At 52.4% G+C, this 231,951-nt stretch overlaps 10 protein-coding genes and 2 long non-coding RNA genes across 20 annotated transcripts; 7 read left to right on the forward strand and 5 right to left on the reverse strand.

Moving 5' to 3' along the window:
* Positions 1-1,603: 1,603 nt before the first annotated feature.
* Positions 1,604-11,248, reverse strand: ASB16 (ankyrin repeat and SOCS box containing 16). Its single transcript, XM_059379801.1, has 5 exons — positions 10,888-11,248; positions 8,800-9,067; positions 4,592-5,084; positions 4,092-4,205; positions 1,604-3,628 (listed from the first exon to the last, which is right to left on the reverse strand). Exons 1-5 carry the CDS (start codon positions 11,186-11,188, stop codon positions 3,443-3,445), a joined length of 1,362 nt encoding a protein of 453 aa, XP_059235784.1. The 5' UTR covers positions 11,189-11,248; the 3' UTR covers positions 1,604-3,442.
* Positions 11,249-15,194: 3,946 nt separating this feature from the next.
* On the reverse strand, positions 15,195-30,745 carry HROB (homologous recombination factor with OB-fold). Its single transcript, XM_059378525.1, has 10 exons — positions 30,490-30,745; positions 29,277-29,327; positions 24,897-26,033; positions 23,667-23,750; positions 22,445-22,585; positions 21,543-21,651; positions 21,270-21,355; positions 20,853-20,978; positions 18,534-18,651; positions 15,195-15,780 (listed from the first exon to the last, which is right to left on the reverse strand). Exons 1-10 carry the CDS (start codon positions 30,490-30,492, stop codon positions 15,689-15,691), a joined length of 1,947 nt encoding a protein of 648 aa, XP_059234508.1. The 5' UTR covers positions 30,493-30,745; the 3' UTR covers positions 15,195-15,688.
* Positions 30,746-42,720: 11,975 nt separating this feature from the next.
* Positions 42,721-48,578, reverse strand: LOC132003520 (uncharacterized). Its single transcript, XR_009400221.1, has 3 exons — positions 48,342-48,578; positions 46,319-46,436; positions 42,721-43,344 (listed from the first exon to the last, which is right to left on the reverse strand). It is a non-coding gene; the product is annotated as an uncharacterized LOC132003520 (long non-coding RNA).
* A 122-nt stretch (positions 48,579-48,700) lies between these two features.
* HDAC5 (histone deacetylase 5) lies at positions 48,701-85,406 on the forward strand. Of its 4 annotated transcripts, XM_059379891.1 has the most exons (28): positions 48,701-48,856; positions 54,305-54,514; positions 60,420-60,579; positions 61,801-61,872; positions 73,130-73,386; positions 73,502-73,646; positions 73,730-73,844; positions 74,128-74,258; positions 74,360-74,506; positions 74,606-74,718; positions 75,033-75,164; positions 75,378-75,600; positions 77,585-77,796; positions 78,071-78,367; positions 79,120-79,285; positions 79,886-80,019; positions 80,383-80,503; positions 80,927-80,976; positions 81,140-81,247; positions 81,640-81,695; positions 81,846-81,933; positions 83,097-83,216; positions 83,475-83,572; positions 83,749-83,867; positions 84,398-84,531; positions 84,815-84,899; positions 85,024-85,189; positions 85,282-85,406. In XM_059379891.1, the coding sequence occupies exons 4-28, from the start codon at positions 61,806-61,808 to the stop codon at positions 85,319-85,321; spliced, it is 3,324 nt and encodes a 1,107-aa protein (XP_059235874.1). In that variant the 5' UTR covers positions 48,701-48,856; positions 54,305-54,514; positions 60,420-60,579; positions 61,801-61,805; the 3' UTR covers positions 85,322-85,406. The 4 variants fall into 4 exon arrangements, with proteins under 4 accessions (XP_059235874.1, XP_059235871.1, XP_059235873.1 ...); XM_059379888.1 differs by lacking the exon at positions 60,420-60,579 and having other exon boundaries at positions 61,798-61,872; XM_059379890.1 differs by lacking the exon at positions 60,420-60,579 and having other exon boundaries at positions 61,798-61,872; positions 73,505-73,646.
* A 1,945-nt stretch (positions 85,407-87,351) lies between these two features.
* G6PC3 (glucose-6-phosphatase catalytic subunit 3) lies at positions 87,352-91,903 on the reverse strand. 4 transcript variants are annotated; one of them, XM_059379338.1, is made up of 6 exons: positions 91,836-91,903; positions 89,412-89,518; positions 88,897-88,987; positions 88,595-88,713; positions 88,255-88,396; positions 87,352-88,025 (listed from the first exon to the last, which is right to left on the reverse strand). In XM_059379338.1, the coding sequence occupies exons 3-6, from the start codon at positions 88,965-88,967 to the stop codon at positions 87,662-87,664; spliced, it is 696 nt and encodes a 231-aa protein (XP_059235321.1). In that variant the 5' UTR covers positions 88,968-88,987; positions 89,412-89,518; positions 91,836-91,903; the 3' UTR covers positions 87,352-87,661. The 4 variants fall into 4 exon arrangements, with proteins under 4 accessions (XP_059235321.1, XP_059235319.1, XP_059235320.1 ...); XM_059379336.1 differs by lacking the exon at positions 91,836-91,903 and adding an exon at positions 91,409-91,776; XM_059379337.1 differs by lacking the exon at positions 91,836-91,903 and adding an exon at positions 90,769-90,925.
* A 2,619-nt stretch (positions 91,904-94,522) lies between these two features.
* On the forward strand, positions 94,523-115,778 carry LSM12 (LSM12 homolog). Its single transcript, XM_059379276.1, has 5 exons — positions 94,523-94,725; positions 96,557-96,690; positions 111,685-111,794; positions 113,184-113,310; positions 114,104-115,778. Exons 1-5 carry the CDS (start codon positions 94,602-94,604, stop codon positions 114,194-114,196), a joined length of 588 nt encoding a protein of 195 aa, XP_059235259.1. The 5' UTR covers positions 94,523-94,601; the 3' UTR covers positions 114,197-115,778.
* A 12,305-nt stretch (positions 115,779-128,083) lies between these two features.
* Positions 128,084-131,547, forward strand: TMEM101 (transmembrane protein 101). Its single transcript, XM_059378604.1, has 4 exons — positions 128,084-128,265; positions 128,568-128,748; positions 129,606-129,752; positions 130,530-131,547. Exons 1-4 carry the CDS (start codon positions 128,129-128,131, stop codon positions 130,836-130,838), a joined length of 774 nt encoding a protein of 257 aa, XP_059234587.1. The 5' UTR covers positions 128,084-128,128; the 3' UTR covers positions 130,839-131,547.
* NAGS (N-acetylglutamate synthase) lies at positions 131,525-136,753 on the reverse strand. Of its 2 annotated transcripts, XM_059378602.1 has the most exons (7): positions 136,171-136,750; positions 135,314-135,588; positions 134,985-135,198; positions 134,552-134,732; positions 134,027-134,198; positions 133,746-133,928; positions 131,525-133,128 (listed from the first exon to the last, which is right to left on the reverse strand). In XM_059378602.1, exons 1-7 carry the CDS (start codon positions 136,738-136,740, stop codon positions 132,975-132,977), a joined length of 1,749 nt encoding a protein of 582 aa, XP_059234585.1. In that variant the 5' UTR covers positions 136,741-136,750; the 3' UTR covers positions 131,525-132,974. The 2 variants fall into 2 exon arrangements, with proteins under 2 accessions (XP_059234585.1, XP_059234586.1); XM_059378603.1 differs by lacking the exon at positions 133,746-133,928 and having other exon boundaries at positions 136,171-136,753.
* Positions 136,754-139,239: 2,486 nt separating this feature from the next.
* Positions 139,240-145,368, forward strand: LOC132003876 (uncharacterized). The gene is made up of 3 exons (XR_009400351.1): positions 139,240-139,293; positions 139,422-139,627; positions 144,561-145,368. It is a non-coding gene; the product is annotated as an uncharacterized LOC132003876 (long non-coding RNA).
* Positions 145,369-154,290: 8,922 nt separating this feature from the next.
* On the forward strand, positions 154,291-174,675 carry PYY (peptide YY). 2 transcript variants are annotated; one of them, XM_059379078.1, is made up of 6 exons: positions 154,291-154,364; positions 169,111-169,214; positions 173,527-173,654; positions 174,012-174,199; positions 174,293-174,373; positions 174,539-174,675. In XM_059379078.1, the coding sequence occupies exons 2-6, from the start codon at positions 169,124-169,126 to the stop codon at positions 174,561-174,563; spliced, it is 513 nt and encodes a 170-aa protein (XP_059235061.1). In that variant the 5' UTR covers positions 154,291-154,364; positions 169,111-169,123; the 3' UTR covers positions 174,564-174,675. The 2 variants fall into 2 exon arrangements, with proteins under 2 accessions (XP_059235061.1, XP_059235062.1); XM_059379079.1 differs by lacking the exon at positions 174,539-174,675 and having other exon boundaries at positions 174,293-174,377.
* A 7,615-nt stretch (positions 174,676-182,290) lies between these two features.
* PPY (pancreatic polypeptide) lies at positions 182,291-183,135 on the forward strand. The gene is made up of 3 exons (XM_059379651.1): positions 182,291-182,611; positions 182,834-182,905; positions 183,059-183,135. Exons 1-3 carry the CDS (start codon positions 182,349-182,351, stop codon positions 183,081-183,083), a joined length of 360 nt encoding a protein of 119 aa, XP_059235634.1. The 5' UTR covers positions 182,291-182,348; the 3' UTR covers positions 183,084-183,135.
* A 13,447-nt stretch (positions 183,136-196,582) lies between these two features.
* On the forward strand, positions 196,583-222,935 carry MPP2 (MAGUK p55 scaffold protein 2). The gene is made up of 13 exons (XM_059378450.1): positions 196,583-196,687; positions 199,171-199,234; positions 204,200-204,318; positions 214,432-214,584; positions 214,716-214,865; positions 215,223-215,450; positions 216,197-216,328; positions 216,443-216,548; positions 216,632-216,700; positions 216,927-217,088; positions 217,964-218,166; positions 218,566-218,694; positions 219,999-222,935. Exons 2-13 carry the CDS (start codon positions 199,204-199,206, stop codon positions 220,173-220,175), a joined length of 1,659 nt encoding a protein of 552 aa, XP_059234433.1. The 5' UTR covers positions 196,583-196,687; positions 199,171-199,203; the 3' UTR covers positions 220,176-222,935.
* The last annotated feature ends 9,016 nt before the right edge of the window (positions 222,936-231,951 follow it).

Here is a 231,951-nt window from a genome sequence, read left to right on the forward strand (position 1 = left end):
GCGGTGCCTGGGTGGCTCAGTGGGTTAAGCCTCTGCCTTCAGCTCAGGTCATGATCTCAGGGTGCTGGAATCAAGCCCCACATCGGCTCCAGGGAGCCTGCTTCTCTCTTTCCCACTGTCTGCTGCCCCCTTGCTTGTGTGCTCGCTCTCTCTCTCTCTCTGTCAAATAAATAAATAAATAAAATCTTTTTAAAAATAGTGGGATTGAAATTTTTAAAAAATTTTAAACCCGGACCATAAAATGCCCCACTGGCACAGTCTTCTTCCCTCCCCAGAGGAGCATTCTTGGGCACCTGCTTCTGGACCTTTTTCTCTTCCATCTACAATCATGAGGTTTGGCCTTGTTGGCTGTACATGTCGTTTTCCGACTTGTTTCTTCTCTTGAACAGCAGGCTAGGCGATCTTTTCAAGGCCACGCCTATGACAGTCACTTGGCATCCCTCCCTGGTTCCTTCCTGTGGCGGGGACTACCCTTTGTAAGGGCTGCATTGTATTCCAGAGGAAGGATTTGTGCACCACCTCCCACATGTCGCTTTGTTGCTGGCAGTGCTGGGGTGAATGTTCCGTGCGTACCAGCCTTCTGAGTAATGGGGAGCGGTGTTTAAGGGTAAGGGTGCTGCTAGATTGCCCACCAAAGAAAGCAATTTCCTTTCCCACCAACAGGATGAGCAAGAATTTCCATCTTTAGGTCTTCATGCGCTCTCCCTGTTATTGACCTTCACCATTTCCCTCTATCTAGCGGGGTAGCAGTATCTTCTAATTGCTTTAATTTGCATTTCCCTCATGGCTGGTAAGGTTGACTCGTTGATTGGGCAAAGAGTGGAGTGTCCAGTCTCTGCAAAGCCCTGCACAGCCATCAAGTCACCAGAGGCAAATAAAACAGATGCCGTTCCCATCCTCCCAGGTGAAGGAAATGAAGTCCTTTTTTTTTTTTTTTTTTAAAGATTTTACTTATTTATTTGACACACAGAGAGAGAGATCACAAGTAGGCAGAGAGAGAGAGGAAGGGAAGCAGGCTCCCTGCTGAGCAGAGAGCCTGATGAGGGGCTTGATCTCAGGGCACGACCTGAGCCGAAGGCAGAGGCTTTAACCCACTGAGCCACCCAGGCGCCCCAGGAAATGAAATCTTTTAGTTGCGGATTTCTTCCCCCAATATTTTGTCTTTCACTTATGTTTATGATTCGGTGCTTTTATAATCAAATTTATTTATTTATTTATTTTTTAAAGATTTTATTTATTTATTTGACAGACAGAGATCACAAGTAGGCAGAGAGGCAGGCAGAGAGAGAGAGAGAGAAAGAGGGAAGCAGGCTTCCTGCGGAGCAGAGAGCCCGATACGGGGCTCGATCCCAGGACCCTGAGATCATGACCTGAGCCGAAGGCAGCAGCCCAAACCACTGAGCCACCCAGGCGCCCCTATAATCAAATTTAAATTGTTTCTGCATCCAGATCCTTTAATCTTTTCTTTTATGCTTTCACCCAGGAAAATCTCCTACCCCAAATAATACTCATAATCTCATGTATCTCTCAGGTTTTGTTTTTTTTTTAAGATTTTTATTTATTTACTTGATAGAGATCACAAGTAGTCAGAGAGGCAGGCAGAGAGAGAGAGAGAGAGGAAGCAGGCAGAGAGCCTGATGCAGGGCTTGATCCCAGGACCCTGAGATCATGACCTGAGCCGAACCGAAGGCAGCGGCTTTAACCCACTGAGCCACCCAGGCGCCCCTCTCAGTTGTTTTTTTAAGTGGGTCTTTTGTCATAGTTGTAAATACAACAGAAAAGGCTGAGCTCGCTGGGGTCTACCTCCTGGAAGAGGGCAGACAGCTCAGCATCTTCCTCCCCCCACCGTCCCCACAACCTGAGAGCCAGGCTGCCAGCTTAGGCCCAGGACCACAAAGCATTTCTTTCTCTTCCGTCGGGCCTTTTGGCTCTGCGAAATGAAAGCCAACATTTCTTCTAGAAAGGAGAGTTTGTGGCTCTACATAAGATGGTACAAAATTGCCTTTGCGTTGGAGAAAGGGAAGGAATCTCTGCAGATACAACTCTCCACAGAGGCGAGGAGGCTGGCGACAGCTGCAGGAGGCCGACCCTGGTGGACTCCTGTCCCGTCTCTACTGTGGGACTCCAAATGGTAATGGAGTGGACAGCCCAAGGTCCCTCAGCCAAAGGACCCTCCTGTGGTGGGTACTACAGGCTTGGGGTCTGGCAACGGCCTTCTGTTGTTCCTATACCCTTTATCCTATCACAAGAGCAACAGTTGCTCCGTGGTGAGGCGATAAACGTGGAGTGAGAGGTAGCTCAGGCACATGTGACCTAACACATCCACGCTTGAGTTCTGGGCACACATTGTTTATTTGCATTCACAAACACTGGCTTGGCTTAAAAGATTCCTCTTAAAGATGAAGGATGGTACTTTTGACTCTGGGACCAGAGGAGGGAATGAGAGAGTGAAGGGGCAGCTAGTGGCTTGTCTGTCACAGGCCCTTCGAGACCACACGTGTAGGGATCATTGTTTAAGACATCGTGCATCCCTGGTTGGGGCAGGGTGGGGCGGGAGACTCGACCATAAAAGGGTCCCAGGGATCATGCATTTCTTCCTTCCTCAACAACCATTTGCTCACATGCCTTTTCAAGGAATACAGTCCCAGTCCCAGTCAAGCTGAGGCAGGCACAGGCCCTTAATTAAGTAAGTGCAGTCCAAGGAAGGCTCTGAGGAGACCGTGCTAGTGGGTTGAGTCAAATTAGCTTTGACCCAGTCAAAAAATGTAGGAAGGGTGTGTACCAGGCAGAGGGAACAGCACATGCAGAATGCCCAGAGGCCAATCAGAGCAGGTCATATCCAGGAACCCGTAAGTCTGCCTGGTTTGGTGAGGCTAGATTACAGGAACCTCAGAGGCGGAAGGGCGATCAGAAGGCCAGAAAACTTGGCGGAGGCAGGGGAGGAAGATGGGTCTCCCTTACTGAATTTAGATTTTAGCCTGACCGTGGCAAGGAGCCACCAGGAATCAGAGTTGTGATTCCCAAAAGAAACTCCGGCATCCTTGAGTGGCGTGGATTTCAAGACCAAGCAGAGAGGGCCTCCCTTCAAGCAACAAAGGCAGTTTGGGCACAAGCAGAGTAGCGCACACTTTAGGAGGCCAAACAGGTACACGGGTCAGGGGGCGATAAGGATCACCCCCAACTGGCTTGGGCTGGAAGGGCCATCCGCTTAAGCAAAAGAGATGGCGGACGAAGGCTGAGTATGCAGATCATCCCGTTGGAAGCTGAAGCTCAGGTCAGGAGGGAGGTCAGCAAGTAGCTCTAGAAGCCAGTGAATGGGGGAGCTGGCCGGGGAGAGCACGGGGCGTGTAGACAAGGGAGCCAGGGGTTGGTCCTCCGGGATTGTAGGGAGATGACGGATGGAGGGGGCAGTATGAGCTCCGGGAGCACCCTCACCGAGGGCTCACTGGATACGCCCCTCAATACGCAGCAGCAGATAGTCCCTGAGGACAGGGGGCAGGGGGAGGTGGGCGGCGGCCTGTCGGCAGCGGCTGCCCAGCTGAGCACGCACAGCCAGCCGGGCCAGGTGCTGCAGCCGCCTCGGCTGGTTCGCCATGCTCAGGGCTGAGATGTAGAAGGCTTCGTGCTCCTAAGCCAGGAGTGGAACAAGATCAGATGGCCCAGCACCCTTGACCCTGCCCTTCCATCTGGGGATGACCTAGCACCAGGGGCCCCGGGGAATTTGCAATACCCACCCTGGGGTTTGGTGCATCTTGAAAGACTTGGGTTCAGAACCCAGAAGCCCTGCAGGGGTCATGGAAGACGGGACCACTCTGTAGGGTGGAGGCTCGGCCATGTCTGCACTCACCACTCCACAGATGCTGGCACAGTGCCCTCTGAGTCAGAGCTACCTGATTAATGCCCACGATGGTACAGTGAGAGAGGCTGGGGAGATGTGTGGGATTAGAGCTTGTTCTGAGCTGCTTGGCGGGGGGTGGGGGGACACAGGAGACCCTGGGAAGCCCATCCTGGAGGGATGAGGCCTAGGGCTCGTCCTTCCTCTCCATCTCCCCAGTACTCAGGAAGGAGCTGTGCCCCTGGGGTGGACATACCTGCCACAGCTCTGGGAGGACTGCGTCCATCCAGGTATCACAGGAGGGGACACAAGGGTAGGCATTGAGCAGGACTTCCAGGGCCCGAGGGAAGTTAGCACAGTGTTTCAGCATCTAGGAATCAAAAGAGGGTCTTAGGATCACCATGGCTCTCCCAGCCTAGGGCAGAACCAAGGTCAGCCTAAACCAAAGCCTCCCTCACGTGCAAATTTGGGAGGCTAAGGTCTGAATCTCTCCTCAGGCTTTCCTCTGCCCCAGTTTACCCCACCTTCAGGGGGCTGCAACCTCTTTGCCCCCACCAGTTTCTTGGGGAGCTGTTCTCCTTCCACACGCACCCCTATAGTTCTCAGTGGTCCTTCTCAAGGTGAGGACAGACCTTTGCCTACAGGACCTGGCTCTCAGCCTCTTGTCACCCCCCCTTCCCTGGTGGTAGGGGAATTGCAGTCACAGGCATCCCGCCCAACTGCGGCCTCCTCCTTTCACAGGTTCTCCCCGCGCACCTCCGGGCGCACAGGCTGGGCCCCGTAGTCCAACAGCGCAGCGAAGAGGACCTCGGGCTCCCAGTTGGGGGCGTCCTGCACGGCCTGCAGGGCACAGTCCATGGGCGTGTGGCCCGCTGCATTGGGCACTCCAGCGCAGGCGCCGTGGCGCAGCAGCAGCTCGGCCAGGGCCCCGCAACCATTGGCACAGGCGTTGTGCAGCGGCGTGTGGCGCTTGCGGCCGGCAGCGCGGGGATCAGCCCCGGCCGCTAGGAGTCGGCGCGCGGCCGCATGGTGCTGTCGGCCGCTGCCCGGGCCCTCGGCCCCCGCGCACGCGGCGTTCAGGGCGGTCTCGCCCTGGCTGGTGCGCAGGTGCACGTTGGCTCCGTGCTCCAGGTAGAGAGCCACGTGCTCCTCCAGGCCACGAGCCGCTGCCATGTGCAGGGGGGTCACCTCGCTGTCCTGTGCCGCCACGTTCACAGTCGCTCCCGCCTCCAGCAGCAGCTTGGCACACCTGGGGACAAGGCACAAGACCCAGAGACAAATCCTGAGGGACCAAGACCTGGTCTGCTGTCATCCCTTTCCCCCCTTCCTTCCCACCCTGCATGCCCGCAAGGCGAGCCTTGGTGTCCACCATCAGACTCACGGAAGCCCCATGACCGACAGCAGAGCTGCGAGGTCCACGATGTCACCAGGAGCATCTTCAGTCTTCTGATGGAAAACTCAGCCGAGAAAGACAGCGGTACAGCCAAGGACACACAGCAGGGTAGAGGCTGTGCCAGAATGCTAGTCTCTGCCTCAGATGGTCCCTTCCAGAATCTGTTTATTTCCTCAGTAAATTCCAATCATGGGCTAATCTTTAGTTCCAAAACCTGACTCCTTGAGTAGATTGGGACCCCAAGACCTGGTTCTGAATCACATGCCAGTGGTCTCCTAACATTTTGATAGCACAAAAAGTTTTGAAAACCCATGACCATGTCCACTATGAATGTTACATATAGAAAATTAAAGGGTGGGCGCCTGGGTGGCTCAGTGGGTTAAGCCACTGCCTTCGGCTCAGGTCATGATCTCAGGGTCCTGGGATCGAGTCCCGCATCCGGCTCTCTCCTCAGCAGGGAGCCTGCTTCCTCCTCTCTCTTTGCCTGCCTCTCTGCCTACTTGTGATCTCTCTCTGTCAAATAAATAATAAATAAAATCTTAAAAAGAAAGAAAGAAAGAAAGAAAATTAAAGGGATGGGGAGCCTGGGTGGCTCAGTGGGTTAAGCCTGAGCCTTCAGCTCAGGTCTTCATCCCGGGGTTCTGGGATCGAGCCCCACATCAGGCTCTGTGCTCAGCGGGGAGCCTGCTTCCCCCCGGCCCCCACCGCCTGCCTCTCTGCTTTCTTGTGATCTTTCTCTCTCTCTCTCTGTCAAATAAATAAATAATCTTTAAAAATTAAATTAAATTAAAGTGTATGGGCTGGAAAGAAAAAGGAATAGAAGTCCTAATATTTTCTTCTGCCGCCAAACTTGAAGAGTACCCTTCCAGACCAGTGACACCCGCTCAAGCAAAGGAAGGCATTTGGGGATCGACCTGCTCCACTTTCCCTTAGAGAAAACAAACGGAACCAAACAACAACAATCAGGTTTTAGGGAGCACATGTTTCACGGTCTCCCAGTTCCTGGAAAAACTATAGGCCGGAGCATGGGGCACCTGGGTGGCTCAGTGGGCTAAGTGTCTGACCCTTGATTTCTGCTCAGGTCATGGTCTCAGTGTTGTGAGTTAGAGCACCACTGGGGCTCAACACTGGGTGTGGAGACTGCTTAAGATTCTCTCTCTTCCGAGGCACCTGGGTGGCTCAGTGGGTTAAAGTCTCTGCTTTCCGCTCAGGTCATGATCTCAGGTTCTTGGGATCTAGCCCCACATCCGGCTCTCTGCTCAGCAGGGAGCCTGTTTCCCCCCCTCTCTCTGCCTGCCTCTCTGCCTACTTGTGATCTCTCTCTCTGTCAAATAAATAAATAAAATTAAAAAAAAAAAAGATTCTCTCTCTTCCTCTCACCTTCTTCCCCACCCCATCCTTCCTTCATCTCACGGGAGCGCATGCTCTGTCTCTAGAAAAGGCCAGAATACTGTTGAGGCAAATACGTATCATTAATCACCAGGGGGTAAACCAAACATGAAACAAACTCAATGATGCCATTAAACTGGGCACGTGAGTGGCTCAGTCGGTTGAGTGTCTGCCTTTGGCTCAGGTCATGATCCCAGGGTCCTAGGGTCAAGCCCCACATCAGGCTCTCTTTTCATCAGGAAGCCGGCTTCTCCCTCTCCCACTCCCCCTGCTTATGTTCCCTATCTCGCTGTGTGTGTGTGTCTCTCTCTGTCAAATAATAAATAAAATCTTTAAAAAAAATGATGCCGGGGCACCTGGGTGGCTCAGTGGGTTGGGCTGCTGCCTTCAGCTCGGGTCATGATCTCAGGGTCCTGGAATCGAGCCCCGCATCGGGCTCTCTGCTCCGCAGGGAGCCTGCTTCCATCTCTCTCTCTCTCTCTCTCTGCCTGCCTCTCTGCCTACTTGTGATCTCTGTCAAATAAATAAATAAATAAAATCTTTAAAAAAAAATGATGCCATTAAACTAACAGTAATTTATAATTAAAAAGCCAGAATGGCAGCCACTGGAAACCCAGGAGCAGACACAGCAACCCCAAAGAAACCCTGATGAGGCAGGGTCCCTCCCCTTCAAATGGCCAGAATTCCTGCTTCCATCAGTGCACAGGTCCAGTAGGAGCTTGGCTCAGGGGGCAAAAACGCAGTAGCCGCCAGCCATCTATGAAACTGCTGAACTTATTTCCTCTGTCAATTCTAGTCATGGGCTAGGTTTTGTTTCTAAATACTACATGTAAATAACATTGACAAGCTCATTCAGTAGGGTTTCAGTAAGTTTCACTTAAAGTGATAAAGTCTGTTGGAAAGCACACTGTGCACTCATAAGAATTTAAGAAAGGGGGCACCTGGGTGGCTCAGTTGGTTGAGGGACTGCCTTTGGCTCAGGTCATGATCCTGGAGTCCGGGGCTCAGTCTTGCATTGCATCAGGCTCCTTGCTCAGCAGGGAGTCTGCTTCCCCCTTTGACCCTCCCCCCTCTCATGCTCTCTCTCTCTCTCAAATAAATAAATCTTTTTATTTTTAAAATTTCAAATAAATAAATCTTTTTAAAAAGTTTTTCAAGGGGCACCTGGGTGGTTCAGTGGGTTAAAGCCTCTGCCTTCAGCTTGGGTCTTGATCCCAGGACCCTGGGATAGAGCCCCGCATTGGACTCTCTTCTCAGTGGGAGCCTGCTTCCTCCTCTCTCTCTGCCTATTTGTAATTTCTCTGTCAAATAAATAAATAAAACCTTTTTTTTTTTTTAAGCATTTTCATTAAAAAAAAAAAAAAAAAAAGCTTTTCAAGAAAGGGCTGGAAAATTGAAATCACTTCTGGGTCCACCATTGATTTGGATCTGGCTAGGGAGAAGTCCAGAGCATGTGGGCTGTGGGGTTGTCCACCACGGTTGTCCAGCCCTGGCTATGGACCTGATTTTTGGAAGTACAAATACCATCACACAGGAGGTCAAAAAGCCCGTTTTCTTTTGTTTGTTTGTTTTTGTTTTTTAAAGTATAGTTGACACTCAATGTTACATTAGTTTCAAGTGTATAACTTAGTGACTTGACAAGTTTATGCATTATGCTCTGTTCGCAAGTGTAACTACCATCTGTCCTGTAAGAGCGCTATTACAATATCACTGACTTACACTGAGCCTTTTATTCCCAAGCCTTACTCATTCCATAATCGGAAACCTGATCTCCCACTCCCCTTCACCCATTTTGCCCAACCTTCCATGCCTCCTCTCCAAAAAACCTGTTGATCTTAAAAATGTGGGAGGAGGGAATTTGGGGGAGACCTCGCACTAAGGTTGGGAAACATCTTTCTTGATGCTCACCTTAAAACAGGTAGGAATTCGGCTACAGAGGACTCAAAGGGGATAGAGGACTATAGTTGGAACAGGGTTTTCCAAAAAGGCAACAAGGCTTTTGCCTCCTGGGCTTAGCATATGTGACCTTGAACAAGTCCCTAAACCTTTCTGAGCCTCAGTTTTCTCACCAGTGGAATGAGATCTGTCTCCCAGACTGTTGTGAGGATGTGGGTATGAGAGGTGCACGCACACGCGCGCGTGCGCGCACACACACACACACACCCCTCCCCCAGGTACCTACTGCAAGGACTCAGGCGCTGTACAGAGGTGCAAGGGGGTCGTGCCCTCCTCGGACAACACGTTGGCCTTGGCACCGAAGGTCAGCAGCAGCTGCACACAGTCAGACTGGGCCCGGGCGCAGGCCTCATGCAAGGCTGCCCGCCCCCCAACCCGGGCATCCAGCTCGGCTCCCTGCCGGATCAGGTGGCGGGCACAGTCAGTGTAGCCTCGGCTGGCAGCGATGGTGAGGGGCGCTGTCTGCTTTGTCTTGGGGGTCAGCACCCAGAACCCTGGGAAGAGCAGGCAGTGTTGGGGAGAGGTGCATGAGACTCACAGGGCAGGCCCTGACCATGGCTGTTCCTTTGTACCCTTGGCCCAGCATGTATCATGCCCCAGGCTGTAGCTATGGAGAGGGGCTCATTCAAACCCTCAACTGGGAGTGTGTATTGGAACTGCCTTTCAGAACGGTTTTGTCAATCTGTATAGTATGTGTGTCATAGGAAAAAAAAAAAAAGGCAATTGCTCTTTAAAATCACAAGGGGGACGGAAGGAGAGTTAATCCTGTTAAGGAAACCTTGTGGATCTTTGAGGTCCTGATGGATTCCTTGGTTCCTGGTTGTTCATTAGGGTGTTCCGGCTGTGGGGTTGGGGGTGGGTCTGAGCTATACATAGAAGGGCCTGGAGCTGAGCTTGGGAGTGACCAAAGAGCCTAGTTAGGAGTTCTAGGATATTCCTGGGGCAGATGGGGAAGAAAAGGGTAGAAGTGGGGGAAGAGTAGAGGGGGGAATAAGAGATGGGGGCGGGGAAAGAAGAGGGGGAGGAGAGGCTCATCTTGGGACCCCAAATCTAGCCAGTCTATTTGGGCGCTAGTTATATAAATCATGGGACCCTCATACAATATGAATTATGCGACTATTTAAAATATTATGTGGGGACAGGGAGCCTGGATGGCTCAGTTGGTTAGGTATCCTACTCTGGATTTTGGCTCAGGTCATGATCTTGGGGTCCTGAGATGAGTCCCACAGTGGGCTCCACACTCAGTGAGGAGTCTTCTGGAGATTTTCTCTCTCCTCCCCGCTCTCCCCCTCTCCACCACATGTGCAATCTCTCTCTTTCAAATTAAAAAAAAAAACAACTATATATTATGTGGGGAGGCCTGGCTGGCTCTGTTGGTGGAGCATGTGCCCCTTGATCTCAGGTTTGTGAGTTCAAGTCCCACGGTGGGTGCAGAGATTACTTAAAGATAAAATCTTACAGAGGCGCCTGGGTGGCTTAGTGGGTTAAAGCCTCTGCCTTCAGCTCAGGTCATGATTCCAGAGTCCTGGGATCAGGGCAGCGGGCTCTCTGCTCGGCAGGGAGCCTGCTTCTCTCTCTCTGCCTGCCTCTCTGCCTACTTGTGATCTCTCTCTGTCAAATAAATAAATAAAATCTTTTAAAAATAAAAAATAAAATAAAATCTTACTTATTTTTAAAATTTTTTAAAAATTTTTTGAAAATTTTAAGTAGGAGCGCCGCCTGGGTGGCTCAGTGGGTTGGACCTCTGCCTTCAGCTCGAGTCATTATCTTGGGGTGCTGGGATCAAGTCCCGCATCAGGCTCTCTGCTCAGTGGGGAGCCTGCTTCCCCCTCTCTCTGTGTCTGCCTCTCTGCCTGCTTGTGATCTTTGTCAAATAAATAAAATCTTTTTTAAAAATTTTCTTTAAGTTGGCTCCACACCCACTGCGGGGCTTGAACTCTCGATCCTGAGATTAAGAGTCTCCTGCTCTCCCAAATGAGCCAGCCAGGTGCCCCTTAAAAATAAAATATTTAAATTATATATATATGTAATTATATATGTTTTATATATATGCAAATTATAATATACATATATATACATACATATTCAGAGAAAAGATTGCATTAGAATATAACTGTGTTCCTATGTAATTCACATGGTAATGTAATTTTAATCCTGAAAAGACATACAAACCACTAACGATGCCTCATCTCTGCTAAGTGAAAAGCAAGTTCTAGTCTGTGTTCCGGAAGGAGGATGGGGCCAAGCCTTTCCCCGTCCCCGTCCCCTCCCTCTTCTCCCTCCGTGCTCTTCGGCCCCGCTGGGTGCTCCCTACCCTGTTCAGCTGACCAGGCCAGCTGGTTGCTCACAGTCTCCACAATCATGTTGGCAGCATCTTCCTCTTGGAACAGGGCTTGGACCTGTTGCAGGTCACCGGAGAACAGAGCGCTGTGCACGGCTGGGTCTCGGCAGCAGCGGCGCGGCCTGGTGAGTCGGGCCCGGGCACTGGGGGGGCACCTGTGGCTCCGGCACTGCTGGGCGGTAGCCCGCCGCCGGTCCTCCCACTCTAGCCACTCCCGCTGCAGGCGGAGAGCCCGCAGCGTGGACGAGGTGAAGGGGAAGGTCTCCTCGGCCATTGGGGAGGGGCCCGGGGGGGTCTGGGCGGCGGCAGCTGGGCACAGCCGTGTTCCCCTCAGCCCGACTACCACCCTCGTTCAGAGGAGCCACCCTGCCCCTCACTCGTGACCCGGCCAGAGGAGCAGCTGAGGCTATAAATAGGTCCTTTCCCGGGCTGGTAAACACTGCTTGCCGGGAGTCATGATCCTAGTGCAGAGAAGGTACTGGGCCAACCCCCAGCCCAGGGGCAGGGCCAAACCCTGCCCCTGTTGACACCCTCTGGAGGGGGCAGCGGGAGCCCCAGGGTCAGCATCATCCCAATCCTCTGGAGTGAGGAGGTCTTGGGTTGGCAAGGTCCCAGGGGAGTGAAACAGTCTCTCTGGGAGATGGTCAGGACAGGGAGGGGGAGCCCGAGCCCCTAGCTTCTCAGATGTTGGCTGGAGGGCAGACCCCAGCCCGGGAAGTAAGGGCGGTGGAGGAGTCCAAACAGCCTTCCAGGGCCTGCAGTGGTCCCAGTAACTGTGCGCTTGCGCACGGGGTTTACGGTAATGACATCACTTTCACATCCATCTTTACTCCAGGGGCCATACTTCCTGGCTCATGGAGGTAAAAAGCTTGGTTTTGACAATGAGTTATACAATCCGGCTAAGGACCACAGTGGATCACCTCTGAAATGGGTGCTTTTATGTCAATTTAAACCATGAGGAACTGAAGGCTTAACAAGGTAAAATTTCTCGCTCAGGGTCACAGTTGGTGAGCGGTGGAGGACTAGGACCCAGCTGGCCAGATGGCGTAGATGGAGCACTTCGGCTCCTGCTGCTGTGGCCACCTGAGGATGGACATTGGTGGGAGCCTCTCCCCCACCCTCCTAGCACGACAGCACGATCTCTAGAAACCACCCGCCACAAATCTTGTGTCCCTCCAGCCCCCAGCTCCTAAAACGGCTCACCTGCCTGCCTGAGGAAGGCCAAGGGGTTGACCCAGGCAACTCTGGGGACTCTGACCAAAGAAACCTTCAAGCCACAAATCCATTCACCCTCAGGAAAAAGCAGCTTTGCTTCTAGAAGCCTCTAGGGGGAGGAATGAGGCCGTGAAATAGCGCTCGACGATGCTCTACCAAGAGCCCGGGAAGGGAAGGAGAGGGGAGGGCAGAAAGGGTGCTAGCCCCAGCCTCCCCCCTGGAACTCTGCTAACCTACCCCCACCTCATTCAGTGTGCTGGCGGGGAGCCCCTCAGCCCCGCGGGGTTGCCCTGGTCCGGGGCGCCCTGGCCTGTCTTCCCCAGCGCAGTGGACACCCCCCCCCCTGCCCACCGCACTTCCTCCCCTCCCTGGCTCAGCAGCCACCCCTGCTCAGAGACCTCAGACTTCTTCCTCTCCCTGTCCCGCACGCAAACAAGCTCCAGCTCCCATTCTCAGCTGTCAGTCACCGTCTCAGTGCCCCTCACTGGGACCTGCCCAGCCTTCTGGTGTTCCTCTTTGGCCAAGCCTCTCTGCTCTGCCGCCCAAGGGGAAGGATCTGTCTAAAATGGTTCATTTCCTAGTTTGAAAACTTTTGCGGGCTTGCAACCCCAGCCCTCTCCAGGCAAGCCCAGTGTCTGGGCTCAGAGCCTCCTGGTGGCCCTTCAGCCTTCCTGGCCATTCCCTGACCCCTGCTCCGGGAGGACCACACACGGACTTCGTCAAGGCTCTGTCCCGACCTGCTGTGGGCAAAAGTCTGCCATGCTGGTTGGGGGCTCCAGAGCAGGACCCGAATTTATTCAGCAGGGTCTCTGCAACCCACCTGGGCCTGGCACACAGTAGGTCTCAATGTGGGATTCGGGAGCGCTTGGCTCATTACAGGCCGGTCCCTAACGTGCAGGGAATTGACTGAGAGCCCTTGTTCTCGGCCAGAGCAAACACTCATCTCCCTGCCCTAGTGGGTGGCAGCAGCCTGGGCCGCTTTCGGCACTGCCCTTACCCTGCTCTTCACCCACTCCGGGCCCAGCTTCTTGGTGGTGTTCCAGGGTGGGGGGTTCCCAGATCCCAGAGGGAGGAATAAGATCATGCCCCTCGAGGTCTTGGAGATCCTCAGAGAAAGGCACCTCTATAAAGGCCACTGTGATTAACCCTGTTGGAACCCATTCAGTGTTTTAATTGCCCCGCCAACGGCCTGGCTGAGCACCCACAGCTGGGTTCCCAGGGCTGGGAGCTGACAGGGCCGGGTGGGGCCAAGAGGGGCCAAGGTAGGGTAGGCGTCCCCTTCCTTCTGAGGCATACAGTAGCCATGACGTGCGGGGTGCAAGGCTGTTGACCTCCTCGGCCTCTCTGCAGCCTTCTTGTCATACAAGCCTAAGGCTACTCTCACAGCAGCCCAGCCCCAGAGATGTCCTGTGTTCTGTCTCTTGTCCTTCGCTTCCTGAGGGCAGAAAAAGGCGGCTTTGACTCCAACCCACACACGAACCCATAGGGAGCCCAGTTCAGTGCTAGGGGATTGTATCGCCACCCAGCCTTCTGGGAGCTGAGTCTGTAGGGTGATGAAGCATCCAGAAGCCATGACCCTGGTCAGGACCATGAGCCCTAAAGATCAGGGCTCAAGGGAATTGACTGGGGCATGGTTGTGCGTGCCCGGGGTATGGGGTGGTTTAGGTGTGGGAAGACCATATAGTATAGGTGGCCTCTGGCCCAGGTCTGAGCAGCATCAGCAGAGCTGGGGGATTAGCAGTGGGCAGGAGAGTTAGAAGTGCACATCTGTTCAGGTAGGAGGGCTGCTGGTGAATTAGCCCCTTCTTGCTCCTGGGCTTGGAACACAAAAGCCTTCTAGAACAGGGCCCCACTGCAACCAGCAGCCAGCTGAATGTGGAATTCTTCCAGCACTTGCTCACTTCAGCTTTGAGACTGGGATCAAGGGGATCAGCCTTTCTTTGGGAGAGTAGTACGAAGTAGTAGGGAGCCTCAGACTCATAGCCCCTTAGGGAAGGCAGGGGCTAAGGCAGGGGAGGCTGGCGGTCAGAATAGGGTCTTTAACCCACACTCCCTCCACCACGGGCTGGGGGATGAGTCCTTTCTTCCCTTTATCCCAGAAAGGAAAAACAAGGTTGGCGACTTGGTGTAATTAGGCCTTTTACAGTGCACAGGTGCCCCTTGTCCAGCTCCCATCTGAAAGGTGGCAGGGCAAAGCTACGGTGATGAGTTGCTGGGCCACACAGGAAAGCAGCATTGGATTATAACCAGCGCATAAAACAATACCCACGGGTCCAGACTGATAGGAATGTAGGACTAAGAAATGCGGGAGAATTCCAAATAATCTATAGAGGTTATTAGCTAATAATAGAATCTATCTATAATCTGTCCTTAGAGAGGGTGGGACATAACTCCTTGTTCCTTAAGTGTGGGCTGCACCCAGTGACTTCCTTCCAAAGAGGACAGTATGAAGAGGGAGAAGCAAGTTTACAGTGGAGAAACCTGACAAACGATACTTCAGCCAGGTCATCAAGGTCAACATCCATCCTTGATGTGTGATGAGACTATGCCTTCCTCTGTGGCCTCCCTTGCAAAACACAAAATCCCGCAGCTGTCAGAGCCAGGAGAAACCAGGAAAGCCTGAGGAGCTGCCAGAAGCAGGAGGAACCTAAAGAGGCCCGGAGACTAAAGGGAATGTGGGATCCTGGAGCAGAAAAAGGACGACAGGGGAGCCGCATACGTCTGAAAAAGGCATGGAGGTCGGTTCGTAGTAGTGTCCCAACAGCGGCTGGTCAGTTGTAAGCTGTGTGCATCCTAGTATGAGAGGCTAATGACAGAGGGCACTGCGTGGGGGGTATATAGGAACTCCCTGGATTATCTTTGCAATAATTCTGTCAATCTAAAACTGTCTCAAGGAAAGTTCATGAAAAGAGAGTGAAAGAGGGAAGGAAAACGAGGAGCTTGGCTCTGTCCCGGCCAGGCGCCGCCGTAGGCCAGCCGGGACAAGGAGCAGTGCGGGTGGAAAGGAGCGGGGGAGGCGAGTGGAGCAGACAGCTGCTTTAATTCCGAACAAGACGTCACAGCCCTGTCCCACCCCCGCACCTGGGAACCCTGAGCACAGGTGAGCTGGGCAGCTGCAGGCCTGGAGAGACAAAGCAGAGGGAGGTCTGAGTGTGTTCCTCCTCTAGCCAGAGGAATGGGTCACCACGACTGTGGTGTGACTCCTCAGCGGTCCAGGGAATAGGGAATAAAGGGATCAGGGTCCTCGAAAGTCAAGGTGAAGCAGGAGGGGGACACACCTCCCCTGTTGGCAGGAGGAGAAGGGATGGTGGCATCCAAGGGCTTGGAGGACAGTAGAGCAGAAGGGCCATCCTTGGGGCTGGGTTCTAGAATGCCAAAGGAAGACCCAAAGTGACAGCAGTGCAGAATCTGAGGGACGAGGGTGTTCCTGGGAAGGCGTCCAGGGGGGTAACCACAGTCCTGGGCTTTGTTGGCTGTCCCATCATGCTGGGCTTCCTCTCTCTCTGGGACCCAATCAGACACAAGCAGAGGCTCTCCTGGGTGCCGAGAGGCCGCCTGCTCAAGGCGGGGGCGCTGCCTTGGGGCAGTCCCAACTGCTGGTCCCACAGAAGAAGTCCTCAGGGAGCTCACTGAGGAGTCCATCCAGGTCATCTGCAGGGGGACATGGAGAGGGTAGACGGACTTAGTGACGACGTTAGGGTTCCAAGGGACTCGGGTCCCAAGCTCCTGACTCTCAGGGGGTTCTGGACCTGGCTGCACAGTTGGGGAGTTCCCTCCCCCTGGGCAGTGGTGACTGGGCCTGAGGCTGACTGGACTCCCGGCTTCCTTCTGCTTCCCACACATGCACACATCACAAGAGACAAGGACAAAATGCCTGGGCCTTTCTGTCAAGAAAGACGCTCCCCTTGGCCTTGGGCATGACCCTTTATCCATCCAGAGGCACAGTGCTTGACCAGAGAGGCTGCAGGGATCAGCCAATGCAACCCGCTCATTGGATGAAGGCAAAAGGCCAGAAAAAGTCATCAGACACATTCAGAATCACGGCATTCGGGAATCCCTTTCTTACCTGAAGAGCATGAGACATGGGCCCCTTCCCCTGTGGACCTTCCTGGGCGTGTGGAATGAAAGCACCTCTCCCTGACTGCAGTTCACAGCTGTAAGCTTGTGTCTGAGAACTTGGAAGCCACCTATCTCAGTCATCCCTGCTGGGACTATCCCAGTTAACAACAGCAGCTACCGCTCGCTGACCCAATGCTCCTGGCCATACCTGCTGTACTCATCCCTTTCCGAACTCACAAAGCCCTTTGGAGGGCGTGGTTCCTCTTTACCATCCCTGCTTTGACAGAATGGAGTTTAAAGCGGTCAGGTAACTGGTGGTGAGCGTCCTCAAGCTCCATCTGAGGCCAGAAGCACACGGCTCCCAACCAGGGAGCTCCAGTGTAATGGATGGGCTCAGGCAGCCCATGGGGTCAGAATTGGACACCACACCTGCAGAGGCTAGCTTCTGGCCTGGCACAGAGCTCCTGACAACCATGATGCTGCTCAAAGAAGTCCACTTGCTGGCATTCAAAAAAATTTTTTTGGTAGGACTTTTTCTTTTTTTTTAAGATTTTATTTACTTATTTTTTTAAAAGATTTTATTTATTTATTTGACTGGTATCACAAGTAGACAGAGAGGCAGGCAGAGAGAGAGGGGGAAGCAGGCTCCCTGCTGAGAAGAGAGCCCGATGTGGGGCTCAATCCCAGGACCCTGGGATCATAACCTGAGCCGAAAGCAGAGGCTTTAACCCACTGAGCCACCCAGGTACCCCAAGATTTTATTTACTTATTTGACAGACAGAGATCATAAGCAGGCAGCGAGGCAGGCCGGGGGGTGGGGGGCAGAGGCTTTAACCCACTGAGCCACCCAGGCGCCCCTAGCATTCAAAATTTAATTAAGGTGCCTGGCACTGTACTTAGGGAAGTGAGACTGGAATTTGATTGTACCAACAAAAGGTGATGGGGCGCCTGGGGGGGCTTGGTCGGTTGGGCGGCCGATTCTTGATTGTCGCTCCGGTCATGATCTTGGGGTCCTGGGGTCGAGCCACACATTTGGCCCTGCCCTCAGCCAGGACTCTGCTTGTGAGTCTCTCTCTTCCATTCCCTTTGCTCCTCCCCCGCCTCAAATGAATAAATACATCTTAAAAAATAAGAAAAACAAAAGGTGTCCCTCACTCATTACACTATGACTGTTCAGGGAAACTCGATGTTAAATGAAGGGCAATGAGCAGACTATGTGGGCCTATGAAACTGGGAATCAGAGTAAGAACTAGTGTTGGTGGGGTGCCTGGGTGGCTCAGTGGGTTAAGCCTCTGCCTTTGGCTCGGGTCATGATTCCAGAGACCTGGGATAGAGCCCCACATCAGGCTCTCTGTTCCGTGGAGAGCCTGCTTCCTCCTCTTTCTCTTCCTGCCTCTCTGCCTACTTGTGAGCTCTGTCTGTCAAATAAATAAATAAAATCTTAAAAAAAAAAAAAAAGAACTAGTGTTGGTGTCTCCCAACTCTGTCCAGCCACGGCTAGTAGCTGCCTGCTTGGCAAGTCTGTCCCTACAATGGAGATGTGACACCAGCCACAATATTCTACAGATGACTCTCCTCACTTATTTCATGAGCTCCAGTAACCTCCTGATGATGGTTTGGCTTGTCAACCAGCTTACTTATAAGGAACGAGTGCAACATCTCAGGGAAGATTCTAGCATGAGGGGTAGATACCCTTTCGTAGGCTATAGGCTATAAGTAAATTGGCTTATGTGGTTTATCCATTAGTCCAATGTGAATCTGATTAATGTGAGACACTTACCCACAATCCCATGAATTTTGGGGCTGGACAGGGTTGAATTTATGGAATCCAAAAGCTAAGGCTCACACTTGGACTGTGTACGCTCCACGTGGGTGATGCTCCCTCCCGAGGAACAAGCTGGTCATACCCTTACAGGTCTGTGTTTGGGCTTCTCAGGTCTGTTTCTTGGTGCCACCCTAACCCCATGGATGTCTGACTCCTCAGCCCTGCCTGCAGGATCTCTGAGCTTAGTCAGAATGGGGAAATCAGCTCCCAGAAGACTCAAGGTGTGGCACAGGGGTGGTGTCCATCCATCCCCTCCTTGTGGGTAACCACATGGCCTGGAAAAGGGGAGACCCGTGGATCCCACTGTATTTGTTTATGTAGCCCTAATCACACTACTATAGTTAGTTTGTGGCCTACAGCCTTGCCAAAAAAGATACCACATCTGATTTCTGGAAGATTCTGTAAGACCCAAGGATTCACAGAAGGAGGGAAGAGATGTAGCCAGATTCTCCTGGCTGCGCTATCCAAGAGGAAATAGAAGAAGAACCGCTTTTGCTCCTGGGTAGGCTGACTGCCTTACCTGCTTCTGGGAGCTCTTCCTCGAGGGATGCCCCTGTCTCTGTGTTCGGTGCTGTTCTCAAGCCTTTTCCAGACTTTGCAGTCTCATGATGGGGGCTGCCAGGGAAGCTTCCCGGGTTCTGGGGACAGAGGGCCTGGTTACTAATGTCCGTGCCCCTGACATCCCTCTGGACAGTCCCATGCCACCCGGACAACCTCAAAAGAATAGGTAGGGGCTTAGGAAAGACACGACAGAGGAGTGTGGAAGGGGCCAGTCACCGAGGGGAGGGAGCTGAAATACCAAACACCCCAAAGAGCAGGTAATTAAAAACACAAACTTTTTTGGGCGATTTTCTTTCCTAATTCTGTTGGTATCTGGTGTTTTAGGAAATCTGTATATACCAGGAACAGAGTGAAGAGGCCATTCAGAAATATGTTGAGGATTTGGCCTGGGGTTAAAAATGAGATTTTAGGGGGCGCCTGGGTGGCTCAGTCATTAAAGCATCTGCCTTTGGCTTGGGTCATGATCTCAGGGTCCTGGGATCAAACCCCACATCGGGCTTCTTGCTCAGCAGGAAGCCTGCTTTCCCTTTCCCACTCCCAAGCTTGTGTTCCTGCCCTCACTGTCTCTCTGTCAAATAAATAAATAAAATGTTAAAAAAAAAAAAAAAAAAGATGAGCTTTTATGGGTTCGGAGATTCAGCCCCATGTCACGCTCATGCACTGGGTGTGGAACCTGCTTAAGATTCTCTCTTTCTCTCTTTCCCTCACTAAAACAACAACAACAACAAACACCAAAAAAACCTTTTAAGAATCTGCACACTAGGGGCACCTGGGTGGCTCAGTGGGCTAAAGCCTCTGCCTTTGGCTCAGGTCATGATCCCAGGGTCTGGGGATAGAACCCCACATCTTGCTCTCTGCTCAGTGGGGAGCCTGCTTCCCTCTTCTCTCTCTCTGCCTGCCTCTCTGCCTGGTTGTGATCTTTCTTTGCCAAATAAATAAAATCTTAACAAAATAATAAATAAAAACAAAAAACAAACAAACAACCTTTCCTTTAAAAAAAAAAGAATCTGCACACTAGCTAATATACAGTCAGGTAATGGAAATTAGTAATTAAGCTGTTTTTTAAAAGAATATAAGCTTTTTATTATTTTTTAATTTAATTAATTAATTAATTTTTATTTGACAGAGAGAGCGAGAGATCACAAGTACGCAGAGAAGCAGGCAGAGAGAGAGGGGAAAGCAGGCTCCCCGCTGAGCAGAGAGCCTGATGCAGGGATGTGGGTCTGGATCCCAGGACCCTGAGATCATGACCTGAGCTGAAGGCAGAGGCTTAACCCACTGAGCCACCCAGGCGCCCCAGTAATTAAGCCATTGACCATCATTTGCCGTAGGGAATGGGAAAGAAGAAGAGTAAGTTTTATGTTTTGCTTTATTCTGTACCATTGCAATTTTTGTCAATGTGTATGGATAACTTGACATTTAAAAGGAAAAGAAGGATGAGGTTTTGGGAGTGGGTGATTTTTGAGAAAATGTGGAAGGTTAAGGGGAAAGATGAGGGAAATGGGAAGTACCCCACCGAGTGAAAGGTGTAACTTGAGAAGAAGTCATCAAGTCTAGAGCATTCGCTTTTTAGATGAAGCAACAGCAGGGGTGGGGACAGTACCTGCCAAGGTCAAGTTACAAATTACCAGCAGAGCGGAGACAGGAGGTCTCCCCACCCCCAGGCCAGGCCCAACAACCCAGGACCCCAGGAAGGGGGGAGGTGGCCACAGAGGGGACACCATGCGCCAGTCAAGGGCCAGCTCTGCACTCTTAACCTGGAGTGGAGCTGCCTGGAACCCTAGTCTCCCTTAGTTCCCAAAGGGGGGTGTCCCCTCCTGAGTTCTGTGCGGGTGCCCCCCACACCCAGTAGAGGTGGAGGCCAGGAGGGCAGATGCAGAGCAAGGGCTGGCTCACATGACAGGCCATAAGCAGCTCCCTACTCTCTGCCCCGCCGCCTGTAGCAGATCTGACCCTGAGTCACTTACTGAGGGCCACACCACCCCTCACCCAGGAAACCACAGCCTCGTTAGTTCTCAGGTGACTCCATCCTCCCTGGTGCTCAAGCCTGCCATCAGATCACCAAGTAGCCAGCTGCTCTAGGTCCTGTTACTGTGCCGTCTGGCAGGCGGGGGCCCTGGGAACAGGAGGATGCTGTACTGTTTTCAGAGGCATCTCTTCACCTCGGGGTAACTGGCCCCTTCACGCCTCTGCTCCCCAGGGTGAAGGAACGGAAGGTACCAGAAGATCCAGCCAGAGAGAGGCCCTGTCAGCCCCCATTCCATCCTGCTCCTCTTACCTTGGGGAAGGGCTGAGACAGCTTGAGGAAGCTCCCATCCCCGGAATCTGGGCTGTAAACACGGACCAGGTTGTTGGGCGTCACGTTGAGGTAGTGATTCCGGAGTGACGGAGAGAACACTCCAACCTTGAGCCGGGGATGGGGGAAGGTCAGTGTCCTCATGGAGCCCTAGACATGGTCAGATGCTACCCGGTCCCCGCCTGCGTCTCTCTCGCTGGCCTCGGCACCGGGGTCACACAGATGGTTTCACCCCAGCCCTGGGACCAGAGCAGAACCAAGTACTGCACCCTCCGGCCCTCACAGCACCACCCCTCATCCCCACCCACCTCCGAAGGATGGGAGCCAGGCCAAGCCCTCAGGGACCTTCTCCAGGGCGGGAAGGCTGGAGAGCAGGTCCCCGTTTGGGGTGCCCCTCACCTGCTTTAGCAGCAGCACCGAGCCAGGTTTCAGCTCACTCTGGCGGGTCTCGAGCAGCAGCCTGTGCACCGTGCCCTGCATCTCTCCTGCAAATACCACGTGGCCCATCAGGCTGGCTCAAGGGCAGCACAGGGACTGCTTTGGGCCCTGGCTGGGAAGTGGACCGCTCACTGCCTCAATTTTCCCGTCTGCAGATAGAGAGGACGACTCTTCCTCATCCCCTGAACTCAGCGAAGGCCACTCATCAGACCCGCTCAGGGCCTGACTGCTCACCTGTGGGGTCCTTGAAAACCACGCTGGCGTCCATCACGCTCCGCCTCAGGGACTTGATCATCACAGCCATGTGGGGGACCTTGTTCCTAGGAAGCTGTTTCAGGGCTGCCTGGTTACGAGGAGAGGCATTTGCTGAGCAAGCAGCATCCCACCAGTGATGTTCCCAAGTGGGCCAGGGCAACTGGAGTGGGTGGGGAGGGAGCGGGGAGTGGGTTCCGAGGACAGACATGGTGATGATCTTCCTTTTGTGGAGGGCAAAAGGGTGGTCTGAAGGCCTCATCCTGTCTCTCTAGCAGAACTGAGGCTGGCAGGGCCTTCATCTATCACTACCCCCTGCTTCCTTTCTCCAGCATGTCTCTTTATACAGAGCTCTACCTCCGTTGCCGTGGGCATGTGTCCTCACATGAGGCAGCTTGAAGAGTAGCAGTGTGCTCACCCCATCTCATCCAGGACCTGGACACGCAGAGACATACCCATACCCCACTTTCACCTTCCACCTATGCCCAGTAGTAGTGAAATGCTGGGTGAGGAGAAGATACAACCAAAGGGACTCCATGTAGCTGCTTGGAGATAGGCCTGGGGTGAGAGGGAGCAAAAGGACAGCCCCCTTTCCTAAGGTGGAGGAGGACAGCAGGTTGGTAGAAAGGGTAGAAATGGTCTTTCTTGGGGTGCCTGGGTGGCTCATTTGTTAAGCGTCTGCCTTGGGCTCAGGTCATGATCCCAGGGTCCTGGAATTAGGCCCTGCACTGGGCTCCCTGCTCAGCGGGAAGCCTGTTTTTTCCCTCTCTGCTCCCCCTGCTCTTGCTGTCACTCTCGCTGTCAAATAAATAAATAAAATCTTTAAAAAAAAGAAAGGAAAAGAAATGGTCTTTCTTGCACAGCTCAGCACCCAGTATCCTTACCTTCCGCAGCACCATGACAATGCTATAGGCACAGAGGAAGCAGGTGGGGTCTCTCTCGTCTAAGCCCAGAGAAGACTTCATGGCCAGCCACGGCCCTCGCCCAAAGTCCTCCTCTGCTGATGCCTGGGAACTGGTAACAATCTGGTACCACAGAGCAAAGGGGGCCTATGTGAGTGGATCCACTCCCTTCTGACCTTGACTGAGACAGGATGGGGGGCTGGGAGGGAAGGTCGAATTCCCTGCAGCATGGTAACCAGTCTCTTCTTCTCCCACGTCACAAAATGGTATGAGAGATTTTGCTGCATAGCATATCTTTCACTAAGCAGCAATACCAAAGGTTTATTTTATTTTATATCAGGTCCTAACTTTGGTTGCACTGAAGCAAAAGGCTATGTCACTTGTGTAACAGACTCGAGAAGTATTGGGGCCGGTGAGCCCCCGCCCCCACATTGACAGGTTTCCAGAGTGCCTTAGCCATTTTGAAACCAGTCACATTTTTATTTGGGCTGCCTCTGGCTTAACTATTAATCTTCTTACATTAAAAAATGCTTTGGGGCGCCTGGGTGGCTCAGTCGATTGAGCGTCTGACTCTTGGTTTCTGCTCGGGTTGTGGGACTGAGCCCAGTGCTGGGCTCTGCACTCAGTGAAGAGTCTGCTAGTCCCTCTCCCTCTGCCCTCCCCCAAATAAATAAATAAAAAGTCTTTAAAAAAGAAAATGTTTTGTAACCAGATGGATCTGTGGATGGGCAGCAAAGAGAATTAAAAGCAAAAGTGGGTCTGAGGGTAGAGCAGGTCAACCAGAACCCCGGTGAGGAGGGAAGATGGGTCTCACCCCCGCAAAAGGAACCCACTGGAGGCCAGACGAAGGCAGATCCTTCCCAGCTCAATTCCCAGAAACCTGCGAGGAGGGTTCCCGAGACACAATTTCCTAATACTTGTGACACTGCCCTCCTCTGAGGGAAGATGGGAGTTAGCTGGGCCTTTCTTTCTTAGGTGAGAGAGAAGACTGGACGCGTGACATGGGTCAGCATCAGGACAGGCTTCATCTTCGGCTAGTAAAACCACCACATCCCCAAACGGCCTTCCCCATGTGCCTCTGGTGTGGGAGCCCCGGAACAGGCCTAGTACCCCAGACTCTGCTTCTCAACTCCTGAAACCCACAGGGGTGTCCCTCACCCTTAAACAACGCCCAGAAAGTCAGCATATGCGTGGAACTAGTTACCTCTGTCCGGAATTTAGCCAGAGCACCATGAGTTGGAGTCTGGGGTGTGGAAACCATGATCTCCTCCAGATGCTTCCCGCTGAGCTACAAGGGGAGAGAGAAGGGGAAGGCGGGAGCATGAGCGGCAGCTGTTACTTACAAGTACAGCTTCTTGTCTGGGTTACATAATGAGTTCAGGAAACTATCAGGGACAATTAACACATATCACAGCTCTCCTAACGAAGTCTCAGGAGCCTTGCTGGCAGCTCAAAAAAGATGCTTTGGGGATTGTTTGGGGAATGTGAGGAAGCTGGAGCTGGCCCAGGAGCAAAACCCAGGGCTTCCTGAAGGAGCCAATGACCCGGATAGGGAGGCCTGGGATAGGCACAGAGGCAGCTTTCCCCAAGTCCCTTCTCAGGGACCTAACCCTTCCCCGCAGGGATCCAGCCCAGGAGGAATGTGGATGGCCTCCTTGGATTTCCCTTAAAGTGCCAGCGAAGGGCAAGGAATGGGCAGAAATGATTTGAACCAGCCTTAAAATGAGAGGAAAGAGTGCACCAATCACAACCAGACCAGACGCTCAGGGTCCCTTTATCTAGGATCTGATCCAAGATGGTTTGACGGAAACTGTCCCTCCACCACCACTGACTCCAAATGGTCGGCATAGCACAGCTTCCCCCTGCTGACTCCACACGTCCGCCACAGTGGCCCGTTCCGTGTACCTCTGACAGCATCCTGCCCTCCTGCCTCTGGGCCTTTGCACATTCTCTTCCCTGTCTTCCCACTGCTGAGATGTCTCCCAGAGCACAGCTTTCCTACACGCACCTGTCCATCCACCTCCTACCTGACCCTCCAAAGCCCACTCAATCACCCCAAGGAGCCCAGAGTCTCCGCAGCACCCAGGGACACTCTGCATTTTACGTATCACCGCTCGTTTACATCTGCTGCTTCTGCTGTGCTGTGGACAACTTGGGATGGGAGCCATGCCCATCTTAACCTCTGTGTTCTCAGCTCCAAATTAGCAAATATAAGTGAGTGGCTCTTACTGCCCCAGTGCTAGCAAACAGTAGGTGCTCAACAAAGGAAAGGCGTGAGGTTCTCAGAGCCCGGAGCGCCTCTCTCACCTGCGGTATTCAGTTCTTCCTTCCCACTTCTTTTAACTTCTTCTGAAGCTCTGGAAACCCTCTCTCCACACTTCATTCCCTCCTCCCCCACTCCCCACCCCCCATGTCTGGGACAACTGTCCCTCACCTGGTGAGGCAGGACCCCAGCCGGGCCAGGGAAGCGCCGTGTTTTGGGGCTGGTGGGCTGCTGGGGTGTCCGGTGGGCAGCAGTGACCAGCCGCACCAGGTGGTTGGTGACGATGGGTGTCTGCAGAGCTGCCTGGGGAACCGGGAAGGAATGGGAGCTCTTTGGGGTGCTGAGAGGACACCTGACAGAAGACACTGGTGCTCTGGGTCGTAAGGGGCTCTGAGGAAACGATCCAGAGATAGTCTTTGAGGGAGCAGAGCACATGGAGTTGGGAGTCCGTGGCCTGGGACAATGAGATTTGCCAGGTATGGAGGCGTCTGGACACTGGAATGAGTGACCAGGAAAACGGTTTTGAGGGCAGCTCTGAACAGGCCCGCCAGCTGCTTGGAGAGGCTGTGGTGCCTGAAGAAGGGGGCCCCTCCGACAGGCTTCCAAGCGGGGCTGCTGAACAGGAATGGGAAAGTCACTGGTGGCAGCCGATCTCGCATGGGGCTCTGGAGTCCTGCAGTGGACAACAGGCTCTGGAGGCTCACCATGGGCTGACAGGACACTAGTCATATTGGGGGCAGGCACAGGCCCCTTCAGGCAAGACCCACTCAGCTCAGTGACCCGGGCCTTTTTAGCCACTGCTGAGTCCTCCTGATGCCATGTGGCCAAGATTCCTGGGGCCTCACTGCTGCCTCCAAGGTCCAGGTCCATGCTTGCGAGGACCTTATCAAATTCATCTTGTTCAGGCCCCTCGAAGCCTCCAGTTACCGGCTGCTGGCTCTCAAACCTGAGCAGGGAGTGGGAGGCAGAGGTCTGGTGTCTAGGTGGCACTTTGAGCACTTCTGCCAGTGCCACGCGTCTCTGATGGCCAGTCCAGCTGCTGGAAGTTGGGATAGGCCTTAGGGAGGCTGTTCCTACAGAAGGTGGACCCCTGATGGCCGCGGGCATGCTGGAGGTAGAAAGGCGGAGTCCCAGGGCTGATGGGCCCAAAGCCTCTGAAGGAGCAATGGGGCCGGATGGCAGCTGCCCGGGAGACTGTGCCTGCCCGGAGTCCCGTGGGCTGGAAGAGGAGGGTCTCAGGCACCCAGCCTTCACAGACCGAGAGCCAGCAAGCCGATTCTCTGCATCCTCCACGGCAGACAAGAAGTCCTACAAAGAAGCAAAGATGGTGGGTCTTGGCATCCGGACATCAAGAAACACTCTGCTTTTACTGTTCCAGGTATGCAGTAGGTACATGGAAGCAGATACATGGAAGTAGGAAACCAAGGCATGAAAGGCCGTGGTGGGGTCTTTTACCACCTTTGACCTTGCCCATGAGCCCACTTCCAGACTTTTTAAAAAGATTTTACTATTATTTTTTAAAGTAATGTCTACATGCATTATGGGACTCAAACTTGTGATCCCAAGATCGAGAGTCGCATGCTCCATGGAATGAGCCAGCCAGGCGCCCCACCACCCCCAGACTTCTACCAGAACCATCCAGGGGCGCCTGGCTGGCTCAGTGGATGGAGCATGTGACTCCTGATCTTGGGGTCGTGAGTTCAAGTCCCACGTTGCATGTAGAGATTACTTAAAAATAAAACCTTTAGCACTGTATGTTAACTAACTGGAAGTTATTTTATTTATTTTTTAAAGATTCCATTCATTTATTTGAGAGATAGAGAGCATGAGCTGGAGCAAGGGTGGGTAGAGAGAGATGTAGACTCCCTGCTGAGCCAGGAGACCAATGTGACTCCAGGATCACAACCCGAGCTGAGGGCAGATGCCTAACCAACTGAGCCACCCAGGTTCCCCACTAACTAGAACTTAAATAACTATATGAAGAGGGGCGCCTGGGTGGCTCAGTCAGTTAAGCGTCTGACTCTTGATTTTGGCTCATGTCATGATCTCAGGGTTGTGAGATCGAGCCCTGCATTAGGCTCCACGCTCAGCATGGAGTCTGCTTGAGATTCCTTCTCTCTCCCTCTACCCCTCCCCTCTCTAAAAATAAATAAACTAATTAATTAATTAAAATTTTGAAGAAAAAAGTCTTAAAAAAAATTCTAAGGCTAAGTTTACAGGTAGCTTCTCTTGGGGGGTGGGGGAGCAGTGGTATTCAGGGGAGTAGGCAGAAGCAAACATACCAGGCACCAAGGAATCGAATCACCCAAGATTACACACCCATCTCAAGGAAATAAGTTTTCTGGTGTCCAGCCTGTGCAACAGGGGTCTCTCCAGCTGGTCATGCTGCCTGTCCTCAGCCCACTCCTCTCCCCCTGCCCCAAGACACACACACACACACACACACACACACACACACACAACCTTCAGTAAGCCGAAGAGGCCTTGGATCCAGCAAAATAGGCAGACGTTAAATATAGCTTTTCAGGCAGGTTAAATTAAGTATGGATTCCAGTTGGGAAGCAAGGTGAGATTGACACCTTCGAGAGCAACAGACCTGTTCTGAGGGTGTTTTTGAGTCAGAACTGCTGATTTAACTGACAGGAAGGTCCCCTCCACCCCCATCCTTTGGTGCTGCATTGGATTGTCTGGGCCAGAGAAGGGTTTTTCCCTGCTTTGTGTATTGTCAGGAGAATGGCATACCCCAGCGGGACTGCCATGGGGTTTAGCAATAACAATATTAGAATTACAGCAGCAGTGAAATCCTGACAATCCTTTTCTCCTAAAGAGCTTAGACATGATGTCATCTGCCTGAGGAAGGAGGAAAGGGGCTGTTCTTAGAACAGAAACTTGAACTGTCAGAGTCCTTCACTCTTTTTTTTTTTTTTTTAAAGTAATCTCTATGCCTAACATGGGGCTCGAACTCAAGACCCCGGGATCAAGAGCCAACATGCTCCACTGAGCCAGCCAGGTACCACAGAGACCTTCACTCTTAATCCCATTGCCAGCCCCACAGTCCTCTCATCACCTGGTAAGACCCGAAAGGGACACTTAGCAGTCACTTTTTCAGCCTGTAATTACACATCTCCAAAGCTGAAAGACAAAGACAGGGACACATCTCCTCAACAAAGCTGGCAATTTTGAATTTTTTGTAAAAGCAAAATTCAAGTCCCCAAGTGATGACAAAAACATCTTACAATTTGAAATGGCACTGGGTGCCGGGGACCCCATACACATTTTACCGGAATTCTCTCAATGAATTTTCACGATGGTCCTAATAAGTGTTATTATTATTCCCATTTTATGGATGCAGAAATGGAGACTCAGAAGTTAAATAACTTCACAGAACTAGGACTAGAAGCCATATGTGTCCCTGTCACTATGTCTTAGGGCCTCAATGAATGAGACAAGCCAGAGACCGGTTTTTAAGAGGTCTAAGGAAGGTCTGTCTTCGCTTTCAAACCTTAGGTTCCAAAAGCCTCAAAGGAAGAGGAGTGCGGGGCTTGGGCTGCCAGAAGGGTCCCCGGTGCAGCATTCATCACCCGGCTAGGTACAAATGGGGCATCTTGACAAATCCTAAATTCGATTTTTAAAGCACAGTGCTGGGAGACAAAAAGTAAGTTTGAAAGGTTTGTTATTGATAAAAGAAAGCAATTCTACTCTATAAATATAGTTTAGTATCTATGTATGTCAGCCTAGAATCAGGAGGCCAAGACCTCACCCTGGTTGTTGGTGGTGTGTTCTTAAACAGGTTATTTTACCTCTTTTGCATTTTGCCTGCTTAAATCTTGCCTCTTTCTGAAAAGGGTTTCAGGTAGCGATTTGGGGCCTCCCAGACCAAACTATATCCTTTGGATCTGAGCGGGAAGAGAGCTGCAGGGAGTGCTAGCTAGTTCAGTGATCTCTGACTATACCCCGAGATTAGAAACAGCCCTGCTTGGGCCTATCCCCAGAAATTCCGATTTAATTGGTGTGTGGAAAGGCCTCAGCAGGGGTGATTCTGACGTGCCAGCTTCTGATACAGTCTAATCCCTCATCTTCTGAGCAAGAGGGAAGAGTATTTGAGGCAGAAGAACATCCCTCCTATTATAGAAGAGAAAACAGAAGGCCAGAGAATGAAGTAATTTGCCCTGGCTCATGTAGCGACTTGGTGACCCCAAGCCTCCTGCTATCCACTAACTGTGTTGTCTGTGGCTCTCCATAAACTTTCTTCCCACCTCAAGTATGCCATCATAAAGGTGAACTGAATCATCCACATGACACAGCTTCCAGGCAAGGGCCCTAGTAATTTAAAGGTATGTCAATTAGGCAGCTCACATCTCTGTTTTTCTGTCTCTAAAACAGTTAAGTAGGTTGTTTACATGTCTCATCTTCTCTCAGCCTCTCACAGACAAAAAAGCTATACATGTCAAGTAAAAGGAGGCTGGGGCAGACTGCTTCAAAATGTTCTGGGTCTGGGTGTTGACAACTCAAGACGTCCTCTGCTATCTCTGATCACCAACACTTCCTTACCTCATCTTCAAACTCCTCTTCCACAGTAAACAGCTTCTGCAAACTGCATGCCTGAAAGGAAAACAAAGCAATTGAGGTTGGAGGAGAGATACTGCTTACAAGTACATTCTGTCCTCACTACGCTTCTTTCCAATTCTAACAAGACCATCGGGTGTACTGTTTTTTGTTTTTGTTTTTTTCCCCCTAGTGTTGAGGGAGGAATAAGGGATGAGGAAGGAAGAGATGGGATTTACTTAAAGATTTAGAGGATTCAAAAATAAACAAACAAACAAACAAAAAAGATTTAGAGGATTCAGGGTCGCCTGGGTGGCTCAGTGGGTTAAGCCTCTGCTTTTGGGCTTTGGGCTCAGGTCATGATCTTGGGGTCCTGGGATCAAGCCCCACAGCGGGCTCTCTGCTCAGCAGGGAGCCTGCTTCCCCTTCTCTCTGCCTGCCTCTCTGCCTGTCAAATAAATAAAATGTTAAAAAAAAAAAAAAAGATTTAGAGGATTTGGAATCCTTTCTTGCAAAATAATCCACTCGGGTCCATCTGTATTCACCTTGGAAGAGGGAGGAAGAGGCAAGGGGAAGGCTTAAAAGGGTGCATGGGTCATTCTTTAGCCTCAGCACTGGGCACATGGGCTGAAGGATTTTGCAACATCCCAAAAAGTTGGCCTGGGGAACCTATGTGAAACGTCAGAGAGGCTACCATAAATCCAAGCATGCCCAGTACAGTGGCCTTGTTTCTGAAGCAAGTGGTTTCCTTCTATCTAATCCCACGCACCAAAGCCAGCGTCCCAAGAGGGTTGGATGCCCCGGTCCAGAGCTCCTTCTTTCTAGGCAGCAGGGCTGCTGTGGGCAGTTCTTAGACGTGTCAAGCCCAGCGCGGCGGGCTGTGCCTACCCCCGCCCCCCGTTGCCAGAGCAGCAAGAGCTATAGTGACACACACCCCCGCAACCCAGTGCCCAAGGATCAGGAGGTACGGGGTTGGGGGGGAAGGGGGTCGGTTCTGGGGCCGTGACGTTCGGGCACACCGAGAACCACGAGCAGTTCTCCAAGAAGAGAGGTAAGAGCAGCAGGAGGGAAGCAGGCCCAGAGGGAGGTGCGTGGAGAGAACCTTCCCAGGGTCTCCAGGCAAGCCCTGACTAGAGCCCAGGTGTTCCGAGGCCACCAAGCTCTGACCCAAACCTAACCCGGTAGTGCGGCAGTTCCACCGCCTGGGGCGCGGCATTACCATGGCGACGGCGGGCGGCCTCTGACCCCGGGCGGGGAGAGTGTTTGTTTTGTCGGGCAGGCCCCCCACTCGAGGGGTCGCCGGGGCCTCGGACTTGTCCCGGGCGGGACAGTCGGAGTCCGGACTTGCGGGGTCTCTGGAGCGAGGTCGGAAAGTCACGACTCTGAGACTCGGGCGGGGGCCGAGAGGGGGTCGCCGGAAAGCCGGGGGCTGAAGCCCGTGGCTGCTTTCGAAGTGGCCGCCACTCCGGCGTCTCCGCCTCTTAAAGGGGCGGGCCTATTTCTATCCCGCCGACGCAAAGACTCTTCTTCCTCTGTCTTCCGCCTCGGCCTTAAAGGGAAATGAGTGGGCTCTCGGTCGCCCCCCAGCGGCCCCTCGGGCCAGGTTGGTTGGTTCAACAGGAGTTCTGGGACCGCAGGTTGGGTCCCCAGTTCCGTCCATCCTCCTCTACAGAGTTAAGCACACTAGGGACGGGGTCCTGGAGCATAACTCTCATTCACATTAGAATCCGCCCCACTGGCTGTTTGTTCATCTATCCACCCATACTTGCAACACATATATTAAGCAAAGATGTTCTTGGTCTTGTTCTTTTTAACCCTTAATATTTCAACTTAGATCTCAGATCTTCCCTGTCACTTCTCAAGTAACATCCCTCCCCCATCCAACACTCTGTTCCCTTCTCAGCGCTTTCCATAATTTATAACTGTCATGATATACATCTTTATTGCGTGTCCTCCTCCCTAAAATACGAGCTCCTGGGGTTCAGCACAAAAAGCAAACAAACAAACAAAAATGAGCTTCATGAAGGCAGGGACTTTGTCTGGCTTGTTCAACTTTGTGTCCCCAGCACTTAGCACAAGGCTCAACAGAATTATTGGAGGAGGGGCGCCTGGGTGGCTCAGTGGGTTAAGCCGCTGCCTTCAGCTCTGGTCATGATCTCGGGGTTCTAGGATCGAGTCCCGCATCGGGCTCTCTGCTCTCTGCTGGGCGGGGAGCCTGCTTCCCTCTCTCTCTCTCTCTCTCTGCCTGCCTCTCTGTCTACTTGTGATCTATCTCTGTCAAATAGATAAATAAAAATAAAAATATTAAAAAAAAAGAATTATTGGAGGAATTCTACAATGACTGCCGTGTATCTGGCATAGTACATAACACTGAGGATAGAGAAACTTAAGACTCCTTGTGCCCTCAGCTTTACAACTTAGGGAGACAGGTCAAAAGGTAGTCTAGGCTAGTTGTGCAGAGAGATGGGCAGGGATGCTGTGGGCTGGCAAAGCTAGCCTTCATGAGCCAGCCCTCAGTCCTTCCTCTGTTCTTCTTCTTGCTTGTCACTATAAAGCTAGTTGGAGAGAGCTTAGGGCTGCATAATTTTGAGGACTCAAAAGACAGGAGGAAGGTAGCTGCCTCAAGTTCTTAATGATCTGATCTGAGCCAACCTTGGATCGTCCCCAGGGTGGCCTGGCCTGGCCTCTCCTCTGGGCAAGCATCATAGCTTCTTGGGGACCAGTTTACCTGTCCCACATCAGAATGGAAGCCAGAATTGTGATGGGAGATGGAAGCTGGACCCCTGCAACTCTCACCCAAGTTAGAAATTCCCTCACAGCCTCTGTGCTTCTTCTGAGCTGGGTACAAAATCCCAAGTATCCCACTTACAGACCTCCTCTTCCTAAGTGCAGCTCATTCTGCTCAGCTATGGATAGCCCTGGAGACCCATTTGGGGTCCTGGGGCATCTGGGCTCTGCCAGCTCCAGCTGAAGGGAGATCACAGAGCCCAAAAGACCAAGAGGGCTAAGAGCAACTCCTACCCACCCTGAAGTCTGCAGCTTCCAATTTTAACCACTACCTGATTTTGTCTTCACAAAGGTCCCAGGAAGAATGGGGGGGGGGGCATGGTATTATTTTACAGATTAGGAAACTGAGGCCCAGGAGGTAAGAGAGCCCATCAGGGCCACACAGTCCCTCAGTGGTAGATCTTCTAATGGGAAATCCTGTTTTCTCCTCCATCACTTTTCTAAGTTCAATGAATTTGACATCTATGGCCCCCACCTCCTGTTAGAGCTTGGATGGGGGGTGGGGGAGGTGGTCAGAGATAATGGAAAATGTGGACCTGAGACATTTTAGAGAGGAGCTGGCAGGACACAGTGAAGAGGTGGTCTGTGATTTTAGAGCTGGGAAGGACCCCCATGCTGAAGGGTCCCCTTTCCCCCAAATCAAACGTCTTCTCCCCAGCGCTGTCATCTTATGGTCAAGGCAAGAACTGGGTCTCCATGGTGATGGTGCCTATGTCCTCTTCTCTCTCCTCTTTTTTTTTTTTTTTAAAGATTTTATTCATTTATTTGGGAGTGAGAGAGAAAGAGAGAGAGAGAGCACAGGCAAGCAGAGGGGAGGAGCAGAGGGAGAAGCAGACTCCCTGATGAGCAAGGAGACTGCCAGGGGTTTTGATCCCAGGACCCTGAGAACATGACCTGAGCCTGATCATGACCTGAGCCCACACTTAACTAACTGAACCACCCAGGCTCCCCTTCCTCCTCTTAGAAGAGAGGTTAATGTTAAACTCTAAGAACCAGGCTTGAGGATAATGGAAACTCAAGCCAAAAAGGAAGAGGTGGGTTCTGGAAAAGGGCAAAATGGGTGCCAGGTCTCAGGCTGGCACTAGACGACACCAGATCCCCAGCTATGAAGTGGGATACAAGGAGAATAAGTGTAGTGAGGGGGCCTTTTTTAAAAAAAAGATTTTCTTTATTTTTTTGAGACAGAGAGAGAGCATGCACAAGTGGGAGGGAGGGGCAGAGGGAGAGGGAGAAGCAGACTCCCCACTGAGCAGGGAGCCCAAAACGGGCCTCAGTCCCAGGAGCCCAAGATCACGACCTGAGCCAAAGTCAGATGCTTAATGCAACTCAGCCACCCAGGTGCCCCATGGCGGGGATATGGGGTCTCAAAAGCACTCTGATTTAACTCATAATAATAGCAGCCAGTACTTCCTGAGCACTTTCTGTTCCAGACAAGGTTCTGGAACTTTCCACATATTGGCTCACTTAATCATTGTAACAAGCCTCAATATAGGTGTTAGGATCACTTCTGCTTCACAGAAGAGGAAAGGGTCAAGGTCCTTTCCCAGTTCATATAGGTAATAGGTGGGGGCGCTGAGATGATGAAGCCAGCTGTCTGATTCTAGCCTCCACAGGCTTATGTTGTTTGGCCTGCTAGAATTCCAAGGAACTGGGTTCTTAATCTGGGGCTTCAGGGACTGTAAGTCCCCTATAATTATGTGCAAAAGATAGTTTGCCTATGCATAAATGCCTTGTTCTGAGAGAGAATCCAGGCTTTCGTTACATTTTCTCAGGACCAGGATAGACCCCAACTTCCCCATCCCTGTCTATCCCTCACCTTGTCCAGAGACCTTCCATTATACACCAGGCCTTACCAGCTCCTGCCTGAGCTATGGTGGTAGCTTCCTGAATGTTCTCCCTAGTCCAAGCTGTCCTTCCTTCTGTCCATTCTTTCTAACACGCAAATGGGATACTATTTCCCACCGCAAAAATTTTTTAATTCCCCCAGTTACTGGGGAATGACATATAAAATCCCCAGGGCCTGCATTGCCCTGGCATTTTCCCCCCTGCCCTAGCTAATCTCTCAATCTCTCAAACCAATCTCTCAATCAATACCAATCCATCTCCTTCGCACTCCTTCACCCTCCCCTCCAAGGATGCCTCTTCAAAGAAGCCTTCCTTACGACCCCAGGAGGCCCAGCTTTAACCTCTCTTTGGTTCCCTACATTTGGGGCCTACTTTCACTATAGCTTGGGTCTCTTGTGTGCCCTGTATTGTCTATAGGTTTCCCTCACACCTTCCACTGGACTTTGAACTCCTTCAGGGCAACAGCTGTGGCATTTCCTTTGTGACCAGTATTTAGCATAGGACTTGACACACGGAAGACACTCAGCCAAGGGTTTGTTGAATGACTTAATGCCATTTCACAGGAGGGAATGTTAATGAACCTGGGCAACTCCATGCTTATTTCCCCAAATCCCTGCAGTTGCTGGACAACAAGACTCACTTTCTTAGATACAAAGGAGGGCACACCTTGAGTGTGTGTGTATGCATGCATATGCACACCTATGCACATGTGTTTGGAGATAGCGTGCTGCATTGGCTATGAAGTCAGACGAATCTTGGTTTATATTTGTGGGGACACTGGGGGGAGGGGGGAGTAGGCTCCACAGACCAAGTGCTGTCACTTGATGACATTCCGTTGCCTCTCTGAAGCTTAGCTGTCTCATCTATAAAAATGGGATAATACATCGCCCTTTGCAAGGCTGCTGTGAGATTAAATGAATTAATGCATCGACATGGTAACTCCATGCCTGGCACGTTGGCAGGGGCTCAGCAATGTGGGTTCCCTCGACTCCAACTTGAGTTTGTGAACACAAGCTGAGATTCGTTATGAGAGCCACATGGTTTGAGTTTGTATCTATTTCAACATATTTGCAAGTGCATTTTGCCCTAATTTGTGTTTTTATTGTATGAGCCCTTGTATGTGAATCAGTGATGATGATGTGTGTTTATGTGTTTGTATTTACATTTGCCTTGGTACGGACAGTGGCATACACCGCAAATGTGTATACACATTGAGAATCTTGCTGGGCTGTGCTGGTGGGTGTGTGCTGGGTGAGTGAGTGCAGTTAAATGTCTGTTGTGTGCTGCAAAGAAGGTGGGGGTGCTGAGTGTCTGGGACTGGGGGAGGGCTGATCTGCTTGTTCAGCTTTGTGTATGCTGAAGGTTGTGTAGACTAGCACTATTCATAGACCATTCTGTGTTGATGGACGTCTTCTCTTTTCTTTTTTTTTTTAAATTAGATTTAATTTATTTCTATGAGAGAGAGAGAGAGAGCAGAAGCAGGGGGAGTGGCCGAGGGAGAGGGAGAAGAAGATTCCCAGTTGAGAGGGGAGCCCAAAGTGGGGCTCCATCCCAGAACTCTGGGATCATGACACCAGCCCAAGACAGATGCTTAAAAAACAGGCTTAGAAAACAGAAGCTTAATGGACTGAGCCACCCACCCACCCACCGGATAGAAGTATTTTCTATCCACTCTGCCCCCCAGAGTAGTCACTAGCCACATGTGCCTACTGAGCCCTTGAAATGTGGCTGATCAGACTAAGGAACTGAAGTTTTAATTGTATTTAATTTTAATTAATTTAAATGTAAATAGCCATGGGTAGACTAGATAGAAACCTCAAACTTGTTCTCCACAGACCAAGTGGTGTGCATCCCCCTCCTTCTCACCCCGGAAACCCTTTTATGGGGTCCTGACCCCAGCACGTGAGTGGACCCGCCGGGGCCCCGCCCGCGCGCGTGTGTGCGCGTTGCGCGCGTGTGCGCGCCTGTGTGCTACAGTATGAGTCGAACTGAGGGGGCTGCTGCAGCCTACCCCCCCTCCCCCCAGTCCCCAGGAGAGCAGTGAATCAGCCTGACAATGAGGTGAGTCATTCATGAACTGCTCGGCCGACCCAGCAGGCGGGAAGCAAACGTCAGCCAGCCTCCCAGCCCTACCCCCTACAACCCCCCAGTGGGATCGCTCAACCCCACGCACTGCAGATGTTGAAGAAACTGACGCGGGCGAATCAAGGCACCAAAGCTCATCTCCTCAGCCCCTCCTTCTGGTTTGCAATCCATTCATCCCCCAGCCCCTTTCTCCCCTCGGGTGGCTGGTGTTTGAGTCATCTCAAGATCTACGCCCCCAATCCAACCCCCACCTGCTCTGACCTCTCCCAGTTGGTCTTCCTCCAAAGCTGGGGTGGTGATGGGGGAGGGGATCGGCAGGGAGGCTGGACCCTTGGTGAGGTGCCAGGGTCTGCCTTTGGCAGCCAGGCTGACCCACTCAAGGCTGGGGGGTGGGGCGGGCTCAGGGCAGGCTGTGGCTGGCTGGACCTCAGGGAGGTGACATCCAGCCTTCTTGGAGGAACACCAAGAAGAACAGGGGGTGGCAGGGAAGGAGTTCCTGAAAGGTGCTGCCAGGAGCAGCTGTGGCTGCTGGTGAAGAGAGGACCTGGAGGGGATAGGAGTATTCCTCTGTTTTCCAGAGAAGTCCCCCATAGTGGTCTCCCCAGTACCACTCTTCCCGTCAGTCAGCCGCCTTCTCTTGGACTGAAACTTTTCTGAGGCTTCTGACTTGGACAGCTGGTCCCATGGCAGTACCCCTTACTGAGTCAGAAAATATCATCGAGGGCGCCTGGGTGGCTCAGTGGGTTAAGCCGCTGCCTTCGGCTCAGGTCATGATCTCAGAGTCCTGGGATCGAGTCCCGCATCGGGCTCTCTGCTCAGCAGGGAGCCTGCTTCCCTCTCTCTCTCTCTCTGCCTGCCTCTCCATCTACTTGTGATTTCGCTCTGTCAAATAAATGAATAAAATCTTTAAAAAAAAAAAAAAAGAATTTCTCATGAACTCGATATGAGTTGATGGGGAACAGTTTAAAAAAAAAAAAGAAAAGAAAATATCATCGAAAGCCTTAAAAATGTGTGGACACTTTGACAAAACAATTCCACTTCTGAGAATTTATCTTAAGTAGTAATTGATGTATACAAAGATTTAGCTATAAGAACATGCACCACAGCGTTATTTAAAATGGTGAAAAGATGGGACACAAACTAGATGTTCATCAAAAGGGGGTTGGGGGCGCCTAGGGGGCTCAGTGGGCTAAAGCCTCTGCCTTCGGCTCCGGTCGTGATCTCAGGGTCCTGGGATGGAGCCCCGCATCGGGCTCTCTGCTCAGTGGGGAGCCTGCTTCCTCCTCTCTCTCTCTCTCTCTCTGCCTGCCTCTCCACTTACTTGTGATCTCTGTCTGTCAAATAAATAAATAAAATCTTAAAACAAAAACAAAAAAACCCAAAAGGGGAGCAAATAAAGAGAGTGGTAAAATCACAACAGAACACTATGTAACCACTGAAAATGATATTGTGGAAGAAGATTTGATTGCATGGGAGTATTTTCATGATGTATTACCTAAAAAATTAGATTGTAAGATATTGTATACAGTGTGATATCTTTTTTCTTTTTTTTTAAAAAGATTTTATTTATTTATTTATTTGTCAGATAGAGAGAGAGGTAGAGAGAGAGCACAAGCACACAGAGTGACAGGCAGAGGCAGAGAGAGAAGCAGGCTCCCTGCTGAGCAAGGAACCTGATGTGGGACTCGATCCTAGGACGCTGGGATCAGGACCTGAGCTGAAGGCAGTGGGTTAATCAACTGAGCCACCCAAGTGTTCCTGATACCATTTTTCTTAAGAAAATATGAACATGGAGGGGCGCCTGGGTGGCTCAGTGGGCTAAAACCTCTGCCTTTGGCTTGGGTCATGATCCCGGGTCCTGGGATGGAGCCCCGCATCGGGCTCTCTGCTCAGTGGGGAGCCTGCTTCCTCCTCTCTCTCTCTCTCTGCCTGCCTCTCCACCTACTTGTGATCTCTGTCTGTCAAATAAATAAATAAAATATTTAAAAAAAAGAAAATAGGAACATGGAAAAAAAGATTAGAAACATTTATTAACAATTGTCCTCATGAGACCAGAGACTTAGAAGTAATTTTACTTTCTTCTCTTTCTCTGATTTATTTCCCCCAGAATTTCTTCCATAAGAGTCTGTGACTTTTTATAGCAGAAGTAACAATTAATTTATTAAATGTTTAAAAAAACAATTTGTGGGAGGCAGTAATGGGAATTAACTGTAAGTGGATATCTATTGAGGTGATGAAAATGTTTTAAAACTGGATTTTTGTGGGGCGCCTGGGGGGTCAGTGGTCTAAAGCCTCTGCCTTTGGCTCAGGTCGTGATCCCAGGGTCCGGGGATAGAACCCCGTATCTGGCTCTCTGCTCAGCGGGGAGCCTGCTTGCCCCTCTCTCTCTGCCTGCCTCTCTGCCTTACTTGTGATCTCTGTCTGTCAAATAAATAAAATCTTAAAAAAAGAAACAAACACACAAAAAACCCCTGGATATTGTAATGGTTGTGCAATTTGGTAAATCTAAAAAAAATTGACTTGTATACTTAAAATGGGTACATTTTATATTATGTAAAAAGATACTTAAAATTGTTCAAAAACTCTTAATAAAAATCATTTGCAGGGCTGTCTGCCATGAAGGTTAGTCTTCCAACGGGTCGGGGAATGGATGGCAGATAAAATACAGGACACCCACTTAAATTTGAGTTTCAGATAAGGAATAATCTTTTTTTTTTTTTTTTTAGATTTTATTTATTTATTTGACAGACAGAGATTACAAGTAGGCAGAGAAGCAGGCACAGAGAGAGGAAGGGAAGCAGGCCCCCTGCTGAGCAGAGAGCCCGATGTGGGACTCGATCCCAGGACCCTGAGATCATGACCTGAGCCGAAGGCAGCGGCTTAACCCACTGAGCCACCCAGGTGCCCAGGAATAATCTTTTAATATAAGTATAAAAATAAACAAGTTTTAAAAAGTCATGAACTCTTGGGGCACCTGGGATCGAGTCCCGTATCGGGCTCTCTGCTCAGCAGGGAGCCTGCTTTCCCCTCTTTCTCTCTCTGCCTGCCTCTCTGCCTACTTGTGATCTCTCTCTCTGTCAAATAAATAAATAAAATCTTTAAAAAAAAAAGTCATGAACTCTTAATATAAGTATACAAAATTAATCCTCGTGTATCTGAAATTCAGATTTAACTGTGCATCCTTTACGTATTTTTTTTTAAGATTTTATTTATTTATTAGAGAGAGAGAGAAAGCAGGAGAAGAGAGAGGTCAGCGGGAAAAGCAGACTCCCTGCCGAGCAGGGAGCCCGCTGCGGAACTCCGGATTCCGGGACTTCAGGATCATGACCTGAGCCGAAGGCAGTCGCTTAACCAACTGAGTCACCCAAGTGCCCCTCCTGTATGTATTTTTATTTGCTAATTCTCGCTGCACCCAGCCTGGAGTCCTTGGTTCTGCAAGATTCCTGGAGCAGGGAAACAGACTTGGGGGTGGCTGTATGAGCTTGTATCCCCACCCATCCCTAGGGCAATTCTACAAAGCCTGGGAGAGTGGGATGGGGAGCTCAGGTGGAAACAGCAAGGTGAGAGCAGGTGGGGGCAGGAGTCATTTCAGGTGTGGAAGGTGAGTACCTTGCACAAGGAGTGGGTGTGGCCAGTAAGTAGCCTGTCAACCACCACAGAACCCCGGAGGGGTAACACAGAGGCTGGGGAGGGGAGAGGGTGGGGTTTACCCTGTGGCTGACTGCCCCCACCCCTTGGGCTTTCACACAAGTGCTCTTGTCATGCCCTAGCTAGCTACCCACGGAAGAGGATGTTTTAAAGGTGAGGAAATCGATTTGAAGAGTTTAAGTAGAATTTCTTCTTCTTCTTTTTTTATTTAAGTTTTTTTTTTTTTTAGATTTTTTTAGATTTTTTTTAGATTTTATATACTTATTTGAGAGATAGAGCACGTGTGAGAGCTGGGAGGGTCAGAGGGAGAAGCAGACTCCCTGCTGAGCAAGGAGCCCAGTGCTGGTTCCATCCATGAATTCCAGGATCATGACCTGAGCCAAAGGCAGTCCACTTAACCAACTGAGCCACCCAAGTGCCTCTTATGCAAAATGTCAAGTTCACAGCTAGGAAATGGCAGAGCTTCAGTCCTGATTGGGTTTTTACCATCTCATGGAGGGCAGAATCCAGTGGTTAAACCAAGCAGGCTCTGTCCCCTGCTCACCTGGGCTATAGCCGCAGCCAGAAGCAACTTGAGCCACCCAGGCACCCCTACTCTTTGTTTTTTCTTTTTCTTTTTCTTTCTTTTTTTTGTTTTTAAAGGTTTTATTTATTTATTTGACAGAGAGAGATCACAAGTAGGCAGAGAGGCAGGCAGAGAGACAGAGGAGGAAGCAGGCTCCCTGCTGAGCAGAGAGCCTGATGCGGGACTCGATCCCAGGACCCTGAGATCATGACCTGAGCCGAAGGCAGCGGCTTAACCCACTGAGCCACCCAGGCGCCCCCCTAGTCTTTGTTTTTAAACAAATTCATAGCTTATTGTAGGAGCCATGATGTCGGCTTCCCCTAGGCCCTGCCCTTGCTGAGTATAGAGACAGGGGCCTGCTCCTGATGTCTGGGTCAGGAAGACATCCTCGCTTACTGGGTTTGTGGCTTTGGGCAGGTTTGTTAAGTCTCCTGAACTTCGTCTTGAAAGTGAGATAATAATAATGTCCACCTTGTGGGCTGGAGGATGAAATGAAACGGTACAGGTCAAGTTTGTCATCTGAGCTGTCTACTGGGCAGGACAGATATGCCAAAGACCCTGCTGCTCAAGAATGATGGAATGTGCCTTCCCGACACATGAATCAAGGCCTTCCTGTGGAGGGGCGCCTGGGTGGTTCAGTGGGTTAAGCCTCTGCCTTCGTCTTGGGTCATGATCCCAGGGTCCCGGGATCAAGCCCCACATCGGGCTCTCTGCTCAGCAGAGAGCCTGCCTCCCCCCCCCCCCCCCCCCCCCCCCCCCGCCCGCCTCCCTGCCTACTTGTTTGCTCTCTCTTTCAAATAAAAAAAAAAAAAAATTAAAAAAAAAAAAAAAAGGGGACTTCCCATGGAGGTCCTGGGTCCTCAAGGAGTTTCCTGGAGAAAGAGGACATAGCTGTTTCTGCCTATTGGGGGAAGAACCCCTCAAAGCCAGGGAGACCTCCCCTGGTGCTGTACCCAGAGAGCCTGGGTCATGGCCTGGCCCAGCCACTTACTTACCTTCCCTGGGCTCACTCTCCTTATCCAGAAGGGGGAAGGCATCACATCTACCTTATAGAGTTGTGAGAATGATAATATAGGCGACAAGGCCTTTTGAAAGGAAGTTGCTCAATAAATGTGTACAAGAAAGGGGACATGGGCACCTGGGTGGCTCAGTGGGTTAAGCATCTGCTATCGGCTTGGGTCATGATCTCAGGGTCCTAGGATCAAGCCCTGCATTGGGCTCTCTGGTTGGCAGGGAGTCTGCTTCTCTCTCTCTCTGCCTGCCTGCTTGTGATCTCTCTCTATCAAATAAGTAAATAAAATATCAAAAAAACCCACAAAACAAGAAAGGGGACAAAGCATATGTCACCTGAAGACTGCTTGCTTGCTGGAGGGAGGGCAGTTAGGCCGGTTTTTCAGTGGCCATGGTCCATGCCCCTCCATGTAGCGTGTAGGTCCGCTGTGTCTTGTTCTCTATTGTTTCACGACTTCAGGGCCAAGGGGGCTTCCAGAAATCGAGTACCCAACCCTCCAGTCATAGAGGGGAAGCTGAGGCTCAGAGAGGGCAGATGATTTGCCTGAACTTCTCTAGGTCTGTGTGTCCCAGGCTCCCTCCGTCCCCACTGTCCCATCTTGCTATCGGGGGTTCTGTGGTTTCCAAAGGATCATAAATTCTGAGAGGGCAGGCATACTTGCATCTTCTGTTCCTCCCCAACATGCTTGCTCTGCCCAGAGAAGACACTCTGGAGGAATCTGCAGACACGTGGGATGGGACTGGCTATGGCTGTTCCTTGTGCTCTTGTGTCCACATGGCCTTGACCCTTAAGCAGTCAGGGAGGAACCCTGTGCCATCCTGGAAATTGTGGGCCTCACTTCCAGGTCCTAGCATCCTTGCATGATGTGGGGGAGCGGATAAGCTTCCTTATCAGTCATTCGTCTGGACCTCCTGCTCTCCTTGTTGCTGAAGGGGTCTGAGGGTCCTATGTGAACCACTCCAGGCTCCTGTGGGGTTCTGGGCTAAGAAGTATTGGAGTCCATCCTAGACCTTTTGGTCACCTGCTGTCCTTTAGCAAGTACCTTGCTGCTATGGGAGGCTGGATGAGGAACCTGGGACCTACACACCACAGGACTGGCAGCTTTTCTCCGCTCTTTCTCTTTATTTTTATTTTTTTTTAAAGATTTTATTTATTTATTTGTCAGAGAGAGAGAGAGAGAGAGAGAGCAAGAGCGAGCACAGGCAGAGTGGCAGGCAGAGTCAGAGGGAGAAGCAGGCTCCCTGCGGAGCAAGGAGCCCGATGTGGGACTCGATCCCAGGACGCTGGGATCATGACCTGAGCCGAAGGCAGCTGCTCAACCAACTGAGCCACCCAGGCGTCCCCACTCTTTCTCTTTAAATGTGTGTGTGTGTGTGTGTGTGTGTGTGTGTGTGTGTGTGTGTTTAATGCACTGTGACAAATGATGGTAGCTGCACCCAGGACAGTCTATTTTTATTTTATTTTATTTTATTTTTTAAGATTTTATTTATTCATTTGAGACAGAAAGAACACAGGCAGGGGAAGAGGCAGAGGGAGAGGGAGAGGGAGAAGTCGCTCCTGCTGAGCAGGGAGCCAGATGCAGGGTCTGGGGCTTGATCCTAGAACCTGCAGATCAGGTCCGGGAGGTCATGACCTGAGCCACCCAGGTGCCCCCCAAACAGTCCACTTTTATACAAATTCATAGCTTAGTCTATGAGCCATGATTCTGGCTTTCTCCAGGCTTGGTTATTGCTGAGTGTAGAGACAGGGACCTACTTCCGATCTCTAGTCCAGGAAGGCAGGAGCTGGGAAGCTTAGGAAGTGACAGAGGTGTGGAGGGCCAGGTAACACTTTCAAGTGAATGACTGAAGCTCTTGCCTCCAGCTAGGCCTTCTTGGCTTTGGTTTTGGTTTTTCGAGCTGTAACTCTAGAATTGTTGGCTCGCAGGGCTAGTGAAAAAACCTCAGAAGCTATCCATCCGGGGGCACCTGGATGGCTCATTCGGTTGGGTGTCTGATTCTTGGTTTCAGCTCAGGTCACAATCTGGGGATCCTGGGACTGAGCCTGGTGTCGGGTTCTGCACTCAGCGAGGAGTCCGCTTGGGATTCTCTTTCTCCCTCTCTCTCTCTCCTCCTCTGGCTCATGTGGTCTCTCTAAAATAATAAATAAATAAAAATCTAAAAATGATAATAATAAAGCTTAAAAAAAAAAAGAAGAAGTTATCCATCCAAACATATGATTTTACAGATGAGGAAACCAGCAGAGGAATGGCAGCTTTCCAGGTACCTATCTGTCCCTTGTTCCCAACCATCTCAGTCAAGAGGTCTCTTGTTGGATGCTGGCCTGGAACCAGTTCCTTTCAGCCCTAAGTTCAGAGAAGAAGACCCTGGAGAGACGGGAGGAAGGGAGGGAAGGAGGAACTCCTCTTCTGTCTTTCCTTCTCAACTTTACCTTGTTGGGCCATCCAGAAAAGTCTCTAGCTGGAAGGGAGGAAATCCAGTCCAACCCTCTCCTCCTACAGATAAAGAAACAGAGACCCAGAGAGAAGAAGGGCCTTTGTTCAGGTCACACAGGGAGACCTGAGCCTAACTCAGGCATCCTGGAGTGGGGAGGACATTGCATTATACTCTGCATGATTCAGTCCTCAGTGACTGCCTTTGCTTTGTGCCTCGGGACATATGAAGTGTCTGTCCTGAAATAAATTCTCTTCTGGCTTCTTGAACATATTGTAAACAGCCCAAGGGCAGGACGGGACCTTAAAGCATCGCAAGGAATGAAGGTCCAGCCCAAACTTTGAACTCCGGAGCTATGCTGGATGTGGTCACATCTGCCATCACATCTAATTTGGAATTCACAGAATGTCAGAACTGAAAGAGACCTCAGAGAACAGAAGTCTAAGTCCTGTTTCCCAGATAAGGACACTAAGGTCCAGAGGGAAAATGACTCATACAAAAACACACCGGGATAGAGCTGATCGGAGGACCCAGATTGTCTCACTTCCTGTCCTGTTTTCTTATTTTATTATTATTATTATTATTATTATTATTATTATTATTATTATTTTTGCAGTCCCCACAGTACCTTACACTGTGCTGGTCTCATAACTTTTCAACATGCTCAGTAATTTCTTGCTGATGAACTAAAAACAAAATGCCTATAGTAACTGAGCCTTAGTAACTGATAGATTTAAAGAATGCATATTTCCTTTGATAATAAATGCCTATTGCTTGGGCTTATTAGCTCAGTTTTCCCTTGTTCCATATTATTTTCTGCCTAAGGCTATATTTAGGCACAACTGGACTATTTCCACCCGAGGCACTCTTTGGAGGCCCGCAGGACCACATAAGTGTTGCCCCACCCAAGGCTGGAACAGTGGGCTAGACCACTCTGGCCAGAGCCTTTGCAATCCTGGGCATGGATCTGAGGATCTCCACTGCATACAAAATTCTAGGTCAGAGTGTGGAAGTGGGGGCACATTTGAACCGGGTGCCCTGTTTGAGCCGCAGGCAATGCTAACTTTATCTTTTTCATTTTTAATTTTTTAAAAGACTTTTTTTTAAAAAAGACTTATTTATTTGACAGACAGAGATCACAAGTAGGCAGAGAGGCAGGCAGGTGCGTGGGAAGCAGGCTCCCCACTGAGCAGAGATCCCAGGACCCTGAGATTATGACCAGAGCCAAAGGCAGAGGCTTAACCCACTGAGACACCGAGGCGCCCCAAAAGCCTTTATTTTTAAGTAATCCCTACACCCAACGTGGGGCTTGAACTCACAACCCCAAGATCACGAGTCACATGCTTTACCCACTGAGCCAACCAGGCTCCCCCAGGCAAGGCTAACTTTAGAGGGCCTAGGCCTGGGTGAGCAAGAGTGGGTGTGCTGGAGATGGGTGTTATCAGTTCAACAGCATCCGCTGAGCACGGTGAAAGCTCATTCTCTCTCTTGCTCCAGGTACTGACTGGGGCATTTCTCATGATTTCGGATAGGGCTTGCTACTCCCAAAGGCCCTAGCAGTGTTGTTCAGCATCCCCAGTTTTCTCCCCTGATGCATTCTTCTTAAAGTCTATTAGTGCTAACAACCTGTCAGGCTATAGGTTAAAGGCTCAGCTTTCCTCCAAAAGTGATTTCCTTTCTTTCTACCGAGAGGCCAAATTCACTATTGGATCCCTGGGGCGGAAGTTCCCTAATTGGCTACTGGATTCTATCTGCAGTCTCACTCGACATTGGGAAACTGAGGTAGCATTTAATGAGACAGCCCCATGACCCTCGTTTCCATGGTGAATGGTCCAAGCAAAGACTCATAAGTCATAGCAAAAGGCAGTTTTATTCTCTGTGAGGAGCTCTAAGTTCCTCAAAGGCAGATTCATTTCTAGATCTCTAATACCTACCACTGGTACTCAAAAACACAGGAAGTGTAGCTGAGAAGGGAAAATCTGAAGGCTCATCAGGGTCCTGTATGGTGAATTCTTATAAATTCTGGGGCATTTGGCTCTTTGAGAACGGAGATGATCATCTCAGGGACCTCCAGAAGAGAGGGCTAGAGCACTGGAAGCCAACTCCTTCAAGTCCTATCCTTTGTGTTTGGGAGACCGAGATACCTGAAGGTTGTTGTTTTTATTTTTTTTTTTAAGACTTTATTTGTTGGGGTGCCTGAGTGGCTCAGTGGGTTAAGCCTTTGCCTTTGGCTCAGATCATGATCCCAGGGTTCTGGGATCCAGCCCAGCATCTGGCTCTCTGCTCAGCAGGGAGCCTGCTTCTCCCCTCTGTCTCTGCCTGCCTCTCTGCCTAGTTGTGATCTCTGTCTGTCAAATAATTAAATAAAATCTTAAAAAAAAAAAAGACTATTTATTTGACAGAGAGAGCGAGAGCGAGCACACAAGCAAGGGTTGGGCTGGGATTTGGCAGAGGGAGAAGCAGGTTCCTAGGATCCGGGGATCATGACCAGAGTGGAAGGCAGAGGCCTAACTGACTGAGCCACTCAGGCACTCCAAGACCTGAGTCTGAATCCCAGTTCCTGCTTGCATGAACTCTGTGACTTTGGGCAAGTTATTTAGCTTCTCTGAGCCTCAGTCCCCTCCTTTATAGAATAGGAAGTGCTTAGCCAGGGTGCTCCATGATGGTTACTGACCTCTATCATCCCATGGGGGATGTTCCCCATGTTCTGAGATCTTGAGAGGAGAAATTCCAGCTCTTCAGGATCCCGAGGCCTTGACTTAGTACCTGCTGCGCAGGTGATGTGCTAAGTGCTGGAAAGGCAAAAAGAAATATGATCATACCTCTTTTCTCAAGTGGCCCATGCTCTGGGGAGGCGAAATGAAAGCCTTGAGAAAGCCAAATCCCAGCCCAACCCAACTGCCCTAGAGACAACATAAGGTTGATCAAGAGTGACAGCAATGGGGGTGAAGGCAAGAGGATCTCTGTCTTGGGGTGACTGTGGAGGTGGTCCTTCTGCTCAGAGTCCATTGTCTAATCACAAAGTGCTGGCTCTGACCTAATCTTTTAATACTCATTCATTTCACCCAACAAATACTCATTAAGTCTATTCGTTGTTGTTCCAGGCACTCTGCTGGGAGGAGATGTGCGGTTTCTGCATCAAGAAGCTTGCAGTTTAGAGGAAGAAACGGACACTGACCCTATAATGCCACAAATAGGTGCATATTTCCAAGTCATTATTAGGGTCAGTTAAAACATATATAACAAGGGGAATCAATTTAGCTAAAGAACCAAGGAAGGGCACTTTCAGGAAGTGATATTTAATTGAGTTCTATGGATGACTAAGAGCTAGCTAGACAAAGAGAAGGAGGGAGGGGGGCATTCCAGAAAAGCAAAACAAAACAAAAAAACCAAACCAAACCAAACCAAAGCCCAGCCTGTGCAAAGGCCCTGAGGTGCAAAGGGCACACAGTTCAAGGCCATAAGGGAAAGGCAGCTAGAGGAAGAGAGTGAGGTGGTCAGGGACCAGATCATGTACATAGAAGTTCTAGGTGGTTTATTTGCTTTTTCCCCCATGTATGAAGGAAGGACCAGCTGCAGCAAATCCCCTGGGGTACTTATTAAAATTGAGTATTTGTGGACCCCATCCCCACTGAAAAAGGTCTTTGTAAGTATCCTAAAGTTGGGAAGCCACTTTTCCGGGTCAGATATAGATTTCAGTGACAAACTGGAAAGGTTTTAAGCCCTTCTATTAGATTTGTGTTCCAAAAGGGTCACTCTGGCTTTGGAAGGGCCCTGGGTTGGAGGCAGGAATGGACACAGAAATGTCTCAGGCCAGGGATGATTTGGCTTAGACCAAGCCGGGGGAGGGGTGGTCGTGGGGGGGGGGGTCGTGGAGTGGCCTGAGTCATGAGATATTTTGTAGGAACAACCTTTAAAATTCATTACAGAAATATTTATTTCATTTACTTTTTCTGATTAAGTAATACATGATCGTTGCAAAATTTCAGATATATACAAAGATGAAGAAAGCAAAAAGTAAATATTTTGGTATATATTCTTTTAAGCTTTTAAATATACAATATGTATTCAGACATTTGGATCTAATTTGTTGTTTTTTACAATAATGGAACAATTCTCTAATACCCGATTTTCAAGAAAACAATGTATCATGAACATCTTTCAGGTCCATACAGACGTATATATATATACGATCTGGATGATATTCTGCTGAGTGTGCGTACACTAGTTTATTTGCCAATCCCCTGCCGGTGACTATTCGTGTTGTTTCCAACTTTTCCAACACCATTATAAACAACCTCTTTCCGTCTCCACTTATTTTTGAACACAATGCTTATTTCCTTAGGATCAATTTTTGTTAGTGAAATGACTGGGTCATTGACAAACTGTCTAGGTTTAATCACATATGTTCATACTGGGTCCTAAGGGGAGTTGTAGAGGAGGATGGCATCAGTCAGGAACCGGAAGTCTTCCTTTTGAAGGCCCTGAGCTGTTACAGCCATTCTCTGGCCTTTCCAGTCTTTTCTTTCCCTGGCATGGACGCAGTGTGTGCGGTGGCATCTGGTGGCTTCAAGACCGGCCCCAGCCATCCGACCCCAGCCCAGCCCCCTAAGTGGGGCCTTCCGCGGCCCTCCCAGTCCCTAGGAATCCATCCCTAGTTGCCCTCCCCCATCGCGGGAGGACGTGTTAGGGAGAACCTTAGGCAGGCAACGATTGCACCATCCACGGTTTGAAAGGAAGTAGAGGAAGCGCAGGGAGGAAAGTCGAGCGTCCCAAAGGCCAGGACCCAGCAGCCGGACCAGGTCCCCAGCAACGCTCCTTCCACCACTCCTCGCGGGGCTCGGACCTCTGGCCTTCCACCCCCTCCCCAGCCCTGCCCTTCGAAGAGTGCCGGCCCTTTAAGAAGCTGTCACGGTGGCGCTGCTGGCCCCGCCCGGCGGGGAGGGCCGAGAGGGAGGGGAGGAGTTGGTGGTGGCTGAAGCTGGGGCGGGCGGGGAAGGAGCGGGGGGGGGGGCGGTCTGGGTCTATTTTTAGCTCCGGGTCGGGTCACGTGACGGGAGTGACGTCTCCGAATGTTGTTGTTGGTGGCGGCGGCAAGCGGAGCCGGAGGAGCCGCCGCAAAGATGGAGGAGCCGTCGAGGAGGCGCTGCCGCTGCTGCCGCCGCCGCTGCTGCCGCCGCCGCCCGCGAAGCCGGAGCTCGAGCCGCAGGGGGTGAGCGCGCCGCACCAGCCCAGATCCCATCTCCCCCGGGTCCCCGCGACGCGAGGCGGCGCCCCCTCCTCCTGCCGTCGCTGCCCGCGGGCTCCCCGCGCGCGCGCGCGCGCCCGCGCCCCTCTTGCTTCCTCCCGGCGCCCGGTGCCAGTCGGCGCCCCCCGAGAGCATCGCCAGCCCGGGAGCCGGGACTCGGGGTATTGCCCGCGCCCCTCCACGCCCCTCCCGTGCAGGGGCGCGTTCCCTGCAGGTGAGGGAGGGGCCCGCCTTCCCGCGACCCGCACCCTCAAACGGCCCGGAGCCCGGCGGGGGCTGCCTGATTTGCCCCTTCCCGGGCCGCGCGTGTTGCGTTGCAGAGCGATCTGAGCCCTGCACCCGGATTCTGTGCAGACCCCTCTTCGCTGGACACTCCTTTCTTGGTACTCTGAGGTGAGGGGCGCTGCCCACCCCACAGCGCTTCCACCCAGACCTAAGAACGCATCCTTGATTTTGTGTCCTTGACTTCTGTGCGTGAGGAGGGGGCCTGCGGGCCCACCTTACTTCTCTTTCCCATTATTCTCACCCCTTCCCCGGTGAGGCGTTATTGCGTTTGCTCCCGCCCTCTTCTCCGTCTGACACCCTGGAGCCAGGGAGAGGTGAAAGCTCCCCTCCTTCCTGTCTGGGGTGGATGCCCCCAATTTTTAATCTTGGGTCCGTGTCTCATAAAGGCAGGGACACTGCTTGTGCCTTTCAACTTGAGGGAGGCTGCTTCCCTACCCCGCCCTTCTCTGTGGTGGGGGGTAGGGGGTGGGGGGGGGGGGGAGAGGGGGTGATGAACGCTGGCTTGGCGATAAGTAATTAATTTGGGAGTCTGGTTGTTGTGGGGCAGGGAGAAGTGGGGAAGGTGGGGGTGCCCCATTTGGGGTAAGAGGTGACCACCTGATGCCCCCACTGTTGGCCTTCTGAAACGACCTGTGTCCCCAAGAGGAAGGGTAGCAGCTGCAGTTACTTTTGAGGGGGTGCTCAAGAGACCCACCACTCCTGAAGGTGACCACTGTGCTTCTGGGACCTGGAATTCGTTTTGGTGATTGGGGTCGATGATGGTGATGATGGGGTCACCTGGGAGGGGAGGAAGGTGCCAGATGGGAGGAACAAAAGAAGGCAGAGGTTGGGAGATCCAGGAGTCTTGGCCAGAGGTGCTCCTGACTGTACTGCCCTGCAGGACTGGAGCGCGGGGTGGGGGGGTGGGGGCTGGGTCCTGCCCTGGTCCGGTTTGGGTTCAGAGGACAGAGGTAGAGAGGGTCCTTGATCCGAGTTCCAGGCACCAGGGTCCCTGAGATGAGGGGGGTAAGTTGAGAGGCTGGGCTGGGCTGGGCTGGTGAGTGAGCCATGTTGGGGGCTGCTCCCTTCTTCCAGTCTTCTTTCCTTCCTCTCCCTCCTAAACACAAAGCTTGGACAATCGTAGTTTGCCCCTGCCCCTTTTTAATCCTCTCTTTGCTGTGTCTCCCCTTGGAGTTAAATCTGACCTATTTTGACAGGGCAGGTAGGGGTCTTTCTGAGTTAGAGGGGTGGGCCCCCAGTATCCCCACTCTGTCTGGTATGGGTGCCTGGGATCAGAGAGACACGTACCAGGTGCAAGTTACTTGGGGGCAAGGCTGGAGGACATGTTTTCCCTGTGCCAGCCTTCCCTTCCTCCCCAGTATATCCTCGGGGAGTAGCTGGGCCGAGTAATGGGGGTGGGGGGGTATCACATGCCCCACCCACTCCAAGTAGCTGCAGAAACAAAGGTTTGCTTTTCTTTCCCTAGGGGTGGCATCCTAGCCCAGTGTTTGGAAGTGGGGCCTGGGGATGGGGGTGGGGGGTATAGTTTGTGTTTCTCCATAAGGGGGAGGGGGAATCAGCTTTCGGAGCTTGGGGGGAGTGCAGTCGGTGCCTAAGTACCAGCTGCTCTTTAATAATTAATTCTTCCTACTCACATCCCTTTGAGGAGGGATGTCTGGAACACAGCATCAGGCTCAGCCAGCCTGCTAGAGGACGCACTCCTGGGTGGGGGGGGGGGGGGGCTGGGGGGGGGGGGGGTTCTTGGCATTTTGGGAGCACTGTCTGCTTGCTCATGAATGAAAACCTGATGCAGCCCATGAGGGGGCCTATTGTAGTCGACTTTGGCTAATTAAACTTTCTCTGCCTTTCTTCTCCCCTACCCCACCTCACCCCAGCCCCCACCCCAGCCCTTTTTTGAATGGGGACCCTGTCTGGTAGTGCTGGGGAGGGGGTATGGGTCTGCCTGAGGTTTTAGGGCAAACAGACCCGGTCTCTGCCCTCTGCCTCCACCTCCTCCCTCCCTCCCCTCTCATTCCCCCCTCCCCTTTTTTTTCTAGAAATAGCAGCCTCCTCCATCTGGCTTGTGCAGATGCCTGGAGCTGCGTCTGAGCAGACAAACAGAAATGGGCCGATTGCAAAAATGAATTTGTCAGCCTGGTGCCTTTTTTCCTTTCCTGTTCTCTCCCCATTCCCTTAGTTTGAAGCCTGGACATCCAAGTCAGCACCCCCTCCTGGCTCTGATAATCCTGGGCTACTGGTGGCCCTGCCCGAGGGAGGTACCAGGTGGTGGAAACTCTGGCTGGGAAAATGATCTGTTCTGGTCCCAGGCAGGAGGGGTTGAGATGAGAGGTCTTTTGTGCCTTGGGATGGGATGTGTGGGTTTGCACCTCTCTGATGAGGTCTTTGTCACAGATCTCCGATTCTGGGCAATCTCAGTTCCCAGGGTTTGGTTCAGATGGCTCCCCAGGCCATCTGTGACCTGGGGAGGGGACCCCAGGCTGCAGTGCTCAGGGCTGGGGAGAAAGCTGCCTGGTGGTGCTGGAGTCCAGGTTCCAGAGAGGCCCTCAGAGGGACACCTGATTCCCCAGGAATGCTGAGGGAGTTTTTCAGGGACAGATACCTGTGGGGCAGCTCTGTGAACTTGTGGCCTTTGGGTCCTTACGCTGCTGCATGTCTCCCTTACTTGTCTGCCCTTCTCCTCCCACTTTCTGCCAGAGTTTTTATTACTCATGAATGGGGTGGGCGTGGGGGATTGCCCTACCCCCACCCCATGTCTAGCCGGGAGCTTGTAGGAGGAGATGTACCCTGTTTCCTTCATTCCGTGCCATTGTGGCTGGAGGTCTGACCACAAGAGCCGATGGGATGGGGACTGGGCTCTGGGGGGTCTGCCTGCTTAGGAGTCATGGAAGCCAGGCTGCTCACTGGTTTGGCATCTACCTGTGCTGTCATCCAGCAGTGACATGGCCCTGAGTGCCCACAGAGACCCTCCTATGACTGTAGGCAACAGCGAAATTTTGGCAGCAGAGTAGGCACCAGAAAACCAGATTTAACCATCCCCCTGTCCTTTTTCCCCCTTCATGCCCCACCCAGACAAGAATCTGTACCTGTCCTGATCAGGCAGTGAACTCTGCTTTGTCTCCCAGAGAGGCCCCTGTTCATTCAGGAGGCCTGATAGAGGTGTTGGCAGACACCCTGTGCTGTGGGGCGAACGGGGGGCCCAGGGGTCCTGCTGTGTCCTACAGAGCCTGGAGGAGCGTGGCCTAATTGAATCCCGAGCCAAATGGAGTTCTAGGAGCCCCTCCCTTCCTCTTCTCTGTGGAGGGTGGTGAAGATGATGGAGGGGGCGTCAGAGTTGATCTTAACTTCCATTTTTGTACCATTGAGACTCTGCCCCTTCTCAGCGCCCTGCTGTGGAGGCGCCTTTCACTAAGGAGATGGGCTGGGCCACTCAGGCTGCTGGGAATCGTGGGAATTTCTGAACCTGTGTTCCCCAGCCCACGGGAAAGGGTGTGAGCAGGACTGGGCGCCAGCCTTGGGGTGGGCACGGGCTGAGCCGCCTGCCCACGCAGGCCCTGCCAGGGCACCAACAGCCCCACCTGCCACATTCCTGAGCTTGGCCTGAGCCCTGCGCAGCCTCTTTTATCCTTGCCCCATACCTGTGCCTGCCAGGAGCAATTCAGCCCCTTCTCTCTGCCTCCTCCTAACTCCCTATCTGAGTGCACCTTTCTCTGCTACTGAGGCCCAGCCTTGTGGGTGAAAGCAGGGGGCAGCAGGCCTAGGAAGGCTTGAGGTCTTCTGCGCATGCGTACGTGTGTGTGTGTGTGTGTGTGTGTGTGTGTGTGTTCGTGTTCCTGTGTCCCAGCCATGCCTGACTCCCTAGCTACTGGCTCCAAATGGACCGCACTCCTGGGAATCTTTGATGAGAATGTAAGGCTTAACAATAGTGAATCCTGCCAGGAGGTGGGGTTTTGGGGGTGGGGAGTGGAGAGCTGATTGCCCCTCCCCAGCTGGGGAAGCAGAGTCTGGGCTTATACATCTCACTCCTTTCAGCCTCACTGGATCACTCCTGCTACCTCACTTTATCACTGGGTTTTGGAGGGCCTGCCTTCATCTGGAAGAGAATGAATGAGGTCATGTCTGGGGTGGTTCACGGGCCATTCAGGGATGGGCCCAGGTGGGTTCAGGCGTAGCGTCTGAGGCTGGAAGGCTAACCATGGGGCCAGGGGGAGGCGAGGAGCTGGAGGAGTGGGACAGGTTGGCAAACTCACGGTCCTGTAATACTGGGATATCCCCCACTACTGTACTGGTCTGGGCAGATACACTGTTGACACCTTTGTACAAACTGGGAAAAGGTGTCCTTTATTTTGGGTGGTCTCAGCCTGGATGACCCATGGCTTGGCAGGCAAAGCCAAGGCTGGTGTTCAGAACTCCTTGCACAGGGCACTGTCTGTCCAACACACACAAAGCCCTGGGCTTGGGTCCTGGACCCCAGTCCGGGGAGTGCTGGATGTGGAGTACGTGTCTCTGCCTTTCTAAATTCCTGGAAACAGCATGGGTTATGGGTAGAAGAGAGGTGGTTACCTTCTTCCCTGGACTCGATGTTGAATGGCGGAAACCAAGACAGAAGCCTATCACAGTTCCCGAGCTGGGTGGCACGGGACTTAGGGAAGAAGGAGAAAGTGGCACTCCGCCTGAGGGTCCCCACCCAGGCAGCTGGGGCTGGGAGAGCAGTGTCTCCCTGACCTTCTTCCCGGGACTCCAGCCCCGCATCTTCCCACTGCCACAGACAAGAGTTCAAATCTGCCTGTGCTTTTCTCCTTTTGTGGACACCCAGTCCCATGTCAAGCACCCAAGCGGGTCTGTAAGGTCTTCCCACCTGGCCATGGACACTGTCACCTGAAAAGGATTTTGGGTGTGGCTCCTGTAGCCATTTCCCTTTCCTTGAGTGCTGGCAGCCTCACAGTTAAGAGAAGCAGCCAGGGTCTGGCCAGTGCTGCTGCTTTCCGCTGCCCCCCATGCCCCACCCCAAGCCTGGGACAGGTGTCCCTCCTCTCTTCCCCAAGTGTAACCCAACAAGCCCCGAGGTCTCCTTCAACTCTCTCAGATTCCCGAGCTGGGGGCCTCTAACCCTGCTCCATCTCTCCCTAGGGATGCCGTTCTGAGTGCCTGACTGCCTCACCCCGAAGGATGGCCTCTGATGGGCAGTAGAGGCCAGCAGCCCCGGGCTCCTGTCCCGTCCGTCTGTCTGTTATCGTCTGTCTCTCTTGACATCACCGCAGCTCCACCCCTTCCCATCCCAGCCCCCAACGCCAGCTTCCTGTGGGCCCAGAGCCGGCATGAACTCTCCCACCGAGTCGGGTAAGAGCTGGAAGGCCAGAGAAGGGCACCCTGGGGTGGTTTTGGCTTCAGGGGGCTGGGTGAGTTTCTAGCCCAGGCCAGCTGACCATTGGGGTCTGAGCTGTAAGGGAACGAGGGGGTCAGGACTGGAGAAGCATTTCCAGAAAAGGAACGAGGCAAACCTGAAGTGACTGACCTGAGGGATAGACCTGGAAACATGGGCTGACAGTCCAGCCTGGCCCTGGGAGGACCCAGGGTCCAACTCAGTCCCCATGCCTGCTGTCTCATCGCGGGGACCTGCTGTTCCGGTTCTGCGCGGTCCCGTTTGCCACTACAGGCAGGCCTGAGAGGGGATATGTGTCCCTGGATATCTCTGGGCCAGCCGAGGATGATGTTGGAAGGTTTCCACAATAGCTGAATGGAGCTTCGTTTTTTTTTTAAAAGATTTTATTTATTTATTTGACAAATCACAAGTAGATGGAGAGGCAGAGAGAGAGAGGGAAGCAGGCTCCCTGCTGAGCAGAGAGCCCAATGCGGGACTTGATCCCAGGACCCTGAGATCATGACCTGAGCCGAAGGCAGTGGCTTAACCCACTGAGCCACCCAGGCGCCCCTGGAGCTTCGTTTTTGTGGTGCTTCTTATCCCGGTGGAGTTTCTCTCTGTTCCATGCTTTTTTCTTAGGGGAGGGTCTTTGGCCTCGGCCTTTGCTGGGGTGGGTGGTACTGGGATGGGGGATGCAATGTCATGTTGATGGAGGAATCTTGGCTTTCTCCTTTGAATCTGGGTGGACCACTCCTTCTCTTCTTGGGCACTGGACTGGGGTCCCCAGACTTGGATCTGGGGACTTTGACTTTGTGATGTCCTTTTCCCCTCTGTTCCTAGGAGGCTGCCTTGTGCTGCCAGAAATAGTCCATGGGTGGGACTCCAGGCGGCTTTATGTATGGGTGGGTCTGGGTGTATGCCCGTGAGGATGTGTCCAAGTAGCCTGAGCTGGACCCTCAGGAGTTTCCCAGGAGGGTCATGGGTCAGTGTGGTCAGGGTAATAACTGCCTTCTCTCCCTGGCTGTCTCCTTTTGCACAGTCTTAGAGGGCCAGAATCTATCTTGTTCCGCTTCAACCCCCCACGGCCCAGCCTGAACCTCCACGTCTCTTTCCGGAGGGATAGAGGGATATTTCCCTTTCTTTTAGGGATAAGAGAACTAGGACCTGGGGATGGAAACTGATTTGCAGGATGGAAGTGGCATCGGTGGGGGTGGGGGGTGCGAATCCAGGCTGCCTCCCATCTCATTGCTTCTCAGCAGTTTGCTGGACCTGATGCTCTCTCTTGGGGGGACCCAATGTGGCCGAGGTCCTGACAAGGCTCCTGGAAGTTCCAGTAGACTCAGGGAAGCTGGGAGTTGGTGGGATTGTTTGGCTTCTTGCCCTTTGTTTTGGTCAAGGTTATGCCCCCTCCTCTTTGTCCTGCGGGGCATGGTAATGACATCCTCAGGGCATGGCTGCAGGCAGCATAGGGTGTCAGCGGTTGAGGGCTGGGCCCTCAAGACTCCCCCGGTCAGCTTTGCCCAGGGAACCCCTTCCTGCAGTGTGTGCAGTTCCCCCTGCCTCTGTCCTTGCCTTCATTCAACTTGGAGGGGCTGTGGCTAGGAGTTAGACACGGAGAGGTGCTGAGGGACACCGGGGCTGGGGGGGAACAGGCGGTCAAGCTCTGACCTCCTTCTTCCTCCTCTGAGGCTGGTCTGGCCAAGGGAAGGGAGAGGCCTGGTGGGTTCTCCCCAGTCCCTCGCCCCCCTCCTGGACACCGGCCGCCATGCCAATGGCTTGTTTCCTCTGAGCTACTGTGCTGACCTATCTAGGGCCACCTACAGTCACACTGAGCCTGGGTCAGACCGTGGGCCAAGGGAACAGAAACTGCCCAGAGGTATCTGATGATGGCTTGGGAAGGACATTTCCCAGCTTTGGGATTTTATTCCCTGAACAGGGAAAGGCTACGACAATCCACCTTGGCTAGATGAGGCCACTGGGTTGCCTTGCCAGATGCTGGTGCTCCAAGGTCCTCTTGCAGCCACTTTGGCCAGGGCTGGTGAGAGTATGGTGGTAGATGGAAGGTGGGAGTCCGCATGTGGCTCAGGAACCCCCGCCTCCCCCCACCCCCGCCCCTGTAGTGGGGCTTATAGATAGAGCTGGTCTCACCTTCTGGCTGGCTTTCCAGCTCCCCCCAGCAGGGGGAGATGCTGTCTTCTCGTGTTTGGGAAGGAGGGAGAGGAGGAGGGGGCCAGATACCCGGAACTGCATTTTAGGCCTGCAGAGAGGCCTGGGGGCAAACTCCAGAGGCTCTTCCCGTCCAGTTTCCCTGGGGCTCTGGGGCTGCCTCTCCTTGTGGAGGGAGAGCTGCTCTGGGCCAGGGAGGCGGCCAGCTTCCACATAGCTCTCCTTTTTGAGGGGCCCTGCACCTGCTATTACCAGAGCTCGGAGTGGCATCGGGGCTGGGGCTGCCAGTGCCCGGCGCCTGGCACCAGCCTGCGGTCCACGTGCCTTTGGACACCACAGAGGGAAGATGAAACCATAGCTGGGCAGATGGGTTTTGACTTCGCTATGGATACGCTGACGGGAGCGCTAGGAAGAGCACGGGGCCCTGGGGCCGGGGGGCGGGGGGGGGGGGGGGGGGAGAGGTGGGAGTGATGAGAATGGGTCGTCCCTGGGACCTGGCTGCCCTGGCCCGGAGCACCTCGCACGCACCCTCTCCTGCATCCCTGAGACTCGCTCGCCTATCCTCAGGCCACAGAACAGCGTCCTTTCCTGCCTCCCTCCAGTTCTCTCAGTGTGGGAGCTTTCCGGCTGGCAAGTGCCTGAGTATCCCCAACACGCCCAACCCGGAGCTCAGCCTGCGGGGAAACAGAAGAAAAATAGAAGATGGTCCATCCCTGCCCCCCTAGCAGACGAGTCAGTGAGAGAGCAGGTCCCGGGTGAGGGGCGGCAGGCGGGGAGAGAAGTGTACTTCTGGGGCTCCCCCCTCCTCCCCAGGGAGTGGGAGCTGACTGACTTACCTCTGGGCTGGGCTGCACGCCAGCATTTGACCTGATTTGCCTCTTTTGCAGTCTTGGGAGTACAGGAGGAGGCCATTGATGGGGCTGCCTCTGCTTCCCTGAGGAGGCTGCTCCCCGGTGTTTGGCTTCTCCTCAGGCCGAAGGGGGCTCAAGGAGGGAGGCTTGCTTTCTTTTTCTGGAACTGGTCATTTCTGCTCTCCTCCGTGGGATTGAAGGACAGACAGAACCTGCCCCCTGTCGGGGCTCAGACTGGAGGAGCTGGCGTGGGCCCTGGGCCCTGGGAGCTGGGCCTGCTCTGATCTCTGCCCAGGGCTCTGTGCCATTGCCTAGGAAGGAGGGCAAGAACCAGGGCTGCTGTGGGAGCCAGTTCGGCCGGCGACAGGGCCCCAGGAGGCGGCAGCCAGGTTCCTTAGCCCCAGCGTGGGAGGGGAGACAAGCTTCATGACAACACCGGCCTGCCCAGCACCTCCCAGCACGCTCCACACTTTCTCTCCTTCCCTTTCCCAGGAAGGAGGGAGAGAAAGTGGCTGCCCCCTCTGGGTGACCAGAGAAACTGGGGCATGGCTGTGGGGTGGAGCCAGGAACCACGGCGTCCTGCCTCCCAGCCTCGGGCTCAGGCTCTGCCTCGGAGCCCCCGGGGACGGCAGGCAGCCAGCCCCGAAGAGGAGAAAGTGGGTCAGTGCGGGCTTGGCCCGGGGGGTCTGGGAAGTGGACTCTTGGCGTCCGGTCTCCGCTTAGGTGCCCCCTGGTGCACCTGTGCTCCCTGCAGATTGGGATCTGCTCCGCCCTCCTCTTCCCGCTTCATCAGTCGAAAGTCCCATCGAAGGCTCAGATGGGATAGTCAGAGGCAGGGTCAGCCCTAAGGGGATGTGAAAGAGGCCAAAGTAGGTGTTCACGTTTTTCCGGGACTGGGTTTCAGACGATAGGGTTCAGCCAGCACCTGGCACGGAACCTGGCACCTGGCAGCTCCCGGGCAGTGCCAACGGGCTCCAGCATGATGGGCCTCCAAGGGCAGGAGAAAACTGGAGGGCAGGCAGGCCTGATGGCTCCGGGGCCCTGGGACAGCCGGCACGCTCTGCTCTACCCAGGGCGCTCCTGAGCCAGCCCTTGGATTTGTAATGGGCACGAAGAAGACTTGCTTTCTTCTTTTAGGTCAGGGCCTTCCCCCAACCTTTTGTACCCAGGAAATGGTAGCCTAGAAGAGCTCAAGAAGCCAGCTTTGGGCTCTTCCCCTCCTAACCTTTAGAGGGTTGGGAGGCCCGAAGTCAGCCTCTAGGAAGGGAATGAGGTCACTGTGGCCTGGAGAGGGTGGTGCTTGCTCCCAGTGGAGCCCACGCACCCTGTGCTTGGTGGGTGCTCTGGAAGATTTGTGGGATGACCCTTGGGAGAGCTGGATGGCTTGGGACGGAGAAGATGAATGAACCGCAGAGAGAGAGGCTATAAAGCAGGAAGGATTGAGGTTAGACATTAAGAGGACCTTGTATCACTTGAATCTCAGAGGAAAAGAAGACACTTGTCCCCACCCCAGGTCTTGTCTCTAATTCCCCTGGAGGATTCTGGGAAGTGCATGGAGGATTATCTGGCTGTCTGGCACTTTGCTTCCCACCTCGTGCTGTTACCGGAAGTCCTGACAGTGCTGGCACCTGCCCTGAGCCCCAGGCTCTGACCACCTCTGGGTGCCCAAACCCCTGGGTGCTCCTGTCTTCCCTTACCAAGGAGTTCTTTTTCCTTGGGTTTTTTGCTGCTCTGGGTTCGGGGGGCCCTGCTTTTGAGTCACTGTAACTGATGACTTCTCCTCCTCTAGAACAGGGCTCCCCTACCATACTCTCATGTGCCTGGGGCAGAGAGAGCGGGGACAGGGCTAGCCAGCCCTTCTGGTTGCTCCCAGCGTGGGTGGGTGGAGTCCTGAGCTGGGAGGGGCTGCTGCCTCCGGCTTTCTGGGGCTGTCTTGAGTCTGCTGCCCATCACCCCGCTGAGGGGGCCTTGGTCTTCCCTTCTCTTCCTCTTCAGAGAGTCTGGTCAGCCAGGATGAGGTTGGAGCGGGAGGTCGTGAATGAGGTCCCCAGGCCTACCCCTGGGGTTTCTCTCAACTCCAAACCCCCATGGGGAGCACTGCTCCATCACCATTTTTCTAGAGTCAACCATGGCAGAGAAGCTGAGGCTCTGGATCTTTGTTCAGGTCCTGTTTCCCATCCCCCACCTCAAAGTACATCTTATCATAGAATATCAGCTAGTCCAGGGCCTGGGAAAGTCCACTTCCGCCACCTCCCCTGTCCCCGTGCTCCCCTCACCTGCCCCTTTGCCGTCCTCTCTGCCTGGCCGGAGAGCCGGCTGGGAAGATGGCCCGCGGGCGCCATGGCTACTGTGTCCTTGGTTGGCCAGCTCCTCCAGGGCTCCCGACAGGAGGGTGAGGTCATCCAGTCCAGGGAGAGGACAGGTGTCCCTGGCTCCATGCCAGGAGTCGGGGGCAAGGAGGGGCCAGGAGGGGGCTCTAAAATAGCAACTGTGACATCAGGAAGGGGGGAGGGGGATCCAGACCCAGGAATAACCAGGCTATTAAAAGGCTCCAGTGAGGTCAGGGGGCCAAGTGGGATCTCTGTACCAGTGGGAGGCACAACCTGAGGAGGAAGGACGAGCCAGCAGTGGGCAGGGTAGGCGGGCATCACCGGTCCTTGTGGGGCCCTAGCCCGAGGTCCCGTCAGGGCCCCAGGAGCATGGGCTGCTGTGCTAGGCCTGGAGCTGGGAGGGAAGGGCTGGCTTTTATCAGCTTCCTAAGTTCTTAGAGGGGCCCCAGCCTCATGCCTGTGTCTCCTGGGGTGCTGGGGGTCATCGTACCTGTTCATGGAAACCCTGGGGCAGCTTCATGTGTTCCTTTGTGTAGGAGGCAGTGGGCTGTGGTGGTTAGCACTCAGACTGGAGCCTCAGACATCCCGGCCTTACCATTTAAGCAGCCGTATGACCTAGAGTGAGTGACTGCATCTCTCTGCCTCAGTTTCCCCACCTGCACCTATCTCCTGAGGTCATCGTGCAGAGTAAACGAGGTGATGTATGTGCTGTTGCTAGCGTCGCCCCTGGCATGTTGCCAGGGAGGAGCTGTGTGTGCTCCCACAATGGGCAGGTGCTCCCTGGTCCCCTTCCGTGGTGAGGGCCAAGGCCTATCCGGGAAGACCGCCTCTGCTCCCTGGATGGCAGCTGAGCAGCCCCTGGAGGTGACACCTTTCCAGGGGTTAGGGGTAGGAGGGAGCTGCCATTCAGCTGCTGCCCAGGGGTCTCCCTTCTGACTGAGGGGGTGGGGAGGCACCCTCCAGCTCTTGAGGGAGGACAGAAATCAAATCAATTCCCATCTGGCTGGTATGGTAGGAGGGCTCCAGGGAAGATGTGAGGGTAGGGCAAGTGGCCCTGTCTGCCACCCTCTCCCAGACCCTTCTGGTTTCTTTACCTGCTCTGATGGCGAGAGGGAATGTGGAGATTGAATCTGGTGTTTGGGTCTCCGGCCCCTCGGATAGCACCCGAGCCGGTCCCAGACACATGGGTACTCTGGCCTGTGCCCTTCCCCGGCCCAGCCTCCGGCCACCCCGCTCTGTGGCCTTGGCCCTGAGTGCGGGCCCTCCCCTGGCCCCCATCCCCCTGCCTGGCGCTTCCTCCTGGGGTGGAACGCGCCTCCCCCCCCCTGGGGCCTCCGCCAGCCCGGGCTCCTGGGCTCCTGGCAGCCGGCCGGCGGCTCCCTGAGCATGCTCCACCTATTTATAGACAGGGCCCTCCCCCAACTGCTATTTCAGTCTCCTGCCAGCTGCCGGCGGCTCATTCGGGAAGGAGGAGCAGGGAGCCAGGCCCAGAGCTGTCACCCAGGGCTGGGAGGGAACACAGAGAGCCCGCCTGCCTGCTGAGCTCCCCTTCCTGTCCCCTGAGTGCTCAGCCATATAGCCCAGCTCCTGGGAGCTGGGCAAGGCCCGCGGTCTGATGCCCCTCTAGCGGAGAGCCGGGCCGTAGCTCTGGGGCCTCCTGGCTCCTCCTGCTGCCTGGAGCGCCCAGGCCTGATGAGGCGCCTCACCATTGCCCGGGTCCCAGTGGCAGTGGCCTGGGGGAGCCCCTGAGCAGCGAGGGCCCCGCCCGACCACCTTTCCCTTTGGCCGACTCACGCCTCCAGCAGCCCCCTCCCGCCTCCGGCGGCCCCTTCCCTGGCATGCTGCTGGTGCCCAAGGCTCAGGGGCTCGTGGAGATGCTGCAGACCATCTATGAGACGGAATCCTGTTTCTCAGCAGATGGGATGTCAGGCCGGGAACCAGCCTTGGAAATCCTGCCTCGGACCCCTCTACACGGCATCCCTGTGGCAGGTGAGTGCCTCGGTGTCCCCGCCTGCCCTCTGCCATCACACATCCTTGTCCCTGGGCCAAGCTTCTGGCTCTAAGCATCGCCCAGCTGGGGTCCTGCCTGGATCTCTGTGGAGGGCTTTGCTGAGAAGATGGGCGGTCGGGGGAGCTGGGCTTCCTGAGGTGGGCTCTGTGGCTCTCCCCGGCCCGACCCTGCCTTCCCCGCCGTACCCTCCAGCCACACTGTGCTGCATTCGAGAGTCTCTCTGGTTTCCGGCAGGGTCAGCTTAAGCTGCTGGGGGCCATGGATCGCTGGAGGATCCTGGCCTAGTTGGCACTGTGGTCGGAGGGGAGGAAGTGGGTCAGTGACCTGCCTCCCAGGGGCCTGCTTCCCAGGTCCGGGCAAAGGAATAAGCTAGCTGAGGATCCACAAGACTAAAGGCGACCCCAGCTCCTCTGGCTGGGTTCTTGGGGAGCATGTGGCTTCTGCAAGTCTCCCAGTCAGGAGTTCCCAGGGAATCAGATGTGATGCAGGGTTAGGTAGGGTTAGATAGAGGCTATGTGGTAGGGTTAGGTAGAGGCTGTGTGGTAGGGTTATGTAGAGGCTAGCAGCTGGCATGTCGGGGGTCCTGGCTCTCTTAGCTTCCTCATCTCTCTGTCCCTCAGGCCTTGGTTTCATCCCATCTCGTGATGGCAAAGGAGTGTTACCACAGTTCATTTGGGCTTGAGGACCCCCTGGTCCTGCCACCTTCTCAGCAGGGACATTTTTGGTTCTTGGCTGGGGGTGGGGTCCCCCAGAGCTGGGCCACTCCCTCCCTCCCTCCCAGGAACCTGTTGGCATCATCAGGCTGTTCTGGCACAGCCTTCCCACTGGGCCGGCACCGCGAGATGCTTCTTTTAGGGAGGGGCCTGCTGGACCCTTGCCCGCTTGGCCCCTCCTGGCAGTGGCTTGGCACTTAGGTGTGGGTGTCTGTGTGCCTGTGTACTGGGAGTCTTGGCCTCTGGATACGTGGGTGGGTGTCCCAAGCTTTGAATTGGGAGGTGGGAGCTGTGTGTCTCTGCAGGTGCCTGTGATTGGCTCTAAGCTGTCCAGGGATAATGTTGCAGCTTGACTAAGATGCGTCAGAGGACAGATGTTTTGGGAAATTTTGGAAAATCCTTGGAATAAGGCCTGCCCTCTGCCTGGGCAGTGATGACCACAGAGTCTCCTAGGGTAGGGGCCTAACCTTAGGAGCCAGCCCTGCAGTGTGCCCACACAGGCCCCTGGGATGGGGGCCTAACCTTGGGGGCCGGCCATGCGGTGGACCGACACCATCCCCTGGGAGGAAATGTAAACCCAGAGCTCTAGCCCTGGTCTGGTGGAGTCGGCAGCTCTCAGTTGTAAGCTCTAAGTGCCTGCGGACCCCTGCCTGGAAGCCTCAGAGAGCTGGTCCCCTGGAGGGCAGAGGACTTGACGGGCAGCTCTCCCCTATCATGCACATTTCGGTCCGCATCCTGCCCTTTTACCCTGCTGTCTCTTGTTTCCCAGCAGCGGCTGGCAGTTGGTCTGAAGTTGCCTCCTCAGCATGTTCTCTTATCTTCTTTCAAGTTAGACCCCAAAACCCTCACAGGCTGGAGCCCTGCTGCTCTTGTCCCTTCCCTAAGGCTGCCTGTCCCTGCATAGACCTCCTCTGGGCCAGCCCTCTCTCCAGATCCCTGTGTCCCCCTACCACACACACACACACACACACACACACGCTCACGCATGCATTGCCTAGCTTTCTGATCGGCGGTGTGGTCCATGCTGGCAGGAGGGAGGTGTGAGTCACCTCAGCGGCTCCGGGAGAGGGCTAAGAATGTTCCCCCTGCGCAGCTCTGATGCTGTGTTTGTGACGCGGCTGGGGACAGATATAGGCCTGGAGCTCGGCTGCCTTGTGTTTTTTTTTTTTTTTTGGACTCTGGAATGTAAATAGATGTTTCAAATAGAAACGCTTTAACCTTTGGGTTAAAAAAAAATCCACCCCGGATAAACACGGCCATGAGGGCCCAGGCAGCCCGGTGTTCCCCCCACTCCCCCCGCCCCCGCCCGCCTCCTCTCCCTATCTCTTGATCAGTATCCAAACAGGAGGCCGAAGCCTATGGCTAAAAAAACAGGTGTCCAGGAACGCTTCTTGGGCAGTATGTGTCGCCCGGTCTCCCTGGCCGGAGAGGCTGGGGAACAGGGCTTTCCAGGGTGGCTGGCTGCTTCACCAGCAGGTCTTTGGAACTCTGTTTTTGGGCCATCCTTTGCTCCCGGAGCTGTCTGTTGCTGTCTGTGCATGGCCGTTGTGTAGCACAGAGCCTGGCGCATGGATAAATGAAGGTTGCTTTGAAGGGGCCGGTGTCCAGGGCTGAGGTCAGGACTCCTGGGTTCTACTCTGGGGCTTGGCCATCTGGGTGAGCAGACAGATATGCTGAGTTGCCCCAGTGGGTGAGCCAGAGCCTTGGCAGTGGGGAGCCCACGGGGGCTGCAGGGCGCTCTGTGCTGTGTCTGCTCAAAGAGGGGAACCAGGCATCGCTTTCTTCTAGCCCTATAGGGATCTTACTTGACGGGTGGGATCTCTGCCGGACTTTTCTGCAACAGCCCACCACACAGAGGGCACCCCCATCATTCAGGCCTCGTTGCGGCTTGGGGAGCCTCGGGGCTCGAGCTCCTGTGTGGGATTCCCCAGGACACAGTGCTGGGGGAGCCCGTGTTTCCTGTGGGCCCTGAATGCCCCTGTGGCCCGGACTGGGCAGCGCTGATACGGGCATCGTGCAAGATTTTAGGAGCAGACGTGGAAGAGGAGTTTCCTTTCCCCAGTGAGGGAGGGTGTGAGTCCTGCTTGTGCCAGGAAAGGAGGCTGTGAATGCTGGGAAGTGCCATGGCGTTTGGGTTCGGTATTGGGTTTTCCCTTGGATACTCTTGCTCATGTTCTTGGGGCCATTCCAAGCTTGGCGGGGTGTGTGGGCATGTAGGTGGAGGGGTGTGGGGAAAGTAGGAAGGGCGAGGCTCAGGTGGGAAGGGAACTAATTAAGTCCTAAGCCACGAGCATATCAGGCTTTCCTTACCTTGTCTCTTTTAAGAAGGTTTTATTAGCCATGTTGTACAACTGAGAAGGATCAGAGAGGTTAAGGAACTTGCCCAAGGTCAGAGGGTAAGTGACAGCTGGGATTCGGATTCAGGTCCACACAATTGTTCCTTTGTGTACGCTTTTGAGAGGTGGCCCTTCTTCTGGGGAGGGTGTACATCTTCATGCCGGAGCAGGTGGCTTTGCCCTTGAGGCGTGGGCTCAATTTCAGTCCTGACTGGCCCCTTGGGTTGGGTGTCCTTGTGTAGTATACAGTCTACACGACCTGTCTTAGTGCCTCCTGAATGTAAGCATCTCAGGAATAGAGACCAGTGTGGCTCTGTGTGTGTGTGTGTGTGGGGGGGTGCTCCTGAGCTCTCAGAGAGGAGACTTTGTTTTCTGTGAACATTGGGGACTCCTTGGTCAACGCTGTCCCTCCTGCAGGTATTTCAAGGGAGAAGGGACCTTGGACGTGAAGTTGAACACTCCATCCTGATCAGACCAGCTCCCCTGCCCCCATCCACTCTTCTTGTGTTTGAGACCCTCAGCTGTCCCTTCCTTGCTGTACAGCTGCCAGACAGGAAATCAGATTAACTGTGTCCACACACACAGCTGTAACAGCTGTCAGGTTAGCAGCAGAAGTGCGTGCAGCCCGCCCGCCCGGGGACACCATGAGAAAGAAAGTTCTCAAACTTTCAGTTGCATCAGAATTACTGATTTTACATATACTGAATTTATATATTAAAGTGCAGACCTCCAAGCCTGGCCCCCCCATCCCCTGAAGGGTTTGGATTCTGTAGGGCAGCCCAGGAGCCAGCATTTTGGACATATGTCCAGTGACTCTGATGCGAATGGACTTAGACCGTGCTGGGGGTAAGGGCTGTGTGGACAGAAGTCGGGTGGACACGGTCATGGGGCCTCGCAGCCTGCCAGTGCATGTCACCAGCAGCCCTGGAAGGCCTGGACAGGCTCTGGGACTCCTTGGAGCAGAGGGAAGAAGGCTATCACCCCATTCAGAGGCACACCCAGCCCCCAGCAGCCTGGCGGCCTGCAGAGGGAGAATGTCTTGAGACTCTGGGCAGCCCGTGTCTCAACCCCAGCTGGGGGGGTGGATTATGGCAAGTGGCCAGGTGACCAGGTGGACAGGGTGCCCTGCTGGAGGCTGAGTTGCACTTGGGGAATGGAAGCAGATCCCCTGGCCTGGGGCCCCTGCTGTCCACCCCAAGTGTGGAGTGGACAGTCCCACCAACAGCTGCAGCCTTTGAATGGGTAGCGTGCCTTTTAGCTGCCTCTAACTGGGCACCCCAATGTTCCCTGGAAATGTCTGGGCTGGGAGAAGTGAGTCCATTTCTCCTCCAGATAGCAGCCGAGGTCAGTGAGTGACTCTCTCTTCCTCAGCGAGACACTTCGCGCCTTCCAGCAGGCGTCCACACACCTGCTGGCTTGAGGTCCTTCAGACACATCGTCTGCCTCAAGGTTTCTGGGGGTTCAAACCACCCAGCCCCCTTCTCCCCTGCGCTCCTGGGCCCTGGTGTGCTGGGGGCCTAATGGATGCTCTCTCTAGATCCCTGCATCCTTAATGCAGAGTTTGGCTCCTCTCTTCATCTCTCATTAAATGCCGGAGCAGCCATCATGGTTTCTCCTGGTGGTTTTTCTGTTTGTTTGTTTGTTTTTGTTGTTGTTGTTTTTTATTGGGAAGCTATTAGAGAGAAGACCCTGTGGAAGCCCTAAATCTTACTCTGCCTCCTTTCCAGATGATGTGGACAAACCTCTTTCTTTCTTTCTTTTTTTTTTTTTTAAGATTTTATTTACTTATTTGACTGAGAGAGTTCACAAGTAGGCAGAGAGGCAGGCAGAGAGAGAATCGGAAGCAGGCTCCCTGCTGAGCAGAGAGCCCGATGTGGGGCTCCATCCCAGGACCCTGGGATCATGACCTGAACCAAGGGCAGAGGCTTTAACCCACTGAGCCACCCAGGCGCCCCAGGGACAAACCCTTTCATTGTGGCCCCCTGGCCTCTGTTGGTTTGGGAAGCTGAGTTGCTCATCAGCAGGCCCTTCCCGCTCAGACGTTCTAAGAGCCTCTGAAGTCGATTGCACTTTGCTTCTGCCTTTCAGGAAGAGGGGCCCAGGGAGATGTGGGATGGTACTGGAGAGCGAGCTGGCACAGGGAGGCAGGAGACCAGAGAAGACTTTCTGACTGCTTGGGGTTGGGGCCCTGAGAGCAGGGAGCCACACTTGTGCGCATCTGTGCTAAGTAATGCTTATGAGGAACCCGAGGGAGGCCGAGGCCTGTGGGCTGTGCTACAGAGGACGGGGCAGCCCTTCTGGGATGTAGCGAGGCAGGACAGACAGCCTGGATATGCTGTGGTCAGCAGGAGGCTGTTCCCAGAGATCCCTGCTAGAGCGCAGGGATCTAGCTGCTGGCCACCCCAGGGTGTGTTGTGTGGGGCGCGCAGGCCGGGCTTTGATCAGGACCACAGAGCGACCTTGGAGTGATCTGAAACCACAGAGCTAAGGCCTCCCTCTGGCTTGGAGTAGTTCTAAGTATTTTTTTTTTTTTTAAGATTTTATTTATTTTGGGGGGGCATATAAGTGGGAGGAGGGGCAGAGGGAGCGGGAAAGGGTCAAGCAAACTCACCGCTGAGCAGGGAGCCCGATGTGGGGGCTTGATCCCAGGAGCCGGAGTTCATGACCCTAGCTGAAGGCAGATGCCCAACCAACTGAGCCCCCCAGGTGCCCTGAGTTCTACATATTTTCTTTCCTAAACTTGAGAAACATTCTGAGAAGTGGTCCAGACTGCCAGAGGGGTCTGGGACACACACAGATAGCAGGAACCATTAGTAATTGCCCTGACCAGCTACCCCTGAGATCTTCCTGGGCCTGGGGCTAGGCTCCCCTGGGAGTCCTTTCCTGAGCCTAAGAGCTCTGGGAGGAAGGTGCTGGTCTTACTCCTGTTTCACAGATGCCTGCCTGGAGCACAGAGAGGGGCTCAGGGCCTTGCGCTAGGAAGTGGCGCAGCCTGACCTGTACCCGGGCGTTTTCTTACTCCAGGGCTGTGGCTCTTAACTATCACGTGGTGTGTGTGAGCTTGCGTTACGTGAGGAACTGCGAAAATTGCTAGGTGAGAGTCCTCCCCAGCTTGCGCATGGGGAAATACTGTCTGAATTGTGGTAGAACCTGTTGAGCCTAAATTGGGCTCCCTAGTCACGTAAGAGCCCAGAAATAGATCATGGGAAACCGTCCTTGGTGGGGAGGGGTCATCAGCGTCACGGGGAGGAGTGAGAGATGCTGTTCCCTGCCTCCTTCCAAGATCCCTCAAGGCCAAGGAAGGGACGAGTTCCTTTTCCCATTCTCCAGAGGGACAGAACGAGGGCGTTGGACATTGAAGGAAGCTGGGGACCGCCCAGCCTGTGGAGGGAGCTCCTCGAGGCTCAGGTGCCAGGGGAAGGCTCTGCCTTCCGGGTGGGCTGGCAGCGTGCTGCTCTCCTGAGGGCCTGGTTCCATAGGCGGGCTGGTGCAGAGGGCCTGAGTTGCCCTGTGGTGGAGTCAGGCTCTTAGATAAGTGTTCAGAGGGTATGAGTCCCCACTGCATAGCCGGGATCTTCTGCACAGTGGCCCAAGAGGTTTGGTTTCTTCATCTGTGCACAGAGGGGCCCGAGGCAGGTGATTGCAAAGGCCTTTTTCATCCTCTCCCCTTTTCAGCAGGGTAGTTCCTTTGACCCAGGTCTTACCTGCAGAGGCCTCGTTTTTTTTTTTTCTTTGTCCTGTGTAGACTTTCCAAATAGCTCAGTGCACCCCTGGCTCTTACTCCGCGTACCCTGGGTCCCTTCCTTCTGCCCTAGCCCTTTGTGGTGGGCTCCAGGGAGCAGGGTCTTTAAAGAGCTAAGCGGTAAGCTGTTTTGGCCTGTGGGGCAGGTCTACACACTGGGCTTGCCCTTTCATCTCTGGCTTCTCCAGGGGTGGGTCAGAAGGCACCGGTTTCCCTGTTGCCAGGGTTTGGGTCACAGGGATTCTGGAACTGGTGATTTCTCCACTTGAGGGCTCAGAGCTGGGGCATGGCTTATAGGTATTTTCCGAGCAGGGGGAAGGCTTGGCTTTGCCCTCCAGCAGCCAGATTTGTTATTTATTTATTTATTCCTAAAGCTGTTGCTAAAACCTGCTGCTTACATCCCAGAGCTCCTGCCTGCTTGGGGGCTGCGTCCCTTTGTCTGGACACTCTTTTTAGTCTAAGGCTGTGCTGGTGTGCGTCCCAGAGGTTGTCCCGCCAGCACCTGCCTTGTCTCTACCTAGGAGCCAGCCTATCTATCCCTGGGCATGCTGCCTAAAGACTCTGCTGTGGGAGCCCGCCTTTGGCTGGTGGGGCTCGTGGAGAAGTGGGGGTGGGGCAAGCATCCTCACTAAGGTTTTGGCACCGCCCAGGTGGGCCCACGAGACTGGGCAGGGCAGCCCCTCTCGGGCAGAGCCTGGTTTGCGTGAGGCCACTCCAGAAATACACCGCCCTGCCCACTCATCTACCTTGGCTGGGGCTTCTCCGTGGAGGCAGCGTGAGTCAGTCTTGCAGAAGGCCGAAGGATAAGATGATAACGTTCTCCTAAGGCCGCTGCTCCCAAGAGGAAGGGTCAGAGTCCCGCAGGAGCAGAGTCTGGAGGAGGGAAGACCTGGACCCTTGTTGCATTTTCCCTCTCTAGGAGGTGACTGTGTTGGCCATCTGACTTCCTCTGTATTCTCTACAGCTCTCTGTCTGAGGGAGGCATGGGGGCCCCGGGGCCTTACCCTCTTACTGACCCCTCTCCTGGCCTTTCAGGGATCTCTTTGCTAGCTGGAATTCCTGGCCTTTCCTCTTAGGGAGCAGTGCCCCTCAGCCTGCTTCCTTCTGTCGTCGGAAGTCCTCCCACTGTCTTGGTCCACCAGGAGGCGGTCGAGAGCCTCCTCCTGTCTTCACACACCCATTTCACCTTCCAGGTGCTTGGTTCTAATGGTAACCATGGCCATATGCTCGGCTCACGCCCCGCTGGCAGAGGGCACAGATCCTCTGGGGCGTGCAAGGCCAGCCAGGCTGCAGGTTTTGTATCCAGCAGCCTTCATTCAAGAGGCTCTGTGCTTCCCCGGCACCTTTTCCTGGACTCCAGCCGCTCAGCCGTCATCCGTTAGAGCTGGGCTGAGCGGGTAGGCCTTGGGCTGCTGTGTTCTGTCCAGGCCACCACAGCACCTGTGGACTCATATTCCCTCATCGGCTGTGCTTCCTACTTGCATGGGAACGAGGCTGGTGTGGTAGAGCCCACGGCCTGTCCTGCTATCTGCAGAGCCATGGGGCTGTGGCTCCCACTACAGCTGGGGCCTACTCTCCCTGCCACCCTGGGGGGAGGGTCCCCGAGCCTGAGCCCATGCCCTCTCTGCGGGGCTCCTGCAAGGGAAGCCAGCCCTGTTGGCGGCAGTTGCATCCCGAGCCGGGTTATCTGCTGGGAGCCAGGAGCGCTTGGACCCCTGCCCTTCCCTAGGCAGGCAGCAGGCTGGCAAGCGTCCAGCTCCTACAGCCCCAGGCCTGCTGGGAGCAGCAGGTTGAAGCCTGTCCTTCTCTTGGCTGAGCGGTCCGAGTGCCACGGGCCAAGCCATGCCGAGGAATAGATAACTCTCCAGCCAGCTTGGGGCTTTACTGAGCATTTCCAGGGCTGGGGAGACCAGAGGCTGTCTGCTGGGTCCTTGCTTTCACCCTGCTTTGCACACTGGATGGGGTCGGCCACCTCCAGGAAAGCCCCGTTGCAGGGCCTTTCCAAGGGCCCTTCCTCCTGGTGCTGGGGGAGGACGGGGGCTGGGAGCGAAAGGGAGTGAGTGAGTGTGTGTCTTTGTATGTAGCCCTGCCCTCCTGGCCACATCTGGCCACTCCTGCAGATGTGGCTCAGGCCTCGTGGCCACAGAGTCGTCAGTGTGGCTGGCGGGCAAACCACAGAGGAACGTGCCTAGCAGTGCTGGGCGGAGAACAGGCGGGCGGGGACCAAGCTATTCTGCTCAGGCTTTACCTTCCCCTAGCCTGTCCCAGAGGCCGTGTTCAGGCATGAGGGTTGTAGCAGGGCCCGAACTTTCAGCAGGCCTGGTCCCTGCCTGGGTGATAACTCATTCAGTGTCACTGGAGAGATCCAAACCCACAGACTGTGCAGGGTATGGAAGCCTCTCTTAGCTCAGCCCTCTGTCCCCTTCCAACTCCCTGTCCACTCCCAGTGAAGATAAGGGATGGGAGCCTGGGCAGAGAGGTCTGCTCACGAGGGCAGGAGGCACACTGGTAGCCGCCAGCATGTTGGGGTCCTTCCTTCTCCAGGCCCAGGCTGGAGTGGGCTGCCTTGCCACAGGAAGGTCTTCCCAGCTCCCTGTGGCCTCCCTGGGCTGGAGTGAGAAAAGTGAGGGCTTTCTTTGGAGAAAGAAATGGAAGAGAAACAAGGTGGGTTGGCCCTGCCTTTCTCAACTTCCTCCTTTCCAGGCAGTGGGTAGCCTGTCTTCCCCTTCCTGCCAGAGGCTTTGTGGAGTTCAGGCTAGGCTTAGGGCTCCCTGCTGGTGTGGTGTTTGCCCAGTTGCCCTGGCAACCGCAGGGCAGGGGTGGGGAGTGACATTGAGTGACCAGAGGACAGTGCACGAGGATGAAGTCGAGACCCATGCTTCCATGAGCCCCTTGGAACATTTGCCCAGGGATCCATTGTCCACATGGGGGCCTGGACCTAAGGTCTTGGGACCTAGCTGGCCCCTCTACCCCTTTCCCTTCCCTGCTGGTTCTCCCTGAGACTGGAGTTCTGAGATCTCTGCCTGAGCTCCAGCCTCCGTCCCCCCACCCCACCCCACCCCATGCTGTTACCCTTCTTCCTGTCTGATTCCCTTTCCTTTCCTGTCTCCTCCTCCTACCTCCTCCCTGCACCGCCCGCCCATTCTCTCATCCCCCCTCCCCCCAGGCACAGCTGCTGTTTGGCTCACTCTATATATAGCGGCATTTTCAGGGTAATTACAATAAAACTGTTGAAAGGAGATAATCCAGCAAAGGAAGCAGAGTCTGACTCCCAGCCCCCTCCTGTCCCCGGTTTCGGTTTCGTGCAGCCCTGCACCCCCTTTCCCTGAGGCCTCCTGCTCCAACCCCCCACCCCCAGTCTCATAGCCTCTCCTTTGGGCCCCATCTGCCCCATCTGGGTGTGGGACAGAGAGAAGGGGGGAGGCAAGAGTAGGGGTGTCCAGAGGGTCCCCACAGGTCTCTCCTGGATTTACTAAGAGCCCTGGCTCCCAGCCCCCTGAGTTCTAGAACCATCCTCGGCTTCAGTTTCTCTTCCAATATAGGCTTCTTGGCAGGGAATGTGTGATGTTGAAAGGTGGGGAGGAGGCCTGGGAAGGACAGTGGGTGCAAGCGTAGGGTTTGGATTCACATTCAGTTCGTCGGTCACCTGGCCGTGTGTCTTTGGTCATGTACTTCAACTTTCCTAAAGCTCAGTTTCCTCTTCCGTAAAGGGAGTTCCTATAAAATGCCCACTGGCGTTAACCGTCAATGACAGTATCACAGGTTGAGGACTCAGTCTCCCAGAGACTGTGCTTCATGCTTAAGCATATTTTTTTTTCTTTTCTTTTTGTTTCAAAGATTGAATGGTTTATTTTAGAGAGAGAGTGAGCTTAAAGTGGGAGAGGGAGAGAGGGAGAAGCAGAATCCCCCCCCCTCCAAGTGCAGAGCCCATTGTGGGGCTCAATTTCAGGATCCTGAGATCCTGATTTGAGCCAAAACCAAGAGGTGGACGCTTAACCGATGGAGCCACCCTGGTGTCCCGGCTTGTCATGTTTTCTTTTCTTTTTTTTATAAGATATTATTTATTTATTTGACAGAGATCACAAGTAGGCAGAGAGGCAGGCAGAGAGAGAGGGGGAAGCAGGCTCCCTGCTGAGCAGAGAGCCCGATGTAGGGCTCGATCCCAGGACCTTGAGATCATGACCTGAGCTGACGGCAGAGGCTTAACCCACTGAGCCATCCAGGTGCCCCTTGTGCATGTTTTCTTATTGAAGTTCATGTCTTTGACTTTAGCTAAGACAGAACGTGGTTCTGCGGAGCAGAGGGGTTTTCCTGTCCCCCTCCCAGAACTTACCCTCCTGGATCTGGCAGTCCTGGCTGGTGGCTTTCTGGGGCCCCAACATGGCTGCCCAGGTGTCACGGTATTGCCATTGGGCTCCCTGACGCCCATCTCTTGTCCCCACAGTGGAGGTGAAGCCGGTGCTGCCCGGAGCCATGCCCAGCTCCATGGGGGGTGGGGGAGGCAGCCCCAGCCCCGCGGAGCTGCGGGGGGCTCTGGCAGGCCCTGTTGACCCCGCACTGAGGGAGCAGCAGCTGCAGCAGGAGCTTCTGGCGCTCAAGCAGCAGCAGCAGCTGCAGAAGCAGCTCCTGTTCGCCGAGTTCCAGAAACAGCATGACCACCTGACACGGCAGCATGAGGTCCAGCTGCAGAAGCACCTCAAGGTGAGCGAGGGGGGCGCGGGGCGGCTGCCCAGACCTCCGACCCCTGCCCGGACCTGGCTCATCCTGGGTCCGTCCCGTCGTCCCTCTCCCCTTCCCCCCCACCGCACCCCTGCAGCAGCAGCAGGAGATGCTGGCGGCCAAGAGGCAACAGGAGCTGGAGCAGCAGCGGCAGCGGGAGCAGCAGCGGCAGGAAGAGCTGGAGAAGCAGCGGCTGGAGCAGCAGCTGCTCATCCTGCGGAACAAGGAGAAGAGCAAAGAGAGTAAGGCCTGGGCCTCCCGCACCGTCCCCCAGCCCAGGGGTCTGGGCGCCGAGCACCCGGGTCAGCCGTGCCCTGTCCTGCAGGTGCCATCGCCAGCACTGAGGTGAAGCTGAGGCTCCAGGAATTCCTCCTGTCGAAGTCAAAGGAGCCCACGCCAGGCGGCCTCAACCATTCCCTCCCACAGCATCCCAAATGCTGGTAATGGCCCTTGGCAGGCGTGGGACACAGAGCTGCTCTGCTTAGGAGCTTGCCTGGCTGCAGGATGGCAGGGGGTCTCCTGGCCGGAACCCACAGTCGGGCCCTGCAGTCTTTCTTAGGGGATGAAACTCCCACCCCTGGCTTTTTTCCTTTCTTCCCTCCCCAGGATCCATTTCTTATCCCTTGATGTGCTGGGCATTTCCTAACGGTGCTTGCTGGGTGGGAGGCCCCATTGGCTGGGTAGTAACCTAGGTCTGTTTCTATCCCACCCCACATCCCCCAGGGGAGCCCACCATGCTTCTTTGGACCAGAGTTCCCCTCCCCAGAGTGGCCCCCCTGGGACGCCTCCCTCCTACAAACTGCCTTTGCTTGGGCCCTATGACAGCCGCGATGACTTCCCCCTCCGCAAAACAGGTGTGTGGTGGCCAGCCTGGCTTTCTAGAATATGGCTCCTTGGAGGTGGGTGTGTACCTATTCGTGTGGGTGCATCTGAGCCCTGGCTCCCTTCTCCCCAGCCTCTGAACCCAACTTGAAAGTGCGTTCGAGGCTAAAGCAGAAGGTGGCTGAGCGGAGAAGTAGTCCCCTCTTGCGACGCAAGGACGGAACAGTCATTAGCACCTTTAAGAAGAGAGCTGTTGAGATCACTGGCACTGGGCCTGGGGGTAAGGACTTCTGTCTCATTCCTGTTCTGAGGTCCTGGGAGTGGGGGGGCGGGGAAGGTGACTCTGAGCATGTCCCAGTGACAGCCAGTTCTCCCGTAGTGTCGTCCGTGTGTAACAGTGCGCCAGGCTCCGGCCCCAGCTCTCCCAACAGCTCCCACAGCACCATTGCTGAGAATGGCTTTACTGGCTCAGTCCCCAACATCCCCACCGAGGTACAGGCCTGCTGAGGGCTGGGCGGGTGGGCCAACCTGCTCCATTTCCCTTGGAAGAAGAAAGGCAGCTCCTTCCTGTCTGTCTCGCTGAGAGTATCCAGCAGGGACCTCCCTGCCCATGTGGACAGGCTAGAGGGACCTGTTGCTTTTAGGTGGGCTTGTCCCATGGGCCTCTGGAGGACTGTGATCTCTCAGTACCCCCAGGTGGGACTTGGTGTGGGGAGCAGGGAGAGCGAGGCACCATTCAGAGCCCTTGGCCCCAGAAAGCCCTCCTTTGCTGGCTCTCATGCCTGTCTCTCCCAACTGCTCCCTAGATGCTCCCCCAGCACCGGGCCCTCCCTCTGGACAGCTCCCCCAACCAGTTCAGCCTCTACACGTCTCCCTCTCTGCCCAACATCTCCCTAGGGCTGCAGGCCACAGTCACTGTCACCAACTCACACCTCACCGTAAGTATGGGGCGTGTGCCTCCTCCTCCCTCTGTTGTTGAGGTCTGCTGTCCTGGATGCTTCCAGCTGGGGCTTTGGTCCACACAAGGCCCCGAGTGAGAGCAGATGGCCTTCTGGTGGGCAGAGGGTGGGTGAGGGATGCTGATCCTGGTTGGCAGGACTCTGGGGCCATATAAGCCCCTCCCTCATCTCCACCTCCCTTCCCCACCACAGGCCTCCCCGAAGCTGTCAACACAGCAGGAGGCCGAGAGGCAGGCCCTCCAGTCCCTGCGGCAGGGTGGCGCACTGACGGGCAAGTTCATGAGCACATCCTCCATCCCTGGCTGCCTGCTGGGCGTGGCGCTGGAGGGCGACAGCAGCCCCCACGGTCACGCCTCCCTACTGCAGCACGTGCTGCTGCTGGAGCAGGCTCGGCAGCAGAGCACCCTCATCGCTGGTGAGTGGGCGGGGGGTGGGGGGCACCTGGGTGTCAGGCTGCTGCAAAGGCCCCGCAGGGCCGCCCTAAGGGAGTAGCTAGGGTCGCTCTCCAGCTCTGTCCCAGCTGCCCTCCAGGGCATCGGTGACTTCTCCTGTGTCCTCCAGACATGACTGAGTACATACAGCCCACCAGGCACTGTTCTCGAGGTCATCCACAGCCGCCACGTGCTCACGTCCTCGAGCTGCGCTATCCAGTAGACCTACAGCATGAGCCACGCTTGAAACTTCAAGTTTTCTTTTTTTTTTTTTTTAAGACTTTATTTATTTGACAGAGATCACAAGTAGGCAGAGAGGCAGGCAGAGAGAGAGGAAGGAAGCAGGCTCCCCGCCAAGCGGAGAGCCCAATGTGGGGCTTGATCCCAGGACCCTGAGATCATGACCTGAGCTGAAGGCAGAGGCTTAACCCACTGAGCCACCCAGGCACCCCAACTTCAAGTTTTCTAGAGCCTTGTAGTAATATGTAAAATGGGGAACCTGGCTGGCTCTGCTGGGAAAGCACATGACTCTTGATCTCAGTCACGGTTGTGAGTTCGAGCCCCATGTTGGGTGTAGCAGTTACTTAAAATTAAAATCTTAAGAAAAAAAAAGTGAAAAGAAACTGTTAAAATTAACTTTAATAACATACTTAACTCAGTAAATCTGGAATATTGTCATTTTTTAAAGGATTTTATTTATTTGTGAGAGGACAAGCATGAGATGGGTGGAGGGTCACAGGGAGAAGCAGACTCCCCACCAAGCAGGGAACCCGATGTGGGACTCGATCCTGGGACCCCAGGATCCTGACCTGAGCCAAAGGCAGAAGCTTAACTGACTGAGCCACCAGGTGCCCCTTATTTATGTATGTATTTTTAGATTGTATTTTTTTTATTTTTATTTTTAAAAATTATTTATTTATTTTTTTAAAAGGATTTTATTTATTTATTTGACAGAGATCACAAGTAGGCAGAGAAGCAGGCAGAGAGAGAGGAAGGGAAGCAGGCTTCCTGCTGAACAGAGAGCCCGATGCAGGGCTTGATCCCAGGACCATGACCCGAGCCTAAGGCAGAGACTTTAAACCCACTGAGCCACCGAGGCGCCCCTGTTTATTTATTTTTAAAGATTTTATTTATTTGTCAGAGAGAGCACGTGCACAAGCAGGGGGAATGGCTCAGCTCCTGCTGAGCGAGGAGCCTGTTGGGGGATCGATCCCAGGACCCTGGGATCATGACCTGAGCCCAAGGCATATGCTTAACTGACTGAGCTCCCCAGGGTTCCTTATTTATTTATTTTAGAGAGGGAGAGAGAATGTATGTGGGAGAGGGAGAGGGACACACACACTCTGTGCTGAGCAGGGAGCCCAACGTGGGGCTTGATCTCATGACCCCGAGATCCTGACCTGAACCAAAATCAGATGTTCAACCGAATGAGCCTCTCAGACGTCCCCATCTCAATTTAGAGGGGTTGCATTTCAAGTGCTCAGTAGTTACAAGTGGCTGGCATCCCAGAACTGGACAGCATAGTTTTGGACATTCAGACCTTCAGTAGCTAGTGGCATTAGAAGAGGTTCTGCCTAAAAGACATACAATCCTGGCCCCAGGCTTCCCCACCCAATGGTATCCATGTCTACTATCAGGGCAGTCTTGTTGCAGTTGGAGGAAACAAGTTATTATTTACCTACACTGAGGGCGTAAGACTATATGTGCAATCATAAGGGAATCCAAGGGAGAGAGTGGTGAATCCAGGAAGGCTTGCTGGAGGCAGTGACTCTGAGCTTACAGGACCGTTCCATTGTGGGGAGGAAGAAGAATGGGGCTCAGGTTGGGGAGCCAGGTGCCCCCAGGCCCCTCCAGGGTTTTTCCTGATTATGTAGGTGGTGGCGTTCTAGGAGGGGGAGAGAGCTGGGGTAGGACGGGGGTGCCTGGCACCTTGGCAGTGATGGTTCCTCCCCTCCTCCCGCTGCACAGTGCCACTCCACGGGCAGTCCCCGCTGGTGACAGGTGAACGTGTGGCCACCAGCATGCGGACAGTGGGCAAGCTTCCGCGGCACCGGCCCTTGAGCCGCACGCAGTCGTCCCCGCTGCCCCAGAGCCCCCAGGCCCTGCAGCAGCTCGTCATGCAGCAGCAGCACCAGCAGTTCCTGGAGAAGCAGAAGCAACAGCAGCTGCAGCTGGGCAAGGTGAGCTGGGGGCGGCCAAGGGCCAGGGCGGTGCTGGGGGCCGGGCAGAGCAGGGCACTGGTCTGGCAGCTAAGGAGCGAGGGGAGCGGGGGGCTAATGCCCTGGGCCATCCCCCAGGCTCCATCTGCTCCAACATATCACCTGGCCTCCTGGAGAGGCTCCGTACGGCTGGCCAGCTGCCAGGGGAGGCCAGGGAAGGGCAGACCATCCTGGGCCACGGCTGCATGGCTACGCCCCCTCCCAGCGGATGTCCCCCCTCGCTCTGCTCCTCCAGATCCTCACCAAGACTGGGGAGCTGTCACGGCAGCCCACCACCCACCCCGAGGAGACGGAGGAGGAGCTGACCGAGCAGCAGGAGGCCTTGCTTGGGGAGGGAGCCCTGACCATCCCCCGGGAAGGCTCCACGGAGAGCGAGAGCACGCAGGAAGACCTGGAGGAGGAGGAGGAGGAAGAGGAGGAAGAGGAGGAGGAAGAGGGGGAGGAGGACTGCATCCAGGTCAAGGATGAGGAGGGCGAGAGTGGCCCTGAGGAGGGGCCCGACTTGGATGAGTCCAGTGCTGGTTACAAAAAGGTGACCCCTCCACCCCAGCCCTTGATCACTGCCCCTCTGTCCCCCACATCCCCATCTCCCCGCTCTGTGTGGCCCAGGATGCGGGGGAGGGGGTGGGGGGACGGTGGCTTTGTGTAGAGGGCAAACACGGAGGAGGAGGGGGCAGGGGGTGGTAGAAGGGGGCGCTGCTTGTGCTGGTCTCAGGAGAGCCTCCTCCGCCCAGTCCACCAGCCAGTCCTGGCTGCCACTGTGACTGCCCCCCTGCTGAGCTGTGTGTGTGTGTGTGTGTGTGTGTGTGTGTGTGTGCGTGCGCGCGCGTGCACGTGTGTGTACTTGCGAGTGCCCATGTGTTTCCGCCTGCTTTGGGCCAGTTGTGCATCGGTCTCTATGTGCACACGTGTGTGTGTGTGTGTGTGTGTGTGTGTGTGTACACACACACCCCCGCTGTTACTCCCGTCTGCCCCGCACCTAGCAGCACTCCATTCATTGCGGACAGCGCTGAGCCCTCCAGGCCTGAGTCATCCTGCCCCCTCCCACGCCCCCGTCCCTCCTGCCTCTTACCTCAGTGCTACTCTGGCTGACTCATCACGTCCCCCCCGCCCCCCTACCATCTCCTGGGAGGTGGCGGTGGTGAAGGCTGCAGTGCCTCCTGTCTCTGGTGGGAGGAGATGGGGAGCGGGTTTGGAAGAGAAGGGCTGGAACAGGGGTCCCCCCCAGAGGCCCCAGGACACTTGTCCTCACTTTCATCTTCTGTCCGCTCTCCTCCTGTGCAGGTGTTCTCCGATGCCCAGCAGCTGCAACCACTTCAGGTGTTCCAGGCGCCCCTCAGCCTGGCCACTGTGCCCCACCAGGCCCTGGGCCGCACCCAGTCCTCACCTGCTGCTCCTGGCAGCCTAAAAAGCCCCCCAGACCAGCCCACCAAGCACCTCTTCACCACAGGTAAGCCCCGCCACGCCAGTGGTCCTCCCCGCATGTACCAGGAGCCTCTGTAGGCTACCCAGCCTTGTACGACCGGCTGAGGGACCACGGGATTTTTGTGCCATCATCCCATAAGCCCTGGGTCCCTGGGTGCCGAGAACCTACTGTCTCAGTTGGGCTCTGGCCTTCTCTGGGCCCTGTCCTCTCTGTGAGGTCAAAAGTGAGGCCTCAGTCCGTCCCCGAATGGACTGGGCTCAGGAGGCACAGATGCCCGGTGATGGTCTGACCCCACCAGTGGGGTGTCGGGAGTTGGGGGCATGGCACACACAGGCTGTGACAGAAGGGGGAAAAGGAGGCCGTGCCCCAGAGGGGGCACAGTGCTGAGAGCATGGTGGGCAGAAATCAAAACCGGTGGGGGTTTTGGCTGCGGCTTGAGGAGCGGGGAGGCTTTTGAGGGGCAGTAACAGGTGAAGGGGACCACAGGCAGAGATAAGAGGGGCAGGGTGGCTGGGGGGCAGGGTGTGAGGAGGTCCCCGGGACAGGGCGGGCTGGCGGGAGCCCAGGGAGCCCTGCCGAGGGTGGCCGCGGCTGGCTGGGCTGACAGGTGTGTGTGCGGCCCAGGTGTGGTCTACGACACGTTCATGCTGAAGCACCAGTGCATGTGTGGGAACACACACGTGCACCCTGAGCACGCCGGCCGGATCCAGAGCATCTGGTCACGGCTGCAGGAGACGGGCCTGCTTAGCAAGTGTGAGGTAAGGGAGCCTTTCCTTCTTCCACCCCCCAGCCCAGACCCAGCCAAAACCCTTGTATCTCCCCGTCCGCGAAGCCTCTCTCTGTGTCATCTTCATCCTTCGTTCAACCCCTGATCTCAGGGTCTGTCCCCTCAGCCACCTTTCTGTCCCTTCCCTTGTAGCCCGCTTTGCTAACTGGGGGCAGTCCTGGACCGGGGCGCCTGGGGGTCAGGGCGCACATTCACAAAAACCATTGGATTCTCTGAAGGCCAGAAAGTGGCTCCATGCGTCCCAGGCTGTGGGGCAGAGAGAGGGTGTGGGCCTCAGGGAGAGCTGGGCCTTCAGCGTGTCCCCTCACCGGGCTCTTCTGCTCTCCCCGCACAGCGGATCCGGGGTCGCAAAGCCACACTGGACGAGATCCAGACGGTGCACTCCGAGTACCACACCCTGCTCTATGGGACCAGTCCCCTCAACCGACAGAAGCTGGACAGCAAGAAGCTGCTCGGTGAGCCGGCAGGCGGGGTCCGGGCTATGTCCACCGCCCTGTGGAGATAGGGAACTGTCAGGGTAGGGAGGTGGGCCCCCTAGGGCACAGGCCATCCCCTTGCTGCACTGCCCATCTCTAGGGTGCGCGTCTCCAGTCCACATAGACTATTACACGGGTGGGGTGCACTACAGCTGGTAGAAAGGAGCAGGTCAGTGATAGGGGAGGGCTCTGCTTTTCTCCCTGATCGTCCCCTTTTTCTTCTTGCCATCTGCCCCAGAAGTAAGGTGTCCCCTCCCCAGAATAGAGCACAGACCTCTTCCAGCCGGTGCAGGCCACAGAGGCCTATCTTTTGCTTGGGTCTGGCCGCCTTTTTCAGGCATGGCGCTCGCCACCCTCTGCGGGCCCCAGCTTCCCAAGTAGCTCTGTCCCTCTTCTATGCAGGCCCCATCAGCCAGAAGATGTACGCCGTGCTGCCTTGCGGGGGCATTGGGGTGAGTAGGGTACCTGCTAATAGGGTGGGTGGGTGGCTCTCCCAGCTCTTGCCCCGCCTTTCCTGCCCACCATGGCTGCTGGGCCCACTGTCCAGGTGCCCACCCCCATTCTTGCCCTCCCCCTGCAGGGGGCACGCTGAAGCCTGCTCTCCTGCCCCCGCAGGTGGACAGTGACACTGTGTGGAATGAAATGCACTCCTCCAGTGCTGTGCGCATGGCAGTGGGCTGCCTGGTGGAGCTGGCTTTCAAGGTGGCCTCAGGAGAGCTCAAGGTGAGTGTGTACCCAAGGCCACGGCCCCGCCTTGGCTTGGTCCTCAGGGGTGGAGGACAGGGACAACTTTGCCTTTCCCTAGAGCAAGGCACTGTCCCTGGGTGCCTTAACTATCGGATGCCGGAGTCGGGGGCGGGGGAGGTGCTAGCTCCTGGACCAGCTAGGGAGGCATCCAGTGGGGACTGGGAAGGAGGCACGGGCATCTGATGCTCTCAGGGGTATCTCAAGGTCAGAGATGGTGCCTGCTGGTGCATGTGGCCTGCAGCTGTGTTCCTCGCATGAGGGTTCTCTTCCCTGCCTGGTTTATTTTTCCTCCTGTATCCACCCTCTCTGTGGCCACCTTGCCTGCCTGTCTGTCTGTTGTCTCTGACCCTCCGTCTGCACCTCTTCAGAATGGATTTGCCATCATCCGGCCCCCGGGACACCACGCGGAGGAGTCAACAGCCATGTGAGTACCCCCTCTGCCCCCGCCAGACCCACTGCCCTCCCCCCTTCCCTTTTCCCTCCCAGCTGAGCTGATGTGTCTGTTTTGCTCCGGGAGCAAACATCTGCTACAGCTGACCTCCCCAACCGTTTTCTCCCCCGACCCGGCCACCAGGGGTTTCTGCTTCTTCAACTCTGTAGCCATCACAACCAAACTCCTGCAGCAGAAGCTGAACGTGAGCAAGGTTCTCATCGTGGACTGGGTAGGCAGTGGGCTGCTGGGGTCGGGGTCTGCCTTCAGGAGGGCCTCACCCCGACATTGCCCCTTTTTCCTCAGGAGCCCGCACCACTGCTGGGCCTGAGGCCTTACCACAGCTCTTCCTGCTGGAGCATTCGCCCAGCCCTCCCATTCCCGTGGGGCTCCCTCCTCACGAAGAGACTCAAAAGTGGTTTTAGCCCCGGTCCGTCTTGGCCCCCACCTTGTAGCCTCAAGCAACCGAGGTTTTCTACCTTAAATAGTATAGACCATTACCAGCATTGCTAGAATCACTCTTCTTCTTTTTTTAAGATTTATTTATTTGTTTTAAAGAGAGTGAGTGTGTATGCCTGCTGGGAAGGGCAGGTGGAGGGAGAGGGAGAGAGAAACCCAAGTCGACTCTGTGCTGAGCACGAAACTCCATGCGGGGCTTTATCTCACGACCCTGAGATCATGACCTGAGCTGAAACTAAGAGTTTGGACACTTAACAGGCTGCACCACCCAGGCGTCTCGGAGCCACTCTTGATGCGGGGGGGGGGAGGTGGACTCTGCTGGGACACACAGTACTGCTCCTGGCTGCGTCGAGTAGTACAAACAAGTATGGATGTGCATTTCTATAAGTGGAGACCCTGAGCTGTTGGGTGACATAGCCACAAAGTCACATAGTTTGGGGTGTTGGGCCTGACGCTTGTGTTCCTGCTGCTGGGCACCGCTTCTCAAACCCCACCTCTCAGGGCAGCGGGAAAGGCACCCACCACTCCTGGTGACTGGAAAGTACCCAGGAGCAGTCATCAGCAAAGACGACATCTCTTTGAAGCCCAGATCTGGCTTAGAAATTCATGGAAACGTTGGGTTCATCAGAATGTATCTGCTTTCAATTCCTTACCAGCTCTTATGTTTCCTCCCAATTGTTGAGTGGAATGGGCTTGCAGGCAGGTCCACCATACGTATCCCGCAGCTTTGTGTGTCTGCACAGTGACCCATGGACCCCGGGTAGAGAAGCATGGGATGATACCGTGGTGAACGGAACACGATGCCCTGTAGCCAGTGATGGGCTGCACCCCCCGAGTGTTCACCGTAGAGTGGAGGTGGGGGGCAAGTGGAATTTTGACCTTTGGGGCCAGAGCCTGGGATTTTTTTTTTCTGATGCTTCCATCCCTCCCCACTAGGACATTCACCACGGCAATGGCACCCAGCAAGCGTTTTACAATGATCCCTCTGTGCTCTACATCTCCCTGCATCGCTACGACAACGGGAACTTCTTTCCAGGCTCGGGGGCCCCTGAAGAGGTAAGGTTCCTGGGCTCAAACGTGGGGCCCCTTGGGGAGGTGGCAGAACAGGACCCGGCAGGGAGCCCCGGAGGCCTGTGGTGGTGCTGGGTCCCCAGGGAGTCTGGGCTCCTAGTGGGAGGACCACACAGGCCAATTGCCCCTCCATGCAGAGCAGCGGTGAGTGGAGCAAGGGCTGGAATCAGGGCTGAGGGTGGGGGCGGCGATGTCTGGGATCCCCAGGCAGTAAGAATAACCCCTCCCCCACCGTGCTGCCAGGTTGGCGGAGGGCCGGGCGTGGGGTACAATGTGAACGTGGCATGGACGGGAGGTGTGGACCCCCCCATCGGAGACGTGGAGTACCTAACGGCCTTCAGGTGGGGACTGAGAAGGGCCAAGGGTGGGGTGGGAGCCCCCTGGGCCCTGCCATGGCGGGGCAGAAGGCACTCAGTTTGGTGCGGGTGGAGGGGGTTGTCTCTGGGTGGGTTAGAGAGCTAGGTGAGGCCTGGCCTAGCCACCCGCCCGGGTCAGCTTGGGCCCTCTCCTTTTGCAGGACAGTGGTGATGCCCATTGCCCACGAGTTCTCACCTGATGTGGTCCTGGTCTCTGCCGGGTTTGATGCTGTTGAGGGACACCTGTCTCCACTGGGTGGCTACTCTGTCACCGCCAGATGTGAGTGCTGGGGGATGGAGGGAGGTTGCGGAGCAGTGAGGAGGGGGTTGAGTGGGGACACAGAGCAGGAAGGAACTGGTACTGCAGAGGCTGGGATGATGGACGCAGGGTTGGGGGGCAGGTCCGAGACTTGGAATCATCTTGGCAGGAGCCTCCCGCTCTCCCTCTGCCTGTCTTGGACTTGGGGACAAGCAGGTGGGTGTGGGGTAGCAGAGGGTACGTCTCCTCCCAGATCATAGGGATAGAGCTTGTTGATCCCTTGTGTTTCAGTGGTGCTCCTTGGGACGTATAATTGGAATTTTAAAAAATCTCATCTGTTGTTTTATCTTTAATGGAGCATTTAGTCCATTGACATTAAATTTCATTATGGAGATGTATTGGGGCTTAAATCTGCCATCTTATTTTCTGCTATTTGTTCCACCTCTTGTGTTTATTTTCTCTTCTTCCTTACCTTCTCCTGTTTTTTTTTTGTTGTTGTTGTTTGTTTTGTTTTCTTTCTTTCTTCTTCCTCCCTTCACCCATCCCTAAAGGCTTTGGCCACTTGACCAGGCAGCTGATGACTCTGGCAGGGGGCCGGGTGGTGCTGGCCCTGGAGGGAGGCCACGACTTGACCGCCATCTGTGATGCCTCTGAGGCCTGTGTCTCAGCTCTGCTCAGTGTAGAGGTAAGGGGTACAGGGAGGCAGTGGGGGTGAGGGGCCAGGGAGAGGCTAGTAAGGGAGGGCCCCTTTCTTGATCAAGCAACACTGATCAAGAAGGTGGGAAGGTTTTCCTGGGTCCTGAAGACAGCTGCTGGCCAGGGAGGGCTTTCTGACCCAGGGTTCCTCCAGAAAGCTAGGTTTGCCCCAATCATGGGAGATCTCTGGGGCCGAATGTGGGGTGTTTAGGGGACTAGGCTCCACCCTGGCTCACTCCCCACCATGAGCCTTCTCTTCTTTCCCCTTCCAGCTGCAGCCCTTGGATGAGGCAATCTTGCAACAAAAGCCCAACATCAACGCAGTGGCCACGCTAGAGAAAGTCATCGAGATCCAGAGTGCGTGAGATGAGGCTCAGACCTCAGCCAGCCAAGGGGGCAGAAGCTTACAGGCCTACCAGGGCTGGGGATGTAGTATGGGGCTCTCTGTCCTCCCTGACCCCTGCTTGCCCCTTGTCCACAGGCAAACACTGGAGCTGCGTCCAGAGGTTCGCCGCTGGTCTAGGCCGTTCCCTGCGGGAGGCTCAGGCAGGTGAGACAGAGGAGGCAGAGACTGTGAGCGCCATGGCCTTGCTGTCAGTGGGGGCCGAGCAGGCCCAGGCTGCTGCAGCCCGGGAGCACAGCCCCAGGTAAGCTTCCTTTCTGACTTCTGCCCTTGCCCAAGCTGGTGCCCCTACCTCAGTGCCCACCCGCCTCAATCACCCTGTGCTTGTTCCTCCAGGCCGCCAGAGGAGCCCATGGAACAGGAGCCTGCCCTGTGACACCCTGGCCCCCAATCCTCTGGGCTTCATCATTGTGATTTTGTTTATTTTTTCTATTAAAAACAAAAAGTCACACATTCAACAACGTGTGCCGTGTGGGTCTCTCAGCCTTGCCCCCCTGCTCCTCCAAGCTGTCTTGGGCCTCGCCCCCAACTTCCCACAGCGTGGCCCACGTCTCCATTCTAGAAGTCTGCTTCCCCTGTAAGGCCTGTGTGGGGGGTGCCCTTTCCAGCCCCTCATCCGTGTTGTGTCCCATGCCCACTTTCCCGCAGGCTATCCTTTTCCTCCTTGGGGCCTGGGCCAGTTTAAGGTGGGCATGGGGGCCCAGATAGTACCGTCTGGTTTTGGGGTCTCCCTGACGGAACAGGGAACAGTAAGTTTGGTGCCTTGGCTTCAGTTGACTTGGGGGGAAATGCCTTAATTTCACCCTCCTTCCCTCTCCCAACCTCAGGGGAAGATCAGGAAGGTTGCTGTACAGTGTGAGACAGAGCGGAAGGGAGGTGGTCTCCCAGCCTGCAGTTCCCCACCCTTTTCCCTCTTTGTCGTCCTCACCATCTCCGCATAGACCCCTTTCCCCTCCTTTCTCCTGGCCTCAGCACTGAGGGGAGGGCTTCTGCCCCAAGAGGTGGGCCTGTGGTCTGTGGGCCAGGCAATCTTACTTCATGCTTCTCCTGGCCTGTTTTCCGTTCCCAGGGGCTGGAGAGGGTCAGAGTGGAGATGGGATGGGGCGGGACTCCTAGGTTCTGTGGGACCGGGGGAGCTGCAGAACCAGGCCTGCTCTCTGCCTTACTCTTTTGGCTTCCCTGGCCCTCTGCTGGCACAGCCTGGGGAGGGGGAGGGGATCCCTGCAGGGGGACCCCAGGCTGGTGAGAGACCCACTGCTGTTCAGGACCACATTACCCCAGCCATCCAGCAGGCCATGAGAAGGGTCAGTGGCCCACCTCCCTCCTGGGGCCTTTGACCCTGAAGCCCAGGGATGGTGAGGGTAGGGGTTCTAGAAGGGGCAAGGCCAGAACCCAGGAACCCAGGAATCTGCCCTCAGCTATAGCTTCCCTTCCTCCTGGGCTTCCTCTGCTGGTCACTAGCCCAAGGGAGCTAAGACCAGGAGGGACTGAATAGCACCCTTTCTCTTTCCCAGGAGCCCAGCCTAGCCCTCTGTTTAAGAGGTTGGGGAGCTCATAAGTCTTCTAGGGAATACAGTCTAGCCTGTAGGAAACCAAAGATGAGAAGCGGTTCCCAGGGGGCTGAGTCTTCCTCCCTCTTCCTCCCAACACCACACATAATTTCTTTCCACCCCATCCTGAGGGCCTCACCTGTTTACATATTTATTATCCTAATGGGGGCCTGAGTAGGATTGAGGGAGCTAGGAGAGGGCCAGGAGTCCCACCACCATTGGCTCATTGTGTGCTGTGTCTTGTGTATTGTTAGTGTGTTCTACATCCTCCTGGGGGATGCAGTTGGGGCTAGGCCCAGTGTAGCAAGCCTCCCCTTGCTGAGCCCCAGCTCCGGGCCCTTAACCCTCCCTCTCCCCATGGCTGGTCTGGTTCTCATGTAAACCCACTCCTTGCTTTGTCTCCCTGGATATGGATTTCAGTTAAGTATTTTGTAATCTGTTAACACTGTGTGTCCTTATGTAAATAAACTTGTTTCTGGCAGTGCCTTCTGGGGCTGTTGTCTCTCTTCTCTGGGCTTCCAAATGGAATAGAGGTTCTTATTCCCCATCCTGGCCCAAAAAACTGCTCTGCTTTTCTCCAGTCCCTGGAGTAGCCAATTTAGGAAACAAGAGGCTGGGGTGGGAGGGAGCAGTGTCTCTGTCCTCAGAGGTTAGAGACGAGGTTTCACCAAACCTAGCCATAGCATTTCATGGGACCTCTCTTGTGGCCTAGGTGGTGATGCTGGGGAGAGGGCCCAGGCGGAAGGTCTCCGTGGAAACGGGTGTGGGGGGTGCAGAACAGGTGGCCTGGCGAGGGTCTCACTTGGGATACACGCAGGCAAGATCAGTGGAAATGTGCGCATAGGCAAGAAAAGAATCCGGAAGTGTTCAAGGGCTTTATTGGGGCTGTTCTGAGCCCCTCACAGTGTTACAGGAGCCCATTGGTCTTGATGTTGCCTTAGCTCCCTGGGAGCTCAGAGGGGGAAGGCAGGATGACCAGCCTTTCTGGGAGGAGAGAAGGCCCTTCTCTGGGGCTAAGACCAGATGACGGAGCAGTGGGAGACTGAGGATGAGCAAGGCCTGCTGGGAGCTGGAAAGGGAATGGGGCTGCCTTCCGGAGTGTGGAGATCACGGAGTATTGGCTTTTTGGGGTGGGGGATGCAAATGGGAACAGGAGGCACTTGAAGTCAAGAAGAGCGGACAGGTGGTGTTTCGTGGGCACTGAACGTGTACACCACCCAGGGCACGAGGGCCAGGACCAGGCATGGCCACAGGGTGTACTTGAGGAAATTGAAGATGTAGAAAAGGCTGATCTGAGGGGGGTGGCCCAGCCAGTCCAGGGGGCCCAGCAGCCCCATGGCCAGCACAAGGCAGGCTATCTTCTGGCCATATCCCAAGTATGCCCGCCGTACCTGGGCATAGCAGGGAGAATGCAGGGCGATGCCCAGACCCAGGGCGGCCCCTGAGTCGCGGCTCAGGGAGGCAAAGGGCCGGCTATCCACGTGCACCCACTCAGGCCGCTCACACCACTTGGAGGCCAGGCTGATGGACCTATGGGGAGGAGGGTCTTTGCCAGGAAAGATTCCCCTCGAAGCATGAGGACCAATGGCTTTTAGCTCCTTTGGAGTCTACCCCCATGTTCTGCTGTGACCCCGGGAGAGTCTATTTGTGAAAAGGAACGTGTCCCCTTTTAGCTACAGCAAACCAGGGACCTACCAAGGCTAGGTAAAGGTGAAGCAGGACAGGCCCCAGCCTGCCCAAGCTTCAAAGCAGGACTTACCAAGAAAGATCCAGGCCCAGTGTAAAGAGGGTCCAATAGATGAGGCTGGCACCCAGCAAAAGGGCCAGTGAGGTCAATCCATAGAAGCTTAGCTCCCGCTCCGTGGGCACGCGGGGGGTCATGAGCCAGCCCAGGACAGCACCTAGAGAAGTGGGGTAACAGCAGCTTCAAGGGCTTCAAGGGGTTTGGGGATATGAACCCCCTGAGCTGTAGGGCAGCTTGGCAAAATAGTCTGAGCTGTAAGGGCACCTTGGGGTCCACTGTACGAAGGGAAGATCCTATACCGGTCCTCCCACTGTCGAGGCACCCCCAGGCCCACCCTGGGGCCCCAGGTGCTCACCAGTTATTAAGCCACCCAACACCTGGTGAGGGAAATGTGCTAAGAGGAAGATCCGGGACAGGCCGACCGCCAATAGGAAGGTGCAGTAAGCCAGGCTGGGTATCATCCTTACCCAGTGGCTACAAAGAAAAGCAAACAGTTCAGGGGGTGTCCATACACAGCTCGGCTTCCCCCAGCACTCAAGCACTTCATGGTTTGACCAAATACCCCAAGGCCCCCAGAACTCCAGCTCCCAGGCTGCCCTGCTGCTGGGTTTTTTGGATCCAGAGATTGGGGGGATGGTAGGCAATGCCGAGGCGTACCTGTGGGTCCTCGTGGCCAGCTGGGAAGAGATGGCCGTCATGATGGGCCAGAGGGCGGCTCCTGTGATCATGCAGTGTCCAGAAGGGCTGCCTGCCAGGGGATCCAGAAGCTTGAGGTGAGAGCATGAGCGTGGAACTCAGGAGCCCCTGGTGATAGCTGAATGCAGTTGCCATTGCACACGTCCCCCTCACCCCCACCGCTGCCCCTACCCCGCCCCACCTTGGTCCAGGCTCCCTCGGCCCTGCAGCCTACTTCACCACTGCCTGAGCCCACTGCACTCAGGTTTCTGCTTTGCCCTGTATCTCTTGGCTCTACTCAAAACAGGGTGGTTAGCTGCACTCTGGCCTGGGCACTCTCCTCCCAGAATTCAACTCAGTCTTCCCGGGCTCTCTTTGTTCTCTGGATCAGTAACAGAGGGGCTGGGTGTCTGGGTAGGCCACCATGGCTAAAAAGCACTCTGAAACACTCACCAAACCCTAACCACACCAGGACAGGGAGGTTTGGGGCTTCCCACCTGGACCAGTTTCACAAGAAGAGGGGAACTGGTGAACCTGGGCTGGGGCCTGGCTGTAGTACCCAGACTCATGGACCCACCAAAAGGGCCTGTCTCCAAACAGAAACCTAGAAGAGAACAGATGCAAGATGACATTACACGCACATGCAGCCAGGGGAACAGGCAGGGAGCAAAAAGATGTTTTTGGAAGGCCTGCATGGTGGAGTCTGCAGGGGAGTCCAATTCTGTGCATTACCTTGCAGTGATTTTTTTTTTTAACTTTGGAAGAGAATGCACGCTATTTTTAAAGAAGTGATGAGGAGACAAGAGACCATGTGTGTGCACATGTGTGCAAGTGCACACTCAGAAATGTTCATTAGTTTCATTCTTACCCCACTGCAAGGCCAGCCCTACTCTTCTCACTCCTAGTGAGCCTGGGACCTGCCTCTTTTGCTCCCAGACCCCTACTCATGCTCCTATTTCTCCCTCTTCCTATTCCCCAAATTCCAGCCTCAATTACCTACATGTGAACTCTTTAGGTGGGTCTCCGGTGTTTGAAACCGGGAAAGGGAAATGGACAGAGGAAACTGAGAAAGAACAAGGAGGACCAAAAGCTCAAGTTCCCCTGGCCTGGCAGGTGCTTCGCTGGACCCTGGGAAACAGCACACAGAAGAGGCTATGCTGCTGGGACCAGAAAGAGAAAAGATGGCAGACCAGAAAAGATGCTGCTGGGGAGGGACACGAGAAAGGGAGCTGCCTCTCCTTGCCACCAGGTTCACACACCAGGTGCTCCAAACACACTTAGGAAATGAACAAGGGCTTTGTCACGTGGGGGAGGAGCACTGAATGTGTCTACCCAACAGAGCTCACAGAAACTCTGAGCAGAGAGAGAACACAAAGCAAAGGCAATTAGGCAAAAAGGAAATGGTGAGACCGTTGCTTTTTCCTTTTCAGGAGGGATGAAACTGTGCAGTGTTGGTGGTATAGTGGTGAGCATAGCTGCCTTCCAGGAGGGATGAAACTCTTGCAGAGAAGAGTGGAGGGGAGGGTAACTCCTATATTGTTTTTCAGCAAGTCATTTCAGCCTGTTCAAATGTCTCCTCTGAACTCCCCTCCCCCAGGCAAGGCATCAGGCAACAGGGGATGAGGTGAATGGGGAGGAGCAGCTCACACCCAGAGGGAGGCATAGCTCCCCTCTTCACCCCTGAGAGAACAGGTGGCACCAAGAGATAAGCCCTGGGGGCCCCACACACTTGGCCTGGGATTCCCAGCTTCTAAGTCTGTGTGAGGAGCCCACTAGTAAACGGAGGAGAAAAGGAAGGAGCAAGTGTTCCCTGGGAGGCAGTGCTTTTCAAGTATTACTAGGCACTCCAATTACCTGAGGTGTTTGATAAAATGCAGATTCTGATTCAGTAGCTCTGGCCTGGGGCTTGAGATCTTGCACTTCTAGCAAGTTTGCCAGGGCTTCCCAAGCTGCTGGTCCCGGTCCAGGAAATGCACCTTAATTCTCCAGCACCTTAGCAGCTATTGTGAAGCCTGGCACAAAGCATGCTTCTTAGCAACTATGTCAAATAAATGAATGACTAGATGAATGAAAGCGTGAGCTGAGAAGCAGGACTTTTTGCTACTTAAGCTGCCCTAGCCTCTTCTTAAAATACAGATTCCCAACCCTTTCCCTGAAATTTCTAAGTCTGTATGTCTGAAGTGGGATGAGGTACTGCATTCTAAAGGCGCCTCTTAGGTGATTTCTCTGGTCAGGCCTGTTTGAGAAATACGGGTTTAATGAGTAACATGGGGACTGTGAGGTCTGAGGCCAAGATGCACAGTGATGCTCAAAGGAAAAAAGTCAGGGGACACGGGGTAGGGGACAGGAGGTCTTAAGGCTATGGGTTCAGTGGGGCGGGTTGGCGGGGGATGTCCGAGCCTTTAAGGCACCTGCTTAGAGAGATCAGGGCTTGCCCAGGACTCAGGGCCCTAGGGGTTGGGGGGCCAGGGCGCCGAGGGCTTCGCTGTCTCACCACTTGAAGACGAGGTTGAGCCACTCGGTGATGAGGCTGATCCAGAGCACTGCGATGCCCACGCGGCGGGAAGCGTAGTAGGCCGCGGGGAAGTAGAACAGAAAGAGGCTCTTGGGATCGCCCAGAAAGGTGACCCAGAGCCACACGTTCTCCAACCAAGGCAGTTGGTTTTGCAGTGCCTCGGCCATCGCGATGCCCGCGCCCAGCGTGGACTCCATGACGACCCAAGGGCCGGCCGGGCGGGTTTACGCTCTAAGGCGGAAGCCGAGGAGTGTCGGAAACAAGGAAGCGGCTCCCCACTGCGGCCCAAAGCCCACCTCTCTGAGCCCCCGGCTCCGCCCCCTGCCCGCGGCCGGCGCAGAGCCCCGCCTCCTGCCCCGCCCCTCAGCAGTCCCAGACTCGCGCGAGCCGGGCTTTTAGCCGGTACCGTTTCCTCCAGTGCTCTTCCCGGGCCTTCCTTTCTACTGGGCAGCGCAGGGGACAAATCTTTGCGAAGGCGTTTCCGCAGAACCCCACGTGGCCGCTGTTGCCGGCACGTGGGCATTGGGCGCAGAGGCGGCTCTCGCTGCTGTTCCGGGTCAAAGGAAGGACTGACTTGCGGGTCGGCAACGCGCCCGGTGTTCTTGCTTTGCCGCTGCGAGGTGGATGTGTTATCACCGACAAGTGGATTCCTTCCGTACCAGACCTCTTTTCTCCGGTACCGCTACCCTCCAGAGATATTCTGAGATTTCATGAAGAGAAGGCTACGGGCACTGCTTCATCGGCATTGCCAGGCATTGCCGGTCAGCGCTGAAGCGGGACCTTAAATTTACGTACACCTCTAATCAGACCATGCTCTTCTCCCCCAGCCCAAGAATCTTCCGCCCAAATTCATCCGTTATTGATTTGGAAGCTGACAGATAAGCCTCTTAATTTTGAGGAGTCTTCTGTAAACACTTGCGAATTCTTACACGTAGCAGTCTAAGTCACACTTCCTCCCACTTCTAAGCTGGCTTTACCTTCCTCCTTTCATTTCTTTGCCTTCCAAAACCCCGATGGGCAGGTAAAACCGTGAGGTAGTAGCTGGGTTGGTATGGGAAGAGGAGGGGCACACACCCACGACAAAATTTGGAATAATCTTCTCCAGGAACACACACACAAAATAGAAACCTCAGCTATTCTAGGCGAGGTTCTGCCTAGAGGCAGAGCTGGGGTGGGAGACTGTTGAGTGGCTCCCCAGTTCTTCCTACCTCAAGCAACTTTTTTCTTGGAGAGTTTTCTGATGGGTGGATGAAATTGAGAATGTAAATATGGTTCTTGGAAAGAGATTAATTTCACGGGCGCCTGGGTGGCTCAGTGGGTTAAAGCCTCTGCCTTCAGCTCAGGTCATGGTCCCAGGGTCCTGGGATCGAGGCCCACATTGGGCTCTCTGCTCAGCAGGGAGCCTATTTCCTCCTCTCTCTCTGACTGCCTCTCTGCCTACTTGTGATCGCTCTCTCTGTCAAATAAATAAATAAATAAATAAAAGATTAATTTCACTAATTAAAAAGGTGTGGGGAAGGGAAGCTGGATACAAATGTCATTTCACTTCCTTGCTAAATGTTTTTCAATTGCCCCAAGGAGAAAGCCTACATTTTCTAGGTCTTTAAAAGTTTGCTCAGGCTCTACCAAGACAACCTTAACCAGCCTACCCCCACAACTCCATTTCATCATATCTCTGAACTACTTTATGTTCCTTGAAATCACCAGTCTCTCTCTCCTTTTAGAGATCATGCTAGTCTTTTAGGTCTCAGATTTTTTCACTTCCTCTAGGAAGCTTTTCCTAACAGTACCTGACAGTCATATATATGAAAACCTATAATCATGCTACCATATAAAAAGTGGAGCAGCAGTTACATGTGACTTGAGAGGGTCAGGCTTGAAAGTTCTCTGAAAAAACACAACTAAGAAGGAGCAGTATATTTATTCCTATTACAATGATTGTACTACTATATACCCAATATTGAGAAGTTGATGTCTCTTGCAGGGCAAGGAAACACTTTTGAACTGTGTTCAGGTTAAGTAGGACCAGGGCTGGCCCTTTGCCTCTGTCTGGACTAGAGAAAGGTCAGCCTATTGTTGGTCAGATATGAGACTCCAGAATTTCCATGGAGGGAGGGGCAGTAGGTGGATTAGGGATAGAAACTGGTGATGACAGGGCTTGAAAATTGCATCTTGCATGTTTAAACTTTCATACGTCAGATGGACACTAATGGGGGAGGGCCAAAACTCCTGCCCCAAGGCCACCTTTGTCACTACTGCTTCTCATTCCTGCCCTTTGCCTGGCTTTCTAGAGAGGGCAAGATGGGAAATGGGGAAACATCTCAAGTTCCAAGGGTGATGGGTGATCATGGAGGAACAACAATTTATTAAAGACCTACTACATACCATTCATTTGTACACATCATCTCACTAAAAAATACTCTAGACAGTATTATTTAGTATAGCAGAGCAGTAAATAGCACCATCTTTGTAAATTGCATTTGTCAGGCAGACCAAATCCTTTCTGACTGTGTGACCCCAGCCAAGTTCAGTCTAAGACTTTGGTTTCTTCCTCTGTAAAATGAAGGTGGTGTTTCTTATCCCAAAAGATTATTGGATTTTCAGTAAGTAGTAAGAGGGAAGAAATAAAGATTCAGGATCAGGTTTAGTAATTTGCTCAAATTCACAGAACTTAGCGAGTGGCAGACCTGGGATTCCGATCCCAGTTTAGCTAATCCTATAAGCAATGTTCTTTCCACTACCACTTTATAACTGGGCATAATAATTTTGGGCAAGTTTCCTTAAGTCCTCTGGGCCTCACATTCCTCATATATAAAATATAGAGTTCATTCATTAAACCCTTGTGTCAAGGTGCGCACATACGTAAACAGCAGCTCCCTCCTCCTTCCCTTTTTCATCCCACGTAGGTCATTTATCTTTAACTTCTGAAAACGACTCTGCAAAGACTTTACCAAGTGGGCCCCCAGTTGCACTAACACACTAACTCAGATTCCCCTTTATTTCCTCTTCTTCCCTTTTCCACCTAGGCTCCCGCCCCACCCAGCGCGAGGCCACGCCCTAGCGTGTGACGTCAGTGCGCCTCGTGCGTCGCGTCGCGTCGCGGCGCTCACTGGGGGCCCGGCTTTCGCCCGCTGCTGCCGCCGCCGCCGCCGGCCGCGGCTGCTCTCCCAAGATGGCGGCTCCTCCGGGCGAGTACTTCAGCGTTGGGAGCCAGGTGTCGTGCCGGACGTGCCAGGAGCAGCGGCTGCAGGGCGAGGTGGTAGCCTTCGACTACCAGTCCAAAATGCTGGCTTTAAGTATCCTTCGCTGCGCGGAGCCCGAGGCCGGGCCGGCGTGTATGTGCGGTGGTGGGGGGGTGGGGGACGACGGCGGCGGCTGGGGCCCTCTCCGGGCCTAGGGGCGACCGGCTACCGCGGCGCCCGGAGCGCATGCGCACGGGCCTGAGCTCCCCTCCCCCTCTTCGCGTGTCCCTCGGTCAGCTTTGGGGACCCTGTCTCCCACCTCTTGTGGGAGCTGGGCCCCGAGCGAGGGTCAGTGGGTGGAAGGGGGCTTGACACGAGGATGCCTTTTCGGGGGAACGCTGTGAGAGGGGACACGGTGATCCGGAGAGAGGGTGGTCGTGGGAGGGGGCTGGTGGATTGGAGCCCGGATGGAAGGGGGGCGGGTAGAATCATGTGGGGAGGGGGTGTGCAGATTAAGGAACTGCTAGTAGCTCAAGGGTATAGTTTAAGAAGGGGTGTCTTCTGGTGGGATTTGGTCCAAGGAAGGGCGGTGGGGTGGTGACCAAATGGGCCTTGCTTGCTTTGGGGGAGAGTAAGTGCAGGACAGAGTTTGTATCTGAAATGGGGATAGGGGCTTGTTTTGCTGGTGAGTGTGCATGGTGCTATTGGGGGCGGGGAGTATTGAATTAGCTTTCTTAGTCATTTGAAAATTGCTGCTTTGAGAATGTTTGCATAGGAAACCTGGTCCAGACAGAAGACCACGTTTTTTAGGGGCTCCCGTAGGGTTGTGTGGGCTACAGGTGAAAGAGTAAGTTATCTTCTCCTCCTCAGCCCAGCACATGGAGTCCTGACTTTTCCATAGTAGTTGCCTCCTGTTTTGGAAGTGGCGGTGTTAAACAGAATGGAAAAGAAGGCCTGCTTCTTTGGGGTGGAAATGATTTCTGAATTACTCCAGGAAACTCAATCTTGGAATTATAGTACTTCCTGATTGTAATAAATATGCCACCCCTTCCCCTTTCTGAGCCACAGGTGGGTTTATTTGGATTTTTTTTTTTTTTTTTTGGAAGAGTAATCTTTTATGGCATCTTTCAAAAGGAAGTTTCCCTACCGAGTGCTGCATTTGAGTGGCAAGTATTTTAAATTATTTAATCACTTAGTTGTAGATTTGTAGCCTAGGAGGACATCCTCTGAAACGACAGCAACAGCCATGCCTTTTTTTTTTTTTTTTTTTTTATAAGAACTCAGATCTGGACCAAACAGACCTTTTATGATAGTGGTTTAATTGGAAGGGTTTTGGCATGAGGAATTCCTTTACTTTTAATTGGCATATAATATGCTCTTGATAAATAGTTGGAGGGCAGGTGAGTGAATGAATGAATGAATGAATGAATATATATGTATAAATGAATGATTTATTTAGCTGGGTTCACCTTGAGTGAGCCTCCTTTCCAAGTGCTGTAGTTTTCTCCTCTGCAGAATGGGAAATCTGAAATCTAAAAAAGTGAAAAGAGCAGTATATAGATGAAAGGAGTATTATACCAAGAACAGAAAGTACTGCCTCTCCTGTGTGGTTCCTTAGGTCCTAGACAAACTATATATACGGCATTAACACTGCATTATCCCTCCCTCCAACCAGAGAGGTGACAGAAACCTTTTCTGAGGTTTCCAATTTTGGATGGTATTTGGCTTTGAAAAGCTTGAGATCTTTGGGTTCTGGGTTTTGAGTGGGCAGAAGGTGGCCGGCAGAGATTCCCTGAGGAGAGCTGTGATTCTTGCAAGGCTCCCCCCTCTTGCTCATGGCACACCTGTTACACCAGCCTTGTGTGAATTGTGTTTTCCATGCCCCTTTTGGGATGTGTCAGTGCTCGGTTTGCCCCTGTTTTCCTTAACTTTATTTTCTCACCAGAATGTCCCTCTTCCAGTGGAAAGCCCAACCATGCAGACATCTTGCTCATAAACTTACAGTATGTTTCAGAAGTGGAAATAATTAATGACCGAACAGAAACCCCTCCTCCCCTAGCTTCACTCAATGTTAGTAAGGTAAGGACTTGAGGGCAGTTCTGGCTCTCCAGAATGGTGGGGAGATTTGAGATTCATTGACTTTTGGTCATACATACATTGTCCATTGTTTTTCATTTTTTCATTGACTTAAAATTGTTCCGATACCTTTTTGAAAGACCTGTCAGTTTAGGTGTTCTCTTTATTCCTGGGTATCCTCAGAAGACTTAAGAAACCTTTCAATGCCCAAATAGAGAAAGTTGAGAGTTTGCTTTTGTCCTTTGTGAAAGAGGACTTTTTTTTTTTTTAAACCTGGAGTCCATGTGTGAACTTCTGGTGTTGGTGGGGTTGGGTAGGGGTGTGGCCTGTGAACCTCCTGAAATTGTGCACACATGAATATATGTGATTTTGGTGAACATAGGGAGTACTTTGCAGATCTCTGATTCATGACCTACAAAAATTTGAAAACTACTGCATTAGAGCTTCATTTTTGTCTTTATGTTTGTATTTTGAGGTCTGACAGAATTAGAGGCTTAGGATATTTTAATCTTGGATGGATATGTTGATAATGTGGGAACCCCCAAATCACTTTGACTCTCCAGTTCTATGAGTGAAAGTTCATGTATAATAACATTAGTAATAATACAACCCCCATGCCCTGTAGTCTTTGCTGTCCTGTACTTGGAACACTCTTTCTTCCGGAATTTGGAGCCGCATCCTTCAGCACCTCTTCCAAGAAGTCTTCTCTGATCACCCAGGCTAAAGTAATTTGCTCCCATTATTCTCTCTTACAGTACTTTATCGTTTAGAGTTAAGGTGGCAGCATTTATAGTCCAACTTGGGACATTTTTGAGAGTAAAGCATTAGTGCTTTTGTTTTACGCTGGGACAGTGGGGCAAGTATAGACCAGTGTGTCCTGGGCAAATTGAAATTTAAGATAACCCTATTTGTAGCCTTTTTATAAGTATAATTGTGTATTGTTTCTTTGCTTTTCTATCTCACCAAACTTTGTTCAGAGGTTGGGAACCATCCCTGTTTTGTATATGGCTGAATATACAGAGCCTTGCACAGAATAAGTGCTTAATATTTTTGAATGAATATTAAACCTTATTAGACATTCGATTTTAGTAGCAGCTGCTTTTCCTTAAGTCTCTTGAGTTAGTGTGGTGGAAGTTTTTCCCTCTGGAGGAGTCTTGTAATAACGTATATTCTCTTGCTTCTCTCTCGGGAATGTGGTATGTTGGCTACAATTCAGCAAAGCAAGGAAACACTCAGGCAGCTGAAACAATAGAGGGTAACTGAGGCTGGTGGAATATAGTTACCTGTGATCTGGAGCTCCCTTTTTTTTCAGATTCCAGGGAAATGCCACTTGTTTTTTTAGTTATGGCTGAAGACAGATTTGGGAGGGTCTTGGGTTTCATGTTAAAGGCTGTTGCATATAGAATGTCCCATTCTTAGAAATCTATAGATTTTTTTAAATCCTGCCTTAGGTACCTTCTACTAGAATGTAGGAGCTCCTTGAGTGGTTGTCTTTTTTTTTTGACTGAAGAGATTAGAAAGATTCAGGTGAAGTTGTTTATTCCTAGTATATTGAAGAGAAAGTAGTTACTTTTGGTGTCTATAAGGTATGAGAAGTTTGTTACTAAATAACTGGATGTTTAGTGAGTATTAGAGGAAAGATTATCTGGAAGGGGGATGATTTTCTCAAATGTAAAGGACTAAGTTTCTGTTCTTGGGACCAGTATGTGCCCCCATTTAGAGGGCTTGGAGTATTATGGGGGGGACTGTTAAGAGGTAATTTTCTTATGCTTGACCTCAAATATAAATAGTTCTCGGTTATGGAGTTTGTCTTTAGGGTTTTGCTTTGTGCTGGTCAGTTTTAGATTATTAGTATTGTTGTAAACTAGTTGTTTACCCACTCTTTCAAGAAAGCAGCAGGAATCAATAGGTTAGGGAAGACAGAAGTTCTTACTTTTCTTATTTTGTGGCATGCTTGCCAGGTCTTGAAAAAGGTTTGCTGGGAAGAGGAGTCAGAAACTAAAAACTAAAATTAGGTTGGAGGGCTATCTTTGGACTTCATTTATTCACTCTTCCCTTCCCAGACGTGTTGAGGAGTCAGCTATATTGGCTTTCCCTTGAAACTATCGTTTGAGGAGGCTTTGTGATTCCCTGGATTCAATTAGACTTAGAAGAGCCTGCTGTACTATTACTGAAAACTTAAATCTGGGCAGTTGTTTGCGTATTGCTTGAATGACCTGAGAAGTTCATCCCATTGAAGAACATGGACTTGGGGATTTTTTAAGATGGAGAGTTGTTTAAGCATGTTAGGAGGGAACTAAAGTGTTCAGAGATCCCTGGAAGGAAGCTGTTGCTTTCACAGTCTTAGGGAACACCACTTATGTGCTCCACTTCCAGTAGGAAGATACCATCACATGTTGGCTCATGTTGCTGATCTAGTAAGAGCTCCGTTTAATCAATCCCGTTGATATAAATTGGATATTTGTTTACTCTGACCCAGCAGGAAATGGAAGAGAAGGACTTTTGGGGGGGGGGGGGAGAAGGACTTTTAAAGAAAATACTTAATTCCAGTCCAACTAGAGAAGGTACGAACTAGCAGTTTTTAAGAGATGAGTCTGTTTTGCTTTCCATTGACAGTTCACTGCTGGCTAAGAAGTCCTGTGTCTGTCCACAGATGTGGGATGTGAGAGACAGTAGGGTTGCTGAAGGTGGAAGTTACAGGTATCATTTGATCTTCTCCATAGTACTGTGGTACCCTGTTAAAGTGTTCTGAATTTCCTGACTCTAAGACAGAAGCATTTCAATAGAAGTACAAAAGCACATCAAAGCCAGTCATAAGTGAGGTTCAGATTACTCACCCTGTGGCTTATTAGTTTATTCTGTCATGGGGAAGGTTTAATGTTTCTTTAGGACAAGAAGAACTGTAGTGTCCACGTGGCAGGATGAAGTATGATGTTTCTGAACAAGTTCCTTTGAACTGACTCTGCTTCTTGCTCTCTGGGGATGGAGATTACCCGTGGGTTAGTAGTGTTCTCAGGAGACGATTTGGGACATGTCAACATTAACAAGGTTGCTCTTGTGTAGCATTATAAAACATTTCCTGAAATCTATTTTGTGCAAGGCGCTGTGGTAAGCTCTGCTGGGGACCACAACTTGCAAAGAACTTGGACACCTCTCATTCCATTATCTCAGTCACACCGTGTGATCTTTAGAGTGTATTCTTTTCATTTTAACAGATGAGAAGACAGGCTTATTAGTTTAAGTGACTTGTTCTGGGTTACGTGGCTGGTAGCATGGAAACTAATGTTTTTATGTGCCACTCTAAGCTAGCAACTGGTAGACATCTCATTTAATTCTAACAGTTCTTATGGTATGGGTACCATCAGCATCTCATAAGAGAGTAAACTGAGGCTCAGAGAGAACGAGTCACTAGCTCAAGATCATCTACCTACTAAGTAACAGAGCTGGAATTTGAACTCAGGTCTGATGTTTTGACTGCCAAGTCCCATGTTAGTAATGTTTCTACGTAGAGAAACCTGTGTGTGTGGTCAGGAGCATTGTGGTCTAGTAGAAAAAGCAGGAACCAAGCAGGTAAGTCTTTAAAGTTACTTCTCTGCCTCTTAACTGTACTAAGCATGAATTTCCTGACTGTAAAAATGGGATAATGTTAGAACCTATCTCACAGAGTTGCTGCGGGGATTAGATCAATTGATTAGAATTGGCAGGTGTTAGTTCTGTTCTTCTGCTTAGCTATTTGTAGCCAACTGATGTTCCTTGAATAGGCATAGGGGCACGATGGGAGGATGGGGGGGCATTGTGACTAAGGGAAGGCAGCCAAGAACATGAATGCTATTACTCTGTCAGTCTTTCCTGGCTTTGGATCGACATTTGTTCAGTTATCCGAACTTGCCAACCCAAGATTGGGGAAAATCAAAATTGTATTGAATGCCATTAATATGTAACAGAGTTAAATATTTTTAAGAGATCTCTTCTTGGTGACCAGAATTAACTTGAACTTCGAGAGCAGTGTTACCAGGTGGTGTAGTTAACACTTGACTGGGTACTGGAGTTTAGAGTGAGTAGTCACAGAACCTAGGAGGCTGTGCTTTCAACCTCTGAGACCCTTAGGAAAGAACTCATGGACACAGCCAAGGCAAGTGTATGTATGTATTAAGATAAATGCATCCAGTGCATTGAATGAGATGTAAGTCATCTTCTCACTTTGCTGAGTCGGAGAAGACTTTCTTGAAGAGATATTTGTGAGTTGTGGGGGGAGGCAGGAAAACTGACAAAGCATAGAAATTGAAATCCGCAGATAAGGTATCCACCTCCCTTACCAAACCACTGACTAATTTGTCAGCCTCTTTTATCCATTTATTACCTCTTTAGATCTTGCTAACAAGCATTGAGTTACCAGATGCACCCAGGAAGAAGAGATTCAAAAAGCTTATCATTAGCCCCTGGTAATGAAGAAGGAGTTGGGTGCCTTTGGATAAAAAAGGGTATTTGGAGATTGGGTGCGGTAGCAGGGGGGTAGTTCTGGAACGGCTGAGAAAACAAAAGAGTCACAGAGTTCACTTTAAAAAAAAAATTGTTTACCTTTAGGTAGTTGTCGTATTCAGGGAAGAGCTGGCTTACTCTTTGTTTTGAGTTCTCCCGATTTCAAAGCTAAGGTTTAGGTTAGGGGCACCTGGGTGACTCAGTCGTTAAGCATCTGCCTTTAGTTCAGGTCATGATCCCTGGTCGAGCCCCGCATCGGGCTTCCTGCTTGTCAGGAAGCCTGCTTCTCCCTCTCCCACTCCCCCTTCTTGTGTTCCTTCTCTTGCTCTGTCTCTCTCTGTCAAATAAATAAATAAAATTAAAAAAAAAAATAAGGTAAGGTTTAGCATAGCCATAGACTTTCCAGTGATTTGAGGGTTAATTCCCAAGTACAAGTACACTTCTGGAGTGGTTAATAGCTGCTGCCTTACGGCCTTTGTTCGTGGATCTGTCTTGTCAGGTGGGCCCTTGACCATATCGTGACCCTAATATGTGGAGATACGGAGTTAGCACCGATGGAAACAATTATGTTTCTAGAGAAAGCAAGTCTTTTTTGTCAGATAAAAATTTTTCTAGCTTTTAGAAGCTGTATATAACCTATTGGCTCACTTGATTAGAGTGTAATGTCAAGGCCCCAGTACCAGGTTAGAGTCCACCAGTGTTTTGCCCGTGGCTGTGAGCAGACACAGCTGTTTCCTTATGAAAGTGTCATGGTTTAGGTTGGGGGTGAAAAGGAAGAGCCCATTACTGCTGTGTGACAGGACGTGTTAAATAGTGAGTGGTATCAGATGAAGTTAGCAAGGTCGAGTGATTGCCATTTTATTTTATTTTAATTTAGATTTATTTATTTATTTTAGAAAGAGGGAGAGCACATGGGGTGGGCAGAAGGAGAGGGAGAGAGAATCTCAAGCAGACTCCCGCTGAGTGGGAAGCCTGACAAAGGGCTTGATCCCAGCACCCTGGGTTCATGACCTGAGCCAAAGGCAGACGCTTAAGCAACTGAGCCACCCAGGTGCCCCTTGGCTTAGGTCTTGATCTCAGTGTCTTGAGTTCAAACTCTGCCTTGGGGTCCGTGGTTCAGCAGGAAGCCTGTCTAAACAATCACTGGCCTTCTGAAGCGTGTCACATTCAGTGGCATTCAAACTTTAGCGTCCAAATGACAGAGCCATAGCGGGGGATGCAGTGCTCTGGGCTGGGGCTTGTGGCTCAGTTAGCTATAGCGCATGGCAGCCAGTCCTGTGAGCCTTCATTAGGTTGTTAAGGGTTTAGTTGCAAAGGGGGCTTTCTTGACATCGCAGGGTGTGGAGACAGTTGCTAGGCCCAAGTTACTGGCAGAGTGCGCCACCTGTGTGTGACTGAAGCCACCTCTGCACTCTGACATGGAGGTGGTTTAAACTGAGGGCTGTACTGCTGGGTCAGTGGGGGTATCGCTTCTGCTGTTAAGGGCATCCTAACTCTTTGGTCTTACAGCTGCAGAACAGGCTTGTGGAGAAAAGGGTGATGCAGTCAAGTTCTAGCCCTGGAATTTTGAGACTAACTTAGGTAAATATCAGAAACTACCCTGGAGAGTTCAGCAAATTGTACCTGAAGTGGAAAATGAAATGAAAGGATCTGCACACTGTGTCAAAAGCCAACTGTGTGTGTGGTCGAATGTGGGGAGTTTGAAGAGCGTTCTTCCAGCAGCTAAATTGTGTGACCATGTGTTAGTCACTTATTAAAACTGCGAACTGTTCTGTGAAATTCTGATAGTTGAGGTTTCTTTTCCTTTTATCCTCTTTTCCTCTCATTCCCCTTCCCTTCCAGGCACTGGGAATGTTAAGATGATTAAGACTGCCTTTTGCCCTCAAGAATCCCATGTGTGTTGGTGGTGGCGAGGGAGAGCAGCATTTAGCTGCTGCTGACAGTACGGTGGGGTCCGTGTTACGAGAGGTGTGAGCAAGGTGTTGTGGGCGCATAGAACAGGGGCCAGCAAACTTTCTCTGTGAAGGGCCAGATAGTAAATATTTTAGGTTTGTGGGATATCCATTCTCTGTCACAACTACTCCACTTTGTCTTTGTAGCAAAAGCAGCCATAGATGATACAGAAACAGGTGGGTGTGGTCTTTCTAATATGGCATAACTAAAACAGGTGGTTGGCTGAATTTGGCCCAGAGGCTCTGGTTTGCCAACCCTTGGCGCAGAGTGGTAAACATTTTAGGGAAGGCTTTTCTGTTGTAATAGTGGAGTAGGGTCTTGAAGAGCAAATAATAAAAGGAAGGAACTTAAATGGAATCAAGCTAATTTGGAAGGTGCTCAGTTTGTCCGTCTACAGTTTAGAAGCTTTTGCTCTTCTGTCGGGAAGCTAACCTGGAGGTTATTAGTTCTCAGAGGGAGGGAATGGACTTGTTACGTGCTGGGATTGTTTATTTATTTATTTGACATAAAGATCACAAGTAGGCAGAGAGGCAGGCAGAGAGGGGGTGAAGCTGGCTCCCTGCTGAGCAGAGAGCCCGATGTGGGGCGTGATCCCAGGACCCTGAGATCATGACCAGAGCCGAAGGCAGAGGCTCAACCCCCTGAGCTACCCAGGTACTCCACTTTCTTTCTTTCTTTTTTTTTTTTTTTTAAGATTTATTTATTTCAAAGTGGTAGCATGAGCCAGGGGAGGGGCAGATGGAGAGAATACTCAACCCCACTCCCCCCACCCAGGTGCCCCTAGATAAATATTTAAAAAAAAAAATAGAAAATGAGGGTCCAGGGAGTACTTACAATTATTGGCCTGAAATTCTTTGTCACACAAGATGTGTTTTCTGAAAAACAGTTTTATGATTTACCTTTAACAAAAGAAATAAAGGGGTGCCTAGGTGTCTCAGTAGGTTAAAGCCTCTGCCTTCGGCTCAGGTCATGATCCCAGGGTCCTGGGATCAAGCCATGCATCGCATAGGGCTCTCTGCTCGACGGGGAGCCTGCTCTCCCCCACCCCCCTGGCCTGGCTCTCAGCCTACTAGTGATCTCTGTCTGTCAAATAAATAAAAGAATCTTTAAAACAAAACAAAAATAATGTTCTTGACGTTTAGGGTGAGACTGGGGCCCTTTTCAGGTAAGAGCAGTCCTTCTCTAGAAGGCAGATAGCTTTGTTCTGAACTGGAGACATTGGTGGAAATGCCAGAATACGTTGACAAAAAGAGAAGGTGGCAGCTGAATTTTAAAAGTTTTTCCTTTCTGGAAAAAAAAATGTTTTTCCTTTCTGAAAGTATTTTCTTTTGCATTCAAATTTATATTTTCAACAATAATTTAGACTTACTTAGGTGAAGCTGTTTGTAGCAAAGGATTAAGAATGTAAGTAAGCTCTGGGGGTGTCTGGGTGGCTCAGTGGGTTAAAGCCTCTGCCTTCAGCTCGGGTCATGATCCCAGGGTCCTGGGATCGAGCCGCGCATCGAGCTCTCTGCTCAGCGGGGAGCCTGCTTCCTCCTCCCTCTCTCTCTGCCTGCCTTTCTGCCTACTTGTGATCTCTGCCTGTCAAATAAATAAATAAAATCTTTAAAAAAAAAAAAAAGAATGTAAGCTCTGGAGTCAGACTGGGTTGAAATTCAGATTCCCACTTGTGGCTTGGTAAACTTGGCCAAGTCACTAAGTTTCTCCATCTATTAAGTAGGAGGAATTTTAGTCCCTATTCTTTAGGCTTGTACAGATTTTTTTTTTTTTTTTTACGATTTTGTTAGAGAGTGAGCACAAGTGGGGTGGGGGGAAGGGGGAGGGGGAGAGAGACAAGCAGACTCCCCACAGGAAGCCCAACATGGGACTTGACCCCAGGACCCCGAGATCATGACCTGAGCCGAAGGCAGATGCTTAACCTACTGAGCCACTCAGCACCCCATTGTGCAGATTAAATGTTTTAATACACGTGAGGTGTGTAGCTTGGTGCCTAGGATGGAGTAGGCTTTCACTCAGCAGGTTGGCTCTTAGAATTTTAATATTAACTATCAAGCCTCTTAGGCTCTATAGTTCCTATTTGATTCAGTGTTTTTATACATTATTATATATTCTAAGATATTAAGACAAGTGGGGTACTCTATTTTTGGAGTTCCCAACTATCCAAAGTTGTAAAGAACAGTATTTTACTGAAACTGTCAGATAGGAGCTTTCAGCGAGGGAACAGGAAGACTTGGGGAAACTGATTGGAGGCTGGAACAAATATTTTTGAGAGCCTGCTTGTTGCTAGCTAGGAAGGAGGGCTTTCTGAGGGCGCACCCCAGGATGGGGACCGCAGAGGCAAGCGCAGGCCCTAGGATGCTGGTGGTTCTTGGCCGCCACGGTTCTCAGCCGCCATGGTCTGTCATCCGTCCGCCTCCACAGGCATGATAGCCAGTGCCGGCAGGTCCCGGGTGGCAGCTGCAGTGCTTCCTCGCCTCCGTGTGAGGGCAGCTGGCTGGACGGCCCGCGTGCACACATGAGACAAACTCAGAGTGGCTCATTGGAGTCAGTAGGTCACATCCAGTGTGTTCCTCTTTGGACTCTGCTTCCCTTGTTGTCTCAGCTGTCGCAGCCTGTTAAATACTTGCGGTAGGAACCTGTCTGGGTTCCCCACAGCGCCTGTGCTTCCCCAGTCTGGGTGTGTGGGGCTAAGCTGGCCCAGCTGGTGACTCAGTAACAAGATGAAGTGCGTATCGCTTAGATTTTGTCGTTGTGGCTGCTTCCTTTTCTCCATGTCACTAAGTGTAGGAGGAGAGGTTTGTGCATTAGTTCACTCATTCAAGGGTTACCCCGCAGCAGGCATGACTAGATGCCTTTTAATATTGATGTGCTTTGGTATCAAGTTCACATACTTTTCTCTGTTGCCCACATCAAGTTGCTATATCCAGAACGGCCACGGGAGGAAGCACTGGTTAGTAGACCAGGAATAGTTGTTTCCACTGAGTTTCATACAAAATAAAAGGAGAGGCAGGTAAGCACAGGTTGTCTTGTGCAGTCATTTCAATGAAGCCACATGCACATTAGTAATAAGTACTCATAGGTTTGTGCTTCTCACTTTGCCTGAACTCAGTTTGTAAAGTGCTACCTTTAATAGTCTTGGAGATTCTCAACAGTTAGTACTTCATTTTTTTTTTTTTTAAGATTTTTGTTTATTTGACAGAGAGAGATCACGAGTAGCAGAGAGGCAGGCAGAGAGAGAGAGAGGGAAGCAGGCTCACTGCTGAGCAGAGAGCCCACTGTGGGATTTGATCCCAGGACCCTGAGATCATGACCCGAGCCAAAGGCAGCGGCTTAACCCACTGAGCCACCCAGGTGCCCCAGTACTTCAGTTTTGATTGGAAGAGAGGCCAGCAGCTAGCATGCTTCACTGAAAATAGATGTAGTATGGTGGTAGTCATTGAATTTTTAAAAATTGCTATCCTGGTTATCTTCCCAAGTTTGTTTATTTATTAAGATTTTATTTACTTATTTGACAGAGAGAGATCACAAGTAGGCAGACAGACAGTCGGGGGGTGGGGGCAAACAGGCTCCCTGATGAGCATGGAGCCGGATGTGAGGCTCCATCCCAGGAACTTGAGATCATGACCTGCGCCAAAGGCAAAGGCTTAAACCCACTGAGCCACCCAGGTGCAGTCTTCCCAGGTTTAAAAGGTACACCCTATACACCCTACACCTCTACTGAGGGCAGCTTTTATTGGTTCCCTCTAGTGGTTTGACAGTAAATGTAAACTTACTATCTAGGAGTAACTGGACCATTTATACATATGCATGAGTGATGTGAGGGGATTCAAACCTAAGTAACTGCTAACTTGAGGGTAGAGTGATAGTCATTTGCTTTACAAAAGGAGTCTTATCTACGGTTTTCATGAATTTTCAGGAACATGCCTAAAAAGAGCAAGGTAATCTCACCCCCAGTTTTGAGAGACTTCTGGATTCCTTTTGTGAGGGTAACCATCCTTATTCCTGTTTGTTAGGCTCCTCTGAGGGAGAAATTTACCCCTTTGTATAAGTTCCAGGTGAAAGAAGATCTATGTAGCTGAATCAGATAAAAACATTTTTCAGATTGCCATGAAAATACAATTCATAAACAGACAGCAGGAGGTTTCAAAGGTTGCATTGCATCCAGATCCCCCAGAGCACAATTGCAGGTACAAGTAGAGTAATTGAGAATATTGGGGCAAATTGAAATACAGTCAGTTTACTCTGATTTCTGTTGACTTTTCTTTCTTTTTTTTAAAAAGATTTATTTATTTATTAGAGAGAGAGAGAGGCAGAGAGGCAGGCAGAGAGAGGGGGAAGCAGGCTTCCTGCTGAGCAGAGTCCAAATCGCGGCTTGATCCCAGGATACTGAGACCATGAACTGAGCCGAAGGCAGAGGCTTAACTCACTGAGCCACCCAGGCGCCCCTCTGTTGATTTTTCTAAGGCTCTTTTTTTTTTTTTTTTTTTTGGTAAAGATTTTATTTATTGGAGAGCAAGAAAGGGCGATGAAGGGCAGGGAGAGGGACAACCTGACTTCACACTGAGTGCGGAGCCTGCTGCAGGGATTGATCTCACGATTCTGAGATCACGACCTGAGCTGAAACCAAGAGCTGAAACAGGAGTCGGACACTTAACCAGTTGAGCCACACAGGTACCCCTCTAAGGCACTTTATCATTTAGCATTTGGGACCTGTTTGCACTATGAGTTGAAATAGAGAATCATCTAGTCTATTCTCCTTTGCTCTCAGAGCCTTTAGAGGAGATTATACACCTGGTATTTTGGGGGGCTGGAAGCGTATTTTGAAATCCTTGTTTTCTAACTGTTGCTGTTACTCAGGCTGTCCAAAGGAATCACTTCTGGCTGAGATTTATATACGTTTTATTCTGCCTCTGGCAAGAATTCAAAAGTGACTCCTTTCCTAGCCTTTTTCCTTCTTCTTCTAGCCTAAATTTGTCAGTTCTGTTCTTAAACATTCAGCATAGGTGCCTGGTTTCCTGAGCCATTTCCTCTCTTACTGAATGGGTGAGGTTAGTTTTTAATTTGCTATGTAGGTGACAAGGATATTTTGCTGGGGGTATCCTCTCTTGTCTAGTCAACACAAGCTTTATAGAAGCAGCTTTGTGTGATCCAACACAGGGAGATGATTTTGGTTTTCAGGGATAAACTTTGTTTTTTTTTTTTTTAAAGATTTTATTTATTTGAGAGAGAGAGAGAGGGAGAGAGAGAGAGGGAGCATGAGAGGGGGAAGGGTCAGAGGGAGAAGCAGACTCCTCGCTAAGCAGGGAACGCGAGACTCAGATCCTGGGACTCCAGGATCATGACCCGAGCCAAAGGCAGTTGCTTATCCAGCAGAGCCACCCAGGCACCCACGTTTTTTTAAAAGATTTTATTTATTTATTTGACAGAAAGAGAAAGATCACAAGTAGGCAGAGAGGCCTACGTTGGGTGGTGGAGGGAAGCAGGCTCCCTGCAGAACAGGGAGCCTTATGTGGGACTTGATCCCAGGATCCTGAGATCCTGACCTGAGTTGAAGACAGATGCTGAGCCACCCAGGCGTTCCAGGGATAAACACTTTTTTTTTTATTTTTTTAAAAGTTTATTTATTTATTTGACAGAGATCACAAGTAGGCAGAGAGAGAGGAAGGGAAGCAGACTCCTCGCTGAGCAGAGAGCCCAATGTAGAGCTCTATCCCAGGACCCTGGGATCATGACCTGAGCTGAAGGCAGAGGCTTTAACCCACTGAGCCACCCAGCGCCCCAGGGATAAACTTTATTTTTTTAAGATTTTATTTATTTATTTATTTTTTAAAAAGATTTTATTTATTTATTTGACAGAGATCACAAGTAAGCAGAGAGGCAGGCCAGAGAGAGGAGAAAGCAGGCTCCCTGCTGAGCAGAGAGCCCGATGTGGGGCTTGATCCCAGGTCCCTGGGATCATGACCTGAGCTGAAGTCAGAGGCTTTAACTCACTGAGCCACCCAGGCGCCCCAGGGATAAACATTTTTTTTTTTTAAAGATTATATTTATTTATTTGACAGAGATCAAAAGTAGGCAGAGAGGCAGGCAGAGAGAGAGAGGAAGGGAAACCGGCTCCCTGCTGAGCAGAGAGCCTGATATGGGCTCCATCCCAGGACCCTGAGACCATGACCTGAGCCGAAGGCAGAGGCTTAACCCACTGAGCCACCCAAGCGCGTGGGATAAACATTTTTAAAAAGACCTGCAAGTGAGACCTTCCTGCCTGTTCACAGGGTAAGGTAAATAGCTGCCTGGTCACTTGCGCTCCATAGGAGCCCTGGGAGAGTGTGGTTAATCCAGGGGAGCACTGTTGCCCCCTGGTTTTCCCTTCTTTCCTTGAAGACTTCAGGTTTTGTACAGGGTTGTTTGGCAAGTGAGACTCAGGGAAACTCCTTATTATCAGGGTTTTCTGGGTGACTAAGTTTTGCTTTTTGCTGCTTAAAATAGGCCATCAGTGGTTCTTTTTCTATAGAGACCGAGAGCTTTCTTGCTGCAGTTGGGATTGCTGAGGCTCTGGGGAATACTGTCAGCCCTGTGCATTTCTTTCTCTGTGGAGTTCTAGCCTGGTAGGGCCAGAATGGCAGGACCAGGCTTGAAAGATTGTTTATTTAGTGCTGCTGTACTTGCCTCTCTCCACGTGCTGGGGACTATGTGAAAAGGGAGCTCAGGCTTCAGATCACTGCAGAGTTCTGGCCTTTCTTTCCTCTTTTCCCTGGGGACACTGAAATGACAGCATGCATGACCTCTCTCTTCTGTGTTCATACCCCTCACCCCTCAGATGATTTTTGAAACTCAGAGGCAGTGCTCCCCATAACCCAAAGGTCTCCTTTTCTCTTCTTCATGGTCAAACCCACACTTAATAAAGTGCTTCATTTTGCTAACAATTAGATACTTTGCCTAAATAAACAAACTGTATTTGGTCTATGGTTTGAGGGGTCACTGTTAAAATGGAATAGAAATGTTTAGGAATTCCAAATATCCAGGTACTTGGGGATGTGTATGAGGTGTGACTCTCTATTATAAGGAGCTGGTATTTGGGGACAAACTGTTTGTTCTCATGTGTGTGTCTGTATGTCTTTAGTGTACTAGCTGCAGCATCGTGCTCATGTTTGTGGGCCTGAAAAATCTCCAAATCATTTGTTTGACTTTCAGATGTATTTTCTGCCTTTCATTTTAACCATCTTGTCCAGCACATTTGTTTTGCTCTACACTGAAACGAATTTGTACTTCTGGAGTCTCTAGCAACGAGTACAGTAGGGTGGGGACTAGAAGTGTATTAGAGGGACAGTAGGGGTTGACAGGGCAACCCACCCCTGTTGGAAGGGATTTACTAGATTTTAGTAGACTACAGTAGTCTCCCCTTATCTGCAGGGTTTGTAGTCCCAAGACCCTGGAGGATGCCTGAAACCGGAAATAGTACTGAGCCCTATATGTATTAGTTGTTTTTTTTTCCTTCCTGTACACACATAACTATGATAAAGTTTAACTTATAATTAGTCACAGTAAAGACTAACAACAATAATTATTAATAACAGAAAAAGTATAACAATATGCTGTAATAACAGTTACGTGAATATGGTCTCTCTCTCTGTCTCAAAATACCTCATTGTATTGTTTTTACTCACCCTTGTGCTGATGGGAGGTGATAAGATGCCTCTGTGATGTGATGAAATGAGGTGAATGATGTAGGCACTGTGATGTAGCATTAGGTTATTGTTGACCTGACCTGATGATAAGTCCAGGAGGAGCGTCAGCTGTTTCCAGACCAAGGTTGACCCTGGATAAGAGGAGGGGAGGGGCGGGGAACTACTATACTAGAGTTTGTTAGAATTTCTTTTGATCAGTTTGTGAGCATTCCACTAGAGGGCAGATAAGGAATGAACATAAAGTAGAATGCAAACCATTCCATATTCTAAAGAGTAGGATATCAGTCTTTTAAGTTGAAGGTCGACAGTATCCATGGGTTAGGTTTACTTGAGTTTTGGCTCCCCATGTGAGCACAGATAGTGGTACCAGAAAGGTCGTCTTTAGAATCTAAAATTCTCGTCTCTGAAGGTGTCATAGGCATTAATTTCTAAACCTGAGACTCTAGCAGTGACTGATAAAAATTCTTAATTTTCTCCTTTCATAGATATGTGTGCGTTACCTTTTTTTCCGACTGTCACTTCCCAGTCCCACTGTGTAACATTGCTGTGCTTTATTTTCTGCCTAGCTCCCTTTAGCACCGTCTGAAGTTACTCTGTTTTTGTTCGTGGTCTCTGTCCATTCCCCGCCTCCGTGCTGTATCTCTAGCCTAGCACAGCGCATGGGTACCTGGTGGGCGCTCAGTAAGTGGATGGAAGGAATGTTTGCCACTGTAGCGGTAACTATTCAGGCATCTTGGGGTGCACTTTGTTTCACTTTTGGACTCTGAGAAAACTGAAGCTACCAAACCAGTCTTTCCTAGCCTCCTTTCCTCAACAGGTCCTGACTGTTGGGAAGAATGAAGGTGAATGCTTTTCTGAGTCTCTTTCCTCTCCCCCACCCTAGCTTGCCAGCAAAGCACGGACAGAGAAGGAGGAGAAGCTGAGCCAGGCCTATGCAATCAGCGCTGGTGTTTCCCTAGAGGGCCAGCAGCTCTTCCAGACCATACACAAGACGTGAGTCGGGGGAGCATAGGGGTCCCTTGTCCCCGGGGGCGATGCTGCCTGGCCGCGCTGTGTGGTAGTCGTGTTCCTGAAGGTCAGCAGAGGTGCTGGGTAGTGTGTCGGCAGCACCTCGGTGTCCAGGGACGTGGGTTTTCCCATCCAGGAGAACGGTGGAATCGCGGGCAGGTTGTCTTCCCTGGCCTTCGTGCCTTCAAGTGCAAAACTTCATTTGGGATTGGATTTTCCTGAAGATCCCTTTCAGAACTGATATTCAATAATTTAGAACTCGTGGCTTCTTTCTCTTTATTATTTTGATCTTGTAACTTTCTCCAGAAGCTGATGCAGTTTTACTAAGGGAGAGTTACGTGTCTGTTTCTTTCTAATTAATTGTACATCGGGGTGTATATAGGGTTTAGGGAAAGCAGAAGGCCACCTTATTACCACCACCTAAAAGACATTTTGTCACAGCAGAAGTCATTTGACTCTCCACTAGCTTCCCTAGCTGCTGAAAAACTGAAACATTTGACACTCCCCCCTCCCCCCTGCTGCCTTCTGTTACCCTATTTAACCACCTGGGTCTGGTGCACAGATGGCAGCTGGCATCAGAGCTGTCTGAGGCCGTGGTATGAGTGTCTGAACATTTACAGGTATGTGAGGGAACTCTGAGGAATATCAGCTGCCCTGCGTTTCCCCAAGTGTGAACTGGAATGGGTTTTCCCAGTCTGGCAAGTGCCCAGCTGTCTGATAATTGAGAGGGGCTGGTTTGAGGAGCGGTTTCCGTTTCGGGAGGTAGGGGACAGTGTGCAGATCATAGCAAGTTGGGGGAATTTCTTTTCCCATCTTTCTAAAGGTGCTATTTCCCCCTAGGTCAAAGGTTGGCAAACTGCAGGCAGATCAACTCCTTTCTTTATGTATCATCTGTGGCTGCTTTTGTAGTAGGCACAGCAGCAGAATTCAGTGGTTATGACAGAAATTGGATGGCGCTCACAGCCTCAAATACTTACTGTCTGACTCTGTAGAAAAAGGTTGCCAGCCCCTGCCCTAGGCTGCTACTTTAGTTGAATCTAGTGGCCTGAGCCTCGCTGTTCATTTGAATTCAATTTGGATTAGACTTCTGAGGCTGCCACCAAGGTTTTCTCTGGTTTTCTAGGTCCCCATTGCTTCTGAGTAATTCTTCTGGGCTCTCCTTGGAATGAATGTGCATCATGTCATTGCTTTTCCTAGCCAGTGATGCCCAGGGGCTTTCTTGGCTACGGCACCCTACGGGCTGCTGGCCTCTGGTTACTGTGTGAGCTGTGAGCTGAGAAGTTGGGGTCAGTTTTCCCGAGTTACTTATTTATCAGGCAGGAGGTGTGGGATGCCTCCAAGAGGCAACTTTCACCTGCTTTCTTCTCCTTCCAGCATTAAAGACTGTAAATGGCAAGAAAAAAACATCGTAGTCATGGAAGAAGTTGTTATTACACCCCCATATCAAGTGGAAAACTGTAAAGGCAAAGAGGGGAGTGCACTGAGCCATGTACGCAAAATAGTAAGTAAAGGAGCCGGGAACCTTTAGAGAGAGGGATTCCTTGGCCTTCACCCCTCCGGCCTCAGGGCAGGCCCTTGTGCTGCAGTCTCTGCCTGCTCTGACATGCCAGCCCGAGAGCAGCCCTGCCTAGTCCCCTGTCCCCTGTGCTGCAGTGCTCCACTGCTGTGCCTGGGCCACTTGTGTGGGGAGGGAACCCACTGGGCAGTGTGATAAAGTGAGCGCTCAGCCCCATGTCCTCGGCAGTGTGGCTTTTCAGAATTAGCCAGACCATTCCATGGGACTGCGCCTGAGCAGTTCCTCTCATCCCAGGCTGGGTTCTTCTCAGGATGGGCTGGTTGGTATCAATCAGTTGCTTTTGGCGTCTGTGACCCTGCATATGTCATGTGACTGTCTCGACTGAGTTGCAGCATTTGTAAAAACACTCTGAGCATCAAGAGACCAACATTGTGGGTGTAAAAAGTCTAATACTGTGAATTCCCTGTCAGCTTTTCTGCACTTACATGAAGAGGGGAGAGGGAGTTGGGGTCAAAATAATCTCTTTTCATACTGCGTTTGAGCTTACCGGTTCACTTTCTTTTAGACAGTCTGAGCTGAAGGTGCAGCACATGCGGCTGAAACAAAGAGGCCGCCACCTCTCCCTGGCCAAGAAGGCCCGCAGATAGCGAGGGCAGAGGGGCCTGAATGGTCCCTGAGCTGGACAGCCAGGACAGGCTGTGGAGGCCTGGCATGAACTGTTTGGGAGGCCTTGGTGCCCATCTCCTGTTCTGACCTAGGCTGAACTGGTCTCTTTCAGGTTGAAAAACATTTTAGAGACGTGGAAAGCCAAAAGATACTGCAGCGTTCACAAGCCCAGCAACCACAGAAGGAGGCTGCCCTGTCATCCTGAGTCCGCACACACGGAGGACTCTTCCAGCATCCAGCCGACGAGGCGATGGTGGTGGCTTCGGCGGAGGCAGGCCGGGGGAGGGAAGGGATCCTATATTTCCTGTTGGCTCTTGTTAACAAAGGGTCGGCATTTCCAAATCTTAGACTTGAACAAACAAAACACCCAACAAAAAAGAACAAGAGAATAATTTAAAAGTTGAATCATTACTTGACTAACAGACTTCGGTCCACCATGTCCTTTTCACAGCCCCCTTCTGGAACAGTCACCTTGTTAATTTTATTTTTGAAAATTCCTTTCCTGCTCTGCCCTTTCACCTCTGACTTTCCTAGTCTGTCCCTGCCATTCTGTTTTTATAAGTGGCTACACTTGCCTTCTGAGTGATTGAAAGAAACTTTTACATCTTCTCTTCCAAAATAAAAGTAACAAGCTGACTGTGATACTTAAGTTGAGACTAGAGCAGCAGACAGAGGTCTCACTTTAAATTTGTCTTTTTTTTTCTTTCTTTTTTTTTTTTCCTTTTTTTGCACAGGGCATGGCTTGAATTAGTTTTATTTTTCTTAACTTTAAATATATATATGAAAATATATATTAAAATGTTCTCTAAATATTTTCTGCTTCTTGCAGGTCTCTTTTTACTAGATCATGGCCGCTCTTCCCACCTCATCCCTTCGAAAATAAAAATGTATTACCCTCCCCACCACCTATAGCCAGGCAACTAACTTGACTTGGTTCACAGCAAGAATCTTCTGCAGCACTTTCTAGAGCCAGTGTTTGCAGGTGGGATTCGGCTGTGAGGGTTCCTGATGGCTTTTTAGTCTTTAACCGTGTGTGTGTACCAGTCTCACATTGGGCCAGAACCTCAGGATTCTCCCTCTGCCTTTTGTCTTACTTCATGGTACTAGAAGAACTTCCTCACCACTCTCCTGTCTCCTAGATGGGAGAGTCCGCTGCCCTGTCTCCTGTGCCCTCTGCAGGAAGAAAACTTTTGCATGGCACGTCTCAGCTCCTCCTCGAAGGATGATTTTCTTCCATAAGAAACCTGGAGCCCACCTCTCCCGGTCTCTCGAAGTCTGTATCCAGAGCCACTAGCCCAGGAGAAAGCTTGGGTGACCTGTAGTTTCTCTTCTCCCACCAACCTCCTGCTTTTATGCCCTTCCCCACCCCCTTAAATTTTACAAGCTTATGATAGTTTGTATGTGCTCAGCCGATGGGCAGAAAACCTGGAGAGAACTTCTGGACTTTAGCCCACCAGTTTGTCTGGTTTGACTAACCTGCTGAGCGCAAAAACTGGCACGCGGTGCCCCTGTGCCTTCAGGGCAGTCCAGTGGGGCCGAGTGTGCCACCAGCTGAATATCAGGCACCTAGTGGGAAGTGGGTGATGCTCATGTGACTGGCTAGAGCTTTGGGGGTGGGGTGGGGGTTAACTACTATCTTTTTGGCCATGATCTCTTTCCCCTTCCTTTTTTTTTTTAATTAAATAAATGGATCAAAATTAAATAATTCAAGCCCTGCCTTCAAAATGAAATTTTTTTTTTAGTATTGTTTAGCAAAAACAATAAAACCCAAATTTTTTTAACCATCACTCATGTCTCAGGTTTGTACGTGCTTTAGAGACCCCAGAGGGTGGGGGCATAAGGGGGGGTGTTTGGTAATCTTTCCCTTTAGATTCTCTGCTTTCTGCTCTTTACCTTGTCTCTTTCCACTCCATGGAGCTCACCCAGAGATACAGTGCAAAGTGTATAATTTGAGAAGGGGATCCAGGGTTGGGAGGTGTGTGTGAGTGGGGTAGGGGCACACAGAGCTGGACACATACATGAGGCCATTTGTTATGGGCTGTTTGGATGAAAAACGAGAAGCCTGAGAAGGGTACTTTCATCTGCCTGGTACTTGTAGATTTAAAGTACCAGGCCTTCAATTTAGTCTGCATGGAAGTGTAAGCTTCTGGAAAAGGTGAAAGAGGGAGGCAGAAGGGAGGCCTTGTAAGCTCTAGAAACCGTAAGAGATGCCATTAAAGGATTGAATGTGATTAATGGAAAATAGAAGCCTGGGAGGAAGGTCTGTGTCATGTATCCACACCATCACTTCCTCCCCATTAGTCTGTAGGTGTGAATGGAAGACTGTGGGTACCAACTGTTTCTGGTAGACAGTACTTTTTTGACTCTTCAGTTTTAGTTTATGAAATGATGGGGAACCTGAAGCACTTCAAATGTGGAGTTAAGACTGTAAAAGGCAGTGAGGTAAAGAAGAAAGAACAAGGACTTTGGAAGCATAACTAATTGGGCTGGAATCCCCACCCTCCCTTTCCTCACTTTGAGATTGTGGGTAAATCATTTCACCAGTCTGAGCCTTTGGTTCCCCACTGTCAACGTGGAACTCATACCTGTTCCCTACTGTTGGTGTGGAAGGCTAAAGATCTTTAAAATGCTTGCTACCGGAAGGTGCTCTGTAAATGTTAGCTGGTCAGAGGCCAAACTGCAGCCTTTTCTCCCCTTAAGGTCCCTCGTGCTCTTATGTCGAACCCCTTAAGTTTAGACTGTACATGCTGATGATTCCTTTTTTTTTTTTTTTTTTTTTTTTTTTTTTTTTTTTTTTTTTAAGATTTTATTTATTTATTTGACAGACGGAGATCAGAGGCTCTGGCTTTGTTTTGGAAGCCTGGCTTTACATGGCATTTTATTTTTATTTTTTATTTTATTTAAGATTTTATTTATATATTTGACAGAGACACAGCAAGAGAGGGAACATAGGCAGGGGGAGTGAGAGAGGGAGAAGCAGGCTTCCTGCTGAGTAGGGTGCCCAATGTGGGGGTGAATCCCAGAACCCTAGAATCATGATCTGAGCTGAAGGCAGACAGACACTTAACGACTGAGCCACCCAGGCGCCCCTTTATGTGGCATTTTATTTATTTATTTATTTTAAACGATTTTATTTATTTCACAGCACAAGCAGGGGAAGTGGTAGGGAGAGGGAGAGGGAGAAGCAGGTTCCTTGCAGAGCAGGGGAAGCCCCATGTGGGACTTAATCCTAGGACTCTGGGATCATGACCTGAGCCAAAGGCAGTGGCTTAACCAACTGAGCCTCCCAGGGGCCCCTTATATGGCATTTTAAATGAGGTTGATAAGGTAAAGCAGTTGGGCAAGGGAGGGGGTTGTCTCAGTCCTGCCTTTTTTCTAACCGATTTCACCTCTACCTCTGCCCTGCAGTCGAGGGGAATTCCTTTGATTATAATATGAAAACCACTCCTTTTACAGAAGGAGAGTGGGTTCCAAGGGCTAAGTGACTTGTCCTGAGAACCACTGCTACCTGTGCTGACAGAGCTGAAACAAAACCTCAGGCTTACATCCACATGTGGGCTCCTACTGCCGCGCTCTGACTTTCCAAACTGATGGCATGTCCCCTGCTCACTTGCTTGCCAGGTGTAGGATGGGGCACAGACAGGGCAGAGTGGCAGAAAAGGCCGGCTAGATTGGACGAGCACTGAACTGTTGAAGAGTATGGTGTGGAGGGCTCACGTCTCTGATGACCCGTGTGCAGGTAGCTCCGCAGGACACACCGACCTCCCTACCCCAGCGCTCAATGACTTCCCCTCCCCGTGGCTGCATGCCTTCGGGTTTACTACTGTGGCAAAGCTGTAGTCAGGACGTTCTAGGTAGCATGCGCACAGGGAGCCGATGCTGAGTCTGTCCTGTGAAGAGGCCGAGCAGTTTCTTGCTGCTTTGAAAATTGCTCAGGCACTGTGGTCTTAGGTCAGGAGCTCCAGCCTGGAACTCGTGATGAAGGATAAAGGCCCCTTTACATTTTTGAAGTTAAGAATGTGTGTGTGTTGCAATCTGTTCTTCCACAAGACCTACTAGTGAGTAAAGGAAGATACTGAGATCTTTTAGTCCTACGCAGGGATAGAACTGGCTGTCTTCTTGACACGAGGGACACGGTGGTGAGAACGAATGAGGCTAGGACCTGCAACGTGCAGGGTGAGCAGCGGTGGGGAGAGAGGCCGGGGCAGGTCTGGGAATTGGGATTGGAGGATGGTCATTGTTTACATGGTGCGTTTGCTTTCTTATCACTGCTGGAAGAGGCTGCTCATGCCAGAGATTTCTCCTTTAAGAATCATCAGCATGGCGTCGCCTGGGTGGCTCAGAGGATTAAAGCCTCTGCCCTCGGCTCAGGTCATGATCCAGGGAGCCTGCTTCCTCCTCTCTCTCTCTGTCTGCCCCTCTGCCTACTTGTGATCTCTGTCTGTCAAAAAAAAAAAAAATTAAAAAAAAAAAAAAAAAAAAAAAAAAAAAGGAATCATCAGCATGTACAGCCTAAACTTAAGGGGTTCGGCTTAAGAGCACAGGGGACCTTAAGGGGAGAAAAGGATGCTGTTTGGCTGCCGTCCACTGGTCATAGACTACTGGGGCTAGAGTTTCAAAACAAGTTTGTTCTTTTTTATTTTAAAAGACTTACATGGCTCACTAGAGAAAGCTGGAAAATAAGGCGAACGTTTTCCCACTCCCACCCCTGATGGCTAACATCTTTCGAAACTTCCAGATTCTAAAACATTTCTTTATCCCTACCCCTTGCACTTCTACACTGCAGTGTGCTTCATGTCGGATGAAACTTGCTGGCTGTGGTTGCCTCATCCCCAGCTCACGAAGGGCATGCTAATCTTAGCATCTTAGACTTGTTACAATCGAAGAAACACGGGGATAGATGATCTCTCCGATTACTCCCAGCCTGTCTTATTTTATCTTGTCTGTCTTATCCTACCATGCCTTGCTTCAGAGCCACCTCGGAAGCCATCCTCGACAATTAAGGTAGAAGGCGATTCCTAGAATTTTTTTGTATTACTCACGTCATGGGGCATGTATGATGTGCATTATACGTTATTTGTTTAGGTTTGCCTTGCGTGGTCTGATGGGGGAATTTTGAGGCTCCAAGGCAAGGATAATGACTTCCTCATTTTTGTAGTATTCCCTAGCACCCGGCTGTTGAATATAATTGAAGGTAGAAGTTCGAAAGTTACCAGTTTAATAACTAGATGAGTTGCCTGAGTGGAGGAGACGTAAAGCCATCCAGGATGCAGTGGGATTTGAGGAAGGCTGGAGGTCCAGCTTGAAAAGAGGACAAGGGATCAGCAAAGGACATGGGAGATGAAGGGCAAGGTGGGAGCAGCGGGGCTCTCCCTCAGGTTTCTTGAGTGCATGCTTCGGCGGCTGGGACCAACCCTGGGCGGGCTGTGGCCTCCCCGTCCCATTTTCCTGTCATTTTCAATTTTGTTGAAAAGTTTAACAGGGAACTAACTCGCTTCCTGACTGGTTAAGTGAGGCGAGGGTGAGGCATATTTCTAGTGACTTCTCAAATAACCTGTCCCATCAACCCTTTTGATGCTGACTCTGCAGTTAGTTTTAGTGGAGGAATTCGTAAGTGGTGGCTTCTTTTCGGATCCGGCCCCCTTTGTTCTGGTCTCTGTCCTGGTTTCAGGTAGCTGCTCCTGGTCATTGTGGGGAGGTACAGGTACTGCTCTGAAGACAACATTCTGGAATGGCCCCTTGAGATGTCATATAAGCTGAAATCTGAACGAGGTGCCAGCCAAGAGTGCTTGGATAGGGGCAGCAGCAGGTGCTAAGTGAGGGTGCTAGGAACTTGGGGTGTTTAGGAATGACTAGAAGACAGGTGGCTGAAGCCCCGTGAGCAAGAGCCGGATCAGGCAGGGCCTCGTTGCCATCGTAGGGACTGGAATCTGTTCTTGGCACAGTGGGGAGCTGTTCGAGGGTTGGAAGCTGTCGAGGGCTTTAGTCTGTCAAGGGGCAAAGGTGGAATCACATCGCTGCATTCCGGTCATCCAGGCACGACATGGTGGTGACAGAGGAACAGGGCTTGCTGATGAAGAAGGTTTGAGGCTGAGGTGGTGGGCGGAAAGGAATGAGAGCAGCTACCGGGTAGATGGCAAACAATGAGAGAGGAAGAGTTTTGTGGAAAAATCAAGAGTCTTGTTCTGCCATATTTGTCTTACCCATAAAACCCTGAAGAGCAGATGGCAGCCGGACAGGTGGGTGACAAGCCTGGCATTCAGCAGGGACTGGGCTGCAGCTGGGGTGTTTCAGAGTCATTACCTCATCGTGAACTCCAGAAGGTCGTAGACAAGATCCATGGCCACAGATGTTTTGGCTTCTGATGGGAAGAGGCTCTCCTTCCACTATAAAGAGGAAGGAAGGAGAAGACTGTACAGTTGCTGGTGTTTGTAGATTTAACGGGGAGGTGAGGGCAAAGGAGGGCATGTCCACTGGTTCAGTAGACACGGGAGAAATGGCATGGTTGCTGAGGTCCAAACTCATGCATTTAGCGTGTAACCAGATGCCCATTGTGTGACCTTGAGGTTGTCCCGCCAAGTGGCCGAGGTGCGGACACAGAAGGTGGAGAGCTGGGCACAACCAAGGGTGTTCATCAGGTGGGCACTGTAGGGGGAGGGGCAGTTTGGCTGGGATCCAGTAATGGACTCTTCACCCCTGCAGATGGAAGCTGTTCTCAGATACATTTTGGCTTTTGTTCAGATTACTCTTTCTGAAAGTGTCCCACTGTCCTCCTTGTGTCCTGGCTATGGGAAGGAGAAGCCAGAAGTCAGTATGTGAACAGTGTGCAGAAAGAGGAGGCTTCTGGGGCTGGGATGGCCCAGGCGGTATAAGAAGCTCAGCACAGATACCCTGACTTAGAAATGTCACGGATTTTGCAGCTCATAGGGAATAGTCCAGCCTTCCAGTTTATAATTTTTTTTAAAGATTTTATTTATTTATTTGACAGAGAGGGAGAGACAGTGAGAGAGGGAACACAAGCAGGGAAAGTGGGAGAGGGAGAAGCAGGCTTCCCGCTGAGCAGGGAGCCTGATGTGGGGCTCAATCCCAGGACCCCAGGATCACGACCTGAGCTGAAGGTAGACACTTAATGACTGAGCCACACAGGCGCCCCTATAATTTTTTTTTTTTTTTAAGATTTTATCTGAGGGGCACCTGAGTTGCTCGGTTGAGCGTCTGCCTTCAGCTCAGGTCATGATCCCAGGGTCCTGGGATCAAGTCCCACATCAGGCTCTCTGCTCAATGGGGAGCCTGCTTCTCCCTCCCTCTTGCCCGCCGCTCCCACGCTTGTGCTCTCTCTTGCTCTCTCTCTCTGTCAAATAAATAAAATCTTAAAAAATAAAAAAAGATTTTGAGGCACCTGGGTGGCTCAGTGGGTTAAATCCTCTGCCTTCGACTCAGGTCATGATCCCAGGGTCCTGGGATCGAGCCCCACATCGGGTTCTCTGCTCCACAGGGAGCCTGCTTCTCCCTCTCTCTCTTTCTGCCTCTCTGTCTACTTGTAATCTCTGTCTGTCAAATAAATAAATAAAATCTTTGGGGAAAAAAGAGAAAAAAAAGATTTATCTATTTGAGAGAGAGAATGAGTGAGACAGAGAGAGTATGGGAGGGGGAGGAGCAGAGGAGGAAGCAGACTCCCTGCTGAGCAGGGGGCCCAACCCAGGGCTCCAATCCCAGGACCTCGGAATCACCCAAGGGTGATTCCGACTGAGCCACCCAGGCGCCGCATCTTCCAGTTTAAATATCCTCTCTCCAGCATCCTCAATAGACTGTCTGTCTCTACTTGACCTCTTTCATTGATGGGGAGCTCACTGCTTTGTGAAACTGTGTCCTTTTGTCCTGTAAGCAGCAGCTCCTTTCTAGAGCCATGGCTAGAGCTCAGGTGTCCAGCAAGCTGGCCCTGCTCTTCAGGATATTTCCTTTCCTCATAGGCCCCGGCCGAGGGGCACACAGATGTGACTGGGAGCGTGAAATGGCTTTTTTCAGCCAACTATTCCAGCCTGTTAAGAGCTTTTAAAAAATCTTGATTCTGTAATATAGCGGTTATCCATCCCAGTGTTGTATTAATTCCAGTTTGTATAAACTGTCTTCTGTGTTTTCATTATTGCAAGGAATGTGATGAGAGACTTTAATAAGATCCAGATGTTTGTCTGAGATAGTCATCTAGTTAGCCTATCAAAAAAGGAATCGAAGTTGTTTGAGTATAACTTACTTTTGGTGCCCTCATGCGGGCACCTGGTAGTCGCTGTGTCCTAGGTAACTGCTCACACATCATGCTCAATGAACCTTTTTGAATTTTGTTAACTGTTGTTACACTTGTCTGACTTAATGAAAGTTGGAACTTTTGATGAGCGAGCTCGTCTCTGGTAACCTTCAGTTTGTAATATTTTCTCAGATATTATAATTTTTAATTTTGAAAAATTTTTAAATAAAAGATCTTATTATTATTTATTATTTGAAAGAGAGCTAGCTCATGAGCAGGGGGCAGGGGGAGAGGGAGAAGCAGACTCCCTGCTGAGCAAGGAGCCCCATGTAGGACTCAATCCCAGGACCCTGGGATCATGACCTGAGCTGAAGGCAGACGCTTAGCCCACTGAGCCACCCAGGCATCCAATGAAGATTATTATAATTTGGGGGGCACCTGGGTGACTCAGTGGATTAAAGCCTCTGCCTTTGGCTCAGGTCATAATCTCAGGGTCCTGGGATCGAGGCCTGCATCGGGCTCTGCTCAACAGGGAGCCTGCTTCCCCCTCTCTCTCTGCCTGCCTCTCTACCTACTTGTGATCTCTGTCTGTGAAATAAATAAATAAAATCTTTTTAAAAAAAGATTATTATAATTTTTAAATAAGATTCTATTTTTTTAAGTAATCTCAATACTCAAGGTGGGGTATTGAGATTACTTTAAGTAATTTAAGTATTTAAGTAATCTCAATACCCAACAACCCCACAATCATGAGTCACACACTCCAGCGACAGCTTGCCAGGTACCCCTTAAAGATTATTGACAGTGATTTTTCAAATTTTTCATTTTAATTTCCTTGAACCAGATCCCTTGAACTAATTCAAAGGGGCCCAGATCTGATCAATCAAAGGGTCAGAGGGTCAGATTCATATTCTAAGTTGATGGTGGCTCAGCTGCTTTTCCCATTCTGGTGATAATCTGTGTTATTCACCCATAGACCTTAATTTTTTGAGGGGTGTTTGGCAAGTGAGACAGTGGCCCAGTCTTGGTCACTGTGGTTTGGTGGTTAGGCGCATGGCCGGATTCAGACAGGTCTAGGTCAAGTCAGATTTCACCGCAGCCGCTGATCAACAGTGTGACTTGGCAGCCTATGTATCTTTGCCGAGTGTTAGTTTCCTCTGTAAAATGAGTGTCTCAGTTGAGGATTAAATCAAGCCTTTAATGAGATGCCTGGCGCTTGGTAACCATGTCTTCCATATGGCCATTAGGATTCTCTTAAGACCTGCTGCGTGGGGCTGGTGAGCACACTAGGGAACCCAGAAAGAAACTTGTTTGGTTGGCCTCCTAGGGGAAGGCAGAAGTGGTGGGTACAGACACCCTGTCCCCAGACCAGTCTGTTTTCAGGAGACAATGCTGGACACTCTTCAAAGGTCAGAACAGAGTATTTTGACCTTTGGCCCAGTGAGGAGAGAGTATTTCTTTCCTTTGTGTCCAGAGAAGATGGATTATAGATGGGTGAATATATATGTGCATATATATATACATATATACATATACATATATATGTATATATATATGCGCATATATATATATATATGCAGATTATAGATGATGGCATATTTCTTAGGCAGGCAGTATAGAATGAAAAGAAGATGCCTGGCCCCTTTTTGACTTGTGGATGTGAGATGTGCTGAGTGGAGGCCTCCTAGGGGCCTTAGGCTGCCATCCTGACAAGTGATAGGCCAGGATGTGGGGCTCAAAAGATGTGGGGCTCAAAAGGAGTGGTGGTCTTAGGCAGGGCAGGATCCTACTCCCCTGGTTATAAGGCCACAAGGCCTTGGAGATGTCCTCAACCTGCCCCCTGCCCCATCCCCACCCTCAGCGCTGTGGCTTCCTTAAGATCGGGTCTCTGCTGCTTCGGGCTGGGGTTCTGGCAGGAGGCCAGGAGGGCAGGTAACCAGAGCTGAGATTCTTTTCACTGCTATTCCTGGGCTGGGGCTGCACTTGGCAGGTGGTGCCAGGAATACAAGGGAGTGCCTTGCACTTCTGACCTCAGCGGCCAGATTAAGCCAGGGTCCAGTCAAGGCTGTGTCTTCTTGCAGAACAGGGACTCTGCAAATGTTGGCTGGTTGAGTGACGCAGGGAGTGTTTAGGGCCAGGAAAAGGCAGAGGTGCTCCTGGGCTGTGGGAAATAAGTGGGGGTGGGTATGGAGTGAGAGGAAAGAAGGGGTGCCAGACTTTAAAAAGGCCATCTTCCCTGATTGTTTTTCATCCTAGTAGGCATAAGGGAATGACAGGTGGCGGGGGTAGGGGATCAGAATGCTGGTGTCTCAGGCTGCAATGGCACTTGCCAGAGCCTTGGTAGCAGGTTAAATTATGGGAGATGGAGGGAGGTGTCCATAAGACCATGTTGGGGGACATGGCAAATGGTGAGACCCCTGAGTAGTATCTGCTTTTCCTCTCCCTAGCATACCCACACTCCCCAGAGTCCTGGCTGGAGGAGTGAGGCACCAAGGTCTATATATCCATGAGCCTGATGCAGGCCTGAGGTTATCATCCTCCCAGCCCCTCATGGGGCAAGGATGGGGGAGGTGTGGCTACTCCTTCCATATGGTGGCTATGGCCTTACTCAGGAATCTGGTGGCAGTGAGCCCAGCACCGTGCACCTGTCCAGTCACAGGAAGTGCGGGGTATGAGAGTTCTCCCCCGACTCAGCCTCCCTCTCAGGCTCTCTGGCAGAGTGACTCTTGGAGCTGAGCCACGATAATCTGAGTGGGGACTTTGGGTGTTGCTGTGGGATCTGGCTGTGGAGCCCTGGGGTGCCTGGGTCTCCCGGAGTGGTTGCACCTCAGCCACAACCAGCTGGCCTGCCTGCCCCTGGACGTCTTCACCACCCCAGACTCTCTGCTCTTCCTGGCTCTCTCTCACAACCTGTTTATCATCCTGGACCCCTGCAGCCTGTGGGGCCTGGGGAACCTGAGCAGTTCAAGCTAAGTCCCAAATGGCTGACCGAGCTGGGCAGAGCCAGGCTTGGGGGCCTCTTCTGTCTACACTAGCTCTTGCTGGCTGGAAACTGCTATGAGTGGCCTGGCCACCATGCAGGCCTGGAGGTCCCCTGTGGCTAGGAGTAACATCAGTGTGCTGGAAGCTGAGGTCTCTGCAGCCTCATTTGCGCCAGGCAGCCTCTCTCCAGTAGACGACTGCTTGCCACACCTTAGTTTCAAGGTGACTGCAAACACCTAGATGGCAGGCATGTGGCTGCTGCTGGCTAGTAACCCCTGGGTGCAAGACTGACCTGCAGTAGGCCTTTGGGAAACCTGGACCACCTGTGGCACTTGTGGGTGGTCAACCTGGGCAACCTGACTTCTCCTGGCCCTCACCAGTTGGGGGTGGTGCTGAGCGGTGCGGAGGCCCGGCTCTGCCTGCCTAAGACAGCTATTGTGCTGGATACCCTGGGCACCATGCTGGTCACTGTGGCTCTGGGCATGGCAGTGCACAAGCCCAGGTGGGGCTCCAGGGGAGCTGGGGAGTGGGAGAGCCTTCTGGAGAGGGAGGGGCTGCTGCAAAGGGAAGTGAAGGCAGCAGGAGGAGGGAAAGCAGATAGAGAGGTGGACATCAGGTAGAGATGTAGATGACAAAAAAGGCTGTTCTTCAGAAGTCTTTCCAGCTGAATTGTCGTCCTGGACAGGAGTGGGAAGAATGAGGGGGTGGGCGGCAGGGGGCAACAAATGGCTGTGTTCCTCTCGCAGGCATTCCTCCCACTCACCTGGTCTCTGCCTTAGCACAATGCTAGCATCTTTCCCAAGCCTAGAAAGGGATTTGACCCTTAGTACTTCTCAGCAACCTTCTAGGGACTAGGGCAGTAGAAGGCAGAGACTGGAGACCAGAGGGAATTAAGGTGGGAGGGGTACCCAGGGAAGCTTCATGAATCCGTCTCCTGCCCCTCCCCACACATGTCCCTGGCCACTGCTGTTGATAAAGTCATGAAGGTGGTGGGATGGGGTAGGGGTATTGTTCCCGTGGGGACAACCCAGTCAGGCTCCTACAACTATTTTGTGGGCGTACAGTGTCCCAGTTCCAGTCTTCAACACCTTAGCTTCCTCTTGAGGGCTCTGCATTCTTGTCACATTTGAATTGGGAATGGGTGAAGAGATGGAAAAATAAAGCCAAGGGAAAATTTGATTCTGTACTATGTACTTGTGGAAAACTCACCTCACGTGGTTGTCACTGGTGCATGGGGGGAGGTAAACAAAATGGCCTTTAATCCAAGTTTTTTCTCATTCCCTTCGTCTGGACATTCCTCTTTCCCACCCCCACCCCAGCATATAGGTACACAATAATCCCATTTCCTAGATGTTATATCCTAGATGGATATATCTGTCTCTCCCTCATGTTTCTGTTATGCCCAGGCTTTATTCCAGGGACTAAAAAATAAGATATGAGAGGTGTTGTATGTAGCTTTACTGGCTGAGTGGGAATTTTTAATTCACATGAGGCTCCTCTCCCCATCTCAGGCAATTGGAAGCAAACAGACCCGAATTAAACAGCCTGGTGGGAGTGCTTGTAGTCTTAACTTCAATACTGGAAGATGAATTTGTGTGTGGCAGGGTGGTGGTAGGGGGTGCAGGAAGATAGGTGGGGGTGGCTTTGTGGTGGCAATCCTGGAGTGCCCAGAACTTTCGCCCATTTACTGAACGAATTACTTACTGACTACCTACCATGAATGAGACCTACTGGCCACATCTTCTGTTCATTTATCTATTTAACATGTATTTCCTGAATGCAGCTCATCTACTAGGCTGCGAGGACATAGTAAGCAGGAATCCAAGACTGTCCTTGGCCCCACGAAGCTCACAATCTAGGGTTAATCTGGTCGTTAACAAAGAATCTAAAATATATAATTGCCATTGTGCTGAGGGATTCAAAGGAAGGGTATCTGATGTCAGGAAAACTTAAAATAGGGGGCTAAGAATTAACAAGGAGGCCAAAGGAGAAGCTGGGGAGGCCAGCTGGAAGCCTGCTGCTGTTAAACCAATAGAAGTTAGCAGGAGCACTGGAGCTGGAGAGAACAGACTGATCTGAGATGTCCCCTGTGTCCACATCGGATCTTGCTTTTTCTCTCAGGGGATAGAGGGAAGACAGACAGAGACCAAACTTCTCCACGAGTGACTTAGCCAAGGGAACACCTTACTCTAAAATTAAATAGAAGAAGAGAGATTTTGTGTATGTTTACACCATCTACCTACCCTCTGCTATGAGCTGGTACCATCACTGCCACACTGAAAGCACTGAACTACGCTGGGAAGTGGATGTCCTCCTCATTTTTTTTTTTTTTAAAGATTTTATTTATTTGACAGAGATCACAAGTTTGCAGAGAGGCAGGAAGAGAGAGAGGGGGAAGCAGGCTCCCCGCAGAGCAGAGAGCCTGATGCGGGGCTCCATCCCAGGACTCTAGGATCATGACCTGAGCTGAAGGCGGGGCTTTAACCCACTGAGCCACCCAGGTGCCCCTGGCCTCTTCATTTTACAGATGGGTCTTAGAAAGTGCAGGGGATATGCCCCAAGTCCGTTAGGGTTGGAGTTAGGATTGGAGCCCAGGTTTAGCAGCAAACACCAGTTCGTCCACGGCGCTGATATCCTGCACCCACTGTTCCTTCCTCTGGTCTAGTTTTCAATTTTGCATCCACGAGGAGGGGTCCTTAAGCCCCAGAGCAGGGAGAAAGGATGAACTCCGCAGCTGGAACACATCCTTCTGTCCGGAACTAGAGAGCGAGAGCACTATTTCCCGTCGGAAGGGGAAAAATGCTGTCCTCAGCCCCGCCCCCGCCGCCTCGCGAGATCCGGAAGTTGCGTGTCGCATCCCGGCGCCAGCCTCCCCGTCGGGGGTGACGCCGCAGCGGACTGCCCTTTCCCAAGATGGCGTCGAAGATGGGTTCGCGACGGTGGATGCTGCAGCTGATCATGCAGCTGGGTTCGGTGTTGCTCACACGCTGCCCATTCTGGGGGTGCTTCAGCCAGCTCATGCTGTACGCTGAGAGGGCCGAGGCGCGCCGGTGAGCGGGCCCACGCGGCCGCCGAGCGCGGTGGGGTGGCGGTACGGCCCGTCCGAAGAACGGGGGTGCAGTGAGGTGGGGAAGAAGTTGGGACCCTTGGGCTGGGGAAGAATTGGGATCTCGGGCTTGTTAGGGGCCCTGGTCTGGGGCAAGGTGGGCATCGAGCGTAGCGCAGCGGTCCTGGCCGTGAGAAGGGCCTCCGGTTCAGGGGCGCAGGGGAGCTTGTGGGAACTTAGGGGGTCGTAAGGCTCTTCTCCCGCTTCATTCTGTCCTCGTTGCTTCCTCCCCTCTCCGGCTCGCAGGAAGCCCGACATCCCAGTGCCCTACTTGTACTTCGACTTGGGGGCGGCCGTGCTGTGCGCCAGCTTCATGTCCTTTGGAGTGAAGCGGCGCTGGTTCGCGCTGGGGGCCGCCCTCCAGCTGGCCATTAGCACCTACGCCGCCTACATCGGGGGCTACGTCCACTACGGGGACTGGCTGAAGGTGAGCACCTCGGCCCAAGGCGGGACTTCGCTAGGGGGCTGGGGAGCCCGAGGCCAGTGCCCAGTGACCCCGGGGCAGCGGGTAATGCATGGTGCTAGCCAGTTGCATAGTGTGAAGCCTGGGAAGGCAGAACCCCTAGGCTTGTGGAGATTGTTACAGACTGCAAAGATGAAAGGCCCTCAGAGACCACACAAGACTGTCTTTCAGGGCGTGAAAACTGAGGTGCAAAGATGAGAAACAGACTTCCCCAAAGTTACACGACAGTTAGCATTGCAGGTGAGGCCAGAACCCTTTATGCCATTAGTTAGTAATGTCAGAATATAGGGCAAAAGGGACCTTGGAGAGTACTGGTTCCAGCCATCTGATTTCATGAAATTTAATTAATTTAGGGCGGCATGTAAATCTGAAGTGCCAGAACCTGTACCAGGTGCTGCAGGTGTGTAGATAATCCTGGACAGAGGCAGGGACTGTCAGTCCAGTGGGGGTGGCAGATGTGCGAACAACTACCGGACAGTGGGATCCCTGATTTTTTTTTTTTTATGGGATAGACTATACTCTATAGCAGAAAGAACATTGGGATTCGAGTCTGTACACCTGGAGGTGTAGAGGGGGCAACTCTTGGTATCTGGACACTTTCTGTAGGACCTTGGACAATTTTAGTAATCCCCTGGGCCTCAGTTTCCACTTCTGATAAAAAGAGTTCTATCTCTGCTGCACCTGCCCACCACACTTGGAAACGGTAAGAGGGTTCATCGGATGGAATGGGATGTATAGAGATGGGCAGTGCTGTGCTCTAGACAGCCAGGAGAAAGGTGGTGGCTGCAGTTCCTGACTGGGGTCCCCTCGCCTCGGTCCAGGTCCGGATGTACTCTCGCACAGTTGCTATCATCGGCGGCTTTCTTGTGTTGGCCAGCGGCGCTGGGGAGCTGTACCGCCGGAAGCCCCGCAGCCGCTCCCTCCAGTCCACCGGCCAGGTGTTCCTGGGCATCTACCTCATCTGCGTGGTAGGTTGGGGGGTTGCTGGTAGGTTGGCTGGAAGTGCTTGCCTGGGAGTGAGGCAGAATCCAGGGAGGTGGGCAGAATAAGGCCCTGCATATATAGTTCCTGATGGTCTGCCTCCTGGACACTGCCCCAGCCAGCTATTGGGCTCAGGAACCATTCAAGTGCCTGAGACCTGGCTGAGGGTCCCTTCTTCCAGCATTATTGCCACCAGGGAGAGAAGAGGTTGGATTGACTGTCCAGTCCCAAGCCTGAGAGTCAGCAGAACAGGGTGGACTGGTCCTCTCGTGGCTTCAGCCTGCAGAGGACTGGGAGAGGGAGCAAAGGAGAGGTTTGGTGGGATTCAGACACCAGATGGGGCTCTGTTGCTTAGAGTTGGTTGGAGTAGTGAGTTATGGTACTCCCTAGTGGACGACCTAGGGGGAGCCAGTGTGGCTGGGGACCTGGACAGGCTCCAGGTCACTTGGCTTCATCTTGGTTCCTGGGCACCATATCCCATGTGCAGAGCTCTGTACTCAGAGGTGAGAGCCCCAGTCTGGCAGCGGAGACACGCTTCTGCCCTCCTGAGCCCCAAAGGTGAGGAGAGACAGGCCCTAACCTCCGGAGTTCCCTAGCCTGTGTGGGGGGAGATGCAGGCCCTCCTTTTAGAGAGCCCCAGGTCTGAGCCAGGAGTCAGGGGCCCCGCTGGCAGAGGCTGACTTGCAGTTGGCATCTCAGGGCCAGCTGTCCCCAGACAGGCTCCTCAGCCTGCAGGAGAGACTTATAGGATGGTGTGTCTTTAGGCCTACTCGCTGCAGCACAGCAAGGAGGACCGGCTGGCCTATCTGAACCATCTCCCGGGAGGGGAGCTGATGATCCAGCTCTTCTTCGTGCTGTACGGCGTCCTGGCCCTGGCCTTCCTTTCGGGCTACTACGTGACCCTGGCTGCCCAGATCCTGGCCATTCTGCTGCCCCCCGTCATGCTGCTCATTGATGGCAATGTCGCCTACTGGCACAACACACGGCGCGTTGAGTTCTGGAACCAGATGAAGCTCCTTGGAGAGAGTGTGGGCATCTTTGGGGCTGCCGTCATCCTGGCCACTGATGGCTGAGTGGCACGGGGAGAGGCCGAGATGGGCGCAGCAAGCCACCGAGGGCCACCCGCCTTCCTGCTTGCTGGCCCCGTTGTTTCCTTCTGCTTTCCACTCTGTTGGTTTGGTTCTTTGCTGTGTGTGTATGTGTTGGTAAGAGGCAAGTCTCTTCCCTGGTACCTGGGCTCGGCCCTGGGTGGGTGGGAGCCCCGCTCACGATGCCTTACAGGGCTTTTTCCTGTTCGGTGGTGGGAGACCTGAGGCCAGCTGCTCCCTGGGTCTCCTGTCTCAGAGAAGGGAGTAAGGCAGGGCTTGGGGGGGGCTACTGAGAATGGAAGACAGAGGAAGACCATGAACCAGAAGTGAGCAGATGTGAAAAATTCCTTTTTGAACCTGGCCAAGCGCAGCTAGGCTCTACAGTGCTTTCTGGAGACTGAGACTGAGACTGAGACTGTGTGTGTTGACACGTGTTCGGGGCTGGGAGGAGCCAGGGGCCAGGTGCCGCGGAGTGCGTTCTCAGGGTGTGCTGGAGGCAGAAACAGCACTTGCTGTTGCCCCACCTTGAAAGCAGAGCAGGCCGCTGCCCGGGGTGTGCGGGGGGTAGGGCAGGCGGTGGCTAGCTTCCTGCCTCCTGCCTGATGTTTCCAGCTCTATGGTTGGCCTGGTTGGGGTGAGTGCCCTCCCAAAGACCAGACCACACAGTCCTCCAAAAATAAACATTTTATATAGACATTTGGCTTTGCTTCTCTGTTCTCCCCGCAGGGCACATTGCCATTGGCTGGGATTGATCTTGGGTTTTTTGAGAGACCGCATCTGGTTAAGCCCCACTTTGGTTCCCCCGTGATCTCTGCCCTGTTCTGAGGGTTCCCACAGGCCTTTGGCCGTCTAGTCAAGATCCTCCCTGTATTCTGCCTTTGATCCATCGCCTCGGTCCCTGTGTCGTAGCTTGTCTCTGCCTACCCTTTTTTCCTCCTGGTTTCTTTTGAAGAAATCTTTGGTGAGGGCAGCTGGCAGGGGGCAGGGGGGCTAGCATTGAGTGTCCACTCTGAGGATTTTACATCTTACAGATGGGGCAAATGGAAGCTCAGAGAAGGTGAGCAGCTTCCCTCAAGCCACAGAGCAAATGCAGCCACAGCTGGATTCCAGGTCGGGCCTGTCTTAATGCCCACACACAGCTGTGCGCTCTGTCACCCCTCTTCTGAGGGAAGGCAGAAGCTGCTCCTGGGGTTTGGTTCTGTCATGGCCCTGCTGTGCCATGATGGTCCTCTCCCTGCTTGTCCATGCACCTCCTGATTGAAAGTAGCCTGGCGACCAGCATGGGGCCTGTCACATCGCGGGGGTCAAAAATGTGGAATGAGACCTCTGGCTTTGGGCTCCTGCTGGCTGAGGTGTTCTCAGCAGATGGACACAGCCTCCAGTGGGTCTAGGGGAAAACATCCAAGTCTGGGCCTTGCTTGGAAAGAGAGCTGGGGCTGCTGTTGGTCTGGTCTGTGGGGTGGAGGGGAGCCCCACTGGGGGCTGCTGACATCCAGGTGAGGGAGACGGTGACAGCATTCATCTTGGAGGCACTCCATCTCATTTAGCTCCTCTCTTCCCTCTGGGAGCCCCCTGGTTCTCCAGCCCTCAAGATCTTGCTCCCAGAAGGTCACTGCTCATTTCCTTTCAAGTGTGAGCTGACTCTCAGACAAGTATTTGTGTTTTAATCAAGGCCTCCTGAAAAGTTGTAAGACCCAAAGGGATTAAAGTAAGTGGTGGACTATCAAGCAAATGGGGGTGATATTTTGGATAAGGGGGTCTCGAAACAGAACGGAGGCCACAGAGACTGGCCCACCTTTAAGGTTCGCCCTGAAGGCAAACCGGCAAGCCCTCGACCCTGGCTTCCCAAATCTCTAGACTGAAAAAGGAAGGCCATCTGGTTATAGTTATGGAGCCAGTGGTGAGGGTCCGGGGTTGTCTTGGACACACCCTTCTTCCTGGGCTTGTGCCCTCTTGGGCGCCCCCCTCTGGACAGAGTAGAGTAGGAGCCGCTTCCTTCTCTGCAGATCACTTAGCCATCAAGCCTGGTCCAGCCTGTGGCTGCCTGGGATCATCACCTCCAGCAGGCATGACTTTGGTTCACCCTGGTTGTCCCAGGGCCTGAAGGGCAGGCAGTGAGGGTCAGCTGCCTGGGTCAGAAGCTGGCTTGCAGAAGGAGTCCGGCAGCCCCTTGGCATGGTTGACCAGCTCATAAGAGTCCCGGATATCGGCCAGGCCAAACCAGAAGAAGATCCACTGCTTGTTGGAGAAGCTGCCATCACTGTGTTTGAAGTACCTGGTTGGGGGGAAGGAGGCAGCTTTTAGGGCAAGCTTTTAGGCATGCCATCTACATGCTAGGCACCCTGCTGTTATCCGGTTTCACCCTTACAGCAGCCGCCAAGAGCCTGGTGGTGTGGTATGCTCTTTGCACAGAGAAGCAGCTAAGGCCCGGAGAAGCTAGTTGACCTGCCAGAGTCCCAAAGCTAGGAAGCTTAGACTGAGGACGTCCTTTGCTCTGTGCCTCCAGGGGAGGGGTTCTTGTTCACCTCTTGGTCCCCACACAGCTGGATGAGGGCATAGTTGTAGAAGGAAAGAGAAAGGAGAGACCATTATGCTGGAGCTGCAGTAGGCCTGGGGTCAGCGCTTGGCCATTAGGCCGGGAATAGAGACTGGAGGATCAGGACTCTTCTAAGGACGCTGGGAGAGTCAGGGAGTGTCTTCAAGGAATCCACTGCAGTGGGACAGAGCGTGTTTAAGTGTGCTCTGCTTCTGGGGAAATCTCAGATTCCGTGTGTGGTCTGCTCCTTGGGGAATGTGGGATCACATGGAGTGGAGCCTTTTCCTTGGGGGAGGCCCAGCCTTCGGGGGGCGTGGCTGTGGAGAGCTGGGGCGGGGGCGGGGGGCGGGACCTACCAGGGATTGATGGGGTTGGTGACGCGGGAGCGCCAGAAAAGCGTCTGCAAGTCCCGCCGCAGGCACTCCCAGAGCATCTGGCCCGAGCCTTGTCCCTGGCGGCTGGAGCTCACCACAAACTTGTCTAGATATGGGGTGCCTCCCAGTACGGGCTCCGTGGTTAGAATGGCGGCCGCGTTGTACCTGGCGCAGCAGGGGAGAGGCAGGCTGGGACCTCTCTTAGGCCACAAGCTGCCCAGCTCTGTCCCTCGGTCCCTGTCCCCTGGGTCCCGCAGGCTCACCCCTCAGAAACGTAGACAGAGTGCAGCCGTGGGCGCAGCGAGGCCAAGTAGTCGTCCCGGAGCTTCTTGCCGAAGCTGGCGTTGACCAGGTTCACCAGGCGGCGCTGGTCCAGGCTGTCCAGGCTGCGCACCCGCAGCATCCGCTCTGCGTTCTTGAACAGGGTCCCAGACCCTGGGGGTGGCGCAGAGCGCGAGGGGTTGGTTAGTTTAGCCCGAGAGCCAGGGCCCATCAGCTCCTGCCTGTGCTCTGCCTGGTCGTCGGAGGGGGGAGGGGTGTCCGGATATGACAGGGGCCAGTGGGACAGTGGCCCTCTTGGGAAGATCTCCACGATGAAGTGATCTCTGCGGTCAGCAGAGATACGTGCAGGATTTTCATACGGGGAGAAGCTCTCTCCTGGCAGTTTGTCCCTCAACTTCGGTCCATCGTGCGGAGTCCCACCTACTTCCCCTAGACCCGCCTGCCTCCCCCAAAACCCTGTCTTGCCTGGTCTCCGCCCCCGCCCCGCCCCGCGGCGCGGCCCGCACCCTTGTTGCTGAAGAGCTCGGTGAGCAGCGTGGCGGCGGCGGCGATGACGGCCGAGGAGTGGTGCGGCAGGCGGCTGAGCACGTCCACGATGAGCCGCATCTGCTGCCGTTCCTTGGTGCTCACCCACTCGGCGTTGCTCACCACGTCCAGGTCGGCCGGCAGGTTCACGTTACTCAGGACCTGCGTCCAGGCCCAGGGGGTGAGCCTCTGGCCCGCAGCCGGCCGCGGACGGCGCCCCTAACCCCCACGGACCCCTTTACCCTCGCACCCTCCCGGAGTCCTCGGCTGAGGAGGGTTCGGAACTGGGCACCAAGCCATTCCCTAGCCACCCGGCTTGACTCTGGGGCCCGTCAGGGAGGCGAGCAGGGAGCCCAAGAAGGACTCAGCCGGGACCGGGGTCCCGCGAGCGGCGCCCGAACGGAGGGGATACACCTTCTGACTGCTGTCGCGCAGGCCTCCTGTGTTATTGAGGAAGATGATTTTGGTGGGCTGTAGCGCCTTGGCCAGAGCCGCGGTCACCTCCAGCGAGTCGAGGAGGACGGAGCGGCGCGCCGTCGTCTCCCCGATGGGGCACAGTATGGGGATGCTGCCGGACTCCAGGCACCACTGTAGCAGGTCGGTCTCCACGGAGACGATGCCGCCGTAGCTGTGGGGCCAGACGCTGTGCTCAAGAGGGCCCCCTCCAGGCCTGCGGGGCTGGGGCGGGGCGGGCGGCCGGGCGAGGTCTAAGGACGCCGGGCGCACGCGGGACCCGCACTAACCTGGCGTGAGGGGCGGGCTCAGCCGCGCTCAGCACCGAGCCGCCGCCGAAAAAAGGCACGGCAGGGGCAGCGTTGTGCCGCAGCTCATCCACCAGCACCTTGCAGTTCTGGGCCAGCTGTGCCTTAGCCTCCCAGAAGGAAAGGCAGCCGGAGGGCGCCGTGGGAGCGGGCAGCCCTAGGACAACCAGGGGCTTCATGTCCATGCGCTGCAGGAATGCCAGAGCGAAGGCCAAGTTGGATACGGCGCTACTGCACTTGAGTACCTCCTCGTCCACCTGTGGGGGAGGGAGCGTTCAGAAGGGGCAACACTGGCCCTGACTCCCGCAGCCTGACCACCCCCCACTCCCAGCCCTGTCGGTGTCCCCTGCCCTGCCCAGGAGCAGTCAGGCCCCATTCCTGGCTACCGGCGCCCACCTGCTCCGCCCTTTGCCCCGTTGGGTCTTGCCATCCCCTTATCTCGCATTGGTGTTCCTCCCTCTGTGCCTCCCTGCGACCTTGGACTCTATGAGTTCTTGGGGGGAGGGGTAACCCAGGCACCTCCTGTCCAAGTTCCCTACTTGGGTTCCCATCTGAACCCATAATCGCGCCCACGGTGTGTGTGCGTGGTGGGGAGACTTCTCCAGCGCATCACACTTGGGGGATTACGGTCCCCCAGTCTCCTCGCCTGGGCTGGGCGTGAGACTATGGGAGCAGCGCGCAGCTTCACCCGGCGCCGGGCACTCGTCCCGGCACCGTCTCACCCTTTCAGCTTCCGCTGTGCAGAGTCGCAGCGGGTCCCGCCATGCCTGGCGACACGTCGCCGGACAGCCCCCATACATCCCGTCGCTGTGGCACGGCCGGCGCCGGCCTCCGCTCACCTCGATGACTGCGAAGGGCTTGTCTGCGGAGTGGTAGCAGGTCTGGAACTGCGTGAGCCAGTGGCGCGCCTCCCCGGGGCTGGCTCCGCACTGGTTCAGAAAGGCCTGGATGTCTCGTTGCACCAGCGAGCGGCCGGCCGGGGGCCCCGGGGGGTCGGGAGGGCCCGGGGGCGCCGGGGGCGGTGTCCATTCCTGCTCTTCCGGGGCAGGCGAGCGGAGGTCGTCCTCGGCGCCCTCGGGCCCTTCCCGTGCGGGCTGGGCCGGCGCCCAGGCGGTGCTGAGCCGGCGACCTGGGCTGGCGCTCCTGGCCGTCCGCCGTCGTGCGCTGCCGCTCAGTCTCCGGGCACCCCCAGGGCCTCGGGGACCGCGCAGCCTTCCTCCCACGGAGGTGGTCCGTAGGGCCCAGGCCAACCGCGCCGTCGCCATGACAACCAGACTGGCTGGTCCCCCCACGAGTGCGCTTCTGTCCACAGCTCCCGGCTCTGGGGGGCTCTTAACCTGCTGCAAGGCGGGGCTGGACCAGCCCGGGCGGGGCGCGGACTGGGGGCGCAGAGTCTTCTCTGGGTGCATTTGAGGAGGGTCAGGCAGGGCATGGGTCAGAGGGCGGGGCCACCAGTATCCCCCGCCCCTGGGCGGGGGGAGCGGAACCCACTAGCGCCGGTCACGCGGCAGAGATAAGGGGTGGCGAGGTGTCTTTCATCTGCTGCCAAGGCCGGTTCCAGGAAGGGCTTAGGAGACCCAGGGTGGCTTTGGCGGTTTGCGGGTTCTGGATGCTTAAACGGGAGTGTGAGGAGGGCAGGAGGGGAGAGCAAGTGGCCGCTGCCGCTGTTGCCACGGGACTGAGGGAGGAGACCGCAAGGAGAGGCAGGGAGGAGTGGAAGGAAGGTGCAGGTGTGCCAGCTCTGCTGAGGGCGGGGATGCCTCTGTCCTATCATCAGAGATCAAAGAAGATTGGAGTCATAAGGTTACCAGGGTTTGCAGGCTCCAGACAGTGGGTACCACTTGGAAGAATTTTGTCATATTCTTAAATCACCCCTTCTTATTTATTTTAGTTTACTTTTTATTTTTATTTTATTTCATTACCTTGTTTGAAACCAGGCCATCAGCTATATGCTCGAGACTGTAAGCACTGGGAAGCCAGCTTCAGTGTTCTTTTCCCAAACATAAGCCCTTTTCCACCAAGACAAGTGTCCAGATCTGATGGGAAAGGGAACCGAAAGGGGAGTCACCCCTTATTAGTATGAAATTTTAAATTTAATTTTATTATTTTTTTAAAGATTTTATTTATTTATTTGACAGAGACCAGAGATCACAAGTAGGCAGAGAGGCAGGCGGAGGGGGTGGTGATAGGAAGCAGGCTCCCTGCTGAGCAGAGAGCCCCATGCGGTGCTCAATTCCAGGACCCTGGGGATCATGACTTGAGCCAGAGGCCTTCACCCACTGAGCCACCCAGGTGCCCCTTAGGAAACTTTTTAAATTTAAAATTTATCAAAATTTATCCCTGTCAAGATTGTAACTAGAGAACCAGTATCCCCTTGCTATCATCAGAAGAAAGCCTTAAGAATAAAGCCAGAACGAAATCTTAATCAGTTCCAGCCAGCTAGTGTTGCCAGCTCTCTTGGTAACACAGAAGGCCGGCGAGTGCCCAGTGTCAGAAGCACCCTGCAGCCTGGGAGGCTTTCTGCTGACATGTGGAATGCCAGGCACTGTGCAAAGCATTTCACATATAATAATTCATTTCGTCCTCACGATGACGCCAGGATGGGTATTATTATTCTGCCCACTTTACAGGTGAGGAAATCAAGGCACAGAACAATGGGAAGGCCAAGGTTGTTCCTCTCATCAACAGTGGGGCTGTTCTTTGAAGCAAAGCAATTCTGCTTCAGCTGCATGCTCCTAAACAAGATTTGAAAAGGACCTGAAAACTTTCACAGGATGTGATTCACTGTGACTTGATACTGTATCCGCCTGCTGCCAGAAGCACCCCCCACACTATCCGTTGTACACATCCTGCGCTTCCGTACTGTACTGGGTGCTGGATCCCCCACACGCTGTCCTTGTAAAGGAGGAAAGCAAGTGTGAAGGAGCAGTGACTTGGCCAAGGTCACACTGCTGTTAGCGTCACTGCCAGACGTTGGGCAACCTAAGTTCTCGCTACTGCTCACTTCTTCCTTCTATGCAGTTCTGTGTTCCCTGGGCTGGGGGTCAGGACTCTGGGGGCTCTGCCTGAACCGCCAGTGGTGGCTTGAGCTGCTTCTCTCCTGAGTATCTCAGAGGATGCTGGGGGAACACGCCCACCCTGTCCCAGGATCCCCCGCCAACACACTCATGCCTGCACCCACACGTGCGCACACACAACACACACAGGTGCTATCCTGGGCAGGAGACTCCTGGCAGGGGGAGGGTGGAGCTGACCTTTGTGACCTTGTCCAATGACTTTTCCATTTTCCTACTTAGAAATCCTGGGTTCCCTTAGAGCATGGAAGGTCTGTACCCCCTACTCTGTGGGGGCACCTCTAGGGCCTTCTGTCTCTTTGCAATTTACTCCTGCCCACCCCCTACTTCCCTACACTTCCCAGAATCCCCCAGGGGAGGTGGTCCTAGCTCCTGGGGGCACTAATCACTTTCCAAGCCTCTCATCGGTGCTCCCACCCTCCCTGGCCCTGCCCCACTCAGGATTCCTCCTTTCCTGTCTCTCTGCCCCAGCTCTGTCCTCTCTTCACGCCTCTCCCAAACGTATGCCTCTTCCAGGCCCTTTCCCCCTCCTCCCAACTCAGGGCCTCCATGAGAGCAAGGCTGACTTCTCACTTCAGACGGGAGCTCCCTGAGGGCAGAGTGGATGTCTCCCTCCGACCAGGGGCCCACCCATTTCAGCCCCATTTCCCATAGGCTGGTGGGGCAGACAGGGGCTGGGGAACTGCTTCCTACTGCCCCACTGCCTTGGGCTTTAGCCCAGAGGGCCGTGTCCCCAGGCAGCCAATGGGCCCAGGGATACCCTGAGTAGATGATTAACTCTAGGCCCAGTGACCCTGGGGCCACTGTGTCCTCACTGCCTCTCTCTGGGGGAAGGCCAGCCTCTGGTTGGAGAACTGGCCCTGCTTTGTGGAGGAGATGAGTGTGGGTGTAAGAGGTCAACACCCCTGCCCGACCCCACCCCTCCGAATTGAAGGCCGCCAGGATCCCTGGGGGTCTGGGTTCCAGAGAGAATTTTCCTCATTCCCCCTAAAGCAGGCCGTCGTTTTGTTTTTCAGAGCAAAGCTTGTTGTCATTGTGCCCAGAATCAGGCTCCTGTCTTCTCACCAGGCCCTGGGTCATGGAGATGCTGGGAACAGACACAATCCGCCAACTCCTCCAGACACTTCCCTCAGCACGGGCTGCAGCCTTGAGCACGGGAGCTGGTTTGAAGGGCCAGGCTGTCCCTCCTACTAGAGCCCTCCTTGGCTGCCCCTCAGGACAGGTAGGTGTGGAAGTGACAGGAATTCAGCCAGTCTAGGGGCCGGGATGACAGCTGACGGTTCCAATCAAAGCACCTGAGGGGAGATACACACACACACACAGAGTACACAAATGTAACATCCCACACCATCCACTAGGCTGCACGCAGAAACACAGATGTCTAGACACACAAGTGTACGGAGATCCACAGAACAGTGGAGACCCACACCACTCGTTGTCACACAGGTGTACACATGGCGAGATGCACATGTACAGGCACAACAGGTGAACAGAGAGACACGGGTCCACCCAGACACGCATTCATGTGCAGAATTATGCCAATTTACACGCGCGGCCACTGGGTCATTCATAGGAACACAGACATGTACATGTGGGCAGGGGCTGAGAACACACAAAGACATACCAGCTGTTATCAGTGACAACTATGGGGACACTTAGATCTGGAGACATGAATGTATGTGGACTTTTGTGTGTGTGTGGGCACGCGCACACTCACACACACACTACATACAGAGTTAGAGGCGGACACCCCCCCCCCCTGGCCCGAGTTCACACACGTCTACGCACAGACAGAGGCACAGAGCTGTACTCATTCACACACCGTGATGGGGTCTGGCATGGGTGAAGTGGCCAGGAAACATTGAAGGAAGGAAGGAAAGAGAAGACAGAAGGAAAAAGGTGGAAAGGGAAGCCTGGCTCTGTGGACCCTGTGCTGTGGGACTGGCTCGAGGACCACCCGACAGCCCCAAGGTGGCCCTCTCCGTCCGTGAGGAGGGAGAGCCCAGCGGGAGAGAACAGAGGCCTTGGTCAACCACAGTTTTGTGAGCACGTATTATGTGCCTGGTCGTGAACGGGGTGCTCAGAGGACGCAGTCCTGTTTCCCTGGCTGGAGACCAGCAGGCCTGGTGCTGCCACTTCCTTGGTTGCCAGGGTTTGGGCAAGGCACTTAACTTCTCTGGGCCCCCGTTGTCTCCCCTGTAAAAGGGGGGGGAAAGAGAATAAAACTTAATCTCATGCGCAGTAGTGAAGACGGAAAGCTCTCCATGGGCACGCAGTCAGCCAAATCCACACTGTGGGAAACCATAGGACAGACAACCTGGTTTCCTCAACAGGTAAATTACAAGGAAAAGAATAAGAGAGAGGAGGGCGGAGTAGATGAAAAGGTGTGTGTGTGTGTGTGTGTTTTATGGATTCTATTTTAAGTAATTTCTACACAACTCTGAGATCAAGAATCATATGCTCTACTGCCTGAGACAGCCAGGGCTCTCCCTAGAAAAGACTGATTGATTGATTGATTGATTTTAGAAAGAGTGAGTGCAAGCTGGGGGAGGGGGAGAGGGAGAGAGAGAATCTCAAGCAGACTCGGAGCCTGTTATGGGGCTCAATCCCACAACCCTGATCATGACCTGAGCCGAAATCAAGAGTTGGTGGTTTGGGTGCCTGGGTGGCTCAGTTGGTTAAGCATCTGCCTGAGGCTCAGGTTATGATTCTAGGCTCCTGGGATTGACTCCAGCATTGAGCTCCCTACTCAGCAGAGATTCTGCTTCTCCTTTTATTCCTCCCTACTGCTCATGATCTCTCTCTTTCTCTCTCTCTCTCAAAAAAAAAAAAAAAAAAGAGTTGACAGCTTAACTGACTGAACCAGCCAGGTGCCCCCCCAAAAGATTTATTTTTTAAATTAATTAATTTATTTAAATATTTTTATTTATTTATTTGACAGAGAGAGAGAGAGAGAGATTACAAGTAGGCAGAGAGATAGGTAGAGAGAGAGAGGAAGGGAAGCAGGCTCCCTGCCAAACAGAGAGCCCGATGCGGGGCTCGATCCCAGGACCCTGGGATCATGACCTGAGCCGAAGGCAGAGGCTTTAACCCACTGAGCCACCCAGGTGCCCTTTTTAATTTATTTTAAAAGATTTTATTTATTTATTTGAGAGAGAGAGAGATCACGAGCAGTGGGGAGGGATAAAAGGAAGAAGCTCCATGCTCAGCAGGGAGTCCTCCTGATGCAGGAGTCGATCTCAGACCCTTTGATCATAACCTGAGGCAAAGGCAGACGCTTCATAGACTGAGCCACTCAGGCACCCCCCCAAAAGATGTATTTTAAAAGTCTCTTTTAATCCTTATTTGAATTCTGAATCAAACAAGCCATAAGAAATGAGACAATTGGAAAAATTTGATCACAAAGGATATTTGATATATTAGTTTTTAGGTGTACTATGATTGTGTGTTATGTTTTTTCTTAAAGATTTTATTTATTTATTTGATAGAGAGAGAGATCAGAAATAGGCAGAGCGGCAGGCAGAAAGAGAAGAGGAAGCAGGCTCCCTACTGAGCAGAGAGCCCGATGTGGGGCTCAATCCCAGGACCCTGGGATCATGGCCTGAGCCAAAGGCAGAGGCTTAACCTACTCAGCCACTCAGGCACCCCGTGTGTTATGTTTTTAAAACTACTCCATATGCTTTAGTGTACATCCTGAATATTTATAGATGAAAGGATAAGATGTCTGGCATTTGCTTCAAAATAGCCCTGGAGTGGGGAGGAAAAAGACACAAGGCAGAGGATCAAAAGGTAAGAGAGGAAAAAAGTGAAGACAAGAAACAAAAACCAAAACCCTGGAAGGGACAGGGCGGGGTGGGAGAACAGAGACAGTAAGGCTCACTCCAAGTCGGGAGGTGGTATGTGTCGAAGCTGGACAGTGGGCAGAGGATTCATTACACTACCCTCCGCTGTGTATGATTGGACAAAAGAGAAAATTCAGGGAATCCCCATAGGTGCAAGTTAGCAGCCTGACACGTAAACTCCCCATAAAAGCAAGCTTTCTTCTTCCATGAGTACTTTTCCTTCAAGGCACAAAAATGTGAAATATTATATAACTCCACAAATACGTAATTTATGGATTGAAGAATTTCGGTTCCAAGTGTGCCATGAGCCTCTTGTCCAGCAGGGGGCTCCCTACTCTCCCCCTCTTCTGGCTGCTGTCCTGGGGGTGTGTCAAAAGAAGGAAGCTATCCCCGGTGTAAGGGAGATGTTGGAGGCCTGTTAGCGTTGGCCAAAGACCTTCTCTTGGAGACGAGAGAAGAAAACACACACACACACGGAAGAATCCGTCCATAACCCTATGATGGTTAGAGTCTTCCTACAGTCTACAATCTCTGGGGACTGGGAGTATTTAGGAAAAGGCTACTGTCTTTTTTATTTAATTAAATTAATTTATTTGACACAGAGAGAGAGATCACAAGTAGGCAGAGAGAGAGTGGAAAGCAGGCTCCCTGCTGAGCACAGAGCGTGTTGCAAAGCTTGATCCCAGGACCCTGAAATCATGACCTGAGCTGAAAGCAGAGGCTTTAACCCACTGAGCCACCCAGGCACCCAAAAGGCTACTGTCTTGAAGATCATGATGGCAGACTCTTGGTCCGATAGGTTCTAAGCACACGAAGTCGGTGTGATGATTATTACAGAGATGCTCGGAGACAGATGATAGACAAGTAGAGATAAAATTCTTGAGGCAAGGGCACCTGGGTGGCTCAGTGGGTTAAGGCCTCTTTCTTCGGCTCAGGTCATGATTCCAGGGTCCTGGGATCAAGCAGGCTCTCTGCTCAGCCTCTCTGCCTGCCTCTCTGTCTACTTGGGATCTCTGTCCATCAAATAAATAAAAATTTTTAAAAAATCTTAAAAAAAGAAGAAAGATTCTTGAGATAAGATTCTGGAGAAAGCGGAGAGCACAGTGGAGAGGTAGAAGGGGTTCCACCAGGAGTCACCCGGAATCCACAGGTGGAGATGGTTCAAGAAGAAAGGGGCAGCCCGCACCATAGATGCCTCAAAGCCTGAGAACAGGCTGCTGGTTTCACTTATCAGTGACTTTCCCATTTCAGTGTGTGTATGTTGGGGCGGGGGGTGGGGGGCTGTAGGGTAGGAAAGCCAGGTAGTAGACAGTTGGGGAGGGGACTGGGATGAGCCCACTGGAACTCTGGGAACTCCTGGCCGGAGAAAGAAGCAGAGCCTCCTTTAAAAAAAAAAAAAAAAAAAGATTTTATTTATTTGAGAGAGAGAAAGTGGGAGAGAGAATGAGAGGGGAGAAGGTCAGAGGGAGAAGCAGACTCCCCATGGATCTGAGTCTGATGTGGGACTCGATCCCAGGACCATGACCCGAGCCCAAGGCAGTAGCTTAACCAACTGAGCCACCCAGGCAGCCCCAGAAGCAGAGCCTCCTTATTCAAAACATGGTTCTTTACATCAACTGGGGGCTAGTTGAAAATGTGGAATCTGAGGGCCCTGCTCTAGGCCTACCGAATTAACATCTGCACTTTAATGAGGCCCCTAGGGGATTCTTTGGGGGTGTCAAAATCTGGAATAATAAACTGGAATAAATAAACTGGGGCAGAGGTGTGGGCGGGTCTCAGGAAGTCAAGAGAGGTGGCATTCAATATGGGGGTGTCCCTCGAGAGTTTGAGGTCAAGGAGGAGATGGAGGGAGAGGTGAAGGCCCTGGCGTGGAGCTGAACTTGGGGCTGTTGTGTTTATGGTTTTGCGGGGTGTTGTGTGGGACTCATGGGTAAGGTTAGGGGGCGCAGCGCTGGGTGGTACTTCTCTGACCCATGGCTGAGGGGATTACTCATCTGTGTGTTCCAGAGAGGAAAGAAGAATGTGCAGAGGTGAGTGAGTGTGTGTGTGTGTGTTTGAGGGTTCTGGCATGTATGAAGGGTGAGTTGGGGAGCAGAGCTCATATATATCTTTTGTGTGTTTTTGTGCTTTTATAAGTTAGAAGCCAACAAATGGAAGTTTCATAGGGTCCATCCTAATACGTGCGTGTCCCAAGGAGAAGGTGATGTGTAGGCAGAGAATTGTGGAGTTCAGGGCTTAGGAAACTGTCCTAAGGTTGAACAGCCCGCCTGCTGGACTTAGGGAACTCTCGGCCCCACCCGACCTGTCCTCCAGGGAGAAGAAACCCTGCAGATTGTAATTACATACTATTGCCACGAGAGGGCGGTGTCGGCTCGGCCCGGCGATTCGAAGACCGGGTGAGCTCCCAGCGAAGTTACAGCGGTTCGCTCCAGGAGCCGAGTGAGAACCGGTCCCCGGCAGCGAGTCTGGGGGCCGACTCTTGGCCTTGGGGCCCAGGCTTGCCGCCCCTCCCCCGAGCTCTGACTAACCTCCACCCCAGCCAATGCTCTTCCAGAGTCACCCCATCTTCGGACGCCGCTCTTCCATCCTGACACCCCCAACCTTCCTGCAAGTCGACCAGCCCTGGGGTGGGGAGAGAGTGAGCTAAGGGGGAGTCAGGACCAAAGGCGTTGAGGGGAGTGAAAGGTTCCCAAAGTTGGGAAGGTGGGGCTCAGGCGTCCTCAGTCGGTGCGCATGAAGGGAGCGCCCACGGTGGCCCGACAGGGTGCTGGACGAGTGGATCCGGGGACACAGGGCTCAGCCCTTGCCTTGATCTGGAGTCGTGGTTTCGAGTCCCAGCCTCACAGAGTGGCCTCGGAATGGCTTTGAGCAGGACTTTCCCTCCGACTGCGGGAACTTTCCTTTTCGTCTTCTCGGTGGGGAGGAAGCTGGCTTCCCTCCCGATTTACCGACTCACTGGTCGTTGCAGGTCGTTGAGAAACCCCGGGGAAGGTACCAGTGTTAGTGTGCCAGGGCAAGGGCAGAGGCGGGGAAGGGCAAAGCCCAGCGTAGTGAGGCCAGTGGTGTGGGTGCAGCTAAAGGAGACCGGGGAGCCCCTGTAAGATTTTGAGGAGTGGCCCAGTGTCTGCTGGGCTCCTAGAAGTTAAGGGTTGGTGGTGGGGGTGGGGGGGAGGTGGTGGAGCCCAGGCAGAGACCAGGGGTCTGACAGTGGGAGTGGAAGGAGCAGCTGGTGGTTCCGTTTAGGGCGTAGTTAATAAAAGGACAACAGCACAAACCTCAAAACACCAAACACCTTTTTTTTTTTCCTTCATTATAAAAGTAATTCAGGAGAATTACTGAAAACTAGATAAATAAACCTGTCTAGCCTACTAAGACAGTTGCATTTGGTCTTTCTTTCCAAGCTCTTTCTTATACATGAAACAAACAAGGATGGCTGTATTGTGGTGTGCCTGTAAATATTTCCCTGAGCTTCACTTAGGATGTCAGGAACATTTTTCATATTAGGTCCCTATATTCGTTTCCTAGGGTTGCCCTAACAAAAGACCACAGACTGGGTGGCTGAAAATAGCAGGAATATATGGTCTCACAGGTGGGGAGATTAGCCAGGATCAAGGCACCAGTAGGGCCACCAGAAACCTGTAGGGGAGAATCCTTCCTTGGCTCTTGTAGCTTCTGGTGTTTGCTGGCAGTCCTTGGCTTTCTTTGCCTTGAAGATGCCCCACTCCAATCTCTGTCTTTGGGGTCACGTGGCTACCTTCTCCCTGTGCGTGTCTCCTCTTCTTAGAAGGACACACAAGACATATTGGATTAAGTGTCGCCTACTCCGGTATGACCTCATCTTCATGAATTAAGACCACAACATCTTCCTTCCAAATAAAGTCCTATCCTGAGGTACTGGGGGTTAGGACTTCAGCATATCATTTTGGGGGACACAATTCAACCCGTCACACTTCCTAACTGTGGCTTTTATTGACTAAGATTTCAACAAGCGTAAAATTCCCTCATCTACTTAATTAATTTCTATTATTAAACATTCAATTTGCATCCAACTTATATATGATTATAAATATATTTAGAATTTCATGCATAGCATGTTCCTTCATACTGTCAAATGATTTTTTTTAAGGATAAATATTCAGAAGAGGGAATATCTGATTGAAGTTTACGGGAGGTTATGATTATATTTTCAGTTTGGGGAGAGTACAGGATGTGAGGAGACGAAGCACAAGGCAGAAAAGAATTACCCACAGGCTCATCCTCCAGAGGAAGCTTCTATGAGCGTGCCTTTTTTTTTTAAAGATTTTATTTATTTCTTTGTTTTTAAAGGTTTTGTTTATTTATTTGATAAGCAGAGATCACAAGTAGGCAGAGAGGCAGGCAGAGAGAGAGGGAAGCAGGCTCTTGGGGCTCGATCCCAGGACCCTGGGATCATGATCTGAGCCAAAGGTAGAGGCTTTAACCCACTGAGCCACCCAGGTGCCCCTTAAGATTTTATTTTTAAGTAATCTCCATACCCAAGGTGGAGCTGAAACTCAAAAGCAGGAGATCAAGACTGGGAGGGCTCCACCAACTGAACCAGACAGGCGCCCCCTGCTGTATATTTTTATATATACTTCTTACTCTTGTTTTTTCTGGGTTGAGATGTTAGGGCAGGTAACATTTTGTATTCTGCTTTTCCCACTTAAAGTTCCAAACAGCTTCTTATCGGAGCAACCTCATGATCAACTTTGGGGTGACTTCATAATGTTACATATGGGGATACTTTAAAATTTATTACTGAATATGCTATTATCAGATATTTATGCTACTTCGAAGTTTTCACTATTATAAATAAGTCTTGGTACACATTTTATGCATATATTGCTGAAATGACTTTATTTCAGTGGGTACCCAGAAACTGAACTCCTAGATTAAAGTGCATAAATGCTCCCGAGTCTTTGGAAGTTGCTTTTCAAAAGGGCTGTACCAATGCCCACTCATTAGCCGAGAATGGACGCGTATGTCTATTTGCCAGCACTCTTGCCAGCAGTAGTGTTATCATTTTATTTATATATTTTTTAAGTTTTGAAATCTTCCCAGGCAAAAGAGGGTGTTCTGTTTTGTCTTTTTTGGTGACCAGTGATGCCATTTGTTCTTATGTTTTTTTTTTAATTTTTTATTTTTTATAAACATATATTTTTATCCCCCGGGGTACAGGTCTGTGAATCACCAGGTTTACACAGTTCACAGCACGCACCAAAGCACTTACCCTCCCCAATGTCCATAACCCCCCCCCCCTTCTCCCCACCCCCCTCCCCCCAGCAACCCTCAGTTTGTTTTGTGAGATTAAGAGTCACTTATGGTTTGTCTCCCTCCCAATCCCATCTTGTTCTTATGTTACCTACCCTCTTTCAGAAGTTGTCTCTTCATGTCCCTTTGTCTTTTTGGAACCTAATGTTTTACATAGAGACATAGAGATCTGTAATTTCATTTTACGTATAAAAGATATTACCTTTGGAGGCGCCTCTCTGCTCAGCGGGGAGCCTGCTTCCCCTTCTCTCTGCTTGCCTCTCTGCCTACTTGTGATCTCTGTCTGTCTGTCAAATACATAAATAAAATCTTTAAAAAAAATATTACCTTTTGTCATATCTGTCGTATGGATTTTTTTTTTTTTTAAGTCTATTGACTCATTTAAAACTAGTTATTGGGAGGGATGCCTGGGTGCCTCAGTTGGTTAAGCTGCTGCCTTCGGCTCAGGTCATGATCCCAGGGTCCTGGGATCAAGTTCCTTGCTCAGCGGGAGCCTGCTTCTCTCTCTGCCTCTGCTTGCTGCTCTGTCTGCTTGTGTTCTCCCTCCCCCCTTTCTCTCTCTCTGACAAATAAATAAATAAAAATCTTTTAAAAAATAATAAAAAAATAAAACTAGTTATTGGGAAATGCAAGCTAAAACAACAGTAGGGGGCACCTCACTGGCTCAGTTGGTGGAGTGAGCGACTCTTGATCCTGGGGTCGTGAGTTCGAGCCCCACGTTGGATGTAGAGATTATTAAAAACAAACAAACAAACAAACAAATCCCCACAACAGTAAGATGCCACCTCACACACTGTCAAAAACACCAGAAAGTAACAAGGACTCACGAGGAGGCAGAGAAATTGGAATCCCTGTGAGCTGTTGGCAGGAATGCCAAATGGTGTAGCTGCTATGGAAACAGTATGGCATTTCCTCAAAAAGTTAGGAGGGTATGGGGTGCCTGGGTGGCTCAGTGGGATAAGCCTCTGCCTTTGGCTTGGGTCATGATCTCAGGGTCCTGGAATCGAGCCCCACATCGGGCTCTCTGCTCAGCGGGGAGCCTGCTTCCCCCTCTTTCTCTGCCTGCCTGCGCTCTCTCTTTCTCTCTGTCAAATAAATAAAATCTTTTTTAAAAAGTTAGGAGGGTAGATTTTATGTTACATGTATTTTTTGGGGGGTTTTATGTTATGTATATTTTACTGCAATTAAAAAAAAAAACCCAGGGAAGGAGAAAATAGAACAGATAGCCACTAAAAAACTTAATGGGTTTTATCCTGTGTAAAGTATGTCTGTGTGCTGGGCACGGAGATTATAAAAACAATAAGATGTCAAGGTGCCCATGCACCACGAGGATCCAAAGTGACATTCACACACAGTCTCATCTGCCTTTTGCTGGAGGATGGAGCAGCGGGGGGCCAGGGAGCATTTAGGGGTGACAGCCAACCCCAACCAGGGAAGGTGGGGTGGGGGTTGAAGGGAAGGAAGGTTCCTGGCGGGCTCCATCTAGGACAGATTAGGCTCGAGCCAGGCAAAAAAGAGGGGTTCATGCGTCATTTCAGTTCTGCTTTTATGACACGTACCTGTGTTTAACGCTTCTGTGGGCAAAGCTGTTGACCTTTCTCCTGTGTTCTCGTCCAGTCCTTTCTACTCACAAAGGCCTCTTCCCTCAACAGGTCTGGTTGTGCCGCCTTCCAGATTTTCTATGGTTCAATGTATATTTTTTAAAGATTTATTTATTTATTTGACAGACAGAGATCACAAGAAGGCAAAGAGGCAGGCAGAGAGAGAGGGGGAAGCAGGCTCCCTGCTGAGCAGAGAGCCCGATGTGGGGATCGGGGACTCGGGGACGTCAGGGCTCGATCCCAGGACCCTGAGACCATGACCTGAGCTGAAGGCAGAGGCTTAACCCACTGAGCCACCCAGGTGCCCCAGTTCAATGTATTTTTACATGTAACTCCTTAGTCTACCCAGAAATTACTTCGGTGGGGGGGGGGGGCGCCTGGGTGGCTCAGTGGGTTAAAGCCTCTGCCTTTGGCTCAGGTCATGATCCAGGGTCCTGGAATCAAGCCCCGCATCGGGCTCTCTGCTCAGCAGGGAGCATGCTTCCCTTCCTCTCTCTGCCAGCCTCTCTGCCTACTTGTGATCTGTCAAATAAATAAATAAAATTAAAAAAAAAAAAGACATGACTTCGGGGATGGGTGCGGGGTTCTGGGGTTGGAGGGGAGGAGGACACTGGAGGGGACCCCAATGGGAGGGCGGAGAGGCAGGAAGGGGATGTCGGGCGGCTGCCGCGGATACTGTATTCATTCTGCTGTTCTCCCTCCTGCGTGCTGGTTGTGGACCCTCTTTCCTCCCTGGTTGTTTGAGGTGATGGGTGAGGAGGTATATAGCAGAAGCCCTGGGTGATGGGAGGCGATGATCCAGTAAGACCCTGCTGAACTTGACGCATGAGGATGCAGGGCAGACTGCTGTAAGGACTTCCAATATAGAGACTGACTAGGACAGGATGGAATTGTATATGCCATGGCTGCTCCTCAAGCTATCACTCTCAGCTCCCGCTTTCCCCTTCCTTATAAATACAGTCGACCCTTGTACCATATAGGGGTTAAGGATGTCAAAAATCTGTGTGGAGCTTTTGACTCTCCCACAACTTAACTTCCAATACCCTACTGTTGACCAGAAGCCTTATAGAGAACACGAACAGCCGATAAAAATAAACGTATTTTCTGTTAGATGTCCTGGATGCTGTGTTCTTACGATAAAGTAAGCTAGAGAGAACATGTTATTAAGAAAATCATAAAGGATGGGGCACCTGGGCGGCTCAGTGGGTTAAAGCCTCTACCCTCAGTTCGGGTCATGGTCCCAGGGTCCTGGGATCCAGCCCCACATCAGGCTCTCTGCTCAGCAAGGAGCCTGCTTCCCTTCCTCTCTTTCTCTGCCTGCCTTGCTGCCTACTTGTGATCTTTGTCTGTCAAATAAATAAATCTTAAATAAAATAAAATAAAAATATATAAAATAAATATATTTTAAAAAAAGATAAAAGAAAATCATAAATGAGAGCAAGTATATTTACAGCACTGTATTGTATTTACCGAAAAAACTTGCATGTAGGTGAATCCCCGTAGTTCAAACCCGTGTTCTTCAAGAGTCATGGGTCATTTTATTTATCTGCTTTTTATTTATCTACTTGTTTCGGGGTGTGTTCTTGCTGGACCATAGATCCCTGGAAGGCAGATCTCGCTGCCTGTGCCTGGAGCAGGTGCTCCTGGAGTATGGGTGAGTGAATAAGAGGAAAGAATGGCCTCTTTGTGCTGACCCCCGGGGGCTGTGGGCGCGCAGGAAGCCAGGAAGAGCTGCGTTCTGAGCCGTCTGGTCCAATGCCTGCGTGCGGATTGCTGGACAAGGGAGGATCGGGATCCTCCCAATCTGGGGCAGATCCCTTATGGTCTGGTTTTTGGGGTCTGCGTTCCTGCATTCTATGGGGGGCAGGGAGACTGCGGGGCCGGGGAGTCTCCAACCCACGGATGCCCTCTTAGCTGAAGCTGGGGCTGGGCTGGAGATGAGGCAGAGACTGGGCCTCCGTCTGGGTCCAGAGGGACAGGGCTGGGGGAGGCAAGGCTGAGTCATGAAAGCAGCGGTTCCTGATGAAGTTTCCTGTCTCAGGGGCTCAGAGACATTCATTACTGCCAGGAGGAGAAGTAATTAAGCCAGAGAGCAGAGGGGTGGGGGAGAGGGAGGCCTGGTTTTCTCAGGAGGCTCCTGGTAAAATTAATAAGGGCAGAGGAAGGAAGGACTCTGCCCAGTCCGGGAATATTGGTGATAGAGCCGTGGCTTCAGGGCTGGAGTCACCCACGTATGTGCTGAACACCAAAGGAGTGGACACAGAGGCCCGAGGCATGTGTCGCTGTCCGGGTCCACGAGAGCAGCCTGAGATAAAGGAAAGAGTGCGGATCAGGGCCCCATTGGCCCGTGCTTTTGCCCCAGTGTCCATTTAACCGCTGTGGGACCTGGGGCAAGTTGCTTAACCTCTCTGAGCCTCAGTTTATCAGTAAAATGGAGCTAATAACACGGACCTTACAGGATTGCGATGGGGCACCAGTTGAGCACATGCTCAACGGGAGGCCTGGCATGCATGGACACATGTGGAGCTGGGATTCCAGAAAGAGTTGGTGGCAGTTGGGCACAAGAATCCATCCACAATTTGGTGGAGGGGCAGGGATGTGTAGGCTCCCCTGACAGCGGCCCATGGCTCTGAGTCCCGGGGCAGGCATATCAGCCCCAGGTATGGTTTAACGGACCCCTTCTCAGTGGTTTTTCTCCAGTTTCTGTGGTCCTTGCTATGGCCTTGCCATGGGAATGGTATTAGTCCCATTCACAGATGAGGGAAACTGAGGCTCAGAAAGACAAAATCAATGGGCTGTAGAACTGGGATTCCAGTTTAAGCCTATCTGGGGCCACAGTCCTCAAAGGATCGTTTCCTTTAGGCTGCAAGAAACCCAGTCTTGAGGGGAACCATGTGGAGCAATGGGGCCACCTAGCCTCCTCTGCAGACACCCTAAATTACCTGCACAGAAATGGGAACCTGGATAAAAGGTAGACACCTGGGGCGCCTGGGTGGCTCAGTGGGTTAAAGCCTCTGCCTTCGGCTCAGGTCATGATCCTGGAGTCCTGGAATTGAGCCCTGTGTTGGGCTCTCTGCTCGGTGGGGAGCCTGCTTCCTTCTCTGTCTCTCTCTGCCTGCCTTTCTGCCTGCTTGTGATCTCTCTCTCTCTCTCTCTGTCGAATAAGTAAATAAAATCCTTTTTTTTAAAAAAAAAAGGTAGACACCCCTCCCTCTCACTCTAAGCCAGCCTTCCGAAAATTCTCCTACAGTCTCCTCTCCAGTGTTCAACATGGCGCTAATCACAGCCTGGACGGCTGTGGGTGTTAGCACTGAAAAAAGCAAAAAACAAAAAACTTCGTCCCATTCCCCAATTTTTTAATTGGAAAAAAAAAGTATCTCTTTCTTTTAATTAATTTGTATTTCTTTGATTAATAGTGAGATAGAATACATATTTTTCACATTGATTAGTTACTTGTGTATTATCCTTGCTCGCTTTTTGAAATGGGGGTCTGGGTCATTTTTTTTTTTTTTTAATTGATTTGTAGGTACTCCTCACATATTCCAGACCTTAATGCTTCTTTGGTCATATGTGTGATAAATATGTTTTCTTGAGTTTGAGTCCTGCCTTTTACTTTAGTTTTTTTTTTTTTTTTAAAGATTTTATTTATTTGACAGACAGAGATCACAAGTAGATGGAGAGGCAGGCAGAGAGAGAGAGAGAAGCAGGCTCCCTGCTGAGCAGAGAGCCCGATGCGGGACTCGATCCCAGGACCCTGAGATCATGACCCGAGCCGAAGGCAGCGGCTTAACCCACTGAGCCACCCAGGCACCCCTTACTTTAGTTTTTTTTAATTATATAGAGAAATGTTATGTTTTAATGTCGACCAACTTATACAATTTTTAATATATTCATTTTGTTTGTTGTTGTACTTAGAAGGGCCTTTTCTTTTTTCATCGTAAAAGTCCTATCACCGGGATGTCTGGGTGGCTCAAGTCGGTTGGGCCTTCCGCTCCAGTCATGATCCCGGGGTCCTGGGATCGAGTTCCACATTGAGCTCCTTGCTCGGTGGGGAGCCCGCTTCTTTCTCTGCCTCTGCCTGCCACTTTGCCTGCTTGTGCTCTCTCTTTCTGAAAAACAGATAAATAAAATCTTAAAAAAAAAAATGTTCTATCACCACTTTCCTACAAGTTTGGAGGAGGAACAAAGTCATGCCCAGCATCACGGGACCTCATGCAACCAGAGTGGATTTAATTAAGAGCAAAATCGAGATTTAATGATCTGACCAAGTCCGGGTCTAGACTTCAGTAATCGATTTCAGTGACCTCAGCGCGGACTCGGTGCCTGACAGCCAGATGCCAGCTGTTTCCTCCGCTGTGCTCAGTGTCCTCTTCTGGAACCCGAGGAGGCTGGACTAATCTGCTGGCTTCTCTGGAGGAGGTCCCTGCAGGCTCTGGGTTCGGACCGGCGCCAGGTTCAAATTCACATGCTGAGGTTTCCACCTAAGTAAGCCGTTTCCACCTCTGCGAAATGGGGTAGTCACGGTGCCTCCCCCACCCAGTGGTTGGAAAATTGTGACGAAAATGGAATCAGATGATTCTCAGGCAGCCCTGAGCCCCAGCTAAGCCTCGGTCGAATGAGATACGAGTAGTACCAGTACTGGTAGTGTTAAGGAATTCCTGACCAGTCTCCTGCTCCCACCCATTGGGAATCGAGGTCAAAACGTGGGTCCCTGCCTGTGTCGCCGCCACCAGGGGAAGGAGGCCGGGGCAGACGGATGAGCTCGGAGCAGCCAGGGCTGGTGGCTGAGGCCGGGCCCTGGAGAGGAGGGACAGGGGGCGATAGGCGGGGGCGGGGGCAGGTAGCACGCTGATGCAGTGTGCTGGGGAGTCTCCGGCCTCCCCCGGTTGGGGCCCTCCTAACCGCGACCCCATCATATCTCCGGATCCGCGGGGCCATCGGAGGCGGGCAGGATGCCGGGAAGTGGCGGTGCTCTCCGCTGCCTCCGGCTCTTATCAGCGCCGGCCGGATGAGCGCGGCGGGGCGAGGGGTTCCGGCACTGCTCGCCGCTGGCGTTGCGGGAGATAATGTGTTTGCGGGAGATAAGCGCGGCAGGCTCTGTACACAGACGCCACTTAGCTGTGCAAACACCTGCCGCTCGCCTCGGGCTGGCAGCCGGCGCAGGACCCCCGGGAGGGTGGGGCCGCGTGCGACGGTGGCGGTCACCTGCCAGCCGCCAGCGTGTGGGGTGAGCGGTGGGAAAGGGTGTGGAGTGGGCAGACCTGCGCGCCGGGATTCCCCTGCAGCCTCTGGGTCCCTGAGGGTGAGAGCTGCGTGCGTGTCCGCGAGGCACGGTGGGCGGTGGGTGCAGGTGTGTATCCGAAGGGGTCTTCTTGTGATGCGTGAGCCCCTGGGTTAACAGCCCTCACACCCAGCGGTGTCGCCTCCAGCCGGGCCTCAGGGATCTATGCAGTACTCCCTACCAGGTGTTGCCCTCCTGCCCATGGGGACAGGCACGGAGACCCCGAGGGTCCCAGAATCGGGGGGGGGGGGACGCGCTCAGGCCACCTGTGTCCTGGCAGGGCTAGGTCTGCGGGGCCACTGATCAGATTCCAGAGCTGGGAGCTAAGCTTGCAGGGGCTTCCCTGGGAGAGGCCCTGGAAAGTGACCACACCCTCTGGCTGCCTCCTTCATCCCAGGGCTGTCAGCTCTGCCCCCGAACTCTCCTTAGATCCCTGTTTTCGGGCGCCTGGGTGGCTCAGTGGGTTAAGCCGCTGCCTTCGGCTCGGGTCGTGATCTCAGGGTCCTGGGATCGAGTCCCGCATCGGGCTCTCTGCTCAGCAGGAAGCCCGCTTCCTCCTCCTCTCTCTCTCTGCCTGTCTCTCTGCCTACTTGTGATCTCTCTCTGTCAAATAAATAAATAAAATCTTTAAAAAAAAAAAAAAAAAAAGATCCCTGTTTTCCACTCCCAGCTGCTTTGAGGATCTCAACATGCTGTTCAACATGGCGCCACGGGCTTGGTGCCTTAACCACTCTTTTCCTTCTAAGGTTACCCGATGCCAAGGTTGTCTGAGGGACAGACCATCTTATCTAGGACAAAATGAACAGCTGCCCTCAGTACAGGGAAGCCTACTCAACCCACTGGTTAGAGGCATCCAAGTTGAGCCCAGCATCCAGCTTCAAGCATGTCTTACTGACATCACATTAGCTTGGAAGACTGTCCAGTTCTGCCATGCCTGTTTCTGCCACGTGCCCAAATCTGCTTTATTTCCTGCTTTTGCCAGAAGCTTGGTTAAATCATCATCATCATCTTCTTCTTTTTCTTTTCTTTCTTTCTTTTTTTTTTTTTTTTTGCCTGACTCCTGCCCCAAAGTCAGACCAAGTACTAGCATACAGGTTGTACACTGCAATAGAGTATTGAATCTCAGGGGCACCGTTCAATTTGTAGACACGGAGTAGTGTATATGAGCATGCAGTGATCTTGCCATCAAATGTTTGGTCAGTAAGGGATCCCCCTTCTTTGAAATACCACACAGGCACCCGGGGCCTTATGATAGGAGAATTAAGCAGGCAGTACACCCAGTTGGCTCAGTCCATGGAGCCTGTGACTTTTGATCTCTCAGAGTTGTGAGTTCAAGCTCCACGTTGGGCGTGGAGACCACTTAAAAATAAAATCTTTAAAAAAAAATGACATTCACACAATGGAATATTATGGAAGATGCGAATGAACAAGATCCAAACACGTATAACAACAGGATGAACTTCACAAACCTACTGTGGAGGGTGAGGAGCTGGACACGAACACTTGCCACGTGATTCCATTGATATGTTTGAGATAAGGGTACGTGATTACCCTCAGCAGGGCAGTGACGGGAAGGGGGGGCAAGAGAAGGACTTCTGGGGGATGGTAACATGCTCTGTCTCTTATACCGGGTGCTAGTTACACGGGTGTGTTTAGTTTGTGGAAACCCACTGAGCTGAACATTTACAGTTTGTGTGCAATAACCAATGGGGGCTATTCTCCTATTTAAAAAAATGTTGAAAAGTTTAAAACATTTATAGATGGGGCGCCTGGATGGCGCAGTAGGTTAAGTGTCTGACTCTTGGTTTCGGATCGGGTCAAGATCCCAGGGCCTGAGATCTCAGGGTCATGATCTGACCCGGGGGTCAGGCTCGGAGTCAGACTCTGGGTTGGGCATGGAGCCTGCTTAAGATTCTCTCTCTCCCTCACCCTCCGCCCCTCTCCACCATCATGTGCTCTCTCACCCTCAAATAAATAATCTTTAGAAAAAAGCATTTATAGAACCACCATTTGGATAAAAGTAAGCTCTCTGCCACGGACTAAGCTCTCTCTGGCCTGTTTCTTCCTCTCCTTCCTGTCTCCCCCCTTCCATCCCTGGGTCTCGTCTGGATGCCCAGGTCTTCATTTTCCCTTTGGTTGGCTAGTTGCTCAAATTGTGGGATTGTACGCAGATACACCTACAGTTTTTCTTGTTACTGTTATTAGAGAAGGGAGTGCTTTAAAAGGTTTTATTTTTTTCACAAACATGCTGTATAGGTAAGTGCAGTCCTTGTCCAGACATCTTGTTTCCCCTTCAGTGTGTTGTCGTTGGGGATTATTAAGTCCAGCTGTGCATGAAGAAAGACTCGAATTTATAAAGTCTCAACCTGGTGGCTCTCAAACTTGAGTGGTGTCAGAACAGCAGCAGCCTTATTAAAGCCCAGTCCCCACCCCCAGATTCTGATTCAGTAGTTGTCAGGATGGAGCTGGAGACTGTGTCTTTCTAACAAGTTGTGAGGTGATGTTGTTGCTCCTAATGTGAAACCACACTTTGAGAGTGGTTGCCAGAAACATACAAGGTCGTATTCTCTTGTATAAAAAGCCCAGAAGTTGGCAACCCCGGGTTGATGTGGTGGTGAGTTGTCAGGGAGCCAGGGCTTGTCAGGCTTTCCCTCTGGCTGTCTGAGATGTGTCCTTTGCCTTATGGTCCAACGTGGCTGCCTGAGCTCCAGCCATTAGGTCTTCCTCCAGCAAATAGAAGGGAGGATGAAGCAGAAAATAAAAACAAGAACAAAACACACACCATTATGGTGCCTTAAAATGCCTCGAATGACACTTTCTAGAAATTATAAGCATAGCTTTCATTGGCAATCCATTGGCCAGAACTTAGTCATATCTACATAACTAATTGCGAGAGAGGTTGGGACTATGTCTTTCTTTCTTTCTTTCTTTCTTTCTTTCTTTCTTTCTTTCTTTCTTTAAAATCAGGTTTCAGCTAAGTCTGAGGTTCTCTGACTAATGAAGAGAGAAGAATAGATTTGGGGACAACCAGCAAGAGTCAGAGAACATATCCCAAGCCACCCTATCCGCCCAGGGCCAGGGCCAGAGGCCCAGGCCCAGCTGGTTAAGATTAGATGACCTCACATAAGGCAAGTCACTTTACCTCTTTGTGTCTCATATCTCATGTCTATGAAATAGAGACTTACTCATATCTACATTGCAACTCACATTTACTGAGGCTCTTCCCGCCCCGCCCCCGCCACCGGGATGGGGGCCACAACGGAGAGAGATAAGTCAAGGGCACTGTCTGCGAGGTGCCCACAGTCCAGAGGGCCAATGGATAAACAGCTCTGCCCTTCTGAAGCAGGGTGTTGGGGGATATGCTTTGGGGAGCCCAGCCACAGAGTGGGAGTGGGTGACCTCTATGAATAACGTTTTCTCCTACCTTTACTGTTGCAGGAACAGATAAACATCGTGAGTGTGTGACTTACAAATAGCTAAGTACTTTGGAGAATGTGTGGCTTTTCTTTCTGAGGGACAGACCTAAACAGAGTGTCTGGGCAGTAACTCTCAATGCTGCCACGGCTCACCAGGAGCAGAGGGGGGTAACCTGGGGGAGAGCGTGGTGGGGGCTTCAAATATTCGTGGAGGCCATGGACAGTATTCCTCAGAAAGACCATTCTTCACACAGATTTTGTCACACAACTTCAAGGGGTTCACAGATTCCTGAATCCCATCAAAGGACCCTGGTTAAGAACTTACTGTAGGGGACAGCTGGGTGGTGCCATCAGTTAAGCGTCTTATTCTTAGTTTTGGCTCAGGTCATGATCAGGGTCATGAGATCGAGCCCCATGGCAGGCTCCCCATTCAGTGGGAAATCGCTTGAGATTCTCTCTTTCCCTCTGCTTCTCCCCCCACTCATGTGCGTGCTCTCTCTCTCTCTCTCAAATAAGTAAAAAATAACAACAACAACAAAACCCCCGAAAAACAAGCAAACAAACAAACAAACAAAAAACCAAAGAAATCCCAAAAACTCTTATTGTAGAGAAAAATCTCAGCTAGTGGTGGTTTTTAAGAGCCTGAGGTTCTGGGACAGCAGTTTCAAGAGGTTTTCCTGAACATTCTGGAGCGGGGACCACCAGCAGGAAAATCCCTGTGGCAGGGGCGGGAATGGCTCAGAGACTGGACTGTGGTTTCTGGGGACCTCAGAGCTGGGCAGAGGAGAGTGGAGAGCAGGGGGAGGTGAGGCGAGAGAAAGTGGCCAGAGGGGCGAAGGAGGAGGGAGGCGGGGAGGGCCATGAATGTCATGCCAAAGAACGGGCAGGTCTGTGGTGCCTGTGTTGGGGGTAGGTAGGCCTAGAATGGGCCTCAGGCCAGCATCCTCTGGCGGAGGCAGTACTACCCCCGCACCCGCGTCCTGTTAGGTGCAAGGTGGTGTCAAGGAGAGGCACACCCCCCCACCCCCTTGCCAAACCCTAGTTTCCATGCAGCTGGCCTGGGTCTCCGTCTCTCCGGGAGGCGCCAGCAGGACGGATGGTGGGTTGTGTTCTGTTTTCTCCTCTCTCTGCTGTCACCTCCCTGCTGCCTGCATGGATGGCACAGACTGAGTCACACTAATGGCTTTCCGTGGAGCCCTCGGAACCAATGAAGCTGTTAACAAGTGAGGGAGCAAATGAGTCGTACTACTTATCCCTCCACGGGGGCCTACGGAGCAGGCCGGGGCTGCACAGGGGGCATGGAATGGAGTAGGGGTGAAGCCTGTTGCTTGGGCGAGGGAGGGAAGGCAGGGGGTGGGGAGAGGGAGAAGCAAGAGGTTCTGGGTAGGGGAGGAGAGGGCAACGTGTGGAAAGGGAGTTAGTGAGAGCTGTGGAGAGGGATGGGAGATGCAGAGGGCAGAGAAGTAGAGAGGGGAGCGCGAGGGGTATTGGGGTGGGGTCGGGGGTGAGGTGAGGGTCCGCCCAGGTGCCTCCCTCAGGGAGGCAAAGATAGGAAGGCCAGGCTTTGGCCTTGAGGAGAGGAGACCACAGCTTGGATGGGGAGGGAGACAAATATATCCATGACTTTATTTATCAAAAGAAACCTGTGACCTGGGCTTTTTTGTTCCCTTTTTGCAGAGAGGCTCAGAGAGGTCAGGCAACTTGCCCAAAGTCACACAGCTGAGAAATGCTAGTGAGCTTCAAACCCAGAGCTGTCTGATTCTGGAATCCATGCCTTTCCCACTTCCCTCGGTTTTGCAGGTATGTGGAAGAGAAGACATGATGGGAAACCGCTAAGAACAGATTACTCTGGGTTGATCTAATTTGCCTCATTAATGGAATTACTGGATCGGGGGTGGAGGTGCCACAGGCTCCTTGCATCTGGACTTTAGCAAGGCGCTTGGCAAAATCTCTCCTGACATCCTGTGGACACAGGGGTGACATATGGGCAAAGGGCTCAATGGCTGGAAGAATTTCTAATTGGATGTGGGGCCGATTCTAAAGGCAGTTGATGGCAGAGCCGAGGCAGTGACTCTGTTCTTGGTCCTGTTCTCCTTCACCTTTTTTTTTCCTTTTTCCTTCCCTTGTAACTATATTCCATTATCCAAGTAGCAAATGTCTATTGTAGACAAATGTAAACTATGGATATGCAAAAAGGAAGAAAAGGCATCCTGAGGGGCACCTGGGTGGCTCAGTGGGTTAAGCCTCTGCCTTAGGCTCAGGTCATGATCCCAAGGTCCTGGGATCGAACCCCGCATCGGGCTCTCTGCTCAGCTGGGAGTCTGCTTCCCCCCCTCTCTCTGCCTGCCTCTCTGCCTACTTGTGATCTCTGTCTGTCCAATAAATAAATAAAATCTAAAAAAAAGAAATAAGAAAAAAAAAAGAAAAAGCATCCTGGATCTTACTAAGAACGTTCGCCAAATAGTCTTTTCAACTTGCTGTAAGTTTCAACATTTTTGGAATGAAATGTTGGAGATAAAAAAAAACCTTCAACAACAACAACAACAACAAGCCCTCCACAAGGGACGCTGGGCTGGCTTGGTCTGTAGAGCGTGGGACTCTCGATCTCAGGGTTGTGAGTTCGGGCGCAGGTAACCCACTGTTCACATTTAGGGTGTATCCTGCCAATCGCTTTATTGCAAATAATGGCCATAAACTCTAGCATTTTATTGGGCATTTACGAGAGCTGGCCACGGTGCTGAGCATCTTATGGGCACCGTGTCATTAAATATCCACATCTCCCTTTATGGGCACTTTTATGATCTACTTTCCACAGATGACAACGCCGAGGCTCAGAGATGACGTAGCTTGGCCACAGAGGCTGGGGAAGATGAAGCGAGTTTGTACCAGGATTTTTCTGGCTTTGGAGTGGAATTCTGAGCTTCTAGGAGACCCTATGCTCTCTAAAAGCACCTGGACCTGCTCCCCGACAGTTCTCCCCTTCCCACCTCACCTCCTCCAGGGGGCTGCTTGTGCCCGGTGGTCATGAATCTTCATGCTGCTTCCCTTCTGCCTGTACGTCCTCGAGGTGGACCTCCCAGAAGGAGCAGACCCCAGTGGAACAGGATATTCTCACGGCCTTTATGCAGACATCTCCAGTGGGCATTTCTCATATGTTCCTTATACAGAAAGATGTCTCAGTTCAAAAAGCGAGGAATTTATTTTATTTTTAACACTTGAACAAAAAGATTTTATTTATTTATTTGACAGAGAGAGAGCACAAGTAAGAAGAGGAGCAGGCAGAAAGAGAGAGAGAGAAGCAAGCTCTCTGTTGATGCAGGGCTCGATCCCAGGACCCTAGAATCATGACCTGAGTTGAAGGCAGAAGCTTAACTGACTGAGTCACCCAGACACCCCAATTTTTAACCCTTTTTGAAATCTTACTATTTTATCAGGAACTGTGTCAAGCTCTTTAGAGATAATAACTTTAAAAAATGATTCTGAAAAGTAACATACACTAAAATTGACTTTTTTGGTTGGGGAACAATTCTGACCTTTTCTTCTTTTTAATTTGACAGAGATCACAAGTAGGCAGAAAGGCAGGCAGAGAGAGGAGGAAGCAGGCTCCCCACTGAGCCAAGAGCCCCATGTGGGGCTCGATCCCAGGACTCTGGGATCATGACCCGAGCCGAAGGCAGAGGCTTTAACCCACTGAGCCACCCAGGTGCCCCAACAGTTCTGACTTTTAACATGTGTGTAGATTCCTGTGGTCACCACCACAGGTCAGGGTTTGCAAGAGTTATGTCACTCTGCAGGACTCCCAGGCACTATCCCCGTGTGATCATTCCTCCTCCTACCCCTATCTTCAGCAACTACTAATGTGCTCTTTATCACCATAGTTTTATCTTTTTGAGAATGTCCGTAAATAGAATTCTACAGTGTGTGACCTTTTGAGACAGGCTTTCTGCATTCAGCCCGACGCCTTTGACATTAATCTAATTTATTCTGCATCTCAATGGTTCATTTCTCTTCACTGCTAAGTAGTAAATATCCCAATATATGAATGCACCATAGCTTGTTCACCCAGTCCCTCACTGAGGGATACTCAGATTGTTTTCAACTTAGGGCAGTTATGAATAGAGCTGCTATAAACACTCATGGACAGGTTTTTTTTTTTTTTTTTTTAAGATTTTATTTATTTATTTGACAGACAGAGGTCACAAGTAGGCAGAGCAGCAGGCAGAGAGAGAGAAGGAAGCAGGCTCCTTGCCAAGCAGAGAGCTCCATGCAGGGGTCGATCCCAGGTCCCTGAGATCATGACCTGAGCCGAAGGCAGAGATTTTAACCCACTGAGCCACCCAGGCGCCCCATGGACAGGTTTTTGTGTGGACATATGTGTTCATTTCTTTAGGATAACTGCCTTGGAGTGGGATTTCTGGGTCATATAGGGTCTAAAGGGTTTCTGGTTGAACTGAAGAAGAAAATGGCAATGTCTTTAGACATCCGTCTGACTCTTCCTTCACAATTCTTTTAGTGCAGATCTGCTGGTAGCAAATTCCCTTAGTTCTTCCTTTCACTGAGAATTTCTCTTCTTTTTGCTTTTTTTAAAAGACTTTATTATTTTATTTTAAATTTTATTTATTTATTTGAGAGAGAGAGAGAGACAGCATGAGAGGGGAGAAGGTCAGAGGGAGAAGCAGACTCCCCGTGGAGCTGGGAGCCCGATGCAGGACTTGATCCTAGGACTCTGGGATCATGACCTGAGTTGAAGGCAGTCGCTTAACCAACTGAGTCACCCAGGTGCCCTTTAAGATTTTATTTTATTTTATTTTATTTTTTTAAAGATTTTATTTATTTATTTGACAGAGAGAAATCACAAGTAGGCAGAGAGGCAGGCAGAGAGAGAGAGAGAGGAGGAAGCAGGCTCCCCGCTGAGCAGAGAGCCCGATGTGGGACTCGATCTCAGGACCCTGAGATCATGACCTGAGCCGAAGGCAGCGGCTTAACCCACTGAGCCACCCAGGCGCCCCCATGAGTGATAGTTTCAAGGTCATTTCAACGTCAAAGCTTTTGCACTGGGGTTCAGCTCGGTGTCTTGTGTGAAGTGTCCAGTGGCTAGTCTGGGACCTGGGCGGTGGTTTGTCCTTGAGTCCAGTCTCAAAACCTTAGGCTCACTGCTGGAGACCGGATCCATTTGAGTGCAGGAACCGTCTCCATGAATCAGGAAGGGGTTCTCCCCAGACCCTGAATCTACTGGTGCCTTAATCTTGGATTTCCCAGTTTCCAGAATTGTGGGAAATAAATTAAGTTACTGAGGGGTAAACTCAGGAACTTGTGAATTTGGTGAACTTGCTCTTCCCTGGCCGTGATTTCCTTCATGTCCCTCATGCCCTGGGGCTTCCCTGCTTTGTTCTCCAGCAAGAAAACTGGGGCTTGATTTACCCTGCCCTGCTGCACACTCCCTGTGACCGTGACCGTGTTCAGGCTCACCCCAGCCTCTCGTGAACACAGCTCTTTGATCAGAGGGGGATGTTCCCTTCCCTTAGAGTTTAAGGTATGCATTGGGGGGGGGGACTTACTTTTACCACTACCACTGCCGTAAAATTCTGGGGGCCAGGGCAGGAGTGAGTGCAGAAGAGAAACCCAAGGGCTGCACTACTCTTTCTGAGTGTTAGGCCCCCCTTCTTCCAGTCTCCAGGCAGAACCAGGGCAGTTCTGCTGGCGACCTCTCTTTTCATTGCCGTCCTCGTTCTGGCTTCTGGGTGGTCTTATGTCCCGGCTGGGGGCCACCAGAGGAAATGGGGATGTCACTACCTGTTCAGCAGTGCTCCGAACTCTGGCTTTCTTCCTCAGTGTGCCCAGTGTGCTTGGCTTCTCTGACTCCCCACATGGCTGCTCCATGCCTCGACGTTCAAGTTTTATATCTCCACTCAGTGGGAGAGACGGGGCAGCCTGGCCTTACTCCGTCTCATCTGGAACATAATCGCTTTTAAAAAATTGTCACAACTGAGGGCCCCTGGGTGACTCAGTGGGTTAAGCCTCTGCCTTCGGCTCAGGTCGTGATCTCAGGGTCCTAGGATCGAGCCCCGCATTGGGCTCTCTGCTCAGCAGGGAGCTTGCTTCCCCCTCTCTCTCTGCCTGCCTCTCTGCCTACTTGTGATCTCTGTCTGTTAAATAAATAAAATAAAATCTTAAAAAAAAATTGTCACAACTGGGGGCGCTGGGTTGGCTCCGTCAGTTGGGCATCTTTGGCTTTGGGTCATGCCTTTGGCTTGGGTCATGATCCCAGGGTCCTGGGATCCAGCCCCATGTGTGTGTCTCTCAGGCTCCCTGCTCAGCGGGGAGTCTGCTTCTCCCTCTGCCTCTGCCCCTTCCCCCACTTCTGCTCTCTCCCCCACCTTGCTTGCTCTCTATCTTAAATAAAAAATTTTTAAAGAATTAAAACAGTCACAACTGTACGAAGTAGATACTGTTGTCATCTACATCTGACAGATGATGAGACTGAGGTTCACGGAGGGTGAGTAATTTGTCCAAGGTCACACAGCTTGTAAGTGGCCAACCCCATCCTCCTGGCCCTGGGAGTGCGTGTCCTCAGTCCCGAGTTCTGCAGCCTCAGAGGCAGGTGCACGCTGTCCCTGTGGAGCAGAGCGAGGTCTGGTCCCCCTAATGGTGGGCGGGGCCCCATATCCGCCACCGCCCAGCCTGCAGGGCGGGCAAAGGGAGGGTGCAAAGTGCAATGGGACAAGAATGCACTGAGGAATTGTACACGTTCGTGTGTATGCACGCTTGTATATGTGCTTGCTAAATCGTGCAGCCCATGCCTGTGAGGGGGTGGATTCATTCGCTTAGCAGAAGTATTGATCCCCACCCCCAAACCCGCCCCATAGCATCCCCCACCCCTGGGGATACATCATGAAGAAAGCAAAGACCCCTGTATTCTAGGAGTGTCTCCATCTCTTCAGGCACTACAACCAATTACCATAAACTTGGTAGCGCTTAAAAAGCAAAATTTATTTCCCACAATTCTGGAAACTGGGAAATCCAAGATTAAGGCACCAGTAGATTCAGGGTCTGGGGAGAACCCCTTCCTGATTCATGGAGACGGTTCCTGCTACGTCCTCACCCTGGCGGAAGGGCTGAGGGAGCTCGCTGGTACCCCATTCGCCGGCCCTCATCACCTCATCATGTACCAAAGACCCCACCTGCTGAGAGCACCACCTGGGGGTGTGTGTGTGTGTGTTTGTGTGTGTGTGTGTGTGTTAGGATTTCCACATGCGACAGTCGGTCTGTCGCAAGTAGGCAGACAATACATATAATAAATAAGTTATTGTGTGGTGTGATAGAAAGTGGGAAGTGCTGTGGGAGAAAACAGGACAGGAAAGGAGCATCAGGAGCGCTGGGGCAGAGGGTTGGGTGTCTGTTTATTGACAAAGAAGGACCCCTGCGATGTATCCTCGAATGACAGATAAAAGCCAAAATGCCTTCTATACTGCATATCCCATTTTTAAAATTTACGGATCAAAATGTGTTCTACAAGCCTATAGGAGGAGGATGCCCCCTCACCTGTACCTTCCATGTGGTCCCCTCTATTCCCGGGAGCACACAGTAAAGTCAAGCCCTCTCTGACGGATTCCTTTGTGGTTACTCCCCAATTCCGAGACCTGCTGCCCGTTCGTAGATCTGCACTGCTCTGTCTCCAGACTTCCAGAGAGCGATGCAAGTCACTTGTGCTAGGAAGCCAAGATTTCCCACTCAGCTGCCTGTGAGTTGGAAATTCTCTTCAAGGAGCCGGAGATCCCTGGAGATTTGGGGATCAAGACAAGGGTCAGATACTGACTTGCCCTCCCGGTGCTTCCATTCCATCTTCTGCACGAATGGGGCGAGTCGTGTTTGCAGTGAAGACTAAGCGAATATGTGAAAAGGCCTGGTGTCTTGACAGCACTAGAGAAATATTGATTCATTATTTTGGTTCTGTGGGTGGCACGGAGTTTTGGTTGACTGGCAGACATCCAAATGGGTATGTCTGGGACCAGAGATGATATAGGTCAGGAGCTCAGCAGAGGAGCAAGTGACCGGGATCTGGGGCTATTCGCAGAGGGGGCTGTGGCATAAGAAGAATATACATTTGGTCTTTGTCCCCAGTTCCCGACGCAGAGCTCCTAAAAGCCCTTGGCATTTTCTGGGTAAGAGGAGCATCTTTTAGTTTTAACGAGGGGACTCTTGGTGAGTGGGCCCCTAGATACCTTCAGGAGGGGGACTGGTCATCAGAAAGACCAAGCCTTGATGGGAAGCCTGGAACTTTCAGCTCTGGTCCCCCATCTCCAAGGAGGGCGGTGAACCACAGCCCTGCAGGACAGGAGCTCCTGCCCTCGGGACCCTTCCGCGCCTTGCCCCGTATGCCTCTCTATCTGGCTGCTCATCTGTATCCCTTCTAACGTGTTTTATAGTAAACCAGTAAGTGTAAATAAAGTGTATTCCTGAGTTCTTGGAAATGTTCTAGCAGACTATCCAACCCAAGGATGGGGTTACAGAAGTCCCGGATTTATAGCCTCTTGGCCAGAAGCACAGGAGGTCCAGGGGTTTCGACAGCATCTGGAGTGGGGGGCAGGACTGTGGGACTGGGCCCGTGAGTGGCGCCAGCTGTGCTCACCTTAGGTAGTTAGTGTCGGAATTGGATCAAACTGCTGAGGGCCTGCTCGGTGTCGGGAGAATCAGAGACGGTGGTTGAGGCAGGAAAACACCACTGAGTTGGCTAAAAATGTGGGGGAAGGTGGGATCCTCGTGGTGGGGACCATGTTTCCTAGGCTCCCTCCTAGTAAGGAGTGTCCACATGACCAAGTTCTGGACACTGGGGTAGGAGAAGTCATGTGTGCAGCTTCCCCCATTAGATTTTCAATTTTAAAAAGATTTTATTTATTTGAGAGAGAGAGTGAGAAAGAGCATGAGAGGGAAGAAGAGGGAGAAGCAGACTCCCAACAGAGCTGGGAGCCCAATATGGTACTTGATTCAGGGACACTGGGACCATGACCTGAGCCGAAGGCAGTCATTTAACCAACTGAGACACCCAGGGCCCTCCCCCCCATATTAGATTTTTTCTTTTTTAAAAAGATTTTATTTATTTACTTGACAGGGAGAGACGCAGCGGGAGAGGGAACTCAAGCAACGAAAATGGGAGAGGTTAGAAGCAGGCTCCGGGCAGAGCAGAGCGCCTGATGCGGGGCTTGATCCCAGGTTCCCGAAGGCAGCCGCTGAAGGACTGAGCCACCCGGGCGCCCCCACCCACCCCTATTAGATTTTTAAAAGGAAAATGCTCACCCTCTACTTCTTCCTTACTCATTCCCAGGAACTGGCAGTGAATGTGGGGAGGTGATCCCTCTTCTGCCATACAGATGAATGCAGCTATCTCGGGGTAACAAGATAGAAGGGGCTGGGCTCCTTGGGGGTCAGAGCCACTACCAGAGCCCCCACCTCTGGACCATCTGCCAGCTTGGACCTTTGTAGGAGAGAGAAGCCAACCTCCTGCTTCCTCCTCCCCTCCCTCCCCTCCCCTCCTCTCCCTTTTCCTTCCTTCCTTCCTCATTTCCTCTTTCTTTCTTCCTTTGTTTCTTTCTTCTCTTTCTCTTTCTTTCTCTTTCTCTTTCTTTCCCTTCCTTCCTCCCTCCCTTCCTCCTTCTTTTTCCTTTGGTCTCTTCCTTTCTCTCTCCCTCTTTTTTCTTTCTCTCTCTCTCTCTTCTCTATGCTGGGCATGAAATGCAATGCGGGCCTTCAACTCATGACCCTGAGATCAAGACCTTAGCGGAGATCAAAAGTTGGATACTGGGAGCTCCTGGGTGGCTCAGTTGTTAGGCGTCTGTCTTCAGCTCAGGTCATAATCTCAGAGCCCTGGCATAGAGCCCCACATTGTTCTCCCTGCTCAGCAGGGAGCCTGCTTGTCCCTCTCCCACTCCCCCTGCTTGTGTTCCCTCTCTCGCAGTGTCTCTCTCTGTCGAATAAATAAATAAAAGCTTAAACAAAAAAAAGAGTTGCATAGTTAACCAAATGAGCCACTCAGGCGCCCCTTTATTAGTTCTTTAAACTATTTAAGTGATATATACAATCTATAAAAACATTCAAATTCAAACTATACAGAAAGTAGGTAAACTGCTGGAGAAGTTCTTGCTTAGATAGAAGCAGGACTGGGTCACTGGCCGGTCTTCAGAAAAAGCTGGCCCAAGTGGGCAATCATAAAATAGAAACAGAGGGGTGCCTGGGTGGCTCAGTGGGTTAAAGCCTCTGCCTTTGTCTCAGGTCATGATCCCAGAGTCCTGGGATCGAGCCCCATATCGGGCTCTCTGCTCAACGGGGAGCCTGCTTCCCTTCCTCCCTCTCTGCCTGCCTCTCTGCCTACTTGTGATCTCTGTCAAATAAATAAATAAAAATCTTAAAAAAAAAAAAAAGAAACATATATGACTTTGTTAAATCGTTTTGACTTCAAACCTATAAATGCACATTTAAGCCTCAGGCTGTCTTTGAGCTCTTGACTCGAGGTGTCCTTGTCTTCCTTGCATTAATCACTCCCACAACCCATCACCTGTTATTTCCAGTTTCCTTAAATGGGGTGAGAAGGTAAGGACACAAGTGAAAATATCTGGTGTAGAAGCCACCTAGATTTTTTTTTTTTTTTTTTTTTTTTTAGAAATTTCTCCAAAGAATTTCTAGTTACCCTTCACACCTCATTCAACATTTCTGCAATTCTCTGGTCGGTTCAAAGCAGCCAACTTAGTTTTCAAGGAAGTGATTCTGTGCACTCACATTTCATCAGTTTGTGTACTATTTAATTGAATTATGTGATAATAGGATTATGGGATTATAGGATTACAAAGACAAGTATACCTGGCTGAAACAAGGCGAGAGATCCAGCTGACTCTTGGTAAACAGGCAGCCCCGACACCGGACACCTGACACCCTGGATGGGGGGGCGGATGGGGGGGAACCTGAAGTACCTGCTCTTTGAGACCTGGGGTCAGAACGCTGTTGTTCCCCGAACCTGTTTTTTGTACATCCTGAGTACAAATGGTTTTACGACGGATGGTTTTATATCTTTAAATGGTTGGAAAAAATCAAAAGGAGAATATTTTATGGCCTGAAACGGATGTGGAATTCAATCTTTGATATCCACCAGTAAAGTCTCACTGGGGTGCAGCCCCGCCCCTTCTTTGTTTGTTTATTTGCATAGTTCTTAGGAGGCTTCTGTGCGACAGTAGCCAAGGTGAATGGCGGAACAGAGACTAAAATATTTACTGTTTGGTCCTTTACAGAAAGGTTTGGCTGATGCCTATTCTAGTGAGAAGCCTGAATCTTGGGATTGCACCAGGCCACAGGTATCTGTCACCGCGATTTCCAGAAGGACCGAGGACTTGCGGTAAGGGAAGCTTCTCTAGGGCAACTCCGGCCATCCGAAGCGAAAATCCTTTCTCTCTTGGCATTCCTGCCTCCCAAAGCCGCCCCCTTGGTAAAACCAGGATCCATGGTGTGACAGTTTGAACCATTTCTTATTGACCTCACTCAGTCACCCACGGTCCCCGTTGTCCGTCACAGGGCTTTGTACACAGTGACAGATCACGAGAAGGAGAGGGTGGCCCCTGTCTGTTCCCCTGCCATTAATCTAAGCAGATGACAAAGCTTCCTTGAATGCAGCTGATATCTTTTCAGACAGGCGCCATTGCTCCGCGGTGTCAACGGGTTATTCCTCATTCTCTGCTTCACTCCGTGCAAATGGCCAGTGTTTTTAGGCAACAGGACATTTGTATTCATGACAGAATGGATCCGCTTGCATTTTGAGATGTGCCGTCGTGGTAGCCAATATTTTCCAGGGCTATGCCTGGGAAATCAAGGTGGCATAGAGAGTTTCACATGGGCTAATAAATGCGTAGCCTTAACCATCGGAGAGCAGAGCAGACCTATCTGCTGCCTAACCACCATTGACATCCATCCATTTTCCACTGTCTCCTCCAGGGGATTTTTTTCCTAGCTAGATGCAAGACTCAGTACTGTCTGGATATAACTAGGCATTGTCCTTAGGTGACACGTGTGTGGGATATCTGCACCCGTGAAGAGTGTATGTGTGTGTGTGTGTGTGTGTGTATGTCTGGGCCACCATCACGTTTTGGCTGGATTACTGCAGTGGGTTCCTAACTGGCTTCTCTGGTTCTGACCTTGCCCTCCTACAGTCTGCTCTCAACATAGCAGCTGGGATGCTGCCTTTAAAACCCAAGTCAGGGGGCCCCTGGCTGGCTGGCTAAGTGGGTGGAGCAGGTGACTCTTGGTCTCAGGGTTGTGGGTTTGAGCTGCACATTGGGTGTTGAGATTACTTAAAAAAATAAAATCTTTAAAAATAAATGAAAAAAAAATAACACCTAGATCCAATCATGTCACTCCTTGGACCGAAGCTCTCGTGTCATTCTGAGCAAAAGCCAAAGTCCTCATAGCAACCTACGAGGCCCGACATGGTCCAGTCCCCTGATGCCTCCCTAATCCTCTCCTTCTCACTGACCCCACTGGTCACTCCACTCCAACCACATGGACCTCCTCGCCATCCTCAAACTGTGAAGCCCACTCCTACCTCAGGGCCTTTGCACTTGCTCTTTCCCCTGCCTGGAACATTCTTCCCAACATAGCCTCATGGTTTGCTTCCTCACTTCCTTCAAATGCCCTCTCATAAGTGAGGCCTTCCACAACCACCCAGCATAAAATAAGTCCCGCACACTGCAGTACTCTTTCTGCCTTACCCTGACTTTTCTCCATAGTACTTATCATAATCAGACATGCTACATGCTTTCTTGATTGATTTTCTATTTCTTGCCATTAGAATGTAAGTTTCACGAAGGCAAGGATTTTGCCCCTTTGTTCACGGCTCTGTGCTTAACATAGTGCCTAGGAGAGAAGGGAGAAGGGACTTAATAATTGCCACGTGGCAATCTGCTGTCCACAGAACCTTGGGCATGAGGCCTTGTTGAGGGTGGAAGGCAGTGGCCTAGCCCTGCCCAGCACATGGTAGATCAAAGAGAGCCCCTGTGTGTGGGAAGTGGGGGACAGTGGGCAGGCAGTGGGATGGGGGAGAGAATGCTAAGCCGCTGGAGATGTGTGCCATGGATCATCCTATCTTGAGGAGTGGCCCTGGAGCCCCCCTGGGCAAGGGGAATGCTCAGCTGGGGTCCCAGTTCCTGGCCTCCCTGACCTCTGGCCTTTCCTGGCCTCCAGTTACTAGGCGTTCTGAGCATGGGGATCAAGGGCAAGGGCGCCCCCGTGATTCTGTCCCCCTTGCTCTTTGAGGACAAGTTGGAGGCAGGTGCTGGTCCCAAGTCTACAACAACAATTAATTTGAAGTTTCTGCTTTCACAGCTATCAGCCCCCCACGTCCCAAACACGTCTAATAGCAACTGAGTCATGGGTCAATGCTGGTGGTGCGTACGTGGGTGGGGGGTAACTGAGTGCATTGATCGAGGGCCGAGATGTCATCCCCACTAATGAACAAGTTAATAAAGTCTTCACTGAGGAGGTGGTGATTAATGAACCAATCAGCTTGCCCTGTAATTGGGAAGTGGAGCTGAAGGGCGGGGTGGGCCCGTGGGAGGTTTGTAGGCTGTGGTGGGCCGGCTGCTGTCTCTCTCTCTCTCACAGTCACTCTAAAGGCAAAGAGGGAAGCGACTACTTTAGGGGTTGTACCTTGAACCCAGGCCTTCTGCCATACCTTCTGGCTTCTCTACAGTTTCTCCTCTGCTCCCGTCTGTCCTCAGAACCGCCCCCCCCCAACTCCCCGAGGAAGGAGAGGCCGCCAATTCCCTTTGGGCACTTCGCCATCACTGTCCTCTCTCTCTGCCTGGGATCAGTACACCAGAAACCTCTGTCATGACCCCAGCCAGGGCTGCAGAAGAGCAAATGGCTCCCACTCTCCACATCCTTGTCCCCGTTAGCCTGCAGGGGTCCTTATCTAGACTCCGACCCCTGGGATTACAGCTGTTCCAACCAGCTCCCTGGCTATTGCCTTGCCGTCTGCTCCCCCAACTGGACCCAGACTTGTCCCTCTGTTTTCCTCTCTATCTCTGTGTCCTGGCAACTCTCCAGACTGGGGCTCTGCAAGGAGAGTGCTGGGCCTCCTCCCTTAGGATGGGGCTCCCTGGTGATACGGCTTTGCCCCTCCCCAAGGGTATGGGGATCCCCAAGGGCATGGCCATGACTGTCCTCTGAGACTGAGGGTCCTGGAGAACAGGGCTGTGCACCTGCCCTCAGGTGAATGATTTTTCTTCTCCCTCTGGGTATAGAGTCCATGTCCCCTCTTCTGCCTCCTTGCTCAGCGTGCTGCCCTGGCCTTTCCTGGGATATGCAGGGCCCATGGGCCCGACTGGTTGATAAGGCGCCTTTCCGGAGAGTGCAGGTGATTGAACCTATAAAAAGGTGATTGAGGGAGCCCTAGATTCTCCACCTTGAGAGAGCTCTAAAAATAACACGGCCATCTGTCCTGGGGGGTGGAGGGGCTGGCGCAGAAACAAGATGGCGCCTCCTGCCCTCAGGGGCTGATGGGACACAGGGAAGCCCTGGAGGCTCTGGCCAGGCTGGGAGAAAGGGAGATGGAAAGGGCTTTATGGGGAGACTCCCTAACAGCCCTCTTTTCCCAGTGGGAGCAAGTGGGCCTGATGTGGTTGGCCTCTCAGATTGGGTAGCAGGCCCCCAAATTAGACTCCCCTCTCCTGCTCCCACGCCCAGAATCCCACCAGGATTCTGGTGATTCCTAGTAGTGAGCCATTCTGCCCCTCAGTGGAGAGGGCCTCTTCCTGGGGTCTACCCCAGCGCTTTCCTTTTGTTCAAAGCCTCGGTTCCCTCCTCTCTCAGACCTTCGGTTACCTCATCTGTAAAATGGGTATAAACTCAGATCATTGGGTTGTGCTTCGATCCTGTATGGCTCGTGCACAGGAGGTGCCTAATAAACAGAGTCCCTTCCTCTTTCTTTCAAAGGTCCTGGGGGAGGATCTTTGCCCCAGAACCCAGTGGAGACTGAAATGGCCTGGGGACAGTGGGCCTGGGTCTGTGCGTGTCAGGCTGGATGCGCAGGTGGCCGACTCAGGTGCTTCTGGGAGAGGGGACTGGCCTCTGCCTCCTTTTGGCCCTCTCCCCAGATCTTTATCAGAGAAGGGACATAGTGGGGTGTCCAGACAGACCTGTCCCCTAGGACATCATAAACAGCGTGTCAAGAGCCCAAACCATAGCTCCTACCACACCTCCAGTAGAAAGAGGCTTTCCCTGCTTTCCCCGCGGGTTGTGCCTCCCTCAGCCCCTCTCCAAGGAATTGCAGAGGGAGGGCTGAAAAGGTTGCCTTTTCCGTGGACCAGTCACGGGTCTCATGGGGGGAGGCAGTGTCAAGCCTATGCCCGTCCTTCCCACCCATGGGTAGACTAGGGAAGATGGAGTCTTATCCCTGGTCCCAGGGGCTGCCCCAGGAGTCTACATGCCAACATTCCACTTCCTGGGGAGGCTACACCCTGCTGTTGGGGGGCTGTGGGGGGAAGATGGGGTTCAGGAGCTGTCCAGGGTCTGAGTCTGAGTCTGATCTCCAGGAGACATCACGCACTGTCTGCGTGTACACTCAGCGATCTGGTGGGGGTGGAGGCAAGGAAGAGGAAGGGCCCTCCCCACCTCTCCAGCTCCCCCTCCCCCTCCAACTCCCCCTCCTTTTCCAGGCCGAGATATAAGCCCCGCAGGGAAGGCGCTGAGCAGAGGAAGAGGCCACAGCCTGACCTGCAGCAGTCCAGCCCTTGGGACGCCTTTCGCCGGCCACTTGCTCATCCCTGCTTCTGGATCTGTCGCCGTGAGTGGCCCGGGAATGGTCTGGTGCGGGGGATCCCGGGCTATTTGGTGGAGAAACTGAGGCTGGGATGGTGAACATTGGGGCTGAGAGGCCAGCATAGCCCTCCGCTTCCAGCTACCGTTCTGGGCAGTGCGAATGGGAATTGGGGAGACCGGCAGGGCTTCTGCCTCTCTGAAATACAGGGAAATCGAGGCAGAGACAGTGCAGTGCCCGAGAACACACAGTGAGCCGGTGGCTGAGCCTTGGTCCGGCAGTGGCCCTGCACAGGCCGGGGAGCGTGGGCCCGACGGCAGCCTCAGCCTCCCGCAGTCGGGTGTCAAGGCCGGGGATGACCCACGATCCCTGCCCCTGCTCCAGATGGTGACGGTGCGCAGGCCGTGGCCCGCCGTGGCTACAGTGCTGCTGGCCCTGCTCGCCTGCCTGGGGGCGCTGGTCCAGGCTTACCCCTCCAAACCCGAGGCTCCCGGCGAAGACGCCTCGCCCGAGGAGCTGAGCCGCTACTACGCGTCGCTGCGCCACTACCTCAACCTGGTCACTCGGCAGCGGTGAGTCGGCGCGGCGCGGGGTCCCAGGGGCTCCAGCCCTCCGCCCAGGGGCGTGCCCGTGTCTGACCCCGCCCTCTCTGGACCCGCCCCCAGGTATGGGAAACGCGACAGCCCCGAAGCAGTCCTTGCGAAACTGCTCTTCCCCGACGACGAGGACCGCCGGGTCAAGACACGGTAAAAGTGTCTCCCTGCCACCCCCCACCCCCGACACACATCCCGTCCCCCAGTGCTTGGTCTGGGCTGCGCGGCCCCACGGAAACACCTAGCGCGTTCCCCCAATCTAGCCTCCCCAGATCCGAGGTCGGTCTCTGAGCGATTCCTTTCCGTTCCTTCCTACAGGCCAGAAGACCCGTACATGTGGTGACGACCTCAGGGGCTCCTGGGAGATATGCTAACTACACCGACCTCATCTGCAGGGCTGCTCCTGATCCCGGAACCTGGGTTCCTCTCCCTGCCTGCTGCGCCTGGGGGGTGGGTGCGGGATGGGGGTCTTCGTTCCATTTCTCCGTGTCCTCAGCCCCTGGGCTGGAGGGCTGTGTGTGGTCTTTTCCTGCTCCCCAAATAAAGAGCAAATTTCACTGAAACAGAATGTGTGCCTTTGTATTTCCTTTCCCTTCTCCCTCTTGGAGGTGGCATCCGGAGGGAGCGAGGGTAGTAGAGACACCAGTCAGGAGAAGACAGGGCACCGCAGACAAAAGCCTCCCCAGGACAAGGCTGGGGCAGAGTGGGGGGTGCTCTCTGCCCCGCCAGCAGGGGCGAGGAGGATGGAGCCCAAGCAAGGGACTTCTGTGGCACCTGCCAGTGGGGCAGGATGAAAATTCTTGACAAGGGGCAGGGAGGAGCAGGAAAAACAATTGCGAGAGAATGGGGAGGGTGGAAAGGAGCTTGCTAGGCAGCCTAGGAGAGCAGATGGAGACAGAGGTGCAGGTGGCTGGAGGTGTGGGCTCGGCATCAGTCTCTCAGAGCAGTTACCCTAGCCTCCAGGGCTGTTGTGTAGAGATGGGATCCAAGATAGGACTGTGGAGGAAGTCCTTTGGGAGGGGGGTGAGGTGGGTGTACGTGTGCTGGGGGAGGGGTCATTTCTAATGTCCCCTCTTCCCTGGACAGGAGGCGCCATGGGAGTGTAGAGGCTGCCCTTTCCCTTAGCAACTGCCCTCCCCCACATCGCTGAATTCCGACTCCATGGATAAGGCACTCATTGTGCCTTCCTGGTGACAAGGGACACCCCCCCGCCCCGTGCACCCCTACCATGATTTCCTTGACTAGACGCTGAAGGCTGATGGCGCTGTGGATGTTTAAACTGGAGTCTGATCCAAATTTCTTACCACTCTGTGACGGAGGAATCCCAGAGCCCTCCTGCAGGCTGATCTTCCCTGATACCCTTCCTTCCCAACCCCTTTCCTCCAGGAAGCCTGCCTTGATTGTCCCTGCTCTGCACTCTTCCTGACCTCTGTGGCAGCCCGGCTCTCATGGCCACTGCTCTGTTGTGTCCAGGTTGCTCTGCCTGGTCTCCCTTCTAAGTCTGAGGAACCCCTAAAGGAGGGGCCCACGTCTCCCCACTCAGACACAGCCTCCTCAGTCTGTAGGCTCTTGCCCAGGCCTCTAGGTCATAGGACAGGCACAAGCACACGGTGGGGAGCTGGGCAATGAGAAGGAGAATCAGGCTGAAGCCAAAGGCAGAGATCCAGAGCGGGTCGGCCAGTCAGGGAGGCGGGTGTGGCACATCAGAGAGTAGGAGTCTCTTAGGACTGTTTGCAGTTACATGGCTATGGAGGAAGAGAAGATCCTAAAGCCGGCTCTGTCATAGCTGCTCTGACACCATCTGCCCTAGGGGGCCTGGGGCTCCACTCCTATCCTTTCCTGTGCTGCCTGTCTTTGAAGGTAGGGCAGGAATGGGTGGAAGGGAGGCAGGTCCGGGGCCTGGCACACATCACAAACTATGTGGACTCTGACACTCGACGTCTTTGTCCAGACCACTCCCCTGCCTGCGGAGCCCTTTCGCTCCATTGCAGTCTGAAAAACATCTCCAGGATAGTGTTCCCCTCTTCCCAGAAGCCTCTCCTGATTTCTCAGGGTAGAGTTAGTTTCTCTGGTTCTCCCTTCTCTATTGTCGTTATCTGAGATCTACCCGCTGTGTCATTCTGCCCCTTCTCTCCTCCAATCCCACTCCCTCTGCACCAGGGGAGGAGGGGTGGGAACCTATAGTGGCTGCCATGAGCTTTGGCTCATTTTATGGTCAGAGGAGTGGGACTGCATGTGCCAGTGCTCGTGTCCCTGGCCCCCTGTCTGGCGGTCTGCCTGGGAGGACTTTGGTCAGTTTGAAGCTGATGGAAGAGATCCCCGGTATGAATTATGGATGACCACAGCCAATTTCAGTTTGGCCTGTCTGGTTGGCCATCACTGACCTGGGTTCACCTCCCATTCACTTGGAGGAGGGCTGAGCCAGTGGTTTATTCACGGACAACAGGACTCAACCAGCCTTGCCCCCGCAGGAGCCTTAGATGGGATATTAATGATGACAACAGGTACCTTTTGAAAAAAGCACTTACTTTCGTGCTAGACACCGAGCTATTTGTTTTACATACACCTTATTGCTAGAATATTGATTTGGCTTTTAAAATAGAGGCAGAATTAGCGGTGGCTTAAACAAGACAATTTATTTCCCTTTTATTTAAAATTCAAGTGGCATCTGGGGGAGTCAGCAGCGCTGTTCCAGGAGGCCATCCAAAAGCCCAGGTCCTATTTTGTGGCGTCTCCATGTCCTCCTCTGCATGATCGAAGATGGCCCACCAACACCACCTTTGTGTTCCAGTCCCAGGGAAGGGAGGGACCGGAGAAGGGCAGGTGCGCTGGGTACTATGCTGATTCACATCTACTCGAAGACTTAGCAGCGTCCACCAACCACTTCATATCACTCATGACTTTGTGGGTCAGGATTGAGAAGGGCTCAACTAGGCCTCTGTCCCTTGGAGTCGTTCATGCAGTGACAGGTTGGCTGGGGCTGGGATCATCAGAGGGCACCCCTGGGTTGATGACAAAGAAGGCTCACTCAGGTTGTCTGATGGGTGCTGCGGGGAGCTCCACTACAACTCCATGTGGCGGTCCCTCCCACACCATATTCTTGGGGTAACTGGACACACAGGGTACCTGGCTTCCTCCCAACCCCCCCAGAGTGAGGGTTCTGGGAGAAGCAGGAGGAAGCAGGGCGCCCTTGGCTTTCTGGTGCTACTGTAATAGAGCATCACAAGCCCAGAGGTTTAACAGCAGTTCTGGTGGCTAAAGCCTGAAGTCCAGGGGTCCTCGGGGTTGCTGCTTTCTGAGGGCTATGAGGGAAGGGGCTGTTCCAGGCCTGTCTCCTCGACTCGCAGACAGCTTCCCTCTCGGCATGACTGTTTGTGTCCAAATATCACGTTCACTTAAACACAGCCGTCATATTGTGTGAGGGGTCTATCTCCTTCAGTGTGACCTCATTTTAATTAGCGACATCTGCAATGACCCTATTGCCAGATAAGGCTGGGTCCTGAGGAACTGGGGGTTAGGATTTCAACACACGAATTTGGCGGGGCGGGGGGCGGGGCCAGATACCATTCAACTCCTAACGGCTCCCTTCTATGACGGGGCCTCACAAGCTAACAAGTCCCCTTCCAACACACTCTATTGGTCAAGCAGTCACAGGTCCACCTGCATTTGAGAAGAAGGGACACGGGCCCCGTTGTAGAACTACACTTGGGAGAGGAGTTGCTCTGGCAACTCTTTTGTGGTCATCTTTGCGACCACCGGCCTCAGGACCGCACCACCATTACTAGAACCAGAGAGGTGCCAAGGCACTTAAACACTCATCTCATTGGCTAGAACTTAGTCACGTGGCCCCCCTTCATTGGCTAGTACTTAGTCACGTGGCTCTAACTCGTGGCCAGAACAACCCGGGAGCTGCCTTTAGCTGAGTGTGCAAGGGCTATTCTCAGGCTCTTCTTTCGTGATGGAGGGAGGAGAGAGAGGGTACTGGGACAACACGCGGTGTCCGTTACAAACACGATCTCCGTTGCACAGCCTGAATCTGAGCTCTCACGCAGGCCTATGCCCAGGAGTCCGGTGGTGGGCAGTGGTGGGGGGGCGGTGTGACCTCAGATACGAAAGATCTGGATTCCAGTCCTGTCTGCCGATAGTCAGCCATGTGATTCTGGCCAAGTCAATCCATTTTGCTGCCTGTATGTCATCACTGGTTACGCATGGAAGTTTATACCTTAAATAATAATGATAAGAGTTCACTGCTTAGGCTTAGAGAGCTTATGTCCTCTGATGAAGGTCACACAGCTGGTGAGTGGTAGAACTAGTGAGGAAAACAGCTGACTCTAGAGCCTGACCCATGCTTATTTTTAAAAAATATTATTTATTTATTTGAGAGAGAGAGAGAGTGAGCAAGAGAGAGCACAGGTAGGCGGAGGGGCAGACTCCTTGCTGAGCAGGGAGCCCTGTGTGAGACTCAATCCCAGGACCCTGGGATCCTGACCTGAGCCCAGGGCAGATGTTTAAACTGACTGAGCTGCCCAGGCGGCCTTGGCATATGCTTATTAGCACCCTCTCTTTTCCTTTACTCTCCTACTCATTTGTAACCCTTCTCAAAACTGCTCTGGTTACTCTCCCTTCCAATATCCTTAGGGGAAAATTCTCCTCCTTCCACACCCAGATTTTTTAGGAAAAATCTGGGCTGATCATGATACGATTTGCTTTTGCAGGCGCTGTGGGCAGGGAGGGAAAATTACTGAACACTGTGATGCCTGCAGGGCTCCCGGGTGCAGAGGGAGTCTCCCAGAGAGGGAGAAGCAGGGACAGAGTCCAATCTCCAAACGAGTGACCTGAGTCCCCAGTCAGGCCTGCATTGATTTTGAGGGAGTGGGATGGGGGGCTTAACTCGTGTGTGTGTGTGCGTGTGTGTGTGTGACAACTGTCCTCAGCCTAAGGGTTTCTCCAGCAAATAGGGGACCCCCTGGGTTCCTGACATCCAGGCGCAGCAACCTGTCCCCACCTTTGTTGCTGCCACCCATTGCAGGAATAAGACATGGTCCTAAGAACTGGGCCAGGCTGCTCTGGAGGCACTCTTGGGAGAGGGGGGTACAGAGGATGCGATGCTGGCCAAATCCCTGCCCTGCAGTTCCATATATGGGACCCCACTCCACTTGCTAGAGCACACTCGGCCTCCCCCTGTGATCCCAGGTTTCCTCCTGGTTTCACTGAAGCCCTCACTCCATCCCTAATGTGGCCCATCGGCCATCTTCCTTGTCTTAGAAGGCATGGGGCTGGGTGGGTGAGAAGGGACCTTTTCCATTTCATTTGGTCTGCCTGCAGGTAAGTGCTTGGTGCCTTCTCTAAACGAGGCTCCAGGGCAAGCCCTCAGAACATATGCAGATGAGTGAGAAACATCACCCTTTTCTGGATCTGGCCATACAGTTCAGAAAACACACCCACTATCTTTCCCTCTTCCTTTGTCCTAACATCCCTGAGAGGACTTGGAAGGGCAATCTGTTGTTTGCAAAGGAGAAAAATGAAAGCTATAGGTTCAGTTGACATCGTGGAATACAAGTCATTTCTTAGGCACAAGACAAAACTATACCTGGCCCCAGCACTCTAGTCAGTCCGCAGATCTGCCATCTGTCTGCAGGGGCTCCATTCCAGCATAGGTAGTGGCCAGAACAGATCCCAGCAGGCTGTAATCTTGTAGGCGGCCAGACCTTCTGAACTAGGATTGAGCCCTGGCGCCCCCTAGTGGCACAATGCAGCTGCTGCGGCCTCATCACCTCTGTTTCGCAAAGTGGGCACCAAGTCCAGGGTTTGCCGGGACAGACCAATTATTTATGTATTTGAGAGAAAGAGAGGACAAGCAGATTCCCCGCTGAGCAGTGAGCCCAATGTGGGACTCCATCCCAGGACCCTGGGATCATGATCTGAGCCCAAGGCAGACGCTTCACCGACTGAGCCACACAGGCATTTCTCTGTATTTGTTTTTAAGCTGTTGTCTGGTGGAGCATTATTGTTCTTCTTGTTACCAGAAACCAGAATTGAGAAGAATAGACATTTACTAACACTTTCTTTATCCTCACTATTTGGAGGAAAATCAAAGCTCAGAGAGGCTAATGGAATTATTTTCCAGGGTCCCACAGAGCCAAGGGCAAAGCCAGGATTTGGACACTAAGCTCGCTATGCCAGATCCCTGGGGTAACACCTCTGGCTGTCACACCCTCTACGACTCCCCCTGTAACACACACACTTTTGGTGTCTTGATCTGGGACAGCAGGACCTCAGGGGTAAGAGGTCCTGTGCTCCCTACTCAGGCTTCAGTGTATCATTTAGACACAGCCAGTTACTGCTGCTTGGCCTGAGCTGGAGAGGGGTTGGAGGTTGAAGAAGGGACGCTGAGCTGGGCAGACTCACAGGCTCTTGGGGGTGGAGGCGAGGCAGCACGGTTGGGATGGTGGGCTTGGGATTCCAAGCCAGAATTTAAGTCCTAGGTATCTGTGTGGTCTTGGGCAAGTCTCTTCGCCTCTGTGAGCCCCACCTTGCTCAGCCAAAAAATGGGAAATTATAGCAATACTTTGACAGCCTCACTTAGGAAGTGAGGAGTCCAGATTTTGGAGAGTCCAGATTTTGGAATTAGACTTTGTGTTAAACTCTGGATTTCCTACTGACTAGTTATGTGGCCTGGGGCTAGTTCCGTAAAGTCTCTGAGTCAGTTTCTGAATCTGTAAGATGGGTCATTGCAGGGACCCAGTGAGATGATTGAGGGGCACACTGGAAAGTTCAAGGCTTTATGATGCTGGTTTATCACCGCTTTGGAAAGGAGCTCTGGGAAATGTCTCTCGCACCCACTCCCGCCACTCCAGTTCCCCTGATTCCAGGCATGTGAGTTCTCATTCTGCACCCCACACACCAGCCGGGTGTCTCTGTGCCTGGGTCCCCACTCCTTCCTCCATTGCCTAGTTACCTAAGGCATCTCCCCCCCACCCCCCAGCTTCCCTGTTCCCACTTCGTTCTAGTCACAACCTGGAAAGGAAGTCCTGACTCTCCATCCTGGAGTCTGGAGCCCCAGCCTTGATCTTATGATTCCCGTTAATCCCTGGGAGGCAGGAGGGGCTTTTCTGAGGCCTTTTCAGTCATCCTGAGGTCCTACACCCCCATTCTTCTTGAACCAAGCCTCCTTTGGTGCCCAAAGGTGGTTGGGGGCCCACAGGAGACCTTCTGTGGTCCTTTTACCTGTTATACTGCATCCCTGTCCCCCTCCTGGCCCTGGCCCAGGGCTGGTGCTGCGGACACCAGGGAGAGGGTGGAAGGAGTGGGGGTGGTGGTGAGGCTGCGGAGTGAGAGAGGCTGACAGGAGGCGGGGACTCTGGGGGGCTGAGGACTATAAAGGGGCACGGGGGAAGGCAGGGACACCCATCTGGCCCTCAGGACTCAAGGTAAATGGTCCTAGTCTGGAGGGCACTGGGAGGCCAGGCTCTGGGGAGTCCTTGGGACTAGGAGCCTGGGGTGGGGGAAGGAGCTTTGCAAAGCAGGGAGGTGGTATTGGGAGGTCTGGGGTCCTGCTTGGGTCCGGCTCTACGTCTGGACAGACGGATGACCCTGGCAGAGCAGTCTGTGGACTAGAAGACTGAAGACGTGTGTGGGGAAGTGCGTGGTGGCCGTTCACACAAATGTGACCGTGGCCTTGTGAGGGGCAGGGTCCGAGGGTGCGCCTGTGCCTATCGGCTGAGGGCAATGCAGGCAACAGTGTCTTCTCCAGGACCTGTCCCTGGATCCCGGCGGCAGTTGCAGGGGGGCAGACCCGCAGGTCCTGGTTTTCTGTCCTTTGATTCACAAGTTCATCCTGTGCACTCCCACCCCGTTGGTGAGCTGGAGCACGTCTTCACCCCACCCCGAATCCGAGTCCTCAGGGCCACCAGGCCCTGGACATCATGAGTCCTGGCTCTCCTGTCCCAGATCCCCACCTTCTCTGCTATGTTTCTGACTTTGCCGAAGGCCTGGGTGCAGACTCGGCTGCCGAGCGGCTCAGGCTCATGACCTGGGCTGTCCGCGCTCTCCAGGGCACGTCTGGGAGGTTTGGCACTGAGGATCAAGTAGCCCTTTGCTCAGCCCCTTCGTTCCCAGGCTTGGAGAAATGGGTGATGGGCGAAGGGGTTGGACAGATGGGCTCCGTTCTGCCTCTACCTTCCCTCTCCCCACTCCTCAGATGCCTGCTGCCCGCCGCTGCCTCTCCCTGCTGCTCCTGTCTGCCTGTGCGGCTCTGTTGCTGCGGCCGCGGCTTGGAGCCCGGGCAGCCCCGCTGGAGCCAGTGTACCCCGGGGACAATGCCACACCAGAGCAGATGGCCCAGTATGCAGCTGAGCTCCGCAGATACATCAACATGCTGACCAGGCCCAGGTGCGTGTGAGGGTGGGTGGGAGGGAGAGATCCCAGTCCCTGCAGCTGTGGGCCATGACCCCAGCCCCTTCCATGCTCCTGGGAAAGCAGAGCTCCTCTACTGACTAGGCCTGGAGCCCCAGGAGCCTTGGGGGAGAGGCAGGGGGTGTGCAAGGGTGGGTATGAGGCAGGTGAGCTGGCGTGTGGGCATGGGACTTGCCCCAGCTGCCTCTCCCCTCCCAGGTATGGGAAAAGAGACAGAGAAGAAACCCTGGACATCCTGGAGTGGGGCCCCCCCCATGCTGCTGGCCCCAGGTGGGTTTGCTCCCCTGCTCTGTGTGCCTAGATCCCTGGGGCTGAAATGGGTGTGTGGGGAGGGGAGAACAGAGGTCCCAGGGCTGCCCTGGGGTCTCCAGAGGGTGCGAGGACTGTCCCCTCCCGCTGCCATGTTCTGCCCTCTCCTCACAGGGACCTCAGCCCGATGGACTTGTGATGCCACCTCCTGCTTTCTTTGACTCCAAGAGCAATGCTGGCCCCTCTCCCCTCTTGGCAATGGCCAAAGCTTGCTCCCTGCCCCCACACAGACTAAATAAAGCAAATCAAAGTCAGAGCTTCTCTGCGTGTCTCTGTGGACCCCTGGTGGGGGCAGGCGTGGGCCACATGCTTTGGAGAGACAGAGAGATGGGGGAGAGGAGGGAGGCACAGGAGGGAAAGGAGGGTACTGTCAGGCATCCAGAAGGCCTTCGGGGTATGTAGGATCAGCAGGGCCATTCAGCTCAAGCTCTCGGGCTCCACAGAGGGGCAGGCCCAGAGGGAGGTAGGGGCTCCTCCACGGCCATTCAGCGGGTCAGTGAGGTTTGACTCTTCCTATTTCAGCACTTCTAGATCTTTCTGATCAACAGCTTGAGGACAGCCCTGCCCCAAAGGCACCCCCAGCAATGCTTTCCGACACCTAGGCACCAGGCCAAGTATGAATGTATACTGAAGTGTCCTTGGCATGGAGCCAGGGGCAACGGCGCAGCCCGGAGGAATGACTGGTGGCCCCAAATCACCAGCTGCCTTCCTCCGGGCAGATCAGAGATGGCTCATTGCGCATGTTCAGTAGAAGCGCGGCGAGCGCAGGGTAACTGTGACGGGGCTGGGCCTGGGGCCGGGGTCCTGTGCAGACTGTTGGGAAAAGGAGCCTACTGTGTGCCAGGAGCGGGCAACCCTCCCAACCACCCAGTGAGGGAGATTCTGTGTTCTTCCGTATGCAGAGGCCGAGGCTCGGGGAGGAGCCACAGCTTGTCCCAGGCCTGGCACAGGCAGCAAGCGAGTCTAGGCCCACAGCACCCGCTGTAGAATTGGAGGAACTCAGCTCTGAGCCCAGGGTCTGCCCCGCTCTGTCTGTGTGTCTGTCTGTGCACTACCACCTCTCCGAGACTCACATTCCTCATCTGTAAAGAGGGAAGGATGATAGGGTTGCAGTGAGCGAGACAAGAAATAACACGCATGAAACACTGAGCGTGTGGGGCGTCTGGTGGCCTGGTTGGTTAAGCCTCCGACTCCTGATTTTAGCTCAGGTGGTGATGGCAGGGTCCTGGGACCCAGCGCCATGTGGGGTGTCTGGCTCCACACTCAGGGCGAGAGTCTGGTTGACATTCTCTCTCTCTGCTCCTCCCCACCAATCACACACACTCTCTCTACAATAAACTTGTACAAATTTAAAAAACAAAAACAAAACAAAAACAAACAACCCGGTGTTCGCAGCTGGAGGAAGCAAAAGCTCTGAGAATCCCTTGAACAATTCTTCTTTCACAAGTGAACCCATGGATGTCCTATTATGATCTCTGTGTGGGCCGATATCCTCTAGCATCGATTTGCTGGAAATCCGAATTTCAGTCAAATCGATGCAATTACTTTTAAAAAGAAACAAGGAAAGAAACACTGAGCATGGTCCATTGACCCACGTGAAGGCCCAGGAAATGGGAATTTCTCAGGGGCAGACTGGACCCCCCCCCCCCCAACCAGCTGTCGCCATGACGCCTGCTAGAAAGAGCAGCCAAGGGGCTCCAGGATGGGGCTCTGGAAGGCAGACTTTCCAGGACTACAAGGAAGCATCTTTGAAGAACCAAGAACTTAGAGAGAACGGCTCCTGAGAGGTACTGGAGGCCTGGGGGGTAGGAGCTGCAGGCAGGGAGAGTGGAACCAGGCCCTAAAAGGCACAGGGCTAGAGAGGATGCAACCTTACCAGGCAAATGCACGGGCTCAGGGCAATTCTCAAACCCAAGGGAGTGGCTGGGCGGGGGGTCCTGTTTCAGCAGAACAAAGTTTGAGTTTGGATGATGGAGGTGGAAGTCCCAGAATTTTCTCTGGCCGCTAAGGGGATAGGCTCTGAGTAGGGAGAGAGGTAGACACTTCCCAGGGCAAGAGTTAGGGTCCTGCTCAGGACATACTCGTGTGTGAGAGGTGGCTCTCAAGAGGTGCCTGTCTCCCTGCCCCCCTGCCCACCTTCTGAGGGTCACCAGCCCCTCTGCCCCTCTGAGAGGGGCCCCCTCACACCCAGCTTCTCAGGGACAGGCCTCAGTGGGGCTCATTGCCAGATGGGCCGAGAGGGTCCTCGGGTCAAGGCAGGACTTCTTTACCCTGAGGGGCAGGCAGAGGCCCTCCTGCTCGTTCCTGGGGCCACACGGGACATCCGGGCTAGACTCAGAGCTGCTCTGCTCTGTGGAGACACTTGAGCCGGAGGGCATCCTGGCTGAAGCCCCTCCTTTGAGGTTGCTGGGACCTGCTCCTCTCCCCTCTGCTGGCCCCCTAGTTAGAGCCACCCCTCCCCAGGGGTGATCGTGGGGAAGTAGGGCGCAGGTGGATGGGCTGCAGGGAGGAAGTAGGACAGACCTGCAGGGGTTGTCTTCTCTCGCAGTAAGAACTCCAGGGCCCTCTCTCCCCTTGAAGGACGCTCCGCCTCCTGCCTAGGGCCCACGGAAGTCACCAAGCAGTAGAGCTGTTTCTCTTTATTGTTGGGCGGGGGAGGGGGGGGCGATGAAGGAGGTGGGTAGGTAGGAGTTAAGGCTCCTCTCAGAATACAAAGGGGGTCGCTGGGCCAGGAGACTTGAGTCAGGCATCTGAGGTCAGGGCCCTGCCTGGAGAAGGAAGTCCCTGGGAGCGCCCACCCTCCGGGGGGGGGGGGGCTTCCTCTAGTTCCTCTCGGTCCAGCTCAAAGTGCCCCCCCGTTCTGTGGCTCTGGATCAGTGACTGCCTGCCCAGGCTCTCCTACCTGGGGCCCTGGGAGGAGGGCGGCGGTTGTGGTTTCCCCGTGCTCTGTTGGGGGGGTTTCCCGGTGTTTGCTGGTGGGGTTTTTGTGGCGTTCGCGGCTTTCTTGGGGTTTTTAACATTTTTCGATTTCTTGGTGTCCTTAGACTTCAAGCTGGGGAACACGTCTTTGCACAGATCATGGGGCAGGGAGGGCGGTGGGTGGGGTGCCCGGTGATGTCCCCTTCCTCCCCCATCCCCCTGCGCGTTCTCCCTCTCTCCCTCCCTCCCTCTCGCTCCCCCCACCCGCCCACCTGCTGTTGAAGAGCTTCTCTAGGTACTTGTTGAAGTGGGCGAAGTTGGCCATCCAGTCGGCCGCGCGGGGCGCTGGGGTCTCCGGCTCTTGCAGCTCCTCCCCCAGGGCTCCCCGGGGCGGTGCCAGCAGCAGCACTAGGCACACCAGGGCCAGTGCGCACGCGCAGCGCAGAGCCGGCGCCTGGGGAGGGGGTGGGGAAGCAGACGGAGCCGCCGGGTGTCACGTGACGGCCCGCCGCGGACCGGGGGCTGAATGGACTCAGCGAAGCGTCTACCTGCGGGACGCACGCAGGTGCGCGAGGCCGGACGGGACATCCCGGTGCCCAGGCCGAAAGATGCGCCCCTGGCCGTGCGCCGTGACGCACCCACGCACGAAGCCCGGGGTATAGGCGTGGTGGGAATGGACCGGGAGACACACTCTCGGTTGGACCCACCCGGGCTGCGTGGAGCCACCGGTCAGCTTCCTCACCTCATCGACCTCTTCCGCTACTCCTTGCTCACCCCACTCCAGCCTCGCCCGCCTCCTCGCTGTTGCTCCTGCTGTTCTCTTGCCTGGAAGACTTCCTCCAGATATCCAGATATCCTCCAGGACCACCTTCCTCACCTCCTCCAGGCATCAGCTCAAACGCCACTTCCTAAATGGGTCCTACCCTGACCCCTACTTAGAATTGCAGCCCAGCCCTTGATCTGGTGCCTTCCCCTTATGTGTCACCTTCTAACTAATATATTCTATGCTTGTTAAAAATTGTCATCTCTCCCAAGAGGCACGTTCCTCTTCCCCCATTTGTGAGCACCATCACAGCTGGACTCTGCCTATTTTGCTCACTGATGTGCACAAACATCTGGAGCAGTGCCCGACACTTCGCAGGTGCTCCATTCCATTTTAAATGAAGGACTAACACAGCTGCATAGGGGCATGCCAGCCCAGGGATCCCCATATGCGCACCCAGCTGCGCACGGAGAATTTTATGTTGATTTTACGCAGGCGCATCCCGTGAGTCACATACTCTGATGCCTGTACATGTGATCCACACCCTCCAGAGCTCCTGGGACCCTCAACTCTTTCTTGACCAGGAAAGCCCCTCACCCCCACCACCCAAAGCAGGGACAGGAAACCCCCGCACTGTCCGCCATCAGATTGGCAGAGGGAGCGACCCTGGTCTCACTCATTCGTGCCCTTAATGCCCCGGGGAAGGGGACCTCGGTGGCAGCCTCCATTCCCAAGCTCCTGGAAAGCAGAACTAACAGGGGTCCCAAACTCAGCCATGAGACATTACCATGGTGCTGGGTGGGCGCAGAGCAGCACAGCAGAAGGGTATCCTACATGGACCGCAGAGGCCCTTTATAAACCTTCAGCTCCATGCCCCCTTTCCCACAAAGGGTCCACGCCCAGCTTGGCCACCTCCTGCCCCTGTGTCATCACCTGGGAGTTGGGAACAGGGAGAAAGTGGGGGTGGAAGCACACGGGCTGCCAGCTGTCCTGATCTGGGCACAGTTCGTGCTGGGGGCCCAGAGGTGTGGGTGGCAGAGGCAGGAAGCCCTGGGGAGTCAGGGTCACCTTTTGCCTCAAGTCTACAGATTCCCAGGGAGGAACAGTCTCTGGGGTTGAGAGGGGACTCTGGTTTGCCCAGGGACTGTTTTTGGGGTAGGGAGGGGGCTAGGCTGAGAGATGAGGTACCCCTTCCCTCCTAGCTGGGGGCTCAGCACCCCTACTCCTGGCTTCCAGGCCTGCTGACAGGGGCATGGGTGAGGCTAAGCTTTCTGCCTTAGGACTGCAGGCCCTACTGCTCATTCTGGAGATTTTTGCCACCTGCCTAGCTACTTTGGAGACCCTGATGGGAGACGTGCAGAGCTTTCTCAAGTGTGGTGGGTCTCATGTGCCTGAATGATGAACTCAGAGCTTGGGCTGCTTCAGGTTACAGCGCCTTGGCTCTGTGTGGCCGTTACGGCCCCACTCTACCTGCTGGACATTGCTGCTTCCCTGTGGCAGCGCTGTAAAATGTGGACTGATGCTTTTCACGCCAATGCCCACATCCCCAGAAGGGACACAGTAGGAAGAGCAGGGGCTTCTGGATAGGATTCCTGACTTTATCACTTCCTGGCTGTGTGACCTTGTGTGACCTTGATTAAGGGAACTTATCTTCCCTGAGCCTCCTCATCCGCATCTGTGAAATGGAGCTGATCCCATCTATAGCCTTAGGACTGTCCTGAGGATCCAGTGGGATGCTGTTGCTGAAGCCCTTGGACAGCTCCTGCCACAAGGTAATTGACATAGGTGAGCCCCTCCACTCAAGATGCACCCTTTCCCCCCATTCACACTTCTCCCTTAGGAGCTCATTGTTAATGTCACCGAAGTTTACGGGATGGCTCAGCAGCCCTGTAAGACAGTACTGCATTCCCAAGGAGCCAAGACTCTCAAGAAAGAGAAATGAGATTCCCACGCTAAAATTCCATCATAGAAGTTGGGAGGCGAGAACTAGGTGTCAGTTTACCCCAGATCCCAACAAACGGGCTATTTTTTATTTCACTTAGGCACAAGCCCAGCATTGATGACCCCATTTCTGAAAGAGCTCCAACGATGTGTCCTCTTGTAGTCTGTGAGGACCCAAGCTGCCCTTATAAACCCCGGGGCTTTCCCACAAGGCACTGAAGGCTCTCAGTCCCTCACCCTTCTGGATTCACGCACATGTTCCAAGAATGGTCAAGTTCTGAGAGATGTGCATCTACCCACCTTTCTGGCCTAGAAGAAGAGAAAAAACTTGATGGGTTGAGCAGGTTGGGGAAGGAGGCATGAAGCACTCAATATTATTATCACAATAAAATGACAATCACAAAGGACTATCACAATCATAATAGCCCCGTGGAGCATAGAGTTATATACCAATAACTGATAATCACTGCCATTGCTTAGTGCCAGGTGCTGGGAGAAGCACTCTCCCAGCATTGCACTGTCTCTAGTTTTTTTTTTTTTTTAATTTTATTTATTTATTTGAAAGAGAGAGATCACAAGTAGATGCAGAGGCAGGCAGAGAGGGAGGGGGAAGCAGGCTCCCCACTGAGCAGAGAGCCCATGCGGGACTCGATCTCAGGACCCCGAGATCATGACCCGAGCCGAAGGCAGTGGCTTAACCCACTGAGCCACCCAGGTGCCCCCACTGTCTCTAGTTTTAATGACACCTGCAGGCATTAGCTCTTTTGCATTTGAAGAAACAGGCTCAGAGAAGTTAGGAGACAATCCAAGGCCAGTGGGGCTGAGATTCAAGCTCAGGACTGACTCAAATCTGGAGAAGCAGTCCCATCTTCTTGGAAATATACCCCCTGTCAGTTACACACTTTTCTGTCTCTTGGGATTCAGGCCATCTGCAGTCCAGAGTCTCCCCTTGATCACCTCCCAGTTCCTTGGCCTGTCAGCTACTCCCCACTCGAGTGGGGTTGCTCGCGCATGCTCTAAGTCCCCTCCCCACTCCCTTTCTCCCTCCCTCTGCTTGGCTCTGTTTTCCCCAGGGGGCTTTTTTGAGTCAACTCTTCCCTGTTTTGCTCCAGGTCTGATGGTTAAGACCGAGGCATTGGCATCAGACGGACATGGCTTCCAAGCTGGACATAGCTGCTTGTTGGTTGCGTGTCTTGGACGGGTCGCTTTGCTTCTCTGAGCACAGTGTTCTCAGCTACGAGGGGAAACACTAGAGCTAGGTATGGGGCTATTGGGAGACAAAGCTGAGAGAAGGATCTTCAGGCTTCCGGCCCCACGTCTTCCTTGAATTTTGTGATTCACCCCAAGACCCTTCAGAGAAATTCTCTGTTTTACTTGATCTGACTTCAATTTGGGTTTTTACTTGCTACCAAGACAAACGAAGGCAAACTGAAAAACCTTTGACTAATAAGCCTTCCATGACTTCCTGGATTAAGTCCAAACTTCTTAGCGTGACATTTGAGGTCCTTCACAATTTGACCTCAGCCCACTTAAAAACCAAACAAACCTTCAGAAACAACTTTGGAGAAGTAGCATTTAAACACAATAAAACTCGCCCATTTGAAGTGCGCCAGTGGAGTTCTGACCTGTGTCACCGCCCCCACAGTCAAGACCCAGAACATTACCATCCCCTCAGTTAGTGCCCTCCCGCCCCTCTCCAGTTCACCTGGCCTCAGACAGCTGAGCAGATCTCTGTAGATCATATGTGCCTGTCTCAGACTTCATGCAAATGGTGTCAGTGTGTTCTTTCTGTCCGGCTTCTTTCACTCAGCATAAGGCTTTGGACATCCCTCCGTATTGTGAGGTGTATCCACCATGTGTTCCTTTTTATTGGTGCATTTGTAGTACTGTTCCTTGAGGAGAATGGACCACAGTCTGTATACCATGCCCCTGTTCTGGATGTTGGCATTGCCGCCCACTCTCTTCAGCCACGTCTCCTGCTCCTGGATCGGTTCCTCCCTCAACGTACCTGTCTGACCCTCTACCTGCTAGACTCCAGCGGCTTCCCAAACCATTCTTTCATACCCCCAGCCTTTGCCTGGGCTCTTCCTTCTCTCGGGGATGAGTGTCTTGTACTCCTCCACTTGGCAAGAACATAGGACTCGGTTCTGGCAATTTCTCTTCTGCGAAGCCTCCCAGGTCCCCTCCTTACGTTGCCTTGGGTTCCTTGGATCCTCTCTACAGTCAGTTGCCTGCCGGTCCTCACCTGCCTACGCACCAGGCCGATCATCTGATGACGACAACTTACCTATTCTCTTCCTTGACTGTGCGCTGCAATCATCTGGAGAACTTTCCAGCCACTGTTGTGTGGCTCTCCCCCCAAGAGCCTGCCAGTGCAGAGGCTTGGTGGCAGGCAGTGTGTCAGGTGCTGGAGTTCCAGAAGTCAATAAGATATAGTCACTATCAGGGGGTCTGGGTGGCTCAGTGGGTTAAAGCCTCAGTGGGTTAAAGCCTCAGGTCATGATCTTGGGGTCCTGGGATCGAGCCCTGCATCGGGCTCTCTGCTCAGCAGGGAGCCTGCTTCCTCCTTTCTCTCTGCCTGCCTCTCTGATACTTGTGATCTCTGTTTGTCAAATAAATAAAATCTTTTTAAAAAATCTTAAAAAAAAGATATAGTCACTATCTCCAGGGAACTTCACAGTAGTGGGAATAGGTATTTACTGAATGGACTAATTAATACTCCAAGAAATACCTACCAAGGATACCACTTCTTGGAAATCCCTGTTGGAAAGAAGGTTGTTTTTTTTTTTTTTTAAAGATTTTATTTTTTCATTTGACAGAGATCACAAGTAGACACAGAGGCAGACAGAGAGAGGGGGAAGCAGGCTCCCTGCTGAGCAGAGAGCCCGATGCGGGGCTCCATCCCAGGACCCTGAGACCATGACCTGAGCCAAAGCCAGAGGCTTAACCCACTGAGCCACCCAGGCACCCTGAAAAGAAGGTTTTTATCTCCTTCATGAGCAGAGTGGGAAGTTGTCTTCTTGGATACACATTTTGATGGATTTGGAAGGGAATTCAGGAAGCTAGTTCCAACTTCCAAACCACCCATTTTATAGATGAGAAGGTCAAGGCCAAGTAGCCAGGTTTTCTCCCCTGGAGGAGAAAGGTAGTCTCTGAAAGCCAGAAGACTTTACCATAAGGGCATCCAGGCCGGCTGCTCTTGAGAGCTGCTGAGCTGTTCTCAACCCTGGTGTCTGATGCCAAGTTAATAAAAGATTCAGGACACATTAGTAACAGTATTTTAATCAAGTCTAGATAAATTCAAGATTACATTAAGCCATGGTGGATAACAGCAAAGAATCTGCTACAAAGATGGCAAATTGTTTCTAGATGTTTATTTCTTTTAGTACTGATAATTTTATGCATTGTCTCAAATTAAGTCAAATTTAAATGTTATTTAAGTTCAGCAGTTTTTGTGAGTTCTCATATTTTTGTAGATTGGAGAATAATTATGGAAAATGAAGCAAGTTTCTTTACTAACAAAACCTGCTAAGCCAAGCTCTGCCATTTGCTTGTTGTGTGATCCTGGGCAAGTCATTGAACTCCTCTGTCCTTTCATTTTTGTTCTTCTTTGAAGAAATGAAAGCTAAAAATACTACCTATGGAGCAAGGCCACACAACCTGGGGACAAATCCCAGCTCCACCACCAACAGCGTCATGCCGGTGGGCAAACTGCTTAATCTCTCTGTACTCCAGTCTCCTCATCTGTAAAATGGGACTATAGTACTCCCTGCCTTGCCAGTTGTTATGAGGATCAGAGCAATGTATAAAGGGGAAGAGACTGGACCTGTGCATGGCAGAGCTCACACGTGGCAGCGCTGGTGTGGGTGACGGTTAGAGCGGAGTGGCAGCCCACATGGCAGGAGAAGATTTTGAATTATGAATAAGCTTTTTGAAAGTCAAAGAATGCAAATTAAGCAACGGGGTGAACTGACTGAGCAAATCCCCCAGACACAGTGGGAAGAAAAGATCTTCCCCATTTCTCCTACCTCCACACCGTCCTCCCTCTTCCCTGTGGGATGGGCAGGAGGTCCCCCTACTCTGCCCTGCGCTCGGGGTGGGCCCAGGGTGGTTAAACCTCAGTGCAGAGGGTGGGAGAAGATTCTGGTGGGGAGGCTTGGAGCTGAGCAGCTGGCACCAAGCAGGGCTGCAGTGGGGAGGGAGAGCTTTTGTTGTGTGCGGCAGGGCATGGGCAGAGAATGGCTCTGGGACTGGGACCTCCCGGCATTCCTGGGAAGGGGGCATGGTCCTGGGTAACCCAGCTCCCCTGCTGTGGCATGGGGAGCACTTTTATATGGGTATGCAGAGGCTGTGAGGCGGATATTACCCAGCTCCAGCCAAACGATTTGCCTGAAGTCACCCAGCAAGCTGTCTTAAAGCTCTCCATAGCCCCTTTCCCTGTCCCTTCTGTCTCTGCCTCAACCCACTCTACAAGAGCTCCCGTGGCCCAGGGCTCTGGGGGTGGGAAGCAGCACAGCGCTTGTGGGTGTGTGGGCGTACGTGCGTCCATTCTCGCACATGCAGCCCTCTTCCAGGTCACCAGTCCAAGTGGGGACACTCCCTTCTCCTTTCTTTCTGTCTCCAAACAACAACCCGAGTGCCTCACACGGTCCTCAGGGCACGTATTCCCACGGTCTAGAGCCTCCCTCCACTCTCTTCCCTTTGGTCCACAAGAGCACTCTGAGGCATCACTGGCTTGTGAGGGTCTCCAGCAATGGAGATTGGGTTATGGGGCGGGGGTGCTAGCAAGACTCCCTCCCACTCTTAGGTTCTGCTCTGTCTTTTACAAGCTCATCTCCACTCTGTTGATGGGCTACCTATTCCTGGCCCCTTTATATGGTGTCCAGAGCAGAGCCCTTGGCAACTTGGTGGGGGCAGTGGAGGAAGAAGAGGTAACAGTGGGTAGCACAGATAGGGCTGGGCAAGATGCCACTAATGGTTGTGTGGGCAGTGGGAAGAGGACGTACTATCCAACCTGATACCTGGGGAGCCAGCAGCCCTGGGGTGGACCTCTGTCTGCCCGAGGAAGACCTGAGGTCAGTGATGGGCACACCAGATATCCAGAGAGAGACTCAACACCCACTGCCCAGAAGGTACCTAGCTAGAGCCTGTTCAACCCAGCCCCAAAGGGAAGCCGCATTTATTATACACACCTTCTGTGTACCTTCTATTGTAGCAGTCACTCTACATGGGTCCTCTCCATTGGGGGTTATCCCAATTGTAGAGATGAGAAAATTGAGGCTCAGAGAGGTAATGCAAATGACCTAAGAGATTATCTTTATCTCTATCTATCTATATGCAGTGAGAGTTTCAAACCTTTTTTCCTATTGAGAGGTCCAGCCAAGAGAAAATGTTTCTAGAGCAAGACTGGAGAGTTGCATGGGTCACGGCAAACGAGAGCGTGTAGACTTGGGATAGCTGTGGCGGCCCCTGCTGGCCATTATCGTAGGTGCACCATCACTCTCAACAGCGCCAGATCTGCCAGAAATTCACAACAGCCGCTTTGAATTTTATTTCTCTTCGTGTCCTGACTCTCAAAGCCCTGAGATGAACATCCACCAAACCTTGATTTTAGGGGAAGCAGAGACGCTGACTGCACCCTTGTGATCTCTGGTGGCAGGGAGGACGACTGAGCTAATTACAGACCAGAGAGGGAAAGGGAAAGGATGCTATCCCTCTCGCTTCCCCCACTCTCCTGCACCCCCGCCCCCCGCCCCCCTGGGTTGCCACTAACTGCCATGGGATGCGTTTTGGGCCCTTCCAACCTGCTTCCCTTCTCAGCTACTCTGTTTCCCACCAGTAGCACTCTCATTCCTTGGGGCTCATTTACTGCTCTTCCAGTATGACAGTCAACTACACCACCAGAAAGTGCTTTTTGTTTTGACGGCGCCCCTGAGCCCGGACCTCCACCCTAGAGGGGAGCTCCAGGAGATCGGGAGCCACTGAGCCTGGCACCAAAGCTGGTATCTTGACTTAGTATTACTGAAGCTGTCACCTTGTCTGAAACAGGGAACATGGTACTCTGCACGAATGAATCCTTCTTTCACACCGGAGTCTCACTGGGCTGATGAGAGAATCAAACAATTTATCAGCTGGAAGGGTCCTGAAAAGATGTGAGGTGCTAGCATTCCGTAAGGCTCTTTTAGAGAGATACTTGATACTTGTTGACTGACAGTTACTGGGAGTGTGGGTGGGGAAGGCAGTTTGTAAGAATAAAATTGGATTACACCTCCTTAGTGGTCCAGAATCTGGGATTCCACCTTGTCTTGGGGATACTGGATGAAATTGAAGGTTTGATGTGGATTGCTGTGGCTTAAAGAGTTGCCTGATTGAGAAGAAGTAATTAGTATTTCAGAGGGATTCAAGATCCTCCCACTTCCCAATCAAACGTAATTAGCTGAGTGATTCTCTCTCTGCCCAGAGGTGGACAGGTGACACTGGAGAGTGGCCTTCATAATGGGAAGAGGGCTTGTTTCCTGAGGTGAATTAGGTGGATCTTCTGGTCTGAGGGCTGGGGAGAGGGTTGGAAACAGTGCGCTCCCGCAAACCTCGGGTTGGAAACAGAACCTGCAATTCCAATTTCCACCATCTGGGGTCGCTTCTCCTTCAGTAAGGCGGGAAGAGCGAGGAAGCGCCAGGCCTTTCAGCAGAAAGGTTTTATGGCTTTTTTTTTTTTTTTTTTCATGGCTTTTCCCTATATCTGTATACCCAAGTTTATGCCCTCTAGAGCTCAGGGGTGAACTGAGTCTCTTGGGGTCCCGGGGACCAGTCCTCCACTTCCAGGATGGATTCCTAAGTCAAACCCATTTCTGAGATTTCCAAGCAAGTTTCCAGGTCGCAGTCCACTTCCTCCCTTCCTCCCTCCCTTCCTTCTTTCCTTTCTTTTATTTCTTTTTTAAAAAAGATTTTATTTTGGGGGTGCCTGGCTGTAGAGCATGCTACTCTTGGTCTCAGGGTCGTGTGTTCAAGCCCTCATGATGGAGTTGGAGCCCAGGTAACAACGACAACAACAACAACAAATTTGTTTTTAAGTAATCTCTACACCTGAAGTGGGACTCAAACTCACAACCCCGAGATCAAAAGCCGACTTCACCGACTGAGCCAGCCAGTCTTCTGGTCTTAGGAGCTGAGGTCCACTTCTGGTCTTAGGAGCTCAGCTAGCAAGAAAGAGGGATGATCTCTGCATATTCTGGAAGACAGAGGGGGTTGGGGGACACTGAGGTCAGAGAAGTGCTGGGGCTGGCGCGCCTATGCTAGGCTGTCTGAGCGAAGGATGGTCTCCAGGCTGAACCTACAAGCATTCCAAGGCCATACACTATCTTTTACAAGCAGGTCTGGGGTGGAGCGGAGCCTGGTGAAGGCAGACAGCTAACTGGGTTTAACACTTTACTTCACTTCTTGAGATGGGACTCTGAAGAATGATAGAGAATTACTTCTTTCCCTAAACGGGGGTATGGACCTGTTCTCTGATCCGAACCTAAAATAAGATCTCGAACTCTCTCTCAAAGACGTTTCCCCTGTCTTCTTCCAGAGAGCCTGGGATCCCACTCTTCCCCATTGGAATCCTTCCAAACTGCCCCCTGAGTCTGAGACCCTATGGGAATGCCCCTAGGGGATCTCTCTCAACTCCTCCGGTTCCTTTTCCCAATTGGGAAACGGGATAACCTGGAAAGGTGAGGCAGATCTGGAATTGAAAGGTGGCTCTAAACTGAGAGAAGGGAGCGGAGTAATCGTTCACCATCGCCCTTTTAAGGGATCGCTGGGCGCCAAGGGACGCTCGTTGGAACGGGTCCTAGCTCGGGCTTCCCCCAGTGGAAAGCGAGCAGGGGGTCTTGGGCTGTGCGGTTTCTCCCAAACCACCACCTCCCCGCCTACCCTCTAGCTGCACGGAAAGACTACTTTCTCCGGCTTTTCCCTCGGTATCCAGAGCCCCCCTCCCTTCCTCTCGCCTCTCGGTCTCCGCCCCCTCGCGCAGAGGAGGCCTTGCCGCTTTAAGAGCCGGGGTAGCGATTGACAAGCAATAAACGCGGAGCGCCGGGCTGCGCTGGAGCCGCAACGAGCTAGGGGCTGCCGGGGCGCAGGTAGGCGCCCCCCGACTCCCGGGCCAGCGCCCACCCCAGGGCCCTTGCTTTCTCTTCGTCCAGGCACAACCCTATTCTCTGGGTCGGGTCTCCCCGGGCCCCTTCCTTCAGGCCGTTCCCCTCCCTCCCCACCGCCCGCCACCCTCCTTTCTCGGGGGCGTCTAGAGAGAAATCAAACCCCGCTGCTTCTTGATGCTGGTCGGAGCGGTTAGGGCTCCAAAGTGACATCGGGCACAGAGGTGGTGGCGAAGCTCCGATATCCGCGAGGCCTCTTCGGGGGCTGTGCGGATTCGGGGGACTTTGGAGCCGGGCATTACGTAAGAACAGCGCTGTTAGCGCTTCCGGGGGTTGGGGGCGCGAGACAGAGGTTGCGTGGGTCCCGGTGGCCGCCCCCGGACCCCTTGGGAGGCCAACACCTCAACCTTCCCTGGGAGGGGGTCCTGGGAAGGGGGGCACTGCTTCTTCCCCTTCCAGGCAGTGGGGGGGGGGGGGGGGGGGGGTGGGGGGCCAGGGTTAGGGTCTGGAGACCTGAGAGGGGATCGGTGCCAGGAGAGAAGAGCCGAGGTCAGAAAGTTAGGTCAACTAAGACAGGGGGGGTGGGGAGAGTGAGCACGGGGGCGGGGGGACATCTTTCAGTGACCTCATCCCCTGGTCTCCCGCGGGCGCGCTCGCAAAGAGCCTTCTTTGATGGCTCGCAACACGCCCCCCTTCCGCCAGGTCCTAGCGCCCAGCCATTTAGGGCCCGGCTCTAGGGGCGGGGGCTATCCGATTGTCGTGCAGGTCCGCACGTCTCTGGACGCCCCCATCCCTCCGTCTGTCTACCCCTCCCCACGACCTGTCGTTCTTCAAAGCGCCTTTGTCAGACCTTTCTCTTACAACATCTCTTTGTATGGGTATTAATGGAGGGGTGGATGGGAGGGACGTTGGAGGGAACCTCCCCCTTTCGCTCCGGGTCCGCAACACCTGCTGACCCTGGATAGTGTGAATAGTCTGGGGGTAGGGGTGAGAGGACACCGAGGCCCAGGCTTTTGGAAGCCGAGGTGCGCATTCCCCGAAGCCTGGGCCCCGGGCCTTGGCCCGTAGCCAGACTGGCTTGCCTGGCACCGCTGTTCTCCTGTGGGCACAAGCCAGGCCCCGCCCTCTCAGAGGCCGGGGTGGGGGTGGGGAAGAGCTAGCCGAGGCTGTGGGAACTGATTACCCAGAGAAAAACCCAGGCAGGCTGGGCAAGACTCCAGGGGACAGGATCTTCCCTGCCTCTTCTCACCTTCCAGTCTCTAAGGAAGGCGGATGTCTGGGGTCTGCTCTGCCAGTAACAGTCAGGGAGAACAGCATCAGCCAGGAGAAGGCTCCAGGTTCCAGGTGGTCAGGACTTTGGATGGGGGAGGAGGGAAGGCACAGCAGGGGTGGGCACAGGGGCACTGGCTGGCACAGCAGATCCTGGGCATTTCTTCCAGCCTTGGTGCTAGCCTGACAGAGGGTGCCCTTCTTTTCCCTGAAAACACCTTTCTTCATGTCTTTAGGGGAAGATCCAGGAAGAAGGGGAGTCATCCCCCAACCTTTGTGATTTCTGCCACTTGAGCTCAGATGACCGACCAGCTCTGGTCTGGGGGTGGAAGGGATGGGACTAGAGAGAGGGTTTTCTTAAAACCTGGTGATGATCCCTCTGGGTAGAATCCTTTTTTTGGGGGGGAGAGGAAGTTGTGACTCCCTGCCCCCCAGGGCCCAGCAGGCATTCGGTCCTAAAGTGGGCACTGCCAGCTGCTTCCCCCTTCTCCCCCACCCCTGCTGTGAGCCACTGCCTCTAGTTGTCATAGCAACTGGGAATTAGGGTTTTCTCAAGTAGCAAGTGCCCAGGAAGGCAAAGGGAAGAAGGGTAGTGGGTATCCCTCCTGTACCCTCCCCTGGAGAATAGGGAGCCCCCTGATTTTCTTGTCCCAGCTCTGGACTAAGAAGGGGCAAATGGAGAAAGTGGAAGTCAGAGAGGCCTGGGGAAAGTATGACTTCATTTCTGCCAGCCACACACACACACACATGTTTGTAGAGCACCTACACTGGCTAGGTTTGGGATCCAGAAGCAAAATAAAACAGGTGTAGTTCTTGACTTCATGGAGCTTACAGTCTGGGAATGCCCATCTTTCCGGCTTTTGACTCAGATTCCGGACTCAGACCACCCCCCAAAGAAATAAAGGACAAATGGCAGACAGAAACATAATTTTTTTTTAAAGTCATAAAACCTGGGTGTTCCATGTGGCTCTCTTTATTAGCTTCATGACCTTGGGCAAAGCAATTATCCTCTCTGAACCTCCTCCCCTCCTTCTTGGAGAAAGGGGCATGTGATATCTGCCCTTCTTGCCTTCCAGGTCTGTGGGATCCTGCAGCCTCTAGGGAATGAATGCTCTCATCCCGAGGGGAGGCTCTTCCTAATTCCTTCCCTCATTGCTTTGCCATTGTGCTTTCTCATTCTTTTCTCTCCCCTCTTCTAGGAGAGACATTTCAGAGCCCTCCAAGACCTCACCATGCCAGTTGCCGCCACCAACTCTGAGTCTGGTAAGAAGGGGTTGAGGATGTCCGTTTGTATCCGTGGTTCGGCGAGTGCCAGGCAGGGCCTTGAGGGTGGAGAGCAGTGGTGAGGCACTCCCACAGTCACCAGTAACAATGAACTGTCCCCCACCACTGCTCCATCCTGCTACTCAGCCTTTCCTTTGGACAGCTTCCAAGGCTCTGCTGCACCTGCTCAAGGGTGGGGCCGGAGACATAGCTCAACTCACCTCTGTGGGGGGCCAGAGATGATCCCCAGTATTGCCCAGGGCAATGGCCTGGGGCCAGACTCCTTGGTGAGGTGGCCTTTAGGAAGGGGCCCTTGGAGGATGGCTGGGGGTTGGAGGACAGCCTGATGCCACCAGATTAGTAAGCAGCCTGTGCCAGGGAAGGGCTTGGGGCTGTGTCCTGGGACGCTCGGAGTTGCACGTGGAGAATGCCAGCTGAGGAAGCCTGGACTTGCTTCTCTGGGAGATTGTGGGGCAAGGGAGCTGGTCGCCCAGATGAGCTAGGAAGCCTCAGGGGCAAATTTCTTAGCCTTTTGGAGGCTGTGTCTCTTCTCCTATAAAGAAGTCGATGTGACACTCTAAAGCTGTGACTCGGGAAGTATATTCCTGATAGGGGTACGCACAGTTGTTAAGGGGTGCTCCTGGGTTATGATCTTGGTGAGCCTGTGACCTTGGGTCTTTTTTTTTTTTTTAGGACTTACGTTTTCCCATCTGTAAGATGATGGGATTGGATAAGAAAAGTGTTCTTAACTTTTCTTGGTCCTGGATCCCTTTTTGAGAATCTGATGACAGCTGTGGGCCTTTCTCATAGACAGATGCTTCTCTGTGCACAAAATCTGTATTCTGTTCTGGGGGTTCATGGACCCCATGTGCAGTCAGGGCCCTACCAGGTGAAGTTCCCTATGCTGGAGGCTATGGGCCCTCACACCACAGCCTGCTCTGGTTTTGCTCTGATTTGTCTGATGTTTCACTGCCTGGGTGCTTCCTGCCCCTGCAGTCCCGTCCTTTGCTCCAGGCCTTGCTGCTGCCTCTGCAAGATATTCCGGGCCTCCCAGTTTGGTTAGAGTAACTCACCTGTCCCTCCCCTTCGAGAAAGTGAACTAGGAAAGTGAAGGCTGCTGTGGGTGGGCCAGATCCTAAACTGTGACACCCTTGCCTCCCCTCCCCCCAGAAAGACCTTTTCTCCATGTAGTGGAGGAACTGTACTAATGTCCCCCAGCCCTGGTGGCCTTAGAGGCCTTGGAGGGCTCAGTGCTTCCTACCTTGTGTCCAGCATGCTGAGCCCCCTGGGTTCTTCCCCTGCTCCGGTCTGCCTGGGCCTCACTGTAAGCTGCTTAGGGGTTAATTAAGTCCAACTCTGAGCCTGTGATTAAAGGCCTCTCAATCTGGGGCTGGCCAGTAAACCCATTAATAGTGCCTGGCAGGGCTGTAGAGGGAGGAGAATTTGGCTTCCCTGGCTGCAGGCCACTTGATGGGGGCTTGATGGGGGTGCAGTGGGGACCAGGCAGGGAGTGGAGGCCAGGGGCAAGGGACAAGGGAAGAGGGAACTCGACTGCTTCCTCTGAGGACCCCTGGGGCCCCTGATCCCCTGGGTGTTATGTCATCAGCTACTTCTGCCTTCCTGTATCCAAAGGAAAGAGGATAGGAACAAGCTGCTTAACCTCTTGGATCCTGAGTTTCTTCTGTAAAGAGATGATGTGTGACCCAAGCTATGAGCCTCTTGGCTCTTCCTGCAGGCAGCCCTCCCTGCGCCCACCCTAGGCTGAATTGGCTCCCGGCCTCAAAAATCTGATAATGGGTCTACTTCTTCTAATTTGGTGGCCATTACACTTCCTATAGGCCTGATAAGAGAGGCAGCTGTGGTCAGAGTCACCCACCTCTGAGGTCAGGGTCACCTTCCCTCTCCCCGCTCCCTTCCCAGGGAGATTGGAGCCTTGCGACCTGCAGAGTGAAGCCAACAGTTCCCTTTCCTATGACTCAACACAGCCATTGTCATTGCGGAGGGGAGATGGTGTGAGTGTACTCTCGCAGAGAGACCCACCTCTCCTTCTAGTAAAGTGGAGGGGCCCTTTCCTGAGGGTGGGGGACAGGCTGGGGGATATGTGGGCCATGGCATTGGCTGAGTGTTCAGAGAACTTGCCCCTGGAGTTTTCAGGCCTGGAGCCCTGCCCACTCTGCCCTCTTTACTTGACTCCCTCTTTTCTTTGAATCAAAGCGGCCGTTTTGAGGTGAAGCTGTCCCTTTAAATCTCTCCTGCATCCCTGGGTTAATGTCCTGGTGTGTAATCCCTCCTGCTGCCATGGCAACCAGGGGTGCATTTCGACCTGGTGCCACTCCTCTGGGAATGGCTGTCTGGTGGCAGCCTCAGCTGGTGGTGTCCTCATGGGTACAGGGTGTCAGAGGAATGGAGGCACTGGGCTGGGGTAACGACCAAGTTCTATGCTCCTGCCCACCGGGTTCCATGCTGCGAGAATGCATCCTCACCTTTTCCCTTCCAAGATGCCTGACTTGCCCACCAGTCACCATCCCTAACCTAAGGGGAGGAGCCAATGTGAGATGGGGGAGGGGAGGGGCCACTGCTGCGTTATGGGGTCAGACTGGGAGGCCGCTCCCTTCCCCTCCTTTTCCTCCCGCCCCCCCCCCACGCCTCCCTCCCCATGGCTAGCAGGTGGGGCAGGCATTTGGGGCTTGCGGTATTTGTCCCATGCCACAGTGGTGCCCCTGCTCCTTGCGGAGGGCTGAGAGTCATTCTCGGGGGCTTCCTTTGATTCTGAGGAGGTCATTGTAAAGGAAACTGGGCCTGGAGAAGGAACGTAGAGGTCTGAGGGCAAGAGGAGGAAGTGGCATGCGGGTTTTAGAGGAGAGACTTCCAGAAGAGGAGGGCGGGAACAAGCCGGTGCCAAATCCGCACCCCGCCTTGGGTTTCCCACAGCTGGGCTGTAAGAAGGGGGTCTCTGAGCACCGCCTCCGTTCTTAAGGGGCGGCAGCCTTAACCCCTTGCCCCGCAAACCTCCCCTCAGCCGCCCCCTCCGGACCCCCGCGGGTGCGAACACCGGGTGCGAGGTGCGATCAGGCTCTGGGAGGACCGGGACTCTTTGCCACCGCCCCACTCTCGGCTCTGGCACCGCCCCCTCCCCACCCGGCTGCTCCCGTTGGGGCTTTGGCCAATCAGCAAGGCGGTCAGGGAGACTCAGCCTTGCTATTGGCTGATCCCGCAGCTGGCGCTTCCCCCGAGTCCCGCCTCCTCGAGCGCGGCCCCCCTAGGGCTGGCAGAGCCGCGACAGCTGTGTAGAGGCTACTCGTGGAGCCCCCGGAGCCGGGTGTGGGGGGCAGCCATGGCGGGCAGCCCAGGCAGTGGGGCCTCTTTGGAGGGTGTATCCCTGGGCTCTTCTGAGGAAGCCGATCTCCAGAGGGAAGGTAGGGAAAGTGGGGCGGGGAGGCTGCGCGGGGAGAGCTGGCCCCTTCATCTACCCTCCTTCCTCAGGGTTTGGGCATCTGGAGAGGGCGCCCTGGGAGCGGGCCCTCGGGAACCTAAGGGAGCTGGCCTGGGCAGAGGGCCCTCACTCCCCCGTGCTCTGTCCTCCTCCAAGGCTGACAGGCTTGTGAGTCTGTAGGTGAGGATGGCTGGGGAGGGTGGATCCCAGGATACCCTGGCAGAGTGGGAAGGGTCCCTGCCCTGGCTTCTTTCTGAGGCCTCTAAAGGCCTTGCAGGTGTCTGATCAATACCAAGCCCAGGCCTGGGCAGGAGGGATCTAGAGGGCGGGCTTGGATGTTGTTTCTGGAGAAGGTGGGGAGGAGGAGGGGTTGAGGGGGGGGTTCCCTGAGCCATGTCTGCTTCTCCAGTTTCAGTGCCCCCTCCTCCCCATCCCTGTTCCTTCCTGGAGGAGGGGGTTCTGACAAGAGTGGTGAGAGGAGCCAGGGACTGTGTCCGCCCCCCTCCACGGATTGAGCTCTGTTATGTAGATGCAGGCGTGGGTGGATGGGTGGCAGAGTAATGATACCCCCTGCCCATCTCTGCCCCCAGCTGGGCACACTCTGCTTCTCCCTTCCTCCCCCCAGAACCTGCCACAACTAGGAGCTCCCACCTCCGTGGGTGCATACAGACAAGGCCCACCTCAGATCTCAGCAGCCACTGCCATAGCTGTGTCAGGTATTCTCATGTCCTTGGTTATGTCCCATGGCAGGCTGAGGGGTTGCTGATCCCTGGGCTGACTTGGTCTAATCTCTGCCCTTTGGCACCCACAGCTCCCCCAGGTGCCTGTCTCCCCAGCTCCTGTCAATGTTCTGGGCCGTAACTTTGGCTTCCTATGATCTATATTAACTTCTCAACATTAATAGATCACTCTCTGACTGAGCTGAAGGGCCTGTAGACACTGTCCAGTTCCACTCACCCATTTTACAGGAGGGAAAGACTGAGGCCAGTGAGGGACCATGACTTTTGAAAAATCATGCGGAATTAGTGCTGCTGTTGTACAGCGCACTGTACAGGCTCTGACCTCCTGCATGACTGCCTGCTTGACTCTGGGCCTGCATTCAGGGACACGCTCCAAGTACTGTCTCTCCTATCCCTGAGCCCCCTAGGTGCAGGTGGCTGAGTCCTGGGACTTCAGCCCATCCAGAGATCATGTGAGGAGTCTGTGCCTCTCTGATTCAGGGCAGAACCTGGAACCTGACAAGTGCTTCCCTTTCTCCCCTCTTCCCACATCAGAGTCCATTTCCTGATTCCCAAACCCTCCCACCTGCCTAGGCTAGCATTACCTAGGGCTTAGAGACCAGCTCAAGGAAACTGACTCCCTGCCTACCCTAGACCCCAGCCCTGGACATTCAGGGACCGGGAGTGCCCGAGCTGGGCAGGGGGGAGGGGCTGCCGGAGAGAGGCCGTCTTCTGCTGGACATGGGGGAGGAGGGGTGATTGCTCTGGTGCCCCACTAGTTCCTGTGTCTCATCACCTGCCGCTTCTCCCCAGCCATGCAGCAAGTCCTGGACAACCTGGGATCACTCCCCAATGCCACGGGGGCTGCAGAACTGGACCTGATCTTCCTTCGAGGCATTATGGAAAGTCCCATAGTGAGATCCCTGGCCAAGGTATAGTACTCCAGGGAGGTGGGCACGAGGGCACTGTGCCTAGGGAGTTTATGGGGTGTTGGCCATAGGGTGCTTGGGAAAGGGGCATGTGGCCCAGAAGACCCCCCATGGAGGGACTCTGTGACAATATCCCTGCCCAGGTAATGAGTCTGCAGGACAGCAGATGGTGGGCAGTCCCATACCTGGTCAGTGAGAGTGTGGGCATGCCCAGGTGGATGAGATGACTGCCAGCTTGGAGGGGGGAGGATGGATTGGTGCCTATACCTTGGAGTCTTCAAGAGTTCATCCTGCCTGTCCCTTCTGCCTTTGGGCATTTTGTGCAGATGTCTTTTTAAGGTCACTTGCCATGTGCATCAGGTGGGGGAGAAACTCACTAGGAGAGAAGTTTTTAAGCATTTTGATAGTGGCTCTGCTGGAGGCAGATGCGCTAGGCATTTTGGGAATGTGAAGGGCGGATGTCTAACCTGGTCTGGAGTAGCCAGGGAAGTCTTCCTGGAAGAAGGGCCCCTTGAGCTGAATCTGAAAGACTGAGGAGGAGGGGGAGGGCATTTGGGGCCAGTGGAAGAGCTTGAGCAGAAACAGAGGTGAGAAAAAGCCAGAGGTCTGTGAAGGGACATAAGGGCAGGTGTGAGGCTGAAGCTTCAGGTCTGAGACAGGGAGTGTAAGCTGCAGACATGCTCTCAGGTTGTGGAGGGCACTGGGAGCTGTGCTGGGAGCTTGGGCCTTGTCCTGTTATGTTCTGTAAATGACACGGACCCCTTCATGGGGCTGAGATGTAGGGGACAGTATGAAGGGGACAGGGGAGAGGAGGTGGCTTCGTGGGTTTCAAGTGGGGGTTTGATGATAGGATATGGATGTTTTCGGAGCATCCTCTGGCAGCTCCATGGAGGGTGGTTGTAGGGTCATGGCTGGAGCAGGAAAGGCCAGAGTTGGGGATGACCCTGAGCTAGACTTGTGGTAAACCTTTGGGCTTAAGGGAGGAGAGGACGAAAGAAGTATTTAGGAAGTGAATTGGCAGGGTGTTTGGGTGTGGAAGGTGAGGGGTGGGGGTAACAGGGCACTCAGGATTCTGCGCAGGGGAGGTATGAGGCTAAGGCTCAGAGGCAGGGTTGGGAGGGGTGGGGGTGGGTAGAAGGGTGCCCCCTTTCCTGGGGTAGAGGCAATGGAGTTGCAGGGAATCCTGTCTACTTGCTCAGATTTTCCAGAAAAGGGGGGGGGGTGTTGTATGCTGGAAATCAGAGATCAGGGTTGAACTGGGGCATTTGGAAATGAAGACTCAACTAATCACTAAAGGGAGGGGAGAGGGACCCCACCAAAGCCGGGGAGCAGGATTGACAGAGCCCCAGACTGACTGTGGCAGGTGCCTGACTTTCTAGGGTGGGGGTGATTCAGTCCTGGGATGCTGGGAGTAAAGGGTGTGACTTTGGTCCAGGTATGTGCTGGGTGTCGGCTGTGAAGGCTGAGATGTAGGGGACAGCATGAAGGGGACAGGGGAGAGGAGGTGGCTCAGAGTATCCCTGGGAGGGATGGGGAGGAGGACTGGCAGCAGAGAGGCAGGAAGAAAATGGAGTGAAGGGCGGGGGCTCTCTGAGGTCACCAAGTGTTTGGGGAGAGAGTGGGTAGCTGGAAGAGAAGGCAGAGTTCAGAGAGAGGGAGGTCGGAGATTTCCAAGGAGGAAGGCTTTGGGGGATGACGTGACAATTTAGGGTGTAGCTGCGGCAGGCAGGGAGGTCAGCAACATGCAAGAGGCCCAGAAATGGAAGGTTTGCATGTAGCTGGCGTTGGAATCTAGGGTACGGCAGGCATCGGGGTGGGACAAGACGGAGGCGGGCTCAGGGTCTCAGGGAACGGCGGTGGGGTGGCCAGGAAGTTGGTGATGACAGTGATGAGACAGCGGAGAAGGTAGCCAGGTGGCAGCTTTTCCACAGGGTGGAGAGGGGGACTCTGTCACAGGATGGCTGTGACCGGCTCTGGCATGGGGTGTGGAGGGGGGCCAGGCCTTACTGGAGGGAGAGAGCTGCGCAGGGGATGCTGTGTCCCCTGAAGACCCAGGGAGGTTGCTAATGGCAGAAGGTGAAAGTGGAATGTTCTGGGGAGGAGAAAACTGAGCAGACTGGGGTGGGGTGGGGGAGGGGATTGGAGAAAGGCAGAGCGCCTTCCATTCAGTGGTCAAGGATTGTACTCATGGATTACAAATAAAAATAAAGGATCCAGCATTTCAAACAAAGAGAGTGTGAGCTCCAGCAGGGTGGGGCATGTCTGCCTGTGTCCCCAGGGGCCGAGAACAGTGCCTTGCACAGAGTAGGTGCTCATGGAATATTTGCTCAATGAATGAATGCAGAGAGTGTAGGAAAAAACCGAACAGCTCTCTGAGTATCATCTCCAGGATGGGAACGCTGACCCCACTTTCTTGCATTCTTGCTATGTCTTTATAAGAAAGAAGAAGTGTGATGCTGGGGCACCTGGGTGGCTCAGTGGGTTAAGTCTCTGCCTTCAGCTCAGGTCATGATCCCAGGGTCCTGGGATCGAGCCCCGAATCGGGCTCTCTGCTCAGCAGGGAGCCTGCTTCTCCCCCTCCCCTCTCTCTGCCTGCCTGTCTGCCTACTTGTGATCTCTGTCTGTCAAATAAATCAATAAAATCTTAAAAAAAAAAAAAGGAAGTGTGATGCCGTTGGTACCCCTCCTCAGTCCCACTTCCACTGCTTTCTGTCCCCGCAGGTGACCCCTGGCTTGAGGTAGATGATGTCCCACCCCTGAATGTTTGCCTGTCTTGCCTACCGCTGTGTTCAGATGTACACAATCCGTCCCTAGGATATGGGATTTTAAATGTTCCCTAATGGAATGATAGCGCGAGCCACTTAGGTTTGGGAGAGTTCTAGTTTATGTAAGTAACATGATTCCTGACATAAGTATAGATGGAAATACAGGTAGATTAATTTAATTTTATTTTTAAAGGATTATTTTGACAGAGAGAGAGAACAAGCAGGGAGAGTGGCAGGCAGAGGGAGAGGGAGAAGCAGACTCCTCACCGAGCAGGGAGCCCGATGTGGGGCTCAATCCCAGGACTGTGGGATCATGACCTGAGCTGAAGGCAGATGCTTAACCAACTGAGCCACCCCAGTGCCCCATATAGATTCATTTTAGCTGTTGTGTCGTGTTCCAGTATATGAAATAGAGTATTTATTTATTGGTTCTACTGAGAGACAGGTACAAGAACCTGCCTTGTTGATTTCCCCGCTATTCAGAGCGGCGCTGTGGGGAGCGTCCTTGCATTCCTCTGCTTCTGCGCATGTGTGAGAGTCTCTCTAGGGTTGACACATGGCAGTGGCATTGCTGAATATACACATTTTGACCCTCTCCACCTGTAACCTGCCAAAGCTGATTTCAGAGTAGAATTTATTAGACCATGTCACCTCTGGGTCCTGTTAGATGTTGCCTCTACAGTGAGACAGCCAGTGAAAGAGGGAGCTTTTAGGAAGGCAGAATCTCAGGATTGGAAGTGCCCCTCCAAAGCATGATTGCCCTCAGTGGTGTTCTTCAGTGTCTTTGTCTGGTCCACTGGACAGCTCTCCAGTGAGGGGATTGCCGGCTGGATGACTGTCCCTCACTCAGTCATCTGTCTTCGCTTTGATGAGTATCTGTGGCGTGATCACCGAGTAGCAGATACAGCACTGAGGCTGTGGGAATGAACTGCCGGAGAGTTTGTTCTCTGGAGGGGGTCCAAATCTGTTGGCCTGGGACCTCCCTGTACAGCCTAACCTAGAATCAGCCAGATCAGGAGGTAGACATAAACTCTCTTCTCCAGAATTCATCTTGGGGATAAGCTGGTGAGAATTTCCTCTGAGGAGATTCCCAGGATGGTTTCAGATGCATAAAGCACAGTAGAAGGTGGTGTGGACCTTTCTTCAAAACTGAGACTCCCAGTAAGAGGCTGACGGGCTAGGGGGACCCTGTGACTTCTCTCCATTGAGCTGTGAGACAAGCAAGAAGTGCATCTCCAAAAAGACCATCTGAGCTCAGTAAGAACCCCTCTCATCCCTGTACGTGTAACCCTCTGCAGTGGGCCTTGGTCACTTCCCTCACCAAAAGGTAGAGTTTCTCCATTCTTCAATCTGGACTTGACCACATGACTTGTTTTGGACATTGGGACCTACTTTGTACTCCTCATCAATTTTAATGATTATATGTATAGAGATACAGTTCTAACCTAACAGATAAAAGTACTCAGATCCAGTTGTAAAAAGATCCAGCAGTAAAACCTTGGTTCTCATGGTGAAGTGGCCCATAAACTCAGGAATAGTTAAGCAGGAATTAATAATAGCTATTAATCCCCTTCCCTTACTCTCATGGAGTGGAACTTGCCTCTCTCTGATGGGGCTGTGCAGACCGTGTGGGAGGGGCTGGGCTGAGTAGATCTAAGACCAGGGAGGGGAAGGGCCTCAGGAGACAAATCCAGAAGGAAAGGCTCTGGAGGGAAGTCAAATCTGGCTAACAGATCATAAGTCCGTGGGGTTGGCTGCAGATGACAGCTGCAGCCCTAGCCAGTAGGTGACATCTGGGAAGGCTGACTTGGATCCAGCAGCAGGTGTTTCCGACAACAGGCAAGGCCAAGGTGAGGAATCCAAGTCAGGTGACGTTCAGTAATTCAGGTGAACTGTTACCAGTGGGGACATCTGCTAGCTGGGAGGCCTGTGATCTAATCTATATGAGATGAGGTAGAAAGAACACAGGGTTTGGAGTCAGAAGAGTCACTAGCTGGCTGTGTGATTTTAGTATGTCTGACAACCTCTCTGACCTTTAGTTATTTCTTCTGAAAAGTGGGGATAATGATGTCTCTTTTCCAGAGACATTGGGGAATGTCATGGGTGTAGAAGTGTTTTCCAAACCATAAGGAGTTGTTACAATGCAGTCTTGGCCATGGCCAGAGTTCACTGGGAAGACTCCATTCCTGTGATAAGGCCAGGGTGAGAGTTGACAAAGCAAGACAAGGTCCTAGAAGAATGAAGGAGAGGGGGCAGGTCACTGAAATAGAGATTCTGACCAGGGGACAGGAGAAGTGGAAGCTACAGTGGTGAGGAGTTCAATGTATCAGTCAGCTTCTGCTGGGTAACAAACCATCCCACTGTTTGGTGGCTTAAAACAACCAAGTTTCATTTCTCATGATCTTTTTGATCATTTCGGTGGTTTTGCTGGTCTGGGCTGCTCAGCTGGGGCAGAGTGGTCTAGGACATTCTCCTTCACATGGCTGGTGTCTCAGCTGGGAAGGCTGCAAGGTCTATGATGGCGTGCTCTCTTGTCCTCCAGGAGGGGGCCACTGGAGGGTACTCCACAAGGCAGTCTCAGCAGCAGGGAAGGACAAGCCCCAAGTCCCAAGCACTTTCCAGGCTCTGCTTGCCTCACATTTGTTAATGTCCCACTGACCAAAGCAAATCACATCATCAGTTCCAGATGGAAGAGTGACTTTACCTTCTGGCATACCATTCTCTGGGACTCCTTTCAGTATTTGAGCTATTTAATTATTAGCCTAGACTTCAGGGCTCATAATTCTCAAAATGAGAATTCCCTGTTTTCTGCCATGATCAGAGAGGTTGGCATGGAGGGCAGAAGGAAAAGCTCTCTAAGAAATGGCTAAGAAGTGCGGAGTTTCTGCCTTTGCATTCTGATTCTGGCTATGGATCTGGAGCTGGCAGATCAGGGTTCAGGTACTGGCTGCACCCTTAGCTAGCTGTGTACTTGGTCCAGGCTGGGCTTCAGGAAAATCTCTCATCTGATGCTGGGGAGAGTGACAAATGGAAAGGGGTTGTCAGTATCTAACAAAATCAAACCTGTGTCTTCTGCTTGACCCAGGAATTTACATGGAAGACTTCTCTATAGACAGACAACAGCTGCCCCAGGTTCTTCACTTCAGCCTTATTTGCAATAGTGAAATATTAGAAATAACGTAAAAACCCATGAGATTGGTTGAATAAATTATGGTCCTCCAGTCATGCAGTGAGTCAAATGCAGTAATTAAAATATAATAATAATAATAATAATAAAGAAAGGTCTGCAAGTAGCAGCGTAGAGTGATTTCCAGGGCGTATTGTTAAGTAAAAAACCAAAGAGCAAACCAAGCCAATTAAACAAACAAACAAATCCCAAGGAATCAAAGAGTGGGTATTGTGTTCTATATTTTATGTAAAAAAGAGAAATATGTACTTATTTTTGTGAAAAGAAACAGAATAAATTGGAACTAATAAAATGATCTCCTCTAGTGTGTGTGTGAATAAGGCAGAAGGGATGAGGATGGAAATGAGACTTACTTCCATTTACTTTTTATATAGATTTAAAATTCGAACAATGTAAATGTGCATATTCCAAAAATACAAATAAATTAAAAAGAATGAAAAAAGTTAACTCTGAAACTAAGTGTGGGTAAGTGAATCCATCCACCTATTAGATTGTTAACATAACCATATAGAAAAGGGAATTAATTCTAGTTACTTTTGCTCATAATATTCTGACTGTATACCCTAAGTGAGATATAGGCTAAGGTTGTACTTCTTTTTTCTTTTTCTTTTATAAAGATTTTATTTATTTATTTGGCAGCTAGAGATTGGAAGTAGGCAGAGAGGCAAGTGAGGGTGTGGGGGAAAGCAGGCTTGCCACCAAGCTCAGAGCTGGATGCGGGGCTTGATCCCAGGACCCTGGGATCATGACCTGAGCTGAAGGCAGAGGCTTTAACCCACTGAGCCACCCAGGCACCCCAAGGCTGTACTTCTTAATACAGTAGCCAACAGCCACATGTGAGTATTTATTTATTTTAAATATTTTATTTATTTATTTGACAGACAGATCACAAGTAGGCAGAGAGGCAGGCAGAGAGAGAGAGAGGAGGAAGCAGGCTCCCTGCTGAGCAGAGAACCCAATGTGGGGCTCGATCCCAGGACCCTGGGATCATGACCTGGGTGGAAAGCAGAGGCTTTAACCCATGGAGCCATCCAGGTGCCCGTGACTATTTATTTGAATACTTAAATGGAAGGTATTAAATATGGAATGAGGGAAGGTGAGGAAAATCTTCAGATTTTATTTGGAATAATCAGTATCAACTAATGGCTATAAGTGACACCCCAGAAGGAATGAGCACCAGATGCTCAGATCTTGGTTTCTAAATACCATTCCCTGCCAAAAGGAATCTGAGCTCCTTGGAGAAATTGCTGAGCCCAGACCTGGAGTAGGGAAAGTATAGGATGAGCCCGTGGCAGAAGGAGGAAGGTGCTCAAGGACTGATGGGAAATGTCAAAAGGACGCAGGTGTGTTTGGGGGCTCCTACTGCACAAATTGGGGATAAATTGAGAAAAAGAAGATAGTGATGGTGATGATTTAGAGCACAGGGTAAAAAGAATCCGTAGTGATGCAGAGAGGGGGCTATGGGGAGAGGGGTAAGAGGGGAAAAGGACAAGCTCTCTCTTATAGTAGAAAGCCAACTAATAAATGTAGAAGCAATAACGAGTTAGAAAATCACCATTTTGCAACTCCTAATTTAAGAATTGACTGGGGGGCCTGGTGGTGCAGTTGGGTATGTGTCCAGTTCTTGATTTCAGTGAGATCCAATCCCGCATCCAGCTCTGTCCTGGGCATGGGAGCCTGCTTGGGATCCTCTCTCTCTCCCTCTGCCCCTCCCCGCCCCCTTAAAAAAATGAATTGGTGGGCACCTGGGTGGTTCAGTGGGTTAAAGCCTCTGCCTTCGGCTCAGGTCATGATCTCAGGGTCCTGGGATCGAGTCCCGCATCAGGCTCTCTGCTCAGCAGGGAGCCTGCTTCCTCCTCTCTCTCTGTCTGCCTCTCTGCCTACTTGTGATCTCTCTGTCAAATAAATAAATAAAATCTTTTAAAAAAATGAATTGGCTTAGGCATGTGTCATAAATGAATGCTAAATTCATCAGTGAAAGATTGTTGGGGAGCAAAATAGTCACAGGATCTCGAGGTGTGGGAAAGAGACAAGATGACTTATGTAGAGCACTTGCCTAAATGACTAACCTGAGTCTAATCATGGGGATATAATCGGGAAAATCCATTTTACAAACAACTTGCCTGAACTTAAAAATGTCCTGAAAGACCAAAAGTTATTGGGATCTGGTCTAGATTAAAGGGGAATAGAATGGGGTGCCTGGGTGGCTCAGTGGGTTAAGCCTCTGCCTTCAGCTCAGGTCATGATCTCAGGGTTCTGGGATCGAGTCCCGCATCAGACTCTCTGCTTGGCGGGGAGCCTGCTTCCTCCTCTCTCTCTCTGCTTGCCTCTCTGCCTACTTGTGATCTCTCTCTGTCAAATAAATAAATAAAATCTTTAAAAAAACTTAAAAAAAAAGGAGAATAAAATGATGGGACAATGAAATGTAACACCTGGTGCTTGTTGAGATTGCCCATCAGGGACAAACAAAACAAAACAACAAAAACAAAAACAAAACAACAACAATAAAACCCCACAAAAATGAATCTATAAGGGGAAATGTTTGGGACAACAGTGAACATTTAAATAGAGATTGTCTACTAGATTATATTATATCAGCGTTTTTTTTTTTTAAAGATTTTATTTATTTATTTGACAGAGAGAAATCACAAGTAGATGGAGAGGCAGGCAGAGAGAGAGAGAGAGAGGAGGAAGCAGGCTCCCTGCCAAGTTGAGAGCCCGATGCGGGACTCGATCCCAGGACCCTGAGATCATGACCCGAGCCGAAGGCAGCGGCTTAACCCACTGAGCCACCCAGGCGCCCCTATATATCAGCGTTTTAATGTTGAACTTCCTGTGTGTGATACGGGATTGTAGTTTATGTGGCAGATCTCCTGTTTGTTCTTAGGTGATGTATGCTGAATGACTCTGGGGTGAGGTGACTTCTTTTTCAAACGACTCAGAGAGAAAAAAGTCTTCATGTATATCCCTGACCCGGCACTCCTTACTTCCTGACCCAACTAACATGACTCTCCTGGCTGGGCTGGGCTGCCTTTCCCTTTTTCCAGAGCAACACCTTTTGTCGTGGAGCCCAAGGTTGGTAGAGTGACAAATAGGTACAGGGCCTTCTCCTGGTACTGTAGGCTGTTGACCCTTGAACAACATGGGTTTGAACTTGTGAGTTAACTTATATGTAGATTTTTCTTAATAAATACAGTGCCTCAAATATGTTTCCTCTTCCTTATGATTTTCTTAACACTTTCTTTTCCTTAGCTTACTTTATTGTAAGAATACAGTATATAATCATATAACATAGAAGATATGGTTAACCAACTGTTTATATTATCCGTAAGACTTCAGCCAACAGTAGGCTATTAGTAATTACATTTTCGTGGAGTCAAAAGTTACATAGCGATTTTTTAAAAAGATTTTTTTTTTTTAATTTGACAGAGAGAGAGAGAGAGACAGTGAGAGAGGGAACACAAGAAGAAGGAGTGGGAGAGGGAAAAGCAGGCTTCCCATTGAGCAGGGAGCCTGATGCGGGCCTCAATCCCAGGATCCTGGGATCATGACCTGAGCTGAAGGCAGACGCTTAACGACTGAGCCACCCAGATGTCCCATACATAGCAATTTTTGATGGTGCAGGATTGGTGTGCCTAACCCTCGTGTTCTGCAAGGGTTAATTGTACTGATTTCTTCTCTCCTCCCCCCCTGGGAGCACTGGCCTGAAGGTCTGGAGACCCAAGCTTGGGTCCCTGTGACCTTGAACAAGTTGCTCCACCTCTCCTGCTTCCTCATCCTGGGGTACAGGATGTCCAGGACCGTGCCGTCACGTGGAAAAAGCTGTCCTTGAACTCACAGGCTTATAAGGTCCCGGGGGGTGGGGACAGCTTGATGATTTTAATGGCCCTCTGTGACAAGAGGATGGGAATGAACGTTTGGGCTTGAATTCTTCCTTCTATAAACTGGATCCTCATCATCGTTTGGGGCAAGAAAGGGGAAAGCAAGGTATGTGTGTGTGTGTGTGAATGTGCTTGTGTCTGGGTGAGCGAGCATCTGAAGCTGGTGTCAGAAACGATGCGGAGGTTGAGGTCGGAAGTCAGGATCTGAGCAGGTAGGGGACAGTGGTACCTCAGGCTTCTTGGTGATCCTCAGGTGTCACCTGTTCTGCTCATCCCCCACCAGGCCCATGAGCGGCTGGAGGAGACCAAGCTGGAGGCAGTGCGGGACAACAACCTAGAGCTCGTGCAGGAGATCCTCCGGGACCTGGCCCAGCTGGCAGAGCAGAGCAGCACAGCCGCGGAGCTGGCCCGCATCCTCCAGGAGCCCCACTTCCAGGTTCGGGCCCTGGGCTGGGGTGGGGGCTGGGGCAGGCTGCGGGGAGGGGGCTGGCAGGACATTAGCACAGGAATGGGAAGGGACCATGGGACACTGTCTCATGGTTTGCCCTCTTTCCACTACCTCCACAGTCTCTCCTGGAGACACACGACTCTGTGGCCTCTAAGACCTATGAGACACCACCCCCCAGCCCTGGCCTGGACCCCACCTTCAGCAACCAGCCAGTACCTCCTGACGCAGTGCGCATGGTGGGCATCCGCAAGACAGCTGGAGAGCATCTGGTGAGGCTGCAAGGCGGGGCTGGGGCTGGGGGTCTGGAGGGGGCACTGAGAGTAACTGGTGGGGACCAAATCTGGTCAGGAGAGGGCCGAAGAGGAAGATGGGCCCATGCAGCTCCTGGAGTCCACAGACCCTGTGCACCTGAGCTGCGCACAGAAAGTGCCCACTCTCCCTCCATGAATGCCCCCCTGAGTGAAGAATTTGGTCAGAGAGTTGGAAGAGGAGGAGTCTGCGAGGCCGAGTCCGGGATAGAAGGGGGTGAGGATGGGAATGGAGGGGTGCTTAGGAGACCCATCCGAAGATTCCAGCTTGGAGCCCCTTGGAGCCCCTTCATCATGCCGGCCCTCTATCCTCTCCAGGGTGTGACGTTCCGCGTGGAGGGCGGCGAGCTGGTGATCGCACGCATCCTGCATGGCGGCATGGTGGCTCAGCAAGGCCTGCTGCACGTGGGCGACATCATCAAGGAGGTGAATGGGCAGCCGGTGGGCAGTGACCCCCGTGCGCTGCAGGAGCTCCTGCGCAGTGCCAGTGGCAGCGTCATCCTCAAGATCCTGCCCAGCTACCAGGAGCCCCATCTGCCCCGCCAGGTGGGTCCCTCCACCAAGCTCCCCACTCCCACCCAGACTCAGGCCCAAGGGGCAGCCGCCAGGGTGACATCCCGGGGGTGAGAGTGCCCCATCTCCCGCATGCTCGTGCATTGGCCCTAGTTGTGGGCACTCATACACATGTGCAAGGGACACGTGCACATTTAAGGCCTGGGGTGCCCACAGGAGCGCCCGTGTAGATGCAGCCCTGCATCTGCAGATGCGAACAGGGTGCACGCATGCGCAACGTTAGGTAGCCACGTGTCCTGTATGGCTGCCTCCTGGTTGGTGGATTGTGGGGGTCTGGCTGCTCTGTCCGTCTTCTCCGGTGGGCTCTCCAGCCATCTGCCAGAGCCCACTGGGCCAAGGGGAGAGTGTGGGTAGACCGAGGGATCCTGGTTTATGTGCCAGGATTGTGTCCCTTCCTCAGTGATCCCGCCTTTTCCTTAGTGGATGGATCTATGCACCCCCCTACCCCCGGCAGAGACGCCATCACTCTGAATCCTTTTGTTCTAGATGCAAAGGGAGGCTGGTCCCAGGGAGGTGGCTGGGTGGGTCTGGGGTGCGTCATGCCTGGAGAGGGACGGTGCCCAAGCCTCTTGCATCTTTGTGAAGGTAGGGGGAACACAGGGGACTGTGTGACACTCCCCCACCCTCAGGAGGGGGACGTGGGGTGGGGCTGGTCTGAGAAGGGTACTGCCCTCCAGCCTTCCCTTCTTCCTTTGACCCTTCTGTGATCCCTGGCCCAGGTATTTGTGAAATGCCACTTTGACTATGACCCGGGAAGAGACAGCCTCATCCCCTGCAAGGAGGCGGGCCTGCGCTTCAGTGCTGGGGACTTGCTGCAGATTGTAAACCAGGATGACGCTAACTGGTGGCAGGTGCGGCTCCGTGTCTGTCTCCTGTTGTGGTGTGGGAGGGGGTGGGAGGCGAGGTGAGGGCCTGGGGAGGTGTCTTCTCACTCAGGGCAGGTCTTTGTCCCATATCCCTTGCAGGCATGCCATGTGGAAGGGGGCAGCGCTGGGCTCATCCCCAGCCAGCTGCTGGAGGAGAAGCGGAAAGCCTTTGTCAAACGGGACCTGGAGCTGACACCCACTTCAGGTATGAGGGTCCTCCCTGGAACCCCTAGTCTGGGATCCGACACAAGCCTACCTGGCCTCACTCGCCCATCTCTCTGTGGCCAGGGACGCTGTGTGGCAGCCTTTCAGGAAAGAAAAAGAAGCGAATGATGTATTTGACTACCAAGAATGCAGGTGGGTGTTGGAGACCCCCTCCTTGTCCTCCAACACGGTCTGCCCCCCTCCCAGCCGCCAAGGACTTGTGCGCATGCTCTCCCTCCCTGTGCTTATGCTGCCAGTCTTGTCCGTGGGCCCTGGCTACTCTCTCTTTGCTGCCCCTAGCCCCAGCCCCTTGGCCCTTGGCCCCTGACCCCTCCTATGCCAGCCGCGTAACCTGATGACTACCCCTCCCTGTGTTCAGAGTTTGACCGCCATGAGCTGCTCATTTACGAGGAAGTGGCCCGCATGCCCCCCTTCCGCCGGAAAACCCTGGTGCTGATCGGAGCCCAGGGAGTGGGCCGGCGCAGCCTGAAGAACAAGCTCATCATGTGGGATCCGGATCGATACGGCACCACAGTGCCTTGTGAGTGGGAGCTGGGCCCTGCTGGGTGGGGGGCCAGGAGGCAGGAGTGCCCTAGGGGCCAGGGCCACATTCACTGAGTGGGCCTGTGCAGGTCATCAAGTCAAGTGATACTTTTGGAGGGGGGTGCGCCCCCAGCGGGTGATGGGGGAACTGCAGGCCGGAGAGGGTTTGGGACGCCCTCTTTTGAACCTGTGGCCTGGGTAGGCTGAGCAAGGCTTACCTCTCCTTCTGTCATGTTTCACTTGCTAAAAACCCAGTTGGGGGGGGGGCACCCGAGGGGCGCAGTCAGTTAAGCATCTGCCTTTGGTTCGAGTCATGATCCCCTGACTCCTGAGATGGGTCCGGATCGGGCTCCCTGCTCAGTTGGGGAGCCTGCTTCTCCCTCTCCCTTTGCTCCTGGCTCATACTCCTTTGCCCTCACTCTCTCTCTTTTAAATAAATAAATAAAATCTTAAACAACAACAACAAAACCCTGTTGGGAACCCGTGTGAAACAGGGCCTCATGTAGTGACAGAACCAGCAGGGGTGGTCAGAGCTCCTGGCTCCTGGAGGCAGGAACCTGAATGCTGACCCCAGATCCGCTTGACCTTGGTGGGTGGCTTTGGGGTGCCCATTGCCCCCCTGGGACTCAGCTTCCCCATCTGTGAGCGCTGGGCTGGAGCAGTGAACTCTGGAGCCCCCACCCCAATATGGATGTCTCGGATCTGTGGGTATCAATGGTGAGGGCGAGGGCATGGGGCATGGGAAGGCAGCAGTGCACTGAAGGTGGAGGGGAGCTGCACCTGCTGGGCTGCGTGGCTCCCGTAAGACATGTACACGTGTGTCTGAGGCGGCACACGGCCTGCATGTGTTCATTCAGGCCCTCCCTCCCCCAGACACATCCCGGCGGCCCAAGGACTCGGAGCGGGAAGGCCAGGGCTATAGCTTTGTGTCCCGTGGGGAGATGGAGGCCGACATCCGGGCGGGACGCTACCTGGAACATGGAGAATACGAGGGCAACCTGTATGGCACACGCATCGACTCCATCCGGGGTGTGGTTGCCTCCGGCAAGGTGTGCGTGCTGGATGTCAACCCCCAGGTAGGGTCTCAGCCTGCTTGTTCCCAGCCTGCCCACTTCCCCTCTGTGCACTCTGCTGCCCACCTCCACCCCGCCACATACTCCGCATATATTTCCAGGCCCTGGTCTCCCAAGCAGCTCCCCCATATAACCCCTCAGCTCCTGCTAGGGACCCAACACACCTAGAACCTTTTTCTCAGCCTCCCAGGCCCCCCACTCCTCTAGCCTCCTCTGGTGTCCCAAACCCCAGCCACCTGCCAGTGGTTCCTCTACCATTCATCCCCGGGACTCAGGTCCCAGGATGCCAGGTACCATTTCCCCATCATTTCCAGATATCTGCCCCCCCCACCCAGTTATCCTTCACCAACCTTCTAGGATGTCTGTGGGGATAGACTCCCCCATCCCCTTCTCTTCCTGCAGGCAGTGAAAGTGCTGAGAACAGCTGAGTTTGTCCCTTACGTGGTGTTCATCGAGGCCCCTGACTTTGAGACCCTCCGGGCCATGAACCGGGCTGCCCTGGAGAGTGGGGTATCCACCAAGCAGCTCACGGTGAGGGCTCCTATGTATGCTGGGAGGGGTCCGGTGGTTGCCTTGGGGAGAGGACAGGCTGGGAATGAGGGAAAGATGAGGGGAAGAAGGTGGCATCGGGGAAGGGGAGAGGGGCCCACCCGAAGTATCAGTGAGTTTGGACTTGTGATTCCCGCTTTATAGATGTGAAAATAGAGGTCTGGGCAAGGAAGTGAAGTGTCCAAAGTCTTACAGTCAGGGATTCGGCTAGCCTTGGCTGCAGGAGCTTTTGCCAGCCCCACAGCTCCTTCCATTCTATGGGGACAGAGTGCTGACCAAAGGGAGTCCAGAGGGCCAGTGGGAGATGTGTGGGCAGAATGGACCAGGTGGTGTGAAGGTGTCCATAGCTGGAGGGAAAGGCTGAAGGGAAGGAGGAAGCTGGAGGCTGGAAGTCTGGCTGGAGGGATGAGTTAGCGTTAGGGAGGAGGAGGCTTCCAGTCAGGTATTACAGGACCCCAGGACACCTACCTCCCCACCAGGAACCCCTTAGAGCAGCCTTCCTCTTCCCAGGGAGATGTTGGGTTTGCCGAATTCTGGGCTCAGGGGTCCATCTTCTGGCCATATCTGGTACTGCAGCTCTCAGGCGCTAGGTCAGAGTCCCGCTGAGGCGCTGGAAAAGGCTGCCTGGGCTGGGCTCCAGGCTGAAGTCCCCGGCACAAACGTAGCCATCTGGGGTCACTGGGACATAGCTGGGCCAGTCCTAGAGCTCCCACCTTGACTTATTTAAGTCATTATTCAAAGTTCCCTCTGCATTCCTGCCTGGCCAGCTGCCCAGCTCTGACTAGGTGTGGGATGGTGGTTCCTGGGGTTACCCCAGTAACAGCATGCCTGGGAGGTGTATCTCAGGCTGCGGGGGTTAAGGGCGCCTGGTTAGAGTGGAGGGAGCATTGACTTTGGAGTCAGGTGGACCCTGTGCACCTGCTGGCCAGGTGACCTCCCTGTACCTCAATGTTCTCTGTTGGAAATGGCAAATAATGAGTCCTGCCTTACAGAGCCACAGTAAAGATTATGTGGGTTGCAAAGCAGTTAGTATGCCCTGCTTGGCACTCACTGAAGTTTATTTCCTTCCTTCCTTCCCTCTTTTCACCTGTTAGTCTGTCCAGAGTTGCCGGAGAGCCGCCCTGGGGCATGTGGGGAGGGGCTCCTGCCTCCTCAGCCTGGGGAGCCCATACTTGATATGACTGGGCTCTGGGGAACGGGGACAGATAGGGAAGGCTGCCAATTCCCCCGACGATGGGGGTGAATGTGGGGGACACTGATGGCCGGGAGGGTCCCTTGTGCCGCAGGAGGCTGACCTGAGGAGGACCGTGGAGGAGAGCAGCCGCATCCAAAGGGGCTACGGGCACTACTTCGACCTCAGCCTGGTCAACACCAACCTGGAGAGGACCTTTCGTGAGCTCCAGGCTGCCATGGAGAAGCTACGGACGGAGCCACAGTGGGTGCCCGTCAGCTGGGTGTACTGAGACTGTTCATGGGGACTGCACCCCTCTGGGCTGTGACCCAGAACCCTGAATCCATCCCCTCCCCCAGCCATGACCCCCAGTCCTGGTCCTTAGCTCTCATCCCCTGCCGTCTGGCTCTCCCTGGGTGTCATTGGCTCCTAGCGGGCCCTAAGCTGTTCCACACAGATGCGCGCACTGCCAAGGAGGTGGGTGTTCATGGGGCACCACCGTGCCCAGGTGCTGCCCACTCCCGATGCCCCCTGGCCACCGGATGTCCTTCTCTGAGGGCCAGGCTATATGCTGTCTCCCGGAGTGTGTCAGAGTCACCTCCATAATGCCCAGTGCAGAGAAGAGGAAAGCTGCTCTGGGGCCTTGTGGCCAGTAGGTACACTGCCCCTGGCCACCTCTCTCAAACCGCCCTTTCCCCTTGGACTGGCCACGCCCATTCCATTCCCGGGCTCCTCCCGCCCCTCCTCCCTGTGGGGCACGAGTCCCTGGGAGCAGGCCTGGCCGTCCAGGGCAGTGGTCCCGCCTGGGGCCCTCTTGAAGGCTGGGGGAGCCAAAGCTTGAGCCGGCTGCCACAGCCAGGGAGCAGCGCCGTCCCAGCTCCCTGGGGATGAGGCAGACACCCGCAAGTGGACCCCACACCGTCCTTCCGTCCTGCACAGCTTTTCACTGCCGAAGTCTCTCCATGGACTTCTCCGGATGTGCCCCTGGCAGGGCAGCTCTGCTCCCCGCAGGGCTCAGCGCAGGGAGGGGTGAGCTGACGTGTGACAGGGAGCCTGTGACTGCTGACCATGGCTGGGGGAATGGTGGGGGGGAGGTTGGTGGCGCGTCTGGGCTCCCTGTTCAGGACCACAGTCCATCCTGGTCCCTCCGGTGGGGTCCAGGGGGCCCACTCTCATCAGGTGTGCCTGCGGGACTGAGGATGGGTGCAGAGAGGAGCTCGCCAGCCGGCCATGGAGCAGGGGCTTGGCAGAGGACGTCTGTGCTCTAGCCGGCTCCCTGTTGTACAACTCCAGGGGGCGCCATCCACACTGTTTCTGCCTGCGCAGCTTAGGTTCCGCAGGCCGGGGCACCTGGTCTGTGTTTGTGCTGTTTGCGTGTGTGTGAGTCTCGGTTTGGGGAGAAGAGAAGCAAAGGGTTGTTTTGCTTTGGAGGTCACGTTTTGGGGCCCTATTTTGGGGGCTCCCCATCAGTCCCCATTTCTTATGAGACCCTGATCCCAGTTTCCAGGGCCTTGGCCCTCCCTGGATGTCTTTCTCCCCCTCTCCTAGTGTCCCCCTATCCCACACGACACGCTCGAGTCCTTGGGGAAGGCAATTGTGTAAGATAGGAGAATCCCTTTTAAGAATGCCGTCCTAGACTTCCCCAGGCACCTGGCCCTTGTCCCTCTCTGTGACCCCGTCTGGGGTGAGCCTGTCCTTGCAGGGACCACCCTGTCAACCCCACCACCAGCCAGCCCCTCTGTCCTTCCTAGTTCTCTGAGTGTCTGATCAGTCTTCGCTGCAGGTTCAGCCCGAGCTGGCCCCTGAACCACTGTGTGCCCATTTCCTAGGGAAGGGGAGGGAGAAGAAACAGAATATTTATTACAAAGTTAGAAATATATTTATTATATTAGGGATCTCATTTGCATTTGCCTAGGATATGCAAATGAGATATAAAGGTCAAGCCTGCTGCCATCTCATTTGCATAGCTTGGCATCCACTATGCAGTCACCTTTATACTCCTCTTTCCCCTTTCATCAGTGTTCTTTTAATCCTCATTCCAGCTCTTCCTTGCATCACCCTTAGCCACTGCCCAAGGGGACCAGGAGGGGAGGAAGCGCTGCTCTCCTCCCGGTGGAGACAGTGGTGGCCTTTGTCAGTTCCCACCTCACCTGGGGCGCTTGGGAGTAGAAGCAGTGGAGGATCTGCAGGTGCAGCCCCCTCCCCTTGGTTAACCCTCGAAGTCCCCTAATGGAAAGAGCATCCTCGGATGGAGGTGGGGGAGCCCCGCCTAGGGTGCTGGGCACCTTGCTGAGGAGCTGCCACCTGGCCCTGCCGGACAGATCTCCTGCGCTGATGCTGTTCTGGCTTCTGGCACCTTCACCTCTAGTGATGCCTGGGGGACAGGGCTGGGCCCCTCCTCACCTGTCTTCATCCCATCAACTGCGTCCTACCTCCCCTACACAAGCCCCACTCACTCCCCGGCCCGGGGCTGGGTTGGAGCAGGTGTGTGCCCATCACATTACCTCTCTGACCCTATCCTCCTTCCCTGGATGCTTGTATTTGGGGCACCTTGGGGTAATGAGGACTCTGCCCCACACTGTCCACACTCAGTGGCCCTGTTGCCCTTCCCCTCTCCCCTCCCTCAGCCAAATCCTGAGCTTTTGCTCTGACTGGTTTTCTTTCTTTTCCTTTGATTAAATGTGAAAACAAAGGCTTCTGGGCTCTGTATGTCTTCGGTTGGGGCCCGGCGTATGGTTTTGGTACAGGGTGAGAATGGGGAGCCCAGCACAGACGATTCTGGAATGGAAATCAGAGTGACTTGTGTCCAGTGATGTCTTCTACGATTTCCCATCTCCCCATTCCACGTGCCCCATCACCAGAAGATGCTTGTTCTAGGGGCGCCTGGGTGGCTCAGTGGGTGAAGCCTCTGCCTTTGGCTCAGGTCATGATCTCAGCGTCCTGGGATCGAGTCCCACATCGGGCTTTCTGCTCGATAGGGAGCCTGCTTCCTCCTCTCTCTCTCTGCCTGCCTTTCTGCCTACTTGGGATCTCTCTCTGCCAAATAAATAAATAAAATCTTTAAAAAAAAAAAAAAGAAGAAGAAGATGCTTGTTCTAAATGCTCATATCTGTGAGCATTCATGGGGGCCGGGGACTCGGGGACTCCAAGGCTAATCCACTCCACTTCACCCAGAACTTGCTCTGTGGCTTTCAGCAAGTCCCTGTCCTGCTTAGGTTTATCCTTTATGGAAATGTCATGGGACTCTCTCTGAGCTAATGTTGGGGTTGGTTCTAGGCACTCAACAACACAAGCCATAGACAGCTGGTTGAAATGTCACCCAGATGTCACCATGGGTGTGTGTGTGTGTGTGTGTGTGTGTGTGTGTGTGTGAAATCCCTCAGGCAAGGCATCAGCCTTCCTTCCCACCTTGAATTCTTCAGGGGAGCTCAGAATGTTCACTGAGGAATCTCAGCTGGGGGCTTTAGCTTTTCCCTCCTCCCCGCAACAACCAAACGTGGAACCAGCTTTCTTCCTTTGATTTCCCCAAAGCATCCACTCACACAAGGATGAGCATGGGACGGAATTCTTTGGGGGGTGTGGAGACAGCATAAGGACTCATGTCTCCCACCTAACAGGTCTGATGAGAATTTAGGGTTGAATATTAAATGCCCCAACTCTGAAATATTCCCTGATCATTCCCAGCACATTGAATACTTTTCTGGTCAACCTTTCCCTTTGGGGTCCCCTGTCTCCCTCCATGTTGTTACACCCTCTTCCTCTCTCTCTCTCTCTCTTTTTTTTTTTTTAAGTTGGCCCCACACTGAGTGTGGAGCCCAACTCGGGGCCTGAACTCATGACCCTGAGATCAAGACCTGAACTGAGATCAAGAGTTGGTCACCGAAAGAACTGAGCCACCCAGGTGCCCGTCTTCCTCTCATTTTTGAACAACCTTCTTCCCGTCTCTGGAGTGTCCTTGGAAAAATGAGTATTTCATGACCATACCTAGCGACCCCACACTTGTATTTTTGTCCTAATCCAGCGTTTCTCAATCCTGGCTGCACATTAGAATTGCCTGAGGGGTTAAAAAACAGACACACACAAAAGCAACTGCTTGGATTTTATTCCAGCTGAGTTAAATCAGAAGTTCTGGAAAAGCAGACCTCTATAACTAACACAGTTGTTTATTATTATTATTGTTATTATTATTTTGTTTTATTTATTTATAGAATTTTCAATTCTCTCTCATTAGATATTTGTTTCTATTTTTGCTATTATAAATAACAGCACGGAGAGTCTTCCCACAGGCTCAATTTGTCTTTTTTTAAAAAAGATTTATTTATTTATTTGACACCCACAGAGAGAGATCACAAGTAGGCAGAGACCAGCAGAGAGAGAGGAGGAAGCAGGCACCCTGCTGAGCAGAAAGCCTGATGCAGGGATCCTGAGATCATGACCTGAGCTGAAGGCAGAGGTTTAACCCACCGAGCCACACGGGCATCCCTATTTTTTTTTTTTTTTTAAGATTTTATTTATTTATTTGACAGACAGAGATCAGAGGTAGGCAGAGAGGCAGGCAGAGAGAGAGGAGGAAGCAGGCTCCCTGCGGAGCAGAGATCCCGATGTGGGGCTCGATCCCAGGACCCTGGGATCACGACCTGAGCCGAAGGCAGAGGCTTTAACCCACTGAGCCACCCAGGCGCCCCTATTTTAAGTTTTTTTAAAAAGATTTTATTTATTTATTTGACAGAGAAAGACAGCACGAGAGGGAGCACAAGCAGGGGCAGTGGGAGAGGGAGAAGCAGGCTTCCCGAGAAACAGGAAGCCTGATGCAGGGCTCAGTCCCAAGACCCTGGGATCATGACCTGAGCCAAAGGCAGATGCTTAATGGCTGAGCCACCCAGGCGCCCCTTATTTTAAGATTGTTATTTTTAAACAATCTCTATGACCAACGTGGGATTCGAACTCACAGCCCTGAGACCAAGGTCTTATGCTCTTCAACTGAGCCAGCCAGGGCCTCCAACACAGCTTTATTATTAATTTCTTGCTCACATCATATCTGATGGGAATTGGGTGGCATTCCTGGTAGTGACTCAGGGATCCAGCCTCTTTCCATTTTTGACACCACCATCTTTCAGAACAGGCTGCACAGGTGGGATGGAAGAGGAGTAGAGGGTCAGAAATTACTCAGGGATATTATGGTCTAGGCCATTTGGCCAACATTCGTTGGCCAGAACCTAGTCATGTGGCCCTGGATTATTGCAAAGGAGCCTGGGAAATGTAGTTTTCCTTGGTGCTCAGGAAGAGGAAATAGGATCTAGTCAGCCTCTGCTAGGCTAGGAGTGGAGTTTGGGAAGTTTTGTGTTTTAAAAATTCCCCAAGTGGGGCGCCTGGGTGGCTCAGTGGGTTAAGCCTCTGCCTTCAGCTCAGGTCATGATCTCGGGGTCCTGGGATCAAGGCTCACATCAGGCTCTCTGATCAGCGGGAGCCTGCTTCCTTCTCTCTCTGCCTGCCTCTCTCCTTGTGATCTTTCTCTCTCTCTCTATCAAATAAATAAATAAAATATAAAAAAAATAAAAAAAAATAAAAAATAAAAATTCCCCAAGTGGTGCGCCTGGGTGACTCAGTCATTGAGTGTCTGCCTTCGGATCAGGTCACGATCCCAGGGTCCTGGGATGGAGTCCTGCTTTGGGCTCCCTGCTGGGTGGAGAGCCTGCTTCTCCCTCCCCAACTACCCCTGCTTGTGCTCCTGCTTGTGCTCCTGCTTGTGCTCTAGCTGTGTCTCTGTCATGTGAATAAATAAAACCTTTTTTAAAAAAAATTCCCCAGGTGATTCTAATTTGTAGCCAAGTTTGCCAACCACTTCTCATCTATTTTCACCATACTCTAGGGAGCAGAGGAACTCTCCTTTTAGCCCCAAATTAGCATCAAGGTAGTTTCCTACTAAAGGTATTTGAATTTTTAAGAGGAATTTAGCAACCAGTTTTGTTTTTGTTTTTAAATTCTTTTTCCTTCCTGGCACAGTAGCATATGATTAGCAGGGCAGAATGGATTCTTACCATATTGTAGTTGGGAAACTGACCTACAGAGGTGATGGGCTTTTTGTCCAATGTCACACAGAAAGTCATGGGCAGAGCTGGAACAGACCCCTGGACTCCTGGTTCTCAGGCTGGGGCTTTCTCCCTGTGTGCTGCCTCCTAAAGATGGAGGGGGATTGATAGAGTCCGGGTGGGGTGCCCTTAGGGGAGGAAGGCACTGTTGGAGGAGGAACATGGAATAAGAAATGGAACCTTGAGCAGAGGAGTGGGTTATCTTGCCATCTCCAAGATTCAACTCTTTGAGAGATCTAGGCATTCCAGGGGGTTGAGGCCATCGACTCTCTAGAGCTCACCCAGCTCTGGCCCCTCCTCCCTCAGGACTGGGTTTAGTAATGAGCCCACAGCTCTGGGAGACATTGAGCAGGCCATGCAAGGGAGCAGGGAGGACAATCTATTTTGTCCCATAGATTTATTTATCTAATCTATTTGCTATTATCAAGGTTTTAATTATTTAGAAACTTCTATGTTTTACTATCTGGTGAAGAAAGTTTCCAATTACTCTTTTGATCAGTGATATTTTTCTCAGTAACACTTTTCAAATTTTTCCTAGAAGGGGAACTCTAGGATCATTTTGTCAGAGCACACTAGTTTTCCTGTGGGGATCCTAATTGGAATTGCATGAAATTAGGCCATTAACCGGGGAGGATTCTCACTCTTTAGTCTTTTCCTACAGGACCATGGTCTGTCTCTCATGTACTCAGGTCTCCTTCCAGCCCAGGTCCCCCATGCACCTGTCTGGCAAGCAGCACTGGTGAGACTGGCATGGTCTCCGGTCAGCAGCAGCCTGATAGCCAGGAGAACACTGTGACTTTCTTATAAAACAAAATTCTTTCCTTTCAAAGGAGATTCTCCCCCCGCCCCTTCTCTACTCTTCAGGGTTAAAATAGTCTTTTTAGAGAAGGGAGGAGGTATTTAATTTTTTTTCTTGTTTCTAGATGTATAAGTTGACAAAATATATTTTGGAAGTGTTATTGATCTGTCAAATCTCAAAGTTTGGGTTATATCTCTCAGTGGGTTTAATTACACAGATGCCCTGCGTTTTGTTGAGTATTTTGTACTGAGGTTGCTATGGAGAACAAGGTCCCCCCCACCCCACCTCACCTTACATCTTCTAATAAATCATCCAGTTCCTTAAAAAATAATGGCATGGAACCTTAAGTATTAATTCAACACCATCCTCTGAGTACCACTGGGGCACAGTCCCTACACCCAGAGGCCCAGAGTCTGAGGGAGCACAGAGGACGTCAGTCCCCATCAGGACGCTGTAATAAGAAGCTGTTATGGGAGACCCAAGAAGCTGCTCCTTGATCAGATCACTTGTGGGGAGGCATCACAAAGCATTTCCAAGAGGCAATGAGGCTGGAGTAAATTCTCAAAAATAAGGCAATTCTTGATAAGGGAATGAATGAATGCTTGTTGCACATTGAAAAACAATTGGTATTTTGGGTATTGAATTTCCTTGTCTACTACTGAAATCTCACCTGAGTGTGTGCGTGCCTGTGAGAGGTAAGGGTGGGAATCAGAGCTTCTGCTCAAGGTACAGATCACCTAATTCTCGTTTACCTTCCACTCACAATATTTTAATTTAGTAAGGGAACAACGGTCGTCCTTAGTCTGTCAGCCTACTTTGACTTTGGGCCAGACTGAAGACACTTAGGATTGCCGGGCTAGAATAGGGCCCTTCTTTTGGCTTACTTGGGGGCTAAGGTGTGTCTTCATATACTTACTTAATGCAGAGACTGAAGCTTTGTTCTCCTAAGAAGAGCAAGAGAACAGGAGGGAATGAGGATCTATGAAGCCGATCTCAGCTTCGTTGTCCTTCCGCAGCTCCTGTTTCTTCTCTGCAAAATGGGCTGTCGGGCCAGCACATGCGCAGCCTCACCTCCAGTGCACTGAGACTCAATGGCTTTCCAAAGGTATCTCTTCCTGAGAAAACTCCTTAGAAATTTTCCAAGACCCAAATCCATAGTTGGAAGTGCCTGCCATGCAGCCGTTCATTCTCTCTGTGACCCTCCAAGAACCCCACGTACCACCATATACCCCCTCGGGACACCATGGCCATTGTCTATATGACTGCCTCCCGGACCCCAATAACCATGCGCTCCTGGAGGGCAGAGGCCAAGCTTTCCTATCCTTTGGCACAAGGGTTAGTACAATTATAGTCAACCCCAAATAATTTCTTTGAAGAAACCAGTACAATCAACTGATTTACTTCCCTTAAAAATGTATGAGTTGGGCAGTGGTCTCTGAACTTCTGAACAGGAAAGGGCTTCATAAGATAGAGTGTGACTCCTTGATACACATAGAGGAGGTGGACCGTGTGTGTGTAAGCTCTTATCCCTGTAACCTGTAAGGAACAGAACCTTAATTTCCTTTTTCACTACTATAGCTCAGTTAGCCTTCAGCATGCATTCATGATAAACGACCTAGAAGCATCTTGAAGTAGGATCTTTCTGGAATAATACAAAAGGATAAAGGCAAATTCGGCACCAGTTAGGTAAATAGTAGGAAACTTTTTAAAAAAAGATTTTATTTATTTATTTGAGAGAGAGGATGAGAAAGAGAGAGAGCAGGAGAGGAGAGAGGTCAGAGGAGAAGCAGACTCCTTGCCAGGCAGGGACCCTGATGTGGGACTCGATCCTGGGACTCCAGGATCATGACCTGAGTCGAAGGCAGTTGCTTAACCAACTGAGCCACCCAGGTGCCCCAACAGTAGGAAACTTTAAACACAGCCACACACACAAATACTCCCATCTACAGCTGCACACCTGGGATGGATCCCAGTACAGGGTCCAGTGCAGGAAACTTTTGAAGTACTTAGTAATTTCAGCAATGTCTGAAATAGTTGTGAAATAACAGATTGATAGCCATTTTCGGGATGCTTGTCCCGGGGAAATAAAAAAATTATTTTATGCTAAGGGATCAGGGAGAAAAGCTACTGCAAAGTGAGGCTGAGCCCAAGGGAGAGTCTGTGGAACATTCCCAGAAGACAAAGCTGATGATCGCAGCAGCCCACTGAATCTGGTTAACCAAGGACACCTCTCAGGTGGCAGGAATCCAGCTCATAGGAGCAGCCAAATGTCCTCAAAAAGCACCACGCTGGAGCCACCATGCACTGTGGGAACCAGATGTGGTAGGTGTGCCTCTCTGATGGTCCTCCTTGCCCAGGAAGGAGAAAGGGCTGCATCCAGCATCTGGATGTAGCTTCTATTTGTCTTCCCTCTTTTTTCACTTTCACAAGTCTTGGCACAATGCCTGACAATTTCACAAATTATCTAAGTGTGTAAGCCCCACCCCACCCATTTTATTTTAGGGCTTGGTCTTTTTCCAGAAATAGATCTTCTCCCTGTAGTTCTGCATAAACTTACCCTCATGCCATGTGGTAGAGGTGCCCCAACACTGGTCCATGGACCATCTCATCTGTGACAATATGATGAAATTAAGAGCAAAATAAGAAAAATTATGATTAAGCTGAATATATTTAAGTTTAAGAATTATCATTTATTCTAATATGGTGATGGTGAATGTTATTTTCTCACATGCCAATTATAGAAATACCCCCCCCCTTTTTTTCTAACTTGAATCAAATCTTTCCATGAGTCTCTGCTCATTAGAGTAGAAAGAAATGAAATCTCAATCCGATTTTGGAGAGCTTCCTCCTTTCCCTGTAGTTACATAAAGACCTATGGGACTTACATAGTGCCTGGGAAATGGGAGTCAGAATCTGGTTCATGCAGAATGGTGATCAAGGAACCAGTGTGCTTTTAAACAATGAGATTGTACATTAAACAATTTTTATTGTGTTGCTGAGCTTGTGGGAAGGGAAATATCCAAGAGGCATGGTGAGTGGACAGGAAAGGTGGAGTTATCCTAAAAGGCAAATGACAATATTAACATCACATTTGGAAAATTAAATATAAAGTCAGGGACAACCTGAGGTTTTGGTAAATTAGGGATCTGGGAAGGAGCTAATTTGGTCTCAAGTTGGTATCCTGTATCCTGACAGAAACAAAAGCAAATTCTCTCTGGAGGAAGGTATCCTCAATTTTCAGCCCCCCAGGTTGAAATCATCCATAGATGAGCTCACATTGTGAGATTACAAAATACAAAGAAACAAATTGCCACGAGGGACAGTCAACAGAAACAACAGCGTATTTATATCTCCAGGGACTTTTGGTATTTGGCACAAAATGTAACCTAACTGTGTGTGTATAACATATTTAATGGAATAAAAGATGGCATTACAAAAATTAACAAGCAACCAGACTGTAGAATGACTAGTTAGGTTTGAAAGAGAACTATCTAGAACTTTTCAAAATTAAAAAAATAATGCAAGGATGAAAATGAAAAGCAATATTGGGGAGTTTAACATCCAATTAAACACAACTGAATGGCGATTAGTCAACCAGAAAGTTCTTCCTCTAAGTATGGTGCTTGGACCTACAGCATCATCATCCCTGAGAGCTTGTTAGAAATGCAGGTTCTTGGGCACCACCCAGAACTACTGAGTCAGAATCTGAAGTTTAACAGATTCCCTGTGATTTGTAGGCATATCCAAGCTCGGGAAATATTAAACTGGTAGAAATGACATAGCCAGCAGAACAGAGATGAGGAGGGAAATGTGAAGGAGAGGTTAAGAGATTCGGCAGCGATAAAGAGAGGGCCTAGAAAAATTTAATTCTGGTCTGTGGTAAGATTAAAAATGGTGGAGAGCAGATAATATTTGAAGAGAATGGCCTAGAACAGATGACAGGCATGAATTCACATATACAAGAATTTATAGCAAACAAGAAAATAAGGAGTTCATGGCCAGGAGTAAGACTGCAGAATACTGAGATAAGTAGAAAAGTGGTCTGAGTATCCATGTACAAACATAAAACTAAGGTGTTTCAAGATGGGAGGTTGCAAAGTGACAACTGGCAAAGGAGTGGTCTTTCTTAACCCTGCCTGGAGGGTGTGACTGGGCCCACACGGTGGCAGCAGTGGGCGTTGAGGGAGTGAGCAAATGTCTATGGAGGGTACTCGAGTATCTGATAAATCCGTGGAGACTTGGAATCCCAGGGATGCCAATCATAGGTTGCCTTTGAGAGAGCTGTGCCTCTCAAAAGACATTGATCTGTTCAGTTGGTACATGGTCGAAAAATGAATGGGCAACAGGTGGTAGTGGGATGACCTGGCTGACTGTCCCTTGGTCCCCGGGTAGCCCTGGCTGCAGCAGGTGACAGGTTGAGAGGACAAGAGGCTTCTTTCCCCACTGAGCAGTCCCAGTTCTTACTGCCCTCCAGCTGAAGGGTTTTCCACAGGGTAAATTTTTGGGGTCCGTCTGACACCACCTGAAACTTGATGTTCCCTCCCTCCCTTGACAGCTGGCTACACACTATACCCAGATCCTGGGCAGAGACCCCAGAGCTCACACCTTGCCCTCCCTCTCTACCCAGAGAAGGTAAGAGGAACTCACCTGTCCCTGGGGACCTGGGGCAGTGGCTGGAACTTTCTGGAGAGCTTCCTATGCTCTATCAGACCGTCTCTACCTTGCCCAGTCCCCCAGACCCTCACTGCAGGGGCATTCCTGAGTGCCTCCTCCCGCCATACCCATGGAGACAGATGTAGACACTGGTGAGGACTTGGAGAAAGGCTGCTTGGAAGGCTCTGGTGGGAGTGAAATTGGTTCTGTCATTTCAGAAAGCTGTTCAACAATGGGTATTGGTAACATCAGAAATGTTCGCCCCCTATGACCTAGCACTTCCACGCACACAAATCCTTCTTCAAGAAGTCTTCAAAGGCAGGGGCGCCTGGGTGGCTCAGTGGGTTAAGCCACTGCCTTCGGCTCAGGTCATGATCTCAGGGTCCTGGGATCGAGTCCCGCATCAGGCTCTCTGCTTGGCGGGGAGCCTGCTTCCCTCTCTCTCTCTCTCTGCCTGCCTCTCCATCTACTTGTGATTTCTCTCTGTCAAATAAATAAATAAATAAATCTTTAAAAAAAAAAAAAAA

Source organism: Mustela nigripes, chromosome 16, assembly GCF_022355385.1.
Source record: "Mustela nigripes isolate SB6536 chromosome 16, MUSNIG.SB6536, whole genome shotgun sequence".
Lineage (NCBI taxonomy): Eukaryota > Metazoa > Chordata > Mammalia > Carnivora > Mustelidae > Mustela > Mustela nigripes.

What these genes read in the sequence shown, in the direction of transcription:
- ASB16 (XM_059379801.1), bottom strand. Translation starts at nt 11,188, where the DNA reads ATGGCCGAGGAGACCTTCCCCTTCACCTCGTCCACGCTGCGGGCTCTC. An exon ending in GGCCTGGTCAGCTGAACAGG is followed by an intron (nt 9,068 to 10,887) that starts GTAGGGAGCACC and finishes TGCTCTTCCCAG; the next exon opens with GGTTCTGGGTGCTGACCCCC. An exon ending in CCCAGCCTGTGCGCCCGGAG is followed by an intron (nt 4,206 to 4,591) that starts GTGCGCGGGGAG and finishes TTTGATTCCTAG; the next exon opens with ATGCTGAAACACTGTGCTAA.
- HROB (XM_059378525.1), bottom strand. An exon ending in CTGGGGTCCTGCCTCACCAG is followed by an intron (nt 23,751 to 24,896) that starts GTGAGGGACAGT and finishes CTCCCCTTGTAG; the next exon opens with CTCAGCGGGAAGCATCTGGA. An exon ending in CGGTGCTGCTGCTAAAGCAG is followed by an intron (nt 20,979 to 21,269) that starts GTGAGGGGCACC and finishes CCCCGGCTCAAG; the next exon opens with GTTGGAGTGTTCTCTCCGTC.
- HDAC5 (XM_059379888.1), top strand. Translation starts at nt 54,493, where the DNA reads ATGAACTCTCCCACCGAGTCGG. An exon ending in CACTGGCACTGGGCCTGGGG is followed by an intron (nt 74,507 to 74,605) that starts GTAAGGACTTCT and finishes GTTCTCCCGTAG; the next exon opens with TGTCGTCCGTGTGTAACAGT. An exon ending in GCCTGCTTAGCAAGTGTGAG is followed by an intron (nt 80,020 to 80,382) that starts GTAAGGGAGCCT and finishes CTCCCCGCACAG; the next exon opens with CGGATCCGGGGTCGCAAAGC.
- G6PC3 (XM_059379336.1), bottom strand. Translation starts at nt 91,626, where the DNA reads ATGGAGTCCACGCTGGGCGCGGGCATCGCGATGGCCGAGGCACTGCAA. An exon ending in CTCAACCTCGTCTTCAAGTG is followed by an intron (nt 89,519 to 91,408) that starts GTGAGACAGCGA and finishes GTTCTCTTCTAG; the next exon opens with GTTTCTGTTTGGAGACAGGC. An exon ending in CTGGCCACGAGGACCCACAG is followed by an intron (nt 88,714 to 88,896) that starts GTACGCCTCGGC and finishes TTTTCTTTGTAG; the next exon opens with CCACTGGGTAAGGATGATAC.
- LSM12 (XM_059379276.1), top strand. Translation starts at nt 94,602, where the DNA reads ATGGCGGCTCCTCCGGGCGAGTACTTCAGCGTTGGGAGCCAGGTGTCG. An exon ending in GTCCAAAATGCTGGCTTTAA is followed by an intron (nt 94,726 to 96,556) that starts GTATCCTTCGCT and finishes TTTTCTCACCAG; the next exon opens with AATGTCCCTCTTCCAGTGGA. An exon ending in TGAGCCATGTACGCAAAATA is followed by an intron (nt 113,311 to 114,103) that starts GTAAGTAAAGGA and finishes GGTCTCTTTCAG; the next exon opens with GTTGAAAAACATTTTAGAGA.
- TMEM101 (XM_059378604.1), top strand. Translation starts at nt 128,129, where the DNA reads ATGGCGTCGAAGATGGGTTCGCGACGGTGGATGCTGCAGCTGATCATG. An exon ending in GAGAGGGCCGAGGCGCGCCG is followed by an intron (nt 128,266 to 128,567) that starts GTGAGCGGGCCC and finishes TCCGGCTCGCAG; the next exon opens with GAAGCCCGACATCCCAGTGC. An exon ending in GCATCTACCTCATCTGCGTG is followed by an intron (nt 129,753 to 130,529) that starts GTAGGTTGGGGG and finishes GTGTGTCTTTAG; the next exon opens with GCCTACTCGCTGCAGCACAG.
- NAGS (XM_059378602.1), bottom strand. Translation starts at nt 136,740, where the DNA reads ATGCACCCAGAGAAGACTCTGCGCCCCCAGTCCGCGCCCCGCCCGGGC. An exon ending in TGCGCGACAGCAGTCAGAAG is followed by an intron (nt 134,733 to 134,984) that starts GTGTATCCCCTC and finishes GCCTGGACGCAG; the next exon opens with GTCCTGAGTAACGTGAACCT. An exon ending in ACCAACCCCATCAATCCCTG is followed by an intron (nt 133,129 to 133,745) that starts GTAGGTCCCGCC and finishes CCCCCCAACCAG; the next exon opens with GTACTTCAAACACAGTGATG.
- PYY (XM_059379078.1), top strand. Translation starts at nt 169,124, where the DNA reads ATGCCTATTCTAGTGAGAAGCCTGAATCTTGGGATTGCACCAGGCCAC. An exon ending in CTGCTTCTGGATCTGTCGCC is followed by an intron (nt 173,655 to 174,011) that starts GTGAGTGGCCCG and finishes CCCCTGCTCCAG; the next exon opens with ATGGTGACGGTGCGCAGGCC. An exon ending in GACCGCCGGGTCAAGACACG is followed by an intron (nt 174,374 to 174,538) that starts GTAAAAGTGTCT and finishes TCCTTCCTACAG; the next exon opens with GCCAGAAGACCCGTACATGT.
- PPY (XM_059379651.1), top strand. Translation starts at nt 182,349, where the DNA reads ATGGGTGATGGGCGAAGGGGTTGGACAGATGGGCTCCGTTCTGCCTCT. An exon ending in AACATGCTGACCAGGCCCAG is followed by an intron (nt 182,612 to 182,833) that starts GTGCGTGTGAGG and finishes CTCCCCTCCCAG; the next exon opens with GTATGGGAAAAGAGACAGAG. An exon ending in CCCCATGCTGCTGGCCCCAG is followed by an intron (nt 182,906 to 183,058) that starts GTGGGTTTGCTC and finishes CTCTCCTCACAG; the next exon opens with GGACCTCAGCCCGATGGACT.
- MPP2 (XM_059378450.1), top strand. Translation starts at nt 199,204, where the DNA reads ATGCCAGTTGCCGCCACCAACTCTGAGTCTG. An exon ending in AGCCCCATCTGCCCCGCCAG is followed by an intron (nt 215,451 to 216,196) that starts GTGGGTCCCTCC and finishes TCCCTGGCCCAG; the next exon opens with GTATTTGTGAAATGCCACTT. An exon ending in TTTGACTACCAAGAATGCAG is followed by an intron (nt 216,701 to 216,926) that starts GTGGGTGTTGGA and finishes CCCTGTGTTCAG; the next exon opens with AGTTTGACCGCCATGAGCTG.